The 246,391-nt window shown below is 38.0% G+C and overlaps 31 protein-coding genes, 3 non-coding genes and 1 pseudogene across 44 annotated transcripts; 15 read left to right on the top strand and 20 right to left on the bottom strand.

Moving 5' to 3' along the window:
- Positions 1–6,730: 6,730 nt before the first annotated feature.
- On the bottom strand, positions 6,731–7,734 carry LOC137957187 (borneol dehydrogenase, mitochondrial-like). The gene is made up of 2 exons (XM_068804923.1): positions 7,682–7,734; positions 6,731–7,550 (listed from the first exon to the last, which is right to left on the bottom strand). The coding sequence occupies exons 1-2, from the start codon at positions 7,717–7,719 to the stop codon at positions 6,758–6,760; spliced, it is 831 nt and encodes a 276-aa protein (XP_068661024.1). The 5' UTR covers positions 7,720–7,734; the 3' UTR covers positions 6,731–6,757.
- A 1,660-nt stretch (positions 7,735–9,394) lies between these two features.
- Positions 9,395–9,872, top strand: LOC137955137 (uncharacterized). Its single transcript, XM_068802006.1, has 2 exons — positions 9,395–9,716; positions 9,850–9,872. Exons 1-2 carry the CDS (start codon positions 9,395–9,397, stop codon positions 9,870–9,872), a joined length of 345 nt encoding a protein of 114 aa, XP_068658107.1.
- A 4,706-nt stretch (positions 9,873–14,578) lies between these two features.
- Positions 14,579–29,666, top strand: LOC137955560 (magnesium-chelatase subunit ChlD, chloroplastic). Its single transcript, XM_068802559.1, is given in 16 exon segments — positions 14,579–14,909; positions 15,142–15,320; positions 16,130–16,214; positions 16,543–16,859; positions 17,074–17,197; positions 17,376–17,468; positions 17,958–18,053; positions 18,375–18,449; positions 18,452–18,520; positions 19,600–19,797; positions 26,861–27,016; positions 27,354–27,461; positions 28,118–28,252; positions 28,331–28,492; positions 29,166–29,286; positions 29,367–29,666. Coding segments are annotated over 16 exon segments (2,259 nt in total). The 5' UTR covers positions 14,579–14,654; the 3' UTR covers positions 29,453–29,666.
- Positions 29,667–30,436: 770 nt separating this feature from the next.
- LOC137955561 (ubiquitin-conjugating enzyme E2 20-like) lies at positions 30,437–32,080 on the top strand. Its single transcript, XM_068802560.1, has 6 exons — positions 30,437–30,703; positions 31,135–31,162; positions 31,253–31,480; positions 31,572–31,635; positions 31,728–31,787; positions 31,879–32,080. The coding sequence occupies exons 1-6, from the start codon at positions 30,573–30,575 to the stop codon at positions 31,923–31,925; spliced, it is 558 nt and encodes a 185-aa protein (XP_068658661.1). The 5' UTR covers positions 30,437–30,572; the 3' UTR covers positions 31,926–32,080.
- Positions 32,081–32,532: 452 nt separating this feature from the next.
- On the top strand, positions 32,533–33,319 carry LOC137955135 (probable F-box protein At5g04010; annotated as a pseudogene).
- Positions 33,320–33,696: 377 nt separating this feature from the next.
- Positions 33,697–41,955, top strand: LOC137956647 (uncharacterized). Of its 2 annotated transcripts, none has more exons than XM_068804215.1 (14): positions 33,697–33,769; positions 33,871–33,975; positions 34,273–34,344; positions 34,460–34,545; positions 35,488–35,585; positions 35,761–35,812; positions 36,126–36,218; positions 37,065–37,175; positions 37,389–37,614; positions 38,288–38,694; positions 39,749–39,858; positions 40,738–40,796; positions 41,247–41,434; positions 41,635–41,955. In XM_068804215.1, exons 1-14 carry the CDS (start codon positions 33,727–33,729, stop codon positions 41,821–41,823), a joined length of 1,839 nt encoding a protein of 612 aa, XP_068660316.1. In that variant the 5' UTR covers positions 33,697–33,726; the 3' UTR covers positions 41,824–41,955. The 2 variants fall into 2 exon arrangements, with proteins under 2 accessions (XP_068660316.1, XP_068660315.1); XM_068804214.1 differs by having other exon boundaries at positions 34,457–34,545.
- Positions 41,956–44,584: 2,629 nt separating this feature from the next.
- On the top strand, positions 44,585–47,218 carry LOC137957043 (acyl-CoA-binding domain-containing protein 2-like). The gene is made up of 4 exons (XM_068804745.1): positions 44,585–45,781; positions 46,606–46,714; positions 46,837–46,937; positions 47,015–47,218. Exons 1-3 carry the CDS (start codon positions 45,291–45,293, stop codon positions 46,888–46,890), a joined length of 654 nt encoding a protein of 217 aa, XP_068660846.1. The 5' UTR covers positions 44,585–45,290; the 3' UTR covers positions 46,891–46,937; positions 47,015–47,218.
- An 825-nt stretch (positions 47,219–48,043) lies between these two features.
- On the bottom strand, positions 48,044–50,174 carry LOC137957354 (probable jasmonic acid carboxyl methyltransferase 1). Its single transcript, XM_068805116.1, has 4 exons — positions 50,079–50,174; positions 49,433–49,834; positions 48,533–48,793; positions 48,044–48,448 (listed from the first exon to the last, which is right to left on the bottom strand). The coding sequence occupies exons 1-4, from the start codon at positions 50,151–50,153 to the stop codon at positions 48,107–48,109; spliced, it is 1,080 nt and encodes a 359-aa protein (XP_068661217.1). The 5' UTR covers positions 50,154–50,174; the 3' UTR covers positions 48,044–48,106.
- Positions 50,175–53,359: 3,185 nt separating this feature from the next.
- Positions 53,360–62,139, top strand: LOC137955760 (ubiquitin carboxyl-terminal hydrolase 23-like). Its single transcript, XM_068802872.1, has 11 exons — positions 53,360–53,794; positions 54,457–54,571; positions 55,806–55,916; positions 56,014–56,186; positions 58,559–58,885; positions 58,955–59,080; positions 59,201–59,704; positions 60,118–60,273; positions 60,542–61,205; positions 61,334–61,427; positions 61,765–62,139. Exons 1-11 carry the CDS (start codon positions 53,489–53,491, stop codon positions 61,907–61,909), a joined length of 2,721 nt encoding a protein of 906 aa, XP_068658973.1. The 5' UTR covers positions 53,360–53,488; the 3' UTR covers positions 61,910–62,139.
- Positions 62,140–64,489: 2,350 nt separating this feature from the next.
- LOC137956291 (uncharacterized) lies at positions 64,490–70,364 on the bottom strand. Its single transcript, XM_068803723.1, has 7 exons — positions 70,227–70,364; positions 70,005–70,121; positions 67,823–68,209; positions 66,493–66,632; positions 66,054–66,174; positions 65,216–65,356; positions 64,490–64,920 (listed from the first exon to the last, which is right to left on the bottom strand). The coding sequence occupies exons 1-7, from the start codon at positions 70,302–70,304 to the stop codon at positions 64,837–64,839; spliced, it is 1,068 nt and encodes a 355-aa protein (XP_068659824.1). The 5' UTR covers positions 70,305–70,364; the 3' UTR covers positions 64,490–64,836.
- Positions 70,365–70,869: 505 nt separating this feature from the next.
- On the bottom strand, positions 70,870–75,693 carry LOC137956591 (probable sulfate transporter 3.3). Its single transcript, XM_068804137.1, has 13 exons — positions 75,105–75,693; positions 74,944–74,992; positions 74,521–74,728; positions 74,254–74,425; positions 74,072–74,137; positions 72,874–72,987; positions 72,678–72,794; positions 72,318–72,444; positions 71,864–72,150; positions 71,596–71,786; positions 71,402–71,484; positions 71,234–71,310; positions 70,870–71,136 (listed from the first exon to the last, which is right to left on the bottom strand). Exons 1-13 carry the CDS (start codon positions 75,483–75,485, stop codon positions 70,975–70,977), a joined length of 2,034 nt encoding a protein of 677 aa, XP_068660238.1. The 5' UTR covers positions 75,486–75,693; the 3' UTR covers positions 70,870–70,974.
- A 4,615-nt stretch (positions 75,694–80,308) lies between these two features.
- Positions 80,309–94,952, bottom strand: LOC137955874 (transcription initiation factor IIE subunit alpha). 4 transcript variants are annotated; one of them, XM_068803060.1, is made up of 12 exons: positions 94,758–94,951; positions 92,917–93,024; positions 92,758–92,827; positions 92,490–92,612; positions 88,511–88,631; positions 85,443–85,571; positions 85,136–85,245; positions 84,873–85,056; positions 84,374–84,577; positions 82,030–82,260; positions 81,703–81,907; positions 80,312–80,947 (listed from the first exon to the last, which is right to left on the bottom strand). In XM_068803060.1, exons 3-12 carry the CDS (start codon positions 92,778–92,780, stop codon positions 80,847–80,849), a joined length of 1,431 nt encoding a protein of 476 aa, XP_068659161.1. In that variant the 5' UTR covers positions 92,781–92,827; positions 92,917–93,024; positions 94,758–94,951; the 3' UTR covers positions 80,312–80,846. The 4 variants fall into 4 exon arrangements, with proteins under 4 accessions (XP_068659164.1, XP_068659161.1, XP_068659160.1 ...); XM_068803063.1 differs by lacking the exon at positions 92,917–93,024 and having other exon boundaries at positions 80,309–80,938; positions 92,758–92,863; positions 94,758–94,952; XM_068803059.1 differs by lacking the exon at positions 92,917–93,024 and having other exon boundaries at positions 92,758–92,863.
- A 2,052-nt stretch (positions 94,953–97,004) lies between these two features.
- LOC137956430 (uncharacterized) lies at positions 97,005–103,289 on the top strand. Its single transcript, XM_068803922.1, has 10 exons — positions 97,005–97,330; positions 97,427–97,496; positions 98,318–98,385; positions 99,243–99,304; positions 101,004–101,085; positions 101,181–101,414; positions 101,535–101,663; positions 101,768–101,829; positions 102,209–102,328; positions 103,175–103,289. The coding sequence occupies exons 1-9, from the start codon at positions 97,280–97,282 to the stop codon at positions 102,321–102,323; spliced, it is 873 nt and encodes a 290-aa protein (XP_068660023.1). The 5' UTR covers positions 97,005–97,279; the 3' UTR covers positions 102,324–102,328; positions 103,175–103,289.
- A 131-nt stretch (positions 103,290–103,420) lies between these two features.
- Positions 103,421–103,502, bottom strand: TRNAS-CGA (transfer RNA serine (anticodon CGA)). Its single transcript has one exon. It is a non-coding gene; the product is annotated as a tRNA-Ser (tRNA).
- A 1,319-nt stretch (positions 103,503–104,821) lies between these two features.
- On the top strand, positions 104,822–115,322 carry LOC137955352 (probable serine/threonine-protein kinase SIS8). Its single transcript, XM_068802257.1, has 13 exons — positions 104,822–105,621; positions 107,008–107,445; positions 107,623–107,726; positions 108,277–109,556; positions 109,682–109,722; positions 110,370–110,438; positions 111,313–111,413; positions 111,968–112,046; positions 112,706–112,804; positions 112,894–112,962; positions 113,928–113,977; positions 114,086–114,262; positions 114,362–115,322. Exons 1-13 carry the CDS (start codon positions 105,160–105,162, stop codon positions 114,567–114,569), a joined length of 3,177 nt encoding a protein of 1,058 aa, XP_068658358.1. The 5' UTR covers positions 104,822–105,159; the 3' UTR covers positions 114,570–115,322.
- A 155-nt stretch (positions 115,323–115,477) lies between these two features.
- LOC137955353 (peptidyl-prolyl cis-trans isomerase FKBP17-2, chloroplastic) lies at positions 115,478–116,747 on the top strand. The gene is made up of 3 exons (XM_068802258.1): positions 115,478–115,926; positions 116,029–116,073; positions 116,162–116,747. The coding sequence occupies exons 1-3, from the start codon at positions 115,550–115,552 to the stop codon at positions 116,514–116,516; spliced, it is 777 nt and encodes a 258-aa protein (XP_068658359.1). The 5' UTR covers positions 115,478–115,549; the 3' UTR covers positions 116,517–116,747.
- A 312-nt stretch (positions 116,748–117,059) lies between these two features.
- Positions 117,060–118,207, bottom strand: LOC137956245 (HMG-Y-related protein A-like). The gene is made up of 2 exons (XM_068803640.1): positions 118,063–118,207; positions 117,060–117,972 (listed from the first exon to the last, which is right to left on the bottom strand). The coding sequence occupies exons 1-2, from the start codon at positions 118,135–118,137 to the stop codon at positions 117,259–117,261; spliced, it is 789 nt and encodes a 262-aa protein (XP_068659741.1). The 5' UTR covers positions 118,138–118,207; the 3' UTR covers positions 117,060–117,258.
- A 2,900-nt stretch (positions 118,208–121,107) lies between these two features.
- On the bottom strand, positions 121,108–121,181 carry TRNAI-AAU (transfer RNA isoleucine (anticodon AAU)). The gene has a single exon. It is a non-coding gene; the product is annotated as a tRNA-Ile (tRNA).
- Positions 121,182–121,381: 200 nt separating this feature from the next.
- TRNAI-AAU (transfer RNA isoleucine (anticodon AAU)) lies at positions 121,382–121,455 on the bottom strand. Its single transcript has one exon. It is a non-coding gene; the product is annotated as a tRNA-Ile (tRNA).
- Positions 121,456–121,697: 242 nt separating this feature from the next.
- On the bottom strand, positions 121,698–124,399 carry LOC137957026 (nudix hydrolase 25-like). 2 transcript variants are annotated; one of them, XM_068804727.1, is made up of 6 exons: positions 124,207–124,399; positions 123,586–123,636; positions 122,969–123,061; positions 122,616–122,710; positions 122,207–122,318; positions 121,698–121,988 (listed from the first exon to the last, which is right to left on the bottom strand). In XM_068804727.1, exons 1-6 carry the CDS (start codon positions 124,270–124,272, stop codon positions 121,899–121,901), a joined length of 507 nt encoding a protein of 168 aa, XP_068660828.1. In that variant the 5' UTR covers positions 124,273–124,399; the 3' UTR covers positions 121,698–121,898. The 2 variants fall into 2 exon arrangements, with proteins under 2 accessions (XP_068660828.1, XP_068660827.1); XM_068804726.1 differs by having other exon boundaries at positions 124,253–124,282.
- A 2,102-nt stretch (positions 124,400–126,501) lies between these two features.
- Positions 126,502–126,912, bottom strand: LOC137955134 (ABC transporter G family member STR-like). The gene has a single exon (XM_068802005.1). It carries the CDS (start codon positions 126,910–126,912, stop codon positions 126,502–126,504), a length of 411 nt encoding a protein of 136 aa, XP_068658106.1.
- An 8,172-nt stretch (positions 126,913–135,084) lies between these two features.
- Positions 135,085–151,478, top strand: LOC137955326 (probable serine/threonine protein kinase IREH1). The gene is made up of 18 exons (XM_068802223.1): positions 135,085–136,056; positions 139,127–139,203; positions 139,295–139,480; positions 139,584–140,960; positions 141,167–141,339; positions 141,427–141,673; positions 142,533–142,625; positions 142,884–143,024; positions 143,116–143,208; positions 143,822–144,039; positions 144,171–144,249; positions 144,700–144,788; positions 146,584–146,635; positions 146,792–146,848; positions 146,947–147,120; positions 149,967–150,044; positions 150,659–150,843; positions 150,934–151,478. The coding sequence occupies exons 1-17, from the start codon at positions 135,306–135,308 to the stop codon at positions 150,740–150,742; spliced, it is 3,969 nt and encodes a 1,322-aa protein (XP_068658324.1). The 5' UTR covers positions 135,085–135,305; the 3' UTR covers positions 150,743–150,843; positions 150,934–151,478.
- An 820-nt stretch (positions 151,479–152,298) lies between these two features.
- LOC137955633 (large ribosomal subunit protein eL19x-like) lies at positions 152,299–154,437 on the bottom strand. Of its 2 annotated transcripts, none has more exons than XM_068802660.1 (5): positions 154,398–154,437; positions 154,071–154,184; positions 152,716–153,152; positions 152,549–152,595; positions 152,299–152,467 (listed from the first exon to the last, which is right to left on the bottom strand). In XM_068802660.1, exons 2-5 carry the CDS (start codon positions 154,180–154,182, stop codon positions 152,446–152,448), a joined length of 618 nt encoding a protein of 205 aa, XP_068658761.1. In that variant the 5' UTR covers positions 154,183–154,184; positions 154,398–154,437; the 3' UTR covers positions 152,299–152,445. The 2 variants fall into 2 exon arrangements, with proteins under 2 accessions (XP_068658761.1, XP_068658762.1); XM_068802661.1 differs by lacking the exon at positions 154,398–154,437 and adding an exon at positions 154,306–154,393.
- A 4,143-nt stretch (positions 154,438–158,580) lies between these two features.
- LOC137956046 (HMG-Y-related protein B-like) lies at positions 158,581–159,517 on the bottom strand. Its single transcript, XM_068803349.1, has 2 exons — positions 159,376–159,517; positions 158,581–159,232 (listed from the first exon to the last, which is right to left on the bottom strand). Exons 1-2 carry the CDS (start codon positions 159,424–159,426, stop codon positions 158,768–158,770), a joined length of 516 nt encoding a protein of 171 aa, XP_068659450.1. The 5' UTR covers positions 159,427–159,517; the 3' UTR covers positions 158,581–158,767.
- Positions 159,518–161,994: 2,477 nt separating this feature from the next.
- Positions 161,995–163,155, top strand: LOC137955133 (F-box/kelch-repeat protein At1g80440-like). The gene has a single exon (XM_068802004.1). It carries the CDS (start codon positions 161,995–161,997, stop codon positions 163,153–163,155), a length of 1,161 nt encoding a protein of 386 aa, XP_068658105.1.
- A 650-nt stretch (positions 163,156–163,805) lies between these two features.
- Positions 163,806–173,655, bottom strand: LOC137955725 (uncharacterized). Of its 2 annotated transcripts, XM_068802819.1 has the most exons (13): positions 173,349–173,655; positions 172,016–172,089; positions 169,748–169,831; positions 169,520–169,600; positions 168,529–168,609; positions 168,176–168,268; positions 165,451–165,630; positions 165,240–165,307; positions 165,108–165,159; positions 164,799–164,852; positions 164,564–164,653; positions 164,321–164,387; positions 163,806–164,170 (listed from the first exon to the last, which is right to left on the bottom strand). In XM_068802819.1, exons 1-13 carry the CDS (start codon positions 173,485–173,487, stop codon positions 164,079–164,081), a joined length of 1,155 nt encoding a protein of 384 aa, XP_068658920.1. In that variant the 5' UTR covers positions 173,488–173,655; the 3' UTR covers positions 163,806–164,078. The 2 variants fall into 2 exon arrangements, with proteins under 2 accessions (XP_068658920.1, XP_068658921.1); XM_068802820.1 differs by lacking the exon at positions 169,748–169,831.
- Positions 173,656–184,910: 11,255 nt separating this feature from the next.
- On the bottom strand, positions 184,911–189,691 carry LOC137956804 (protein ROLLING AND ERECT LEAF 2-like). 2 transcript variants are annotated; one of them, XM_068804431.1, is made up of 6 exons: positions 189,635–189,691; positions 187,903–189,050; positions 187,476–187,550; positions 187,052–187,266; positions 185,993–186,216; positions 184,911–185,900 (listed from the first exon to the last, which is right to left on the bottom strand). In XM_068804431.1, exons 2-6 carry the CDS (start codon positions 189,044–189,046, stop codon positions 185,225–185,227), a joined length of 2,334 nt encoding a protein of 777 aa, XP_068660532.1. In that variant the 5' UTR covers positions 189,047–189,050; positions 189,635–189,691; the 3' UTR covers positions 184,911–185,224. The 2 variants fall into 2 exon arrangements, with proteins under 2 accessions (XP_068660532.1, XP_068660533.1); XM_068804432.1 differs by lacking the exon at positions 189,635–189,691 and having other exon boundaries at positions 187,903–189,062.
- A 1,994-nt stretch (positions 189,692–191,685) lies between these two features.
- On the top strand, positions 191,686–194,859 carry LOC137956681 (protein PLANT CADMIUM RESISTANCE 10). 2 transcript variants are annotated; one of them, XM_068804265.1, is made up of 5 exons: positions 191,686–191,944; positions 192,834–193,043; positions 193,439–193,665; positions 193,921–194,132; positions 194,462–194,580. In XM_068804265.1, the coding sequence occupies exons 2-5, from the start codon at positions 192,875–192,877 to the stop codon at positions 194,481–194,483; spliced, it is 630 nt and encodes a 209-aa protein (XP_068660366.1). In that variant the 5' UTR covers positions 191,686–191,944; positions 192,834–192,874; the 3' UTR covers positions 194,484–194,580. The 2 variants fall into 2 exon arrangements, with proteins under 2 accessions (XP_068660366.1, XP_068660367.1); XM_068804266.1 differs by lacking the exon at positions 193,921–194,132 and having other exon boundaries at positions 191,689–191,944; positions 194,462–194,859.
- A 435-nt stretch (positions 194,860–195,294) lies between these two features.
- LOC137955318 (GTP-binding protein ERG) lies at positions 195,295–199,830 on the bottom strand. Its single transcript, XM_068802211.1, has 8 exons — positions 198,998–199,830; positions 198,066–198,155; positions 197,268–197,413; positions 196,589–196,747; positions 196,420–196,490; positions 195,892–195,995; positions 195,630–195,769; positions 195,295–195,504 (listed from the first exon to the last, which is right to left on the bottom strand). Exons 1-8 carry the CDS (start codon positions 199,454–199,456, stop codon positions 195,420–195,422), a joined length of 1,254 nt encoding a protein of 417 aa, XP_068658312.1. The 5' UTR covers positions 199,457–199,830; the 3' UTR covers positions 195,295–195,419.
- A 356-nt stretch (positions 199,831–200,186) lies between these two features.
- On the bottom strand, positions 200,187–205,443 carry LOC137956805 (RGS1-HXK1-interacting protein 1-like). The gene is made up of 8 exons (XM_068804433.1): positions 205,281–205,443; positions 202,517–202,583; positions 202,329–202,406; positions 202,042–202,094; positions 201,166–201,302; positions 201,014–201,078; positions 200,837–200,895; positions 200,187–200,710 (listed from the first exon to the last, which is right to left on the bottom strand). Exons 1-8 carry the CDS (start codon positions 205,419–205,421, stop codon positions 200,621–200,623), a joined length of 690 nt encoding a protein of 229 aa, XP_068660534.1. The 5' UTR covers positions 205,422–205,443; the 3' UTR covers positions 200,187–200,620.
- A 572-nt stretch (positions 205,444–206,015) lies between these two features.
- Positions 206,016–219,173, bottom strand: LOC137955314 (protein ESMERALDA 1-like). 2 transcript variants are annotated; one of them, XM_068802207.1, is made up of 10 exons: positions 218,459–219,171; positions 215,776–215,845; positions 214,661–214,728; positions 214,452–214,540; positions 212,605–212,802; positions 209,855–210,059; positions 209,597–209,764; positions 208,561–208,728; positions 208,264–208,454; positions 206,016–206,454 (listed from the first exon to the last, which is right to left on the bottom strand). In XM_068802207.1, the coding sequence occupies exons 1-10, from the start codon at positions 218,822–218,824 to the stop codon at positions 206,292–206,294; spliced, it is 1,686 nt and encodes a 561-aa protein (XP_068658308.1). In that variant the 5' UTR covers positions 218,825–219,171; the 3' UTR covers positions 206,016–206,291. The 2 variants fall into 2 exon arrangements, with proteins under 2 accessions (XP_068658308.1, XP_068658309.1); XM_068802208.1 differs by lacking the exon at positions 206,016–206,454 and having other exon boundaries at positions 208,313–208,440; positions 218,459–219,173.
- A 4,780-nt stretch (positions 219,174–223,953) lies between these two features.
- On the top strand, positions 223,954–225,291 carry LOC137955322 (thaumatin-like protein). Its single transcript, XM_068802217.1, has 2 exons — positions 223,954–224,249; positions 224,411–225,291. Exons 1-2 carry the CDS (start codon positions 224,180–224,182, stop codon positions 225,085–225,087), a joined length of 747 nt encoding a protein of 248 aa, XP_068658318.1. The 5' UTR covers positions 223,954–224,179; the 3' UTR covers positions 225,088–225,291.
- Positions 225,292–226,004: 713 nt separating this feature from the next.
- LOC137955132 (pentatricopeptide repeat-containing protein At3g18020) lies at positions 226,005–228,840 on the top strand. The gene has a single exon (XM_068802002.1). The coding sequence runs from the start codon at positions 226,005–226,007 to the stop codon at positions 228,399–228,401; it is 2,397 nt and encodes a 798-aa protein (XP_068658103.1). The 3' UTR covers positions 228,402–228,840.
- A 7,517-nt stretch (positions 228,841–236,357) lies between these two features.
- On the bottom strand, positions 236,358–238,170 carry LOC137955321 (transcription factor MYB20-like). The gene is made up of 3 exons (XM_068802215.1): positions 237,968–238,170; positions 237,428–237,557; positions 236,358–237,286 (listed from the first exon to the last, which is right to left on the bottom strand). Exons 1-3 carry the CDS (start codon positions 238,098–238,100, stop codon positions 236,608–236,610), a joined length of 942 nt encoding a protein of 313 aa, XP_068658316.1. The 5' UTR covers positions 238,101–238,170; the 3' UTR covers positions 236,358–236,607.
- A 1,501-nt stretch (positions 238,171–239,671) lies between these two features.
- On the bottom strand, positions 239,672–242,353 carry LOC137955131 (pentatricopeptide repeat-containing protein At3g12770). Its single transcript, XM_068802001.1, has one exon. The coding sequence runs from the start codon at positions 242,351–242,353 to the stop codon at positions 240,110–240,112; it is 2,244 nt and encodes a 747-aa protein (XP_068658102.1). The 3' UTR covers positions 239,672–240,109.
- Between the last annotated feature and the right edge of the window lie 4,038 nt (positions 242,354–246,391).

Genomic DNA, 246,391 nt, shown 5'->3' with positions numbered 1-246,391 from the left:
AGTTTTTTTTTCATGGTATTTTAGAACTTCGATATTGGCTTCGTTTTACTTCGTTCAAGCCCCATATTCCTCTATCATCTTACTTATCGTGATGAGTTGCTTGCACATAGCGCTGGTGAACAATGAGGAGCCCAGCATCTCATCTTCCCTCTTTGATGTTCGATGTTAATTTCTCTTCGTCGAGAGTTTCTGGTCTCGGGAGAACCTCCGACTAGAACAACAACAATATGCATCGCCGAATAAGACGACTCTGGTTCGGTAGTTGTCTCTTTGCTGGTTCCGCCGAGTTAACCTGTCGGATATTCTATTTTCGGAAGTTGTTGATCACAACCCGCTGCTGGTTTCGGAAGCTTCTTGATTTATCTTGTTTTGATCTGTTGGTGATTTGTTTAAGAAGTTGCTGATTTCTCGGCTATGTTGTTGTTCCGTTATGTTCGGTCGTGGGGAAGACGATCCACTGTTGCCTTAAAAAATAATTGTCAGTCAATTTTCTGAAGTTTTTCGCTAACAATATTTAGCTAGCTCTAATGTCGGAATTCAAGTTCCAACGGCGATACGAGATTTCCGACAGTGTGCCTAGCTTCCCGAGCGCAAGCTATGCGCTCTGTTTATTGTCGTCACCGGAGAAGACGACTTTGGTTCTATTTCTAGTGGAGAGACAGGAAAATCTTGCTAGAAATTTCCACCACAGTCATTCTAGTAACCGTAATATCATTCCCGAAATCAACAGTCACCATCAAAAATTATTTTGTTGTTGCTTATTATCTTCCATCCAACACGTTCTCTACTCGAAATATTTTTTTGAAAAACTTCAATAAGCTCGAATCAATAATCGTACCAATCATATATGTCGAGAAGATCTTGATTTGATTTTTCCCACTTTAAGGTAACTCAGACAAGTTCCAAAAAAGGGCATGTATTGCTGATTATACGAGTTCTTCGCTGGATTATTTTCTTCACCGCAAAAACAACACAAGACATCGAGGAAATCTCTCTGTCTTCTCTGTTATTTTATTTCGGAAAGATTATTTCCTATCTTGATTCGATTTTGCTCTGCCATCATTGTCCTGTTGTTGCCGTTTCTTGACTATTTCCGCCGAGAGTCCTTCGACACCGAGGGGAAGAAGAAGGTCGTTGCCTTATTAATGTTTCCTAAGTTGGAAAATTTTAATTGTGCGTCGGTTTAGTGCTTGAGCTCTGTTCTGTTCCTTACAGAGTCAACTCAGTGAGTCAATCTGACTTGGGCCACTTATTTTTTGCCTCAATTTACATGTCTGGACCAAAGCTAATACATATTTATGCAGTGACTCAGATATAGTTGTCTATTATTTGACTCGGTGCGACTTGATAAATTTTTCTCTGGTTGGATTATAATTTTGAAGAGTTGACAAATTATTCCTTGGTCAGCATATTATTAGGTACAAATACTTGCATTAGATTATTTCATGGGTCATTTTACAAGGATTATTTTGGTTCGTGTTACATGGGCCCAAACCCATTTCAGTTGCTGTTATGTCTCTTTTGATGAGACATTATTATTGAAGAACAGGTGGCCTCGTACCATTATTTATTTGTACCCATAAAAAAATACCAAAAATGTTTGCGGTTGGGATTCCATGATAGAAGAACTTAATACCGTGTCAAAAATATTTGCGGTTAGGATTCCATGATGGAGGAACTTAATACCCTATCAAAAATATAAAAAATATTTATGGTTGGGATTTCATGACGAAGGAACTTAATACCCTGTCAAAATTATCAAAAATATTTGCGGTTGGGATTACATGACGGAGGAACTTAATACCTCGTAAAAAATATAAAAAATATTTACGATTGGGATTCCATGACGGAGGAACTTAATACCCCGCTCAAAAATATCAAATATCAAAGGTTGGGACACCATGATGGAGGAACTTATTATTACATCTATGTTACTTTCCTCCATTAATGTCATATGTCACTCTACCACTTGAGAGTCATTGTCTAGTGGAGGGATACGGTGGTGGACGTGGACACTTCAGAGCAATGGCGATAGAAACACTACCTACAGAAGACGGAGTGTGTCCTACATCCAGCATGAGTTAAGACTGGAGTGTGAAGCAATATCTTAGTAACTAGGAGTGATTTACTCTCATTGATATTACGTTAGCTGGGCCTCATAAACGAAAGCACCAGTGTGAGGGGGAGTGTTAGAAAATGAAGGCATATTGGAAGATGTGTCATTTTATACAAAAAATATTTTACACATCATTTACAGCAAACTAGGAGTTCATGTTGTTCTATCACCCCCAGCTTGAGGGGGAGTGTTAGAAGATAGAGCCCAAACCCACACGACCAAGGAAGACTCACATATCCAAATGTATTAGAAGATGGGTTAGAGTCCATAAGATCAACGAAGACCCATGTATCCAAGAGATATAGAAGATGGGCTCAAGGCCCACAAATCAAGGAGAAGGCCTATAGGCCCACATACAATGATGGTAGGATGGTAAATAAAGAATCATCTCATAGAGATGACCTTGAAGTAATTAGATTAAAGTTCCAGGGTTAAAACTCTAAACCCTATGTTCAGGGTATTATTTTAATACAGTAGTTTCATTAATTTATAAATAGAGCTTCAGGGGGGGTTGGGAAATCAAGTCCATAACCTCTTCTTCCTCTGGTGTTCCTTCCAATGGGTCTTTCTCCCTTTTTCTCCATGAGCTAAATTCATGGAGTCTTGAAAATCAACAGAATGCGTTAGAGCATATTGAAAGTCGAGTGGTCAAGGGGACAATGGAACCTTACTGTAACCAGAAGAGCAAAACTGAGTTGAATTTCGGCTTCATGATCCTAATGTTGCTTCATGGGAAGAGAAAATTGAGATCCTTTCAGCTTCTTCTTACATCCAATCCAACACAAACGTTACAGCAACGGTCGATAAACAAAATTAGAACTTTCCTTCTTCATTCTTTCTTTTTCTTCGTTTTATCTTCTACCTTATTTTTCATAAAGGACAATCAATCTCCTAGCTTTAGACTTAGTAGTTTTACACGATCGAAATTCCAAAAGACTCATTTACTAGTTTTTACTAGAAGATAAATTTTAGAGACTCTACACATACGTATTGGCAATAATCAAGTTGAATTCTACATCATTGCTTTGAAAAACTCACTAACATGTCCATTAAATTTTCCTTAGAAATTTTAAAAAAATTCATGTGATTTCCTAGTAAATCAGTAATAGAATTTTATCTGAAGGTTTTTTTTGGAAACATATATCTTAGGAAATACATTTCTAGTTTTTTCTGTGATATAAACTTCCAACCAAGACACTAACGGGGCCTTTACCTACATGAGGATTCCAATGGAACATCTCTCATCTGATACGTGACACATGACTTGTAAACGATGTCTCTCCCCGATAGATCTTATTTTTTAATCCAGATCTTTAACCTATAATGAACAAACGGTTGTCCCATTTTATTATATTTTTATTGGTATTTTTATTAAGTTAGCATTTAGAAAATGAAATGTACAAACATGGTTGAGGCTAGGGGTGGCTTCAAACCGAGCTGGCTCGCAAGCGGCTTGGTTCGATTCGGTATCCCTAGATCTCGAGTAGAGTTTGAGATCCGAGATCAGCTCGACCAAATCCAAGTTTGGCTCAATAGCTCCCGTGCCGACTCGTTAATTTAACGAACGGTGCAGGATTCGGGGGATTTTGGGGAGTTGGGACCGGGGAGGGGGACGTTGAACGACGAGTGGAGCGGGAGTGAGAGCGAGGGGGGAAAATTCTTCCTCCCCTTGTCACCACCAAGCCCCTCCCGTCCCCTGCCTCTGTTGCCGTCGACAGTTGCCTCGCCAACCACCTTCTGCCTTACTGTCGCCATCGATTATGTGGCCGTCGCTCGATTTTTGCCCCCTCGTCTACCTTCACCTTTGTTTCCGTCGCCACCGCCTCCGTTGCAGCCGTTATCCTCGACAAAAGTTCCTCACTGGCGTCGCTGGAAGCTTTTTCCTCCGCGTCGTTCCTCGTCCTCGGCGGAAACCAGAGGACGAAGGGAAAAATAAACAAGTGAAAAAATATAATAAAATTTTTTAGGGATTAAACTATGTTTCTAGGGACTATTAGTGCCTCATGTTTTTTTGAAATATTTTTTTAATTGGAAATTCTTGTTAAAAAAATCATATAATTTTCTAAGTAAGATTTTCCTGCAAAAATCGTATAGAAAATTTTTGAATAATTATTTGATAGTTGATGCTGTAATACTTTTAGCATGAGGCAATTTTCATAGGAATTTTGTGTTTGACATTTTATTCGATTAAAAATTTATCTACAAATATAGTAATATATTAGATTAATTATTAATTTTTATTCATTATCCTAAAAGAGGCAATAAGAGGTCCATTTAACTTTTCTAAGAAAAATTTAAAATATTTCTCGTAATTTTCTAGTAAGTCACTAATAGTTATAAGATTTTATTTAAAGGTTTTTTTTGGAAATTTGTATCCTAGGAAAAATATTTCTAGTTTTTGCTAGAATATAAATTTTCAACGAGAGGCACTAAGGAGGTCATAGTAAATTTATGGCCAAATTTAAAAATTAAAAAATAAGTTAGACAACATTTGGGGTAAAAAATATTAATATTAGTGCGTTTTAATCCATTATTGAGATTCAATCCCGAACCTCCCCTATCATTCTTTCTAACAAATGTATGCATAATTTTATATATAATTTATTTGACATATATTTTATGTAGAGTATTAAATGTAAGTTAAGCTTGAACTCAGCTAGAGTTCGAGCTTGAACTTGGTTAAAATTATTAGGCTCGAGCTCGATTGCAATTTTAGGCTCGAGGCTAGGGTCGGCTCGAGCTCGAGCTCGAGTTTGAAATATTTAAGTCAAGCCCAGCTCGAACATAGGAAGGTTCGGGCTCTGCTCAATTCAATACCACCCTTATGTCCAATTTTAAGTAGAGGTCATGCCCACCTTTATGTAAAATGTATGCATAATTTTATTTACAATTTATCTAACATGTATTTTTTGAAAATTTTTAAATGTATGTTGGAGCTCGAACTCGAGACATGTATTTTTTGAAAAGTTTTAAATGAATGTTAAAGCTCGAGCTCGGCTCGAAGCTGATTAAAATTATTGGGTCGAGATCGATAACAATTTTAGGCACGAGGCTGGGCTCGGCTCGAACTCGAGTTCAAAATATTTAAATCAAGTTCAGCTCGAACATAGACAGGTTCGTGCTCTGCTCAGTTCGATGCCACCCCTAGTTGAGGCATCATTCCATGAGTACCATCGATGAGGTTAAAGGAGGCTTAGAATTGACAATACTATGTTAATACCGTTTTTCTTTTGTTCTTTAGAGAGATCAGATTCTTTTAAATGAAAAAAAAAAACACAACAACAAGAGCCTCTAAAACATTACATATTTATACATGCATCTATAAATCAAATCGAATCAACAAAAAGATTTATCGTCCTGCCCATGATGTTTATCTTCAACCCATTTCTACAGGATCTTCCTGTTGAGTAGTGGAGTCTGGTCTACCGTCTTTCTGATATTTCGTGTTTCCCTGAAACACGTAGAGTTCCGAATAGATACAAGAGAAACAACGAACGCCGGCGTGGTGCGATAAAACTCTGTGGTTCGGAAAAGAAAGCAAATCTCGACAAGAGATCCGAAGCCGAGGAGGTCCTCATCTCTATTGCCTAAACAGAGACGTGTGTGCGAACAGAGTCGCTCGGCAGAACGACTCTTTTGCCGAAAAACAGGGGAAGCCTACAGAGACAGAAATATATTCGGGGGACCTCTGTTTGTGGGATTAGGGTGTGTGTCGATGTGATATACATTGTGAGACGACTCAGTTACTGGAAGAGGCAGAGAGTCGTGAAGCCGTGACGCTGCTGCGGCTGAGCAGAGGACTGTGTCGCCGTGGCCGGAGAGGTCAAGTCGCGACTTTGCGCTGTTGCCAGAGTTGTTGTTCGAAGCCGTTGCCGTTGTCGTTGTCGGTGCTGGTGGGCGACGATGTTCGGGTGAGAAGAAGCAGAGGGAGTCTCTCGGGACTGAGAGATCTCCATCGTTGTTCTGCTGCTGCCGGAATAAGGAAAGACGAAGCTGCTGCTCCTCACCGTCGTGTGAAGCTGCAACATCGCCGCTAGATACAGAGAATTCTCGGGACGCTGTATCTGCGTCGTTGTGTTTCTGCTGTGAGAAAAAGTTTAATTTGTGATTACTCATTAATAAAATCGTCTGCAGCTCTCGTCCCGTAGATGTAGCAATTTGCTGAACTATGTAAAATTTAAGTAGTAAGTGTTTATATTTCACTTTATCCTCCTCGTTTTTTTCATAAGACTTCCGAGATCTCTGTTTCAAGGTTATCTTCAACAAAAGAAACAGAGAAAGTCATCAACCCAGAGAAGTTGCCACCATTGCAACGCTCCAATGTATTTTGCAACCTCCCTTGTTTTCCTGTGTTTTTATTAAGTCTGAATTATGGGTAGTATTGCATTTCCCTCTTGGCTAACAGTATCTACTATTTAATATCGGTTCTCTTGTGATTTTTCTTCTTCGAGTACTGTCTACATCAAACTTACTTCTTTTTTTGGTTCTTTACATTAATAATTAACAAAGACAATAAATATATTTTTAAAAGAGATTTTCCTTATAATAAATATTTTAAAATTTGTAACTGCAAAACACTTAAAAATCAGAAATATTTCTCACATATCCAATTCCAACTTTGTGTCAATGGAAGAAGAAGAGTCACTGAACCGAGTTCTGCATCATATGAGTGAAGGTTGAATTGAAGACGGAGAAGCCCCCATCGACGATAAGGTTATGCCCAGTCACGTACTTTGACTCCTCGCTCGCCAAATACATAGCAGCCTCTGCGATATCGTCTGCACTAAGATTCGCTCCCTGCAAGCACGCAAACCCACCCATGGCCTTGTCAAAAACTACATCCTCCATCTGAAGTAACGCTTTCGTCATGCGAGTCTTAACCCCATACGGCGACACACAATTTACTCGAATCCCATACTGTCCCAGCTCCACCGCGGCGCTCTTCGTCAGCCCCACCACAGCGTGCTTCGAGCAGGTGTACGCGCAAGGCCCCATGCCGGCGACGATGGAGACAACGCTGGCGGTGTTGACAATGCAGCCTTGGCGGGCTGGGGCCATGACACGAGCTGCATGCTTGGTCCCCAGGAATGCACCGATGACGTTGACGTTGAAGACCTTCTCGAACGTGGCTCTGTCCGCTTCGAAGATGGACATCTTGGAATTCCCTGCGATCCCGGCATTGTTGAACATGATGTCGAGCTTGCCGTGCATGGACACGGCCGTGTCGACAACTTTCTGGATGTCGGCCTCCTGGGTGACATCGCAGTGGACGAAAGAAGTGGAAGAGGGTCCAAGTTCTTCGCAGAGGAATCGACCCAAGTCGTCTTGTATGTCTGCAATTATCACTTTGGCTCCATGACGGCAGAACAACCGAGCGCTGCTCTCACCGATGCCGCTCGCTCCTCCAGTTATTATAGCCACCTTTCCTTCAAGTCTGTGCGTCACAAAGAAGAAGAAGGCAATGACGACGGTACCAGTTAAGGACGATGAAGAACACGAGAAGGCTAGCAAGACTGTTCGATACTATAAGATTAACTTGCATGAAGAAGAAGAGTGTTAATTTACCTTCTTGCAGCAGTTGAGAGAAGGGGAGGGCTCTGCATGGTTGGAGGCCTTAGTCTTCCACCTACTGGCTACTTTCTCTTGAGCAGATGACTGCCTTCTCTTGCTACCAGCTCTCCTTTTAAAGTAAGCTCACTGCCTTCAGAAAGGTGAATATTACAGAGCAAACGAGCCAAGTTATCTTTTTATAAATCATAATAGTCTTATTTAACCTTACATGAGCATCACGCTAATTTGTAATTATTTTTTCTCCCATCAATTGGGTTTATGAATGAATATACTTTTTAAAGCATTCTAGATTGAACTACTATCAAGTTTATACGCATTAAACATTGAATAACTTTGATGCCTGTCATTGGAGGGAACCGCCAGAATCCTAATTCTATCTCATGTTGTATGTGGCTTAAGAAATCTCAAGGAAAGGTTTAGTACTTAAAATGGGATAGATTTAAAAATAAAATAATTAACAGCTTCATCATGATCCATGTTGGTTTGATATTGAATACGTTAGGGCATATTGAAAGTCGAGTGGTGAAGGGGACAATGGAACTTACTGAAACCAGACAAGCAAAACTGAGTTGAATTTCGGCTTCATCATGATCCTAATGTTGCTTCATGGGATGAGAAAACTGAGTTCCTTTCAGCTTCTTCTTCTTACATCCAATCCTACACAAACGTTACAGCGATGGTCGATAAACAAAAGTAGAACTTTCCTTCTTCTTTTTTTCTTTCTTTTTCTCCTTTTTATCTTCTAGATTATTTTTCATAAAGGACAATCAATCTCCTAGTTTTACAAGGTCGAAATTCCCGAAACTCCATTTTCTAATTTTGACTAGAAGATAAATTTTAGAGACGCTACACATACATACAGGCAATAATCAAGTCGAATTCTACATCATTGCTCTGAAAAAAACTCACTAACATGTCCATTTAATTTTTTTTAGAAATTTTATAAAAACTTTCATGTGATTTTATCTGAAGGTTGTTTTGGAAATATGTATCTTAGAAAATACATTTTTAGTTTTTCCTGCAATATAAATTTTCAACCAAGAAACTAACGGGACCTTTACCTACACGAGGATTCCAATGGAACATCTCTTACGTGAAACATGACACATGAATTGTAAACGAATGTCTCTCCCCGATAGATCTTATTTTTTAATCCAGACCTTTAACCTGTTATGAGCAAACGGTTGTCCCATTTTATTATGTTTTTATCAGTATTTTTATTAAGTTTGCATTTAGAAAATGTAATGTACAAAGATGGTTGAGGCATCATTCAATGAGAACCATTGATGAGGAGGTTAAAGGAGGTTTAGAATTTACAATACTATGTTAATACCGTTTTTCTTGTGTTCTTTAGAGAGATCAGATTAAGTCTAAAACTAATCTCAATCCTCCACCTCACGAGGAAGGGGGAAGGCTCATTGTGGGGAAACAGGGAAGAAGGCCATTGGTGACAGCTGCTGCAGGGCACGACCAAAGCATATCTCTTGACCAGATGGAATCTCTGAACAAATCCTGACATGTAACTAAGTCGCACAGAGTATGCATGAGAGGCCATTCGCATGCATCCTGCAACTCGTCTCTTTTCTCTCTAAATTTAGCTTCAAGACAAGGAAAATCTCGACAATAACGAGGAGGACTTACCACCTAGTGCTACTGGAATCACCTCTTCCCTCTATAAATATAAACAGAATACAACCGATGAAAACAATGGGAGCCATGAGCATTCGCTACTGTTTCCTCCTCCTGGCAGTTGTCGTCGCCGGAATTACACTCTCCGGCGAACACGTCCTCGCCCAAGACTGCTCGGAAGATTTCAAAGCTCTAACCCAACACTGTGCCAGGTTTGTCCGGATCTCAGGACCCAAGGAGCCCCCATCGGCCGAATGCTGCCAGGTCGTCCAACGCTGCAACCTCCCTTGCATCTGCAGTCGTATAACCAAGGAAATGGAGAAGATTATCAGCCCTGAAAAGGTCGCCTTCGTTGCCCACTCCTGCGGCCGCCCCATCCCTTCCGGCACCAAATGTGGAAGTAAGAACCTCTTTCAATTAATTCTCTGTTAAATCTTTATAAAACCATGTCGCTGTTTGTTCAATCTGGGAAAAAAGTGGTTCTGATTCAGCAGTGTTTTTAAACAGCTTACTGTTGTTGAATGCTGTACCAGGTCTTACCATTCCACTGGCATGAGCTCGGGGTGCAGGGAAGAAGGCAGGAGCACTACTGCTTGCGTTCTGTAATAAAAAATGCTTTATATTTGTCTAAAATATCAAGAGTGAATTCAAATGAGATGGTCTCATGAGGAGACCTTTCAAATGATTTCAAAACGAGTAAACAGTATTGAGGAATTCCATTCACCCTCCTTGATTCCATTTTTTCCTTTTCACGATCATACACGGTTCTAGTTATTTTTATTAGACTTCGTTTACTGGGAATTACTTATAAACTTAAGTTCATCCATACTGTCAAAAAGAAACTAAAATTATTCAAACGATTAAACAGATCTTATTTGGAGTTTCGTAGAGTTGGCTCAAGTTGTGGGTCGTTTTATATTTTTCAGTTTATTTAACTATTTTTTTATAAATATATAATAAATCACGTAAACAATCAGAAAATGGGTAAAACTAAATAATTTATCTATAAAATCTAAACTAAATAAACAACCGGCATCATGATAAGGAGTGTCCAATACCCATATATACTATAGCCCTATTAGTGCCTTTTCCTGGAAATGCTGGAAAGGAATTTCTAGTAGAAATACGTTTTTAGGAAACATTAGTGCCTTATGTTTATTGGAAACACTTTTTTTAGCTGAAAATGCTTATTATAAATATCATATAATTTTCCAAATAAGATTTTCCTGCCAAGATGAGTCGGAAAGCCATATGAAATTTTTTCGAATAAGTATCTGACAATTGATATTGTAATACTTTCAGCACAAGGCAATTTTGTATTTGATAATTTATTTTACTGAAAATTTATCAAATAAGTATGGTAATGTATGAGATTAATTGTTGATTTTCTTTTATTTCCTATAAGAAGCACTAATAGATCCATTTCATATTCCTTGGAAATTTCTAAAACTTTCCATGTCATTACTTAGTATGGCACTAATAAGGTATTTCATGTCATAACTTAGTAAGGCACTAAGAAAAGTATTTCAAGCTTTTCTTGGGATATGACTTTCTAACCAAGGGCACTAACAAGGCCTGTGTTTAATGGGTAAAAGTTGAAATGGTGAAACTAGTAATTGGGTAAAACTTTTAACATTATCCTTGTGTCTAGTCCGAAATCATGAATGCTATGTTATTTTTGCCAAAATCTACCTGTAACTTGATACAAATTGAGATTTGTTAAAGTAAAAATGTACTTTCTTAAGCTCAATCTCTTAAATAAGATCCATTACAAGGGTTGAATACTTCCATTCAAAAAAGTCAATTACAAGATCTAAACTAATTCTTATGCTTTTACTTCAAAAAGTTAAAACGGCTACTGAAGCATCTTGTCTTAATTACGGGGGGGGGGGGGGGGGGGTTAGTCCACAATGAAATGGAAATGAAGTGGAAAATTGAATTGAGATGAATTGCTTCCACTTCAACTCATGTTTGGGTGTTAGTATAGATGAGTTCAAGTGACTGGAAAACAAATTCCAATGTTAGTGCCCCCAAATGAAAAATGTGATATAAAGAAGAGAATTAGTAACCTTTTATAATATACTAAATAGAACATATACCTAAACATATAATTAACCAAAATAAACATGATTACTACACTTATAAGTTATTTAACGTGTAGTCCTCAATATATTAATATCTTAATGAATGAAAAATTATATTATATTACTTAATGATTATAATTTATTATAAATTAAAACAATAATTACGTGTGACTAGAATAAATTATATAAAATTAATAAAAAAATTAAAAAATAACATAAGAGAATATAATAAATAAACCTAATGGTTTAATTAATTATAGAAATTGGATAATAAAACCAATTAATGATTACAGTTTATTATAAATTAATATACTAATTACGTGTGACTAGAATAAATTATTTAAAATAAATAAAATTTTAAAAATAACATAAACTAATATAATAAATAAATAAATTATTTTGTAATGACATAAGATATTTTTTAACATTAAAACTCACTATTTTAATACAAAATAAAAAATACATAATAAATAAATAAATATATTAATTTATCAATAACATAAGATATTTATTTACGTATTATTAATTAATAATATATTAACACAAAATGTAAATCCAGTGGTTTAAAGTTTATTATAATTAAACTAATTCATGATTAAAGTTTATTATAAATTAATATACGAATTACATGTTATTAGAATAAAATTTTAAAAAGTGAAAAAAATAAAAAATAATAAGTCGTCTTCGTCGTCGAAGAGCCCTGCGGCTCCGAGACCTTCGATTTTGGATTTCCCAGGCGGCTTGAGACCTTCGAAACCGCCGCGAAATTCTGTTACGGCATGAAGATCGACCTCACGGCAACGAATGTCCCTCCGTTGCTCTGCGTCGATGAGGTTCTTGTCCCAATCCGTTCTCCGAAGCATCATTGACTCGGTAAGAACCCTAAAATTCCGCAAATCGCTGATGCCGATGGCAGAAACCCTAGGTATTGCACAATGAGAGAGACGGGATGAATGAAGTTGGGGTGAACTGAGAAAGCAAAGAGCGAAAATGAGAGAAAGCAGAGAGAGCGAAGACGAGGGGAAGAAATGGGGTGAAAAAAATCGTCGAGAGACGAAGGCCGAGCGAGGGGAAAGGAGAAGAGGAAATGAGAGGGATTTTTCGTTTCGGGGGGGGGGGGGGAATGAAGCGACGCCGTCGCTCGTGGTAAGTGAATGATTCGAAAAAAAGGTTGGAATCAACTTTCTTCCGTTTTTGCCTGGGCAAATGAAATGGTGTAATCTCACTTCAATTCAAGTCTTTTTACACTAACGCCTTATTTGTGATGACCTAGGTAACGCGGAGGGAATTCATTCCACGTCATTGTGGACTAACCCCCCCTATATATTCTCCTGGTTCACAATGTGAACCTCAACAATGAGCTTTAGCAGCGCCTTTATCACACATGATCTCCTCTTGCACAATAGTTGCGATTCTGTAATAAAATTTTCCCTAGGTAATCTCTTGTGATTATTGGTAGGATGAGGGTTGATCTTGGTGTGGCTGGGAACAGTATTCAAGACCCACATGTCACTTCTGATTATAAATACAGAAAACAAGTATGATTCTACTGCATTTGCCAAGGAGATTGTTACGGTTGCACAAGCTAAGCTCATCCGAGCACTTGTAATTTTGATTTTCTTTCCATGATCAGTTCTTAATTAGGTTCAATTTACTGTGAGCATGTTGTAGAACATCTAACTAGTACCATTGAAGTGGTTAAAGAAGATTAAATGGGGTCACTTTGAAAGTGTTCTGGAAAGTGAAAGTGAATTATGTAGTAAAAATGATTTTTTTAGTGTGCACAATAAAAAGTGCGGTGGAAAATATTTTCTTGGGGACGTCTGACCAAAGCTGGGCTTGTGGGGTTCTTTCGAGAGAGTTGTTTTCGACGTCGAGTATACGGCAACTGTGGCGGGGAGTGTCTCTAACTAGGCTTTTGTGGTGGCTGAGAAGTGGAAGGATAAGATTAATGACGATGATGCAGGGGTTTTATGACCCCATTGAAGCTTAGATGTTTTTGTAGATGGTCGTAGGGTATGAAATTCGATCAAGGAGTTTTTGATGATCTTGTGGTGAAATTTCCAACCAGGAAGGGCATGGCAAAGCTCGATGCAGGATTAACGTCGAACATCGATTGTACGAGGTTTTGTTGATTTTAAAACCATTAAAAAAGTCCAAATCTTTTCACAATCTTTATATGTATGTCTCCAATCTCCATACGCAGACACACTCTTGAGTCATCTCCAGTGGAGAAGTAACGTCCGAATGTCCTTCGAAAACCCTGGACATGATGACGAAGGCATGAATTTAACTATGCCGTCCACGGTGTATGCATGAGGCCGTTCGCCTCCTGCAATTCCTCTTTTTTTTTTTTCTATGAATTTAGCTTAAAAGACAACAAAAATCTCCACAATGACGAGAAGAAATTACCACCTTCTGCAACTCGAATCTCTCTCTGTATAAACAGAATACACCCACCACCACCACCACCACCCCCAAAGAGAGAAAAAACAAAAGAAGAAGGAGAATTGGCAGCCATATTGAACATTCGCTACGCTTTCCTCCTCCTGGCAGTTGTCGTCGCCACTCTCCAGCGAACACGTACGCGCCCAAGACTGCTCGGTAGATTTCAATGCTATGGCGCAACTGTGTGTCAAGTTTGTGAGCATCGAAGGACCGATGGAGCCACTATCGGCCGAATGGTACCTGGTCGCCCGGCGCTCCAACCTCCCTTTCGTCTGCAGCCGCATAACACCGGAAATAGAGAAGGTCATCAGCCCGAAGAAGGTCGCCTTTGTTGTCCAGTCCTGCGGCCGTCCTATCCCTTCCGCCACTAAATGTGGAAGCTCATCATCTCCTCCGCCCTAATTCCATTTTTCCTTTTTACGATCACGGTTCTAGATTCAACAAGTCAACATCTTTTATTTTAGATTATTAATTAATTTTACAATAAATAATTGTTTAAACCAAATAAACCTTGTTTAAAGAACATAAAATCTCTTAAACTATAATTATTCCTTAAATAAGACCAACTACATGGGTTGAATGCTCCAAATTAATTAAAACGGCCTACTTGGAACTTGGAAGATTGAAAGATGACAGTTGACCAATCCAGTGCGAGAAAAATAACTACGTGTATTCTGACAGCCAAAAGGTAAGAGAAGCCGTCGGTAGAGGTAAGTCTCAGGTAACCTTGAGGCTACAGCTGCTAACTGATAATAGAAACAGGATAAGGATCGGCTCTGCTCTGGCATGGTTATCTCTGTTCTCTAATGGCGTCTGCTCCCTCTTGCAATTCTATCACTCTCCTCCAATCTCCCTTCTTTCCTTTCCTGAAATATCAGCATTTCCTTCTCTCGTCAAAGCCAAGAGGTGCTTTCGGTCGCTGTAGGCTTAAAGCACCAGTCTTTCGTCCCTCTGCCGCCGCCCTCGCTGAGTCCATCAATGGCACTGTTGTCAAGCCTAAATTCGAAGACGACATTTCGTATGGAAGGCAATTTTTTCCACTGGCTGCTGTAGTCGGACAGGTTAGAAATTGAATCGTCCTATTTTCCCCCCTTTTATTTCCTATCGTGGAAGAAAAACGGAAGAAAACTAGACTTTTGCATATGTAGTTTTCTAGATAACATTGTGTGAATGAGTTGAAATTTGAGGCTAGGATTTAGGGACACTTTATGTTTTTGTTCTAAGATTCAGCTCTTTAGTGCGTCAATTTCCGGGTTTTATTAATTTCATTTTTTGGTAAATGGTTTGTCACAGGATGCAATCAAAACGGCGCTGTTACTTGGAGCTATTGATCGTGGGATTGGAGGAATTGCCATATCGGGCAAGAGAGGAACTGCCAAGACAGTGATGGCACGTGGATTGCATGCTATGCTTCCTCCAATTGAAGTTGTCGCTGGCTCAACGGCCAATGCTGATCCAACATGCCCAGAAGAGTGAGTTTCCGCTTCAGCAAACTCTGAAAAGCGTCTTTTGAAAAAACAAATAATGTCAATTGTTATACCATAGCATTAAGAAGCCCTTATCTTTCACCACCATCAGAATCTTAACGCAACGATGCCTCATCTTGGGGTTAGATCTTCAATAATGTCATGGCTTCTGCTTGTCCAATTTTTAACTCGAAGACAAAATTTTCAAATGTACAAAACGTGATAAATAACAAATTGTCGCTATTTCAACTTTAACTTTCCTTGCTGGGACATAGTGATAGCAGCATATTTTAGCGATGGAAAATATTATTATCATCTAACCAGCAGACCTAGTTCATGTAGGCTCACCTTTTCCAGCTAAGAGTAGTGTTTTAGTTAAAGAATACTGTAGATTCTCTTTGAAGAAATTATCCTAACAAGTAATGACTCCAGTGAATGCTACTATTATCTTTTTCATCTCTCATTATCATCTTTCTTTAGTGAGACCCCACTTATCCATCTGTGTCCAAAAGACTGAAATATAGGTGACAACGGATTTATTAAGTAATTTAAAGCTTTCCATCATTGTTCATTGTTCTTCTTATGAAGGACAAGTTGTATATCTCTAATTTCAAGTTGAAAATGAGTTCTTGTTTTGTCTTTTTGAATATCAGGTTCTCTATCAGATATTTGTTTTATTTTTTGCTCATTAATAATTAAATAACTGTATAATATGTATGCCATTTAAAAAAGATACATACGACACAGTCTTGTGACATGCTTCGATATAGTTTTGGATGTTCATTTGTTTTTTGATTTTGGCTTTGAACTTTAAGGTGGGAATTTGGGCTTGCTGAGCGACTACAATATGATGCCAATGGTAATATCAAGACCGAGATTATCAAGACTCCTTTTGTTCAGGTAACTCTTGTTCTAGACATTTTTCAAGCAGGTGGACAATGTTGTTATGCTCCCTGAACTAACCTCCAATAAGGAGGTAGATAGTTAGATGACCTGCACTGACTATCACAAGATCCAACTCAGATGGCAATTTCGCAATTGACTAAGGACAGCTAAAGTAGAAGAAACTAAATTATATGCGGTAAACCGGTGACTGGCAGTTGGATCTGTCCTGATCACCCACACATGGTGCCCCATGGTGCTGCATCATTTATTCATTTTCTTTTTATATTCCCAACTGCTCTTGTTTATTTATTGGTATAAGGCTCTGAGTCCATCTATGCCACAGATTCCACTTGGTGTCACTGAAGATAGGCTCCTGGGGTCAGTTGATGTTGAAGAGTCTGTCAAGACTGGAACAACTGTATTCCAGCCAGGGCTTCTTGCTGAAGCTCATAGAGGGGTCTTGTATGTAGATGAGATAAATCTTTTGGATGAGAGTATCAGCAATTTGCTTTTGAATGTTCTGACGGATGGGGTTAATGTTGTTGAAAGAGAGGGAATTAGCTTTCGCCATCCCTGCAAGCCTCTTCTTGTTGCTACTTACAATCCAGAAGAAGGGTCAGTGCGTGAACACTTGTTGGATCGGATTGCCATTAATTTAAGGTATTTAACTGTCTCTTAAGGTTGACTCTGACCTCAAGTTGATGCACAAACCTGATAGTGCTACTGGTTTTTGGGCAATTAAGTTTTCTTCTTTCTGGGAATTTCATCCGTGAGCAAATAAAAGTTGAAAGAAAGAATGTTTTGATTTAGCAGATGGTGTTCTCATTGGATATCTTCTTTCTTGCTCTTACTGCTAAGGACACCTCTTATGCAGTGCAGATCTACCAATGAGCTTTGATGATCGTGTTGCAGCTGTAAACATTGCCACACAATTCCAGGAATCTAGCAAGGATGTTTTCAAAATGGTAGAAGAAGAAACTGAGTTTGTAAAGACACAGGTATTTTTGCATTTGCTATTGCTATTGTTATTTCTCATGTTCCGCATTCGAAATGCTTGTGATTTTTGTTGGATATATAACACCATGTAGAAGACAAATTAGACAATTTCAACCCACTGTCCTTTCTGTCAGGCTTGAGTTCGGTAAATTGGTCATTCCGTGATCTTCTGTGTTGCAGATCATCTTGGCAAGGGAATATTTGAAAGAAGTCAGTGTGAACAGAGAACAGCTGAAATACTTAGTTTTGGAAGCGTTGCGAGGTGGCTGTCAGGTTATTACCTATTCATCTATTTCATTTAGAATATCAAATAACCTTTTAAACTACATTATGTGCTTTGTACACTGAATTTTCTAAATACGTGCAATAAGATTTTTGTGAAAAATGAAATCCATTAGTTATAGTTGCATAGATTAATAAACTGCCAAAATATATTCAAAAAGTGATAGAATGTCCTTACACATGAGCACTCATTCTTAAACGGGCTAGACTTGTTTTGGCAGCCAAACTTATGCTCATTGTTAGCAATAATATAAGTATTTGCAGTTACTTTTTGTTGGTTTGAGCCCTTATCTACGAAAATCTTATTAAAATCTGTCGGAAATTCCAGAATGGAACTTTTTTCATGCATTATTTCATAAAATCTTTTGTTGATGACGGTTTCTCAATTTCATTAGCTTCTGTTACTTGAATGAGAAACACCTTTCTCTTTATATTGCTTAAACAAAAATGCTTGTGTAAGCATCCCTAAATGAATTGCAGGGACATAGAGCTGAGCTTTATGCTGCTCGAGTTGCAAAATGTTTAGCTGCTCTGGAGGGACGTGAAAAGGTCTATGTGGATGACCTCAAGAAAGCTGTTAAGTACTTTCTGCTTTCTTATTTGCTATAATTTTTGAAAGTTCAAACCCACCTGCAAAACATGATTGGCTGTATTTCTATCTCCTCCCTTCTGTTCTCTCTTCCCTGCCATGCTTCCTTCTCTCCAAACTGCTGCATAATAACGAATATATTTACATTGTCAGTGAAGTTTGCAGTGCTCATTTATTGTAATCCATTAAAATCTGTTGTGAAACAGACTTGCTCATGCTAAGACGGTCACTTTGTCATCTTTTAGCAAGTAGGTGAATAACCTTCTTCAGTCACCAAAATAATTGTGTTGAGGATTTGTAAACTGCAGGTTGAGCTGGTCATTCTTCCTCGGTCAAATATAAATGAGAATCCACAAGAGCAGCAAAACCAACCCCCTCCTCCTCCCCCCCCCCTCCCCCTCCTCAGAATCAAGATTCAGCCGAAGACCAAAATGAAGATGAAGAAGACCAGGAGGTATTCTTCTGAACAAGCCGTTTGAGTGGTGCAAGCCTCTCCTTTCTTCTTTTCCTTAAAATAAATCCTCCTATGCATACACTAATGTTTTTAAAAATGAGAAATATCCTTGATTCCTTTTAATTTGAATGTAAAATCTATTTGATTTTCTTATACAAGATGTATCTCTATGATCTCATTAGACTGCTTGCTGCTTCAGTTTTGAGCTCTGAACACTGAAAGATGGAAACATATTTCATTTCATCCAGATTTATATGTGTTTCATATTTTTCTTTGTATTTATGTTTTAGATCTCATACTTGTGGCTGACCAAGCCTTGGAAAGCAAAAAAATTGTTAAGGAATAGTCCAACATGGATTAGTGAGTACAAAGATCTTGACTTTATTAGTTGAGAAAGAGGTTTTTTAAGTTGGTTAGTCATTTTGGGATGGGCCTTGGACCCAACTTCACATGGTATCAGAGCCGGTACTCATATGTAGGCCTACACCTAAACTATCCACTTGTAGAGCCATAAAAAATGGCTTACACCTAAACTATCCACTTGGAGAGCCACAAAAGAGGGTCTACACCTAAACTATCCACTTGTATAGCCAAAAAAAGAAGGCCTACACCTAAGCTATCCACTTGTAGAGCCACAAAAGAGGGCCTACACGTAAAATTATCCACTTGTAAAGCTACAAAAAAGGCCTATACCTAAATTATCCACTTGTAGAACCACAAAGAGGGCCTACACGTGAGGGGGAGTGTTAAGGGATAGTCCCACATGGATTAGTGAGTACAAAAATCTTGACTTTATTAGTTGGGAAAGAGGTTTTCTAAGTTGGCTTGGACCCAACTTCACATCTTGAAAGACCTAAAGAAATTCTTGCATTGAAAACTGTGAAACATGAATGGTTTCTGTTTAAGTAGAGATACTCATTGTGATGATTGTTTCTTGCATAGGTTTATTGATAGCCCTCCACTTGTTATTAGGATCGAGCAATATGTCATAGTATGTTAATTCAAGTATGAAAGACATAACTACTACACTCAAACATCCTTTATTTTCTCTGTCCTCCTAAGCTTATTTCTGTTTCTAGGAAGACAATGACCAAGAGAATGAGCAAGAAGAGCAACTTCCCGAAGAATTTATCATTGATGCTGAAGGTGGACTGGTTAATGAAGAGCTTCTCTTTTTTGCTCAACAAGCTCAAAGACGGAAAGGGAGAGCTGGTAGAGCCAAAAATGTTATCTTTTCAGAGACTGGAGGCCGTTATGTAAAGTCTATGCTTCCAAAGGTTCGTCTTCTATCTTTGCTTATGGTTTTTATTTGACATGTTTAGTAACTAGCAATGACACTTGAGAATCTATGTTGGTTAATGTTTAACTACAGTTCCATTGTCCAGGAAGAGGGTTGCATTAGTTAGGTTTACAACAGATAGAACTTTCATTACAGCACACAACTTGTTTAATGATTCATTGAGGCAACTCCAATAAATTTGCCCAAGGCTTCGTGGAAACATTATTTTTGTTAAGAATGAGTTCACTTCCATCCCAAAACGACTAGTTACTTAGGAGGTCTATTATTCAACCTTATAAACCAATAATTTTTCTTAACATTTATCTATATGGGACAAGTCCTACTAATACTCAACTTCTAGGATTACACATATGGATAATGGGTCTAAGACGTGGACAATACAAACAAGGTACAAAGTCAAGGGGACATAAGCTGGGTTCAAGTCTAGGCAGATGTCCTATGTTGATACCATGTTAAGATCGAGCCCGGATCTATCCCAAAATGTTTAACCATTTAGGATGGTTATTGTTCAACCTTATCAACCAATAATTTTTCTTAACATTTGTCAATATGGGACTATTCCCACTATTTTTTTTTCTTTGAGAAAACTAACATTTTGTTTTTAATAATGAAATTTGAGAGCTTTATGAATGATAGTTGATTTATTTCTCTAACTTGGGTAGGGGAGGATTGTGTCAGTTTGTTTGACAACCAGTATAAAATCTGATGTGGAACGACATGATTTTAATGTTTATGACGGTGAAATTGGGCAGAAAAGAGGTGAATCAGAGAAAGAGAAAAGGATTGAGGAGAAGAAGAAAGAGAAGATTAGAGGGGAAAAAGAGAAAGATCGGGGAGGGAAGAAGCGAAAGATAATTTCAATTCTTCATCAATCAGTTTCCCACTAATCCGATTACAATCCCTTAGTAAAGAAAAAGCTGAAATTGAAAATTCAAAAAAGAGATAAATCACTAACAGATTAATCTTGTAAAATAGGAAAAATAAATAAATAAATAAATTACAAAAATTGGGGGTGGTGGATCCTGGTGGGGATCGATGTCTCCAAGTGTAAACTCGTGTGGTTGGTGGCACACTGGTGTCCCCACCAACTCTCCCGGGATAGGCGAATCTTGACCCCGTCGAGTGTAGCTCCTGGAGGCTCTGATAATACTCAAACAAATCCGGATCCAACTGCTGCAGTGCCTCGTAAGAAATCCAAGTGTTGTCTGAATCTGGACGCCCCGCCCAACATACTAAAAAACGTTGAACTGTACCATTCTAGGTAAAAACCACTTGTTCATCTAAAATAACATCAATATGATCTTTTCGTGATTGTGGTAGAGGAAGAGGGGAAGGGATCAAAGGGGCGGAAAGGGTGGGAATGGGTGCTACATCGGACGAAATGGTAGAGTTAAAAGGGGTTTGACAAAATGGATCATCAGGAATGGATGGAGGACTCCTGTATGTGATCAAATCCTCAATGTTAAAAGTGTAGTTAATTCCAAATTCAGGTGGCAAATCAACAACATAAGCATTAGTTCCCATTCTTTTCAGCATCTTGAATGGTTCTACACTATGGGCTTGCAGCTTTCGAGCTTGCCCCGAAAGTGGCCGCTCAATTTGAATCCGAACCATGACATAGTTACCCTCATTAAATTCTTTAGCATTTTCATGTATATCAACATACATTTTGTATTGGGCATTACCTGCGTGAATACGTTTATTAACTTCAACATGCAATTCTTGGACTCGACATGCAAATGAAATGGTGCACTCAGAAACCCTAGCATGGGGAGACATTGGTATGAGATCTAAAGGTTTCATAGGTTGATACCCATAGATAACTTGAAACGGGCTCATAGCTATTGACCTATTCACCGAATTGTTATATGCAAATTGTGCAGTTGGAAGAATTAAGTCCCATGTCCGATGATGGTCACCAACAAAGCATCGAAGTAGGTTCCCTAAACTGTGGTTAACGACTTCAATCTATCCATCAATCTGTGGATGGTAGACAGTAGAAAATTTCAATTGTGTACCAACTAAGTGCCACAAGGTTTTCCAAAAGTAGCTCATGAAGCGGACATCCCTGTCAGAATCTATGGTATGAGGAAAACCGTATAGTTTGACGATCTCATCAAAGAATAGTCGAGCGACTCTGGATGCATCGGAAGTTTTAGCCCAAGGAATAAAATGAGCCATCTTGGAAAAATGTCTACCACATCAAAGACAAGAGTCATTTTTCCAAAAGGTACATGGTAAACCTAAGACAAAATCGATGTTAAGGTCTTGCCGAGGGCATGTAGGGACTGGTAGGGGCGTATATAACCAATGTTTTGTTTTTTATGGTTACCCAATTGACAAGTCCTACATTGTCCAACCAGTTTTGTGACATCCCTTTTTAAGCTTGGCTAGTAAAATCCACTTTCCACCTCCTCAATTGTTTTATTTTGCCCAAAATGTCTCCCGAGTCCTCCCGCATGGAATTACCAAACCAAAAGTCTTGCACCAACGTACAGGGAACGTAGCTTATTTGCTCGAAATAAATAGTCATTTTGGAGATAGAAGTCATTGATGGAGCACCGTTGTCCCTCTCGTAATTCAATGTACACCTTACCAAAGTCGGGACAAAAAGCGTAGTCATCTTTGATCTTCTCAAAACTGGTAATTTACACACTCACAATGAACAATAAGCTAATCCTACGACTGAATGTATTTGCCACTTTATTCACACTCTCGGATTGGTGCTTCAAGACAAAAAAGTATGTTTTTAGGTATTCGATCTATAGCCTATGCCTAGAATTAAGTTTCTTTTGAGAATTGAGATATCGAAGGGTCTCGTGATTGGAATACAAGACAAATTCATGCGGAAGGAGATAGTGACGCCAATAACTTAAAGCTTGTACAACCGCATAGAATTCTTTATCATACGTAGAGTACTTTTGTTTGGCGTAGTTAGGTTTTTCACTAAAATATGCGATTGGATGTTGCTCTTGACTTAGTACTCCACCTAGTCCAATACCTGATGCATCACATTCGACTTCGAAAACCTTAGAAAGACCAGAGTCTCATTACATGTTCCTCTATCATATGTTTCTTAATTTCTTGGAAAACTCGAGAGGTAGGTTTCGACCATGAGAACTCTCCTTTCTTCATGCAATCGGTGATAGGCGCCGTGATGGTACTGAATCCCCTGATAAATCGTCGGTAAAATGTGGCTAAACCATGAAAACTACGAACCTCATGAATGGTAGAAGGCTCTGGCTACTCAACAATTGCTTTTACTTTCTGGGGATCTGCAATGAAACCAACAGGAGTTACAACAAAGCCCAAAAAAAACCACTTGATCAGTCAAGAAGGAACATTTCTGGATATTTGCATAAAGTTGTTCCTTCCGGAGCGTGTGGCAAACTAGGCGGAGGTGGTCAAGGTGCTGGTTTTTGGATTGGCTATAAATGAGGATGTCATCAAAATAGACCACCAAGAACTTGTCAAGAAATGGTCGAAGCACCTGTGTCATCGTGCGCATAAAAGTGTTAGGTGCATTCGACAAGCCAAATGGTATAACCATTCATTCATACAGTCCATCTTTTATCTTAAAGGTTGTCTTCCATTTGTCTCCTGGGTGGACTCGAATATGGTGGTAACCACTTTTAAGGTCGATCTTCAAAAATATAGTGGCACCCATCAACATATCTGTCATCTCATCCCGCTAGGGAATCGGAAACCGATAATTTACGGTGATTTTGTTGATGGTCCTACTATCCACACACATTCGCCAAGTGTCATCCTTCTTTGGTGTAAATAGGGTCGGTACTGCACAAGGACTTAAACTCTCTTTGATGAATCTCTTTCAGAGGGGTTCATTGACTTGCCACTGCAATTCTCCATGTTTAGCAGGATTCATTTGATAATGTGGAAAGACATCCTAGAATTCTCATAAGATGGACTCGACTTCAGGCGATGGGTCGCCTAAGGATTCCATGGGTACCTCGTGGGCTATCATTGTAAAAACTGCAGTCTCATGCAGTATTTCATGTTCCAAATCGGGACTGATGTAATGCAAAATTTTCTTTTGGGAGCTTGATTGTGCTTTACCTTGCATAACAGGTTTTGGGTGTAGTGGTTTAAGGTGGATGGTCTGTCCATTACACGAGGAGTAAATATTTGAGCGCACCATAAATAGTGACATCTGGGTCATACATCCAGGGCCTGCCCAAAAGAATGTGACCCACATCCATGGTAATTGCATCACTCCAGATGTCTTCCTTGTAGTCGATGAATTGAATAGGAACCAAACACCTATCCTCGACTGAAATGGAGATGTCATTGACCCACGAAACTTGATAGGGTTTGGTATGTGGAACTGTCTTTAGGCTGAGGTGGGTAACGGTACGGGATGACACAACATTGATGCAATTGCTGCTATCAATGATGATTTGCAGCCCTTATCTTCATACTTAATGTAAGTATGAAAGATAGTAGTGCGACGCCAGTCATCAGATTCCTTCGTTTGAGTCAATGCACATTGGACAACATTTAGCCTGTTAACGGGAGTGTGATCGGACCTGACGCAATTCATAGTGGTCGTGTTTTCCTCACCTATCTCATCTAGGAGATCAAAATCGGCGGGATCATGCTCGTACTCTACGTTTTCCTAGTCTTCCTGCGGGTATTCGTGATCCTGGATAAGGACTCAAGTGTTACAATTGGATGCGATGTGCCAAAATCCTCGACACCTATGACACTAAATCCTTGAATTGAATTTTGACAATTCTTTTCGTGCCCTTGATGGAGGGGTGTCCAAATTGCGACTCAATTTCTAAGGGGGAGCTCCTAAAATTGACTTTCCTGAGACTTGAGGACTGGTGGTGGAAGACCTTAAAGGGATTGCATGGGTGTCTGACCCTCGTGTGGGCTTAAATTTGGAGGCTAACTCGTTATTATGTGCAAATGCGTAAGCATCCTCTATGGTGGTAACACCCCAAAGTATCATCTCTTGTTTAAGGTCATCATTTAGGCCCTTTCAAAACTTGCTTAAAGTGATGACCTCTTCCATAACAGAACACCGCATTCGGTACTCATCAAATTGAGCTATGTACTCGACGACTGATTTATTCCCCAGCCTAAGATTGTACCATTGATCTAGAAGGGTGCTTCTCTAAGGAGGAAAAACTTTTGTTTGGACCTTGAGTTTCATTTCCTCCCAGTGAGTAATAGGAGGCTCGCGTATCCTCGCAATATCCTTCTCAACATTTTCCAAAAAAAGTTTAGCGGTGCCTGTCAATTTCATTTTCGTCAACCTAATTGTTCTATCTTCAGATAGGTACCATTTAAAAAATCGGTCCATCTCATGAACCCACGTAGAAAATAGCCATGGATCCAAACGACTATCAAATGTAGGGGCCTTGACACTTATGTGTTTTAAAATTTTGTCTTTGGGACCCTCATGGTGCTAGGGGTAGGTTGCATGATTCCTTGAAGGAGGGAATATGTGAGGATGAACATGAGGGAAGTCCTCTTCGGTATCACAACCCTTAGAAGACCTAGCTTCTACAAGGTTTTTCCCTTTGGCTGACTGAATTTCTAGGGCATTTAGCCTATCATTAATGATGCCAAGTTGTTCCAAAATTTGTTTGAGAGTATCATCTTTGGTGTCTATAACGGAGGATGATGCGACCACTACGTAAATGCATGTACTATTAAGTTCTCGCAAGTAAAGCCCAAACAAACTCTTTGCTTGTTAAGTGTCTTGCTTATGGTTCGTTTTGTGACTAAGTCATAATTCAAATCAACAAAGATGCAAGACAAGAGTGTATGATATAAGGTAAAGGAAAGAATAAAATTAAAGCAGTGACTTAAATTGCATAGATTGGCCAAACTTCAAAATTGACAATGAGAATTGAATGCACACAGGAAAACAGGCACACACAAAAAAATGTGGTTCTCTTTTTGGCACGGATTTTGAGATCTAATTAATGTTGGTATAACTAACTACCAGCACAAAAATATATATTAATGCAATCTAAGATAAACTGTGTAATACCGGAGAGGAGTAGAACGGCTTAACCTGGTAGGTTGGTTGGGGTGGACTGAAGTGACGTACGCAATGTAGATAGCAAGTTGGGGCTAGAATTGGAGACGGTGCAAACAAGCTTTTTTTTTTTTTTTTTTTTTTAAGGAAAAGGAGGCCTTACGTGCGAATCAAGCGCGTGTGAACTTACACGTGCATGAGGGATTAAAAACTGGGGAGGGGGAAAAGGAGGTCGCACGTGCGAATCCCTAACTGATAAATCTCGTAAAATCAGGAACAATAAAAAAATAAAAAAAATAAATTACAAAAATATGGGGGTGGTGGGTTTTGGTGGGACCTGGTGCCTTCGAGTGTAAACTCATGTGATTGGTGGCACACTGGTGTCCCCACCAAAATCTTTGTGACATTCGCATTCATGTCGGACGCACCTTACATAGTTCCAGCAAGGCTTTGATAGTAACAATAATGAAATTTGCATAAAGGCTCACAACAAGGAATTTTGAGATTGATCTTTATAAAAAAAATTAAAGAAAAAGGAAGTTTGAGATTGTTTAAAGGTGCATAAAGATCTTATGCAAACAGTATGAAAAACCTTTCTCATCATAGATTATTGAAACACTATCTTCAAATTCTGAAGATACCATATGCTAGTTTAAACTTGTCAACTCAATTCTTTTATGTTATCCATGTCATACCTGTTGCAGCAAATTGCTACTGAAGCAATGCATCACTGTATCTAGACATCTTTTGGAGCTTAAACCACTTTGATGATAATTTATGGCCATTGATTGCCTAATGTGTAATCCGTTGGGTACTTTACTGTATAATTGTACCTTAGTTCATAGGTGCTGATTGCAGCTTCCCACTGAAAAGAGGGAAAGAAAACAAATAGTGTGGTGGGAAGTTTTTGCAGTAGTTCACTTATTCAAGATCTTATAACAAGTTATTAAGTACTTTTAAAATCTGAATACAAGGAATACTACTCTCAACTATTTGATTTCAATTACCCTATTTCTTTCTTGAACAGGGTCCAGTGAAAAGGCTTGCAGTTGATGCAACCCTCAGAGCTGCTGCACCATATCAAAAATTGAGAAGGGAGAAGGACATAAAAAAAACTCGGAGAGTCTTTGTCGAGAAGACAGATATGAGGGCAAAGATAATGGCTCGAAAAGCAGGAGCTTTGGTAGTGCTTGATATTCTCTGGACATGATCACTTTATTTTTTCTATAAAATCAACATCTTTTTGTTGTTACTGCAACTTTGTTCGAAGATGTATTCATCTCAGCTAAACAGTTCCACTAGGGATCATGGGCATTGTTCAACTGGAAACAAGCACCTCTTACAATTGGTGGAAGTACTGCACCATTGAATAGTAGGCTGCACGAAATCTTGTGCATCCTTGTTGTGTTGGACAGGTCCTTTATATTAAAACGGACTGTTGACAGATCTTCTAAATGCACATCTGTTGGATTTTCCTGTTTGAGTTCAGGTGCCAAATCTGACATGAAATTGCTTGGCAGGTAATATTTGTTGTTGATGCTAGTGGTAGTATGGCATTAAACCGCATGCAAAATGCAAAAGGTGCAGCACTCAAGTTGCTTGCAGAGAGCTACACAAGTAGAGATCAGGTAAATTTCAGATTACTAAAATTTAAAGTTTTGAAATGAATTTGTCTGGGCAAATACAACAACATCAGAAGGATTTAGGGAAGGATGAGCCAATCCTAACATATCAATATAAAGTTAATTTCTGTCCTGACAAATCTGTCTCTCTTTGTGATTTTTTATATGTTACATGATGTTTAGAAATGCCCATGTTTATACTCTGAGTGGGCCTTGATAGTCACTTAAAGACTCTGGCTATAAAATGATGAGTAAGAGACAGATTGATATAGTGTGGTACTTTCATAATTTGGAGTGAAACAGTTAGACTTGATTCTAGGTATGAAAAAAGATGTACCTAAAACATTGGAAAAACAGTCAAAGAAACCAGATGAGTTACAATGTAGTGTACAATGTGCCATTAATTTCTTGTCATGGGCATTGTCATGTAATTGACATTAGCATCTTGTTCCATTTTTGTTGGAAAGATTTTTTCCGTCTGTCTCTGCTCCATTTGATTGACTATGACTTCAGAAAACTTCTAGAGAATGATGAATTGGTCAGAAAAATCAGTAAGAAAGAAAGTTGTACCCACTTTTGCTTATGAATCCCCAATAAAATTGTAGACAAACTGTATGCTTTTTAAATGTGGTAATCTAACTCAATGACAACCCGTTAATCAGGTATCTATCATCCCTTTTCGTGGAGACTCTGCAGAAGTTCTCCTGCCTCCTTCAAGATCAATCGCAATGGCAAGAAAACGACTGGAAAGACTTCCATGTGGTGGTGGCTCTCCCTTGGCCCATGGGCTTAGTACGGTATTGAATCGCAAACCAGCATTGCTCTCCTGTTCTAATATATGTATATTTTATTTCTAACCCCCTAGTTCTTATTAGGCTGTTAGGGTTGGCTTAAATGCTGAGAAAAGTGGTGATGTTGAACGTGTGATGATTGTTGCAATTACGGATGGACGTGCCAATATATCATTGAAAAGATCTACTGATCCTGAAACTTCTGCTGCCCCAGATGCTCCCAAACCTTCTTCACAGGAACTGAAGGTAATTATTTTTTAAACATATTCTCGTAAGTATGGTAATAGAATAAAAGGTGTGACTGTATCTTAAACAAGAGTTGCCTTTGCAAATAAAGGGTTCACATATAAATGAAGCACGAATGGAATATTAGATCAAGCTGCCTGTAAATTGGGAAGCTTCATCCCCTTACATGGCATCCTAGCTAAACTCTTGAGTGAACATGCATAACTATGGTGAATCCTTCAGTCAGATTTAACCAAATATTTGTTCAGCATTTTGCCCAAATAGAAATTTGCACTAATTCAAACTTCCCTTAAACATGACCAGCATGGTGCTTGTATAGAATCCACACTGGTAATGGTAGTCATCTCCTTATGTAAATTGTAGACCATTTGGTCAACATAATGGCACATAGTGATGGGCTAATCAGGAATTGTATGGTCTTAAATAAAATGCCATGTTGTTAATATCTGATTAATGAGGGTGATATGTGGTCTGCCACATATATCTGGCCAATAAGAGCCCCGAATACTTAATTTATGTCACTTCTTAGCACCAGCATCCAGGACAGGCCCACACCATATATGATCAATATAAGCTGATATTAGCTGTTTCATTACAACAGATGATCTTCTGTTGCATAATAGCTGCAATTCTGTAATAAATTTTTCACTAGTTAAACTCTTGTCATCACTAGGATGAGATTCTAGATGTGGCTGGAAAGATATTCAAGGCCGGCATGTCACTACTGGTTATAGATACAGAAAACAAGTTTGTTTCTACTGGATTCGCCAAGGAAATTGCTAGAGTTGCCCAAGGTAAGCTACACGCCGAATTGAAAGCACTTGTACTTTTTTCATTTTTTATGGCACTAAAAGGTGTCCAACTTGTCTGGCAGGAAAATATTATTACTTACCAAATGCCTCCGATGCCATTATTTCTGCTACAACCAAGGATGCCTTGTCAGCCTTGAAAAGCTCTTGAATGATGTGGAGTTTATGTTTTTCATTCCCCACTCCACTAGTGCTCTCTCACTTCACCTTCGTACTTTTCTACCATTTGTATATGAAAGGTCTAATGGCTGTGGAGTTGAAATGGATTGTATTGCAGACAACTCGTCAATCCTGACCTGACGTTGTATAGCCAAATACTAAATTGGTGACTTTTCTGATTCGATTGACAAAAATGAAAATTTTGTATCAGTGTCAAAAAAATTCCTTTCTTATCTTTGTTTATCTCTAAGAAATTCCAACTAGAAATTGATGCGCCTTCCAGGATATGGATGCGACACAGAAGACTGCAATATCTATGATAAAAAATTGAACTCTCAACTTTCACCCTTCTCCTTAACAAATAAAAGAATACAGTACTTAATTTTTTTTTTTAACTGTTGTGATTCATTACAATTGTTAATATGGTATCAGGGCAGATCGATTAATCATCTGTATTCACCTTCTTCTGAATTTTCTGAGCTCAAAAGTTTCAGAAATTTGAATACTTCTACCTCTGATGTCAGTTGTCTGTATAACCTGGTAAGCTTTTGGTAGCTAGTCCTCATGTTACATGTATAAACTCCATCAAAAGTTAAGAAAATGATTTGTTTTAGTGACAGAATGCATATCGAGCAAATACTTGAATCAGTCTTTTTTTTCAGGATTTAATCTTGCCTCTTCTCCCCGAGTAATAGCGTCAGTTTAGTATGAGCCTTGTTTTCATTTAACAATAACAGAGTTAATTGCTTCAAGGGTACGGAAGTAACTAAAAGATAATAATTGAATAAGAATACCTAAAGAAACTATGAACAATTTTTTTCTCTCTCAAGGCCGTCAACGGCGCTGCTTTTTTATCCAGGTCAAGTAGCCGTTGTGGACTTCTAACGTTCGAATTTCGAACCGAGGGGGCCGCCTCGGGCCGTTTAAAACGATTCTCCCTTGCCACGACATTCCTATTATCTATCTTCTTGTTGCTTTCTTCTCTCTTCCCTCAGCCCTTCTCTGGACAAGAAGAGGGTTTTTCTTCTTCTTCTTCGAGCTCAGAGAGATTTCTTTGCTTTCGTTCCAGCATCCCAACTGGTCTTTTTTCTCTACTTTGTCCGTAAGAAAACATGACTCTGAACGGATACCCAGAAAGCCAAGAATTCCAAGACAATACTTCCTTGCCTGCGGCTCCTGTAGCAAATGCCAAGCAGCCTCTCACGGCAGCGAAGACGGTTGACAACCAGTCTGTTCTAAAGAGGTATTTTGCTTTGGTTTGTAGAAACTTCATGAACCTTGATTCTATCTTCAATGTCCCTGAGAATAGGGTTTCTTTCTTGCGGATGACTTGAGATTTATTAGTAGAGACTACTACCTTGTTTGAGATTTGTGCTATTTCTTCTCAGTAGCTTTTGGGGATTTGCTTTTGTGGGTTTCTACCAAGTAGGTTCCATTCGTTCGATGGGAATCTTCCTCTTGTGTTTTTTGCTGAATTTTTGTAGTTTCTTTAAACTTAATTGAGATTAGTAGAAGCATCGTTTTTTCTTGTCCCGGAGGTGCCGATTACTGTATAGATCTCCCAAATGTTAGTAGGAATCTATGAAAGTGCACCATTATAAGCCTTTTACTTCTCTTATTGATAACTGACACTTCCTCTTTCAATTTTTGGTTCTTCTTCTTCTCCTGAAACAGGTTGCAATCAGAACTTATGGCCTTGATGGTAAGAAAAGTGGATAATTTCATTTCATGTCTTTTCCTCCTCCATCGTGCAATTTATGTAACACAGATAATGTTCTTCTTACAAATTCAGATGTGTGGTGATCCTGGCATATCGGCCTTCCCAGAGGGAGATAACATCTTTTACTGGAAAGGGACAATCACTGGAAGCAAGGATACAGTGTTTGAAGGAACAGTCTACAAGCTTTCCCTCTCCTTCTCCACTGATTACCCATTTAAAGCTCCCAAGGTGAAGTTTGAGACCATGTGCTTCCATCCCAATGTAGATATCTATGGCAACATTTGCTTGGACATTCTTCAGGTCTGCTTTGTTATCACCTTCCCTGTGTTTCAGATTCCTGTTTGATGGTTCTGGGAGTGAAAATAAATTCTATTTTTTCTTGGGATTCCAGGACAAATGGTCGTCTGCATATGATGTGAGAACTATACTCCTCTCAATTCAATCTCTTCTTGGAGGTAATCAAGTGATTTTTATACCGATAGCGGACTTGTTATAAATATGTATTTTGTAGATGATTTTGAGACTATTTGCATTTTATATGCTTCAGAACCCAATAATGATTCTCCTCTCAACACACAAGCGGCGGCTCTTTGGAGCAATCAAGCAGGTATCTATCTATACTGATTTATGAGTTTGTATACGGTCACGTAGGTGGCCAAACAGGTTTCTGATGCAGATTTTCGTTCTCAAATCTGCAGAGTATAAGAAAATGGTGGAGAAGCTTTACAAGCCGCCTGCACAGTGAACATTAAATGCAAAATTTTGTTCGATTGAACCTTTTCATTTCTTTAAATGAAAATCATTAAAGTAGTTTCTGCTGTTACATCGATTGTATCCTTCTCTTCTTGCCGAATCAATATGTTCTGAGTTAGTGGAAATTGCCTTCGCAAGATTGTCGGATACCTGGAAATTATTTTACGGCGACCCAGAATCGTCTTCCACAGCTATTATTTCGAGGAAAAACCAATGTCAGGCCACTATTTTCCAACGCTTGTTTTGATTTATCAATTGCGTTTTGTATCCCTCAACCCTTCAAATTCTGCAAGATTTAAACATTAAACTGTAATTCCTAAGTTTGGAGATGACGTGGCTACATCTCAGACACGTGGAAAACACTGGCACCTCCGACACGCGCAACTCTTCTGCCTCCATGCACGAGACCATCCCTCCCGCGCTCCTCGCTGCCCAGCAAATTTTAACCAACTCCGAACAGGAACACGTAAAATTTAAAATCGGAACGAAAAAGAGGGAGCGTTTCTAACTTTTGTCATTTCTGTTTGTTTCCAGCAAGAATCCATTAATGGGGTATCTCCGTATAAACGAGATCCCGGCAGGTCTTCTCACGAAGGTTCATGGCTCCTGCTCGTGAACCTCCATGGGAGGTCGTCGACCTCCTCTCTCGCCACCTCGATCCCAAAACCCTCGCCATGTCTTCCTGCGTTTCCAAATCATGGAACGTCACCATGTCCTCCGACCATGTGTGGAGGCCCATCTGCCTCTCCCGCTTCCCTTCCCTCTCCGCCCTCCGCCAACTCCACGCCAACATCCCTTACTGCCGTCTCTTCCAACTCGCGCACGCTGCCTCCGTCCTCCCCCATCCTAGCCCTGCCCCGCCTCGCATCTCCCTACACCAACTCTTCTTTGCCGTGGACATCCTCAACGCAAGCGGCTCACCCATCATCTCCCTGGTGAAGCCGGGTCTCCAGCTCCACCCAGGGCCGGGGAAGGTCTTCCGGTTCGAAATCGACGTGGCGGGATGGTTGGAGAAGGAGATGAGTGTTGTTTGGACGGTGGTGATGGAGGGGTGGAAAGGGGTGTTCTCGATGATGAAGGGTAAGAGCCAAGAGAGGACGGTGTTCTGTGACAGCGGTGAACAGTGGTTCACGGAGGAGCAGCCCAGTGCCGGGTGCTGCGTTGGGGTACAGATGAGCGGTCTCATGGCGGAGATGGGGGTGGTGTCTGGCGGCGAGAGAGGAGGGAGAGGGAAGTGGACGGTGGAGAAAGCTGAAGCTGGGATTAATTAGCGTCGTTGATTACCGATATGTGAGTCTTGACGAGGGTCTTAGGTACTTGCAACTGTTTCTTCTGCCTGAAAATATGCAGAGTCGCCGTTGTAATGAAACGTCCAAGTTTGATTGAGGCAGACCACGACTTTGAGAAGCCTTTTGCCAAGGGAATTTTAGGATATTACCCAAGTTTTTTTAATATAATAACATAAATAACAAATTTTGGTTATTCGTGTAAATAAGTTAAAAAAATTGGATAAATTATTTATGTTATTATTATTTTTTATCAAATTTGTCTTATGTAACCGACAGATTATTATATTTTATCATTTAAGCTGTGGGTTAAAAAAAAATCCGCAGCTCGGAACCCGGATCAGTGCAAAAGGAACGGTTTCGATTATTTTCTTTTTTCGGATAAAAGAATTCGAATTTCCCACGCCTGCATTTCGCTCCTCATTCCCGCGCTTATAAGTTCCTTCTTAATCACTCCGCGCAAAATCATCAGCACAAGCATCTTCAGGTCACAGAATACAGAGAGCCATGTCGGTGAATAACTTTTCGTCTTCCTCTTCGTTACCAGTCGGTAAATTTGCGAACCCATGACGCTGAAAAATGTCAAAACCCTAAAAATAGCGACCGTCAATCGATTACATCTCATTTTTCTGTTTCGTTCATTTTCTGCAGGAAATTGCACAGTAGAGATAGAAGGGAACGATTTCGTTACCGAATCGAACGGTACAAAAAGTCTTCTTATATCTGTTTCCAGTGCTACGAGAATCAAAATCACTGGTATGAATTTCGTGTATTTTCTTTGACTTTGCGTGAGTCTTTATTTGTTCCTGTTTTTCTCTCAATTGCTATTTTCAAAAGAAAAGAAACGGTTCGCCACCTCTACTTAGTTCTATTGTTTGTGCTGCCCTCTCTATCCCTGACACGTTTTCTCGTTTCCATGTGACGTATATCCATAAGAAAACTCGGAGAGAATAAGACCGTGGTTATAAGATTGGATGATGCTGCCACCTAATATTTCCCCATTGAGTTCCTATGTTTTTAATGTATTTATGACGTTGAGTTTGGCGCGAACAGAGAATGCGGGAAAACGTTGGTCGAAGAAGACCCGTGAGGATTTTTTGTCCCGGATACTCTCCGAAGAAAATGGTACGGGTCTTCTAGTTTTACTTACGATAATGGTGAATTGTTGGTTCAGAATTTGAGTGGGATAGAATTATCTGAATCCAATAGTCATTAAAAATCTTTATATTTTTTATAGAAGGAGAGAAAACTTTCAGTTCACGGAACTACTCATTTCAGCTCCTGAATCCCAAAGATATAGATAGTCGTACCAAGTTTCTGCTGCAGGTAAGGTCTCATTCCTTCCCATTTCTCACACATTCAAAGGCACACTATGCATGTGATTGCCTATCAAAAGGAAAAGATTTTCAGAATTTAGAGATGGTGCTGATGATCCAAATGCCACAAAGATGCAAGCTCTTACTGACTATATTGTTCCAATATTCAAACTAGAGATAACTTTTAAGTGGTGAATCCAAATATATTCATAATACTTGCATGTTGACTTGTTGCTCTTCAGATGAAATTATTGCTGCTGTTGTTTGTGAGTATTCTTAGGATGAACCTTGCCACTTTGGCAAAGGTCTGTTGTTGTTGATGAACCTCAGAGCTGCCTAAAAGGGTCTTAATTTGTTCTTTGGCCTCAAGTTGAAGAAGAGAACCCAGGAAAGCGTCTTATTATATAGAATGATTGGCTTGTTCCTTCCACTTTCAAGAGCTTCACTATTGAAGGAAAAAAGTAACTGTTGTGATACCTAGACAGTTCAACTTGCTTAGAATCAGTAAGCATATTGAAGAATGTCCTGTAGAAGATGTGAGACTATCTTCTGTTGTGGCACTGTGTACATGAAAACTTTACCCGAGCCATCCTTATCATCCATAATGCGTGCTTCTAAGTCCAGACAAGTGAATTGGAGTCATAATAGATCACTATATCCTAAATCAAAAGAAAAAAAAAAAACTGACACAAAGGAAGAAAATTTAGCATTCTAGTCTCAAGTTGATCTCTGGAACTAATTTCATGAGATAAATACCCAGTTAGACATGATGCTCTCCTCCTGCTTACGTGTTATGCTTTGTTGTAACCTATTATGTATTGGTAGCCATGGAGTGGAAAATGAAGAAAAGATAATCATAGAATGAATTAGTGCATTTTACTTGGGATGCCATTGAAATATGTTTGTCCTTTTAAATATTGCTGGTTAAGCTGTTTCTTCAATGTGCTTTCAGGATGTAATAAAGCTTTACAAGAAAGAGTTACCTACTATGAGTTATGCAGCAAATACTGGAAAAGAATCATCTTTCCTTGAAAAATGTGTTTCAAGTGGGTGAGGCATCTCTCTCTTTTACCCTCTCTCTCTCTCTCCACCCAACGATGAATATATCATCTAAAAGTTCTTATTTTCCGACACTTAATATTTCGTTTTTTCTTTAGATTTAGTATGTTTTATATCTTTCTTGTCATTTTTCATTTCAAGCATTCTCATCCTTTTCATTCTTCAGGAAATATCGCACCTTGCTTTTGAAATCAAATTCAATGGATGGATATGGAGAGGTAACATCCAACTGGTTTTTGTTTTTGTTTGCTCAGGCTTCTCTTTTTATTTTTTAAAATAAATTTCATAATTTCAGGAAAATGAAGCTATCTGAAGATTATATGTTGTAGAAACAAAGGATTGAATTCTTCTCTTTTTTCACTTGGAGCCATTGATTTTTGTTGTGTTTTAATCTTTTTATTGCTTTATTATTGAGTTTTTTTGTATGAACTGTGACAAGGCCATTTAAGTATCATTAATTCAACTGAAAAAAAATTGGTTTATACTGGAAGTTGTCTGATATCATCCTGATTAATCTTTCTCATTCTACAGGTTATTGCTGCCATTTCTTTTCAAATGATCAGTGCAGATGGTCAATATGCTGAAATTCCTCTTGCTGTTGTTAGTAAAAACCATCAACAGAAGGTTAGAAATGATTCTTTTGAGTTGTTTTATGTGTATTTCCAAATCAATTGCATTTCTTGTCCTCTAATATGTGCTCCAAGAGCATCATAGATATAAATATCATTTAAAATGTTTTATATGCTTGAGAACTTTGGCCACTTTTTCAACTGACACGGATGTGTGGTGCCTCAGCTTATTGCACAATGCTTTCCGCATATTTTTGGAAGTTCTGTTTCTATAACAATTTTTTCTTTGTAGATGCATTGTTCATTTATCCTTCACCTTTTGGCTCAAAACATCCACTGGTTAGCTTCTGCTTTAATTAACTTTGTGGTAGTACAAGAGGACCTTGACATAAATGTTGTTTTTAATCACAAGCCATACATCAAGAATGCACCTCTAGGATGAGTTTTCTGGCTGATTGGGTAAATTGAGATATTTAAATTCTAAGGCAAAACATAATCAGAAAGTTAAAGCAAAATTGATAAAAAAGGAAACAGATTGGACTTTTGGTTTGGTCGCCATGTAGGGGGTTTCTATAGTGAGGTCTTCAGTTCAAGTCTCAGTTGAGTTATGGGATATGTGTGTGTGTGTGTGTCTGATTCCTGCATGGATGCTGTTGCACAGCACCATTTAAGTCAATGTCACACTAAATTGAACCTTATGTGGTCTATTTATGCAGTGTTTCCACCTAAAAAAAAACTCATGCTTGTATATTTCAATATTTTCTTTTTATTGTTATTTATGGCCCCAATGTTCTTCATTTTTATTATTACATTATTTCATTGGATTCATGACCCTTGTATACTGCTATTCTTTTTCTGTTCTTGTCTTTGGCACAGCTTCACTTGTATTTCTGCTTATCAGGGGATTGGTCATTTCTTGTACATGGAGTTGAGGAAGAGGCTACAGAATGTTGGAGTTTCAACAATGCTCTGCTGGGGTGATAAGGAATCTGAAGGTTTTTGGCTCAAGCAGGTCATTTTTTCTGTACCATGCAAGAAACAGGAGCTAATGGATGTTGTTATAATTTTTTTGTTCTATTACTTGAAAATTTCTCATATCCATGAGTTATCGTGTGTTGTTGACTTTTTTTCTCATGGAAAACAATATCATTTTGACTTTGGTATTCACAGGATGTTTTGAGAATTTTCCATGATAATTTTGTTTCTAAAAAAGAATTACTGGCAGGGTTTTGTGGCACTAGCTGATGTGGACACTAGGGGAAGAGCTCGCAGGCTACCAATCAAAGCAGAGATACGGAAGGCATTATGTTTTCCTGGTGCATCTATCCTGATGGTTTCTCATCTTGACAAGGACACTTCTATTCCCACTGACCTTCCAAAGCAAGTGGACCTACACCCTCCTTTATGGTCTTGTGCAAGACCATGCATATCTGTTCCTGTCAAAGCTCCAGGTAGTTTTAGGACAACCAAGTGTACTATTATTCTAAAACATAGATCTGTTAAAGAAAACTGAATCGATCTTAGGCACAGACAAAAATGAAAATTAGCAGCCTCATGCTATTACAAGTAAAGGGTTTTCAGGAGATGTTAGTAAAGTTAATGGTAGATGCATGCTGTTCCGTTATCTTATTGAGCAATCATGATTGAGTATATTTCAGTAGCACCCATTGACCTCAAACTTCTGAATTGGATTCGTTTCTGGCAATTGAAAATTCCCAGTGCTGTTGTGCAACATGCAGAGTCACCAGCCGAACAACCAACCGATCTGTTCAATTGCTAACTACCGGACTGTGAACCATTTATTTTCTTTATCTCAGGCTTTGACTTTCAGACATTCTTTCTATGCCTAGGAAAAGTTTGGAGTGACTGTTATCTGTTGAAGCCTTCAAAATGTGGATACAGATTTCCTCCCACTTGCATTTGTACAGGATTCTAGTTTTCTAGTATTGCATCCTAAACTGGTTAAGTTTCAATAACCCACCAGCAATGTCCTGTGCTCAAAGAGATTGCTGTTTTGGATTCATATTTAGATGTTTAGTTGAAACCATCTGTCTCATCTACTTTAGATAGATCCCAACAATTGCATTGACTACAACAATAACATTGCTGAGATTCATGTTGCAGAAACTGGATGTGGTACATCTGTGAATTATTGTTCTTGTTCTGGACCAAGTGAGAAGAGGAAAGTTTGGGAATCCTCATTGTCCTCATTAAAGTCCAAAAAAGTTAAAGGTAGCCATCATATCAACTGTGAGAAAGATTTCCATCGGGATCTTGCTGATGAAAATGAATGTAAATATGATACAAACTTTGTCAAGAACTCTTTGGATATGGTGAGGGATAAATCAATATCAAATGTAATTCCTAGAAGTCCTCAGCAGTTTAATTTTATGGAAGTTCATGGTGAGGGAAATACAGAGACTAAGACTTCTTTTAAAGATGTTGGTAATGAGGAACGATCTGCCTGTGAATATCCAGTAGTCATGTTAATGAATATTGCTGATGATGTGAAGAAAGCACAGCTTACAAAGGTAAATTTGTTGGAGTTTTCATTGTTTAGATTGAAAATTAGATGTCATTTGTTTCACATGAACATATTATCTGATGTTAAGTTTCTGGGCTAGTGATATTCCAGGGTATGTATACACCATCACTTGTGGTTCATGAACTTCTAGTTTCTAGAGTGCTGTTGTTCTGTTGCACAAGTTATGAAGAAAACTAAAAAAACTATATGCCTTGAGATTTAGTTGATCATGCAGCCAATTGTAAGGGAAGAGAAACTATTGCTCAGAAGATTTAAGAGTAGATTCGTTTTTTCAATCGTGATTGTGCCATCTTTTGCCACATCTGATTCTCCAAATCAAGCATTAAAGGGGTTAATCTAAGGTTTTTCTCCCTGACATAGTCAAACATATGGACACACCTCGTTTTGTCACTTAGTGATATATCACAGTGCACACATGTTACTTGGTGAAACCCAGGTTCAATTAAATTGGTAGACATCACTTTCCATTTGCAGTTGTTTATCAATATCATTTCCTGTAAAAAATTAAGAGATAATAACTTGTTCATAAAATTTTTGCCATTATTTCTTTTCACAAAGTCACTGTCGTTTCAAAACTTCAGTTGTAGATGCTACTTTTGTTACTGCTACAATTTTGTTTTCTTTTAAGTGTTAATAACACCCACACTGACTGCCCAAACTGAGTTACACTTGAACCGAGACCTTACTCTAGAAATCTTCCACTATAGCCATTGAAACGAAGACGAAAGTATTATAAGTAATTTTAAATTTCTTTATCTGGAAGAAGTTTCTAAAAGCAGCACACACGGGCAATACTCAACCAGAAATTACACTGTTCTTTATGATTGTGGATCATATGGCAGTAGAAAGCGTAATGACAATCATATTTTCATAATTGTAAGTTTTGAATCACTAACCTATCGACAAGCTAGTGCTGCTGTTCATAATTATTACATTTCTCTATTAAGCATGCAGTCTAATTGTTTGATCATCGTTTGTCTTCATTTTAATTTTTTTTAATTATAAAAATTGTTTAAGTGAATCTGATTTTTCTTCCGTAGATAGTTGAGGACCTGGGGGGCTCTATTACCTCTCATGGAAGTTCTTGCACCCATGTTATCACAGGAAAAGCAAGAAGAACTCTAAATTTCTGCACTGCCTTGTGTTCTGGGTTAGTACCTTAATTATTAATACCATCACCATTTCTTGCATAATCAATTGACATAAAAATATATTTCGTTCATTGATTTATTAATGTTTCAGAGTAAAACAAGTATTTATCTAAAATTTAAAGTTGAAGGAGTGAATGTCCACATGGAAAGCTCTCTGATGTGGCTTCTGTTGTCTAGTTCCTTTAGTGTGTGGGAAAGTGGGTAGGCTGATCACGTGAATCCAGTTTGCATATATTAATTCTTGGGAAATTGGTATAGGATAAAACACTAAAGCAATGATGATCACCCCTCAGACAGCCGTTTGAGAGAATTCAAACTACATTCGGGTAGGTACTTTCTATATTATTTGATGCAAGATGCCTCTTGCTTGTTAAACTGTTCCTCTAGTTTAGAAAGAGAAGAATCTGCTAATACAACCACTAATTTGATGTTCTAGTAACAGTTGTACTTTTTTATGGCTTGATGCCTTTAGGTTTAAAGAGTAACTTGACCTCTAGATCAACAAATTCATGTTGAATATATGTAGTTAAGACTCCAGTTTTGGAGTCAACAAAGGTGTCAACTTTCAAAACTGGGGAAGAGGAAATGGAGGGGAATGAAAAGATTTTAATGGCTTTAATCTTCAAATAACTTTTATATGGTAAAATGAGAATGACCTAACTCGTGTGTTTTCAGTCAGTGTGTTACTGGAACTAATCTATAACATTTGAACTGAGTTTGTTCATCATGCACAATCTTTTAATGTCTGGTTGTTGTATCATTAGGTTTTGCATGTTACTTTGACAAGCGCATACATGAAGACGACATACACACACAGTCACACATATTTAGTTATTCATGGATTAAGCTTAATATGAAATCATTGCTAATTGCTGCAGTGCTTGGATTGTCTCACCTGACTGGTTGAAAACAAGCTTCAGGGAGGGGAGATTTGTGGGTGAGTTAAGCACCTATATCTAACGTTGAGAGGGTTCTACTCTTCCTAGAAGGCCTTTTGCTTAAGGGGAAAGTTGAATGGCATCGAGGCCGTATCCAAGCAAGGGCCATGTTCTGAATTTGTTCAAATGGATTATCAAATTCTTGTGTACAATAAGATCCAAAACATAAAAGGGATGAAGCACTCTTGACTTTTGGAACATGGCCTGTTCTGGTTTGCACCTTCCAGATGACGAGTTGGATGCAAGTTCAGAATTCTAGTGTTGAGTTGGCCATTTATTAAGAGCCTTCCAGCTACATCCCTTGGCATAAATGACAATCTTCTGGTGTCCTAGGTGTGGAGGAACCGCAGGTTGATTTATTTGGGATGAGGGCTTAGAATTATTTTTATTCAACAACATTTTGACAATCCTTCTCTGAGCCCTTCTTATTTAAACAAACTTGTACACAGGTGAGTCATTGTTTGTCCTAAAAGATGAAGATTATGAGCAGAAGTGCAGGTCTGGGTTAAAAGATGCAGTTTTCAGAGCAAAAGCAAGACGACATGCTTTGCTTAAGGGATACGATGTCTGCATAGCCCACCATGTTCAGCCTCCAGCTGACACCTTAATGGCCATTGTGGAATCTGCTGGTGGAAATGTTAGTGTTTCTGTCTTAAATTTTTGTTCTTCCTCTTTTATCCTTTTTCTTTTGAACAAGCATATCATTGCCCCACATCCACCATCATCGTATCAATGTAAGGGTCGGCCATTTTCAGTAGTGTCTGAGTTGCAAATGAGATGGCATCAGAGCGAGTGTAACAGTGTGAGTTTTTGAGTTGGATGGTTATATGTTTTCAGGTTCTTCGTGGACTTGAAGACGTGAAAGAACCTGCACGGACAATTTTCGTGGTGTGTGAAGAAGACATGGAGGAGGCACTAGAAGCTGCGAAGAGAGGGGTGTGGACTTACAGTAGCGAATGGTTGATGAGCTGTGTCATGAGACAGGAGCTGGATTTTGAAGCTCAACAATACGCAGAATCATTATGAACTTTACTTTCACTCTATGTGACACCCGATTATGCATTTGTATAAAGATGTTTTAGTCGTTCTTTCTTTGCAAATAGGAGGTTCGTAATGAGTCATTAAGTGTAGTTACATGAAAACTTTCGTATATAAATATTTTCCCACTACTGCTAAACTTAGTTTTTTTATTTTTTACTTTCATAAGTATTTTACTGTTTTTCTTTTTTTACTTTGATGTATCAGTCAAATTTTTCAATAAGTTTTGCTAAGAATAGAGTAGGGGAGAGTAGTCTCCCTGATCTCATGAGAGAGGGCCAGCCTCTGATCATGTACGACGAGAAGAGCTTAAAAAGGGTGAAGAGGGGGGTTAATGCTCCCTCTGACCGCGTTGATTCCGACTTGGTGGAGTCTCTACTTGTTTCTTCAACTTTATACGGGTTTCTGTTAACTTGCCTGAGTTCAAGCTGAGTCAGCTCAAGTATCTGACATAGGGGTTTGTCCTAAACTTTTACTGCCGATCACATACGTGACATTCTAATAAGACGGATTTTAAAAGCGAAAGATGGGTACAGCAGGTCCACAGCAAGGTGATCCGTGGTTGTTTCTCGCTTCTCATATGCTTGGTAGTTTAAGTAATTAGAAATTTGGTACTTCCGGCTATATATTTTTTCGTCCAAGCATGGTGGCATCAAGTATGCAACAATGAGTTTGAGTCAAAAGTTTGTCTATGGGTCTCTCTGGAGAGAGGGGGGGCATGCACCAAATGATCAGATAATCTCTGGATGCGTCTATTCTCTGCCAGGTACAAATATCTTGATCTCTTGTCACCCAAAAATGATGTTTTGAACTTATTTTTAGATGGAGACTGCGTGGATACCAGTTGCAAGGGTACCAATCATGTCTGAACTTGAATTTACTTGTTGTTTGCAAATTAACCCTGTTCACCAGCGCGTATAAAGTTTTTAAATCTTGTCTGAGCCATCTTTAGATAACTACCAGTCCACTTTTAATGCTTTCCATTTACTCACATGTACTTTTGTTATAGAAAGTTCACGTTCAGAATGGTCTTTGTTATGGAAATTATCCTTTGATTAGGTAAGTTAAAGATTGCTTAAGTGCTTATGAAAGCATTTTGAAACACTAGATCTATGCCGCAGCTGTGCATTGTTTTTTTCTGTTTATTCTAGTTCCAGTATCTTTTGTATTTTTCCTTTCATAAGACCCCATACTTTTCACTTATAGAATTGTTTTGATTTGTAGTTTGTCGTCATTTATTTCTATGTTACTTGCTGTAGTTCTTCTGCCATGAAAACTTGCAGACTAGTTGTGTGGCAGTAGACGTTATACCGGTTTTTCTGGAAGAAGCTCCTGTTTTAACAATTGATGACCAGGATCTGCAAATCTCTTTCATTCCACCCCACAGTAATGAGCAACATGGGGATGGAGCAGGCCCAACAGTTAGCATTCACTTTAAGGTGATCACATCTTGTATGGGACCACAATGTGGAAACTTTTGTGATGAAATTGCAATAAGATTAAGCCCGATGCCATATGCTAGAAAAAGCACAAAGAAAGGGACTGCCAAAGGTGCAATATGATTGTTATACTCTGCTTTGTGAAAGCACTTTGGTTGACAAGTATAATTTATGTACAGGTGAGTGCAACCTATTTGCAAATAAAAGGCTATGAATTGGCTGGAAGCTAAACTTCTCATGGCTGCAGCACAACCGGGTCTCTATGATGTAAAAAAACTGAAGAGAGCCTTAATCGTTGACATTTCCAATGTGGAGACTCAGAGGTATATATTTCAACCATACAAGTTGGTACATGATGTTAAAAACTGCCATCCAGTTGCCTGATCTGACTTCCATTTTGAATGGAAATCTTGAACCTTTGATTGGTGCTCATATTGGCGTAAAAAACTCAGAGAGATTCATGCTAGCTACTTGTAACTCCAGGATGCCTCTATTTTGGTTAGGTGATGACAATTCTGGCCCCTTGTCATGGGTAGAAATGGCCGTGGGATTAGTTTAGAGGGGACTTGTCCTGTCTCAAGTTCTTGATGGGTTGTGATTTCATTAGGAATGTTACTCCAGGAAGGGATGATTGAAATTCTAACTTAATAGTAACACCGGATAAAAACATAACAAGTGGCAAACCGTTTGCGCATTACGAATGCACAGGACGGGTCTCATCGCTAGTTTTTTTAACGGTCTAGCGTTCTCTTCTTCCATCTTCACCATTTTTCGTCGTCGTGATATAGTCTTCTTCTTCATCTTTATGATGCACAGACGGGAAGAGAAGGTGGTTATAGTAACTGGAGCGAGCGGCATCGGTAAGAGCACGGCCCGGTTGTTTTGCCGCCAAGGAGCCAAATTGATAGTTGCAGACGTAGAAGACGACATGAGTTGTTGTGTCTGCATAGAACTCGGATCTTCTTCCGCTTCTTTCATCCACTGCGACGTCACCCGGGAGGCCGACGATGTTCAAAACGTCGTGGACTCCGCCGTGGCCAAGCACGGCAAGCTCAACATCATGTTCAACAATACTGGCATCATCTGTCTTCGAAACGGATATAGCCATTCGAGAAGATCCACCAAAGACTCTTAAATACAGAGAAACATGTAGGCTGCCACGTCACATAAAAGTTACATGTAGGCTGCCACGTTTCAGGTGACAAATTTTACCTGCCAACTTGCAAGTGCACTTAACAGAGCTGTTAAAACAGTTCGCACACTTCACAGTTTCCGTCTCTCTTTGTTCTGTAGCTCGTAAATGTCAGAAAAGCCCCAGAGATCAAGTCTCTCATCTCCTCTGTTCCTTCCTCAGTTTTTCTTTTTGTTACTTTAAAAGTGTTTCTTGGCAGTGTTCTCCCTAAAATACAGGGTTCTGTTTCTTGTTTTCTTAATTTTGTTAGAGAAGCCCCAATTTCGTGCAATTTAAATTTTGTTCTCCATTTACTTTGTAGAGTTTTTGTTCTATCTGTTTGTTTCTCGTAGTATTTTGAAATTCTACAGTTGAAATTTTTTGGGTTTTCTACTGATAAAACTCAAAACCCCATCTTTGCTTTTTGGTTGATCAATTTACTCATTACGTTCTGATTTTGTTCTTATATTCAGCACTGAAATACTACGGCAAATTTCTTCTGTTTGGAAGCCAGAAATAATGCCGCTACATCTTTGAATACGCGTCTGTACGATTTGTCTTTCTTTTAACTCATTTTGAAGTTCATTTCGCTTGCTAGTCTTTATTCTGGTTTTTTCTGTCTTTGTGTCGTTTTTAGTTCTTTCTAAATAGAACTAAAGACAGAGAGCGTTTTATTTCTTCAGTCTTTCCGTTATTTCTTTCTCTTTCATTTGGAGCAAATAACCCTTTTTCTCTCTTCGCCAACTCCTTGACCCCAGATCAAATTTGCGTTCTTGTAGACCTATTAGGCTATATCCATCAATTTTGTAAAGCTTTCAGCTTTCCTAGTATTTGAAATTCGCATCATGAAAGAATGGCGAGAGCTAACTCAGTCTGTTATAATAGGCCTAATCTTCTCGTTCCTTGTTGCAAAGCTAATTTCTTTGTTTATCTCTTTCCGGGAAGATAAACTCAGGCTTGTTCGTGAGTCAGATATACCTCAGGAACCTAATATTCCAACCCCCGAAGCAAGTCTCGCTGCCATTGAGCCCGGTAACAAAGCAAGTTATGTTGAAGACGAGCAACCCAGAGCTGGGGAGCAAAAACCACTCTTTGAGAGTCTCCATGCGCAAGAAGATGATGAAGATGATGATTGGGAAGGTGTGGAGAGTACAGAGTTGGACGAAGTCTTTAGTGCTGCGACTGCTTTTGTGGCTACAGCTGCTTCTGATAGACTTTCTCAGAAAGTTTCTAGTGATATACAATTGCAGCTGTATGGGCTTTACAAAATCGCCACCGAGGGTCCTTGCAGTGTGCCACAGCCTTCAGCTCTGAAGGTTTCTGCTCGAGCAAAGTGGTATGGCTCTTGTGCTTCTTCTGGTTACAAAATCCAAGACATATCTCATAATACTAAAATTAAATCTATATTGGTATATGAACATGAACATGAATGTATTGCAAGCACCCAAACTATGTCTATCGAAAATCGTGTGCAAGGATCTTCCTGAACTTCCAAGCGATCCTAGTAGGTATCTGTTTCTTGGAGAATAAGCTTTTTCTTTTCTTTTTGCTTTCTTTCCTTTGATTGGTATTATACAAACTATTGGTGTTTCTACTAGCTCAAACTATGACTAACGAAAATCGTGTGCAAGGATCAGTTGTTATCAAGTTATAAAAGCTTTTTTTTCATTTCTTGATTCACTTGACATGTTTGCAGCTGCTGTTTCTTGCTAAATATATTCTGTGGAAAGTCACTTAAGCAGATGGGTTCATATATAGAGCAGAACATTGTAAATTTCTTGCTGTTTCACATGGATATGTTTTTGATACTGGATGTACTTTCATGAAATCAAGGATGCTGCGAGGCAGTACATCTTCATTAACTTCTAGGTCAGGATTTTTTGGATCGGATGAGAGAATGGCATTGTGTATTGTGCTATTTTCTCTTATCATGGAGTTTGTGTCATCTTGATTGTTTGCAGACAATTTCTACGAGGAAATTGGTTTTTTGCTCTATGTTTTTTGTTGTTATTATGTCATTGAATTATTGATATTAATTTTTTCTCTTGGCTCTCTAATTACTTTATACATAATTGGCAAAAGAGAAAAATAATGTTACATAAGCCATTAATGTTGCACAGTAAAGTGATAGAAAATCAAACTTTGGTGACATGTGCAAAGGAATGCATGGCAGAGATTGGGTGCTATGCCTCCTGAAGAAGCTATGCAGAAGTACATTGCCATAGTAACCGAGCTTTACCCAACTTGGGTATCTGGGTCTACTACTACTGTGAGTTTTTGGTATTTGACTTATTTAGCATAATTGTTTTTGGTACTTTTCTTCGTATGCAAACTTTTTATCAGATTTGGTTATTTGACTCGTTGTTTTCCTCTTAACTTCTTTAAAAGCAGAAGAAAAAAGAGGATAGTGGTGATAATTCTTCATCATCTAAAGGAACTATATGATCGATTTTCAGCTCTTTTGTTTATGAGGAGCATGTTGACCATGAAATGTAAGCTTTTTTTCCTACAAGTACGCCTACTTATTTTGATTATCTATGAACTCTTATGTTCTTTGAACACTTTGCAGTAAATTGTTGAAGAGCAGGTATAAAAGAGTCTTACATGACTCTCATAGCAAGAAGTTTCACAGAGTTAGAAGTATTATGGTGGAGTTTTACAGGAGTTTCATAGGAAGAGCTTTTGAAGAAGAATCTCAGTTAAAAGTGTTTTAGTTATGTTAGTCTTTGATCTTTTGGTATTCAACTTTGGGTGTAATTTGGAGTTTAATTGTAATCAGATTATATTTGTTTCCTTTATTATAAATAGAAGTTAATTGTACTCAAATTACAACAAGTTAGTAAAATATTTCTTTTTTTCAGAAATGTAGGTTTTGAGTATTGACTCGGTTAACCCATAGAGATAATGTGATTTTTTTCTGACCTATCATCTTTAGTAGTTTAGGTTCGTATTCAACTTTTTTTATTTTTTTCTTGTCCTAGTACTCATTTTTCCTTGGCATCCGCACCTTTATGTTGAAGTTTTCATATTATAAATTATATATTGACGAAAAGATCTATAAGTTTATTTTCTAACACAAATGAATTTTGGTAATTGGATTTTCTATAAAGAGAAATTGATAATTAAAGTAGAAAAAGTCAGGCAACAAGAGAGGTTAAAGTAACAACAAAAAACTTGAATTTTCAAGGTATTTTATACCATCAATAACGAGACTTTATATAAAAGAATTATATGTCAATACGCAAACTACTTGAGTATTGACGTAAAAGGATGATTAATTATGATAATAACAGGATTATCCAATGAATGAGGCTCAACACAATCAATGATTCAACTTCAATCTTCTAATCGGCCACAAATAGTTACACAGATGTTCAAGTCTCCAAACCAACAAATCTTAGGGATGACAACTGGGTGGGTTTAATGTCACCTTTACCCAAATAAGTTAACCCAAGAAATCTTGATGACCCAATTAATTGTAGATTATTCTTGAGTATTCTTGATTTTCATGTTATGATATTAATTTTATGTATTATAATAATTTTTATATACTCTTAAATTTTATAGAACTTTTTATAAAGTTGAATGAATGGTGAATTGATAGGAAGGTGAACATAAACGACATAATCTCAGGATTACCCAAATTACGAAACATTAATCTTCATTCTCTTCGAGTCAGGGAGACGGTCACAAAAACCATTTCCAAGTCCTCTTTCACTAAGTTTTCAGCGACCTTCTGCTTCATTCGTTGGAATAAATCATCGAGAACGGCCTCCCCGAAGTAACTGCCAAGCATCGTTTCGATAACAGCTCGCATACTCGTCACAAACTGCGACGCAATTTCCTTTGGATCGCCTTCTTTGGCAACCAACTTGGTAAGGTTTGTTTCTGCTCGATTAAGTTGGAAAGATCCTTCCATGTCGATCACGCCCTCGAGCTCGTCAACAGAGGGTGCATGAAATGGCAGATTGAAGGCATCCGCTTTTGCTTCTTCAATGTGACCCTGTTGAGTCAAAAGGGAGCCGTTTCAGAAAAAGATATCAGTTTCAGCAGTCACTAGGAGCCAGAGAGGTCTATGGTGGTTTACCTCCGAGACCATTTCGTTAAGCGCGTCTGAGAGCTCTGCCCAGAGAGACCAAGCTAGCTCCCCATTTCTCCTGCCTGGAAGTGTCAGTACCATTCGACCTCCGGGAACAATCTCTTCTGATCGTGACCTCAGGAACGAAGAGAAATCTTTCTGAAACTGTTTCAAGTATGACTCGAAAACACCTGGTGGACTGCTCTTCCCCACATAGATATCCCCTTTGTTTATTGGGATTCCCTCTTCATTTTCCAGCCCTTCGGGAACCTGAAACATTGCTTGCGTGTGTTAGTTCGTGTGCATAATGGAAATTGTAATGGAAAGTGGAGAATGAGTTTATTAATAAAATACCCTGATAGATTTATCCTTATTAAGAGAGTTTTACTTTTTTAATAAAATATGATACATAAATAAAATAATAAATTAATTAAGTAAAAAATAAATATACCTAAGCAAACATGTTTACTTTTATATTGTCTAGATACATAATTAAATTCTTACTTTTATAATATCCAAATTATCACTCTTAAAATTAATAATTTAATATAATAAATAATAAATAGGGTATTTTATTATATAAAAATACTTTGATAGATTTAACATTTATAAGATGGTTTTATTTAAAATTATATTAATAAAATAAGATAGATTTTAGTTTAGTCTAAAATAATAAATAATTTAAAATAAAATTTTTAATTTAATTAATTATAATAAAATTTACTTAAACAAATATGCTTGATCAAATTTCTACTTTTACAATATCTAAATTATCACTCCTAAATTAGTAATTTAATATAATATTAAAAATCATGAATATAATATATTTTATTATAATTTAATTAATATAAAACCTAGACGTCTTGACTTTGGGTTGCTTGGCTGTTAGGTGATGTGTTCGAGACTTGCCTGAGAGAGCCAATGGAGACTAGAAGAAGAGTGAACGAAGTGCAGACTCTTGCTCGGGAAAAGCCTCCCATAGAATGAACCTGGAACTCCAGCGAAAAAACACTGTCCCAAACTACCACCTGTCTTCATCTTAAGCTCCTCTTTGAAGCCTGACAGAGACAAGAAGACGGAGTTGAAGTCATTCCCCGCAAGATCATTGAAGAAAACACGAAACTCCGGCAACGGATGGCCATGCTGGTGAGTTTTCCTGTGAATGGCTTGTATGATCTCGGAGGTGGCCAGTAACGCGTTGGGACCAGAGGAACAGCCAAGTTCTGCTATCCCTACACTCTGCATGAATTTGGATTCTAGACCCCATACACTCTCTTCGATTATGGACTTCACTTTCTCGATTACAGTTCTCTGAGGAAGAAAAACAGCACAACTGAAGTAAGATAACGCATCTGCTGCATGACACTGTACTTCACCAAAAATGAAACAAGTTTGAGCCGTGATATATGCATGTAAATGTACGCTTGAGAGCTGTGCAACGGTGACTGGTTCAATGAGAACAAGTATAATCCGATACAAGCAAGACAGTTGTTTACAAGAAATAGCGAGCCAGAGAGAGCGAGAGAGAGAGAGAGAGAGAGAGAGAGCGAGGAACCTGAATCTCTGAATTTTTGGCGTAGCTGGATTCACCAGCTCCTCCAGCCATACGAAGAACCTGATCTACTTTCATGGCTGCTGCTGTATCGTAGGAAAATGGTTTAGCTTCAACTCCTGAAAAGAATCGAGACTTGCGCACTCTTTATAACATTTTCTCCACCCATTTTGGGAGACAATGGAAGCTCAAGTAGACCGAATCCCTGGGGCCTCTACCCCTCGTGTTTCAGGAGCCCTGATCAAGACAGAACAGCAACCAGGAAACGTGTTTCAGTGTCTCAGATAGCGAGGCTACTCTCAGGAAAAACGACGATAGAATTTCTTAATTTATCCGCCCAAATTTTTTGTAATTTCTCCGTCTCTCTCTGCTCCTTCCCTATCAAAAACTTTTGGGTTGCTGTTGTAACTTTGAACTTCTAATCCGGACGGTGAAAGTGCCGAGGAACAGGGAGGGGGGAGGCGCCAAAATTTCTCCTGGTTGGATGACCAACTGAGGGATGAATCGACGGCTCCATTCATGCATTACAGTTTGCTCGTGTACTGTGTAACGTAAATCCAGAACCGGAAAACCGGTTTCAAATCTTAATGTGCCGGGAGGGGAAACAGTTTAATGTTCATTTTAATGGTGATTACTTTTATCAAGAGCATGATTATTTCTGTCAATAAGTACTATCATTGACCTACTCGAAAATCTTGAAGACATACAGTGATGTAGCACCATAATGTCACTAAGAATCCCTTCCAATGATCACATAGTATGATTAGCAAGGGTCACATAATAAAATATCAATTTTATTAAGTCAAATATAATTTGGTAGTCCTAGATATATTTGAAATTAAAAAATAATTTTAGGAAATTTCAATTAGATAATTGCATGTATTTCTCAAATGGAAATAAATAATTTCCTGATTATATATAAGAGTAATTCAATAAATTTTTATTTGAGATAAAATATGATTCAAGCGTATTTTTTAATGATTATGTAATAATCTTTTAAGGATAGATAAATTAATAAATAAATATGTCACATATAAAATAACTTATTTGAGTAAATCAATTATACCATACACTAATATACTGAGTATAAATAAGATGATATATAAAATAACTTATTCTATTTCATTTATATTCCATTTACAGTCCTAAAGGTGATAGGGCAAGGTAGTTGATAGAGTTAGGGGTGGCACTGAGCCGATATGTTCGAGCTTGGCTTAATCTAAATACTTCGAACTCGAGTTTAGCCTCGAGCCTAAAATTGGAATCAAACTTGAACCAAAGAATTTTAACCGAGTTTGAGTTCGTGCTCAAGTTGGGTTTGAGTTCCAACTTACTTTTAAAACTTTACATAAAATACATATAAAATAAATTGTACATAAAATTATGCGTAAATTCTACGTAAAATTGTGCATAGCCTTAAAAACTTGACTGACCTTGGGGTGCATATAGTCTATAGACTATAATGATATATCTTATGTTATAATTATAACTTTTATCCTACTTTGAATGATAATATAAGAGCAAAAACAACATAAAAGGATAACAAATAGTTTTTTTGCTTCTTAAGAATGATGGACTCGGCTATCAACCATGTCTCCAATCATTTTAAAGTTTCACCTTGGGTGCACATAAATAAAAAAATTATCTTAAATTTATTTATTATTTTAATTAAAGATTTGTGGAGACGGGTAGGCAACCTAAGAAGGGAAAAGATTGTAGGTTGTATGAGGATAGGCAAGAATGGGATAACAGGGTTGGCAAGAACAAGAACAAGGCATTGAATATCGATGAAGCTCATAAATACTCTTTGCCTTTGCTATCTTTTTTTAATTACTATTTGGTTTGTTTCTTTGTCTATTTAATATGTGGCAAAAGGTAGAAATCTCTCCTTATATTGCTTTATTGATATCTATATTTTTAAGTACCAATCAAAAGTTTGGGGAAGGAGTTTTTGTCTTTGTTATTTTAAGAGGTGATCTTATAATGGCAAGTAGGGTTGTATTCCTATTTTTCACCTAATAAGAAATAACCAAAATAATAATTAAAAAGAAAAAAATCAATCATTTCATAAAATTGAACAATTACTCTCTAATCATATATTCATAAGTAGATAATAAACATAAAAGAAGAAAACTGATTTTTTTCACAAAACAAAACCCTTGAGGAGAAATTTCCCTACAAAAAAAAAAGTGGACAAACGTATCTTTTACATCAAATTTCTTATGTGGGCAACGCCAAAAGTCGGCTACAACTGGTTTAGAGATGAAGACACTGAGGAATAGGGTAGGATGAGGTGAGACGAGGAATAAAATAGGCATCATAGTGGTCACAAGGAGTTGGAATTTGGTTTTCCTGAATCAATCGCTTGGATTAGTTACGAAAAATTGGAGAAAGAAGGGAGGATTAGAGTGGACAAGAGGAGAGGGAGATTACAACACTGATTTTTCCTGTAGGGACTTAAGGGCTTCGACAGAGTTCGAAATGAAGCTCCCAAAATCGAAGGAAAGAGGAAATCACAAATGGGCTACATAATCCGGAAAGGGGGTTTTAGTGTTAAGTAACCGAACCACGACTCAATCAAGTTCGATTCGGTTACTTAACCGAGCATAAACCGCTACTCAAATTCGATTGAAGATTATTTCAAATCGATCCAAACCAAGCCGGAGCTGAGTCAAGCTCGAACTATTTACGAACCGGCTTAGTTCAATGCCACCCCTAGATAAAACTATGTTTGAGAGAGGTAAAACTCTGTGATCAATGAAGTTAGTTCACATTAGCTCATGGTCAAATTTAAAAGTCTCACTTCTATTTTGTATGGGAGCTCATGTTAATTATACACGGACTACCCATGAACAGGCCCGGATAAAAAACTGGGTCTCTAACCTATTAGATATCTCTAAACCGAACGCGTCCTACAAAACATAGAGTTGTCTAGCCCGTTACCGAGTTGACTCGCGAGTCAGAAACCGCGGCGGAAATAGGGCACACGTTGTGGTGAAGTCAGAAGTGTTCTCAAATTTAGAAGCGTTGTCCTGCATTGAAATAATGGAGAAACCAATGCTTGCTTTCGAAATCACAATTCATCAGGCCCATTCCCAAAAGATTCCATAAATAGCAAAACACAATAGGTAAGCCAAAAAGTTGGAAAGCAGCAGCCCACGGTGTCCACGAATGCTGCTGCCCCGCGGTGTTCACATTGGAGACTTTCCTCGCGTGTCCGAATTCCGAAGCGCAGGGGTATAGGGTTTAGGCTTACGAGAGAGGGTATATACATAAATCGCGTCTCTTTCATTCTTCCCTTTTGGAGAGAGAGAGCTGCTGCGGCGCTCCGTGTCTCTCACCCGTCGGCCATCTCCTCAAGGTTTCTCGAAGCCCATCTAGAAAATTTCAATCTGTATGCGCTTTGAGTTACAATGGTGGATAGCATGCTTTTATCGTCAGAGTGCCGGAAACATGAAAACGGGTTATTTGTTGATTCTGCCAAAGACGCACCGTTCCAGAGAAAGATTGAGTTTCATATTGCGAGGAAGCAGTTCAATCCGTATATGAGTGCAAGTAGCGATTTTCATCTGGAAACGCTGAATCCCAACGTCGATCCTCAGAGATCATCTTCGAGCACGGCTGCTGACTCATCGGGAAAGAAATCTGAGGGTGGCACGGAGCCATTGGAGCATGGGTTAGACCTGGATTTTAGTTTTGGAATGACGGTTCGGAGAATTGTGAGTGGCTTTTCATTTTTCTTCGAGTTGCCTCATTTGCTTGTCGCTACTCGTTAGGGTTTTTGTGTGTTCTCATGTGCTTGACTGTTGTGGCTTTTTGCTTTATTCCGCTGTCTGAGTGCTGTCTCTGCGGATTTGTATTGTATTTCCTTTTTATACAATAATTTTTATGCCCTTCGTTGTTTCTTTGAAAAGAAGGAAGAAGGATAGGGAGAGATGCATGCTTTTTGTATGTTATCATACTTGTGATTCTAATTTGCGACTGTTCCTTGTACTGGGCTTCTGGTTTAATGATGTTCGATATTTGTCTGGCGCAATATAGTTTGTCATGGAATTTGCGCCCGTACTTTTTGGATATAAAATTATGTGTGATAGACTTCTCAAAAGAAAAAAAAAATCGTGTGATAAGAAATTTGGGTGGTCAAAGGAGTAGTTTCTCCATATTTTTTCCTGAGCTCGCTTAAATGTTTTTCTTCTTCTTCTCCTCATTCTTTCCCTTAAGTCTACGGGACATGATATTTAATTTATTCTATTTGGAATTGCGGTTTGCAGATCCGTTTGAGAGGTTTATTGATTGGTCTACTTGTCATTTTCCGGGTTTTCTGGTTTGCAATTTTTGTTGGACACTTTACTAAATAGAGGCTCAGTTGGATCTTTAACAGGGTGCGGGTCTAGCAAATCTGGGCAATACTTGTTTCCTCAATTCGGTTCTCCAATGCCTGACTTACACGGAGCCTTTTGCGGCTTATTTGCAAAGTGGGAAGCATAAATCTTCTTGTGAGTCTTTATGTTATTTTGATTTTATTATATTTACTTTAGCAGCTGTAATTCTGATTCTTATAGCAAATAACGAAAAAAAGGTTAGAGCCAGTGAAATATCTATTCTTATAGAATGTGATTATTTTGTTGATGGCTCAGTGGGACTCCATAAATCAAATTTTGATTAATTGTGTTGATTTTTGTAGTGATGTTTCATTCTGCTGTTTAGATTGCTAAACCTTTTGAATATATTAACTTGCCTGATGCTATGTTGGTTAAAATAATATTCTTTGAATGTTTTTGTTTTTTGTTTTTTGTTTCAACATTTTAGACTAAACTCTGCCGCATTCTATACTTATAGAAATCTTAGCATATTTTTAGTTTTTCATTCTGGTGCTGAACCTCTACGTTTTTCTTTGAAAAAAATCAAGATGTTTAGTTTGTCTGTGCTACTTGTTTCAGTGATGTGCTTTTTTCACATGTTCTACCAAAGAAGCTTATTCCTTTTTATCTAGGGGAGGGCATCTCAATTTTTCAAAACATGGCCCAGTTCAAAAGCCAAGATGTATAATTATTTACATAGGGCCTGTAACGTGTCACCCCATGAAAATCAGAAGACACCCACCCCTAATTTTATTACTGCTACATCTAATCTGATACATGTGTTTTTTGGACTGATTTATCCCCTGGTATTGTCTGGGCACTTATTGAAAGCTAGTGCTTTTTTATTGACTACAATGTCTGTGAATGCCATTGGACACCAAGTTAACATGCCATGACAAGCACAGAAGTTAGTATCTGTTGTTTGCCAATGATCATTGAACAGAGGATGCTCAGTAATTGACCAGGCCACTGTTCTGATTATTCTGTTTATCAATAAAAAGACTGACTGGGTTCCTTTCCCGTTGAGGTAGGTCAACTACTGGCAGAGTAGAGTACCCTGCATTTAACAACATTTTCTAGATGTTTGGTATGGAATAATCGAGTATCTCTGAGTGGAGTCCTGGCAGTACTTGGGGGAGCTGTGGTTGCTGCTACAAACTCTCATATTTTCAAACTAATCCTGTCTGATCTTGTTATGGCTCATTATTTTACCAAATCGAAATTGGTATTAAAATTTAATAATCAATGAAAGTATATGTCCATCTGTAAATAAAATCTTCCTGTAGTCTTTTTTATTTTGTGACCTTTATTATTTTATTGCAAGATCTTAGCAAACTCTCTAATTTTGCATTAATTTGCTTTTTTGAAGGTCACACTGCTGGATTTTGTGCCATGTGTGCAATTCAGAATCATGTTAAGAATGCTTTACAATCAACTGGGAAGATCTTATCACCATCTCATCTTGTTAAGAACTTGCGATGTATCCTTTTGATCTTGTTTGGTTATACTTTGTCTTCTATTCCATAATGCTGAGTAGATTTTGTTTAATTGAAAGTTAGACTTAACATCATTGTTAGGTATATCTCGTAATTTTCGCAATTCCAGGCAGGAGGATGCTCATGAATACATGGTTAATTTGCTTGAATCCATGCACAAATGCTGCTTACCATATGGGGTGTCAAGTGAGTCACCGACTGCTTTTGAGAAAAGTCTGGTTCACAAGCTTTTTGGTGGTAGTCTCAGGAGTCAGGTAACAATTGAAATGTCTCAAAAAGTATAAATGAACAAATGCTTTGGAGTCATTACCACTCATATTTCTAGTAATTTGCTGTTGTTTATGGTCCAGCAATTTGGGAACCATAGATCCGATGCTTACAATAGGGGTTGTCATTTCATTATCTAAACAAGTATGTATATCAATGAAACAGGATAAATATTTACTGGTTAAGCAATTTACTTTTTCCCAACTGATATGAAAACTACAACTCCTTTCTTCATTTTTTTATTTTAGATACCTTCTTGTTAAAGTTTGGTCCATCTCAGTCCTAAAATGACTAGCTGAAGCTAGAAGGTTGTTTCCCTACTAATAACCATATAACTTTTCTTAACACTTATCTATGTGGGATTGTTCCCGCTAACACTCCCTTCAAGTCAAGGCAACAAACGAACAATGGGCGTGAGATATATATTAAACAGGCTGCAAACAGGACCCAACAAGTAGATGTCCTGTTTTTATACTATGTTAAAGTTGGGTTTAAGTCCATCCTGAAATAATTAGCCAGAGTTGAGATGTTGTCATTTTTAACTAATAACCATATAACTCTTTGTAATACTTATCTATGTGGGATTATTCCCACTAACACTTGTAAATCTAGTATGACATTTTTTAGGAAAATGTCATGGAAACAGGCCACCACTTGTGGGAAGTCCTTGTCAAAATAAAACTAACTGTTTCAAAGAATAATGATATCTTGAATGAAATCAGAGATAGGGATGGAGGTGTGACTTTCATCACACTGCGTGTCTTTCATTACTTAGCTGGCTTCTTATTGATATCAATTTGAAGATGACTTTTTATTTTTCGCTAACAACTCAAATTTTTTATGTCTTTTAGTTAGTACACTCTGGTTAGTGCAACTAAGGCCAAAACCTTTCCAGTTGTTTTTTTTTTTTTTTTTTGGAAGGGCTGAAATTATATTGAAAGGAAAAAAAGACCGGAGCAAAAAAAAAAATGCCCCAACTACTGCCACTGAAAGCGAATATAAAGCAGATCAGAATGAATTTAAGTTAATATGTAACTCCAGCTGTTTGTGGCCAGCTGTAGTGAAATGATCTGCCATAACATTAGCTGCCCTTGGAATATGGTTCCAAATGACGGGGAGGCATGAATCAAGGTCTTCTATCTGCAAAAATTTCTGATCAAACCTCCGGCTACAGGGGAAGTCCCCTTTAACCCAAGCAATAACACTCTTTGAGTCACTTTCAGTAGTTGCCAGTAAAGAAAAGTACTTTGTTTATAGTTTAAGTCTATTTAGGAGGCATGCACCTCTGCTTTGTTCGAAGTAGATATGTCTAATGGACCAGATTCTGAAATGAGGGTTCTGCCAAGGTGATCTTGAATGATGCCTCCTTTTCCAGAGATCCGAGTGAACTTCCTCCGAAGTTCAGTTTGAGGTGTTCTTGAGGGGGAGGGATCTGCTTAGCAATCTTTTTAGTCTTATAGGTGTCAGACCAGCCAATTCTCACTAGTGATGGTAGCTGGAAAATCTTCCAGTGCATGGATAAGTTGGGGCCATTGCAAGATGGTGTGCACAGCATGCTCAATGACCTTACCCACCAACCCGATCCTGCTGAGAATGTGATCATTCCTTTCCAGCCAAACAAGCCATGGCACAGCAGAAGTCACCAATTTTGATAGAATTGTTCCAACACTTGGAAGGGGAGCAAATGGGCCAAGAAGGAATAGGCAATCAATAGTTTCAGTTGCAGTGTTACACAGCTTGCAGACAGGATTATTAATGTGCATACCTCTGTGTGTTGGAGCTGACCACATGTGAGGGTTCTTCCCTTTGGCAAGCACCACATGATGAATTTGATCTTGGGTGGGGGGTGGCATTTGTCTTCCACATAATGGCTGGGATTCCCGAATGGTATTTCAGCACTGGACAGAGAGAGAGCAAGAAGCAACAGAGAACTCACCTGAAGTGGTACCAGTGCAGATCACCAGAGCCTCTGATGATTTCTTCTTTAGAAAGTATAAATGTAAAGAAAACGTAAAAAAAGAAGTGGCCATGAATTTTTTTATTTATTTTATTTTTTTCTGGTAGAAGTCATTAAAGATTTGTTGAACACCTTTTGAAGTGCTGTCAGGCTTTATTGAACCCCGACCTAAATTCATCAGGGCTGGGATTTATCATCTGATATGGAATTAAGTGCATAGTTGTGAAGTTGTGTTGAGTTTGTTTTATAGATCATCAAAAATCTTCTTGAGGGTCGGATTTGTGATAAATAGCATGTTGAAGGCATTTTTTATGTGGTTAAAAAATAAAAGAAAAGCCCATAACTGTATTAGTTTGTGGGAGCTTCATTAAATTTTTTTTGCATCATTCAATTTTGATGCAGGTGAAATGCATGCAATGTTCTTATTCTTCCAACAAATTTGATCCATTCTTGGATTTGAGCTTGGAAATCATGAAAGCAGAATCCTTGCGCAAAGCACTTGCCCATTTTACTGCCGTGGAACAGCTAGATGGTGGAGAGAAACAATATCAATGCCACCGCTGCAATGAGAAAGTTCAGGCCCTCAAGCAGCTTACTGTTCATAAAGCGCCTATGATACTCGCCATTCATCTAAAGCGATTTGGGTCTCACAGTCCTGGACACAAAATTGATAAGAAAATAGAATTTTCTCCTTACCTGGACTTGAAACCTTTTGTTAGTGACCATCATGTGAGTGTGGATTCATTCTGAAGTTTGTTTTGGCATTCTAGCCTTTTATATTAATTATGTCAATTGCAGGAAGGTGATTATAAATACCATCTATACGGTGTTCTCGTTCATGCGGGCTGGAGTACACATTCTGGGCATTATTATTGTTTTGTTCGCACATCGAGTGGAATGTGGTACTCTCTGGATGATAATCGGGTAGGTTGGCTTTTGCTGTTGCACATTTGGACCTGCACAGTATAGAGATTCATTGCTTAGAGAACAAGATATTACTTTTTATGGTCTTTTATTAACTTACCTTTTTGCATGTGACTCCAGGTCGTTCAAGTTAGTGAGAAGAGGGTGTTGGAGCAGCAGGCATATATGCTTTTCTATGCTCGAGAGAGGAGAAATCCTGCCCCTAAAAAAACAACTCTTGATGTTGCTTGCAGTGGAAATCTGGCCACTTCTGCCGCCGTAAACAAATCTGTCTTCAACTTCAAAGAAGATATTCAGAATGGCCAGATGGAAAGAAAAGTAACTGTTCCTGCCTTATTCAATGGGCTAACATCAGCTTCTCTTGCCCAGTCTATGGCAACTGTAGAAATTTCCAGAAACGACTCTTTGACTAAGGAAGCTGTGCTCCAGTCTAATAGGCATGTCATAAGAGAATCAACTACATTCAGGAGCCCAATGGTGGACAAGCTATTGAAGGATGTACCAGCAAAAGAGCCTTTGTTGCCATACCCCACTGTGAAGGACACAACTCCACAACATGGGAGTTTGAAGATTGATGCTACTCAAACGAGTGTCTGCGATGGGTGTCTTAAACCCACTCTTAAGGTAACTAATATATTGAAACTGTTAAAATACAAGTTCAGGGGTATTTTTGGTCATTTATTATTTTTTCAATATTAAAATTCTCTTATAGTATGGCTATTAGATAGAGAATGTCTTATTTTATCTCTAGTTAAATTTTCATTCAATTTAGACTTGTATTTTAGTAGATATGTAATTTTGAGTATTGAGGGGCATTTTTGTCTTATTGTAAATTTTCACTTAAACCCTGATTATAAAGAAGCAGAAAGGGTTTTTCTGGCTCGGATTCCAAGGCAACAAAGCTGCCTCTCTTCCAAAAATCCATTTTCTCTACTATTTTCTCCCCAAATCACCTATACTGCAGGTTATACCTGCTTCACTGCAAGCATATGGGTCCTTACTGAGCTTGACTCTCATTCCCCATTTAATTCTTTCAGAATGGTGGGAGTGTTGTGAATGAGAGGGGGGTGATTCACTGCCGCTGCATAGGGATCAATTGCCAGAAATCAAATGCAAATGGCTCCCTAAAATGTCAAAACCATTCAAGCACTTCAAAAGGATCCATCCAGGGGAGAGCAGAAGATCATGTTCAGGTACTAGGTTTCATTTTGGACATGGATTGTCTCTCTTTTCTGGGTTCAACATTTTCTTTTGAATATGTATATGATTTCTGCTTGTAACTAGGTGCAATTAACCTGTGCCCAACCTTTAAGTTTCAATGATGCAAACCTGTTCTTAAGATTTTTTTTTTTTCTAATTCGTGAAATTTGCCAAAGAAGGTTCTTGAGGTAAATGTCTGTTAATATAATTCAGTATCCATGTCTCACTTCGGACTGTGTTTTCTCTTTCTTGCACTTTCAGAATGGTTTCAGTAGTGGGAAGGAGGGTGACTTAACCAATCGATCATGCAAGAAGAAGGCTGGAGCTGATTGCAAACCTCAGGATATTCCATCTGTAGAATGTTTGAAGCAACCAGAGGATGCAGTGGCTTCTGTTTCAGATGTAGTTGTTGTGGCAGGGGATGCAAAAAGGTATCACAGGCCTAAAAAACTGCCTGTAGTGGCAAGTTTACGTGTGGGTCCAAAACAACTTTTCCTTGCATCCCTGAGTTTACGAAAAAAGAAGAAACATAAGCGAAGCAAACGAAAGATTTCAGATTTCAAGGATGGTTGTAGCAAGGATTTAATTGAGGATCTGACTTCAAATGATCGGGAGGCTTCTACATCAGCTAGGAGAGCTCAAGTCACTGAACAAGGCTGCCATATCTCATCAAAGAAGCGAAAGAAGTGCAGACAGGCAAAACATGTGAAAAGTAGGAGTGGTGGTTCTATAACTATTAAAGAGGGAGGTATCAGGGAGGAGGGTGATCTCCCTGGTGCTGTGCTTGCAAGTGATGCATCTTCTGCAAAGAGACAGGAGGCTGTAGTTAAAGAATGTGATGCAAGAGCAGGTGATCAAGAGAAGAGAAGATCTGTTGAGATTGGTTTAATGAGTATGCTTATGAGGGGTCTGCAGGAAGCGACTGGTGGGTTTACTTGGACTATTTGCGTTTCCTCTCTTGTTTCTTTTTACATGTAACACTTTTCTACTGGAAGATATAGGTACGTTATTGGCACTGAGAACAGCTATATGATGTTTACTTGCTGTATGCAGTTGCCCAATGGGATGATGCTGAACCAGTATTGTCTGACATGAATGGATTCGAGATGCCACATAAAAGCAGCATCGGTTATGTAGCGGATGAGTGGTAAGGAAAACCTTTTCATTTGTAAATTTTCATATATATAATTTTCCTATCTTTATTGATTAATGTAAAAGAATTATGCGGGGAGAATATTAATAAGGATTAATTTGTAAAACAAACTATTTGTGAGGAAATTTTAAGCAGAGATGGTCACCTGTTTTCGGAATCTTAGGATTTCGCATGCCAGCTTGTAGAGGCATTATCTTGTAATGCTGCAATGGCGGTTTGGCTTATCAAGCACTGCTGGAATGAGTTTTTGTCTTGAAGCATGTTTTATTCATACAGCTTATTGGAGGACAGAAGCTTTTTGGCTTTAGTTTAAAGTGAAGATGTTTTGCAGGGATGAAGAATATGACCGGGGAAAGAGGAAGAAAGTAAGGGATTCCAAAACGCTATTTGACGGATGGAACCCATTCCAGGAAGTCGCAGAGAATCGAGGACTAAAGAAGATGAGAATGGCAGGGCACCAACCCTTCAGGATATAATGGTGCAAACAAAGCTCTAGTAAAATTGTCTGTTTGTGTCATACTTCGCTGGTGCCGCCCTCTCTAATTCAGGGACCACCTTCGCATGCAGTGTGCAAACTTTTTTGTCTGGGTTTATGGGAAAGAGACTTGAAACCATCTCCACTTACGTTGGTAGCAGTTGTGAACCTGGGTGGGAGCCCAATCGTATTCTTTCTTCTAAGTTAATGAAATCACCCCACTTCTACCTCTGTATGTTGATTATTGTTTTGTCTTTTTAATATCAGTGAACTGTTAAAAGTAGGATCATCTAGTTCGGTGTATCGAGATGAGTAAAATTTTGAACGATTTTTAAATCGACGGATCGTAAATAGTATTCCTGTATTATTCCTTAATTACCAGAAAGTAATCAAATCATTCATACCCATCAAGCCAAATGCGCCTGCATGAGCCCAGACTAATCTTCGGCTGGTCGTGTTCTTGGAGTACCCAGACTGGTTGCGACATCAGATACTCTGGTTTGCAGGAGAATGTTACAGAGGATTTGCCAATGCCCCCTCTGTTGTTTCAGTTCCTCACTCTTATGCATTTAAAATTTTCATGTCTGAAAAGGTTTGCCTCAAAGAGTGAAGTGAAGCACATTCCGTTTATTATTACTTGTGTAGATTTTATGTTAAAGTGTTTTACTCATATAAAATTGCATACTGGTCCCTTGCATGTTATTTACGGATATACCTTTTTAAAGTTATAACCGTTTCGTGTCCTTGTTCATATATATATATATATATATATATATATATATATATATATTAGAGTCCCGCGTCAGGGCGTGCGCTCGATCAGTTCGAAGGCAGAAAGAAGGGAATCGCAGGAATAGTAGAACCGGCAGACTGTCTGGCTCAAATTCAGAAAGAAGGAAGAGAAGAGACTCGTCGGCTGCTGCAGCCTCGGGGGCTATTCGCTTCGGCCGCACGCACCCGGTACCCCTGACAACAGAACGGTGGCTGAGGTTCCGTCGCTGCCAAGAACCCGAATCGGCTATCTTTCACCATCAAGCCAAATGCGCCTGCATGCGCCCACACTAATCTTCGGCTGGTCGTGTTCTTGAATAAAGGGGACGAAGGGTTTCATCCCGGCGAGTAACCAGATTGGTTGCGACAAGACTCTTCTGCTGTGCGACTTGTTCGAACGCGTAGCCGAAATAACGGAAAAAGATTCCGTTCCGGTTCGCACCAAGATTCCCCTCGACTGTTCCTCTGCTTGTCAAAAAAGGGGCAGGTATGATCGATGATTCCATCGCGCTGACTCGATTCGACTGTTCGTCTTCTTGCGCAAGAGCCGCTGAGGGTTCAGCGGCCGATGTCTTTTCTTTTCTTGTTCAATCTTCAAAAGCCAGGAGTAGAATTACCCTGGTCCTTGAGGAAGACGGTCTGCTAGCTCTACTATTTCTGCGGTCTTCTTCACCTGCGTTTTCTCATCGACTAGACGGGATCAAGATGCTACATAATGCAAGATTTGCTGTCTTTTCCTGTCACTCACAAATCACGCAGGGTCTTCTTTCACGGTATTGGAATCGGTACCGTTTCTTTGCAGATAAAAATCCTCTTGGATGATCTTTTCAAAGAATTATCTGCACCAGGAGACATTGATTTATACAGAGTAAGAAGTTCATATTCTGGCGTATATTCTTTATCGAATTCTATGTTTCTGTCCTTCACCACCCTTTTGTTAGTTGTTTCTGGACTGGCGGTGGGCTTTCGAGACTTGGCATCTTGAGGGGACACCAAGGGCCAGTGCAGTGCCTACAAACCTCTCCCAACAGCGCGGGAGGTGGATTCTTTCCTCTTCTCTATAGTGGGGGTCTTGATAGATGCTTGAAGGTGTGGTGGGTTCTGAAAGAGGAGAATACCACTTCTGCATTTGAGTTCTATATGGTATTAGAGTATAAGGGATACATTTTTAGGGTTCATGTTTTTTGTTTGACTATTTGTTTTATCATAAACTTCATGAAATTTTCTGCTGTAAAGATACTGAAGGAAAGAAAATTGCAAGAAATAAATTTTTTTTTTTTTTTTTTTTGGTGGTTGCATTGATCGACTGTATAGAAATGCTTAATGAAACGAGAAAAGCATATCCTCCACTCTTCTCTCTTCTTTCACATGCAAGCCTTTTGAATTTCGATAATTTGATGGCATATCAACAACCCAATAAAATGTTCAACCTTCAGAGGCTGAGACACTTGACAAACCGATTAGACGAAGGACCGTTTAGCCAATCCTATGAAAAGACTGATTAGGTCAAGCTGCATTATTGGGTCACTTCACATATAACCAAGAAAACATCTTAGCGACATTGCCTTCATGAGGTAATTAAAATAGCTCTTGGTCATATCTGTTTTACGTGGAATACCAGTGACACTGGTAATCTTAACTGGAAAACAAAAGTTTGGTATTCTACATCAATATTTGGAGATTGACAGAGTTTATGTATTCTACAGCTGCAACCTTCACCAATCGATTAATTGTCTGACCTTATTATTCCCTTAACCATGTTTGACCCGTTGAAATAATCTTCTCGCCATAAAATATAAATCAGCCTACATCAATAACAAGGAGTGCTTGCACACCTTGAAATTACCAACCTTTGAATGTAATACTGTCATGTTAATCATTTGAATATATAAGATAATCAACCACAAATTATTACTTAGAACATCTGAGTCAGAGACGTTGTTTGAGAATGAGGAAATTTTTCCTCCTGGCTTGTTTGAATCCAGGATTTTCTTCTGGCCCCTTTTTCCTCTCGAGCTATCAGAAAAAAAAAAAAAATCATCTTCAACGACAACCCAGGGGATTCAGTTCACTTTGACAACCCTCAAAACAGAGAGATTCTTGGCTCAACTATCCTCTTGTTATCCTCTGGAAACCATTTGTGGTTTTGTGACGTGGTTACTGTTTTGAAGAGGTCAGCTGCCGCAGATTGAATTTTGCCAATTCTTTGTATTTTTCGATAATCCCCACCATGCATATGGTCTGTAAAGCATCAAACCAAATGAATATAATTATAGGGGGGAAGGATTTGCAAACCAAAACAAGGAAATAAGAAAAAATAATCTGAGAATATAATTGTTAGCTGTAAAGCTCATTATCTTAACATTGTTGACTACTATTTCTCCCTATTTGCATGATACTTACATGCAAAAGCAGAAGCAAAACATCAGTAAGATTCCAAAACCAAAGATCTGATTCGCTTTTCACCCAGAAAAAGAACATAGTGCCGAAAAGGTACATTGAGCCTTTACCTCCGTTGAAGGTGTTGAACCATTACCTTGGCAATCTGTACGATGATGGTTTTATCTGGACTGTTGAGATCAACTTTATGTGGTGCAGGAACAGATTTTGCCACTGTATTTATGATCTTCATCCGATCCATACCAGTGTTTGCTCGAGCTTCATATAATACAGCAAACTGCAAAGACAGGACTGGTAATTACATATCTTTCACATGTTGATGCATAAAACTAGGTGACATTTAATAAGTAAAGTTTTTGTGGGACAACATTCCATGAATATGAGACAACTATTGGCATTACATGAGTGTAGTTCAAACTAAGACCGAATTTGCAGTAACTAGACTTGCTAGTGATATAGTCATTTATCCAAACGCATAGAGGGGTTTCTAAATCAATGCTCCAACTATTAAAGTATTATCAAAGCAAAGTTTTTTTTTTGAAAAAAAGGGAACAAGGGTTTCAATTTGTTAACCTAACAAAATATCTTTTTGAGATTGCTCAAACACAGTGACAAGGGGCATTAGAGATGAATAAAACGAAGATCGTACCTTTCTTTAAGGATATTAGGTTCAAACAATAACCCCTCATCAACAAGCAAATGTGACATAGTGGATGAAAGAAATGAAAACCCTTTGTAGGGTTGCGCTTTAAAGTGACCTTTTTTTTTTCTTTCCTGTCTTTTCTTTTGCGTTAAGGTATATGAGGTCCATAGAACCACACGATCTTCATTTTGCTCTTTTAAAGAAGCCCAAAATCCCCTTCAGGATACAAGATTTTCAAAACAAAGACACATTATACAAGATTTCATAGTTCAATAATTCAGACCCAAAAGCATAAGCACAGAAGAGCAATTTTAGTTGACCAAAGAATAACCTTATGGGGCGTCTGAAGTTCAGTTGGAAAATGCTGTGCAATAAGAGGTTTAATTGCCTTCGTAATCTCCTCTTCAGATGCATAACATGTCACCTCAACTGGCAAAACTCTCAAAATGAATCTAAATAATAGTAACCAAGACGATATTAGACCATTTAGCTGGAATTATATGAATAATTTCACATGATATACAAGCACTGTATTGCTTTTGAAAAAGACAGTGCCTCCCTCAATTAACATACTACATGGCAGCAATTGAGCAAGAAATTGAGCAGACAGTTACACCATGGAAGGAGAAGATAGGTGCTTCAAATCACTTCCCTTCTTCAAACATGCGATAAGCCCTTTGTTTCTTTTTTTTCCCAAGTCTCATAACAGGACTTAATTTCAGAGAAAATACATAAAAACAGAAGAAAAATATAAGAAAATAAAGGCAAACCTTGACATATTTTTCCGTGTAGCAGCAGCTGATTTCATCATGTAATGTGCAATCTCTGCAGGCCCAGGTTCACCTGCTCTTTTATGCATTTTAATAAAAATGCAACCATTGCAACCGGAGTCAAGGCTCACAAAGTGCCTCTATTTCACACAACAGAAAGCCATCAGAAAGTATGAAAGAGTAAAATTGAAGTTCCAGGCAAGCAAGCAAAATGATAAAATATTCAAGACCATTTCAAAAAATAAAGTAAAATATTCAAGAAGATAAAGAGACAAAAGGAAATAAATGAAACAATCATAAAACAGGAAGAGAGCTACAAATGTCACAAAATCAAATAGTAATGCCAAAAAAATAAAAAAGGTCAGATGACACCCTCAACAAGAGAATCATAATATTTTTACTTCTAAAAGACAATCAAAATGGGAACACCTCCCTCAATATATCTGCTGATGATTCCCTCTCCACATCTCCTTTTTTTGGATTACTGTCCTATTTTTTATTGTGATCAAACTTTCAAAAACAAAATTGAGAGAGAGAGAGAGAGAACTGAAGGAAACTGAAGTTTTTCACTCAACAAAATAATAATATCTTGATTTTCTAGGAACAACGACAGTACAGAGATCAATTTCCTCCTCAGCTTCTGGGAGAATCCAACATTTAGAAACAAAACTGTTCACAAGAAAACCAAAAAAGTAGAAAAAAATGTAAGCCCCATTCCTGAACCTAAATCAACAACAATCGATCGAGGGTCTGCCATCTGCTGATCGACATTTAAAGGGCTCTACAGAATCATCTATTCCATGGCCATATACACCCTTGTAGAGAAGTTAATCTGATACAGAGGTTACACACATTTTTAAGTTGAAATTAACAGATGTGCAATCCATAGTACCAATCACAATAATGTATTTTCACTGGATATTGATATCAACACTGTGTGTGGACTAAGCCACTAACCTTAGGAAAGTATCATCACAATGGAAAGCAGCTTACTCCTATTTTCAAGGACGAAAAAGAAGGCTTACACAAAATAATGGTATGTGTAATCTAAATTAATTTCTATGCTTACCAGTCATAACAAAACAATATCTATTCTTTGCTTAAAGAATGACTAAATCAATTTCACAAAATCCACATTGTGTATTTATTTACATGCAGCATCCAACTGAGGAGCTCAGGAACAGTTAAGAACCACATATATGTTTTAAAAAGTAAAGAACTTTTAGCAACCCTAGATTGTTGGGTTAAGAAAAAGAACAAGTTTGACGCATAAAAAAAACTTACACAAGCCGATTAATAATATTTAAATCTTTCTCAATCAAGCTCTAACCTTGTTACGATCACCCAACTCTTCAAGCTCTGCTTCAATGAGCTTATCAATGAACTTCTCCTCAGCAACACTTGAACCTTTAATTCCACAATTTTTCTTATCTGTTTCAACACACAGTCTTTTTGTAGGTGGATCTTCTGTCTCATGAGCTTGACACTTCTCCTGGGTGTCCTCTGCTTTAACTTTTTCCTTGTTTTCTTCAATTTCATTCCTTTCCGTTTCATCTGCTAGGTGTTCATGGTATGACTCCTGTTTTTGTAGCAGAGGTGGCTCGTCATCACTGCTAGAAGAATCAAAATCTGTGAACTTAGTTATTTTATTCAGTGGTTTGCTGGGTGCAATTTTCTTTTCAGCTGAACATTTTCCATCAACTAGTTCCTCAAAAAACTGCACATTGACAAAAAGAAACAGAAAATTAGATATTATTGGTTAATTGATAAGGTGCATGCCTATTGAATTACGATTTTTTTGTAGTTGGATGAAGTGATAATATCTGTTGATAAAAAAAATACTTGGTGAAATGATAAAGAAAAACAAGAGAGTCCCCAACATCCACTCACTGAGACAACAGAATCTATTTCAAAAACTTGTACCAGTTGGGTTTCGTCAAAGCAAGCTAAGTAATGCCTAAAGAATTTTTTTAGTTATTTATTTAGGTAATATGAAAATAAGATCATTTTCAAACTTTATCAAACACTCAGAGTTGCTTGATTGCAAACATTTTTCAACAATGGCCAACCTCTTCAGTAGTTCTGCTATTAAATTGCCATATTCATGCCATCCATCATCTGCAGTTATTAAAATTACATGCAATAAATTACTGCCTTGTTACAGGAATTGTCACCCACCCTTCCACGGATGATTATTCGGAGATGCACAAAACATGCTTGCACTTTCAGTAGAATAGTTCATAGGGAGACTGAAAAAACAACTATGTTTAACTCTTTGATGCTTACATAGTCCATCTCCCATGCAACAATATGATTACTCAAATGAAAAATATCATCAAGAGAAGAGAGAACACTCATTTATAATTGAGATATTCCAAATAGAAATTCTATGACATTTTGATTTTATCATTGATCTGAAAGTGGCACAACAAGAAAATGGCAACATAAAATGAGATCGGGCCTTCTGATATCGATCATATCGCCAAAACCTTCAAATTATTACCAATTGGAAAGAAAAAACATAAATGACCAAGACTGTGAACATTAAACCAGACAAAGCTCATAAAATACTTAAGTTTGTGAACATTAAAATATAAAAAGTTCATAAAATTTTAATGTTTGTTACCTACTATCATATCAAATTGTTGCTCTCATATACCCCACTCTATCTTAAAAGTCACATAAACTTATATAGTAAAAGACATCTTTTGTCAGTAAATATAGGAAACAAAGTTTGACATATGACTACCAGCTTAAATACCAGATTTTACTTAGAATGAAACTGAACCCGAACAAAAATAAACAGCTTTTACTTCCAAACAGTATTAAATATAGAAAAAGCTAGTTTCCCTTGCTTCGGTTAAGGCATGACTACCTTAAGTGACTGGCTCCAACTTCAAAAAACATTCCTAACGGAGCATCTCCCATACCATCAACCTATAAACTAGAGCAACTCTTCCAAAACATGAGGAGAGGGCCATAACGAAGAACCTGATTTTGGCTTTGCCCCACAAATAAGTCGATAGAGTAGGAACTCTCCTAAAGAACAAGATATTGTTACCATGGAACCACCTAAAGCCACCAGCTGTACCTATGTATTGGCCCGCAAAATCATTAGAATTATGACCGCTAGAAAAGTGGCAAAGGAATCGGCAATCCATGTTCATGAACATACATCAACTACAAAAATAATACAAGTATTGTGTAAATAAGAAAGAGAGAACTACTATGATAATTTTGAATATCAGAGAGATTGAAAAACAAAAAGTATTTCAACCAGAATGCAGGAAATTGTATACTAATTGGCATGAATTTTCAAGAAAGAATACTCAGACAACAATGCACTCCACAAGACCAAATTAAACAATCAAGGAACTGGCCCACCAATGAAGAAGATGATGATACCAGAACAACTGTATTTTCACCATAAAAACGCCACATATGAACTATTGGAGCGTGCAGTGATCATCCTAACCCTAAATAAGGAGCAGCAAAGCCAAAGCAGAACATACGGTGTCGAGCAGATTAATAGCTTCATTTGATGCTTGGCGTTCTCTCCCACCATCACAAGTAATGAAGAAGCCTTCGACCCCAGGATGTAGCGGGTATGACCCCTTCTTCACCGGCTTCTGTTAGGCAGCCAAAGAAAAACGATGACACCAATGTAAGATTTTGGTACGAGAATTCCAGCACAAAAATGAAAACAGTCACCCATCGCAAAGAAAAAACGTTACATTATGTGGAAGATATCTCTGCTTCCTCTTCTTGCCTTTGCCCGAATTGTTCGAGTTGGATTGATTTTCTGCCGCCATGGTTTATGAGTTTTGAGTAGAGAGGTAGCTTAGCCGCTGAGAAGCGATTTTAGGAGGGTTTTGCTGATGACCGGTAGTCGCGATTCACGGAAGCCAGCCATATGAAAACAGTCGGCCCAGTAAGCAAGCCCAATTAATGAATCCTACAAGGATCCTTGCAGAAAGTCAGCCCAGTAGGCAAGCCCAATAATGAAATTACTAATTTTGACTATTATGATCATTATTAATAGTACTAATACTTTTATTATTCATTAAGTCTTCTTCTTCATCTTCTAAATAGAGATAGCCTAAACGTTCTTAAGATAAATGAAAAATACCCTTTCAATCACTTTTTAGTTTCGTGTCTTGCATGGTGACTGACAGAGTTTAATTTATCTTTGTTAACTAGTATTTTTTTTCGCTAATTCTGATTTTTCTTCTTTAATTATTATTTTTATTAATTTATATTCTATTAATTTGTTTTCGAAGTTTATTCCCCATCTTTAATTTTTCTCTCTGAGGCGCAGGAGCTCCCTCCTCCCCCTCCATTATCGAAACAGGGGTTCATCGAAACTTAAAATCCAAATCTGGAATTATTTCCATTCTATTAGATTAAGAACACTGATTAATATGACATCTATATTTCAACAATTATCTCCGTGAGAAGAAGACCTTTGTATCTAATCTAATTTTATACATGGTTGGGTCCTGCGTTGCTCTTCATCTTGGAACTGAGAATAAACACAGCCTCCCCAACTGTTAAGTAGAGAGTATCCACACCCATGAACTTGTCTGCCTGATTCGCACGCTGCAATTTCTCCAACACTTCTCCCACCGGATTCACCAGCACAAGCTGTATATAATGAGCGGGTTGAGACCTTTGTCAGCTTCTCTAATTTTGATTATTGTGTTGAATACTTAACAAATAATAATGGGTTTTTCTTGATTACCTCAAGTCCTTGGTTGCTTGCTGTCTTCTTTAAATCTGTCAGGAGAGCGATCCCATTTGTGTCAATGGCGCTTACACCTGAGAAAAGTGTTTGAAGAAATGTCTGAGTGAGGGGTCATAATGGTATTACCCTGTTCCTAGGCGGCTGATAATTTTCTGTAGTTTTTACCTGACATGTCCAAAATGACATAATGGAGCCCAACAGGTTTTCCGCCGTCATCCTCCTGCTCTTCTTCAATCCATCTAGAGATCCTATAGAAGAAAAACACAGCAAAGGAGACTTGAGCCTCTTTATTTATAATAGCCGCTCCGGTACTCTGCTGTGAACTAATAAGGGAAAATGTCAAGAAAGAAAGAAAGTGCCTCTCAGTAAGAAAGGTGGTGTTGGCAAAGTTGACAGGAGCTTCAATAGCGACGATTAGAAATCCGGGGATCTTCGTTGCTTCCTTGTAATGATGAAGATTTCTGAAAATTTCTGTTCCGGATATGTTGCCAAGCATGACTACTTTGGGTCTGGTAATTTGTAGGAGCACTTTGAAAATCGATATCACCACCTGCAAAAGCAAAGATTTCTCAACATTCTAACCAGCCAAGCAATACCTTCAGCGATGAAGAACCAGGATATACTCACTGCAAGGGCCAGCCCATCCTGAACCGAAATGAAGATGACCCCAAAAAATGCACAAAGGCAGACGATGAAATCTATCTTGTCGATGTTCCAGATCAGGTAGGCTCCCGGGATGTCAATGAGGCCAATGACTGCTGAGACGATGATGGCTCCTAACACGACGTTGGGTGTGTAGACGAAGAGTGGCATGAGGAACAGGAGCGTGATCATTACAGCAATAGACATCACTATGTTTGATGCGGCCGTTTTTGCTCCTGCATTATGGTTCACCGCAGACCTGGAGAAAGCACCTGTCCAAACACAAATAATCTGCAAATCATGAACCGCCTTAATGCATTTGAGAAGTTTCATGACTTGGGGGGTTTCTAATAATGTCCCGATAGAAGAAATCATTGAGTGACAGCATGTTTAGCAGAAATCCTTGAGAGAAGGGGAGGAAGAGGAAGTTGCAGAACACCTGTCGTAATGTAGCAGGAGCTGCCGGAGCCCACCATGTTCATCAATCCAATGGCCATCATCTCTTTGTTGCCATCCACTTTATAGTTCTTCATTGAAGCAAAAGTTCTTCCTACGGCTATCCCTTCCTGTATGTCAGCAACATGATGGAAATCAATCGTCTTGTCGGAGTCTTTCTCACGCTTTTTTCTTAAAGAAACGCAGACAAAAATTCCATGTGCCAGAGCATGCAGTATGTCCCTTGGAAGGATGAATGCCCAGTGGAACTTGTCCGTTTCCTGCTCATAAATCATGATGCATGATAGCATGGATGCACCTAGAGGAAGGGTGTGGTCATGCAGGTGGAGTTTGATGAACTTACAGTGAGGGATACGATGCCAGTAACTAAGCCTGTTTTGAGCGTCAGCATTAAGTATTTGCCTTTAAAATGTAAACTTTGCCAGGAAGGAGGATTTATTCCGCGTTCCAAGTGCCCAATCTGTGGAGAAGATAAAACAATTAAACGAAGCAATATTTCTTTTCTCTAGGAAGCAGCAAAATGTGAAAAGATGTCTTACAATGCTGATGTCGGGCTTTTGGCCTTTGATTGCGTAAACGATAACTGTGGAAATAATTACAGACGCCAAAGGAGCTCCTGCCGATACCCAGAACAGCTTCGGATTTCTCAAGCTCTGAATCCATTTGAATTACCAAAGTTCCACAAGTCAAGAAAGTTTTACAATTAATATCCACGTCCAACTCATAAGGAATGCATATATATCTAAGCACGACGAGCATTCTGGACTCGAGATTCAAATACAGAGAATTACAGTTGAAAAGATAAGCAAATAGGACCCGTTTCCCTTTCGTATAAAGCTCCGACGGGAAAATGTTTCCAGTTGAAAAAGTAAGGAGAAATTCTGTCTTTGTTACAGTGATAACACCAAGAATATCTGAAACAACTTGAGACCAATCAAGGCGCTATTAGGGCAAAGCAAATAGGACCCATTTCCTTTACGAATAAAGCTCCAAAGGAAGAAAACGTGTCGCCGTAGGATCATTCACTGAACCCAGAAGAATCTGGACATGGACTCTGTAGGCAGGAAAAGCAAATAAACAAACGCCAATCTTTCCAACAGCCACACGTCCAAGGGACACCCTTTTTCTTCTTTACGGGGCCTTTCAAATCTAGCATCAATCCCTGAGGACCCATCTGATGACTTCACCTGTTTCCCACTCCATAACCAGAACAAAAGGAGGTGAAAAGGGGAAGATAAAGAAAGAGGAAGATTTGGTTCTTCAGTCTTCCCTTGCTCCATGGAATAGGATCGTCTACTATCATGTAAGGCTTTTCTCATTCCTTCACCAGGAATAATTAGTGGGTGCAGGATTCCATCTTGGGAATTATAAAGATAAATCACTGCCGCCATGGGGAGGTGGCTGTTAATAAGGTCTCTCTCTCATATTTATTGTTGCCATTGATTTCAGGTGGCTCTTTCTGGAAATTTCAGTTGAGAAAAAGTAAGAGGACTTCTGTCTGCTTCTTGCTTTAGAAGATTGAATCCTGAACGATTTCCAACAGATGGCAAAAAGGAGGTCACCAGTACAAGCGCCATTTAAGGAGCTTTAAGTGCAATCGAGAATCCATTTGGACTCATCATCTACTTCTAATCAGAGAGGGATCCACCACAGAGGCAAGGGCATATCTGTCTTTCTACTATTAATTAAAATAACAAGAATTTTACAGAATAATTAAAACTGCGACTTTTAACTTACAATATGTCGCGCCAGAAGGAGGAGAACAAGGAAACAAACTCCCATGAGAATTGTTTGCCACGACCACTGCAACAGAAAAAAAAAAAAAAATTAGAACAAGGAATGTTACGTTTATGGCCAGCAGAAGAGAAGTGATGGAAATAGATGTCATGGTGTCGACTGATTGAGAAGGGATCACATACTTCATTTGTGTTATGGACGACAGAGCTCATGACAGGAATAATGCCCATTTTCTTCGTGAAATGCACAATTCCTAGGAGTCCTTTGAGTTGTTGGAGAGAAACAATAACTGCAGAACCGGCCATGAAACCGATGAGGGTGGCCTTGGAAAGAAAATCTATCAAAAATCCCAGCCTGCAAAAAAAAACCAGAAACGGAAACCATCGGCACCTTATTCGGATCGATAAATATGTGAAGAAAATGGGGTTTTGATCAATGAAAAAACCTACCTTAGTACTCCAAGTGATGCTTGGAAGAGTCCTGCAAAGAAGGTTGAAGTGAAAGCTAGCTGAAGAAAGAGAGCCTGCTGATGAGTTGGAGAGACTTGTTCACTTAGCATGGCTCCCAAAATGAGAGAAGCAATGGAAACGGGACCAACTGCAAGGTCTCTTGAACTCCCGAGTAAAGCATATATGAGAGGAGGGGCAAAGCTCGAATCTAAAACAAATAAAGTTAAGGTGAAAAAAAGGAAGAAGAAAAAGATTAATGAGCTATTTGTTGATGTACTCTTTCCATTCATAACGCTTAAAGCAATCACAATGGAGTTTTCTAGGTCGGTATTTCTGACTTTCCATGGAAGAAGATCCATGCAAGAGATGACCCAGAAGAACAGTAATATGCACCAGGCCGTAAAAAACGAAGGAGACGCTTACAGAGGCCTATGATGGGAGGCAGGTTAGCAAGCTTGGCATAGCTGATTCCCTACAGCCAACACACAAAAAAGGTATCAACCAAATGCATCAAAACGCCATTTTCTAGCGGAGAAAATATGAAAAAGGAAGAAATTTAAAAAGAAAGCTGTTCAGTTTGTTGCCTGCGGAATAGCTAAACTTGCAATGGTGAGGCCTGCAATGATATCTGATTTCAAGAGCCGGAAACTGTAGGAAGGCCCCCATTCAAAAATGGGGAAGAAATACTGAGCTCCAAGAATAAACTTCCTCCGAGATGGCTGTCCTCGGAACTGGCGTAGAGGGTCATCGGGAAAGAATATCTCTTTGGACTGCCTCTTGAACTTGTCGAACGTACTCCTCCTCGGCGGTAACACTACCCTGTGCACCTCCATGTTCCCCATCTCCACCGACTCAAACTCAGAGTTGGACTCAGTCATATCTACTCTCCTCTCTTCCATTGACAAGAAACGAGCGTCTGAATTCTCCTCATTCCCACCACCTGATTTATTGGGACTCCTCGCCATCTATTAGCCTCAAACAAGGGTCCTTGTAAGAGAAAGTTAATCAGAGAAACCCAGTAAACCACGGTTTTATTTTGCTCTCTCTAGAGGAACCCAGTCACCACAGACTTTCCTCTCTTCCTCTCTCCTGATGCTGACATGAAGTCAGGGAGAGTCAATTCAATTCAGGATTTATTGCCAAATGATTTCACTGAAAAAGATGGAGTGGCGTATTTAAGGTGACTCTAATGGCGAGCATAGGCCGGTGTGCCAAGGCTTCCACACGTGCTGCTTTCCATTTTGAGCATTTCTAGAGAGCTCTCTTGGCTGGTATTGCTTCTCCTTCGACGAGTGTTGGAGCTGATTCCACCGAGCTGGTTTCACAGCATAATGCCAGAGACGGTTAGGCTCACAACCTTAAATGAAAATTTGTCGACATGCATTTGAATGGAGAAAAGAGGATACAGTAATATGGTCGGTTTACTCAAACTTTACTCCTATTTTCTCTTTCTCACTCAAGGAAGAGATAATATATTCTAGGTTTCCTTTTTCTGCTCTGCGCCGGAAAGATGGTTGAGATTCCGAGTATTTTTATCATGTGGACCAGGACTCAGAGCTCTTTATAGCTTTGGGTGAGAAGAGCAGAGATTCGATGCTGTTGATGGAAGGCGGATAGAGATAAAGAGTCCACTCTCAAGTGTCAAGTCTCACCTTATTATTTACTCATCAGATAATCAAGGATGTTGACTGTCCATCAAAAATTATCTACAAATTGGATTGACCCTCTTCTTTTCCTTCTTTTCCGATTCAAAAGAGGTCGTTGAATGGATCTTAGAATACAGTATCGGTGGAGCCGATTCACAGTAGTTTCAAGTGTTAAAAGGATTACTATATTTTTTAACAAAAAGTTAACTTTGTTAATGAAAATTTTGTCTTGGCTTAAAACCCATTATCCATTCAATAAATCTTCCTTATCTTCTTATCAAATATATCATCCTTTTCCGCCTAAATTACAAGACCACTTTGACGAAACAGTGGTTCAGTAAGAACAGCACAAATCTAATCATGATTAAGCTTTGTATTAATTCCTAAGCAACAAATAGAATTAAGGTTTTCTCCTCGTGTCCCATTATGAGATAGACTCTAGGTCGTTCATCCATATAGGATTCCTACTTGAATAAATACTATGGGAGTATTCATCCGATAAATTTCACTGATATGGCATGCCTTGCTTATCCCCACCAGAATGGGTGGTCCATGGACAGCAACCCTTGACCGAAAGTGTTTGGTAAGGAGAGCCAAAAATAAGAAGAGAAAATAATTGGCTTCGTTGAAGCCTTGAGAAGCCTGAAGAAGAGTCCTAACACTTTCAACTTTGAGTGTTTTTAGTGTTTGTCATTGTCATTCTCTGGGGAAGGAGAATATAGAAGGTACAGAAGTAAGAAAAAGATTAAAAGAAGAAAAACAAAACCTAGTAAAACCTCTAGGTTCCCCACTAAATGATTGATGCTGCACTGGTGAACTTTCAGAGGACCCATTAATGTCCTAAATGGGAATCACGAACTGAGCATCTTTCCCAACTCCCAAGCATCCAAACAAGACTGATCTACTAATGCCTATTGGGGTAACTTCACTCTTGATCAGAAAAGCAAGAAGAAACAACAAAAAAGAAAGGGATGAGGACGAACAGAACAAATGATTGAAGCAACAGTTTGCTTGTTTTCCTTTTTCTTCTCCTTTTTCTTGAGGGAATTTGCCAAACCTGCTAAAGGTTCTGTTTCTGCCGACCTTCCACTATTGTTCACTCAAATACGAGCAGAGAGAGATGAGGGAAATGCATAGTACTCAGCATCTCCACCTACCTTTCGAGTTTATGCATGTCTCCATCCTCTACACAGACATCTCAGAATCTTTGTCTTTGAGACCCATCACCCTCCTCACCTTCTTTCCCATTTCCCATACTTTTTTACAAAGAATGGTCGCCACAGGTGCAGAATCACCTCTCTCTCTCTCTCTGTCACACACACACACACACACACACACACATCAGGATTTTGTTTCTTGAAAGATAATGAATTGTTGGAGATTAAGCAGAACGTCCGGTGGGGAGTAAAATTTTGGATTCCGATCTAATCAAAATTATAACCACTGACTATAAGAATGGAGGACAATATGATCATTGCACCAAATGAGGGACACTTTGACCGTTGGCATGCAATGGGGTTTCTGTGACTGTCTTCATCTTCCATACAATCATAGCTACATTACTTGAACAAGTATTGAAGACTAACCTATATTTGAGGAATAAAGAAAACTTCGGGTGATGATAATTTTTACAAAATTTATTGGATGGTTTGATCAATAAGATACTTTTTTTTTTCTGGAGATATCTTCTGAGCAGGTCTTAATCAAGGATGGGTATTGATGACAGAATCAGTTATCAAACAGTTCTTTGGAAGAGAACAAGTGATTTGCTTAGATCATAAGAATCAAGTAGAATTAATTTTATTCTCAACGTATACAATCAAAAAAATATTTTTCAGTGACTAAAAGAGATACCAATGAGAATAATGGAGACAGCGAGTCAGTTCACTTACCTTCTCGTCCTAATCCAGATAAAGATTGACGAACAAAAAACTAAAGAGAAAATGATAAGAAAAGGAAAGACCCCAAAAGCAATAAAGATGAACGAAAAGACGAGAAGAATAACCAACCTTGTTCTTTCAATAGAATTAATCATCTGATCTATCATTGAGAAGGTTGAAAACTTGAGCCCACAAAAAAACCTTCTTCTTCTTCGGCCGCTTGGTGATAACAGCATTGGATCTTCACCTGCAATCCTTTCCATTCTGATTTACTTCAACGGAGACAAATGAAGGGTGAGGAAGTAAGGCAAAAATTAGGCACTTAGTAAGCTCACGCTTTCAAATTTTTTTATTTTATTTTTTTCATTTTTATGCAATCTTAAATGAAGCTCACTTTTAAAATTCAAACAAAATTTTCTCACAGAAATAACAGAATAAAATCCCACTAAATCAGATCTCGGCTTTTATTTTCACTGGGACTCTTTATTGTTTTAACAAAATATCAACCCCCCACTTCCCGTTACCATTACATTGCTTTCTTCCCATTATCGGCATCCAAACTCTTTCTCTTATCTTCCTTTTCTTTTCTCTCCACTTTCTGTGCTCCAAACACAACCTTAGAGTTAGGAAAAATAACTTATAGTTTGTCTTAATTGGGCTTAACCTATTGATTTGGATTATCAAAAGAGAATAGATGACACTTTTTTTTCCGTGGTCACTTTGTGGCCTTTCAACTAAATTTTTTCCGGAAGCTAAAAGGATAATGATCAGGTCCTCAAATTATTCTTGCAGAAGTGGAAGCTTCAATCAACAAAAGCCTCTTTTCAAGAGTACCTCAAAAGAAACAAACTTCTGTTTGAGGTTTGCCTTCCTCATCTCTACTTATTCTTTATCCCTTCCCTTTCATACAGTCATGGACCCACCTGACCCTTGAGTCGACTCCATGATGCATGAATCATAATTTTCACCATCACCAATTTTATTGAATTTCAACATGCGCAGCATATCATGTAATATTGATAGATATTAATATGTTATAAAGTTGGGTTGAAATGTATTCCAAAATGACCTTACCAGGAGAGATCAGTAATGTCCACATGAATTTCCTGCATCATTTCATTGGGATACTGACAAACAGTAAAGTCTTCTTCATCTTGCTTTTTTCCATCAAGACTGATCCGGTAGGTTTTTCCATAAAATGCAAGGAATCTTTGTTCAGCACTTCCTGCAAATTTGAATGGCAGAAAGTGGGGAAAGAATGTTATAAAAAAAAAAAAAAAAAAAAAGGGGATTGATCTGGTCTTGTAGGCCTTATGAATTTGATGCATTGTGGAATCTTCCTTGGGTCCCCTCCACTCTCACCCACTGTGCTGAAGATTGGCCACTATAAAGCGCCCAACCCAACTCATCAAAGAGAAGAAACATGATGGATAGATGTCAGCTGCATGCAGTGCATTCGCAGCGCATCCATGAGCAAAGATAAGAATGAATGCTCACGATCCATACATATGCTTCTTAGAGTGGGTCCACCAAAGACACTGTCGAAATCATCTTTTATATGGTCCCATATATCTCATATGAGACCTACCTATCTTTCAAAGATCAAACTAGTGACGTACATGATGTAGCTATTAAATTGGACTCTTATACTCTTTAACTCTGATCCTATTTTAACTTAAATGAAATACAATTCAATGGGAAGAGCAATATACCAACTTTCTTTAAAAATTACAACTTGCGTATTTGTAGCCAGAGCAACAATTCATTCAATAAGAATGTAGTTTATTTATGATTATGATTTTTTTTTTATAAAGAATCACTATTCATTCATCTCAATATGGCTATGGATAAGAGACGCAAACACGTGTTTTTCAAGCTTAAAGGTAACTTTACAGTTTACTACGTTCACTTAAAGAGTATAATAAAAAGATAACCGACCTCGGACTATCTAGTTTCTGCTACTAGCGTTGAGGTAGAACTGGAAAGCAATTCACAAGCCAAAAGGATTGCATGTTTATCAATGACATTATAGTCTGAGAAAAATTCGTCTCGAAACTGTAAATAATTGCAGAACAAACAATAGCCACAAACGTTGCATAAATTTTTATCCGTTAATTGTTATTCAGATTCTTAGTGAAAATCGACTGACAACAATTACTATTCTTGCAGTTCTAGCCTACAGCAACTTGGCAGAAGGCAAAAAGACAAATCTGAGGATTCGGAAGCGTACTGAGTCTGCAAATCGTCCCGTCCACGGCTTCGCCGCGTATGAGAGAAGCTTCAGATACAGCTCCGATTTCACCACATAAGAAATGTTTGTACAACAGAAATACGTATAAGAAAACTTCACATTCAAGTAGAACTCAATCATTCTAAATTATTTTTTCATATCTAAACATTACATAATCTAACAAAATCACATGATTAAATACTGGAACAATTCCACTCCAAAGAGTATGCTAGAGCTAATTATATACCAGGGGCTACACTAGACCGTTGGACTTCCCACCAAATAAAACAAAGGAAGCACAAGCTTGTTTTTGTTTTTTTTTTTTTTTCTTTTTCGGATATGACAAAGCAAGCACGAGCTAGTTATCAAATTAGTTCTTGCAAAGTCCAATTCTTCGCAGATTTTGTTTGCATCTGCGGGAGCTCCTTCAAAAGACTGCTTGTAGGGCCCATAAAGATCATTATCCTCCCACAGAACTAAATGAGTGAAATCACAACTTCAACCACGAGGAGGAGAAACTGCAGCTTGAGAAAAGAAACTGAGCGCAAGACTGAAGTTTTGCCATTTGTATCAACCCTCTTCCCAGTCTATTCCATCATCATCGTCATCGTCTCCAGAGGCCTCAGCTTGAATATTCAGATCATGTATTTTGTGAACCTCAGCTGTATTCCCTAATTGAACACAACAAAAATCACAAAGGTACATAGAGAGTTTCAGAGATGAGGATGCACAAGTCATAACCTTGGCTAAAGAGAAAGGAGGCCAAAGAGGCCTACGAACAAGATTGTTGATAAAACAGTAAACAACATAAAGAGGACAACATGTAAGAGATAAGGTACTTCATGAACATAGACAACTAATGTTCTAGTAGTAAGCTGATGTAAGAAATATACTTCTACCCCCAAAGCCTGGTCCTTTTTATCTTGAAAGGGAAAAAACAGACAGGTGCATTAGGGAAACTTCAGAAGTTGAGCAAAAGAAAGAAATAATGAAAAACCCCTCAAATAAGACCAGACAATTATCAGCTCCCCTGGGGTGGGGCAGAGGATTTTGAGAATATTCTTTTCTAAAAAATCTACTTTTAAAAACCTAGCCTAATTCCAAGAAATTAAATTTCACAATTAAAACTGATGTACTAACATATATGATAAACCATAATTCAGAAAATCTATATCGTTCTAATGTTTTAAATGCTTATTTTTATCTTTTCCTTGAGCCTTCCCCTTGGTTTATTGGCTTTTATTATTGGAGGATGTGCTCTTCATATTCTTGTTTATTTGCTTTCAATAAAATCACCCACCCATCAAGAAAAAAAAAAAAAAAAAAAACAAAAGCTACAACCAGTAAACTTAATAATAGCATAGTCAAAGTGAAATATGTGAAAACATTAACAGAAAAAAGAACAAGGGATTCCCCAAATGTGCACCTGCAGTTGGAGTTTCTTCCCACTCAATATCATTATCTCCCTCTTCTTGCCGCTTTGATTTTTCACCTACTCTACGATCAGTAATAGTTTCAGAAACACCACCATATTTTGCTGCCTCTTCCTCCAGTTGCTTCGTTTTTTCCACTTCTTCTCGTTCTTGTTGTCTCTTGAGAATAGCAGCATAATAAGCTTTAAGAAATTCATCCTGGAAGAAGGGAAAGAAATTTAAAAAAAAAAAAAAAAATAGAGGTTTCAGTGAAGACGAGGTGATTGTATTATTGAACAAATTCAGTTTAACAGTTTCCAAAAACAAAAATCAGTTTAAACCTGTATCTTTTTCTGATCATCTTGGTCATCAACTTTTGATTTTTTATCTTCTGTTGCTTCGGAAGCCATGGAGACATCCTTCAATTCTTGCCTGATTTCTCCACGCTGTTCCTTTGTGAGGTTCATCCCTTGCTTGATCATCCAAGGGGGCACAACCTTCATGCTTGTAGTAGAGGCATCAGGTTTGGTATCCTCGTCCTTTACTTCAGTAGAATACATTTCAACTTCAACCTGACAAAATTTTCATAATAACCAATACAGATAATCATGAGTTAACACAATCACAAAAGATTGATGTAACAATGAGAACTAGTAATCGTACTCAATATTACAGAAATTTTAGGCTGCATTAGAAAGGCCTATTGAAACCAAAAAGTAGCTTAAAAAAAAGTATTTCTATAGCTCAAAAGTGTGTCTAGCTCGACAGAGCTCAGCTTCCAAAGAGGAGAGAGAAGACCACGTCTTTAGTGAAACTATAACACAAATAGTCTCTAAAGAGAAGTTTCTTCCCTCTGAAAAGAGAAGATAATAAACATTAAATAAACAAACATGCCCTTATAATGTTTTTTTAATGTTGAATACACATGGACAAACACACTACACCCCAATACCTCTGGTGAGACTTGAACCGAAGTCTGAATTTTGGCCCTTAGTCTCAGTCAATATGTTTTAATCTGGACTTAACATGTGGCTACTTAAAGCCACAAGAGTCCTGTAATTGGCACTTCATGAATAAAATTCCAAAATTATGTTGCTTGAGTGTGAATCTACCTCTCTTGGAAATGAATTCTAAAAATCAGTTGTAACACTTCTTTTTCTCTTTCTTTCTTTGTTTTTCTCTTAATTTTGCTTTCCGAAAAAAAATATCCTTTCACTGTACTTTCATTCCGGTTCTATTTCGGCAAGAACGAAGCCATTTTTTTGGGTTAAACTGTAGCTTGGAACTGTAGCAAATCCTAAGGTGGTTTTTTTCTTTCACTTTGACCATCTTTTCTTCAAATTTTAATACTCTCTTCAATTCAGGACTACTTGCTTCAATTACTGCATTCTATTAGTTTTCACATTCACTTTTAGTTCTTCCAACAAAATTTGTTTTTTCCTTATTTGGGTTGCCTATGTCAAAGTCTAGGCAAGAGTGCTTCCCAGGAGGTGACCCATACTAGAATTACTCTCGACCAGGCTCGCTTAACTAGGATGGGTGACCTCCTGGGAAGTACTCTTGCCTAAGACTTTGACAGCCTAAACCAAAGTAAGACAGACCCAGAAAATTGCATCTTTACCATTTACTAACTTGTTTTAAGCCTTTTTGAGCATTAATTTCCTTCATCCTCCCAGATTTGTTAAGGACTTTCATCCCTAAGGTATTTTCTTCTTTAGTTCGTGTTTGTTATGCATGTTTGTAGTGACTTTAGTATATTTTTATTGCTTAAATTATTTTTCTTATGGCATCAGCATGCAATTAATACATACTCTATTTCCTGATTTGTTTAGTCAGTCCCTTTGTGACCTAATTCAGCACCCATTAGAACCCTAGAATGTGAAGTCCTTGCTGTCCTACACCATAAGGAAAGTAACTTACAACCATGCTATATCTCAGAATGCTTTTATAAATCAAACTACACTTTCGACTGAACCAATTCAATTGATTTAGACCAATTTACCACCTCAATCTTTCTTTCTAATGAGGTCTATGTCATCATCACAACCAACAAGAAAGTCCCAAGATGTCCTGCTGCTCCCCAAAGTAATAAATTGATAAAGAGGAGAATCTCCAGAGGCCAAGTATTGAATATCCATTTACCATTGACACTTCAAGAGATGGGCCATGTCAAATCCCTGATGTATACACGCTCTCCAGCCAATAAAATGGGAAGGCATGAGCAAACTACTGTAAATGCTGACACCGTTAACCAACAAGGCCTCCACCACTGTAAATGACTAGTGACACAGCTCTATCATCTATTTAGTAAAAACATTATGTTTTCTCATCCTTTCATTCATCAAATGCCCACAAAGAACAATATATTACCCATAATATTACGATGCTTGTAGCAGCCAAAACTGGAATGAATACTAGGCTGGACAAAACTAACCTAGCCAATGGAAAATCTAAACACATGTCCTTCAGCCTTTATTTAACTTGACAAGATCAATCCCCCATATTGAACTTGACAAGGTCATACCCCCACAAAAACTATTAAAGAAGAAGAAGAAGAAGAAGGACAAAAAGAAAAAGCAAATAACTTCAGCTCACAGGCTGCCTCTTTTAGACAAGACCAATCAACATTTGAATGCCCAGTAATGATGGAGTTTGCAGCATGAATTGTATTTAGAAAAACATTACCTTTGTGTTGCCAAAAAGCGGCATTGCTGGTCCACCATATCCTTGCCCTTGAGAAGATTTCAATGAATCATTTGCACCAGAATCACCATTCATCGCACGGACAGCCCTACTATTTATAGCCTCCCATGCTTGAAGATTTCCATAATCAGGGGGGGTTAGATCTTTTACTCTTTGCAACTGTTCTACCAATGGCTTCAGCTGAACCTGCAATACATCTACCATTGTTATGTGAATGGTAAGGGAATCAAGCCATCTACAATAAGAGCAATGTTGGCAGAACAATGACACAAGGATTAGGAACAACCACCGGTACAACATCAAACAAGCTCAATTAACCAATTAAGTTGGCCGCAGTAAACAGTTACTTATAACAAAATTTTCCATAATATGCAACTGTGATATGTGTTGGATACTCATCAATTAGAGATAAGTTCTTCAATTTAAAACTTTAATCTCTAAAAGACAGTTAACTTAAAAGAGTAGAAAAACACTACTGAACCTCAATCCTTTGAAGCATATCTTTTAATTTTTCACGTCTCCTCTTCCTCGCATTGTCATCTCCATCTCCCATTTCTTCAGCAGCTAGTTTGTCACTCTCAGCAACCAGTTCACCATTGCAATTTTCACAGTGGAAATATTCATCATCTAGGCTTATAAGTTGAAGAGCATCCAAAGCTGAATACCTGAATTTTTATTGGATAACAAAATTTAATATGAGGTAAAGAAACCCATATCTGGTATCATCAGTGATATGCAACATACCTCCTTGAGCAATTAGGGCATATGTATTCTTGAATTGTGTTTCTGTTGTCCAATTCATCTTTTAGTTTTTTCTTCATGCGATGAATCCGGTATCTAACAACATCATATATCTGCAAAAAATACCTCATTAGAGATATAAAGGCCTAATTAGACAATTAAAGCTGAAAAGAAAAATGATTTTAGAATGGCATAACTTTGGATAGTGCGTGAGCACTCAGAGTATCATGTAAATTTTATGAAAAATATCCAAATAAACACATCAAGGGGCCTTGTATGATATATGAAGAAATTACATAAACAAGACTACCTGTGCATAATCCAAACAACAGTATGAATGGACATGCAACTTTATCTTTTCTTCCCCATCCTTTCCAACTTGTTGACCATCTGCAGTAGCAGCTACAGCTTGATTATAGATCTTAGCACCTTTAGCTGTCTGCAGAAAAGTAAAATCCATCAAGAAAATAGATGATGAAAATGTATCATATTGTAAAACCATGAAGATGCAACTTTCGGTATCAAATTGTTCAAATAGAAGTAAACAAAAAGTTATCGTAAAATAAAAAAGGAAAAGAGATTCAAAATCAAGAAAGACTGTAAAAGCAATTATTGACAGTGCATTAAAGATAAAAACCAGTTGATCTTGCATGAAAAACTCAGTGAAAAAAACATTTTCCAATGTTAAAACATATTTTTTCTAACTACTTTATTTTCCACAGGATCCTGTAAAAGATTCAACAGCAACATAGAAGCTTCGCAGCAATCAGTCATGCATGGAAGATGCCCCTTAAACTATTTAAATACTTGCCAGCTTCAACACAATTACATAATATACACCAGTCATGTGAATAGTTCCAGTGCTAGAATTGCAAGCAAACCAAAAGAAAATATTAGATTTCAACCGTGGAATTCTCAGATTCCTTAATGTGCCTCTTGAAAAAAAATGGTATGGAGAAAATTCATAGACAGAGGAAAAAAGAAGACTTGCTTCCTTGTGGGTTCTCAATTTGTCAGTCTAGTTGATGAGAGTTTTCCAATTTCTCTGGTCAGCTGATCATACTTCTTACTTTCAAAAACCTACTGGTGAGGTGCTTGCACGTGTTGAGAAGACCCCAGACATAAATGGATGAATAATTGTTAATGCATATACATACAGACACTTCCCACATTGGAAGGGTTTGTTAATTTGAAGTCCTGGCTTCGAGTGTAATAGGTAAATACATTGAGGTTAATTGTGTTAACCAATATCAAGAAAAAACCTAAAACCATCCCCAAGTTGGTTCAACCCCCATTGTCATCATTACCAGCCATGAGCTTATTAGTGTCTCAGACTGTGGTAGGATCTGGTCCAGAAACTAAATGAGAGACAGAGGGGAGAGAATAAATTCAAATCATAAAGTTCAGAAACCACAAATGGTGGTTGGAGCCGAAAAAGTTCTAGTCAAACACAACCTCTATCTAGACCCATCTACTATTTCCCCATCTGTGCAATGTGACACTATTTGAGGCCCAGTTGCAATCATTTATTCATCCTCTTTGGATGGTCATGCATATTTTCTTCATAAAACCATCATGGATCATTTAAAACACGCACACACATATGGATGGTCATTCATTATAAATAGAAATATGTAAATGAGTAAATATTCTTTCTATAAAAAAATAAAATAAAAAAAGCAAGCACATCCTCTCTCTTGGTCAACCATTCCCCAAAAAATAAAAATAATTCAAAAGATAAAGCTAAGTACATTTTAGTCTTGAGCACTACTAAATAAGTAAATAACAGCAGCGATTAACTGTAGAAATAATCATTTGAGATGGTTTGGAAACAAAGGGCTAATAGAACCTGAAAGGAGACTTCTACCATCAATGGTTGCAGACCAACAATACATAAAAGAAAACAGGAATCGACATGGATAGATGTGGTGAAGGAACACGAAACAAGGGAACCATAGGACATAGTTAGCCAACAAGGATAATTCATGTAGTTAAAGTAGAAGCAAGAATTAATTCCCTTTAATCAACTTGAGCAATTGTTACTATGCCAGTTGCCATATACTTGAATGGTTGTTACAATGAACCCAATTCTGCTCAAGCAGCCCGACTTTCATTTTAGCGGATCATTCATTCTATCTTAAGCACTGAAGAATCCATCTAAATATTACAAAGTAAGTAACTACTTCTGAAACAAATATGCTACTTTAGAAGAAAACGGGAAATGACATGGATAGATGTGGTGAAGGAAAACAAAACAAGGGAACCATAGGACGTAGTTAGCCAACAAGGATAATTCATGTAATTCAAGTAGAAGAAAGAATTAATTCCCTTTAATTAACTTGAGCAATGGTTACTTTGCCAGTTGCCATATACTTGAATGGTTGTTACAATGAACCCAATTCTGCTCAAGCAGTCTGGCTTTCATTTTAGCAGATCATTCATTCTATCTTAAGCACTGAAGAATCCATCTAAATATTACAGAATAAGTAACTACTTCTGAAACAAATATGCTACTTTATTTTTATTTTTAAAGAATGTATATATTAACAAAAGAATTACAAAGAAATTGGGAGCAAATCCCCAACAACAAGAGATTGAAAGGTTGCTCCTGACTTGGCGAGCACAATGCTACTTTAGCTTTATAATATACGTAAAAACACCAAACTTATGCTAGAAGAACTAGGTAACATGTTTGAAGTTCTAAAACCATAAAAATGCAAATGATATGGGCGAGATGAGTTAGGAAATTTATATACCAGCATTTTGTTGAAATTCCAAATAATGAAGGACTACTGCATTACTTCTGAAAAAAAAGGAAGGACTGGAGCCACATAAGTTATGTGCATCCACTTTTTAATCTATCTATTAGATTTAAAGGTTTAAATTTGATTGCTCATTCCACACTTTTTTCTTGTCCTATTTTCCTCTTATTAATGTTGTTTGAAGGTAAATTTGAGATAATGACATTGTTGTAAATAGGTAAATAGGTTAGACTATGTGGCAATCTTGTAAATAACTTCACTTTCCAAATAGACAGAGTTGGGTGTGGTCTCCCTTGGATGAACTTGAAAGAGCCTCCTTTCCCTCTATCTCTTTACCACCCTATTAAGCTTTACATCTCACAGTCTGGATGATTTCCAATGTGCTACCAGAGTAAAAAGAGGAGAAACTGTCCCCAGGCACACAAAAATAAGACCTCTCTGATTTTAGGTTCTGATTTCATCAATTTAGCATTGAAAATATTTAATTTTTAATTTAGCATTGATTTTAGGATCTAGTTATTTTTACTTTTTTAAAAAATATTAGTTCAATTAGTAAATAAAATAGCAGGAAGTATTGACCAATTTTCACAGTTTAGAAAATAAGTGCAGTACCTACCTCTTTCCGACTATCTCTGGCAATAAGCTTTTCTTCTTCAAAAAATCTTAAGGTACGACGAAGTTGTTTTGAATGAAGCCTTAAATCCTTTGCCAGATCATCTTCTCTAATCCATTGACGCCTGAGATGGTAAAGGATTTAAGGAAAATTATTGTATGTAAATAAACAGTTCTACAAAGCAAATATACTTTATATCAACCAGAAAAGAAAATTCATGTGATGACACCTAATCATGAACTCAAGTATGGTAAAGGAGTTAATGAAAAATTATTGTATGCAAATAAATAGTTCTACAAAGTAAATCTACCTTTGTATCAACCAGATAAGAAAAATCATGTGATGACACCTAATCATGAACTCAAATTATTTAAATGTTGGAAAAAATTGTCCCACATGAAAAAACGAGTGGAAGATCTTGGGTTTATTAGCTAGAAAAGAGGGTTTCTAATTTGGCTAGTTATTTTGGGATGGGCTATGGACCCAACTTCTAATATCATATTAGAGTAGGTACTCATGCATGGGCTTCCACCCAAGATTTTTCCATATGTACTTAGAAAAATGTGATCACGTTGAGTAGTGTTGAAAGAATTGTCCCACATGAAAAAATGAGTAGAAAAATCTTTGGTTTATTAGTTGGGAAGAGGGTTCATAAATTAGCTAGTCATTTTGGAATGGGCCTTGAACCCAACTTCTAACAGTAAGAAACTTGAGAGGATTCTTGTTCTTCAAAATACAAGCAAAAGAAAGGTAACTTTTTTAACATCAAAAAAGGAATTCACTTAACATTCACTCCACCTAGTTATTAAAGAAAAAGGTGTTCCACATTTTAATCACCCTATATGTTACATGCTTTCTCTAAATAGATTCACTGCTCAGATTTTGAAGCCAGGCGAAAGAAAATGTACTATTTTTAACATCAAAACAGGAGTTCACTTAACATTCACTCCACACAGTGATTAAAAAAAAAGTGTTCCACATTAAAACTCACACTATATTGTGACATGATTTATGTTAAGTTGGGTCCAAGGCCCATCCCAAAATGACTAGCCAACTTAGGAAACCTCTTTACCAACTAACAAACTCAAGATCTTTGTACTCACTAATCTATATAGGACTATTCCTTAACACTCCCCCTCACATGTAGACCCTCTTTTGCGGCTCTACAAGTGGATAATTTAGGAGTAGGCAGTTTAAATGTAGGCCCTTTTTGTGGCTCTATAAGTAGATAGTTTAGGTGTAGGCCCTCTTTTTGTGGCTTTACAAGTAAATAGTTTTAAGTGCAGGCCATGTTAAGTTGGGTCTAAGGCCCATCCAAAAATTACTAGCCAACTTAGGAAACCTCTTTATCAACTAATAAACTCAAGATCTTTGTACTCACTAATCTATATGGGACTAACAATTTCTAAATAAATTCACTTGATATGGCCACAAATATCATCATTCAGAAAGAGTAGTTGTGACTAAGCAACTTTGTTTTTAAATGGTGATAATTTCATTAAAAGAAAGGGAGAGAAAGACTCTCAAATCCCAAGGGAAATGGAATCCACAACATTCTATTATCCTTTAATCAATAAACCCATCAATCTCCCCTCTCATTATAAACTATACATGTTAGCCCCTTCATTCATTGTAAGATCGGTCAATGGCATATCAACCACCAGGCTCAAAGCCTGAGCTGGAGACCCTGCTTAGCTTGAGAATCTGCCAAGTGATTGGCAGACCTAGGGATGTGGGTCCAAATACAATTCACATGAGAAGTTATATTACATATTTCAAAATAAATGTCCCAATGCCTCTAAGGAGGATTGTTTGCCTTTGCGCGCCACTCAATGACAATCTTAGAGTCGCCTTCGATAAGGAGGGGGTCCACAAGATGGCCCTGGAAGACCTGAAGCCCGTTGAGTAATCCAAAGAGTTCTACAGTGGTGGAGTCGGAGATTCCCAAAGGGCCGGCGAAGGAGTAAAGGAGACGACTGTTTTCGTCATAGATTACTCCTCCGAAACCAGCAGGACCAAGACAACCAAAGGCTCTACCATCGAAGTTCAACTTATAGTGGACCGCAGGTGGAGGAGCCCAGATCGCCATTGTTGGAGAACGAGTAGGATGAGCCATCTCAGTAACCAATTGCCAGTTCCCTATGAGATTAGAGTCACTGAGGTAACTGAATTCCTTCTAAGTCATGAGCCAGGTTGTTACTTGACCAACAATTTTATCTACCCAGAACTTCAATTGTGGAAGGTTTAAATTTGAATTTCCGGCGATTCCTTTCCTTCCATAAGGCCCAAAGGATATGGCTCACACAACTAGATATGAGCATTTTCCGAGTTTTGGGAGTCTAGCACTTGTGATTGATAGAATAGTGGATGGCAAACTTTGGGAGATACTGTACTAAAGTCCGATTTTATGAGGCTAGCCCAAACCGCATGGGTGAAGTGCAATGGAGAAGGACAAGGGTGGCTGTTTGGGGAGTATTTAGGCAAAAGAGGCAAGAGGGAACCTAGACAAAAGTGTTGTGCCTAATAAGGGAATCATAGGTGAAAATTATATTTCTACAAGCACACCAAATAAAAAAATTCGCACGAGGTGGAGCAAGTAAAGTCCAGGCAATGGCTGCAGGGTGGCGAGGTTGAAAGGAATTGGGACTGCGAAGGAAGTCCCAGGCTGAAGCGGTGGTAAAAGATCCTTTGGAGCAAGGGGTACAGATAAGTGTATCCGGCAAGGATACCCGGATTTTTTCCTTAGAGAGGCTGGTAAGGAGATTTGACGCCAAGATGACCTCAGAGTCCGTAAGATATGCCCCTCTTCTCTTACCTTCTTTGTTGCATAAATTCAAAAAGTGTTGGTGATAAAAGCGTCTTACATAACACATTTTTTTGGAAAAAAATTCATAAATATCAGCCACTATGAACCTGAAAAAATAGTAGGAGAGATTTCCTTGCTATATGGAATCCCCATTCATATAGCTTCTACACATAAAAATTTAGGGATGCATGTTTGATGAGGAACCTGAACCAGTAGTATTTGGGGAGTCATGCACAACCATGAAATTATAATAACCTCTTTTTTTTAACAGATTCTTTTGGACTCTACCTAACAATTGAAGCAGTAATTCAAGATTTCTCTATTGTCTAAGAACGTGTATGCCTTCACTTTAAAAAAAAAAAAATTTGGATAAAACGCTTTAAAAGTTATGATATGAAATTATTTGCTGATTATAAGCCAAGAAGCAAGAGACTTTTTAAGGATGATCAAAATCAACTTCCCCTCTTCCAATCAATTGGAAAAATACTCCTAGATCATGAATTGTATCCCAGATGCATTAGTTACCATACAGCATGGCACAGTGGATAACACTTTCCCTCTTATAATTTAAGGCTTGCGATTCCCTTTTTCTTCCCCCTTCTACCATTACCCCACCCCCCATCTTACTTATTTTTCAATCCTGAGCTTAATCAATTTTTAATAAAATAAAAAATTAAAATAATTAAAATAAAAGAGAACATGAAGTTAGTAATCATTTTCTCAAGGAACTTCTCTTAAAGAAAAAAAAAATTCTCAAGACGCAACATGGCTGGTACCTACCAAACGATAAATGCAGGAGCTGTAGGTAACATAGTAAACTTAAATTTCGAAGATTCTCCTACATTTCTCAAAAAAAAAAAACATTCTTCATCTCTGTCAAACCTTGTTTTAACTATTTTTAGGTACACCACATGAAGTTATTTTCCCCATCCTGATCTACCATATAAGAACTCGATTGTTACATCAGACCTCTTTTGAGTCTTTTCTAGAACCATTTATTCATGTCATTTTGTACAAGTTAGTTGTTAGAGGGTTTTGCTTTAAGGCAGAAACATTTCTAAATGGTTCAGAAAGGTACCATATTCATAAGCCAAGCTTATCGCAGCAGAAGAAAAAGAAGGAAATATATATTAAAATCAAAGAAACAAGACTCAAATAAAGGAAGAGCTTAAACACCTTGTAAGAGCATCAAGGATCACAACAGCCATTCCCCTATTATCACTCCTCCCATTCTTTGGTTGGTTGTCACCCTTTAACGGTATGTCATCATAAAAAGCCCGTGCAGCAAGCTTAACCAGCCTAGGAACATCATTGTCTTTTTCAGCAACGTAAATAAATAAAGATGAGATAAAAATAAAGAAATAACCCAAGTCATAAACACCAGTGTTACAGATATTGGCAAGTAATTCAATTCTGGAGAGCATAATCTTTGAAGATTGAGTACCTGTTGAAAGGTTCTATGCTCATAATCGCTGAACTCAATCAGATGTTTTCACCACCCAGCAACAACAAATCTACACTCTCAAGAAGCTTCAATTTTCAGAAGGGACCTTCACATTGGAAAGCATCATTCTCACAATGAATCATTAACAAATAGAAGCACCTTTCTTATAACCAACTACTGTACAATTCAGAGAGAGAGAAAAAGGAAGAGCATCTTTGGCATTCAGCACCACCACCAACTCTAAACAGTGACTTGCTTTGCTTGCAACTGTAAAAGAGGCAAAAAGCAAGCAAGTGGTAGAATGGATGGTCAGCAGAATAGGTTTGCATTCATTTCCTCAGCCATAGTTATATTCGGATGCAGAGCACTGGCACAATATCATAGATCACAGATTTTAGCAAGCAAGGAAACTGACAGAAGTTGTTCCCTCTTAACACAAAGGCTAGCTCCATTCTCAGAATTCCCCCCACCAGGCAACTTTTTTTTTTTTTTTTTTTTTTTTTTGATAAAGAAAACCCCACAGGCAACATTAAGGTACAACCAGTGTTCTGCCCCAACACAAACATTGAGAAATTAAAACAAATTAGGAACAAGGATGGGAGTGTGTAATTATCAAAAGAAACCTACATTTGCAGAGACCTGCAGAACTAATTGAGCTTCATAGGTTGGAGAAGATGACGAGAGTGATTTTGGCAAGACAAAGGAAGAAGAACACCAAACTTTCCTGAACAAACAATTCAGCCACATCATCTCATGATTATCTCCTTCTCACTCTCTCCCAAGGGATCATCCTCTCTGTTCACTCTTATTAATTATTGAAGTCGTTCTTCTTTTCTTCTATTTATTCAACTATTGAGAGTCGAGAGCAAAGCAAAGCAAATTAGATCAACTGAAGTGACTTAATCATTATATCTATTTTCGCCTGCTTAGAAACTGAGGGAACGATTTGGCACAAAAGAAAAGGTTATTGGTTTGTCCGGTCTTGCTCCTGCTTATACAAAATTGTCAAGACAGAATATGGATCAAAAGGATTAGAGGCCGGAGGTTTAGGGTGAAAGGAAGCAGACATGCAAGAGAAAGACAGGGATGCCGGTCCCTCACAAAAATTCTAATGATCTAAATATCCATTTGATACTAAAGAATGTAATAATAAGATAACAAAGTGGTCAATAAATTTGCTTGATGTACAATTCAAAAAATGGACTGGCATGAGTATAGTTTCTAATATGTTAATTATACCATAGACTGGCATGTCGTACCATGGAATTGAGTACTTAAAAAATTTAAAATAATTGCAGATAAAGACACAAAAGATATTGGGTACAGAGACAGTCAAGACTTCGGATAAGGAATTTTCGTTGGGAGAAGGCTCCAATGAAGAGGATTAGAGAAGATTGAATTTTGTAATCATTTCAATCTCAAGATCTAAAAAAATGAAGATGCTTAACCTTCAGCTGTAGTAAATTCTGCAAGTATTTGCGCATAAAAGGGATAACTTGGATTAGCCTCCAGATAGCTGTAGAAAAACTTCATCCATCGTCGAAAGGATTCAACAGCAGAAGATAGAAAAGATGAAAAACAGATAAAAAAATATCGAATAGCAGGAATTATGTGATCTGTTTGCTGCCATAACGTCCTCTACCAAAATTTACATGACAAAGTACAAATTACCGAAGGACAGAAAAGAGGCCACTCAATGGAAGTCATCCCATCCAATGCAGGCCTAAACATGCAGGTTAACGACAAATAAAAATATAGTAATTCTGACTCTTCCGTCTCTTTGTATAAAATAATTGTCATAAACAAGGAATTCTGAAAGAAAAAAAAAAATCTCAAGAAAACATAAAGAGCAATCTGAATAAAAAAATCTGGAGCCGATAACATTAAAGAGGATAACTGACCAAGGAAACAAGAGAATGCAGAAAGGAATACGGTGAGAAAACAAAATCAGTGGCTGGCAGGGAGAGTAGCTGAAGAATGCGAAGAACGGATATACTCACCGGAAAGAGATGACGACTGCTGGCATGCGGCTGAAGGTGTGATTTCCACGGCAAGGAAATTCCGCGCAAGAAGATATGAAGAGAATTTTCATGTATGAGAAAGTTAGGGTTTGAACTTTGAAGCTTCGAGGAAGAGCAAAGAAAAAATAACTTCGCTTCGGATAGGGAAGCAGAGATTTTCGGAATGAGAAGCATTTAGTGAAGGTAATTAAAAGGGAGATATCACAATGTGACAAGGGCGTGAGATTCTGTCATCGTAGAAACTTAGTTGATCGGCAGCAAAAGATTTTATTACAAAGAGAGGCACGTGAGAGTCCCTGTGTAGTAATCTATCTATATAATAAAGCAATAGGACTTGAGACTTTTGGTTTCTTCTTCAAGTTTTGTTCGCTTCGGATGGCCTTTTTGGTCGCAGTTGTCAACAGGCAGTGAGAAATGGCCACTGAGGCACTCTCCTTTTCTTAGTGAGCCACTTTCAAAGTGGAAGTGAAATTTATTAATAAAAGCTTAATATTCAAATGCTTAATAATTTTTTTACTTTTTAATATCTAAATTCTCACTCTTAAATATTAATTAAATATAATATTAAAAAACATAAATTTTATGTAAATAAAAATAAGGTATTTTATTGTACAAGTTTTTTTTTATAGATTTAAATTTATAAGATATTTTTATTTAACTAAACTAAAATATATTTTAACTTGTTTTAAATTATTAAATAATTAAAATTTACATTTTAAACAAATATTTAATTAAATATGTAAAAAATATTAAAAAATATTACTTTTATGATATCCATATATTAATCAAATTATTAGTTTTATAATATCTATATTCTCACTCTTAAAAATAGTCATTAAATACAATATTAAAAATAAGGAATCTATATAAATAAATAAAAAGGTATTATTATATAATATTATTTTAAATTTATTTAAACTTTATTTTATAGAGTTTTATTTGACTAAACTAAAATAATTTTAACTTGATTTAAATTAATAGATATTTTTAAAAAAATGTTTTTGATTAAATGTATACAAACAAAATGATTAAATAAACTCTTACTTATATAATATCAAAATACTTAATCGAAATTTTACTTTTTTAATATCTAAATTTTCACTCTTAAATTAGAAGTAAGATATATATTAAAATCGTAAATTTATATACAAAACACATTTTATTATGTAAAATTACTTTGATTGATATAATTTTTATAAGATCAAATTATAAATATTATGTTAATAAACTAAGACAGATTTTAACTTTTTAAAATAAATTATAATTACAAACTAAATTCAGATTTTTAAAATAAAATAAATATATAAAATAAAATACCTAAATAGATACTTAATTTTATAATATCAAAATGCAAGAGTGAAAGAGTTGAATGAGCATAACAAGAGTGAAAGAGTAAGTGAGCAAGAGTGAAAGTGAATTACATAGGTAATTAACTTTCACCCACCACTTATGGTGCACAATAAAAGGCTTTGGGTTATTTTCACTTTAAGAGTGCATTAACAAAACTTTAATACGCTTTTGGTTTAATTTTCATCAAAGGTTGGTGTTTGAGAAGATTGAGAGAGAAGAGGAACTCCTCCCTCTTGTTGTGGCTAGGGAACCGACTCTCTTCAGTCCTATCGGTGATTCTAATATCCTTTTATGTTAATCATTACTCGATTTGTTCTTGATGTAGTTTTGTTTCCTAGCTCTAATTTCGGTTGTTTATCTTTTAATATTTGTTTATCATTATTGAAATTGTTATTTGTTCCTCCTTAGCATTCTAGTGGATTTGCCATTGCTGGAGGAATTTATCTCTTTCCTATACAAAAATTATTATCACAAAAAAAAATAATTATATTTTATATTTAGTTTTAAATATTTAATTATAATAAAATTGTATGTTAGATATTTTCAATATACAAATATTTATAGTCATTCATTTCTATTATATTATTTTTTATAAAATAAAATTTGTTCCATTTGCATCACAATGACAATAGAGACCCCCCCCCTTTATCTTGAACAAAGACAAAGGTTTTTCACTTTTGTTAATTAATATATAATAATTAATAAAAAAAAAATTATTTGAAGGGAGCAAGAGCAGGAGCAATTTTACCAATTATTTAGGTTTAAAAGTAAATAACTTTTGTTTTTAATTGCCGTAGCCGGTGGAGCACTCGAGTAAAGCTCGGTTCTTGACAAGAACTACGATAACATTGGAGAGTCGAGACCGTGACCCTTTGATGCTGTGTCTTCCCGAAATCCTCTGGGTTTTGACCTGTAGTAATAGATTAAGGCGGATTTTTTGGCATTTACATTTGGATTAGTTTGCTGCCGCCGGCGAAATACGGTCGTAAGAAATTGCCGGGGAGGCTTCCCACGACTATTCAAACTTCCGAACCGTGGCTGGACTTCAGGGCAAGAAAACCTGTCCATATCCCTGTTCACGGACAACCACCTTTTTTAAATTATAAACTTCAAATCCGAAATTTCATCTCAGAATTCCATGCAATCCGGAAATGGGGACGGTTCTCGACTCACATTTCTTGGCTTTCACTGCCATCGTTACTGTATCTCTCTTGCTCTCTCCGTCTCGACTGTAAGCTCAGAAGTTGTTACTCGTCCATTCTACTGAGATCGTGCGCTTGCTTTTAATTTTTTTTCAGGTTTGTTACCAGTTTGTATTCTTCGTCATCACAGCGCTTCTCAAGTTCGACAATGTTACTGATTTTGCTGGTAAGGCAGTAACCTTGTTTTGTTTTTCTTCTTCTTTAGCTTTTCTCATACGATTTGTGGTAATCATCTTAGCTTGGAGCCGAGGTGTGTTAAGCTCTCTTGCTTGCAGTCTTCTTTTTCCGCTTGTTTGTGAACCTTATGTTGGTTGTTGTTGTCAGTCATTTTCGCTTTGAGAAGCTGCTTTTGTAGGATTTGGACGGTGTTGATTAGTTCTTAGCTTGCCAACTAGTTTTTTGTTGCTGAACCAACTGAGTTCGGACGAGGCTTTGGTAGTGAGGAGCAATATTTGTATGCGTACATTGGGAAATGTGTTGTATCTTTTTGTTCTGCCGGACTACCCACGCCTGTTGGAGAGGCTTTGTTTTGGAAATAAATGAATCTGCATGGGACGTATAATTGCTCAGACCACTCTATTTTTCAATCTCTAATTTTTTATGGTCGTTCAAAGGAAACATAAGTCACCTGCAAATCCTTTTTAGACTTTGATGATTCTTTCTCTGCGGTAGGATTTAGTTTGTGATGGTTTTCCTGTTTCCTCATAATTGTAGATTCTTGCTTGACAAGACTTTTTCTGCTATTTCTGGAGTCTGGGCTCCTGAATTTTTTTTACTTTTTTAATTATCTGTTAGATATTCTTATGTTCACGTAAGCGTGTATGCATCCAACATCCTGAACGACATTACTTTTGGAACCTTAATTCTGTCATTCCGTAAATGGCCCTCATGTTATTCTTTTTGCTTTCTATTGTCAGTTAAGAATATTCTTATTTCTTTGTTTTGCTTCTGCCTATGGGAGATTTATGTTTCTGTTTAATTTGACAGGAAGCACAAATTTTATTATCCTAGCAGCTCTAACTCTGATTGTGAAAGGCGCATGGGATTTCAGACAGGTGAAACATTTTGCCAATGGAAGAGGCCTTTCTACCTCTTCTATATAATACTTTATTCCTTTGGGTGTTGAAGTATTTTGAATTGCATTGCTGGACCAATGATTCAGAATGCTGTTGCCAAGAGTTTGCTTTAGGCCTTCTCCAGAATACAAAATTCGTAAGTTTGTGTATTTTTGTTACAACAGATAGAGAGAGAGGAGAGAAGAATAGAGGGGTGGAGGAGAGAAGTATTGTATTATCTGAGTTTCGGAGGCTTTTTTCTCTGAGCAGATAAAAAGTTTACAGAAATAGGAAAGGAATAGGTCATTTCTGCTGTACAGTAATTATGCCTCACTAACACTGAATTATTATTTGGCTGAAATCCAACTCCAAATATACAAATCCCTTTTTAAGATTAAAATTCAATACGCATTTGTTACAAACTATTTCCTTCGAGTGTTATGAAGTCATTTTGGAGCCTAAATGGACATGAACATTGGTTTTCAATTTAAACAAATTTGTGTGTTTGAGGTTGGAAACTCCTGACTCTAATAAAATTGCACTATAATTGTTTGAAAATCTGTGACAGTTACCTTGACTCTCTTTTGTAAATATGACATTCTAAAGATGACCACTGGGGAAAAGGCATGTATTATGTGTGTCTAATCAATATTTAAAAAAAAAAAAAGATATGCTAAAGATTGTTGCCATTTTAAACTAAAGGTAAACATATGACCTCATTATAAGACTTTATTGTAATAGCGTGTGAGAAATATCTCAGTACTATTGCTTATTTTAGCTCTAAGATCCAACACGAGGAAGTGACAAGTGCTCAGAAAGACAATGTTCGTCTATATATGTGTGACTCTGTTTCTCAGGTAGTCCTGACTTTGTTCGTGGTTATATGGGGCCTCCGCGTGGGGCTTTTTTTAATGATGAGGTATGACTGAGATAAAGCACATCATCTATCTTATCTGCTTTCCACTTATCTGTTCAGGGCATGTCATACCTTTGGATCTGGTTCAGTTTTAACAAAAAATGTTGTTGCTTTGTTAAAGTGAAATCGTTAGTTTCACTCATAGAAATCTAATTAAAGTCGCCATTGTTAATTTTCATGGAAATCAAGTTAGAACTCTTTACAGCTTTTAGAAACTTGCTTAAACTAGAAAACCAAAAGAGTAAGAATGTGCATGAACTGGAATCAGCAAACCATTCTCCAAAAATTTCTGGAACAACAGCTAAAACAAAACTACAGCAACTACATTTCAGACATATGAAACTGTGGCAACATACTGCTTGCAGAAAGAAACTCAAAAAGAAACAAGCAACTGATAAAAAAAACTGTAAAAGAAAGAATGAGTTTATTTAATTTTATAACCAAATCTGCGAGCCCCATTCAGATTTTGTGAAAAGCAATAGTTAATCTCTTTCATGATCACTCTCGAAATCTGTTTTTCAGCTAGCACCCATATCACTATCTAACGTGTTACTTTTATAATTACTGGAGAACAATTCACTGATCAGTACATGTTACCTATGATGTATCTGACTATACTCAGGCTTCTTTTATAACTAGCGGAGAGCTGCTTAACAATAATTACAACTAACCTCTGACAATCAGTTTTTTTAATAAACTCACGCTGATGCATCGGGTACCTCAGGATGAATGACCAAAAGAGTTCACAAAGAGGTCATCCTCATACAGCTTATGCAATGTCATAGAAGAATTAATATTGGCAAAAGTGACATCTTTAGTTGTGTAGCATGTAAAATTAGTTATGGGCATTATTGGTGGAAGTGGCTGACTAGTGGGGCAGAAAACATATATTGTTTTAGAAATTGCTGGACGTGGCTTTGCTACTCTGGTCTCTACCATAGACAGCTTTAATTGAGGTCCAATCAGCCTAGACCTTGTCTCAAAAAGAAAAGAACCGCATCACCTACATGAATTTGTGGTTGTTGTTGCTATTTTTTTTTTTTAATGTAAAACGAGAAAAGAGGTTTCGTTAGAAATAAAGCTCCCAGGGGTGAAGAATTTGTTCTTATACATTGACATATCTTTTTGGACCTAAACTCAGTAAATGAGATCCAAATATTCATTTGAACCACATGCATATGGGTAGTATAGCTTGTTGGAGACTGCAGATTGCCCATTTGTATCCAAGTGGATTATGGATCGGGAACTTGTTGAGATAATACACTTTCAGGAGTTATCTGAAAGAGTTATACAAAACTTCTATTGTTGATTTCATAGTATTTTAACTCTTTTGGACAAATTTAGGTTGTAATGAATCCATTTTTCTTAGCCATAAATTTCCTAATATGAAGTGTTTATTTAAAATCTAAACTGTAGGTATCTATTTATATTTTGAGGGAACCTTTTTTTTGTTGCATTTTTGTAAAACTGGTCGCACACACCTTACCTCATACAGCTCTGAGACCCGAATCCAGGGCCTCAAATTATGGAGCCCTCCTAGTGTGGAATCCATCTGAAAGCTCAATTCTTGTGAGGATTGATTTTGCCAATTGCAAAGAACTGTATTTTGTGAATATCCCCTAAAACATGATTGGCATCAGATAAGTCATTCCTGCATTGTAATTTTTCTTTTTTCTAAGCTTTACATTGTTGTGTTTAACAGGATATTGAAATGGGGTGTGGACCATAGGTTTGATGAGATGCGGAACAATTTGGGGAAATTGACTGTTCTCTGGTTCTTTCAGGTTTTCTAATTTTACATTGGGAGATGTTTGGTATAGAAAGGTTTCCTTTCCCATTTCTAAAAAGTGTTTATCACTGCTATCTTCATATGTGACAGGCTGTGTGGGTGTGGACTGTGAGTTTTCCTGTTACAATCGTAAATGCTACAGACAGAAATCCATCTTTAAAGACTGAAGACGTTATTGGCTGGCTTCTGTGGGCTGTGTGTTTTACTGTTGAAGCAATGGCAGATCAACAGAAGCTATCTTTTGAGAACAATCCAGGTAATAGCAAAAAGTGGTGTAATATTGGGGTCTGGAAGCTTTCTCGCCATCCAAACTACTTTGGAGAGGTTAGTAGATCTGGCCCCACATGTAACATGATGTATTGGATATTGATTGTGGAAGCTGAATTTCTTTTGAATTTTTTACATTACACGCATCCAATAATATATCAATTATTTGAAATGCAGATTTTCCTTTGGTGGGGGATATTTGTGGCGTCTGTGCCTGTTCTAGAAGGTGCTGAATGGCTAGTGATACTTGGACCCATTTTCTTAACTCTTTTGCTTTTGTTTGTCAGTGGGATTCCGTTTCTGGAGGTCTGTGTGCACTCTATTTAAAGCATTTTTTAAAGAAAATATTCGCTTTAGTCTTTGATGTAATTAATTTTTTGACTTATCATTTGACTTATCTGTGGAGACAGGAGTCCTCAGATAAACGGTTTGGCAGCTTAACAGAATACGTGCACTATAAAAAAACAACTAGGTCAAGCCTCTCTTGCTTCTACTGCATATTATATGTTGATTTGGTGGCTCATAATCTTGATTGAAAGAGGAGGGGGTTTGTCAATTCAATGTACCTGATTAGGGCAAAACAAGTGCAAAAGGCACTCGATTGAAGAATGTCACCCCAGATATTCTTTGGTCTAAAGATTTCAATTAAACATTTCCAGCACTCCAGTTGGTAGATATTTATGATTGAGGAATGGGGCAATTTTTATGTCGACAATCCACGGTGCCGTCTGAGGGCCAGATTAAATTGATGTGAATCAGTGGTCCACGACCTTTTTAAGCGGAGAAAGTGCATGTATTTTGACATCCAAATCAATATACAAATATTAATCAGGGTAATGTTTGTGTTGCATTCCCCTGATTCCTTTGCCTCCGATTGTGTATACAAAGTTGCCTGTGTGGTTCAAGGCAGCATTTCTTTTCGAATTTCCTGGTTACAGTCGATATTTGCCACAGCAAGAGCGATAAACTTGGTAAAGTTTCCTTTCCTTTTAATGTTGACAATTAGGAAGCTTTTAATTGAGAAAGTCACATAACTAGCTGCAATGAAGGGAGGAACTTGAAACATATGAATGAGAAAGTGGATAGGTGAAGTATTAGAAGAAGGGAATGACGGAAAATCAAATCTTCACTGGAATATGAATGCTTCATGAGCAATGCTGGTACATGATTTCATTAGGGCAATATTTACTGAAACTTATTTTGTGCCAAAGATTGCCAGTATCTAAATTTCTTATCCTCTGAATATGTCAATCCTGATTTTTTTCTTTTTCCCCTCGTCACATGTATCCACAAGTTCTTCCACACACTGTTTAAGCTGCTGGCTGGGAAGCCTTTTCTGCCACATACTTTCATCGCTTCAGCCTTCTTCTATCTCCTTCAGCTTTTAAAATCCTCCTGCTTTTCTCTCCTGATATTATTTACTCAATATTGATCACTGTAAAGAGTTGGTTTACCGCTTCACTTTAAAGTGCCTCTGAATTGCATAAACAGGTAATTGATTACTGCTATAGGGAAAGTAAATTATGATAGCAAAAGCTTACCCCTGAATTTTTCCTTATTGCTCTTGTTAGTTCCACTGCCTGCTGTCTGTTTAAAGTAAAATATGCCTCATAGAACTAGTGAAACAACTTGGATCTATTTATTGAACTCACTGAGAAATATCTTTTCACTAGTTCTAGTGTGTAACTGGATAGTTTGATTAATTTTACCGTTTTGTACCTTTGCTTTTGGTTGCTGTCTAGATAACTACAACTTCTGAACTCTTAATACTAATTGATTCATAGCTCTAAACTCCCCACTCTTCATGCAAGGTACAGAAAAGCCAGCAAGAAGATGGCAGCAGATTGACCTGAAGTTCTTTTTGCCTAAAGTTTGAAGTTGCAGGGCTTGAGCATTTGTCTGGCTTTTGCCTAACATGTAATAGCAGTGTTTTTTGTCCATCCAATAGATTGTAGACATTACACAGATTTAATTGCAAAATTTAAAGCATCCAAAGAAAAGTCATTATATGATTTCATGCTTTTCAAAGCAGAAAAAATTAATCAGACAACTGAAAGAACTGGCGTCGACAGCAGGATTCGAACCTGCGCAGGCAAAGCCCAACAGATTTCGAGTCTGTCTCCTTAACCACTCGGACATATCGACGCTTCGTAGTCTTTATAAAACATATTAATAAACTACCATAATTGGTTTTTCTCTGATTCTCCTCCGTTCATTTGTTTTGACTTTTTAGAGTGCAAACTTAAGCTTATGCAGAGTACCTTGATGGCATCATTATCATTGGCCAATATAAACAGGGTTAAAATAATAGGCATTGGCTCTCTGCCTGGAATTCCATGGAAGAGTCTTTAAGCTCCAGAGTCAAGACACTTAAAAGAGAAAACCCATCACCAACAATGGGTATTTGTTATGTGGGCCCCGTTTCACCAAGGGGTGGTGGCTAGAGGACAAAAGAGTTAGGTGGATCCCATTGAAGAGTGAAAGGTTGCATTAATAAATGTCATGCCAATACAGTTGAAGAACCTTATATTATATGCAGATTATGTCATTTTGGCGTCAATTGAGTGTGTTCATTGCCCCTTCTTATTTTAGTGTATTTGAGAGATTAATCTATCTTATCCCCCCATTTACTTTTAGTATCAGGCACTTGGTGAAGAAGGTCTACTCTGTCGGAAATCGCGTATCATTTTTCCTTTTCATATTGGTAGTGAAGAAGCAAGAAATCGGACAAGCAAAGCTTGAAATTCCAGGAATCTTATATTAAATGAAATGACGCTGAAATCTTGAACGATAGAAAGAGGAGTAGAGAGAATCTTGCATTTCAAAACCCATTTATTTGGCAGTTAACATTGGGACTAGTGAAATTTTATTTTCTAGTAATATATTCTGTAAGATGTCAATAATGGTGTCTAAGTCTGAATTGAAAAAAGTATTCACCATTAAAGAAGATACAGTCCGATTCTCTAAGAGATATCATATCCGCTGTATCTTTCAAGTCTCTAATGAGGAAGCCTGCTTCAATTATAAGTGCTTTAGTTTAGCCAAACTTCTCCATCTTAATCGTGATTCAAAAGGATTCAGACTAAGCTCATACAACAAACCATGGTTTTTCACTTTTTCGCATTCTGCTAAAATCGTTTCATATTTCAGTGGTGTTTTAGATTATGTGAAATTGGTCTATGTATCATTTGATTTGTTTTAGAACGGAATCATTTTTCAGTTGGCGATGACTATATGATAATATTTTTTGTTAGCAGAAAGAGAGAGTATGTTATATAATTATTTATTTGAAGCAGCGGGCATGGTGCTGCCAAATCGCCATGGCTGGAAATCGGTTGTATTTGGACGACATTTTTTTCGTGTCTTGTAATCTTCGGGTTCAAGTGGTCTGCGGTGGGATCCACTTCACGAGTTGCCTTAGCTGTGGGCTGTGTGTTGCCTTGTCTCTCTCTGCAACTCGCGTTCCCCCGCCCTTTTTTCTTTTTCCACGGGAGAAATAAGGAAGAACTGATGAAAAGTACAATAGGCGGAGCAAGGAAAGCGAGGAAAAGGAGGCTCTATCAGTGTTATCTACAATAAGGGCAATCTGTTTTGCTGAATCTGAAAAAAGGGTTCTGTTGTTTCAGGCGAGAGTTTGTTCGCGGAAGCAGCTGTTGTTTCTGAAACATATCCACAGCTATGAACTTCAGAGCCCGGGTATTGTTTATGTGGGGATGAGGGTTTTGTGCTTCTGGGTTTATTGAATATAACCCAGTTTTGAGTTGATTATTTTGAGAGGTTTAAGTTCAATAAACGCTACAAAATGAGGAACTTTCTCAAGAAGCTGCATATTGTGCCCAACCAATCTGAGCTTGCCGAGGGCTCCTCATCGAGGGGAAGTAAATTCTCAGAATGCCCAAGTGGGAAGTCACCGCCGTCTCGATCCTCATCCGACCAAAAACATTTGTCAGGCCTGACTGGGTGGTTAACTTCGGTAGCTACTAGGCATAGTCCTGTTCCTCCTTCCTCTTCTCAAGTTTCAAAAGACAATAAAAGGGAGCCGCAGGACAACTCAGACCGGGGGAATGAGCTAGCAAGGCAGGATTCGGGATCAAGCAATTCGCGAGACCCAGAGTTGGAGGAGGAGTATCAGATACAGATTGCTTTGGAGTTGAGTGCAAGGGAGGATCCGGAGGCTGTTCAGATTGAAGCCGTAAAGCAGATCAGTTTGGGGTCCTTCCCTCCTCAGAATACTCCAGCAGAAGTTATTGCATATAGATACTGGGTTTGTTCTTAATTGCTTTTCTTTCTAAGAGGTCTAATCATTTCTCTAGTGGAAACACTTGTGACTAGGTAGACGGTCAAACTGAGTAGCTTATAATTTCCATTATAAAAAGCACAGGAAGTACAAAATCAATCCCAGTTGCTTCTCCTCTTGAATATCATGTTTGGTACTGGCAGCGCAAATTATTCCTTGCACTATGCGCTGCTCAAATAGATAACATGATAGGGTATTTCCTTTTTTTTCAAATGAAAATTTTATTAAGAACGGAAAAGACAGCAGTATAAGCTGCAAAGAAGCAAAACTGACAAGTAATCCAGCCACCAAACAACAAGTGAAGTCTAATTGACACACTCTGAAGCGAGAGAGTCTGCTACAGTATTAGCAGAGAGAGGTGTGTGCAACCAATAGATATAAAAGTCTGTGGCAGCTGGCACGTTGACAATCTCGATCAAAGAGAAATTGTTTTCAATAGAAATTATCTAATGCACCCTTCCAGAAAGGTTATGTGAAGCGGGAACTACATATTCTCCACTTTTGTATGCTTAACAAATAAGGGGCCTACAGGTATGTGAAAACCTGTGCTCTCTGCTTTATGAGATGATAAGTTTGCGTTTCGAATTAAGAAATCAGTTTGAATGACATAATTCTTCATCTAGTGTCCTCTTACTTTTTGTTGAAGTGTTTTCTGTAGAACTGTTAGATGGGAGATGAGCTAGATATTCTAATCTATTTACTCAAGACAGACTGAGCTGATTCTATGTGTGCATGATTAGGAAGATTGTATGAACCCTCTTCATTTGCTAAGCCTCTTCTTGTTCTTCCTTCGGTGTAGTACCTGGCTGCTTGCGGCCTTCTTTAACTCCATCTCTGTGGTTCTTCTAGGCTTAACCAAATTATTACTAATATATTTAGAAGAAGCATAAAAATGGTGCGGCTTTCTTCTTTACATATGCATTCTTGTAAAGATATTGATTTCCTCTGTAGTTATTTCTTATATCCTGTATACTTAGGATTAAGAGTCATCCAGACTTTGTAATAGAAGATCTTCTTAGTGGAAACGATTTGGCTCACCGGAAAGAAAGTATTCCTGTGATTGATTTCTTTTCGAGGGATTAGTTGTTCATGCCACTTCAAGGGACTTCAGAACTTGAAGAATGGAATACCATTTTATAAAACTCTTTTATACTTTTGTGTGTTTCTTAGGTTTTGCTGTTCAAATGAACTGAATGCAGTTCTTGTGGTTTTGTAAATTGGAGAACTCTAATTTGTTTAAAGGTAGAAGATTGGAAATTTTGCCACATTTCAGTTTGATTTTTAGAAGATTTTGCAATATTTCTGGGTCTTTCTTTACCTATCTCATATCGTAGATCTGTCCATGGTTCACAGAATTACAATGCCCTTGGATACGATGACAAAATTTTGGATGGTTTTTATGATTTATATGGGATTTTGGCTGATTCAACACCGGATAAGATGCCTTCCCTCATCGACTTGCAACGGATACCTGTATCTGATAGTATAAGTTGGGAAGCCATACTTGTCAATAGAGCATCAGACTCTGATTTGCTAAGATTAGAGCAGAGGGCACTAGTGATGGCTGTAGAGTCGAGGTCAGGCTCTCGAGGAGTCATGCAGAGTGATTTAGTGCAAAAACTTGCAATTTTGGTTGCTGACTACATGGGTGGGCCAGTTGAGGATCCAGAGAAAATGTTAAAGAATTGGAGAAGTCAAAGTAACCATCTACGCACATCAGTTGGAAATATGGTGCTGCCTCTTGGCCAATTGAAGATCGGTCTAGCACGTCATCGGGCATTACTATTCAAGGTGGGCAACTTCTCTCCTGAATTAGACTATCTGCCTTCTTTGTTCAAAGAGTTGCTTGTTACTTTTGAGGTTCTCCTTTCTAATTTGGTTTTGGTGTATTTTGTTTGAAGCTTTATTTTTAATTGTTCATTGTGAACCTTAAAAAGGTGTCTGTTATGTGTGTTGAATGTTTGGCAGGTCTTGGCTGATAGCGTGGGTCTTCCATGTCGCTTAGTAAAAGGGCAACAGTACACAGGCTCAGATGATGTCGCTATGAACATCGTGAAGATAGATGATGGAAGGTATTTCTTAACTAGTTTGGTTTTGGGTTCTGGACTAGTATTGTCTTTGTGAGAGGGTCTTTCTTTTTCTTTTTTTTTTCAATGAAATTTCTGCCAAATTCAAAAAAAATATATTCTTATTTTTTACTTTATGTATATTCTAGCTTTCTGTGTTGTACTTGCAAACTAATTGCCTGGTTACAACATTGAAATGTGATACACTTAAAAAAGTTTCCTAACAGTTTGTGTTCTCTCTCTCTCTCTCTCTCTCTCTCTCTTTATATATATATATATTTTTTTTTTTTTTTTCTTGGGGCTGCTTAGTGGTTTTGGTGACCACTTAGTGCATGGTCCTGTACTTTGGACTATATCTTATGGAATTTTCTTGTAATCTCTGACTTTTTAATACAATTCTCACTTTTCTCCGAAAAAAAAAGAAAAAGAAAAAAGAAAAGGTTCTTGGAGAAGGTGAAGTGAAAAATCTTGGTTTGTTCTTTGGTACCATAGGTACAACCTGGAAAAGTTATGCGTTCGGGAAGATAATATGCTCATAAAAGATTTTGTATCACAGGGAGTACATTGTTGACCTAATGGCAGACCCTGGGACCTTGATACCCTCTGATGCGGCAGGACCACTACTTGATTTTGAAGAACCTTTCCTTACAGTTGGCTCCCTCAGAGATTATGATCACTCTCAAGATGGTTCATCGAGCAGTTGTTTGACCTTCTCAACTGGCGGGAACTTAGAGCATGGGCCTCTGGACAAGAAATATGACACCGATGACTTTAGTGGTGATGAGAATCCAAGGTTAAGGTTTCCCCATAAAGACTCTTCATCTGATGAGTTGAAAACTGATAACTCTAGACTGTCAGATGAATATGAGCAGCTCGACAGAAGGAATAAGGTACTCATACATGAGCTCCCCGATCGTCCAAATTATCCATTTTCACATGCTAGATCTCCTTCCTGGACGGAAGGTGTGAGCTCTCCTGCTGCCCACCGGATGAAAGTGAAAGATGTCTCCAAATACATGATTGATGCTGCAAAAGAAAATCCGCAGTTAGCTCAAAAGCTTCATGATGTATTGCTTGAAAGTGGGGTTGTCGCACCTCCTAATCTGTTCACAGAGATTTACTCTGATCCAATAATTGAAGAATCAACTCAGTATGGAGATGAGCTTGCAAAAAAGAATCGAAAAAGTGTCTCTCCCCAGAAAACTCATGTGCGTGGGATTGTAGGCCCTTATCTGCCACCTCTACCAAACCAGCCAAAACCAAGTTCTGTGAGTTCAAGGGCACAAGCAGAACCTTTGAAGCCTGTAATGGGGCTTGGTGTTCTCCATCCAGTTAATTCAGGAGACCCCCATAACCTTCCTAGTTCTTCTGAGTCTGAAGAATCTCCTCCAGTGAAATTTGTAAAAAATATGCCTATGGCAGCTGCAGCGACAGCTGCTGTTGTGGCATCTTCAATGGTGGTTGCTGTGCCTAAATCAAATGCAGATTCAAACCGGGAAGTTCCCATGGCTTCAACAGCAGCTGTAGGAGCAACAACTGCAGCTGTGAACAGGCAATATGAACAGTTGGAACCTTCTTGTTTAAATCAAATAGAGTGGAATAGAAAAAGTGGAGAAGGAAATGGTAGGTCTGGAGATGGGTCGCATGGTAGTGGGCATGGGCGCAAAGATGGGTTTGAGCGGAACTCAGATGGGAACATGGCTAATCTGGAAGGCGAGAGGATTTCAGATAAATCAACTGAAAATGAGAGTATGAAATCTTATATTACTCTTGATGATGTGTCAGAATGGGAAATACAGTGGGAGGACATCATCTTGGGAGACAGGATTGGGTTGGGTATATTCACAGCTTTGCCTTTCTACAATCATTATTTTTTATCTTTTAAAAACAAAAAGAGAAAAAAATTCATTGGTTTGACCTATTATCCTGATATTCTTTTATTTCTATACATTATGGTCTAGGCTCTTATGGAGAGGTGTATCGTGGAGAATGGCATGGAACAGTAAGTTATTTCACCATAATATGATTAGTTTTGACCAATTAGATCTTTCAAAAAGGCAAAAAATGCATAAATGCGATTAGGACAGCTAGCTTGTCATTTAAAAAAAAAGGATGCGTGTCTCCATAGACCACTTACATCATAAGCGGAAATTTATCTGTTGGAAGTTTTTCCTTTCATCCATAATGCTTTTAAGAAAAAAAACCATTGATGAGACTTTTATGCCTACTCTCTTAGAGTTTATGTTATGGTTGTCTAGCATAGCTTTTCTCAATGCTTTTTTAGAAATTCATTACTCCGACAGCTTTTCTTGTTAGCCGTGATGCTAATGAAAAATTATATGGTCGAATCGTATCTGAACTAGAGTCATATTAACAGCGCTTTATCTCCATTTATTTAAGTTTTTGGTTAAAAAGAGTTTGTGACTTCACACTAAGTGGATTTATGTCATGTATTTAAAATTTAGTTGAACAGATGCATCCAGAGGGAACATATGAATTGGCATACCCCGCCATTCAAAAGATACAATAAAGAGTAGAATGAAATTGTTTGTTCTTGATTGGGTTATTGTTGAGTATTATAGTTTATTGTAGCCTTGTATTAGGAATAAAAGATTTATGTAACTCACAGCTGTTCCTTAAAATTGTTAGGAAGTTGCTGTCAAGAGGTTCTTAGATCAAGATATTTCTGGTGATGCGCTTGCAGAGTTTAGAAGTGAGGTAACGCTCTCTCTCTCTCTCTCTCTCTCTATATATATATATATATATATAGTATAAATAAAATCCAATCCTCCCTGGCCCTCTCCTGTAGTCAATTCTATCTAATACTTGTTTCTTGGTAGGTTGTTCACTGTTTACATTCCATTGGGTAAGAAAGACTTTTGCACTCTCTATGAATATTATTTTTCTCACTCCCACAAAAAAAAAACCCTAAACTGTATCTGTTGATTCTAAAATTAGAACAGGAAAAAATGTGAAATGCCTGTGATTCTCAAGGTTGCTCACTGTAATAGTTATTTAGTGCAACAATGGGTTGGTTATGTATTGAGTTGACACTGACGTTTTCAGTTTCTGATGTTGGAAACATAGACCCTATGCCATTGGCGTGGAGGCTCTTCCCCATCTCTCCTCTTCACGCCTTGGCAGACAGTATTTAGATTCTGGTGGTGTTTAAGCGGTGTTGGATGGGATGTGCTGCAGATTCCTCCTTAATCATTTAGCAGAGGGTTAACTTACAGTGTCTCCATTTTGTTTCTTTGACAAACTATGAACAGTCTGGATTGCTTGCATATCATGAATTGGTGAAATTTACTGCTTGGCGGATGCAAAAGTCTGGCATTTCTGGATGAATAGTTTCTCCTGTATGTTGTGTGGATTACCATTTGTGTCTCAGTGAGTCATGGAGACTAATATAAGTTAAACAACTGGCCTTTGTGGGTCTGATCATATTTGCTGTGAATTGTCTGTACAAACCTCATTTATTTCCTTTGAGAAAAGCTTATTTATTTTTAAAATTTTATTCGTTTTTGTTGCATGATTGATTGGATTTGAATTTTTACTCATCAGCTAACATTTATTTTCTTGAACTTTCAAGGTACGGATTATGAAAAGACTACGTCATCCCAATGTTGTCCTCTTCATGGGAGCAGTCACTCGAGCACCCAATCTTTCTATTGTTACAGAATTTCTTCCTAGGTAAGCATACTTTATATGCTTATCTGTTTGCCATCCATTGCTATCTTCTTCCATTCTAATGGAGTGCGATTGTCCTTTCTTCTTGATTGATTAATGAATTAGAGAAGAGCATTACCAGCAATCTGAAATAGTTTCCTGTGAACGAGTGTCATTATACAACTTTATTAGCGAGCCAAGCAAGCATAAAATTAGTCAAGCACCTTTGGGAAATCTGTTTAATTTGTGCTAAGTCCTCAACTATGCTATTTGCTACTTTTCTAGCTTAGATATGATTAATTGCTATTAGGTATCCTTGCTTAGCGCAACTGCTTTGCAGGTAAATGCTCTTGAAGCCTGTTAGAGATATGCAAAAGGACTTCCATCCTATCTCTCTAAGGAAATTTTTTATCCTGAAGTCACTGTTTCTTTCTAATGGTTCTGCTATTTATTAGGATGAAGAACTGTCATAAGTAGCTTTAGATCTGTAAGAACGTCATCATTTTTTTGTGCACTATCTGTTTGTTTAAGACGTGATCTTTTGGGAAATTTGATCTATGGGTTTTTTGCTTTTGCAGGGGTAGTTTGTACAGATTAATCCATCGGCCTAATAATCAATTAGATGAGAGGAGGCGTCTGAGGATGGCACTGGATGTTGTATGAATTCTACTCTATTTTTCTTTTCTTGTTTTCAGCCTAGACTTAAGTTCCTTTGAAAATGTTAGGAGAGTTGTACCTATGAAGACATGCATGAAACTTAGCCACTCAAACACTCCATACAAAATTTGATCATGTTACTTCTCTCTAATGCATAGATTAATTTTAATTATAATAACCACCTTATAAATCTTTCTTTTCTCTTGTCAAATAACATACTATTGGTTGGACCCATGTGGTTCCAAGAAAGTATAGTATCAGCTGCTTTGGGTTAATTGGGGATTGAGCATGGAACAGGTGGGTGCCCTAGTTTTTTTTATGAACCCTACCATAATCTAAGCTGTTCGATTAAGAAAATTGATGGACAGTTTTCTGCTGGAGCCAGAGTAGCTAAATTATCTATGCGTTCTCTTTATCTAAGTACTTGCTGCTTTTGTGGTTAATTGGGATTGAGCATAGAACATGTGGGTGCCCTAGGTTTTTGGTGAATCCTACCATAATCTAAGCTGCTAAGTTAAGAAAACTGATCCACAGTGTTCTGTTAGAGCAGTTACTAGATCATCTACCCATTCTCTTATATAAGTTACTTGTACATGAAAGGGCTCTTGCTTTATTAAAGTTAATGTATATTCCTTTTCTTTTTTATTAAACATCTTCAGGTTCGTGGGATGAATTATTTGCATAATTGCACACCCATTATTGTGCATCGTGATTTGAAGTCTCCAAATCTTCTTGTAGATAAGAACTGGGTTGTGAAGGTAGTTTTCATTCCTTCTGAGACCATGCTCATCTTTGAAATAAAACATTGTTGGTTTATTTTGAGCTTATCTGTATAATCACCATGTAGGTTTGTGACTTTGGATTATCACGAATGAAGCAAAACACATTTCTCTCCTCAAGATCAACTGCTGGGACAGTAAGCTAAATATCGCTTTTGTATTCAATTTTTTTGCCATTCATGTCCTTAGTAGGATGTCAGAAACTTGGCTGTTTCAGCTTATTCTTAGCATTGGTTTTTACTCGTTTAGTGATAACATTCAGTTTATGGTAATAGGGGTGGCAGCAGGTGGGCTTGGCCAGTGCTGCAAAAGCCACGATCATCCCAAGCATGAAATCTTCCTTACTATTTTAACATGTTTATACTTACATTGATTAACTATTAAAAAAAAACGCTAATCTGTATATATAGTATCGTTTTTATGTGGGCAGGTTCTGCAAAACCTGACCACAGCTCCTCTAGTCAAACATTGAAAATGGGGGCAGGGCAGAGCAAGTTCCTTGTTTAACCTGCCCTGCTGCCATTGCTACATGTTAGTGGACCCCCTTTATTTATTTACATCTTTGTATCAACCAAATTGATTTATGTCTTCATATTACATAACCACTACGTTTGTATATCTAGTTCTTCCTGGTTTTAGTGTTAACATATTTTCCTCTTTCTTAATAAAATCTTTTTCTTCTTGCTTAGATTTTAAAAATAAAAATAAAAAAACATTTTAGTGTAAATTTTGCACGACAAGGTTAGAGGACAGAGGTAGGTAATCTATGCAGTTTGAAACTTAATACTTGTAATCATAAAACGATTTTGAACCCTAACAAATTGATGAACTCCCAAACTCCGACTCTGGATTTGATGTCTACACTCCTTGGCCTGCTGAATATTGTAACATACAGAGGGCTCAATCTATTTGAAGGAGTTTGGGAACCAACTCCCCTCTGAAGGTCTGATACAAGAGTGGTGCCATCAATTGAATAAGATATCTGATTTTTTGGTCGGCAGCTCACTGAAGTTGCTTAACCATTGTATAATTCCTGTCAACAGTTTTTTTCCTAATTAGTTGCTACCTATGTTTAAAATCTGTGTTATTGTCTGTTTTTCAGGCTGAATGGATGGCCCCAGAGGTGCTACGGAATGAACCTTCAAATGAGAAGTATGTATTACTTATTTCTGTTCTTGAAGGCTATAGTGCACCGAAATTTGTTGTTATATTACTTGGTTAGGCAATTTGATCAGAAGTTTTGGCACTTCTCCTTGGCAGATGTGATGTATATAGTTTTGGTGTCATATTATGGGAGCTGTCCACATTGCAGCAGCCATGGGGAGGTATGAACCCAATGCAGGTTGTGGGAGCTGTTGGATTTCAGCATCGGCGCCTCGACATTCCAGACAACATGGATCCTGCTATTGCAGACTTAATAAAGAGATGTTGGCTAACGTTAGTGCTTAAATTTTCCTCGTTAACAATATGTTCGGAACTGGTAATGACTTTTACTGGGTTTAGATGATGACCACTTATGTCTTCTATCTGCAACAGAGATCCAAAGCTGCGCCCATCATTCTCTGAAATCATGGGTGCGTTGAAACCACTGCAGAAGCCCATAACACACACTCAGGTGCCAAGACCAAGGGCACCAGCAGTCACCAGTATTGATCAGGAAAAAGGAGGCTTGTCTCAGCGCAGAGAAGATTTGACACAGCAACAGTCAGGTACAAAACAAAATGAGGCAGGAGTAGGTGTATGATGAGAGTCTATCCAAAAGGAGGTCCATCTTAAAAAATGGTTGCTGGAGATAATGTAAGATGAGATCCAGACTCGACCATGAAGACTAGACCAGTTATGGGTTGATGCAGAAGCCGTATCAAGGAAGAGGATTGTAAATTTGTTTGTAATGATCGTGCTGTTGTTCGTTCCTTAGGGCGTGTTGCTGTTGTTGCTTATACTGCCAGTGAAAATCAGCATGGAGTGAATAACATACCGGATTTCTGCTTCCGGTCCGTGGTGGATCTCTTAGACATGGCTCAGGTAAGATGGACAAATGTTTCTGCTACCTCTGAGTCCTGTAACCCTGCTCGTGTTTGATAGGTGATTGTATGTGGAGTGAAGGCCGAGCATTTGATTGGAGAGGGGCCAAAGGGTATGTGGATTGTTGTAATCATGTCAATTCTTGTGGTATGATGAGCGGGGAAGATCTGGAAAGAAAAGAGAGTACAGGCGAATTTTTTTATCAGTTTCTCATAAGCGAGGAGAAAAAAGAAGCTGTAGCCAAATGTGTTTTTTTCACATAACAATTTCTTGTCCTAGATCAGATTTTTTCTTCTTGAATTCAAGAAAACAAGTGTTTTTTCCCCCTTTGCCATCCGCATTTCAGTTCCGGATACTAGCTATCTATCTGTACTTTCAGCACACAACAGATGAACCCTGTAACATGACCTGGGTCCATTTTTTCAGAAACTCTTTTTACTTCTTGCTGCTGTAGCGAGGCAGTTCACGCAGAATAGACATGGATTCTTTTAGTCGTCTTACAGACATTATGTCTCAGAATGCCATGGACGTTCACTTGATCTTTTCGCTTTTGTCCAAGTCGAGCCCCGCTCAAAATTTCAACCACATAGAAGGGGAAAGGGATAAGGTGTAGTGTTGAAGATCTAAGATTATAAGCATAAAGGTAACCAACCATTGATGTGACTCTGCTCTTCCTCTTTCCCTCTTTTCTTTTCATCAATGGCTACTGTCTCTGGATCTGTATCGTTCCTTTCTCTCCCACCCACCAAGCTTCTTCATCTCTCATCTTCATCACAGTCACCATCACCATCACCTTCTTCCTCTTCATCTTCTTCCCCGCAAGTACCAGTAACCAATCCATCAACAAAGCCTCAATCTGAACCTCCGATACAATCCATCAGCGTTAAATCCCAAGGACTACCCAAACCCAAGGTCGCTGCCAGCGCCCCGGAGACCACTGACTGGGTAGCTTCAACCTTAACAAGGCGCTTCGGTCTTGGAGCCGGCCTTGCATGGGCTGGTTTCCTGGCCATTGGTGTCCTCTCTGAGCAGATCAAAACTCGCCTGGAGGCGTCTCAGCAAGAAGCAAATACCAAGTACTCTCCCTCCCTCCCTCTCTCTCTAAAGACTTTAAAGTTTACACCCGTCGTTTTATATGTTTGGGTTCATCGTCTAACCGGATCTTTTCCAACTTGCAGGGACGTGGAGGAGGCGAAGGAGGTGATACTGCCCAATGGCATCAGGTACATCCGTACTACCCAGAGTGACTTTCCGCACATTTTGTTTTCTCCCTTCGAATTTGAGCTCAACAGTTACTCGTACTGGTGATAGATACTACGAGACGAGAATCGGCGGCGGGGCACCGCCACGTCCAGGCGACTTGGTGGTGATTGATCTCAAGGGGCAGGTAGAAAGTAGTGGACAAGTGTTTGTTGACACATTTGGTGTAAACAAGAAGCCTCTTGCCCTGGTAATGGGATCACGGCCCTACACAAAGGGTATGTGCGAAGGAGTAGAATATGTTCTAAGGTCGATGAAAGCTGGAGGGAAGAGGAGGGTCATCGTCCCTCCCAGTCTTGGGTTTGGAGACAAGGGCGCTGATTTGGGTTCAGGACTCCAGATACCACCTTCTGCAACCTTGGAGTTCATTGTCCAAGTCGACAAAGTTTCCATTGCACCAGCATAATGACAGTGTTAGCATTGAGATCGTTCATAAAAGTGTTAGATAAAAATAAATCGGTTTGTCACCCGTTTGACAAATAGAATACAGTTGATACCTGATAGTGTGCAAAAAGGTCCTGGAATTAGCGACTAAATGGGTAATGGATGGATAGCCCCGATTATCAAATCATGCCGAGAGGCGTATTAAAAACTCTGACTTTGATTATCAACTATTTATCTTGGATAAAAAAAAAAAAACTGGGCGGCTGAACGCATTCTGAAAGTTACCATTTAATTAACTATGCCAAGTAATTCGACAAGATAGTAAGCACATCGAGGTTCATGCTGGAGGCTTTATTTTCTACCTGTAATAAAACGATGATCAATATTCAATGATCTTCAATTCATTTTCTGATTTCTGCTTCACTTAATCCAGTACACCGCGCCTTTCCTCCAGGACATGATCAAATCTCGTATCTCAAATTTTGATTTCCAATATGTAAAGAGTAAGGAAAGAATTAATGAGCCAGTGGCGCAGGCGCAGGCGCACGAGTAATGAAAACACATAAAAAACCAGAGGAATGAAGATTAACAATTAAACTGAACATCAACAGATTTTGTAAATTTGAGTAATTTTTCTGTTCAATGGTAGGTGATTATTGTACAACCTGCATAAATTACACCAAATTCCAACAAGGCAACCCACAATAATTGCAAACAGTCCTAGACACTAACTACAAAGAACAGACATCCCAGTACCTCCGTCTCTACTGAGCCTGTGGCGCAGGTGCGGAGGCAGATTCAAGTGCTGGAGCAATTTCGGCTGGCGGTACTGGAGCTGGCGCAGCAGCGACCACCTTCCTCGGCCTACCACGGGGTCTCTTCACCAGTGGAGAACTTGACACAACGGGTCCGCCGACTTTCCGCGGCCTGCCGCGAGATCTTTTCTCGTTCCCGTCAACCCTATCAACCTTTCTCGGTCTTCCACGGGGCCTTGGGGACTCCCCAACTGGCAACGGGATCTTGCTCTGTGGCACCGCGGCAGTGATCCCGCTGGCCGTTCCTGCTATCGGAACGGCCGCCAATGTGGCGATCGTAGCGGGGATGATAAACGAGTCCTTCCTCGGCCGGCCTCTAGGCCTCCGGGGTAATCCGGAGAGCCCCTCCGGCTTTGGTTTGGGCGGCCGACCGCGGCCACGCTTGGGGGCGGAGGGGTCGATGAGGGGCTTAGGCTTAGGCGGCCGTCCACGGCCCCTGGACTGGCCGAGAGAGTTAGGGTTTTTAGGCGGATTCTTGGGAAGCTTGTAGGAGTGTTTAACCATTTGAAGGACTCCCTTCTTCTTGAGGCGACGGAGGTGATGAGAGAGGAGAGCCGCGTGCGAGTGAGGAAGGTTGGAGAAAGAAGCATCGATGAACTTGGCGATGGCTTTCCTGCTCGAACCCTTCTTCTCGTTCAGGTCCACGATTGCCTTGATGATCATCTGAAACCGAAAAACAAGAAAAGGATAACGATTTATTAGGGTTTACAACACAAAAGTTTCCACTTCTCAAGTTTTCTTCATCTCGCTTACCTGCTCGTATGGCGGATGATGAGCGACCTGATGAGTGGGGACCGCGGCGGCCGGGGGAGGGCTGGAAGCCATCATCACCGGAAGAGATCAAATCAGAATTCGGACCAGAGTACCGGACTGCAGGGGGCCTGAGAAATGCTCTTTCTTTGTTTTAATTTTAATCATAAATAAGAAAAGAAGAAAAGGCAACCAATTTTGAAACCCTAATCGGACGACTGGGAGGCGAGGAGCGGTCTCCATCGGAGCGCCCAGGAGAGTCCTCGACGCCTCTCCACGGATCGCTGACGTGGACGGATTAGCATTGTTTTTTGTTACGTAGTGGGAGGCAGTCTCTCTGACTCTCTGGTCGCACTCGCTGTCCTCTCGTCAGGTGTCCGTGTCGAATTTATTACACTCAAACTGAAAAGTCGGGTTCGGACTTCGGGGGTCCGCCTCGGGCCAAGATTCCCCGAATCTACGCCCATCTCCACGTTCAATCTGACCAAGAACTGCCACCGTCCAAACTAGGTCGTACGACAGGATTTTATAGGCAAAGTATTTAAAAAATCTTTTTATTTATTTATTTATTTATTTATTATATTATTTATTTTTATTACTATATTAAATTAAGTGATAATTAAAATATTGTTAAAGTAAACATTTGATAAGCATTTATTGGAAATATATTATTAATTTTTATTACTACATTTAATTTGTGATTTAAGAGTTTTAATTAAAATATAGTTAATGTAAACATTTGATTTGTTTAATTATTATTTTTATAATTAATTAAACTAATTATCTATAATTTTGTGAAAATATATTATTAATTTATACTACTTAAAAATCTACTTATGTTTTTTATAAAATAATATATTTATTTATTTATTTTATTAATTATTTTATTACTATATTAAATTAGTGATTAAAAGTGATAATTAAAATATTATTAAAATAAGCATTTGATCAAGTATTATTGTTTAATTATTCTACTCTGATAATTAATTAAACTAATTTTTTTATTTTTTGAAAAATTATTATTAATTTGTACTACGTAAAAAATATATTTTATGTTATTAATTAAATAATATATTTAATTTTTATATATTCAATTAGTGATTTAAGAGTGATAATTAAAATTTTTTAAAGTAAGCATTTGATCAAGTATTTTTGTTAAATTATATTTTTTATAATTAATTAAACTAATAAAAAATTATTTTAGAAAATAAATTATTAATTTATATAACATAAAATCTATCTTATGTTATTAATAAAATATTGTATTTATTTATTATTATATTCATCACTGTTATATTTAAAAAAATTATTTATCTATTTTTTACAATTAATTAGTCTGCCAATTAATTTTCACACATAATTATTGTTTTTATTTAAACTAAACTAAACAGTAATTTATCTTAATTTATTAATAAAATAGCCCATTCGTATTTGTACTATGATTATGAGTTGCATAAGCATTATTTTTGCACTCTTATTATGACAACCTTTCCTATAAAAGCGAAAATGAAGGAAAATAATAGCCATGCGAGGACCAACAAGTAATGACATAAATGAGGGGTTAGTGCACAATGTAAGTGCGGAGGAAAACTAGAATACAATGAAAAGTACTTTCCCAGGGGAAAATGAAAGGGAATGTAAAGTTTTTTTTTTTTGTGTTAGTATGCGCAATGGAAAGTACTGTGTAAAGTACTTGTTTGCGTTAGTGTGCACAATAAAAAGTGTGGTGTAAAGTGCATATAAATTATTTATTAAATAAAATATTTTGATATATCTGACTATCATAAAATTAAATTAATATTAGTTAATAAATAAATTATATTAATATAATAATTAAACAAGTGCTTACTTTTATATTATTAATTTTGTAATCAAATTTAAATTTTGTAATATCTAAATATGAAATAATTATACAAATATCTTACTACATAGCATACTACATAAATATCGTAATAATAAAAATAAAAATAATACAAATATAACTCAATCACCTTTTTAATATAAAAAATTATATCTGCTCATACAAAAGTACAACACAAAAAATATTTAGTGACGTTAAAACATAATAGTCAATAATTTTGCCACATCTAAATTGCTAAAACATCTTAATAATATGATACTCTTGCAGATTGTATTGGGAACTCCTTTTGGGTACGTACGACTAGAATAAATTATTAAAAATAAATAAATTATTTTTTAATAACATAAGATATGTTTTAACATTAAAAACCACTAATTTAATACAATAATAAAAAATTAATAATAATATATATATATATATATATATATCGATAACATAATATATTTTTATGTATTATTAATTAATAATATATTGTTACAAATTTTAAAACTATTGGTTTAATTAATTATAGCAATGGGACAATTAAACCAAAACAATTTATCAAATATTTATTTTAACAATATTTTAATTACGACTATTAAATCACTAATTTAATATAGTAATTATAAAATAAATATATTAAAAAATAAAAATATTTGTTTTTTAATACAAAATAAAAATAATTATTTTTTAAATAAAAAATATAAATTATTATGGCAGTTTAATTTTTCCTAACTTAGGTCAAATTAAACTATCGTCTTCCTCACAGTGCGCGTCGTCTTCCTTATCGGTGGCAGACTATGGCGACGGGAGAGCAAGCAAAGGTGATGGAGGCAGCGAGCGACAGTGACAGAGGCAGTGCTCTAACAGTACACCGAGAGGGAGGCTGAGAAGCTTTGCGACGGAGGCAGAAGTAAAGTGATTGAAGTTGCCAAAGGTCGTGAGCGAGTGAAAGAGAATTTTTTTCTTCAAAACCTAGTTCGACAGAGGTTCCTTCCTGACAGCCCGAGCTCGAGATGTATTTGAGCGATGGTAAGTGAAATCAGAGGTCGATCCTCTGATTTCACTTACCATCATTTTATGCCTGAAACGGGGGAAAACATGATACAACTGTATTTCATTTTCCCCTATCACTTGCGGTATGCATTAATAGGAAAAACAAAACATTTGTTTTCTCACATTTCAGGACCACCTTTTCGTAAAAATAATGGCCCATGCAGGTTTCGAACCTGCGACCTTCGCGTTATTAGCACGACGCTCTAACCAACTGAGCTAATAGGCCTTGACGAAATTAAAAAAATATTTAATATTATATTATTGTTTCCCTAAAAGCAAAAATAAAAGAGGAAAAAATGTCCTATGCAGGTCTCGAACCTTGGCACGACGCTCTAACCAACTGAGCTAATAGGCCTCGACGAAAATAAAAATATATTTAATATTATATTATCGTTTCCTTAAAAACAAAAATAAAAGAGGAAAAAATGGCCTATGCAGGTCTCGAACCTGCGACCTTCGCGTTATTAGCACGACGCTCTAACCAACTGAGCTAATAGGCCATTACATTGGAAAAAAACTCCAATAATTATTAATATACATAACATCCCAACACTAACAGAATTTACCTATTTTTCTATGAACTTAAGAAGAAAAATATGCACTGCGTGTATGCTCATGAATTTGTTTTTATCGTGGGAATAATGTACATGTACTACCGCAACTAAATATGCTTCATATCTGCTGATCAAGGTCACCTTTTTTATGGAAAAATATACTTTGAAAAACTAATCACCTCTAAGATTTCAAGCGTTTCTTATTCCCTGTTTTCTGCTTAAGATGGCAGCAAAGCCTTCAAGACTACAACCAATGGCCTCTTTTTTACCATAATATTCATCATAAAGCACCTGATAAAAAAAGCATGCGAAGAAATATCAGATGTAGTATCTTAACAAGTCACACGCATTTCTGCAGATAATTATAATTACATTGTTTGCTGTTAATACTAAGTGCTTGTGGATGTTGCTTTGCGGCTGAGGTAAGGCATGAAGGTTTTAATGACTTCCTCATATGTAGGTCTCTTGTAGTCCACAGCCTGCATTCAAACAATTTTGCCTTTCAGTGTTCATGATGCTTTTGGGAATTTCAGCTTGCCATCGAGGGAATGAAATAACAGAGGACCAACCTATGGTACTAATGAAGGAAATCCTAGTATTATGCAATATCATTGACTTTGAAAGGGCTTATTATCATCGACATAGATTGCCCCACTTCCATTTTGAGAATTTCAAAAGTTGTTTCACTAAACTTTACCTGCTCAACGACTTCCTCAGGCAAGGTCCATTTCCATTCTGAGAATTCTGACTCTACTCCTGCATTAGCTAAGTTGATCTCAGTATCATCCTTCGTGAATTTCATGAGGAACCTGCAAATTTTCATATTGTGAATAAGATGCATGAAAGAAGCAGAAAGCCAAGTTAAGAATTAGAAACATGAAGTTGTTAAAGAAATCAATTTGCATGACATGCAGGGGATAGACATCCTAATTAATATTCGAACCGTTAAGAAGAGTGAAATATCTTAAGTATATGATGCCCCCATTTGCACCAAGCAAAACAAGATGAAAAAAGTGAATTGGGTTCTTTGAAACTCTAGTATCTCTGTAGTAATATAACAGGACATGGAATTCCATCTACTGTATAAATATACACAAGAAACTCACCACTTTTGTGCTTGGCCATTCCATTGTCCCCCCCATAAGCGGTTGACTTTGGCTTTCACGGGTGAGGGGAAGTCATAGGTCAACCAGTGTGGTACCTGTCCAATAGCCCAAGTGCGACATCATGTAAAAACATAGTAAAAGAGAAGAAAACAGGGGAGAAATGTAAGGAAGATGAGAACAACAAAGTCTCTGAACTCTCCCCAAAATGATTAATTGGCTAGGATGGTAAATATTTCCTCGACTAGTTCATAACCTCTTTGAAGGATATTAACATCGTATCCTCCATGTGGCCTATGGCCAAAGGTCCAATTGGTTTCGGAAATTTTAATATTAACAGAAATTTTAGATCTTACCTCTGCAACGATTTCAGCTGATACAATACCAGTTTCTTCACGTAGTTCTCTAAATGCTGCAGTTCTTGGTTCTTCACCATCATCAATGCCCCCCTGCATCAACTTGGTCAATATTGGTTCTGAACCAAAATGATGATTAAGAGACTTTTTAAAGTGGGCAAAACTTCTTCTCGTTTATTGTACTTGAGGTATACAGAAGTTGGCATTTTTTTGAAGCCAAAGAAACTAAAATGTTATTGTATCAAGAACGTTGTTGAAGTTCTGAAGTGGTTGTAAGTCTCTAGTGCTGGAAAACTACTGCCAAGCCCCCACTTAGATTCCCTAGAGGAGAGGAGGGAAAAAAAGCACGAACGTGTAGCTCCGTTTCAAATTAACTTCCCAACTTCTGAAAGGGGGCAAATGCTTGAACTTGGAAGATAATGCTTTATTAGCAAATAAAGTGTTCTGCAAATTTTTTGTAAACCTCGCAACCTAGTATTTTCAGTATCTTCGTCCGTCCACTACCAGATCTTAGAAGCACAGCCAGAGGCTTCTTGTCCTTTGAATATACGAATTATTTCTCAGCCTAGTTGTAATAAAACCAGTAATTTAGAGTCGAGTACGGTGAAAAATAATACCTGGGGCATCTGCCAGGCTCCAGGTACATTCAGCCTCGAAGCAACAAAAACCTGTACCATGAATCTCTCATATATTACTGCCTTTGATGGTGAACTCAAACTGAAGGACAGAGAGAGAGAGAGAGAGAGAAAGAGAGCGCAACTGATGAAGTAAAAAAGACTTATCTGAGGCAAAACAAAACGTGATACTCAACCACCAATTTTCTCTTTCAAAAAAGTTGGATTCCAACAACGACTAAAGAACGTCATTTAACATCAGAAAGTAGTACACAAAATCCAAAGTGTATTTCTTCATCGTTTCGAAATTGTCAAATTCAATTCTCCTTAACAATTTTTCCTTACGGATAACGATAATGCTACTTGTGGCAGCCTACCTGAGCCAGCTCTTTTATATCAACGAAAAAGAAAAAACAAAAAATTAAAAAGACAGTAGCAATTGCTTGGCCGAAACACAGTTTCTCTTACACTGAGAATAAATTACAAACATCTGGATCGACTCAAAACCGGTAAAGCTGAAATACACATTCTGATTTGGAGAGTACCAACCATACTAGTCCACAGATTCATACCTAAAACTACTTGAAGAAACACATCAGAAACCATATCCAGAGAACTCCGTACCTGATTCTGAGAATTAACGAGACAGACACCAACGTTAGGTCTATACCACGCGGGGAGCCCCTCCATGGCAGCCGGTTCAAACTCAATGAGAAGCCGACGCAAGCCTTCCTTTCTCTTCTTCCTGATGCCGTAAACCTGAGCTCTCGACGGCCTTTGAGGGTCGCACTCTCGCACTGCACCTCGACGCTCTGCCCACCAGGCATGATCTCAACTGAGCTACGGGAGCATTAAATTAATAAAAGAACTCTGAAAAGCAGAAGGAGGCATCTGATGATGGACGGTTGCGGGAGTCAAAATGCGCATTCGGGATAAAAAGGGAAGAGGAAAAGAAAAAGTACCCTCCGTGAGGGTTGACTTTTCTGCCGAGGAGCATCTAATCATTCTATTCTGTGATTGTATCTCGTTGACAACGAATCTATACTCAGTACGGGACCCACTCCTAGAATCGCGGTTCCAGATCGATTACGTGTTGACAAAACCGACCCGACCCAGTTGTAGCCAGTAGACCGCCCACTTTGGCTGTGCTGCTGGCATCATAATTCACTCTCACTAATTGGAACGGATATCCTTACAACGAAATTAGGTGTATTTATTAATTTTTTAAAATATTTATTTTAATTTTAATTTATTTTTGTCTTATGTATTCACCATGTTTACTATACAATTACAAGTTTTAAATTTGATTTTTTTAACAAATAATTAACGATTACTTGATTAATTGAATACATTGTTGCCTAAGGGAATTGAATTTTTACTATTTTAAAACAAGTGTGCCAATTTTTTTTATCGATGTTCTCTAGTGGTATTCAACCTTTACTTGAAAATTTTATTCGATTTGATTTATTAATTGGGATATACACAACAGAGTTTGACTATCTCTTATGTCACATATATGCTCAAATGCCTGAGCGAATTAATTTTTTACTATTTTAAAACAAGTGTGTCAATTTTCTTATCGATGTTCTCTAGTGGTATTTACGACCCAATAACTTTTACTTGAAATTTTTCTTTAATTTGATTTATAAATTGGGATATACATAAAAGATATTTTGACTAATACCCGCCCAAGATTTCAACTAGATTTTAGCTATAGTAAACTCTTATATCTATAATTAAGGTCCCATATCAACCTAATAATATAAATGTAAAATACAAAAGAAGAAAGACTTACACCGATTGTATTTGGTGGAAAAATTATTTTTTCCTTTGTAATTTCCAAACTTTCAACTTTGGAGCACAAATGAAAATGAGTTTGGAGTTTGATAGAATGTAATACAAAGAGGAAATCGAGAGAAATAAGGTTTTTGCAAAGTCTTTAGAATTTTTTTCGCAAAATTGACTTTAAAATGAAATTTAAGTATTAAATGCTTTGAAAATGGTAGGTTTGCAAACAAATGCTTAGTTACATTGTTAAGGAACTGTTTGGTAAGGTATTTAAAGAAGAAGAAAAAACAAGGGCAATAAGGTAGAGAATAAACATGAAAGAAAGCTTCCCATGCTTCCTTTAGAGTTTTGGGGAGGGAGAGAAAATTGAATTAGAACCTCAAACTCAACACATATTTCTTCACACTAGTGGCCCTAAGTCGATTAGGAAGACTAAACTTTTGTCTAGCCCATACTATCAATAGAATGAGTTTTGCACTCTTAGCTAGAAAAACACATGAAAGTGAGCTGAAATTCCCTTTTATGTCCACTATAAGTGATTCAATTCAAGACCAAAGTTTGTAATTTTTTAGGGGGTATTTGGAATCCAAGAAAGGAAAAAAAAAAAGGAAAAATATGAAGCGGTGGCGGCAAATATTTTTTCTTGTTTTATTTTTTCAAAATACCTCTGGCGAGATTGCACGAAGAAAGGGAAGAGAAAATACCAGGTATGGGCAACAACAGTGGGCTGCAGCTACAGAGACTGCTTCCGATAAAGATTTTCAGCGACGGCAGACTAGTTCTGATTAATCGATCGAAAGCTCTGATACCAAATAAAATATATGAATGATAAATAATATTGTCATGATTATTATTGATCAGGTGTAAACTATTTATAGAATTATACAGAGAGTTTGTAGGTGATTAGGACTCTACAATTTGAGTCTATCTCTAATTCAATCAGTAGTTATCTTTATCTCTATCACTATATTTATCTTGATCTCTATCAGTCGCCACCACTGTTTCATTTTCTCACATTCTTGGAGTATAACCTGAGAACTAGATAGAAGAAAAGGCGATACAGAATGCCCCAAACAAGCACGATGGCCACATCTTCCCAGATGCTCTACATTTTGATTCCCATGGTGGCGACTATGTCTTCTCCGATGAGAATGCTGCAAGTGAGAGATTTTGTAGGCTTTGGTGAAGTTTGCTAATCTTCAAATCGCTGAGAGGACCAAGGGAGAGGTCTAGAAAGCTGCCCCCATAACAGTGCTTAGCTCCCTTGAACTCGTTCAACATGAGAACCTCAAATGGGTACTTGATTGTCGAAATATAGTGAAGCCAACGCCAGTAAACTGGTATGTGCTCCCGCTTCAGAAAGAATCCACAGGTGAGGAAGAAGAGGGCCGTTATGGTGATCACTACAGCGTAACCGGTTATGTAACTCGGCACCAGCGCAGTCACTGCCATGACAAAGGCGTCGGTGGTTATGAGTGACGCGTAGAGGATAAGCCAGAAGTAGAAAAGGCTGCTATTGAGATTGAACATCATTCTGGTCATGATTGCGAAAGTGAAAGCCTGAATTGTGGAAGAAAGACAAGGAGCAAAGCGATGATGTTTGAGGATGCTTGGTAAGCATTATGGGCCGTCTCTCTCATGAAAATGAATCTTTCCTGAATGAATGTTGGGACTGCATTGTTGGAGGAGAAGAAGACGAGACACACAACGAAGATATAAAAGTTGAGGAGATGATTGATCGTCTTGAAGTTGGTATGGTGCAAGTTCTTGAAGAGGGTAGAGAGAATTATACCCATTACAATGAAAACAATCTCTCTAGAGAGAGTTCGGGGGGTTCAGATCACGTTCAGAGTATTCAGCCATGAGAGAGGACTGCAACCTCGCGGAGCCATGGATTTGCAAACTTGACTCCCATTTTTGGTTCAGCGAACTAATGGGGTTGAAGATTTAGTTGGGGTTGAGATTCATGGTAAGACAGTTGGTAAGGGCTTGGTGATGGAATGAAAACAGGCGTCTTTCCAACCTTGTTATCCTAATCCAAATAGGATTTTCAAAAACCTGATCGAGCCATGCCCACCCTTTCAAAATTTGACTGAGATTCCATCCAGCACACAAAGGCAGCCTAAAGAATTGTCTATAAAGGTTCTCAACATGTTACAAACTTGCCTATTTTGGTAGAACAAATTTGGTAGAGACAGAATTCTAAACGATAGTACAACATTAGCTTTTACTGTTTCTTTGTAATTCAAGAAGTCATTTATTTGTATTGACAACAAATACAACAAATCTCTATGACTTTAAATACATACAAAACTAGAATAAACACAAGCCAATTTGAAGCATAGTTTGAAAAATAGGATTCACTAATACATTGGCACATCACAAACATTTTATGTGGTTCAGGACGATTTAGCCCCATCTTTGGCTTGTCTAGACTCTAACTGCAATTAAATACCAACATTAATGCACGCTAGCTCAAAATAATCATTATATAAACAATGTCATTCGCAGCTACTTTGTATTTTGAGTGTTTGATGAGCCAATCAATGACCACATCAATGTTTATAGACTCCTTGCATGAGATCATGTAACAGCAAACCTCTCTGTCAGTGGTAGATTCCAAGCCCCTGTTTGCCCCACCATTATCACACACACAAAACAGATAAAAGAGAGCCTGAAAGTGGTTTTCTAATTTAAAGACAAAATGTATAACTTAAACTTTCTCATAGGTCTGAACTCTGAACTCACAATTGATCCACCAACGCCTGCTTAGATAGGGATTCAGATTTGTTAATCTTGTCGCCGTGCACCTGAAGAGGGATCCTACTTAATGATGGTGTTAGAATCTCGAATGGCAAAGAGCCGTTGAGCTCTGTTGTCGGGAGAGAGTCGGGAAGACGAAGACGAAGACGCAAAAATTAATTTTCTCATTCCGATTGATTTACAGGATACAGATGGGTTTTTAAAGAGTAAGGGGCAAAATAGTAAAAATACAATTATTACATAAAATGAATTAATAAAATAAATAAAAATATTCTAATACTCCCCCTCAAGGTGGCTTATAAATATCCTTGACAGCCATCTTGGACAACAAAGAAAAAAGGTGAGTAAAGGGAAGAGGTTTAGTGAACATGTCAGCTAACTGGTATGGAGAACGAATGGGAAGTAACTTGAGGACGCCCGAACTAACACGTTCACGAACAAAATGGCAATCAATCTCAATGTGTTTAGTACGCTCATGAAATGTAGGGTTAGAAGCAATATAGATCGCAGCTTGATTGTCACAGTAGAGTAACGCAGGAGAGTCGACTTTGACGTGAAAATCTTGAAGCAGTTGCTGTAACCAAATAAGTTCACTGGCAGTTGAAGAAAGTGCTCTATATTCAGCTTCGGCGGAGGAGCGAGAGACGGTGGTCTGCTTTTTGGCCTTCCAGGAGACCAAAGAATCACCAATGAAGATGCAAAAGCCGGTAGTAGAGCGGCGAGAATCAAGGCATGAGCCCCAATCAGCATCAGAGTAGGCGCGTACCTGCAAAGAAGAAGTAGAAGAAAACAACAAACCTTGACCAGGACTGGTCTTGAGATATCGAAGTAGGTGATGGACTGCCTGGAGATGAGGAAGGCGGGGTTGGGCCACAAATTGAGTGAGCTTGTGAACAGCAAAGGTAATGTCGGGACGAGATAAAGTGAGGTAAAGTAGTTTCCCAACAAGCCGCCGATAATGGGTTATATCAGGAAGCAGGTCGCCGTCAGTGGCAGTTAAATTAAGCTTGGGATCCATGGGAACACGAGTAGGTTTACAAGCTAGGTAACCTGAGTCTTCAAGTAATTGTAAGGTGTAATGATGTTGAGAAAGCACAATACCCGTCTTGGAGTGAGCAATTTCAAGACCAAGGAAGTGCTTAAGACAACCAAGGTCCTTGAGCTTGAACTGAGTATGCAGAAAATGTTTAAGCTCATTAATAACACTAGAGGAAGGACCAGTGAGGATGATATCATCCACATAAACCAATAGGGCAACAAAGAAGGAACCATGACCTTTGGTGAAGAGAGAGTAATCAGATTTCGATTGGAGAAAGCCATAAGTGATTAAAACATGAGAAAATTTGGAATACCATTGCCGCGAAGCTTGTTTGAGGCCATAAAGGGACTTGTGAAGCTTGCAAACGAGTTTGGTGGAAGAGGGAGAGGACTCCCCCTGCCGAAGGTACCCAAGAGGAAGATCCATATAGATTTCTTCAAAAAGATCACCATGTAGAAAGGCGTTGTTGACATCAAGCTGAGCGAGATGCCAACCGTGAGAAGCAGCAAGGGCAAGAAGAACTTTCACAGTGACTAATTTGGCTACTGGAGAGAAAGTGTCAACAAAGTCCAAACCCTCTTGTTGGGTATAGCCTTTAGTTACCAAACGAGCCTTATATCGCTCAATAGAGCCATCAGAATTAAGTTTGATTTTATAGACCCATTTGCAGCCAATGGTATGTTTATCAGGAGGTAGAGGAGTGACGGTCCAGGTATTCTTGGCTTCCAGGGCGGCCAACTCATCACGCATAGCCAACCTCCAGTCAAGACATTTCACGGCTTGGTGATAGTACTGAGGTTCATCTTGAGAAGATAGGGTGAGTACAAAATTTCTGTGCGAATTAGAAAGGGCATGGTAAGAAATGGAATTAGAGAGTGGATAAGGCGTACAGGAGGAAGCAGAGGATGAAGAGCCTGTAATTAAATTACAGTGATAATCCCGCAGGTAATGAGGTGGATGAGTCGCCCTAGTAGAAGTTCGAAGAGGAGCAACAGTGGAAGAGGAAGGAATAAGTGTAGGAAGATTAGGAGGGGAGGGATCATCAATTGGAACACCAGGAATAACTGGAGAATCATGATGGGGGGTAGAATCAAGGTCAGGAAAAGGCGGAGCGTGGAGGGAGGAATGAGGCAGAACAAAATCAGGGAAGGGGTCAGTAAGTTGAGTTGAACTAGTAATAGTATGAAAAGGGAAAACCTCTTCATGGAACACGACATCTCTGGAAAGAAAAACTTGGTGAGTCTCAACATCATAGAATTTATACCCTTTTACACCAGCTGGATAACCAAGAAAAACACAAACCCGAGCACGTGGGTGGAACTTGGGGCGATGAGCAGCTAAGGTGGAAACAAAAGCTAAACAGCCAAAAACACGAAAGAGGGAATAATCAGGAGAGCGGTTGTAGAGCAAATGAAAGGGTGTGTTGTGTTGCAAGAGGGGAGAAGGAGTTCTATTAATTAAGAAAGCCGCGGTAAGAATACACTCGGTCCAAAAAGAGACAGAAATGTGTGATTGAAAAAATAAAGACCGAGCCACATTCAAAAGGTGTTGATGTTTTCTTTCAGCAACCGAGTTTTGTTGAGGCCGTTCAACACATGAAAATTGGTGCAAAACGCCGTGAGCGTGAAAAAAATCAACAAAGGATAATTCAGGGGCATTATCAGAGCGAATTTTTTTGATTTTGGCATTAAATTGCGTAGAAACCATGGTAAAAAAATGCGGTATCACAGAAATAGCATCAGATTTAGTCTTCAGTAGATAAATCCAAGTAAATCGAGTACAATCATCAACAAGAGTTAAAAAAAAACGATGGCCAGTATAAGAGACAGTTTGATATGGTCCCCAAATATCACAGTGCACAAGATCAAAAGGAAATTTGGATAAATGATTATGAGATTCAAAAGATAGTCTACGTTGTTTAGCAAGAGGACAAATATAACAAGGATCTGCTTTGTGTAATCTAGTTACATCACAGTGCAACTGATCCTTCAAAAAATCAAGGCGCTGGAAAGAAATGTGTCCTAACCTATTATACCAAACATGGGCAGAAACATTGCTAACAAAAACATGAGAAGCAGAGGGCAAATGTTGAGCACGGAGGACATAAAGATCTTGAACTTTGTCACCCTTGCCAATCGTCCGCTGGGTGGAGAGATCCTGGATAACAAAACAATCAGGAAAGAAACTTACTGTAAGACCAGAAGCAGTAACTAAAACACTAACAGAGATTAAGTTGAATTGGAATTGAGGAACAAATAGTACGTCTTTAAGTAGAAGGTGAGAATGTAATTTAATATCACCAGCAAAGCGGACTAAAAGATGAGAATTATCTGGCAAGGTAACGGTAGCATGAGGAATAGCATGCAAGGAGATAAAAATATGAGCTTGAGAGCAAATATGTCGAGTAGCTCCGGAGTCGACAATCCAGAATGGAGTGGAAGAACATAAACCACGTAAGGAGACAGAAAAACAAGTACCTGCCAAGCAACTGGATGTAGAAGAGTCTGGAGCAGTGGTGACCGTGGCTGAGCTACGCAGTTGGGTAGAAAGCATGGATATGAGCTGCTGACATTGAGTGGGGTCCAGATTCTGAATAAAACCCCCGACAGAAGAAGAACCAGGGCGAGCATCCACAAGGGAAACTTGATGAACAGCAGCAGGAGAATTTGGCTTGGTGTTGAATGTAGATCCAGACGGATAACCATGGAGCTTGAAGCAACGAGAGATGGTATGGCCAGTAATCTTGCAGTGGGTACAGTAATACTTGTCCTTGTTTGGATTCCGAGGAGCACTGGAATTCTGAGTCCGGGAAGTGTGGTTAGGCGGAGGGCGTGGAGCATTGTAACCTCTGTCAGGGTGGGGGTGGTTCCCAGATTTACTAACTTCTATCTTGTCAGATTTAACTGCAAACGCCATTGTGTCAGTGGGAGCATTCGAACCCGAGGCATGAGTAGTTCGTCGTTGTTGTTCCTCTTGGACAACCAGAGAAAAAACACGGTTAAGAGGGGGCATCGGATCCATGAGGAGCAACTGACCACGAACATGAGAGAAAGAGTCGTCAAGGCCCATTAGGAAGGACATGATATACTCCATATGGTGGTGATCATTCAGATTCGTAACGCCATCGCATGAGCATTTCCCACAAGAACAATGAGGACGGTAGTTGCGCAGTTCTTCCCAAATAGTTTTCAATTTGGTAAAGTAAGTACTAACTGAATCCTTGTCTTGACGCAAGTTCATCAATTCCCGTTTAAGCTGAAAAATACGAGGGCCGTTCCGCTGTTGAAAACGATCCCGAAGATCGAGCCAAATTTCCGTGGCAGATGCAGCAAAGATAACACTCGCAGAAAGTTCCTTGGAGACGGAATTTAAGATCCAAGAGATAACCATATTGTTGTTCCGGGTCCAGGAGTTTAGCAGAATAGGATCAACACTGGGAGGTTCAAGAATGGAGCCATCGACAAAACCAACTTTGTTCTTTACGGATAGGGCGATCAACATGGCACGACTCCAACTAGTGTAATTTTCGCCGGTAAGAAGTTGAGAGACAAGGACTTGCCCGGGGCTGTCTGAGTGGTGGATATAGTACGGATTCGATGATTCATCAAAAACTGAGCGAGCCGAACTGGTACATAAACCAGAATCTGAAGATGAATAAGTCTCCATGGAGCACTGACCACCAATGCAGCTCCAAATTTTTTTTTTTTTGTCAGATCTTCAAAATACCCAAACTGCCCTCGAGATGATACCAACCTCGAACAAAAGAACAACTGTGCTCAGCTCTCGGCCAACCAGAGAAGGCCAGAAGAAAATCAGGTCTCGGCGACCCTCTCGGCGCCAGAAAAGATGTCTCCTCAACGAATCCAGGAAGACGCCCAAAAAAAAAAACGGAAACGAACGCAGCCAAAGAAACAACCTCTCGGCGACGAAATCCAGAGAAAAATAAAATGGAAACAGGAACTAACCTCTTTGCCGGGAATAACCACCGGAAACAAGACGCCGGAAATACCAGATGAGCCTCCCAATAGCTTGAATCGCAGATTCAAGTCCGAACAGAGGGCGGAAACCTCTTTGTCGGAAATAATGGCGAAACCGCCGGAAAATAGTAGCCGGAAAAGGAAAGGAGGGGCCGTCGTCGGAAGGGGAATCAGAAATGGCGGATCGTCCGCTCTGATACCATGTTAGAATCTCGAATGGCAAAGAGCCGTTGAGCTCTGTCGTCGGGAGAGAGTCGGGAAGACGAAGACAAAGACGCAAAAATTAATTTTCTCATTCCGATTGATTTACAGGATACAGATGGGTTTTTAAAGAGTAAGGGGTAAAATAGTAAAAATATAATTATTACATAAAATGAATTAATAAAATAAATAAAAACATTCTAATAGATGGCTTTGTCATGTAACTTACTTCTTGATATAGGCACGGTCTCTATCAGCTGCATCAACAACATAAGACAAGATGCAATGCTAAAAGCATGCTTCACACAGAATTAGTGTTTATCTAACAGTTCTTGGGTTATGGAAAAGCCCAAAGGAACAAATCAAAGTATCACAAAGTTCCTTGATTGATAAGAACTAAAATACATTGGGAGACTCTTCTAGACTTGCTAATGTTTTACCTATAAAATGCACAATCTCATCAAAATTCTTATCAAGATCAGCAAACATAAGATGTTTCAACTAGTCTTGTCGTCCTAATAAACAAAATTCTGAATTGCAACTACAAATAAGAAGCAGTTTCAAATTAATGTTGAGGGATGGACCTGACCTCGTGGACAAGTGGGAAAACGACGGCGGGGGCAAGGGACCCAGCCAGCTCAACCATTTAAACAAGTAGCTTATAGATGAAAACGAATAAGAACTCGATGACACAAGCTACTCGCTTTCAAACTGTAAAGGCTCAGCGAAAGAGCTTGATAAAACGAAACAGAAATAAAAGCGGAAGAGTGATTAAAAAGAATAAAGAAAAAGACGATAATTCTAATCACAGAGTACGAAGAAGGAATGACAATTAAATACTTAATTAATTATCTGAAGTTTAAACGAACACATTGACAGAGTTCACAATCCATTGTCAGCTGTTACTTGCACAGAAATATGACAAGGCATTTATTCCCGTAACCGCTGAGAAATGACGCCGGAATTATCGATGCCAATTTCACGAAAGTTAGGGGGGAAGCCCTAAACAGAGATAAACGAAAAGGAGAGATGGACAACATATTACCTCCGAAGCCAGTTCGAAGACTCCCAGAGACCCACGGCGACAATTCAATTGCAGAAGAAGCACGGATGCTTGTCTTCTATTCTGTTAGGGGGTGAACCCGTAGATAAAACGAGAGAGGTTTTTTTCCAATATAAAATATTATGACACTCGGGCAACAAAAAAGATCAGACCGAGTTAGGTTATGTGGCCCTTCTAATTTGGTCCGGACCCGAGCTGGGTCATTGCATGGTAAGTCAGTAATGTTGTTCAAAAAACTCCTGTGTGGCCCGGCCCACCAGGTGATTTGTTTCAATTAATGGCGATTGCTAGCCACCAGATTACTTTTGACTACTAAACGAAAGGAAGTCGAGCCATTAAAAAATCTCTCTGCGCCTTCGTCTTTATTTAGATTTTTATCTTCTCATCTACCGTGGACGGTAGAATGAGGATTGATGATGGGAAGAATCTTGACTTTGTGGGACAGATAAATTGTGGGACCGGCGTTATCCACCATTGTCCAACCCTTTTTAATTTCCACGTGGCTGTGGGTCCCACCGAGTCTGGAATTTGGATCCACGAAGAATGACCACATTTCCCTGGATTTTTTATTTTTTTATTATAATTCGTTGTGCGTCCATTTCCACTTGTGGGTCGCGTTTGTATTAATTTCGCCATCGATTCCCTCTCATTCGCTCTCTCGCTTTCGGCTTTCCCCGTTTTTGGAAAAAGACGAAAAATCTTGAGAAAATAGCGCGCACGGCACAGTGTGGCTTTAGGCTGTCCGGGATTAGGGTTCTGGTTCCTGTTTTCTGGTTGAATCTAGTCGCAGTCCGTTGTCTTTGATGCGTTGTTCGGCGGAAGCAGCCCTGCGATCTAGGTAGGGCTGCAGGGGAAGGATCGGAATTGCGAGAGGAGGGAAGTGAGGGAAAAAATGGTGTTCAAAGGGAGGTTTTTCTCGTCCAAGAAGGCGGATTCTTCGAGCACTGATGGATCCAACAGTCCCAGAACTCCGACTTTGGATTCCCCCAATAGATCCGATAAGAAGAAGCTGAAATCGCCCAAGGAGGATCCGCAGCATACTTCCTCTTTTTGCCGACAGACACTTGTAAAGGACGGCGGTAGTGGTAAGAGCACGTTTCGGCAGAAGAAGAAGGAGGGAAAAGGGAAGGTAGCGCAACCGCAAGGACAGACTCAAGCTCAGACTCGGTCTCCTCCAGCGTTCGCATCGCATTCCGCTTCTTCGAGTAGTAATTATTCGTCGAAATCACGGAACGCTGTGGAGATCAAGGATGGGGCACCTGCTGCCCAACCTACGCTCTCCCCGGTCGCGGCGTCGTCCCTTGGATTGAACCGGATTAAGACGAGATCCGGGCCATTACCTCAGGAGAGCTTCTTTGGGTTTCGTGGTGAGAATAAGGGGTCCGCACTCGGGGTTAGTAATCTCTCAAGGGCGGTTGCTGATGGGTGCTCGACTTCCTCTTATTCCGGGAAGAGCACCAATAGTGGGAAGAAAAAGGATGGCCAAAGCTTAAGTAAGAAGATTTCGCAGGATAAGGTTTCAAGTTGGATTGATAACGGGAGTAATAGCAATAATACGGTAACTGGGGGTGGTCTGTCAAGAGATCAGAGTCCAATTGTTCAGTCTGGGTCAGGTCTACTGAATGGAATCTCCTCCCAATTGGGTATGCATCTGCTAGATACTGATGTATTCTCTTATTTTTTAAACATTTTGATTTGATTGTTACAGTAATATTTAGACTTTTAGTAATATCGGAAAGTAGTACATTGTGGCAGATCAGTGCAAAACTGTATCGGAATACCTCTATATAATATCAACCGAAGCATTGCAAATGGATGTGTCTATTAACTAATGGGGTAAGTTGTAGTAGCACACAAGACATAATTGAACCAAAAACTTTTTCTTCAGGGGTAAGTTGTAGTAGCACACAAGACATAATTGAACCAAAAACTTTTTCTTCACTTAGAAAGCTTATCATTTCCGGAAGATCTGCTGTTTTTTTTCTTCCCCGTAGTTATCATATGGAATTAGTAATAATATAATATTTAGCTTGAGAGGGTTATTCCAGAAAATCTAGCTGGAGAAGTTACCTTTTTAGATGTAAGTAGATAGAACTTAAGCACAGGGAGAAGGAGGTATTTTGTGCATTGCAGAGTGTAGGATAACTTTTGGATTAAATATGTTTTTTTTTTCTCTTATTCTTTTTCCTAGATGTGGTTGCAAGGGCTTGGCTTTAAGGGAGCATCTTTCTTTTTGTAGGCTAATGGGCCTATTATAATATCATGTTCAATTTCTCTTAAGTCAAAAAAGTTTTTTCTTTTTTCTTTTTTCTTTTTTTATTCTTTTAAAGTTGAGCCTATTTGAAATCTTGGGGGAATTTCTTCAGAGCATTGGTTCTAAGTCCTGCTTCTCTGAACTTCAATGTTATCTATTGGGGTGGTTCAATAATGCTTTTGGAATTATTTCAAAGCGGAAGTTATGAATTTGAAATAATACCACTGTAGAGAGTTCTCATGCTTTTTGCTTACAAAAACTGTACAAGAATATCACTCAATAATATCCATGTTTGGAAGAATTCACATCTATAACTCGTCATCTTATAAGGTTTCTTCAAGATGATTAAAGGCAAGAAGTCTTGATATCCTCCAGTGGTTGATCGAGTCCATTCAAATGCAGTTAGCCTTCTCCAGTTCATTTCTCTGCAAGTTATATGGCTGCTCTGATATTGTCGATAGGTTGTGGCACATTGATTGCTATAGCATGAAAGAAAGAAGTAGTTTTTGTGAGGTTCAGGAAGAAGCTTTGAACAATGTGGTAGCTTCAGTCTAGGTACACGCTGGACAAAAGTTTTCTGGGCGCCACTTTTGTTAGATATTGTTCAAGGGGCTGTCTTGTGTCCATTCAAAACACAGTTATCTATCATGAACCACTTCATTGCAATTTACATTGTCTGATTTGGGGTGTTGACATCATGTTGTTGGCATTGGTGTTGCCATAACATGGAAGAAAGAGGTCCTTTTAAATAAAGAGCTTTTGTATAGTATGGGAGCTTTTGAATGTGTGGGTGTACTACATGCAAGAATTTTGTGGGCATGCTTCTATGCCTTTCTGGGGGGGGGGGGGGGGGGGGGGGGTTTCTAGTGTGAGGTGCTGAATTCATGTCTCACCAGGGGTAAGGGTTGTGTGTGCATGTGTAATCAACATACACAAAAAAATTACATTTCACCTTCCTAAAATAATCTTGTAGAACTCAGAATGTCTGATACGTAAGATTTGTTTTTCTGTTTGACACGAATTTGATGTCTGTAGTGCCTTCTTTTGTTCTGAAATTTTGGTGGACCTACCAACTCACAAAAATATAATAAGATAAATTGCTGTCATCCATGTGTGGTAATCTCTTAAATTAACACATTTTATAACGGTTGTGCTTAATACTTCTCTTGGAGTCTGAAGATTATGACCAAAAGTGTTCTTAAAGAGTGTACTAAAACTACTACTGTAATGTGGGCTAAGTATGGAGCTGCCAGATTTGGATGTGCCAATGAATTGGTTGACAGCTATGTTTGAATTAGACCTGTTTATTTACAGAAAACTGGATGATCCAGCGGGGTAGATTGGTCTCTTACTGCCAAATTGGCTGGTTGAATTGGTCCGGTTCAATTTTGTAGATTAAATCTACGTAGCAGTTTGAATATCAAAATTCAAATTAGAAAGATGATGTGAGTGGTTGTCTGAACACTCGACCTCTCTAAGAAGAAAATTATCTAACCAACTCATCCCGACTGAAGAGATCTGTACTAACATCGAAGAAAATATATTTATTAATTTTTCTAAAAAACTATTAGTGAACAATTTTTATTTATTACGTATTGTAATGTTATACAGGTTCACCGGCATTTGAATCTAATTGAACTACTAGTTTGATGAGTGAATCTAGTTTTACAGTACTGATGAAAATAATATTACATTTAACAAAAAAAATCAGCATTTATGATCCAAAACAAATTATCATTGCAAATTTTTTTATATAATAAATCTCTACCATCTGTAAAAATGATTATGGAATTTTTTTCTACTAGACCATAAGTGGATAGCAGCAGTGGAGTTTCCTGTCCTGGATTTTCAGTGTGAGGAAGTGCATAATGGTTGCCTGACTTGGTACTGGGGCTTGTCTCAAACAGTCCACAATTTGAGATGACTCACCTGATAAGGTTGATACGAATCAACTTGTCCGCAACTTTCTATTTTTATTCTTGGATTGTTAAAATCTGAGATGACTCACCCGAAATGCGAGTCAACTCGCCAAATATGAGACCATGTTGTAGATAACCGAAAGGTAACCAACTCAAAAGTTTAAACTTAGAGTGGAGAGGTTCAACCTAAGTTCTTATCTGAGGTTGTGGATCACTTTACTATCCATGATATCAATACTTTGCCTCATGGGTGAGTCCTCTTTGTGGCTTCTAATAGTGGATAGTTTTTGTGTGGAAGAACATAGAACCTGCTCTGGTACAATGTGAGTTACATCTAATTCAAAGCTTAAAGCTTAGAGTGGAAACCAATCGATAAAATTTCTGAACTACCAATCCATTTCAACTGTTTTTTTATGTCATACTTGAGAGATATCTCATATTTTCCAGTGGGCATCTTGTGGACTACTATTAACATTGTAATTGTTCTTATGTTGTTTAGTTGTGCTAAGCTTGCTTGACTGATGCGTCTGCTTTCCACAGGCGAAAGTAATGTGTGGAGCCTCTCTCATGATGTGAGAAATCCTGATGTTCGCACTCCAGAACCACAAGCTCCTCAGGTTTTTTTGTTGTCGTGCTCCCTTGCACAAAGTATGTATGATGACTGTTTTTCTTCTAAGAGAATAACAAGTATGATTTGTTCTTCTGTAGACTCCATATGATGGTTTGGAAACTCCGAAGGAATCTGAATCTCCACGTTTTCAGGCTATAATGCGAGTTACGAGTGCTCCTAGGAAGAGGTTTCCTGGTGACATTAAGAGTTTCTCCCATGAGCTGAACTCTAAAGGAGTAAAACCTTTCCCATTCTGGAAGCCTCGCAGCTTAAACAACTTGGAGGTAGTGAAACTTCTTTTTCCTATGACATATTACAGAAGCAAGGAGATTATATTGCTTTTGCTCTTCTTTTCTTTCTTGATCACCCTCTCTTTTCTACATACAGGAAGTTTTAGTGGCTATTCGGGCAAAATTTGACAAAGCCAAGGAAGAAGTGGACTCTGATCTGGCTATCTTTGCAGGAGATGTGGTTGGTATTCTTGAAAAAAATGCAGAAACAGGAACCCATCCTGAATGGCAGGAAACCTTAGAGGACCTATTAGTTCTCGCTCGCAGATGTGCTGTTATGTCACCTGGAGAGTTTTGGCTCCAATGTGAAGGCATTGTCCAAGATTTGGATGACCGGAGGCAGGAGGTGCCCATGGGTGTGCTTAAGCAACTTCATACACGAATGCTTTTCATTCTCACCAGATGCACTCGATTGCTACAGTTTCATAAGGAGAGCGGGTTGGCCGAGGATGAGCCTCTTTTTGGTCTTCGTCAGTCTAGAATCTTGCAATCTGCTGAGAAAGTGGTTCCACCTGGTCTTTCATGGGATGACAAAAGTTTCAGCACTAATAGAAGCTCAAAAGTGGGTTCTGTAAAGAAGGCCTACAGTCAGGAGCAGCATGGTTTGAATTGGAAGAAAGATCAAGCTGACCAACCTGGAAGTTTGGGATCACCTGTAGATGCAGAATCTACAAAAAAAATTCATTCACCTGGTAGTCGGGAACGGATAGCTTCTTGGAAGAAGCTCCCATCTCCTGCTGAGAGAAACCGGAAAGATGCCGTCTCCCCAAAAGATGAAGACTTTTATGGCAGGGACGGATCCCAAGATCAGAGAGAAGGCTCTGATACTATTAGGCCTACGGAGGCTCTTCCTGCAAAAGATCTTCCTGGGCATTCTTCTATTCAGTCCAAGCACCAGCACAAGGTGTCTTGGGGATACTGGGGTGACCAGCAAAATGTTTTTGATGAGAGTTCTATTATTTGTCGAATTTGTGAAGAGGAGGTTCCTACTTCTCATGTGGAGGATCACTCAAGAATTTGTGCAATTGCAGATAGATCTGATCAGAAGGGTTTAAGTGTTAATGAGCGTCTGTTGAGGGTTGCAGAAACACTTGAGAAGATGGCTGAATGCTGTTCACAAAAAGATCAAAATGCTGCTTTAGGAAGCCCAGATGTTGGAAAAATCTCAAATTCAAGTGTTACTGAGGAATCTGATGGTTTGTCCCCCAAACTAAGTGACTGGTCCCGTAGGGGGTCTGAGGACATGCTTGACTGTCTACCTGAAACTGATGGTTCCGCATTTGCGGATGATTTTAAGAATCTGCCTACCATGTCTTGTAGGACACGCTTTGGTCCCAAGTCTGATCAAGGCATGGCAACATCCTCAGCAGGCAGCATGACTCCTCGGTCTCCTTTATTAACACCTAGGACTAGCCAGATAGATTTGCTTTTGGCAGGAAGGGGAGCCTTTTCAGAATACGAAGATCTTCCCCTGGTATACATGTTTTTCTTGTTACATCTATGTTTTAGCATAATTGGTAAAACATTTTTTTTATTTTTGAAGAAAATTGTCCAATCTTGTTAAGAAATGAGAGGACCTCAGGGCCCCAAAGTGTTTTATTTCTATTATTTTCTGAAGCTTAACATTTTGAATCTGTGAAAATGGTTCTATTTGACCTAGTACCTTTTGTAATAGTGCAGATTAATGATCTTGCTGATATCGCTCGTTCTGTAGCAAATATTCCTATGGATGATGATCGATCCTCACCATATTTAGTGTCTTGTCTTGAGGAGCTACAAGTAGTTATTAATCGAAGGAAGTTAGATGCTCTCACAGTAGAGACATTTGGTGCACGCATAGAAAAATTGCTTCGGTGGGTCAAAAGATTTCCTTGTGCACTTGGAAATGCTGAACTCTAAGTACTTTATTTTAAAATTAATTGTGGTTTTTGTTCTTTCAGGGAGAAATATTTGCAGCTTTGTGAGCTAGTTTTTGATGAGAAGGTTGATGTGACGAGCACTGTAATTGATGAAGATGGGCCATTGGAAGATGATGTGGTTCGTAGCTTGCGAACAAGCCCCATCCACTCCAATAGGGATCGGACTTCTATTGATGACTTCGAGATTATAAAACCAATCAGTCGTGGAGCTTTTGGACGTGTGTTCTTAGCAAAGAAAAGAACAACAGGCGATCTTTTTGCAATAAAGGTAGCCCTATGTTCTTGTCTTCATTGTTCTTCTATTTTATCCTGGAATTGCAGACCTTAGAGGATTTTATTGGTTGGCATCTGTGTGGAATGTTTGTTATGATTATAGTCCTTTCTGTGAAAACTGAAGTAGCCTCTGAACTGGTGTCATTGCCAGTTCTGGTTATAATTGAAAGAGACATTTGGTGCATTACACAAGATTCAGTTGTTGTATTGTGGATCAAATCTTGCTTTGAGATGTTACAAGATTTAGTCTTGCCTCCCTCCCTCATACACACATTTGATTTCTAATTGAAGTTGAAATTGAAGTGGTAGGAGGAACATTGTTTCAACTGAACTGGACTGATTCAATTTGGCTGGTTTTATGGTTGAACCAATCTGGCCAGCTGGGTAGGGATGGCAATGGATGATGGATGTAATAAAACTCCACCGAAGTATAATAGATAGAATATTATCCATGATGAAAAATGTGGCTCTTCTTGTGGATTTCATTTTTGATAGATATGCCTCGAAGGATAATAAAACATGGAACTTGAAAGCCATCATTCAAAAATGAAATCTACAAGAAAAGAGGATGGTATTTTTGTCCTGCAATAATGTTTCTTTCTTGAACTTTAAACTCAAGTCTAGAGGATTTCTTTCCTATATCATTATTATTATTATTATTATTTTGAGAATGATTTCTCTGCATTTAATGAAAGTCACAATTGATACTGCCCCATGTAAAATGGTATAGATGAAGTCTTGTGCAGTAGAAGGGTTTCCTCATAGACTTTATCATAGGTTTTTCATTATCTTTTCAGAAGTTTAGATTTAAAACACCTTCCTTATTATTATTTACATTTCTAACATTTGTGCAGGTTCTGAAGAAGGCAGACATGATTCGTAAGAATGCTGTAGAGAGTATTTTAGCAGAGCGTGACATTTTAATTTCGGTTCGAAATCCTTTTGTGGTAAGCAAATTTATTAGCGAAACACACATAAACAGTTTTAAAGATATGAGCAAACACATAAATGGTTTAAAGATTTGACTAACTGCTATTAATAATAATAATAAAAAAGAACAAGCAACTGCTCTACCTGCTCGGTCCCAAAAAAAACTCTTCATATGTGTGTATATGGTTGCTCTTGATTTGTAATTAAAAAGTTGTTTGCCATTTACTAGAAAAAGGTTATTTGTCCTTCAACTAAAATTTACTGTGCTGCTCTAGGTGCGATTTTTTTATTCCTTCACTTGTCAAGAGAACCTTTATCTTGTGATGGAGTATTTCAATGGCGGAGATCTTTACTCGTTACTGCGAAATTTAGGTTGCTTGGATGAAGAAGTTGCTCGTATCTATATAGCGGAAGTCGTAAGATCTAAATATTTTTTCTTTGAAGGTGATTCAGTATTTCAGTTGTTTCATGTGTAAATTGGTAGCTGAATGTGTATGGGATGTGCAGGTCCTTGCTTTGGAATATTTACATTCCCTGCGTGTGGTGCATCGTGATTTGAAGCCTGACAATTTGTTGATTGCACATGATGGCCATATCAAGGTTGAGTTAGTTTACTTCTACAACTTCTAGTAGTTTATTGCTAACATTGTGCTTGACGAAAAGCCAACCTGGGTGGTATTTCACCTAAATTATTGCTTGCAGAATATATAAAGGTTGTCTTTCGAGCAGTGTATGATTTATTAAAGAGAACAGAAAACACAAGAGGGGAGAAAAGCTTCCAAGCACTACATTAGTGCCTCAAGGAGGAGAAACAAGAAAAGGAAATTCTCAACATGAGGAATTGATTGGAAATTTCTTGGCAAGGCCATTGGACTATGAGTGGCCTGATCTCAAAGATCAATACTAGGGGATTAATATATGTAATAAATTTAGGACACACACACACACACATGGTGGTTTGTTCAGGAGGTGTCTCTCCGCTGGTTGTAGGCTCTATCCAGTGTCAATCTGGACCATAAGAGAAGCGTATTCTTCTTCTCTGGGTCTTGATTTTTATACATGCAAAAGCCAACTCAGGTTCATTATTTTAGTTTGTTTCTTTTGCTATTATGGATCTCTGGTATATTACCTAATTACTTGTACTCAATTTCTGCCAGCAGAATAGTATTTATTGTTGGCTGAAAAAAATTACTATATTCTGGCTTTGTTGCAGTTAACAGATTTCGGGCTTTCAAAGGTTGGTCTCATTAACAGTACAGATGATTTGTCTGGTCCAGCTGCTAGTGGCACCTCTCTGCTTGGGGAAGAGGATCCTCAACCATCTGCCTCTAACCACTTGCATCAAAGAGAGCGGCGGCAGAAACGTTCAGCAGTTGGTACACCTGATTATTTGGCTCCAGAGATACTTCTGGGAACTGGACATGGTACAACCTTCTGGCTGATAGTTATATCATTGATTTAATACTGATTTATTGATCCTCAGTTTAAGCTGTTTTGTCATCGGTTCAAATTTTTCACGTTTACACCCTTCTTATGCGGTCTATGCATTTCACAGGTACAACTGCTGATTGGTGGTCTGTGGGTGTAATTTTATTTGAGCTAATTGTTGGGATTCCACCCTTCAATGCAGAGCATCCACAGGTTTTTTTTTAGCCTTATATTTGATGGATTAAACACGAGGGATGGCCATATGCTTATCTTCCCTTTCTTTGGTTTGACATGTCTATATTTCTGTAATTTGATGTCACCTGATATATATGTAGTGTGCATATTCTGCTTCATATAGCAGACCATTGAGTGTGTCATTACAATTCATTGAAATCTAAACAGTCCTCTGTACCCTAAATATAGTTTGGTAGTTTGGATTCATAGCATCTTGTTATCTTGGGAGGAGTCATCTGTTTGATATTGCCAATTTTAATGGTGGCAATCACAACATAGCTAATAAAGTTTTAGACCCTAGCAGTTAATCACTAATTAAGATATTTTATGTGAGCTTTTACCTATGATTACTAGATGGAATTTCGGTATGGTTATGGTTTAAATCTATCTACTCGTATGAATTTTTTTTAATAATTCCTTTACTTGCAGCAAATTTTTGACAATATCCTTAACCGCAAAATACCATGGCCGCAAGTTCCAGAAGAAATGAGCCCTGAAGCTTATGATCTAATTGACAAGTAAGACTGCTATTTTTATTTGGATGTATTTGAGGGTGCACTCACTGTAAAAACGGTTATCTGGTTCATCTCATCTTCGCTTGCATGTCCAGCACCTGATTTGCCTCTTTATATTCTAGTTAAGGATATTTATTTGTGTAGAATATGAAAGAGGAGATTGGAGTCCTTAAGAAGTATCTGTTCAAAAGCTGTGGATTCTTGAGATTCCATCCTGATTGTTATGTGATCTGTGGGCTCAAGAGTGTTGCATGTTTAATTATTTTCCTGTCTATATAAGGTTCAGTTGCTTGGCGGGCAATCCAAAGTCCAACTCACTGTTTCACTTGGAGGCCCAGCCAACTAGAGTTTTTTTTACTTCTATTACTTTTTTAGAAGTGAAACGAAAAGTTGTATTTTCCTCCAAATGTGTGGAATAGAGTAATTTTTTTGTCTTAGTTTAGGATCTGAGTTGACTGGGAGCTTTTCCTAAGATTAAGATTGAAATTGGTATTCCCTAAGTTTCAGGAGCTGATTATGGTTGTTGAACCTCCATTTAATTGAAGGATGAGTTGTTAATAAGGTATAACTAGGATTGGTTACATCTGATATGACTCATACCGAAGGTGGCGATGCAAGATGCTAGGCAATCTGAGTTACACATCAACTTTTTATCAAGTCATTCTTTTTGTTGAGGCAGACCTGAGATAACCTGATATATTTATTTTCTTGGGTGTCCGGTATTGAATTTTGAAGGTCCCAATACAAGAAAAGAGACAGACACGTTCACCCATGGTGTAAGCAATAATTTTTTCAAAACCTATTGTATTTAGGAGCCTCTCTGGCTTCTTCAAAGCAATCAAAATCTGGCATAGAACAAGGCTTACGAAATGAAGTCGTATCATTAACTCCCCAATCTTGTACGTCTTCATCTGTAGGACAATAGCTAGCATATACTTTGCTCTTGAGGGCAAGTATTCAATGTAATTGAAGAAGCATAATAAGAATTAGATGCACTTGGCGATTATGTACGTTGGCAGAAATTCTTGAAACCTGATTGGTCCACATGGTGATGTGGCTCTTGCTGGTGCAATTTTTAAAAAATGGAAGGGTAAAATAAAAAATTAAAGGAAATATTCTCTTTAAGTTACATTTCTTTGGTTCATTTTGGCACACTCACCTGCTTCATGGTACAACTGATCTTGTTGAGTTATGTTTTTGAGGTTTTTAAATCTGGATTTACATGGGTCTGCCTCACGATTGAATTGGACCAGATTTTAAAACATTATTGAGTTTCAACATGTTGCAATCTGGACATGGTAGTTAGTTGAAGCTACAATTCAGGATGGCTGAAGCAATAGGGGCATTGAAACCTGAAGAAATTGTTTGTTCAATTGCAATTGCTAGTAATTGTTTTCTTGAAGACATTCACCCCTTAGTTGTACTTTACCTTAAAGGTGGGCATACTGAGGTGTAATGTGGGGATGAATATGAAGATATATTTTACTTGAATTGTTTTGACACTTTTTTTTTGCTCTAATCTCCATTCATGTAACATATCATGCACTGTCTGTGATGATTTTTTTTTTTCTTTCTGTATTCTAACTTTCATAAGAGGTATCTTTCTTTTTTCATAAAAAATTGTCTGCCGTTTAGATATTTGACCTGGGGGATGGGGAATCATTGTGTGGTTAAGGAAACTGTTGTTTTCGTTGTTTTTTCTACAAAAGAGTTTCATGGTAGTGTGGGTAAGGCCGTCAAGCTCTATGTTTAGCTTGTGCTCATACTTATGATTTTTCTGTTGTGCACTTCATTGCAGATTATTGACGGAAGATCCTAGTCAGAGACTAGGAGCAAATGGAGCATCTGAGGTAAATTTGTTTGTTTTACTGAAAGTTCAAATAAAAATTTAATTGTCTTTATATCAATTTGAGAATAAAATATCATTAATTGTTTTACTGAAAGTTTAAATAAAACATTTAATTGTCATTATATCAATTGGAGAGTAAAATCTCATAAATTTGCAGGTAAAGCAGCATCTGTTTTTCAAAGATATTAGCTGGGACACACTTGCCAGACAAAAGGTGAATAAGTCTTTCATAACACTGTTTTTCTTCTATATAGGGTGCATATTATTACTACGCATTCTGACTGACATGAAGTTTACTTTTCATTTATTCAGGCTGCATTTGTTCCAGCTTCTGATAGCGCATTAGATACGAGCTATTTCACAAGCCGTTACTCATGGAACCCATCAGATGAGCATGTTTATGCTGTAAGTGAATATGAGGATACCAGTGATGCTGACAGCTTGAGTGGCAGCAGCAGCTGTGTAAGCAATCGCCAAGATGAAGTGGTATGGGATGGTGAACTCATCCTTTTATATTTTTACTTATGTTATTTAACAATGCCATTAAAAAAGGAATGCCTCTATGCATGCCTTAAACTGGGCTCATAAAACAGTTTATTCTAAAAGAAAAAGGTCATTGAATTGTTTTGTTTCTGTTAACAATGGCCCTTGTGAGATGGGAAGACAGACAAGCACTTTTGTTGAAATCAAGCTAGGTGGTTGTAAAAGTGGTTATTGTGTTTATGAGTGTATTTCCTGCATTGGCTATTGGGACTGATATCTAGTCCTAGTCTCCACCAGCACAAGAGTTCTATGATACAGGCCAGTTGGTCTTCGCATTTGTATCTCCAGCTGTGCTTATTGTTTATGCATGTCCAATGTCCTGCTTGGGCCTGGTAGTAGGCTCAGATCTGGTACAGTTCGGAAGGGCCCAACCCATCAAAGACCATATTTGACACGTTCTTAGGTCTTTTTGTGCTGAATTTTGGTCTATGGAATAGGTTGTCAGTAGAAGCCAGACCTCACCTGGATCCAATGCCTGAGATCTGACAGAACCTTATATTCTCCATAATTGGAATTCTTAATTAATAATGTTTTACGAGTAAAAGTGATATAGGTACCATATTGATTTTAAGGGTAAGGGTTTGGATTAAAAAAAAGAGGGTTTTTAGGTAAGGAATTGGATAAAAAAAAAATAAGGGTAAGGATTTGGGTTAAAAAAATCTTAAGGGTAAGGATTTGGATCAGAAAAACGACCCTCTTCAGAATCTCCAGGCAAAGGAGGATTTCAGTTGCTGAAGCCGCCAGTGATGGGGGCTGGAACATTCATCCTCGCCGGGGCCTATTGGATCTAGAAGCTTTGGAAGCCAGTCGCCTTTTGGAAGCCATTCAGCTGATCAGGATTCTGTCTAGCAGACAAGATAAGTTAATTTGGTAGCCTGATAAGAGTTGTTCTTTTTCGGTATCCTCCACATATCTCGCAATACGAGGATGGCTCACTCATAGCTCCGGGCATGTGGTGGATTTCACCTGGCGTCTCACCGCGCCCCCCCCCCCCCAAAAGTGAAGTTCTTCATGTGGAGCACCTGCCTCCACAAATTCTTTCAGTTGACAATCTCAGGAAGCGTGGCAAACTTGGGGTGGACACCATTTGTCCTTTTTGTCGAGTCGTAGAGGAAACAGTCAGCCACCTGCTCCTCTTATGTCCTTTCTCTCTTGGGGGATTTGGATGTTGATTCTCAGTCGAATTGGTTTCCGGTTTTTCTTTCCTGCAGATCTTCCTGTAGCCTGTCGGATGCTTGCAGGGACTTTTGTCCCCTGCCTTGGGAGAATGATGATCTTGGTGTGCTCGACTTTCATTCCTTGGGGTCTCTGGTTAGAGCGCAATCAAAGGCGATTCAGCCCCAAGTTTGAATCCCAAGAGAGAGTAGCTGAAATTATTTCTGGGAATATTGCAACATGGCTTCACTCTAGGAAAGCCTTCTCCCCCTTTTCTGGATCCTCCATCAGAGACAATTGCAGCTCCTTACGTCTTCAAAGCCCCCAATTGTTTCTGAGTGGACCCTGCCGTCGGCCGGTGTTCTTAAGTTAAAATTTGTTGGTTCCTCTCTTGGCAACCCTGGGATAGCGGGATTCGACAAAGTTGTTTGTGACTATCTGGGGTTCCAGATCGTTTCCTTCACTGGTCCTCTCAGTATTGCGGACTCCACGACCTCCTTATTGGACTCTGGGCCTTCCGTGATCACTGCGCTGGCCCCATTCACATCGAGGGAGATTCTAAGGTGGTGATTGGTTGGTGTGAGCAATCCTCAACGCCTCTGTGGTGTCATTGGGACAATTTTTTTGAAATCATGAAAATTGTTAGCCTTTTTGATTGGTTTTGGTCTCATATCCCGAGATCAGCTAATTATGTGGCCAATGTTTTGGCCAAGCAGGGAGCCTCCTTGCAATTTCTTGTTGTTAGGGGTTAGTTCCCTGCTTTTTGTTTCCTTTGGTTCTCTCTCTTAATAAAATCACCTTTCATAAAAAAATGGATAAAAAAAAAATTTAAGGGTAAGGAATTGGATAAAAAAATTTGAAGGGTAAGGGAAGATGTTTATGTGTATTTTTGTTTTTACCATGGATGGCATCAGTATTTTTTTGATAAAACATTGATAGTTGGTCGAAATATAGATAAAAAGTAAAAATAAAGTTTCTTGATTAGAGTAAAGCCAAAAAACTGATTCATTTCTGAAGAATATCCAACTTTGGATCAGACCAATTGAATATAATTGGAGTGGAACTTGATTGATGGATTCTGGCATAGATCTGGCTCATTAACTTGGATCTTCCAATCAAGTGTGTTAGAATGTCATGGAGTCCTTTTTTATATTTCTCAGTCTTTCTGTTAACCAAGAATATTGAAAGTCTTATGCAGACTTTTACCAACTAAGAAAATCCTTGAATTGATGTAGAAATACAAATGCTTGGAGGGATTTAATTTATTTATGTCATTGGTGTATTGCATGGTTTTGTACTGCATGTATCCAATGGATTAGTTGTTTCGGTTGGACATGGGACTAATTGTGGCCAATTGCTAAGTCCAGTGGCAATGATATTAATCATTGACACGATTAATCCAATAGTTGTGCATTTTATCTATGTACGTTTTCAAATAAATATAGGTGGTAGCATTGTCTGAGTACAATGACTTGGGGATGTAAACCATCTCTTCCAGGATACCAGCAAGGCGTTGGTATTGTTTTGGTGAATTGATTGACGATAGCTTGCTAATTTGATGTTTATCATAGTCTTATCAGTTTTATTTTCAATTGTTTAATTTTTTGTGGGTAATTATTTACATTGTTAAACAGGGGGATGAATGTGGAGGTCTTGCTGAATTTGATTCCAGCTCTCCTGTTAAGTATTCATTCAGTAATTTTTCCTTTAAGGTATGATTCTTGTTAAAATTGGTTGTACTCGTGCTTCCTGCTGATACTATATGATGTCACAAAAAATCCAACATGAGATGGTCAATATGGGTGGAGCAGTACTGAATGTCTTCCTGGTTTAGGTGCTAGACTCCATAATGAGCACATTCAAATTTGATAAATATTTACTTCAAAAATCTGATAGATATTATTTTAAAAAACTGATAAATATTGACTTTAAAAAATCTGATAGATGTTAGTTTAAAAAATTGATAAATATTAACTTGAAATCTGATAAACATTGCCATTACTTGGTGTGTATTAGTAATTAGGGAAATCGTACCTGCCATGACAAAGTTTGCTGCTCAAGTGGGTTTTGTTTGTTTGTTCTTTCAGTAGATTAATATGATAGATATACTGATAACTGATTTCATGCACTCGCCAACTACGGTAGCAGTCCTCGGCAAAAATATCCTGGGAAGAATGTATCCTAGCAGTTGAACTAATAAGAATGATCGTGTCTTTGAGAGTATTATAACACTTGGAATTTATTTGCTATTTTTATTATATTAGTTTTTATGTTTTATCAGTTGTAGCATTCTCATTGGGCTACTTTATGTGTTTTTGGTGATTAGAATCTTTCTCAGCTTGCGTCTATCAATTATGATTTGCTCAGCAAAGGTTGGAAGGATGAGCCCCCATCCAACCCTGACCATTAGAGGCACCAAATTGTTGCAATTGAAGTGCGGTTCATGATCGTGCGGCATGTCAAGTAGTGGAATACGTCTCACCTCATCCATTTTTTGTACACCCTGTAAATGTGAGTCACTTTGATACATAGTTTAGCCTCTTTTTCAAGCTATCTTGCGCTCGTCTTTGATTGTTTTATTTTTCATTTCATTGGGTGCAGAGATGAGCTCGTGTGGAGGTTTTAGGATGTGCTTTATAATCGGTATGTAGGGTTCCAATTTTAGTTAAGAGTTGTTTTTGTCATGGCTTGTGGGCCTTTGTACAATAATAGCCCCTGGGATGGGGTTTTGCTATAAAATAGTCCTTGGCCTTACCGGGTGAGAGCACTTTACCCTACCTGAGCAATTAATGAGAACACATCCCTGAATTTTAGGCCCCTAGAGAGAGAATGTAGTGAATATGCTACCAAGGCTAATGGGTGGACGATTGAAGGGAATAGAAATTGTTATTCGTCGTGAGGGGAAGACTTCGATCCTTCAGCACCTGAAACGAAGGAATAGACGAGTTCTGCCTCGGAGACTACTTGACAAGTCAACTATCCTTATAACATGACCATTGGCTTTTCGAAGTGTTCTGGATTAAGAAGCAAAGCTTTTTTTTTTTTTTCTGTTCATTTTGAAATTGGATACATTGGAACTTCATCTGTACAGGAATTTTGTTAGTTGCGTAGAGATGCAGGAGATTCTTAAGTACTTTCTCTTTCAAGTTTTTCTGTCTTCCCATTTCAAAAAAGGTTTTCCGTCTTCCTAGCTAAAATTCTTCTGCGTGTTTCTGTTAACAACGGAGGGCTGCTTATTGCAATGGACTGATGCTTTTAAAAAATATTATTAATAATAACAATTATTATTTATGTATACATGTGAAGGTTTGTTCTAATACGAAAATCATTCAATCAGTGCAAAACATGCGAAACATTATATCAGTGATCGGACGGCTGATATAGCTTTTTTACATGTTTCATGCCAAATAATTTTTTGCATTGGATCAGCCACGCGGATAGTTAAATATTTGGTACAAATACAGTTTACTAATGCATTCCCATCTTTTAGTATCAACTTGAGATAAATCAAATTTATAAAGTTTGAGGCTTGGTCCAGAAAATTATCGAACTAGTTGCATAATTATTATGACCAAAGCATAATAAGTTTTCATGATAACACTGGTCGTTTTGTTTCTTTCACCGAACTGACCCAGCACTGCCAATTAAGTGACTGATGCTGCCCACTAATTATCAGGTTATACATCTGGCTGAGCTGGTTATCCAAAAGCTCATTTGTATTATGGAGCAAATCTCCATTACAGAAAATTGTATGAAATTCATACGGATTATTGGAATGGGACATTTCCTAATTTTTCATAGCCAACTGTAATGGTGGGAATTCAATAGGAATCATATTTTTACCCACTGCACCGAAGTGACAAAGCTCGGCCAACACCGTGGAAACTGAACACGAGCTAACACAAGCAGTGCAAACTGCATACGGATGATAGATCTTGCTAATCCTCCAAACTCGAAAGATACATATTGAAACAAACACTTCTACTCTATAAATCGAACAAATATAACATCAGTTTGATTTTCTGAAAACAAGACAGTAGTGACATCATTTGCAACATAAACAAATTGTAATATCTCATCTAGAATTCGACTAGTATTGGAGCATTATATCTTCTACTTCTTTTTCTTGGCTCCCCTGCAATGTAACAGACATCAGTGTTAGTAGTACAGAAACAAAGCTATCGCATGTATTGCTTAATAAAAAGTGGTAGCTTACTCGGCGATTGGCTGTGAAGCAGGTGCAGGAGCTCGCTCTATAGGTCCCTGTCAAGTCCGAAAAAGGAAAGATTTAAAACAAAACTAATCTCTATAAGACACAAAGTAAATTTCTTTTAGAGATTTAAAGCAGAAAAAAAGTTGCAGGAAAATTTGCATTTTATTGACCTGGGCCAATCTCTCTTCCCTCCTAGCAATTTTCCTTTCTCTGCTAGCCTTGCTCTTAGCCCTCTTGGCTTCGTACTGATCTGATATAGTCTTCTCTCTGGCCTTCTCCGCCTTGGACTTGTGAATACTCTCCATAAGCACACGCTTGTTCTTGAAAACATTACCCTTCACTTTCATGTACATGTCATGGTATATGTGCTTGTCAATTTTCTTTGATTCCCTATATTTCCGCAGCAAGCGCCTCAGAACCCTCATCCTCCTCATCCAGAGCACCTTGGTAGGAAGCCGTGCCTCCCTTGTACCTTTACGCTTACCATATCCAGAGTGACGACCCTTCCTCTTTGCTTCTAAAGCTCGTCGAGCGCGGGAACGAGAATGGATCTTCATTGGCTTCTTAATGATGAATCCATCCTTAACTAGTTTTCGAATGTTTTGCCCTGCATAACAAATCAGTTGCAAATTACTACTACTCCTTCAGTATCTAAAAAGGAATACCCACTTGCAGTAAGTAATCAACACAGCCTCTGATAGCACAGAGGCACATGGTTCCAAGAGCTTTAAAAAACTAAAAGAGTGATCAACCAGATAAGAACCAGTGACTTTGTTCCCAGATCCAAAATCACAATATACCTAACTAGAATGTAACGTTTAACTTCAAAAAATGCCATAGACGCAGAATGAATTGAACATTGTATTATTTACAGATTTTCAACCAAAAAAAAAAAAAAATCACGTCTTCAAAAGAGATATAACCTATTCTCTTGCCTCCTTACAGCTGCAAGATAACGTCTTCTCTTGTCTCCTTACAGCAGTGGACTTTAAAAATTATGTTGAAGAATAATGATGACAAGTTTATCAACAATAATGAGGCAAATCAATCATATTTAAGATGATTACAAAGTCCAGTACGATAGTCTGTCGGCCACTATTGTACTATCCCATTGCAACTGTTACATATATTCAATGAATCTACCACTAAGATCGCAACTGTTACATATAATCGATAAATCTACCACTAAGATCGCAACTGTTACATATAATCGATAAATCTACCACTAAGATCGCAACTGTTACATATAATCGATAAATCTACCACTAAGGTAAGCAAGTCTCCATTAGATTCAAAACACTTGAACGAACCATAGTCCACGACTATTTTCAGTCTAGAAGCTCAAACAGAGAAACAACTGGCCCATGTAAAACGTCTACAACGTTTCCCATTCGGATTCACATAATAGTTTTTTTTTTTGGATAAAAGTTGCATAAAATAAAAGAATAAGAAGTCTAGAACAACCATGAACTCGAAATCACATATTCACCGAACAAAAAAAGCACAAATGGAGGACAAAACTTACTCGAATTGGCCATCGAAATCTCGCTAGATTCATTGGGATCTAGCCACACCTTACCCTTTCCACACTTAAGAACACTGGCGGAAAGCCGCTTTTGCAGCTTCAGCGACACCATCTCTGCAAACAACAACCAAAAAAAGATCCTGATGATTTAGTGAACCATTTAACCGTAGCAGAACAAAAAAAAAAAAAGAGATTCTGACTCAACATCTGAAAACGTCGCAGACCAAAAAAGTACCGGTAAACAGTTCCACGCGTAAAATTTGACAACAGCGTTAAATGATCGATGATCAAAGCGAGAAAAAAAGCTAGTGCGTCTTCAGGACTTACCCGCGAGGACAAGCTCAGTCGCTGAAGTTTGGGTTTTAGGGTTTCGACAGAGAAACGAAATTCCTTTATATACCCTAGTAAACTAATATGTAATGACGAAATTACCGTCCACCAGTTGTGGACCCTTGTATGGGCCAGAAGGGAACTTGAGGCCCACTTAAGTTATGAAAGGTGATGTAGCTCGAACTTGATTTTCTTGGAGGCCAAGACAAGTTCTAATTTTCCTTCTTCCTCCGATTTTCTTGAGTTCAAATGTAAATCTTAGATTTTTTTTAAAAATGAATTAAAAATTATTTAATTAAATATAATTAATGACTATTTCATATTATTCTGTACGATTATATTATTATATAAACATCATTAGATAAATCTTAGGTTTTTTATGTGCAAATTTATTATGTATTAACTAGTTCATAAAAATAACAACACAAACACAGTGAGACGAGATTTTTCTGATTTCTCTTAGTTGTGATTTCAGAAATATTTTGGAAGAAACTGTTGGTGTTGAAGATCCGAGCTTAACTGGTCTTACGATCTGAGATTAACTGGTTATGATCCGACAATAATGGATCTGTAATTTTAATTTCAAATGGGATTTGTTCCCTTATATGTAAACATATTCTGAATGTATTTTGACATCAGAAATAAAGAATTTTATATGGTATCAGAGCATGGTTGGTCCCGAGTTCAAGTCTCGCTCCCACCTGTTTCCACAAGCCACAAATGGCAATGTGCGAGGGAGTGTTGAGAATTTAATATCAACCGGGCCGATCCCTCTTATATTCATGTTGTGCCTTCATTAATCCCTCGAGGTTTTAGCGCAATTGGTTTCAATATTGAAACCTAGCTCTGATACCATATTAAAACCAGTTACGCTAAAACCTCGAGGCAGCACATAGAGTTCTTCGATATCTAAAACTCAAACTCACTTAACTAATTTTATTAGTATGGTAGAAACCCAATTTGCTTCCAAGGTGAAAGTTGTGCGTAGTGATAATGAGCCTGAATTCACTATTGCCACTTACTACTTGTCCAAAGGCATTATCCACCAAACCAGTTGTGTTCACACCCCGCAACAAAACGGGGTAGCCGAACGCAAACATCGACACCTTCTAAACATGGCGAAAGCCTTACTTTTTGAAGCACACCTTCCTAAACGATTTTGGGGAGATGTCATTTTAACAGCTGCTTATCTCATAAACCGGACACCTACCCCAGTCTTGCAAGGTAAAACACCTTATCAACAGTTTTTTCATATTATCCCCACTTATTCTCATTTACGAGTTTTTTGATGTTTATGCTTTGCCTCTTCTCACGCCCACAAACCATCCAAATTTGATGCATGTGCCACCTGTTGCATTTTTCTTGGGTACCCTTATGGACAAAAGTGATATCTGCTATTTATGATGACCCTCTACCGGACATACCTTTATCAGACACACCTCCTCCAACACTAAATCTTGACATTCCTCATGTTGATCATACTCCTCCCCGCCCCCCCCCCCCCCCCCCCCCCCCCCCCCCAAATACCTTCTCCTACTCGTCGCCCCTATACCAGGCCCATTAAGTGACCCAGTTTTCTTCAGGATTTTCATGTGGAAGCGACCCTACCGTCACGACTTGAACAATCTTCTGCCTCCAACGTGGTCACCACATCAGGTACACCTTATGACATCTCTCACGTTCTTTCTTATGCTTGGTTATCCCCATCTTATAAAATTTTTACCACTTCATTAGCCATTACACAAGAACCAACTAGTTTCTTACAAACCATGAAGGATCCTAAATGGTGTCAAATAATGCATAATGAAATTCAAGACCTCCAGGCTAACCACACATGGACGCTCACATCTCTTCCACCTGGCAAGAAACCCATTGGATGTAAATGGGTATACAAAGTCAAGCTCAAATCTGATGGCACTGTTGAATGTTACAAAACTTGCCTAGTCGCCAAATGATACAACCAAATTGAAGGACTTGACTATCAAGAGACGTTCGCCCCAGTTGCCAAGCTGGTTACTGTCCGTGTCCTACTCAGTGTTTCTGCTATTCAAGGATGACATCTTCACCAACTCGATGTCAACAGTGCGTTCTTACAGGGTGATCTTGATGAAGATGTCTACATGTCACTACCACCTGGTTTTGGACGAAAGGGGGAGACTTGAGTTTGCAAGCTAAACAAGTCCTTATACGGCTTGAAACAAGCTTCTAGACAGTGGTTTTTTAAGTTTTCCACTGCCCTCAAGATTGCTGGGTTTCATAAGTCAAAGGAGGATTATTTTTTATTCGTCCAATCCCACAAAGGCAGTTTTACAACAATACTTGTATACGTTGATGACGTGATTTTGGCAGGTAACAATCTGCAACATATTGAAGATGTGAAACAGTTATTATCCAAGCAGTTCAAACTTAAGGATCTTGGTTAGCTTAATTACTTCATGGGTATAGAAGTAGCAAGGTCTTCAAAGGGATACCCCCTCCTAAAAGAAATATGCATTGGAGATATTAGAAGATGCTTGATTTCTAGGAGTAAAATTTGGCTCTACACAATCCGATGGTGAACTCCTAAATGAGCCTTCATCATACAAGCGTCTTGTGGGAAAATTGATCTAGTTGACCATCACTAGACTAGATATGGTCTATGCTATCCATGTTTTGAGCCAATTTATGGAAAAACCATGTACACCACACCTTGAGGCAGCACATAGAGTTCTTCAATACCTGAAACAAACTCTAGGACAGGGTATTCTATTATCCTCTACAAGTACACTCCAATTAAACAATTAAATGCATTTTAGGATGCAGATTGGACTCGTTCAGTAACAAGGTATTGTATATTTCTTGGACAATCACCCATTTCGTGGAAAACAAAGAAGCAAACAACTGTGGTTCGATCAACTGCCGAGGCAGAGTATCGTTCCATGACTAATACATATTGCGAAATTACCTGGTTGAAAAATATTTTGAAAGACTTGAAAACAATACATACTCAACCAGCCATGTTGTATTGTGACAACCAAGTTGTTCTACACATCGTTTCAAATCCAGTCTTCCATGAGTGAACCAAACACATCGAAATTGATTGTCACTTAGTTCGTGAAAAGATTCAAACAGGGATGATTAAGACAGCCCACATACGAACCAACGACCAAACTGCAGACTTATTTACTAAGGCGTTGAGTTCGTCCTAATTTGAGGCATTACTTGGTAAATTGTGTATTATTAACATATATTCCAACTTGAGGGAGAGTATTGAAGATCCGAACTTAACTGGTATTACAATTCGAGATTAATTTGTCATGATCCGATAATAACCGATCTGTAATTTTAATTTTAAACGGGATTCGTTCTCCTTTATATGTAAACCTATTCTAATTGTATTTTGAATATCGGAAATAAAAAATTTTACAGTTGGCATGAGCCGTTGAAATCTTCAGTAAAATAAAAAAGAAAGTCCTCGGGAAAAACAGGTTTGAAATCCAATCCAAGAAATCAAGGAGATAAAATGAAACGGAAGGTTTGAAACCCTGTGATTTAGCTCTGTCCCTCGCAAGAACCGATTACGCAATGAAGCATTTCACTGAAGCGACATTTGGTAAAGGCTATTCCCGATCATAAATGCAGAAAAACGAAAATGGACCCATTAGTCTACCTGAGGGGTTGCAGGGACACAAGGTCAGAATTTTAAGTCAGAGATTGGACTCCACACGTTGACAATTACAGCAAAGCATCACTTTTGCAATCCAATCAAAAGCTTTGACTGCAAACAGGAAAATCAGAAACCCATAAAACCGATGTGACTCTTCGCCAGTGAGGGTTTTAAAGGAAAAATTCAGAAAACAAATTCAAATTCAAGAGGGAAGGACTGCATCACAGATGCAACAGTTAATGACCAGATTGACCATGATCAAATGATGAAAGCAGACTAATCCAGTAAATAGCAAGAGAAAAAATTCGTTTCTTTCTAATCTCGTATGACAGCTTTTGCAGCTCTAAGTAATTAGTACCGAATAGTTGACAAAAAACCAAATAACACGGCATCAAGCTAAAGATTCCAGTGCGGCTCCGATCGACCAAGTAATTTGAAAACAATCAAACAAAAAAAGGGGAGAACATGCCTTATATCGAGCTCCAAATTCAGCTGTAACGCCGAAAGATCTAGAAAAGGTAATGCATTTCAGTGTGCAAGAACGAAGCGAATTTGTGATCAAATAAAAGATGAACGGAAGTTAACAACATTCAGAGCTGCATAATGTACATTCACTTACATAAACACATCTCATACTGAAACAACACTCACGGGAGAACAAGGAGAAAAAAAGAGAAATTAAATTAACAATGAGCCAACACATTCTTCTCTGATCTTCATTTCAGTCAAAACCCACAACAGCAAACGGTGGCTTCGCCTTGGGCGGCCTACCGCGAGGTCTAGGAGGACCAGCGGAGGCGTTTCCCGCGGAACGAGCCTTCTTAGGAGGCCGGCCGCGAGGTCTGGGAGGGCCAGCAGGTGCCGGGGGAGGCGCATTTGGGTCTTTAGGCTTGGGCGGCCGACCTCGTGGCCTGGGCGGGGAAACGACGGTACCTGGCGGTACCGCAACCTTTGGTTTCGGGGGTCGACCGCGACCACGGCGTGGCGGAGCATCAGGGTCTGGCCGCATGTAGTTGTTCTTCACAAGAACAAGCTCCCCGCTCTCTTTCATCTTGGTCAAATGATGGGCTAGTAAAGTCTCGTGTCCCGGCGGAAGATCCCCGTACTGGGACTCGATATATTTAGAAATAGCAGGTTTATTTGATCCATTCTTGTCGTTCAGAGCAGCAATCGCAGCAAAAATCATCTGCACCAACACCAGAAAATAAGAGGAAAAAAAAAAAAAAAAACAAAAAATTCAGTTCTTCTTCTTCCCGCATGCATGAAAGAAAAAAGGCCCCCCCAAGTCCGAACCAAACAATTTATGAGGGACCCAGAAAACTAGCTTACCTCGGGATATTGAGGTGTGGCTGAAGGCTTCGACACCTCCTCAGCAGCCATGAGAGCGTGTGTTTTTCAGAGAAACGAAAGAACAGCGAAGGGATAGACTTGAAGAGGGGGACTGTTTGGACAGGGAAAAGAAAGAAAGAGATTGGGGATTTTAAAAAGAGGGTTTTGTGATAGACGGAGTTAAAAAAAGGAAAAAGAAAGTGGCTTCGGGATTCGATCGACGGACAGGGGTTCAGGCTAGCCTGAATATCGTACGATCCAGAATGCACCAGGAAGAGTCACACAGATCGCTGGCGTGGGACTTCTTATTTGGTTTTTCCTTCGCAAAAGCCAGATTTGAAAAACGAAAAGCGTGAAATTGCCATTGAACAGGGGACGGGGGTGGGTGGGCCCTTGTTGTCATTTTAAGAGCCCGCTTGCTTTATTTTAAAAGGAAAGCCGGTGGGCTCAAGGTTGTCTATGGGCCGAGGTGTGACGAGTTGTGCGAAAGCTTTGGTGTCGGTTAGAGCCATGGCTGCTCCTCTGTCCGCCATGTCAGCCTTGGAGCAGTGATGGAGCACGCACTTAAGGATCATATCTAAATTTTATGTCATCTGTAAGGCACATAAAGAACACTATAAATACGATTTTATGGTAAATAATTGGAAAAATATGGACCGATACTAACATAAGGTATGTACATTCAATTTTTATTTGAACCTTTTAAATTCGAATTGAATAGCTTCTTTTTTTTTACCCCATGTGTTTATTATTCATATTCATACTTATTATTGAACTTTGGCGATTGAACTTAGACCGAATCCCTATCCGAGTTATGAGTATGTAAGACTATGGAAAAGGATAAATTTTCGGCTAACTTAACCGCACCACATGAGGTTTCTTTTCACTTGTTTGGATGCCTATGAAAAATGAGAAAAAAAAAATGAAAGAGAGATATAGTTTCTCTTGTTTGGATACACACAGAAAATGGAAAAAAATAATATTTTATAATTTTGATAATTAAAATTTTCTCTCAAGTTTCTACTTTTTTTTTCTTCTACAAATTCTATCATTGTGTGAGAGAAAATTTGTTAATTAAGAGAAAAAAATATTTTCCCTCTTATTTTCTTTTTTCTCAATGATTCTATACTGCTAAACAACAGAAAATAACTTGTTTTCTCTTTATCTTTTTTTTATTCTTTTGTGTGGGTTACAAAGAGGTAAGGGTGGCACCAAGTCAAACAGGCTCATAAACCGTTTGAGTTTAGCTCGAAAAACACTCGGCTCGGTTCAGTTTTTATTTGAACTTTGCTCGAGCTGAAACTTTAAATAAGGATCGTGAAGTATAACAAGTTAAACTTGAGATTTTCCAAGATTGGCTGGTGAGCCGATTCGCTAGCATTTTTTTTATTTATGAAAATACCCTTTACTCTAATTGTTTTTGTGAATTCCTTCTTTAGTTGGTTGTTATACATAAGTATGTTCCATTTCAAAGTCTCGGACTCCTCTATGATACTTTGCAGTCCAATAGTACTCGGATCATTACAATATTTTTTTATTTTTTTATTGTTTTTAAAATTTTAAATGTAAGTTGGAACTCAAACCCGACTGAAGCTTGGGCTCAAATTTGATTAAATTTTTTTATTCCATTTCTACAAACAAGCCCTTTGTGACAAAAATGTAGAGGAAAAGGGACACCGACGTTTATGTGACAAATAGGGGGTTATATATTTTTTAATAAAAAATTAAACATTAAAACGTAAAATTACGGCTACTTGCAATTATGTAAAGCTTCATACAACCTGTAAAATCTATTTCAATTGCCACCGAACTTAAGAAAATGCTTTCAATTGGAGGATTATATATATGCTGATGCATATATTTTTACATTTTTATTCAACAAGATTTTGTATTTTTGCCCTTATGTTCTTTTTTAACATTTTATATTTTCACATTTAAATAAAAAGAAGAGAACAGAGGAGCATGCAGGGGGGCTGTCCTCCCCTACCACTACCTGAGCAAGACTTCTTGATCAAACATGTCCATTCTAGCTCTGATCTCGAATCTAATTCAATCGTTTACAAGCATTAATTGTCAAAATTTGCTTAAGAATAAACGAATACAAGGACGTGCATGGTTTCTGTATCTGTTTCGGTACCTCAGTTCAGTGCTTTTGAAGCCGCTTTGGATTTTTTATCTTTTACGAACTACTTTCAGAATACTTTTATTTGCTGAACAAGCGTTATCGTTAAACATCTCTACTTTTTCCACAAGTCTGAAAGGGGGTTGAAAACAGAGTTACATGTTCCTTCTTTCTCTTCTATTTTGATCAACAATTCAATTTCCTGATCTGCCCGACTTTCTCGGGTTTTAGATATTAATTAGTAATTGGAGTACGTACAAGTTGATCAGTTTGAGCTTCTGTTTGAATGAACATATCTACCTCCTGATACTGTGAGATTATAATTCAAATTTAAATGAGATTAGACGGCAACTGTGATTCTGTTCCGATTATACAGGAACCGTCTCCTCTTCAGAAAGCTTATTAAAGGATCTTTCATCGCCCCAAAAATCCAACCCAGCTGTTTGTTAAAGGAGAAAGTACGTATACTCGATCGTCTCTTCAGAATTTCGCGTGCGATGGAGCAGATAATTCCCGGATTACCAGACGACGTTGCATTGCGGTGTCTTATTCGAGTGCCTCCGCTTCACTTACATAAGCTCAGGTCGGTCTGTAAGCAGTGGAAGTCAGCGGTGACATCCCCTTATTACAACCACCAACGGCGATTACTCACCCCTCCTAATATCGGCCGGCGCGGCACATTCGTGTTCATGTTACAACACGATGTGAGCCAGCCTTCGTCTTCGGAGCAGGCCTGTCAGCTCTCATATTACGACGTTATGAATCACACATGGAGTAGTCACTCTCTGGGCACCTTCCCTTGCGACCTGCCGAGACACTCCGTAATCTCCATGGTTGGACAAAACCTAGTAGTGATAGGCGACCTCGCCGTCGGCGACACACAAGAGCAGTGCCCTTCGTATAATTACATATACGTTTATAATTTCGTGAGAGGGGAATGGCGAGAGGGAGCCCGTATGCCAGGGCCACGGCGAGTGCATTTTGCTTCTGCTTCAGACGGCGTGAGGACAATCTTCGTGGCGGGCGGGTATGGAGTCGGAGAGGAGTCACTGAATTCGGCGATGTCTTACGATATAGAGAGTGATGAATGGAGTATGCTGCCGTCGATGGGAGAGAAGAGATTATACTGCCATGGATGCTTTTCCGACGACAAATTTTATGTGCTGAGTTACTTCTGCTGTTGTGAGGCGTTCGACTTGAGAAGCTTCACATGGAGTTGGGTGGTGATCCACGACGAGAAGCACCCGAACGCGCACAATAATCTTAGCCCGACTGATATTCTGGCTAAATTTAGTAGAGCTTCCACCGACTATCATATGCTACCACGGAGGTCGACAATGGCGAGAGAAGGGCAAAGAGGAACAGAGTACAGCATAAGTAAAGGTGGAATACTCTGCGTTAACTATCATATGCTACCACCAAAATCAATTTTGCCGAGTGATGGGATGATGCTTAATGGAGTACAAGTATATTTGCAGCAAGAGAAAGAGTTGATCCACGGGAGTGGTTTTCCTATACATATACTAGATGAGACCAATCATCGCGTAGTGATGCCCAAGGACTACATGGGTCGGATTCATGGATTTTGCTTGTTAGAATTTTTAATTCAGAGATTAGATAATAAGTTAATTCCTACAACCCATAGTTTATTGTATTAAACCACCCTTCCCTCCATGTATCTTATTTTGAATGGGTCTTCATGTATTCATTTGAAAAGTTAGAAATAAATAAAAGATTGGTCAGTCGGTGAATTGGAACTCGTGGCTGCTGCTGCTGCTGCTGCTGCTCTCACCAAGTGCCCAGTTCCTTCAACCAAAGTTGTGGATTTCTTACTAGCAAAAGCATGGAAGCTGGTTACACGACATCAGGAGGAATAATTTTGATAAAGATATTTATATTTCTTTTGTCATGAAAAACTATAAATAAATACAAAACGTATTAGAGACGATTTACTTTGAAAATTGACACGAGGGAACCTTGACATTTTAAACAAAAGAATTGTTCGGAAATTTTATATAAATCCTCACATTTTAAAATTATGAACTTGCCGAGAATCGAATATTAAAAATGCTCGCCTTTAAATACGTAAATAAAAATTGAAAAGCAATTATTCAACCAATGGTTTTATTTAATATTTATAGAGCTAAGAATTTTACTAAATTACGGCATACTTATAAACTCGAGGATTCAAATAAATTTGCTCGATTATTCTTTCACCTATTTTGATTAATTAAACTGTAAGAATCAAGGGTAAAGTAGGATCTCTAATTCTCCTCGTCTTAAAATAGTCAAAAGGAACAACAGAAGATAAAATTGTAAGCGTTGCTAAACGCAATTCTTCAACAATTCCTGCTAGTCAAGGTTAAGGGTAGGGCATATAATAGTGTAGAGGAGTCTTACCAGTCCACCAAGTAATCTACTCTGTTGTTCTTTTAGAACTGAAAATGAAGCCAACTTCCATCACATATGAATATCAACCATGTAATAGATATACAAAAAAACTCATCAACGGGGAAGTCCTTTTTCAAACGGACAACCACCTGCTTGGGCTTAATGTAAAGCTGTGAACTGCAAGACACGATTATGTGTATTTTCCCAATTCCATCTTCTTCTTGATAGCGCGGTGACCATGATACAATAATGCATCAACGATACCAGATACAGTGAAGACACCTGCATAAGAACCAAATTATGAAAGAAGGCCAAAAGGATATTATGAACTTTGATTTATTTACATATTCATCTAGTGCCCTTCACGTGCTATGTATTCTCTACTGGCTAACAAGTAAAATCAAGATGGAAAGGACAAGAGAGTAGTTTTACCTCCAATTATTGCACATATATTAGTCAAGAAATGCAACAATGACACATTTTCCTCCGTGAATATTACCTGCAGTATTGTCTTATAACATTAACATAGAGGCCCAGAACACTAAAGAGGAGATTTTCATTCTCAAAACCAGGCAATCATGAAGCATCTTGAAACTTAGATTATAAAGTATAAAAAAAATTCATAAATAGAAAAAAATGAAGCATCTTTCACAAAACCAGTTTACCGCCATTCACCTTTATTGGAGAGAAGTCGTAAAAGAAGAAAATGCCATGAACAGGATGTGGATAACCATCTGCCTCTCTGAAATGCTCAGTCACAGAAAACTACAAGAAAACGGTGACTGTTATGTATGATTCCAAGCCACATTCCATGGAAATGAAGCTTTGGACTATACAATTAAAAGTGATAAAAACAAAATAAAAAAAACTGCAACATTTCTTTTCACAAAAGGTACTAAAATTAAAATACCTGATTTGAGTGGATTTTGCGACCCCTAATGTCTGTGTAGATTGTGGGCACCACCTACAGAATGTTAACAGTCCCAATTACAGTGGCATCAGCTATTACCAACCTTTTAAAGATATAAATAAAAGGTACCAGTTGCAAACAGTTTATGCTTGGGCTTTTCATTACAATAGAAACAAAAGATCATTAGATTACTTTTGCAAGTAAATAATGTCCAATATAAAAGGTTCCATGATCATGTCAATATAGGTTACACCATTCCAGGTATGCATCTCTCATTAATATTTTCAATGTAAAGGTTTAAATGTGGACCTTGATGAAATATTGATACATTCCAGCTGTAGCCGATTGGTTCCACTGTACTCTGAGATTAGTCATATTACCAGATCAAAACATGTCACTTCATACCTATAACAGCTGGTATTTAAAAGAGTACCATCATACCCGTCAAGTGGATTGATAACACCAGGGAACTCATCCCCAAAAGAGAGCTTGTTGATTTTGTGGCTTATCTGTTGGCAAACCAATGATGACAAATGGATTTATGTGCTGAACAATATACAAATCACGTAAAAGCAAAAGCCACATACTATCCTTTCCACTTTACAGGCTGCCTAACATGTCAGCTAACAAGAGCTAGTTGCCCATTACATACATTGTATGTTTCCGATGAAAGGGCCAGCAAGTCTTGCACAAGGAAGCTTGATTGATGAAAACCTTTCCCAGGGGCGAAATGAAAATTGCCAGCAACTTTACTGACTTCCAATAACCCATGGACATTACATCCTTCACCTGCTTCGTCTTTGATCTTTTGGAAAAAGCCCTCTCTCTTGCACTGAAATGATGTACAGTCATAAAGTCTACTGGGTATAGATAAGAAAAGTGAGGAAATCAAAAGCAATCTGCAATAGCAACCCATCCAAAATTGGATTCACTTTTGTCAACATTAGGACATTTAAACACTGATATGGCTGAAATGGAGATTTAGGTTGTCTTTTTAAAACAGGGTAAAATGCATCCATGGAAAATGTGTTAGCAGATGACTTTCAAACAATAATAAGCTATTTTGGTTCTTCAAAAGTTTATAATGTTTCTCCCGACAGGATTTTTCAATTTTTGTTTCCCATTCCACTTGCAACACAGAATCCCCAAGCACGTGATCCATTCCACTTGTTAACAAGATATAAGAAAATTAAGCTTTGTAGGGAAACCAAGTAACTTGTCATAACTACCTATCATAAATCAAGGTTGACTAGCACAACAGTATGAATGGTTCAATCCACCAAGAGTCCATCATGTAAACAAGGGTGGATACATTCACTTTCTCAAAAAACTAAAAAGGGTGGATATATTCAGAAGACCAACATGCTTGTGCACAACTTGATCATAAGCAACCACACAATGCCTTATGCTAAGATTATCACTGTTATGTAACTTGTGCCAATGCGGAGCTTATTTATACTTCCAGGGGTATTTATGGCTTAGTAATTAAATCACTTAAGACAGATTGGGCACAGGGGTAACAGTCTTTTTTTGTATCTTTTCTCAAAAAAAAAAAAAAAAAAAAAAAAAAGAGTATGTTTCAAACATAGAACGGAGAGAACTCGAGTAAGTTTCAAACATGACCTAATCTCTTCCCAATTTTTTTTGTGGCAACTTGCTCTCTTCTTTCATCTCGTCTCTACTACAAATATCTCTACACTTTCTCAATTTCATGGTATCAGATCAGGTTTAAGGCATATCCAATAAATCTTTCTTAGCTTTTCTCTCTTCCTCCTATATCTGCAAAGACTTTATATTAAGGTTTCAGATTTTTTTTTCTGTGCCTGGTGTAAATCAATTTTCTCTTCTTCTTTTGCACCACAACCAATATGTTGATGGTGTGAGGGTTATAATTCCTGTATGATACTGTAGTCTACCAAAGTGGATAAGAGATTCTTTGCTGCCTGCCTTTAACTAGCAGTGGTTTGTCCATAAGTTGCTTTTTTGGAGTTATTTAGTGCTATGTACTGTTTTTGAAGTATTGTAAAAAATGGAGAGGTTAATCTCAGAACTTATTGGACCTTGAGTATCTGTGTGGATCATAGGAGTGCTGTATGCTGTATTTGGGTTGTGCATCATATAAATTTGGAAGATTGGCTGTGTTAAGGGTGGTTTTTAACAACTGTGAAGTTGCTGGTCTGCAGCTTTTGTTGAAACGTGTGTGTGTGTGTGTGTGTAGATTTGTAAATCAAAATTAGTATTGTTCGTTAGGTGTTTGAAGAAGTGGTTACTCTATGTGTGTGTGTGTGTGAAGATTTGTAAATCAAAATTTTATTGTTCGATAGGTGTTTGAAGAAGTGGTTACTCTACCTGTTCAGTCTAATATATCTGGTGACAAGGAAAACCAGATAGGTCAAATCACAATGTTTAAGGTAAGACGTAAAAGAAGTATCCCATGGATTGCTTTTCAAGAATTTTTTTAAAAAAAGTATCCAGTGGATTGGCTAACAGAAACCGGTTTATGTGGTGCCAAAGCAGCAAAGACACTCATCGACGTGAATGCTAATTTACCTGATGAACAAAGTCATTATTCAAGGACAAAACACAGTACTGTCGGCTGTTGGTAAGTAAATTTATGCAACTGTCACTAAACCTGATATTACCTATGCAGTAAGTATGATGAGTCAGTTTATGGAAACTCCAAGACAAACTTATTTAGATGTTGTACAAAGATTTTTAAGGTACTTGAAAAAAAGCTCTTGGGCAAGGGCCACTATAGAAACCTCATAATCATCTTATGTTACTGGTTTCTCGGTGGTTAATTGTGCTGGATCAAGGATAGATAAACAGTCTACTAGTGGTTATTGCACCATTGCCAATTTATTCAGGTAATGATGAGTGGCAAGGTGTTCTCGAAAAGAAAAAAAAAGTTATAAGAGGAAAAGATTATATTTGAGTCCTAAAGATCGATTTGCTGACTTCTTCACTAAAGCCTTGAGTAAGAAACAATTTAATATTTTTTGTAACAAGGTAGGGCTATTCGATATTTATGCTCCTGCTCAATATAGGTTTATTTATATTTCCAGAGGTATTTTTGTCTTGGTAGTTAAATCGCTTAAGGTAGGTTGGTGTCAGGGTAATATAGGCTTTTTTTTATTTAGTTTAGTCAGTACTAAAAGAAGGGAGAGAGGTCCATACTGTTGACCAAATCTCTTCTCTACTTCAAATATCTCTATACTTTCTCAATTTTCATTCATTTAAAATTTTAAATATCTAGAACGCATGAAAAGGCCATCGCCATTATATCATTTAATCTTCTAGATAATGCCTACAAATATGAAGGCCAAATCTATGAGTTATCTATCCAGTCAACAACTGAAATCTAGATAAAAACTAACCTGGTCAATCAAATCAGGGTTTGTCATTCCCCACCCTTTCTTACGGTAAGCATCCCGAACATCCTCACATGAATTACAACAATGGTCATCTGACTGCAACAAAATGATGGCCTTCATAAGATTTTCAACATAAACAGATAACTGAGAGGCTTTTGTAGCTACTATCCTAAAGGAAGATGCATTTTAACCAAAAAACTATTTGAGAAGCTTAAATATGAACCTGGAAATCTTCATATGACTAACATTTCTTCTTCTTTATGAGCCATTAGTGAAGTTATTAACCCAATTATCCGAATAATTGGAGTTAAGACTGGTTAATCCTTCTCTAAAATTTCTATATAGGAGGAACTCACCGATTCAGCACCATAACAAGAGCCACAGTAAGTCTCATTATGATCAAGGCGACCACCATGCCTTTGTAGTGGTCTGTCAATCTGAAAGAAAGCATATAAACTCTGAGAATCTAACTCAAAGACAAACAAATTGAGCCGTAGGAAAAAAATGAAGATATTGAAACAAAAATAGCAAAAATAGAGATCATGAACTGGGCTCTTTTTCTTTTCTTTTTTGAAGACAAATATATGTGACTCTACTCCTAAAAAAGCATTGCTAGCTACACTGCTATCAGGACGTAAAATATTCTATTTGCATGGTTTGTTAATATTTCATTGGCTGAATGTCACATCAAATGAGTAGAAATAGGAGAAACATATAGGTGATAGAAAAGATGAGACAACATTTTACCCATGAGGGTTGACACATCACACATGTACAAAATTTTGATTGTCAACGTGTGAATGGCATTTTCATTACAATCTGCACCACCACTTGAAGACAAAGACAAACCAAGACACCTGGGTTTCTAAGCTCCAAAGGTATATTTTGTTTTGTCAAAATAAATTAGATGATGACATAGAAAAGAGACATGAGCAAGCCCCACTTTAGCATTGAATAGATATTGGAGGCTGAAATTATATAGTGTCCCTACCAATGTTTGAGAGCAAAAACATATACAAACTTTATTTCCTTTCAAATTGGTTGATACTAGAAAAACAAAAAAAAAGCATTTCATTGGAAGGTCTAAGGAACTAAAAAACAAGCTTGACAGTTGACCAGAACAATGAGTAATAGATAATCAACATCCTCCTTGGCCGGTTTATCAACTAGGCTATTAGTGCATCTGCTAATATGGGTTGATACTACAACAAATGGTGTTCATTACGAATATTCAATAATACAGACAACAAAAACAAATATTAGAAACAAGAAGGACCAAATAATTCTTAGTTAACTTAAAAACATAATCTAAGTTGAGGTATAACCACATGTATGAAAATGGTAAACCTTGGGGGCTCCAATTCCGTCTGCCCTTGACTCAATGATGTTACCAAGGTGATCTAATCTTTTCTTCACTATATCATGTTTCTGCAAGCAGAAAGAAACAACTAAGAATGCTTAAAATCAAGTAAAATTAACTCAAGGTCAAAATTTTGTTCACACATTTTGTGAAGGTTTTAAAAAGATCATTAAAGACCAATTAATTGGAAAAAAAGTTGCAGATATAGAACATACAATATCATAGTGTTGCTCCCCGCTGATATCCATGGTATCAACACTTAGAAGAGAACATGCCAGGGCTGGAAAAGTAATATCAAACTGCAGAGCCATAAAACAAATTGACCAAAATGTTGAATCACCACAAATGCACCTAAGAAAGACCAAAAAAAACGAAGAAAGAGAAAGAGAGAGGAAGAGAGAGGAAAAGATAGAAACCCTTCAATCAATAAATAATCTATTTAGAGAGAATAAACACCAGTACAATAAATGACTATTACAGATGTGATGTGGAACGAATACGTGATGCAGCGCGAATTTAGTTGTCGCATGCGAAATGAGAGAACGTTGTATCGGAATAAGAAATAGGAGAATAAAGAAGAATTTAGAAGAACAAGATTAGAGAAAAAAGGAGGAGGAGAAAAAGAAGAAAGGGGAGGGAGAGAGGGAGAAACCAGAATCAGGGAGATTTTAATAATTCATCTTCAAAAACTGAATTCCACATCCTATTATAGCCTTTAAATAAATAAAATAAAATTTTAAAATTCAAAATAGATAAGATCACTATCTGTTCAAATCCAGTAATATCAGAAAAGAAAAACAAAATTTAGAATTAAAATTTAACATTCAAAATAGGTAAGCTCACTATTTGATCAAATCCAGTAAAATCAGAAAAGATAATAAAATAAAAATAGTTTTAACTATAATTGGTAGGTCCACTAGGGCCTGATGGGCATACTGGTGTCCCCACCAATTCTCCCGTTGTTGGAGAACTCAACCCTGTTAGCTCTTCAAGTGTGGATAATACCTCAACAAACGGAATCTTGGATTTATTCAAATGCAAACCATAATTTGAAAATGGGGGAGGCCTATTTTTTTATGGTTTTGCTTTTTTTTTTTAAATGTTTCGCACGTGTGACTCAAACAGTCGTGAGAGGCGACAACAACAACTCGACGAGGTTGATAGGCAGAGGTGGACGACGACGACAATCATCGACAAAGGTAGCAGTAGCAAAGATGGCTTGGTATGGGGTTAGTTGCAAGTGTTCTGTAGGGATGAAGCTCAAGAGGAGCGCATGGTCTTCGTCAGGGAGCTACAACAGCAGAGGATGACAAAGACGACGACAAAGGATGGCGACAACGACTGCAAAGGATGGTAATGGCGATGACAGAGGATGGCAAAAGTGATGATGGCTCGGGGAAGAATTTTTTTTTTCTTTTGGGTTTAATTCTGACTTCAAGGAGCTCAGATGGTGTTGGCGGCAGGCGCTTGTTCGCCATTCTCATGCTGGCAGCGTTAGTGGGCAGTTTCTCAAAGGGGGAGGACAAAGGCGTCGAGACATCTATGACTTGACGATGGCTAAGGGATGTTGGTCGGCGACTCAGCGTCAATCGTGGAAAGAGGAATGGGAAAAAGAAAGGTTGCCGAACATAAAGTTGTTTGTCTCGGACAATCAAGTCGTGAATTAGTGTGCAACAACAATTTTGGTAGAATCGGTTGCTAATACAAGGGACGGTTGAGCCACCGGAAGAGAGAATAAAGAAAAAAAACAAAAAGAGCAGAGAGGAGAAGGGCAAGAATATCGTATGCGAAATGAGAGAATATCATATCGGAATGAGAAATAGGAGAATAAAGAAGAAGAATTTAGAAGAAGATAAATAGAGAAGAAAACAGAAGAAGGGGGAGAAGAAGAAGAATGAGGAGGGAGAGACCAGAAACAAGGAGATTTTAATAATTTATCTTCAAAAACTGAATTCCACATCGCCTTTAAATAACTAAAATTAAAATTTAAAATTTAAAATTCAAAATAGATAAGATCACTTTCTAATCAAATCCAATAAAATCATAAAAATATAAAACTAAAATTCGAATTGAAATTTAAAATTCAAAATAGATAAGATCACTATTTAATCAAATCCAGTAAAATCAGGAAAGATAAAATCAAAATAATTTTAACTATAACTGGTGGGTTCACTGGGGCCCGATGGGCATAGTGGTGTCCCCACATAAATATCAGAGTAAAGACCAATCCACCACAACTACAACTCACTTAATGATTGTAATGATAACACAAAATACAACGAATCAATGAACAAAGCCAAACTTTTCAGTTCAGCCAGAACAAGCAAATAGGATGTATGCTATAAATTTGATTTTTAGCTTGCATCAAGACAACAATGACATTAAGTGAACTTTTGTGGTATTAGTGGACAAGAGAAATATATGGAAGTATATTAAAAATTTAAAAGAAAACCATAGGTTCCTGCCCACAGTCTCTTTCTTACATTAACTCGAAGATGGTCTCCTCTAGAAGTATCAACAGTCAACTTGGTCTCAGTAGCAGCATTAAGATAAAGCCCTACAGAAAAAGAGAAGAATCCAAGTCTTAAATAGAACACAAAAAAACAAACAGATTTTTGTAGTTGAAGCCCACAAATTGCAAAAGCAAGAACCGTGATGGATCATAAAATAAGATCAGTATCAGATTGTACTGTAATTTTACAATAAGTAAAAAATAATCGTTTGTGGATCAAAAGAATTGTTTTTTTTCATAATCCTCTTGTTTGTGGGTAGATCAAAAGAATAGGGCTTCAGAATCCGGATAGACACAAGAGTCCCCCACGATTTGGCAGCATCATATGATTGACTCAATGCCAAGTGGGCCTTTTATTCTCTCCTCCTACTTCCATCCATTGCCAGTCTTCTTTGTTTTACATTCGTGTCATAAATAATTAAAGACATTTTCGAGTTTACTTTTTATGCTAATTATTCAAGTCTTAGCAGCAGGGACTCATGGACGGAAGACATGTAAACCAGAGGTTAGCACTTATTGAAATCAAACTTCAAATATTCCTGGAAATCAGTTTGAATGTTTAGATACTCTTAAATATATTCAAGTACATTTCACCATAAACTTGATCACAGTATTTCCCAAAGACGGTGTGAGTTGCTTTGTCTACTATGCCACACCATTCAAACATCGATGATCAAAACTAGCCACTGAATTGATTCACACTCCAATGAGATGTGGCTCACTATAGCCAGTCAAACTCACATTTGCGAGGACATCTATAGTGTTCCCATTTTCCAGCCGCAAATTACAAAATAAATCAAGACAGACAAAAAGGCATCGCAATACCATGCTAGGAAGGACAAATTGCTCCAGCTCCTGATGTGAACCAAAAAAAGTGCACACAAGAAGAAGATATGAAGAAACAAACACACAAACAACTATAACTCAATCAGAAGAAGCACTAAACAACCACCAATAAGTCCACTATAATACTTTCTAATCCTTTGAAAAATAACTGGATCCTCATGTCCAACTTCCTTTCAGCGTTCATTTCAAACATATTAGTAGGAAGCAAATACGTCCATAATTCTCAGAACAAAATACAAGGGACAACCTACCATCACCTAAAATTTAAAGATGCAACTGACAAATAAGAAAACATAACAGAAAATGAAATAGGTCGGAAAAGGGGGCAGAACATAACAATGTTTCCTAGGATAAGAATGATCGAGTTCTTTAAGCATCAAATCCACAAATGAGTAACGGCACGTTTCAAGTATATAATACAAAATAAAGGAGAAAAGGTGAGGGACGAAAGAACTCACTGAATTCGGAGATAAAAAGGAATAGCATAACAATCGATGACACGACCGTGATCAGGCCTCCAGAGAGCGTTCTACTGTAAAAATCCTCATTCACCTTCGGATATGCATCTAGATTCCTGAGCTTATTAAGAAACTCCATCTCCTAACAAAATTGAAAACTTTCTACTATATTTTTCCACGGAGATTACAACCCACCCTAGACAGAGAGGTACGAGAGACAAAGGGTTTTCTTCTAACAGTCCGCCGTTTTCGTGCTTCGGAACCTCGACGTCAATTGCTTCCGTCTGCTCCGAAGCGCGAAATACGATACTCCCTCGTCTTTTGGACACTTCTCCGGATTCTAAACATTTATACGCGAGAAGGACAGGGGTTCCTGTGGTCATTACGAGAAAAAAAGCCGGGGTTTTTAGGGATCGCAGCTTTGCTTAGAAAATAAAATTCACTACACGAACACATTTATTCGGAGTCGCCGAGTCGAACGCTCCAGCTCAGTTACTTCCAGAGTCAATCCAGATATATCAAATTGCAACAATAGTTTATTGACTATATTACCCTCAAAGTTCTGGGGACAAGCTCGAGAGTACACGACAAGATGACGGAGTTCTTAGTCATAAAGTACCCTCTGCCGGCGGTTATGCATTATATTTAGCCTAATTCTTAAGGTACCAAGTTTGCCATATTTTCAAATATGGACAGTTTATTTCTCAATAATTTTCAAACCCAGTTCTCTTAAATGTTGTATTTATTTTTTTATATTTTTTTAAAAAATTAATTATCTTTTTTTTCAACTTTAAGCATGAAAGGAGAAAGTGTAATTTTTGATATAGCTTCTTAAATGTCGTATTTATAAATATAATTGATTAAATTTTGTAACTTGACATATAACTTTGTAATTTAAATCTAATGAACAATTAATGCAACATAATTAATAGATTTTAATAAAAATATACTTCATTATTTTTAATAAATATTTATTGTTATATTTTACTAAAATTAAGATCGAACGAAATATAATTCCAGGCATGACCAAGGAAAACTGAGAAATACCTTGGAAAAATATTAATTCAGCAATATTTCATCATCAATAGAACGAAACTCTAAATGGAGTATAAGATCATGTGATAGAGATAAAGCATAAGTTAAACTTAAAAAGTACTATGTATCCAGCTACGACACGTAGCTTAAGTCAAATAGGAATTGTAAACTTCATCTCACCACGCTACTACGCTTTCTGTAAAACTATAAATACCTTCATACCTCATCAATGAATATATACAATGAAAATTGTTTTTTTCTTCTATCTAAATTTCTATATGATATTAGAGCGGGCACGAGACATCATCGTCTTCTCCCTCTGAGCAATTCTTCTTCCCGTCGTTGAAGACCCAAAACCGAAGCTCCCTCATGCTCGTGACAACAACATCGCTTTGTCATTTTTTACGGTGATCAACATCCACAATCCTGTCAAACTCACATCCACTAATTATTTTTGTTGGAAACTTCAGATGGAAGTCATTCTTATTGGTTATGATCTCTATAAGTTCATTGATGGCTCTCATCTTGCGCTCTCAACCACAAAGACAATCAATAATCTCACACCTCTCAATCCCGAATACCATACATTGCTTTGTCAAGACAAACTGATTTTTAGTGCTCTTGTCGGCTCTCTCATATAGTATTTTATTCCTCTTATCACTTAATTAAGGACCTCTGATGAAGCCTGGAATACTCTGGCCCATACTTATGCCCGGCTTTAGTGTTATTACATCAAGCATATCAAAGAAGAACTTAAGTATGCCTTCAAGGGATTTCAAACAATTTTTGAGTGTATGTAGTTTATTAAAACACGTGTTGATGAACTTGCGACCCTAGAAAAACCTATAGATGAAGAGGATCTACTGATAAAATTTTGGATGAACTCGACGATGATTACAAACTACTTGTTGATATTATTAGTGGTCGTGACACGCTAATTTCTTTTGATGAACTGGATGAAAAACTCATAAATAATAAACACTCCCTACATGTCCCTCAAACTCACTCCTCTTCACTTCCAACTTTTGCAAATCCCGCTAATTTTCGCTCCAATTCTGGTAAGTTAGGAAATCATAATCAACGACAACCTGGGTGTCCTCCTACCGTCCACTGACAACTCCTGCCTCAGATCTCACTAATACCGTCACTTCGAATGGTCAATCTCAACCTCGAACCTACCTCGATCATTGCTAGTAGTGTCGTAAAAAGGGACACACCGTTCCATAGTGTCCTGACTTTCATCAAATGCAACTGCTCTTGCCTACACCCCCAGCTCCTCACCAATCCTCCTCTCTAGAAACCTCGCCCTTTGGCACCATATGCACATCTTGTAACCGCTAACTCTCTTATTGGTTCTCCTTGGCTTTATGATAGTGGAACATCACACCATGTTACCACTGACTTGAGTAATCTCTCTATTGACACTCCTTATGATGACATTAGCGACATTGTGATTGGTGATAACACGAGTCTCCCAATTGCTCATACCTGTTCCAAATCTCTATGTACACCATCCCGCACATTTTTCTTAAATAGTATTCTTTGTGTTTCTATCATGCAATAAAATCTTATTTTTATATATCAATTTTGTCCATCTAATCATACTTCTATTGAATTTTTACCTACTTTTTTTTGTGAATGATTTTCGCACGGGCCAACACTTTTTTTAGTAGTTTTTTCCAGTGTCAAGACTACTTCATCTGTGTGGCATCATCGCTTAGGTCATTCGTCATCTCCAATTCTACGACACATTATTTATACTTTTCAGTTATACTTATCGTATCTCCTGAATTTTAATTTTAATTAAAAAATTTGTCAATGTAATAAGAGTCACAAATGATCACTCTCACTCCTCTCTTGCCTCTTCTTCCCTCCTTGAAATTCTTTTCTCGGATGTATGAACCTCTCCTATCTCTTTTATTGATGAATTCAAATATTATGTTATTTTTTATGATCACTTTACAAAATATATTTGGTTTTACCCTCTCAAAAGAAAATCTCATGTGTTTGATATCTTTGTCTGATTTAGATCTCTTATTGAAAACTTCTTTGATAAACGGATTAAAACACCCTATTTTGATAATGAGGAGAATATAAAGCAATGTCCTCCTTTTTTGCTACCAATAATATTTTTCATCTCATATTTCTTCCACATACCCCTGAACACAATGGGTATTCCGAACGACGACATCATCATATTGTCGAAACATATATGTCTCTTCTTTTTCATGCATCCATACTTCTATCTTACTAGTTATATATATTCTCCACTACTGTCTATCTCATCAACTGTCTACCTATTCATATATTTAATTTTATTTTTCCATATGCCAAACTTTTTGGCACTCCTAACTATAAAATTTTGAAGTTTTGGTTATCTCTGTAATATGTGACTCAGACTATAATCTGCCCATAAATTCACTATTCGTTCATTTCCTTGTGTCTTTCTTGGGTACTCCACCACTCAAACTACATATCTATTTCTTGAACCCACCACCTTTGTCTTTATATGTCACATCATGTTAAACTTGTTGAGTCTATCTTTATTGTCCTTCATCTGACACACTCTCTCATTGGTGCTCTTTTGTATCCTTACTTTCGGTTATTGGCACATCAACCACAACTTTGACCTTTGTGCCCTCTACAAAATCATTTCAAGACCTCATACCTAATCTCACTCTACTACCTCACCCTATCGAACACCTTCCTCTTCGAATGACCCACACCTACCTTCCCTTCTTGCTTCCAACCCTCTCATTCATCTCTTTGTGTTATTGTAACAATATTTACAAACTCATCAACAAAGACTCAAACCCTCACCAATCTGAAGTGGCGTTAGGCTATGTTTGATGAGTATGATGCTCTTATTTGGAATGGGACAGGGGAACTTGTTCCCTTGGATCCCTCACAGAATCCGATTGGTTGTAAATAGAATTTTGTACTAAATATCTATCCAATATATCTATTGACAGGAACATGACTCGCTTAGTTGACATTGAATTTCATCAATGACTTGGGGTTAATTGTCATGAAACCTTTAGTCTTGTTGTCAAACCTACCATTATTCGCATTATTCTTAGCCTTGCCATAAGTTGATATGAATCTACATAACTCTGCCCCAAAAGCTAGCTTGTACGGAGAGGTTTACAAACCCTCTCATATAACATCCAAGACCATCCTTGCGAACTCATGTGGGACTAACCGAGATTCATCATACCCGACCCATTTAAACTGCACGCCCACGTGCAGATATTATGCATTGCACACCCACGTGCGGATATTATGCACCGCACGACCCACGACAAGGAACCGGTGTATGGGTCCATCGACCAGACATGGATGGCTCTGATACCAAATGATATGAACCTGCCTAATTATGCCCCAAAAGTTAGCTCGTAGGGAGAAGTTTGCAAACCCTCTCATATAACATTGGAGACCGTCCTTGCTAACCTATGTGGGACTAACTAGGATTCATCATACTCGACCCCTTTAAATTGCACGCCCATGTGGAGATATTACGCACCACATGGGCCACGAATATTACACACCGTACAAGCCACGACAGGGAACCAAAAGTTTCTTCAAGAAATCCAGAAGAATAAACTCTCAATATGAATAAAAATCCAAAAGTCCCTAATCTGTGTACCAGTCCTTTATTTATAATGGAAGATGTGGTAGAATCCATGTAAAAATAAATTCTTTCCCCTAATTACATTCAATTAAAGGAAAACTTAAGGTAATTTGGCGTAAATAGAAGCCTAATATAATTCCAACATGATCTTTAGGATAAGTTGCAAACTCGTGGATATTTTTGTGGGTCCCACAAAATCTTCTGACCACATGCCCTTTTAGGATAAGTTGACAACTCGTGGTTATCCTTATGGGTCCCATGTAATCTTCTAACCACATGCCTTTCCTTAATGCACGTGTATGACTGCTGGGCTCTCTTCCGGATCAACTTTGATGAGTAAAAACAACCTTTGTTCACTATCTGTAGTGACCACACTCTCTTCTTGTTGTAGAACTCTCCTGACTAAGTTATTCAGCATTTCTTTGAATCTTTTAGCTCGTGCCCTCGTCACTGGAACTTGAATTGGTTCATGAGTATTCCGTGCAGCCTCGATGTCCTCATCATTCCCCTCTTCTTGAGAAGGATTTGTCCTCAAATCGTCATGTACATCAAAAGGATTTAAATCAGTAACATTGAATGTAGCACTAACATTGTACTCATGAGGTAAGTCAAGTCTGTAAGCATTGTCATTGATCTATTACAGTACTTGAAATGGTCTGTCTCCTCGGGGCAGCAACTTAGAACGTCTTTGTGCTGGAAATTTTTATTTTCTCATATGTAACCACACCCAATCACCGGCCTCAAAAATTATCTTGTGACGTCCTTTGTTAGCTGGCTTGATGTATTGTTCAGTTCTCCTCTCTATGTTGATCTGAACCCTCTCATGGAATTGCTTCACAAATTCTGCATTCTTATTACCATCTAAGTTCACATGTTCAGAAACAGGTAAAGGTGATAAATCTAAAGGAGTTAACGGATTAAAACCATAAATAATTTCAAACTGTGAGCAATTAGTAGCAGAATGAATGATACGATTAGAAGCAAACTCAACATATGTTAACAATCCTCCCAAGTCTTAATTTTCTTACCAATGACTACCCTCAACAAAGTGGATAAAGTCCTATTAACTAAATTTGTTTGACCATCGGTTTGAGGATGACAAGTTGTATAAAACAAAAGTTTCATTCCTAGTTTTTCCCATAATGTCTTCCAAAAGTAACTCAAGAACTTAGCATCCCGATTTGACACAATTGTCTTAGGCATACCATATAACCTAACAATCTCCTTAAAGAACAAATATGTAACATGAGAAGCATCATCAGTCTTATGACAAGGAATAAAATGAGTCATCTTAGAAAACCGATCTACAACCACAAAGACTGAGTCCCTCCCACGTCGACTCCTAGGTAAACCCAAAATAAAGTCCATTGAAATATCAATCCAAGGTGAACTGGGAATAAGTAAGGGGGGGGGGGGGGGGGGTGTAAAAACCATTTGACTGAACCCTCGATTTTGCTTGTTTACAAGTGACACATCTACCACAAATTTTCTCAACATCCCGTTTCATGTGTGGCCAATAGAAGTGCTCCTACAAAATAGCTAGAGTCTTAACGACTCCAAAGTGTCCCATTAACCCCCCACTATGGGATTCTCGAACTAACAAGTCTCTCATTAAACAATTAGGCACACACAATTTATTCTCTTGAAACAAGAAACTCTCATGCCTATAGAAAAATCCCTCAGAGAAGTGGTAACCCATGTGGTACCTCCTCGAGAAACAACTCCTTGAACTCCTGCAAGAGAGAAACAATAACACTAGGCAGCAAAACGTCAAGTTGGTTAGTGTTTAAAAGAGCCTCCTTGCACATGAGTACAATCATCGGCCGTTTTGAAATCATCGCTCGCTTAACCTCACTTATTTTTGCATAGAAATTTCTTTGTTTTCTCTCTATTTTTTCCTCTTTGGCCGTCTCTTTATTTTTCCTCACTCTCACTATGCAAAACTTGACTTTTTTTTGTACTCTCATTCTTTTGCTCTCTCAAATTCTTTTGATCCCTCGGTTTCTTTTGATCACTCAATTGTTGCATCCTCACTTGATCCTCATAGACTTGTTTTGGTGTCAACAGAACTAGAGTGATTGTCCATTGATTGTGCATGAATGAGTACTTGTTGGTGAAGCCGTCATGCTGCACACGTCGGTCAAATTGCTACGGTCTTCCTAAGAGGAGATGTCTAACTTGCATTGGTACCACATCACACAATACCTTATCCTCATATTTACCAATTCGAAATGGTACCACAACCTGCTTTATAACCCTTACTTCACCACTATCATTCAACCATTGCAGCTTGAATGGACGAGGGTGCTTAAGTGTTGTGAGACCTAGATTTTCAACCATGGATGTACTAGCAACATTAGTGCAACTATCGCCATCGATAATAACACTACATACCTTGTCTTTCACGTGCCAATAAGTGTGAAATATATTTTCCCGTTGTACTTCTTCTTTCTCTTTTTGAGCTTGCAAGTTTAAGGTTCGTCGTGCGAGTAATCCAAGCATCTCGCTATGATCTGTGCCAAACTCATCATCTCTGATGGGGGCGTCCTCCATTGGTGGCATGTCATCTAGATCATCTTCACCTCGGAATGAATCTCACCATTCTCGGATCACCATAACTCGTTTGTTTGGACATTGGCTAGCTATGTGTTATCTCCCTTAACATTTAAAACATCTAATCTCACTAGAACAAGTCAAAAGAGGGATTGATTTACCGTGAGAAGCCATGGTAGTGGTGGCTGTTTTGGGCTCTGGTTTGGCCTTGAAGGTGGACGGATTTTCTTCTTTCTTTGGGTAGTTTGACCTCCAAGGTGTTGTACTTGAATTCTGTGGAGCTGGTTTTGGCCGTATACCACTCCTCTTGAGTTACCTCTCAACCTTGATAACCATATGCACCAAATCTTACAATTCCACATAATGGTGTATCTCAATTGTGTTAGCAATCTCTCAATTTAAACCATTCAAAAATTTGGCCATTGTCGCCTCCCGATCCTCCTCCACATTAACTCTAATCATAGCCATCTCCATCTCTTTATAATATTCATCAACGCTTCGATTACCTTGATAGAGACTTCGCAGTTTGAGGTATAAATCTCGGTAGTAATGACTGGGTACAAACTATCGTCTCATCACCCTCTTCATCTCATCCTAATTTTTAATAGGACGTTCTCCATTCCGTCTCCTATTGATGCACAACTGGTCCTACCACACAATAGCATAATCAATAAATTCAATGACAACCAATTTTACTTTTTTTAATTCGAAGTAATTGTGACAATTGAAAACCAACTCCATCTTTTTTTCCCACTCGAGGTAGGCTTCAGGGTCGCTTTTCCCTTGAAACCCATGAACTTTCAGCTTGATACTTCCCAAGTTGTTATTTACCCGGTTCTTAGCTTCTCTATCCCAACCATATCTTCTATGGCTGCCCACTGACATCCTATCAGACTCCTCTAAAATTTTACCTTCAAATTTGCCCATATCCTTAACTTCTCTTCGGTGCAATCTGTTCCTCCTTAAGGTGTTGGGAACAAATAGAGACTGCCCACGTTGTGTCCCCTCTTCTACCCTATCCAACCTCCCATGTATATTTTCCAACTTTGCCCTCATCACCTATCTCATCTCCCCCAATAATGCTTGCATTTGTAGATTCAGAACAATGGGCGATGGGCTCTCTTCGTTTGTGTTTTTCTCTTGATTATACGACATGATTTTGAACTCTGCAAACAAGGTTAGACACACAGAAAAAAAATGCAAAGAAAAAGGAACCTCACCACACTCCCTCACCAATCCACTTGTATTCTTCTTTGAGTTCTTTTAAGACTAATCAAACAATAATCAGAAGGATTCCAATAGCAAATCAAAATGAGAACAAACCAAACAAATCAAATTTTTGTCCCCGGATTGTGATGATTTTTGATACTCAAGGGTGAGATTTTGGCAAAAGGGGTTCTAGAACATGAGTAAGAAGATTAGAACAAAAAAATTTTAAGAGTGTTTTTTTTTTCTGGATCCTTTTCTTTTTTTTCTTCATTTCTTTTCTTTTCTTTTCAGATTCTCTCTCTTTCTGTCTTTTTCTTTTTTTTCTTTTCTTTTCGGATCCTCTTCTTTTTTTCTTCTTTTTTTTTCTTTTCTTTTCCTTGATGTCATAATAACGAGTATCAAGGCACAAGACAAAGGAGAATTCGGATATATGTATATATATATATATATATTTTTTGAAACACTAGAACCCTAAATTCATGTTTTAAGGGTTCGTAAACATAGTGAACTCAAACACTAATACCAAGAAAAGGATAAAAATCAAAACTCAATCAAGAACAACCAAAAGCAACAATCTGGCCATTTTTTTTTTTTTATGGCCAAATTACCGAAATCCAAAAATGCACGACTTTGACAAGGAAGAAAAAAATTAGACAAGAAAAAAAAAAACAAAAAGGATAGGCAAACCTGATGAACCAAAGCTTTGATACCAATTGATGTGAACCTGCCTAACTCTGCCCCAAAAGCTAGCTTGTAGTGAGAGGTTTGCAAACCCTCTCATATAACATCCAAGACCGTCCTTGCTAACCCATGTGGGATTAATCGGGACTCATCATACCCGATCCCTTTAAACTGCACGCCCACGTGCAGATATTACGCACTGCACACCATGTGCAAATATTACGCACCGCACAGGCCATGGCAGGGAATCGACGTATGAGTCCATCTACCAGCCACATATGACCAGATAAGGTATGGCTCTTATACAAAATGATATTAACCTGCCTAACTCTACACCAAAAGCTAGCTTGTAGGGAGAGGTTTGCAAACCCTCTTATATAACATCAAAGACCGTTCTTGCTAACCGATGTGGGACTAACCGGGACTCATCATAAGTCGTGGTTGGTCACATCGGTAACTTGATGTAAATAATGTGTTTCTTCAAGGTACCTTGTCTAAGGATATTTTTATAGCACAACCACTGAGTTTCATTGATTGTGATCATCCCCACTATGTCTGCAAACTTCGCAATACTATTTACGGTTTCAAGCAAGCTCCACGTTTTTTATATCAAGAGTTACATCAGTTTGTTATCACCTCTGGCTTGATCGACGCTCGTGCAAACTTTTTTCTATTTATCTCTCACACAGGTATTGGTGTATTGTATATTATGGTCTATGTGGATGACATCCTTATTACATGAGACAATGATCAAACTATAACAACGTTCATCTACTTTCTTACTCAGTGATTTTCACTCAAGGATCTTAGCTCCTTGACTTACTTTCTCGGAATTAAAATTGTTCCTCATTCTCAAGGATTACTTTTGTCTCAACACCGGTATATTTCTGATCTACTTGCTCGTACGCATAACAAATGCAAAAGCTATAACTACGCCTTTTGCCACGACATCTACACTCACACGTCATTCTGGCACGACTCTCTGATCCATTTGAAAATCAGACTGTTGATGGTATTCTCTTACGCGCCCTGACATTGCCTTACCACTGACCACTAGGATGTTGTCAAGCAATTGTTGCACTATCTTTGTGGGGCTCTAGATCATGGTATTGTCTTACATTAACAATCTTTTTTGTCTCTCTATGTGTTGTTTGATGCTAACTGGGTCGAAAACAAGGATGATTTCACTTTCACAGGTGTTTATCTTGTTTACCTAGGTTGCAATCCTATCACTTTGAGTTCTAAGAAGTAACAGGTTGTGGATCGCTCCTCTACTGAAGCGGAATATCGCTCTGTTGCAACTACTGCAATTGAGATTCATTGGATATGCTCTTTTCTCACTAAACTTGGTGTTTTTCTTCCACTACAATTGATGTTTTATTGTGATAATGTCGGTGCTATAAATTTGTACTTCAATCCAATATTTCACTCTCGCATGAAACATGTTGCTTTAGATTACCACTTCATTCACGAACAAGTTCAGAGTGGCGTTCTTTGAGTTGCTTATGTCTCCTTTGCTGATTAGTTGGTTGATGCTCTCACCAAACTGTTTCTGTGAACAAGCTTCCTCTTCTTGAAGACCAATATTGGACTCTCCTTCCATCTTGCGGGGGCATGATAGAGATAAAGGATAAGTTAAACTCAAATTGTACTTTGTATCCAGCTACAACACGTAACTGAAGTCAAATAGGAATTGTAAACTTCATCAACCTATGCTAAGACGCTTTCTATAAAACTATAAATACCTTTATACTTCATCAATGAATATATATACAATGATGTCCCCCTCCCCCCCTCAAGTTTGGATAGTATGATATGAAAATTTAAGAAGAACCTGTCACGCCCAAACTTCCTATTTGTCCTTGTTTCAAATTCACGTGATAAACTAAGGATTAATAATTGCTCTTATTTACCTCAAACCTCAAAGACGATTGATCATTCAGCCCTTTTGGGTCCGTCAACATCCAATGTTGTTGTTTTTCAATAGAATAAATACTATCGATGAATTTGTTTACTCTTTCTTTTAGGTCTATCAAGCTGGTTATTATGCATTAGTATGCTCCAACCAAGTTCTAACTCAGGCTCAAACTCGATTAAAAATTTTGGGCTTAAGTTCGATTCTAATTTTAGGTTCGAGGTTGAGTTCGAACTTGAGTTCAAAGTATTCAGATCAAGCCAAACTCGAGCATATATAGGCTCAAGTTTAGTTCAACTCGATGACACCCCTAAATGAGATTAATTGATTCTACACACTGAGATAAAAAAAATTTTAATTTTTTTAATTCTAAAGTTTCTTGTTAATTCGAATAGAACCTCATTTAAACAATCTGCAAGTATACTCAGTCAAATCTATATATATTTGATTCGATATTGATAATAACATAAAATTGAAACAAGAATGGCAGAAAGAAAGAGCACAGCATCTTGAGTAACAATCTGCAGATCATGTAATTCAATACTATTGGGGACGGCGTATATTTATGTTTCCTGTATCTCAATCTGTACAATGTTCCATAACTTACTGAACAGACTTTCTACTTGCCAACCTGGCTTATTATCACCCCATCATCTCTACAAAATCATGCCATAACATTGCAGAACCTTGTACGTCTCCAACTCACCTCTTCAAGAGTACTTACTTCCGGTTTTTCTCATCTATGTATGAAGAAGCTTACGTCCCAAACGCTTTTATTCTTACCAAATTTACAACAGAGCACCAATCTCTATGAGACCTATTAACAGTATAGTAACTGATCCAAATGAGAAATTATGTCTGCATTCTTACTCCACCTTCATAGTACTTCTTAGCCTCCTTAATGGATTCCTGTAGTTCTACATACTGCTTGAATGAAGCATCTGCAAAATTGTTAAACCTATCAAAGAAACCAATCAAACTCGATTGCAAGCTTTCAAAACCCGAGTTCCAATCCACAGGAGCTTCATTTTTCATCGTATCTGAAGCTGCTTCACTAGCTTGTTTAGCTCTCCATGAAAGAATTGAGGTTAAATTCTTCTGCTGGGCCTTCTCTTGCCGTGGTAAGTACCGTGTTGTGACTGTTAATAATATTTTGACTCCCTCCACAACATCTTTGGTGGGTAACAGGTCAAACATCTTTAACCAGTCACTGCAAGTGACATATATAGGTGGGGCCAAAGCCCGACGAGGACAGAACTCAATGTTCCGTCTTCTTGATTTTTGTTTCAGAAGAAAAACACATTTCATGAGCCAGCCATTTATGGATTGTAAGTAAGCTTTTTGTGCAGATACCCACTTCGTGAAGCTTGAACACAGAGAATTCAACTCATACTGGAGAAGCACAGTCGCCTGCCTATGAGATTCCGAGTGGACTGAAAATTTGGAGTTGCCATTGTTATAAGCTGTTGAAATGATGTCAAGCTGAAGCTTGTGGGTCTCCAGCATCATCTCCCACATTCGTTTAAACCTGGAATTAGTACAGACAATGTATTATGCTGTTCCATATTTCGTTTTGATTTGATATTAAGCACAAGTTAAAAGGGAAAGACAAAAGCATACCCTTCAATTAATTCCTCAAGCTGTGGCTGGAGTTCGGTGTCTCTTAAATCCTCAATTATCTTAGATATTGAATCAATCCTCTGAATTGCCACTCGAATTCTTGAGTGCAGATCCTTGACGGTAGCACGGGTTCTGTCGATCTTCATGGGATTTTCTCCTCTCGAGTCTTTCTGTCTTAGAATTCTACACTTCATGTCATATTCCCTTCTAATGATACCACTCGCCTTCAAATCAAAAAGAAATATTTGGAGTATTAAAATCCAAACTGACGCTTAAAATCAATATCCATGAAGTTTATTATTCCAGCAGGAGAATCTGCATAATCCTCAGAACTACTCCCAGCAAATTTTACTCTAGTAAGCAATCCGAGCTTGAGATCGAGGGCATCAACCATATTTGACACGTATACAAAACTCTCTAACAGTCTAGACATTTTTTTTAGAGGAAAGGGGGGAGATGGATAATAGGACAACTTTTTTCTGGAAGCGTTACATGTACACCTGTTAAAACCCAGTCGATCATGAGATGTGAACCATGACCTCACACTAAGAAACTCAAAAATATCTATTGATTAGATGCCTAGATTCATTGGAAACTTTAAATCAGCCAAACTGCAGGAATTGGTCATAAATCCTTCCAACTTGTTGACTACATCAAGCAAGATGTACATGCAGCCAACAGCTCATTTCTTCTAAGTCCAGTCAAAAACTTTGGACCAGCCTAAGGGCCGTCATGTCATTCTAAAGAGGCATTTTAAGGATGTAGTCCTGAAGTGTTCGTGTGTAATACACAACTTTAGCCTTCCAGCTTCAACATTTCTTTGACATTAGACAAACTCTCATCCTATTTACATGGTTCATATGAACTATAACACACGAACTTTAGTTTTATAAAAGAAGCATTCCAGTCTCTATTTTTTTCTTTTTTTACTTTAGACAAATTCTCGTCTTATTTACATATATTAGATTTAAAGATAAGAACAACCGAATTAATTGCATCCAACAGCACATCATTTTCCATAAGAAAAGTAAACAACACAATTACTAAACTAGATATTACCTTAACTTCATCATAAAGTTTTCTCTCCCATGCATAGAGCCTATCTAAGGTTGAGGCATGACTGCCCGAATTCATGAAAAAACTGTTGAAGAGGTTACTGCTACTATCCAGTATTTCCTCCTTTGATGCCGAACCAAGAAGATTCCTTGAAGATAAAGACCTTGATGATGTTGACCTATGCCAAGTTAAATACTTGATTCCATTTGGCGGAGGCTCTACATTTTTCACAGGGGAAAGGGAAAAAAAATCAGAGACAGAAGTTTAAAACCATGGGAAAGTTGGTTTCATGAAGTAACTTGACATACTTGAATAGTATCACCAGGGCAACTCATTTCTGACAAGTCACATTATTAGAGGAATTATTACCGATTCATGTCCAGATGATATATCTCTACAGAAGAGAACCAGAAATAGTTTAACATACCATGAGGAGCTACTTCTGGGGCTTCCATACAAGTAATACAGGCTGAGAAAAGTCTAGATGCCCTTGACCTACGAACTGCACCAAACAAATGTTTGTGATTCCAACTAGAGATGACGCATTTAAGAATGAAAATAACTACTAAAACTGATGTTTTAATATGCACCACAGTCTGGCCAAAACCCAGGAGCCAGATGCATGCCCAGTATAGCAGAGCCAGATTATTTTCATACATAAATTGTGGAAACCAGGTCATAACCCCGTTCAACACAAAAGTGAACATTTGGGCCAATTAACCTGTCATAACTTTTTAAATTCAAAAATTAAAAATGATAAAAAATAACGCATTTATGAAAGAGCACAGATGCAACCAAATGAGATACAAAAGGAGTGCAAGTATTCCCCATGAAAAAGTATACCTGCAACTAACCTTTATTTTCAGGGAATAATGGACGAAAATGCAACTTATTTGCCTCAAGCATCCTTGGAACTTCTTTTCCAGACTCTGAGACTTTAACGAAAAGGTATTCGGTTTCTTTTATGCTTGATAAGAAATCCTTTGGTGCAGTTTTATTTTCTGAATTCAGCTCTCTCCGAGGCCCTGTCTTTTCATCAGCTGTAGTTGGGCCCAGCTGAGTGCTTTTTAATGGCGTCAAATCAGGTGTTTCCCTTTCATCTGCTTCATCCATATCATCCTTTAGCTTATTCATCTCCCCATTGATATGCTTCATGTTTTTTTCTTTATTTTCGGTTGGCGGAGTTCTAGGAGATGAAGTAGGTGAATAGGAATCCAACAAGTCAGTGCGCCTCTCATAACTCTGAACTAAAGGAACTAAAGAAGGGTCATCGAAGTCATCTTCAGAGTCTGAATACTCTTCACCTCTTCGAGTAGAATTACCCTTTTCTCCTTCATCTTCCAAATCTGAGACACCCTCTGCTTTTCTAATTCTCCTAAGCTCATCAGCATAATCCAAATCTAGGTTTAATCCTGCCCTGTCTTGAAAAGAGATTTGATGATCCAGGGGGTGAGCAAGATGAAAGAAGTCCCACGGTGGGGTTCCAGGGGTTGGCAATGGATGATCAACAGACGGAGCTTCGGACAGCAACTGAGATTTATGGTTTTTTGGAGGCCCCTTGGATGATTTCATCACACCAGTCACTGAAATAGGTGGTCTCTCTTCAACTGTGGTTGAGGAGGCCCCTCCAGCCTTCATATAACTCACATGGAATCGGCTGGAGTAGGGAGGTGAAGGAGGTGGTGAAAGGGCCTCCGATGGGTCAACATGTTGTGATAATGAAGGGGATGAATACGAAAATTGGGAGAGAGATTTTTCAGTTAAAGCTAGTGGCTCAGGTGTTGCAGAGGTAGAAGTATACAAGGAAGATTCCACTGGGGCTTCCGGTTCGACAAACTTCCTCAGTGCAGTTCCAGTGTTTCTTAATGATTCAAGATATGATACATGAGCAGCAGCTAGAGAGCATCTTCCATCTAAGGCCCGTCTGACAAAGCGCTTTCTTTCCCGACAGAGCACAAGAGCCTTGTCATCTTCCAATTTAGAGGTAGAGATTCCCATTTATCTGAAACAAGAAATTAAAAAGGTAAACGCTGTGAGTTTTTAATACTAGAAAATATTAATTTCTCAATATGTTCAATTGATGACTTCAAGACTTAAAAAAAGAAAACTTGTTCTATAGGATGACCTAGTTGATCGTAAAGAAGAAAAAATAAAAGAAAAGAGAATCCAAGCTCAATGAACTTAGTTCAAGAACCAAGATGAAGAAAGATACACATAGCTCAGAGAAAGAAGAATAGAGCTCAATAAACTGAGTTCAGTAACCATTGCACAACCTGAAGATCTCTGGTTGCTAGATTTGTACATCTTCATTTTAACTTCGTGATAGAACTAAAAACATGTTATCTAATAGATAGTCAAGCAATATGTCTCGCAAAGCTAAAATTGCCAAGCAAAAAGCTGCCTCATCCCCACTTTCAGATACAACAACTAATATAAGATACTTGAAGATATTTGTCCAATACTCCAACCCAATTAAATGACAATTTAAATGAAAAATCACTAAAAACAACCTCATGTTTTCACTTGCAATAGTAACTCACTCAAGCCCAAAGAGTGATAAAAAGTAGCAACTTTTGCCATACTAACAAGTAAAGAGAAAGAAAAAACCCTCGTGAGGATGGTATTGATCTTCACAAAAGGCACCATCAAAACTTCAGTATTTACAGTGGGCTATCTCTGGTGGAGCTCTCCTCTGCCCAGTCTCCGGTGAACGTAAAGCAAAAGTTTCCCAACAAAACCCAGTAAAAGAGAGAACGAGATAAAATAAGAAAATCACATAGAAAAAAACTTAAATACAGAAGATACACTGGCCTTTGCTGTTGCTGCTCCGCTAATTCCTGTATTTTGGAGAGGCGGCTTCAAAATCGAATAGAAGTAAAAAAGGAATTGATATTAGATGGTACATAAATACAGAGATGGACAATCAGGAAACTCTGACGCAGTGAGTCTAATTCTGAAACAAGAAAAAAAAAACCCAAAAACCGTCAACTTCAATCCAAATTTTCAAATTTTATGGAAGCAGAAACAAACTCTAAACCATGCAAGAAGAGACGATGTGGATGAAAACTTCCTTGAGGATAACCTCAAATCGAGTGTCAAAGTCCCAGTACAGAACACTATATTTGAGACAAGAACAAGAATCTAGATAGTTAACGGGATTAAAAGGTCTAATTTTTGTCAAAAACAAGTTGATCAACACCGAAACCAACGACATGAAAGCAGAAAATCCCAACAGCGAACTAGATGAGTAGTCGGCGAGTAGAATATGAATTAAATTCAGATAAATCTGCAACAAAGAAATCCGACTACGGAAATCGCCAAAATCTTATCAAACCAAATACGACAAACAATCTATTGATAAATTGAACTCTGGAAAACTTCCACAAGTCCTCCAAATCTCTAAAAAGAGACCGATGGACAAACCAAATTCGACAAACATACAGAACGCACACATACTTCGATTTCAGCTTTCCATGAATTGCATGAATCAGTGGGCGTTCAGAGGAAGAAAACGTGACACATGACCCCATCGGTGGATTTGGCATAAGACCCAGATGAGAGAATCATGACGGGTTGAGGACGCTTGAACCGAATCACCATGGCTTTCATGCAGAGTGGTGGCAAAAAAGACATCAGGAGTTCTGAGAGAGAACGAGAGAGACAGAGGAGTGACGGGTCCCGCGTTCCATTGCTGATTAAAAGATAAAAAGGGTGCAACAAGTCGACGTTACTGGAAAGGTCTCTTCTTAGGATCGGAAAAATTGGTACCTTTGTCTTACCAATTTTGCCCTTCAATTTTTTATATTGACTAAATTATTATTTTTCTAGAAAATTGATTAGTAAAATAAAATTAATCTCTAAAATCCAACATTAAACCGGATAATCACATGGATAATTTAATATTAGCCTCTATTTGTGTATAAGTCTAATAAAACGTGACATCACCCGATAATTCTACCGATTTGGTGGCGAATTATTGCATCATAAAATTCAATCATACGTAAGTATAAGGTATATTATATCAAAATTTACGTAGTTAATACTGATATATAACACCTGATATAAGTTATTAAAAAAATTGTAGAGACATTTTAGGTCCATTTTCTGTAGCTTCCCTGGAAATAAAAATATATCAGATGTACAGTTAAATATCCGGTGTACAGAAAGAACATTTAGATAAAAGGTTAGGGTATTAACGGAAATTCAGGTTAATCCTAAAGATGTTGCGTTCTAGATAATAATGAAGTCGTAGATGCTCATCCACATTCGCGTCAATACATTTCATGCCGCAACGCAAGCATCAAAAGCTAAAAAATATAAATTACAATGGACGGCTTTCGTCCGCTAACTTTTAGAAAAAAGACAATACGATCCGGGTTACGTGGCTTTTTGTTAGCTGGTCCCACTGGGCTGTCCCAAAGATAGGAGCTGTTTCCATTTAACAAACAGTAGAGATTTTTGGCTCTGGGTTCCCTTACTTAACCCGGCCCAGTGACATCATGAACCAAACAAAAGATGACGTCCTCATGGATCTGTCCATCGGATTTGGGCCGGATCCAGGTTAAAGCCTATTTCCAGGCACATCGTCCCAGATAATTCGACCAGTGCCACGTTTTGGGCTTGAGGTTGCATGCTCTTCCAATTATGATGCACTACAAAGCCGCTTAATTGAGAAGATTCCTCAAATTCTCCCTCTCTCTCCGTTTCTGTCTGTAAATCGGGAATGAAATTAGCGGTTTAACCAACAAAGCCAAAATTGATGCTCTCTTTTTTTTTCTTGACTCTTTACTTAGTTGTCCCGCCAAATATTTGATCTATGCTGCTGTAGCCGATACAAATAAGGTTTTTGATTTTCCTCTTCGATTTCCCTTCCGGCGAGCTTGCAGAATAACTAAGGTACGTAAGTTCATTTGCTTTATTCGATTCGTGGTCATTGTTCGTTTTGTTGTTCTTGAAGAGGTCATGTTTGATTTAGAAGGTGGGTTTGTTCGTTTGGTAGGAGAAAAAATGGAATTAGGGTTTGGACGGGTTTCTGTAAAGTCTCATTCCATGGTATTCTTTTCCTTCACGTTTCTTTGGTATCTGTATCTGTGGTATTTGAACAGTCATTTCTTTTCTTTTTTTTTAATTAGTTTTTTCCGTGTGCATAAAATTGCGTATTTCTGGATATCGTGCTCACTTTATTAATATTATGGAATCGTAAAATTAAATTTGGAGGATTTTTTGGACTAGGATTCGGAGTTGGTGAAGCTTTGTATGGTCTAATTATGTATACTAGATACCCGTGTAAGGTTATGAAGTCATGAAATACACGAGGATCTTTCTCAATAAAAAAATGAGATACATGAAGATGATTGATGGATGTGTAGTGTCGTCTGATTCAAAATCTTGGCCCAAATTTTTGGACATCTTGGTGCTGCTTTTTGCATTCTGTTTTACATTTGCTACTGATCATGTAGATATTAGTGCTTGGAGTTTTTTTTTTTTTTTTTATCATAAAAATGGAACTTGAGGTGGCTATGTTTCTGCTGTTGAACTGCAAGGGTTTTCAATTGTCTCTAGTTTTTGGTGAAGCCTGCAACCATGAAATATTTCATAAAACAAAAAAAATTAGAAGCAAATTGATGATCGAAACTTTCTCATTGGGAAAAGATAGAAACATTCACGAGATTCTGCAATTAATAGGATATTGTTCAAATGTCTAAAAGTTAATTGGAAGTCTATTATTTTATTTTTATTTTTTTCTGATGTTTCTCATTGCATGTTTATTTTGATGATTTTTCAGGACTGTAGTTCTTTGTAACTTTTACCCTCGAGAGGATTAAAATGAAGGGGCAAAGCGGTTATACTCCTCCCCGTTATATACCATTGGATCAAACAGATTTAGAACGTGAGACGGTTCCGAGGAGCACCGTTTCCTCTCATCAGCAAGTCAGCCATGATCCAACTCAGTGGTCCTCAGGAATTTGTGCTTGCTGTGATGATATGCAAAGCTGTATGCTTTTCTATGCCTCGTGTACCTTCAGTTCTGATGGATTTTCCTCATTAATTGATTGTCTATTTATTTCATCAGCAACTTTAGTCTCTTATTTTTCAACTAGAATCTACTTCTTAGCTGCTCATCAGAGACATAAATGCTTTAATGTTTCAAAACGTGATACTAAAGAACTCGTTTATGAAATCCAAATAGAAGAAATCTGATTTTTGGCACTGGTGGTGTGCTAGCAGCTTAGACACCTGAGTCCACCTGTCAAAGTTCATGTATCCTTTTTCATCTTTCTAGTCAATTGCTTGATTAGTGAGCGACTTTGTCTTTACCCATTGATATTGATCTCTAACAGTGGTTGTTTAACATCTTCTCTTCTAATTCCAGTTCTTACTATTCTGTAGGTTGCATTGGCCTTTTTTGCCCTTGTGTCCTGTTTGGAAAGAATGCAGAATTTTTGGGTGCAGAGTCTTGGACGGGCCCATGCATGACGCATTTTATTTTATGGGGTCTTGTGAATGGTCTCTGCTGTATGTTAACGGATGGCCTTCTTTTGGGAATACCTGGATCTGTTGTTGCTTGTTATGCTTGTGGTTATCGTAAATCACTGAGAGCGAAATACAATCTGCAGGTATCATCTTACTTGTACTTGTTCTTCTTGGAGGGCTTTACTGTTAGATTACTTCAGTCAGGATCTGGAATTGGGGGATTATCTTACCTCTCAGGACTTTTGAGGGCTGGATTTTGTCTAAGTTATTGATACTGTCATGGAAAGTCCACAAATACCACATCATGCCCTTGTTTGGTCCCTGGTCATTATAAACCCTCTTTTTTGTTTGCTTTCATTTATTCTTCTGTGTGAGGCTGGCAATCTTTTTGCTTGTAGCAAGCATGTTCCCATGAGCTTCAGAGCCTAGTGATGGGCACAAGAACTTCTCTATCATACTACACATCGAGTTTCTTATTGGTAAATGATGGAGTCAAGTTACTAGCAAGCTCAGAATGCTATCCAACTGCAATATCTGTTACCGACACAATCACTTCTCTCAACCTCTGTATGCTTGGACTTGGCCTTATATCACTAGAAACATGTCAAAGGTAAGATTATCCAAGATGAGACATAGTGGAAACTATTAATATAACTGTGCAGTGGAGCCAGTGCTTGTGCCTGGGCACTTTGCTTTCCCATAAATTCATTGGTTCAAGGAGTGGCGACCAGGTGCACCTCTTGCAAACTCCGCATGATAGCAGTTTCCTTCCCTCAGTTTTCATTTTCCTTGCTAAGAAACTTAATCAAAGAAGCTAACTTTCCCTTAAAAAGAATGAGAAAAAAGTGAAATTGTTGGCAATTTATATTTATTGTACTTTAGTCATAAGTTTAATTATTTGAATCTCCTTTGATTGCTGATGGAACTTTGCTTGTGCAGGAAGCCCCATGTGGGGACTTAACCACTCACATGTGCTGCCACTTGTGTGCAAATTGTCAGGAGTACAGGGAGATCCGTGAGAGGTCAGGGAATGCTGCTCACTCTGATCTTAAAATCTCCGTTGTAGCTCCGCCAGTTCAGACTATGGAAACACTTCCCAGTTAATTACTATTTTTCCCTATTGGCTACATTCAGGTTATACAAGGGTTCCGACTGTACATGCCCACTTTTATGATACATTGACCATATGCAAAAGAATCTTAGGGCTTGTACCATTTGGTGGAATGTTGTTTGTGTAGGAGATTGAATTCTCTTATCTTTAATGTACATTTAGCTTCTGTATCTCCCATTGTTCTCCGTTCTGGAATAAACTTAATATGATTTTATTTTTTAGGGAAGGTTTTATCGTTTTAAGTTTATGTTTAGTTTATCCATTGTGTAGTTTGTTCGTCCAGGATGTGCGCCAGCATTGGTAGTAACGCGGGATGCTATCTATGCGTTTTGTCTTCAAATCTTACTTTTGTTATGTAAAGCCCAAAAATTCTGAAGTCCGTCGCAGCAACCAACGAGTATAACAGCGGTTTAGAACAGATCATCTGGAAGCATTTTCTTCTAGTAGAAAAGGCATGAAATGTTACTTTGAACTCGATTATTTCATTCAGATTTTTTATTTCCAGAGATGATGATGCCCAATACGATATTGAGAAATTTATGGATGGTTTTGGTTTACATGATTTTGTGGATGATCTTGCCCAACAGGGGCAGAGTCGAGGCTTGACAAGACCACAAGCTCTCGAGCTCATTATATTAAATAATGTGCAGTAAGATTGCAGTGAACTATACCAGTCTTAACATTTCCATTACAACACAACGAAACTCCGACATCAGATAAATTTATACAAACAGGGAAGAAAAAAAAAAAGGTGAAGAAGACCAATTGGATTCAAACATGGGTAATTCATGCAACTTTGACCTGTAGCACTAGATGAACATCTCTTTTGAAGATGGATCTCAACTCTTCATTGGCCTCCATTCCGATTCTCCTGCATGAAAAAAAAATGTATTAGAATCCAAATCCTCCAAAAGCAAAAGAAAAAATTTCATTGTCAAATGGCAAGGCTGCCAAAAATGTATCTCTAGTAAGCAAAACTGCGGTCAAATAGATTACCCTATTTTGCAGCCATTCTTGCCAATGATAATCTTCCGCTGGCTTTGTTTATGTGTGATCAGCTGTTGCTCCACCCTGATGGACCCGTCTCTCAGTTCCTTCCAGGACATCAGCCGTTGTTCAATCGCATAAGGGATTTCCTAAAACAAAGAAACCTCTCAGCATTCTTTTGTCCTATCAGAATATGTTATTCTCTAGAACGGCAATGTAAGCAACCTCCCAAGAAAAATAAAAGAATTCCAGTTGATACATCAAGCACTACCTGATGAATATGATCTAACATCTTTTCTCGAACAACCTCTAACGCTATATTCTTCATAACTTCTTCAGTTAATGTAGTAGGTTCTTCATCCCAGGGTCTTTTGACTGCCTATGGCAAAGAAAAAAAAAAAATGCCCACTGGGCTGTCAGTTAAACCCAGAACAGATGGCAGAGAACATACTTGATTCACTAGAAGAAATTTTTTAAGTTGAAGCCCTATTAGACAAGTTCAGGTGAAAAGAAAAACTCAGAACTCATCCCACAAGAACTGAAAGACAAATACTATCAAGAGGCCCACGAAAGAATAAAGAAATTTTTTAGATTATCAATGATTTTATTTTTGTAGCCACATCAATGCCAGTGTTTTTGCTAAGAACAAGAAAAGCTACGAGTAAATTACCCTCCCATCCTCAGACGAGAAAAACAAATAAAATCATTCTCCAAAAACTTTAATAAATTAGTCAATGATGAAACTCTGACTCTGAGAGCAGAAACCTATAATCTTAAGAAGATACATTATAAGAAACACGTGCCTGTTCCATCAAAAACTGAACCAGGTCTTTGACTCCCGAACCTTTGAGTCCTGATATCATGAAGTATCTACAGAAGAAGAGAATAGACATAAGAAAAGAATAAAAAAATTAAAATCACCTGAAGATCCGTAAAGACATATCAAATAGGAAAAAAAAAACTTCTACTTTTCATAGCCAGGAAGATCCCCAAATTCTTGAGCCACTTTCAGCAAATCTTTCTTTACTTCAACCAGATCAACCTTGTTCATGCATAAAACCCGCTTTTGTTTTGGGTTTTGTTGAGCTCCCAGATACCTAACCAACCTTGTAACCCTTGAATCGGGCCTAGGCATTGGAAAAAAATTGTAATTGGTAAGGCAATTCTTAAATGACACATCAGAAGAAGTCAGACAAGATCATATATATCCAAAAAAAACACAAGGTCAGTCAATTCTTAAATAACACATCATATGAAGTTAGGCAAGAACAAAAACATTCTTGGACCAAGCTGAGCAGAGCCAGTGGTTATAGGCCTGCCTGAGACAGGTTTATCAGCCATCACAGATTACGCAGCCACAGTAAGCAATATCAAATTCACCAGCACCCAAATGGCAATGGAAGCAGACATTGCAATCTTGCCTCACAACGTCTGATAATCTAAAGGTCTTCATTTACTGAATATTTCCTTTTTCTCGTAATTAAATGGCAGCTGATTTTATCTCGGTTATTTTTCAAATTTAAAAACAATTCACTACAACTGATTTTATCACGGCTATTTTTCAAAAGTAAAAACAATATAAAGCAATGTATTATGTATGTACTTTATAAGAGAATAACTTCAAATTTGATCGACATAATTACTTACTTGGTAAGATGCCTATGAACATCAAAAATGACAATAAGCAGATCATAAAGATCAATTGAGCTCCATGCACTTTGCACACGACATCTCACATCCTTGTGAAGGTATCCTTTATGCCTCAACATCAGCCCTGGAGTGTCAAAGAAACACTGTGGAAGAGCTCTTATTAGAAATGAACAAAGTGGATGCTGTAGTAAGTAACAAAATGACAGACCACATTTTGAAAGATCACACTGGACAGTTGGTGCAAACAAATTCCTCTGGACACATATTAGATCAAATCTTGAGACCTCACCAATTCAATTTTAGTGGCAGAAACAGTAAATTCGCACATAGTTTGCCGATGATGGATATATGAAAATGCAAACAGGACAGAGTTGTCCCCATGACTTAATTTACAGATGTAACACATGGAGCCTTCTAAGACCAGATCTACAAGACTAGAGAGGACTTCCTTCTGACTATAGTAAAGACTACAAAAAATTAATATTAGTGTTAAAAAATATTGAACTTGCTTACATCCATCTAAAGGTAAAGAGTTAGTAAAGGCAACATTCCACTGTTGGCATCCATATGGGAATCGATATAGCACATTCAACACCATTGGTTTAAAAACCCAGATGAACAGATGCTCCACATGAGTTTTCATAAATCTTTGCTGTAGTAGGAAAATATATATTAGGCAGACTTTTTTGCAAGGCCTGAGGGCAAAGAATTGAATTGCAAAACATTTATGACACCCAAATAAAACACCTAAAATATACTTAACAAGCAAACTTTATAATTCACAATATGACTTACTATCTGAGTATTCCCCTTAGTCAGGACTCCGAGGACTTCATGTGTAGTTGTATTTGTCTTCCGCGAAACAGCAGCAACTTTTGTTCCAACCTATACCATAACATTGTATCCACATTAAGATGTTACAACCTGCACTGTCAAAGTAAGCATCCTAAAATCTTAATTTTTGGGCTCACCCTTTGGAATGCCAAGATTACTTGTCTTCCAGAAACAAATGCTAATTACACTTGTATGTCTTTAAAAAAATCTAAAGTAGTTAACCAGTGATATGGCAGGTTACACGGAAGGTGAAGCAGTGAACTAATCATATCAAGTATACAAAGCCTTAACTTTTCCAATCTTTTCTCTCCTGTATTCTTTCCTCTAATTGACCTTCCTGAAGTGCTTTGTTAGCATCCAACTCTCTTTTTGTTCACGCCCCTTGCTCCTCTCCTCTCATCTTATCTTCAACCCATTTCATACCTCTGTCTATTAATGCACTATGCATTAGTGTTCGGTCTTACACGTCTCTTTCTTTCCTTTCTCCCCTACTTTTTTCTTTTTTCTTTCATTTTTATCCATTTTCAATTGATAGGAGCTCTTCAAAATGATCACGTGTGTCGCTATTTTTAAAACATATTTGAAATACAAATACAACCCATTTAGCAACACACACACACAAAAACAAAAAAAAAACGCCAAGCAAATAAAACACAAAAAATTGTGATCAGAACATTAAAGTGCCATCTATGTACCCAATGTCTAGAAGCCATAGCACATAAAGAACAAAAGAAGCTGAAAAGCCAAACTCCAGTAGCCAAGGAAAAATGGAGAGTACAGAAAATTTGAAAATCATATTTTCCACCCACAACTGAAGGAATGAAACAACCGAGAGTACGAATCAATTCAGAAAACGCGACGGAAAAAAAAAAAAAACTTAAGCAACTGCATACCATATAATTAGTCAATGCGGACTTTCCAGCATTAGGCACCCCAATAATCCCGACCGACAACGATTGCTGATCCTCCTCCTTCACGAGCATTTCAGCATCTTCTTCGTCATCAGCCTTGCCCAAGGAAGCCTCTAGCAGAGCTTTGGCAAGCATATTTGCTCGTCTCTTCTTCTCCTCTTCCTCATCTCTCTTTTCCTGTTCGATACCAAAAATTGCTCTATCAGCTTTTTCTCGGTAAGATTTGTTCCATGTTGGTTTCGGTGCAGAATCCGAAGCAGTTGGTAACCTAAAGTCACTACTGTCAAAGACCGAATCGTCAGAGTCTTCGATTGTGCCGATGGGATTCTGTGGCTGAGGTTGAGATGCAAAGAGCCGGAGAATATTGAAGGAACTGCTATGAGCAATTTGCGTTGTTCTGGAGAGGGACGTCAGCGTCCTAAAACTTCTCCAGGACTGCATTTTAGTATTAAAAAGCAGAAGAACAGAGCATGAGTGAGAACTAGAAGCCAGAGAGTGGTTAGAACTCTCTGCTATGAACAGAACCGAGAGGATGTATTTACATGAGCCAAATGGCAAAAGTTTCAGTAATATGAATGCGGTTTCCGCCTCCCACTATTTTATTTCATAAATGATAAAATCCTTGGCAACCCAGAAGAGGAATCGGGGGGCTCGAAGAAACATGAACAAAAATCTGAAGCTAGTGCGTGGAAAACAGATAACACAAAAGAGAAGAGAAATGTTGTCGAATTAAAGAACAGAAAAAAGTAACAGTAGAGACTACCCTCTTGTTGCCAGTTTATTGTTTTTCTTCTTTTGTTTCAAGCGTGAGAACTAAGAAGAGGTTTTAGGGTTTAAGAGGGGGGGAACCGGAGAAGGCGTTACGGGTAGCTCGGTCATTCAAAGACTGATCAAAGCGGTGTATTGTAATTTACGAAAATAGCATTTCTGTCTGTGAATAAGAAACCGTCCAAAACCGGTTGACCCAAAACAAGATGGAAGTATTTGGGGATTAAATCTCCACTTCTACCAGAAGAACTAAGCAACCAAGCAAAATTTCCATCACTACCAGGAGATTTAGCCAACTAATGTGAAACGCTTGTCAAATATAAATCTAACTCGTAGCAATAACAGTAATGGGGATGAAGTATTTTCAAATATGATTAATTAATTATTATATCATGTTCAGGTCATGATGCATTACACTGTAGAATCAAGAATTATAAATTTACAGTATTTTCTAACACGGGTTCCTTACGCTTTCAACTGTTTCATTTACAAGGTAAGATTGGCAGAACGAAAAAACAGTCGTACGTTGCCTGAACTCAAGGGCTGCCTAAAGATCTGATCAAATTGGTTAAAGATACTGCCACTTCCGGCTAGTGAAAAAACAATTATAAATGTCTCCATAGTGCACAATAAGCTCCTTGCTTGAGGTTTTCATTCTTGTAGAGCATTAAAATGATTTTCAATGTTAGAATTTAGAACTCACCGAAATTTTTGACTGTAAAAAATCATTCGAGCAAACGAAGTCCGAGACTAAAGAACCACAGAGAACATTCATTTAAATTCGTTTCTTCAAGCCCATAGGTACTTTTAGTTAGCAGAGAGAGCATCCATCTCATATCAAACTGGAATCCCTAATTCTGAAATCTTCAATATTCTTTTGTTCAGTGCATTCTTCTGCTGTTTGGCAGCAGATGCCATGGAAGCAACCTAACAACAAAAACAACGCAATAATCAGAAACACATGGACTGTGCCTAGATGAAAATTTCCTACCACACTAGGAGCTGTCTTGATGCATCCATTTCAACTGTTTATAAACCTGGATTTGACCTTACCTCAGCTCGAAGCTTTATTGCCTCCCTACCAGGAATTTCCCGAAGACCATCCATCAAATCTGAGTCATGTTTTGGGAAGAGTTAAGAGTGAGGAGTGAATCTTTGTGTTGAACACTATAGTAGCACTCCTTGGAAAAAAAATGCCCATTTAAGACCAAAAACAAATAACACCAGTACCAGCAGCTTGGCACTCAAATCTCTGAACAGTCTTTAAAAGCCTTGGGATTTCATAACCAGCATCTCTGCAGAAGGTAAACTGGATTATCAGCTTATGTAAAAGCAGGTGGATGAAAAGTAAGAAACCAAATGTATATCAAAATTATACTTACTTGAGATTTGTATAACCCTTTTTCATTTCTTCTTCAGCCAACAGAGCCCTCTGCCGGAGTTTCTGACCATCTTTCTTTACTAAGGCAACAGACGTACCATATTCTCGTATTCGATTCTCAGTTTTGTTAAACCTTGCCTGCCCAAAGATTTTCAAGGTACATATAAAATGAACCATAGAAGAATTTTTTTATTCTGACGAACTCAAGATAGCAATGCTGAACTTCAACAAATCCATTTCATTTGACAATGGATCATCGATATGCATTTGCACAACCAACTACACAAGCTACATATGTTTGATGTTCAAAAGTGTTGTCTACATTGCTTTATGACCACCTGTGTAGCGGAACTATCTCAAAAAGACAGTTTATGGTTGCTTTCAGAGTTCAGGTCTAGGGTTCAGGTGAATTTGGAATTACCAGAATAACCAGCCTTGGGAATATGCAAGGCTTCTTGTTTTGGACTCCCTGACACAAGGAATTCAGAAGAATTCCAACTCAGCCCAAACTGAACTGTTGATGCCTTTGCCTTCCACATGCATTTGATAATAGTGACATCGGCAGTTTGGGCTCAGATTGCCTGCTTAGAGACGTTAATTTAAGGCAGTACTGTTTTATTTATTTATTCTTAAGAGAGCATTTGGCAATGTGCTCTCTGTCACTATTGAATACAACCATCCAATAAACTAGGCCAACCTCAGGCAGGAGAAAGATTTCCAAACTGATTCACATTTTTTCTTTCATTTGTTTTTATTTTTTATTTTTTTTCAAGTATCCAATAGCTCTATTTATTCAAGTAAGTTCACCATCAAATCAAGAAACAACAACAACAATAAGATAAGGTTTTGAGGAACTGCTGAAATTAGGAAAGATTACCTCTTCACTTTGAAGACGACCAAGTGTATGACGAAATAAAAACCTCCTGGGCCCTGCGGGTTGAAGAAGGTATCTATCACATTTAACTAGGACTGTAAACAAAGGGGAAAAACAAAAAGCCAAAAATAAAATAATGGTGAATGATGCTGGCAATCAGCTGTTATAGACACCTAGACCAAATAAACTCAACCGACTGCAAATAATAATAGGCAATCAGGACCTCGTCAACAAAAGGAGCTCTTTCAATTTCTTTGACACCACGATATAAAGATATATGTGATATATACCTCGCATAAGTAGGAGGGCTGTTGTTACTGCCATTCCACAGGCAAACACTGGGTGCTCTCTTGCATTCATTAACTCATCTGGAAGACATAAAGGAGCAAACACACCAGCATCACCAACCAAGGGAAGTTCACTAAAGGGGTGGGGCTGAATAAAGCATTTTCTGAACCAAGAATTAAAACAAACTGACCTTTAACTTTATTGACAAAGCCATCTTCATAAGTTTTATAATGCGTCTTCAGTTGTGGTATCAGATGCTGCAAATAACATAAGACATAACAATTAAAAATATTACAATCACAAGAAAAGCAAAGAAGATTAAGATTTTAATGGAAATAGAAAAAGTATAATTCCGGTAATAAAAAAGAAGTCGAAGACTAAGCAATTAAAACAGGAAATTAGAAAGAAGGATATGAATGCTTATAAAGTACCATGGATGACCACTGCTATGAAACTCAAAATGAGAATTTGCAGACATTCGTGGTCCTACAGGAAGCGAGGAAACTAAGCTGACCATAGTGTCACAAAGAGAAGATGATTCCAGATGAGAAGAACTCACTCCAGCAGCTTAATTCAGTGATATTTTAATCTAGCAGTTTTCTTAGTGAGAGTGAGAAACATATTTTGATACAGTACTTACATCATCCACATGCATCGTGAAGGAGCATAAGTATGACGAAAAGTGATTCTCTGAAAGAATTCTAATCCTATTCACAACACCCCTGCTGGGGATGACAAGACATGATTCTCTGATATTCACATCTCTCTTCTTTAATATAATTTATAATACCAAAGAGTGTGCTACTTTCTTAGACATTAACTTGAATGAATTATCAAAGAATCACTCTTGGACTTCACCCTGCCATCCACAACCACCCAGAAATTTAGTATTTGGAAAAGCCTATGATATAGAAAAAAGGATGAGAAACATGCATACAGGAGGGAGAAGATGTGATAGACTAATAAAACAAGAACATAAACCATCTTGAAACACCATCTTCTGCAACAACTCCATAAGGTTGCTGGCTTCTGACAAACACGATTCCAACTGTCAATAAGGGACTCAAACTTCAACTGCTCAAGGACTGAGGCAGCCGCCATACCAAGATTGATTAGGTTGACACCATCTTGACACATAAATAGTGCCAATAACCATCGCCCCAGACAGTGGGTTCTTTCTATCCAAAATGCCAACAAGACCAAGTGGTTGCTGCTTAATCATATTACATAGTCCATACGAGTAAAGGGAAATTAAGCCCATATGACCAGTGGTGGTTCCCAGAGTTCCATTGCTAAGTGCTACCATTTGTTGTAGAAGCTGAGCTCTATTTTTTGAAGTTGTCCGAATGAGGGAAAGGTGCTTGTTGAATCTGGCACCTCATAGATTGTAAGGAAGACTCAGAGAAACATTCATCCGCCAGTAGAAAACCAGATGTTTTACTCAAAAGCCAGACCTACAAGGAAAGGGAAACGGAAGATGGACTCTTCATTTGACAACAAAAATCAGAATGAGCACATGGAAGAAAGTTGTCATGGTAGGCCAAATGGGCGTGTTACCTGATAAAGTTGCTCTTCAATTTTTATGGTGGTAAATTGTGCCAATGTGACTACTTTATGTTTCTACAATCAAATATTTGGTCAATGCTCTTACTTGCCTAACCTGCAACTTTGAATATCTCATCTGGTTTAGGGCAAAAAAGAAGGCTCAAACACCATATCCCATGTCTCATGCCAAAATTAACCAAAAATCTGAGCTTCACCCTTGATTCAGATGCATTTTCAACTAATAGATAAGGATACATCTCTCTTCAAAAGAATTAGCTGCACCTACTGATTTCTTCAATGACTGTTCTTTTAAGAAATACCTCCTTATTGGCTTCCCTAATAAGCTATCGTTAAAAACCACCTATCGTTCATACTCTCTAATCTATGAAATACCAGGCCTCCAGCCCTGTTTTGGTTGCATATGTTTCCATTTTTTCGCTTATAAAGATTTAAAATAGTATAAAAGAACATCTCTGATATTATTCAGGTCCATGTTTTCAATGAAATTATAATTCCAGACATATACAGCAAAAAATCAGGATAAAACAGATAAGCAGACAATGCACTCAGTGCCTTAGCAGCATTAGTGATTGTCCTATACTCAAAAGCAAGTTCATACTACTTTGTCGTTTCTGACTATATTATATCCAGGATATTTGATTTGTTTAAGGAACATTTTATGCAGAATCAAGGTTCACATAAAACTCATACCCTAAAACCAGCATTTGTGATTGTCCTATACTCAAAAGCAAGTTCATACTACTTTGTCGTTTCTGACTATATTATATCCAGGATAGTTGATTTGTTTAAGCAACATTTTATGCAGAATCAAGGTTCACATAAAACTCATACCCTAAAACTGTTAAACTAAGCCACAGGAAGAAGCTTAATTGAAACGGGAACAAGCTGTTTTCTCAGGGAAGTAAAATTTCATTAAAAAAATCATTTCTTTTTCATTGATGAACTGTCTGCTCTCCATTTGGTTTCATTATATAAACCGTGATTCCACATGAACCAATAGCTTCTTGTATTTGAATTTCATAAATTAAGTTACGGAAAAATAATCGTTTTAGATTGTTGCACGAAGTGGCCTAGTGAACATTGTTTCTAGTCTAGCTGATGATCGGAATCCTTCACTGTCGTACTCCAGAAGCAATAGAAAATAAAAAGAAAGCAGCGAAATGCGACCCAACGAAATATAGAAACTAAAACCAGACAAGATAAACACGACATGGATCATCCCCTGACACAATGGGTAACTCTCGCAGCCTGATAGTCCACCCACTAAAATTCCCGAACTGACAGAAACTGATAAAACCGAAGAAGCAACGTCAAAGTAATTCACAAAAGGCGAATGCTAGGAAGAGAGAGACCTTTATATCAAAATTAAGGAGGAACAAAATGAAAACCTGCAAATCATGGAATTGAATGGCGGATTTCTGTTGCAGAGAACGAGCAGTGCTCTTGAGATCCTCTACCGTATAAGTGTGCCATGCTCCCTCCCCCGCCTGGGCAGCGGAACCGGAGGCCGAGTATTCGCTTTCTCCCATCTACCTTGATGGTCCACCTGGGAATTCCTTACCCTGGAAAAGCAATCGAAAAAGCAATCGAGGGTATTTTTGTCATCAAATCAGCACCCCCAAACTGGGCCTAGAAATTGGCCTTGGTATTCTAATACGGAAAAGGACCCACGGCTGGTGAGTAAGAGACGGGGATCGACTGTTGGAATGAATCGATTCTACGTCAAGTCCATCGATTGTCACAAAAAACTGTAAATAATACTTGATTTAACTCATTACTCAAGTCCCAAATTTTATCTTTAATTTAAATTTTAGAACCCTAACTAAACACCAAGCCGTCGGGGGCAGAGTCCCGACCAGTACGAGGCGGAGGCGGAGTCGGGGTTGAGGAATTAGGAAACGGAGCAGGGACGGAGTTGGTTTCCCAACCCCGTTTAGGTTTGGGTTACACCCCTATATTGGCTTAATAGAGAACTGCAAAAGGTGAATATCGTGTAAAATGGACTGTTAGAGAATCGGAATGAAACTTTGAAGGAAAAGAAAAAAGAGTTGTTCTCCTCGTCAGTCTCTTTCCAGTCGTACAAGAATGATAATTTAATATACAAGCCCAGTGACCTGAATGAATGAACAATGTGAATGCCACACAAGAAATGGCAACTAAATATTCTTCCTCTTCTTCATTGTGTATAAGGGGGATTACACCTCTTCCCCTGTCAATAAAAAAAAAAAAAGAAGCGAATGTGCTTTACTGAAAGTCCAACAAAGCTTCAAAACCTCAATCTTGGGGCTCAGCAACACAAATCAAAGAATGAGATACCGATGCAAAAAAATCAATGGTCAACGGCGAACGTACACCACGAGTAACGAGAAAAAAGTATATCAGTCTCTTCCTTAGAAAACTCATGAAGCTGTCAGGATTCTGAGATCTGCTGGTTTGTTAGAGCGGCACATACAATTCGGGCAAGGGAACGTGTATATAGAGTCGTTTAGCCTTTTCTGTTCAACCCCTTTCTGATCGCTGTGCACTCGCATATTTAACAGTTTTAGTTTGAATGACTTCCACCTGCAACATAAGCAAAAATCATCAGACATTTAGGGAGAGAGATAACAATCGTCAACAGAAGCCCAATAAAAGATTTGTACATTGGAGACATTGACAAGAATCATTAGACATTAAGGAAGAAACATACAATCAACAACAGAAAAACAACAAAAGATTATTGACAAGACTCGTGATACGAAGCCAAAAGACATTAAACAACACCGAAAAAACAAAAGCATCTGATTCTTATGGGCTCACTCTTCATTCACTTTTAACAATGTACACCTGACATTTCCTAGCATCTGATCATGGTTTGACCATAAAAATAGCTCATTAAGTAGTGAAAGTAGTCAAGTATCAAGCCATTTTAAAATATGGTTGAAGAAGAACAAAGGGTTGCCCAGCAGCACCTCACTGTTGGCACCACCATCCCACTCTGAGTAATTCTTTTCTTGATGCTTGTTAGTCCTTTTTGTCCAGAATCATAGTACTTTCATGTTTGTAAACTTCTTGCTCAGGAGCCCCTTTTTTCTATTGAATTCGCTCTTCTCAATGTCATAAGACAAGCTGATTTACTTTCATGTTTGTAAACTCCTTGCTCAGGAGCCCTTTTTTTCTATTGAATTCGCCCTTCTCAATGTCATAAGACAAGCTGATTTCGCTGTCAACATGGTGACCATTATGAGATGACCAGGTCAGCCCAAGCTGAAGATTAGATCTGGCTGATGGCTGATCTTGATTGGTGATCGGAAAGAGAGCAGTCATAGTATGTCGAGAAACTACTCAGATCAGGTATAGGGAAAGGATCCAACGTCCACAAGCAGTCAAACCCAGGGTTGTCCCAAGTGAAGAATGGGTAGGAGTGTGCCACCCTAAGTTCCCCTGTAGCCCAACTAGGACACTAAAGCATAGGGCACAGTGGGAAAAGTTCGACATGAGATGACTACATGTGAAGGTAGACAAGACCGGGAGGAGAACAATATGGTTAGACTCGACCTTTTCCAAAGAGAACAAAGGCGTCCCAAGTCAAGCAGCTCTGGGTGCCCAAAAGGCGTGTGCCCATGGTTGTAGCTGAAGAGCCGGCGAGTCCAGATCTGTTGACCTGAGGAAAGTTGATGCCATCCAAAGATAAAAAACAGGAAAAAAAAACTTGTAGTTACTGAAGAGCCACCCTCAAAGATGTCTACAGACTCGAAAACCCCATTTGCAAATCGGATAAGAGAAATCATTTCCAAAAATCTTTATCAAAGCAATCTGGACTAGCTCAAAAAGCTGTAATTCCATGTTGGTTCGGTTCCTCCACCAGGCTTGTGTGCTAGACGCTCACTGGCTTCAAAGCTGTATCTTGCTGACTGCTGAAAAGCTGTTAAAGGTTACAGAAGAACAGGTAAAAATGCCTGTATCGAATGAAAAACAGGGATAGCTACAAAACCATCACAAGGCAAATGTATTCATAGAAAAAATGTCAGAAATGAGATTATACAAAAAGAAGAGGAGTACAAGAAGCTGGATCACTTCTTGCTGTTAAAGACTTCCTCCTCTTCACACAGATTAGGCTTAGGGTATAAAGTGTTTTTCCATGTTTATGTATTGTTTCTTTCCATTCAAGTTTGCGCCCAAGCAGGCTGAACCCTTTGTACATTTGTCTTCCATCCTCTTTTATCAAGGAAATGTCATTTTATCAAGAAGAATAAGCAGAAACAATAGAACAAAATAAACTAAAATGAAACTTCTTAAGGATATCGAAACCCACCAGATGAATAAACATGATTGTATGCCTCGGGATAATCCAACATATAGTACAGACTAAATAAGTGAAACTTTACCTACCCAATATGAGGATTATCAAAGATCAATGCTAACTTTTTCTTGTCAGGCCTGATTGTCTTAGCATGTCCACCATAAAGGTATCTTCTGTGGCCCATCAGAAAATGAGGGAAGTTGCCTCCTTGTGTTGTCACGAATACTTCACTGTGAAGACAAACACTGTAGTCTATAGCAGCCATCCTGGAAGAATAATTCTAGAAGAAATAATCGAGTAAGAAAATGACTCTATGAACCTCCTCCTATGCAACTGGCAAGTTTCAATAGAAAACGAAGTTAATGATTAAATCAAATGCAGAGTACCTTAAATGGAGCAAGTTCTTCAGCTGAGGCCAATGTCTCTTTTGTCTGTAAAAGAGGAAACATTTCACGAAGTGGAGCCATATTTTTCTCTGCCTTATAAATCATTCCAGATGCCAAATAGATAGCTGTATTGTTACCGAAGCCCATGCCCCTGAGTATCAACCCAACCTGAACCACTACGTAAGCTGGGAATGAGAACATTTCACATACTTATTCATATCCACACATTTAATTTGTCTAATTTCACTAACAGCTGACTCTTTTCAGAGCCAATGGAAGTTTCAAATGAAGAATAAAATAGGAACAGCAAAATTATATGATGAACTTTTAAGAGAAAAATCATCAATTTGTAATTAAAAAATGTCACGTGCCAACAATGAAACCATGTTTTTATCATATATGTATAGCATGAACACTTCAGAATATAAAATATTGGATGCTTGGGAGGGTACAACATGTAAGCTTCTAATTGACAGAATGAAAGAAATGATGGATGACACAAGTGCTACTTCGTGAAAGTTCAAAAGAACCAAAATGAAAAGGGGGAACATTTGAAGACAACCTCATCCGTATTTTGTGGCCCAAACTAGAAAACAGAAAACATAGTCAGCAAAAGCTTTCTTTCTTTAGTCTTAAGCATCAATTGATTGTGCCAAGCATGGGATAGATCATTCCACAAAAACCACAACAGCCAGATTAAAAAACAATTTTTTTACTGATAGAAAATCCTATATACAAATTAAAAAGCAATTAGATACATTAATCCTACACCACCATCTGCTCACCCATTGACCAGCTCCATTAGTAGATTACCCTCCTTCAATTCTTTCTTCAACATTTTCATCCTTTTAACTTTTGTATTCCCCTATTTTCTGCCAGTCATGTTGTGAATGAATCTTAAGCCTTCAGCAGCACATGCTCACTCCAATGAAAAACTTACAGGACAAGTATCCATTAACATCGAGGTCAACCGTAAGCCTACGAACATCAATCTGAAATGGGTTATCATTGTTGTAAAGAAGCAAAAAGAACCTACCTCCAGTGGAGTAAGAGGACATTTTCCCTCGAGACGAATTGTTCCAGGCAGTATAATACGTCCTGCTCTAGTAAACTTTCCTCTCCAACCTCTTTCTCTAGCTGCATTCATTTCTTGTATCTCCTGCTCTCCGCCGTCATATATGCAGCAGGAGAAGGCAACCATATCCTGTAAGATGAGAGAAAAATCAATTTTCTGTCCAAGTGATTCCATAAAAAATAACATCATACAGAATTCATGAACTTGCGGAAATGGAACCTCCTCAAAGCGCAGATGCACTGCAACATATTTGCCTTTGCTATTTGCACTTCGCTCTTTCATTCTTGCAACCAACATATCTGCTAAAAAAGCTATGGGCTGTGAAAACTTTAGAGCTTCAAAATTTGCCAAGCATCTAAGACGTTGGATTTCTGGAGGACAATCCCATGACAATCGATTTGCAAAAGGTGATATACGTATTACCCTGAATTAAAAAATCAGCACAGTGGAAAACATGACTTGGGAGACACTGGGTCATTCAAATGTATAATATCAAGGAACATTTTAGACAACAATATTCGTGAAACAACAATATTCGTGAAACAAGCATCAGAGAGCTTAGATAGGCATGATTTATGTCCATGCACCATCAAAAACTGATTTATGACCATGCTCCATAGCACGGACACTCTTATGCAGTACCCATTCAACCACATTACCTGTTTACTATTACAAACATAGAATAAAACTTATGATACATCTATGGTAAGGTTATAACTATATTAGAATTGGCAATTTTACCTAATTATGTATTCTAATTTTATCCATCAGTATGTATTAGACATTCCTACCTGATCACAGATTAGACAGAAATTGCCAGTTTTTTTATTACTTATCATTATATAGTATGGGTATGGAAAATGCATTTCAGACCACACTATGTTGACAGAGGTATGGAAATTCTATCTCCATCTAAGAATGTTTAATTACATTTCATTGGTTTATACATAGAAGATGACTTGGTGTCTTTGTTAAGGCATAGTCCCACATGAATTAGTGAGTACAAAGATCTTGAGTTTATTAGTTGGAAAAGAGGTTTCCTAAGTAGGCCAGTCATTTTGGGATGAGCCTTGGACCCAACTTTATATGGTATTAGAGCAAGTACTCATATGAGGGCCAACACCTAAAATCATCCACTTGTAGAGCCACAAAAGAGGGCCTATACCTAAATTATCCACTTGTAGAGCCACAAAAGAGGGCCTACAAGTGAGGAGGAGTGTTAAAGAATAGTCCCACATGGATTAGTGAGTACAAAAACCTTGAGTTTATTAGTTGGAAAAGAGGTTTCCTAAGTAGGCTAGTCATTTTTGTATGGGCCTTGGACCCAATTTTACATAAATATTTTACTTAAAGACTAGTTAATTATATGTTTGTTTGACGTTGTGGCTTCATCTGAATTAAATGTTATTTCATAACTTTGATATGATTACTTGAATTTCATTAAATTTTATTTAATTTTCTATTTTGTTCCTCATGTAAATGAGGAATAAGTAGGTAATGGAACACCATTTGGCTTTTACCCATTCCAAACGAAAATGTTAAAGAATAAGTAGAAGGACAACCTTTACCTTTTCTTTAACATGTTTATAACCTTATCATTGATTATGACTTTTATACAACTAAGGGTACTTGACAACTCAAATTCTAATATAATGTGAAGGCAATTATGTACTTTTGTCCCATCTAAGATGGCTTAAATATGTTCATTTGGCTTCAATGAAATAAGCGACTGAATTCTGTAAGATTTCTAGCCATAGATAAGTCGATTATATGCTGAATTTTTTATATGTTCATATACCTTTTAATGTTATTTCACATATCATTATGCAGATTTTTTATTAAAATATTTTACAAGTAATTTCTTAAAGCTCTCACCATCTGTATAACCAGTGCTAATTAGGCAAATTTTCACATATATAAAAAGTTTAAGATCAATTGCCTTCTGTACTATTTTTTATAAAATAAAATAAAAATTGCCTTTTGTACTATCCTAGATCCTAACATCAGGAAAGTCGAATCCTTGCTGCCTCCAAAGAAAAATGTCCTGAACCAAAAGTAATGTGAAGGATACTTAATCACATCAGAGTAGACACCCATTTCAAATTCACATACCCAGTTCAAAAGAGCACTGCTCAACTATTCCAAATAAAATGGGCAAATAAATAGATATAAGGTAATAAAAAACGCCAACAAATGATCCTCAGCTTTCCTGATTATTATCTGTTCAAAGCACTTTTGAGGGACATGTAGAAATAGAAGAGGTACATATATAACAAAACATAAATTTTCTCCTTTTAACTGTAACTAAGATATGTGTTACATTTTTCTTTTTAAATGTTCATACCCATACCCGAGTAAAACTTGAGCCCAAAACCTCACAGTAAAATCCCCTCCACATGGCCATTGTACCAAAGACTGAATCCACAAGTTATGGAAATAATATGGTTATTTTTATTTAAGTCCTAACTTAAAGGACTTAAATAAGTAGACTAAAATTTAGCTTCTTCTACTTCTTCCATTGGTCCTCTCACCTTTCTCCATGTCTAGCACTATTCTATCAGCAGACATTCATTAATTACATTCAATCGCAACAGCCATAGCAGGTTCCACTAGGTCACATCCAGTCTCCAATCAGCTCTAAAATAATATTGCAGAACCAATCCCAACTTCTACTCTGCATACACATTCTATCATCTCCAATGTGACAGATGCATGAAACAGAAACTAGAAGCTCAGGAACACTTCAAACTAAAGAATAAAAAATAAGAACAAAAAAATAAAAGAGTATATAGAGTATCAACTGAAAAACATGGAAAAAATCTCTAGAAGAAATGACAAGGAAGAGAATGAGATATCAACAAGAAACAAATAAGCAGACAGAACCAAAAAAGGCATCTCATATCAACAGCATAAAGAGATTCAAACTTCAACAATGACATTTGCAGGAAATGAATCAAACTGAAACTTACTGCTCTTCTAACAATCTTGGAAGAACTTCATCCTTATAATACTGAATAGGAGACCACGCTTTGACTTTGAAATTGAGGACGTTACTCATATTGTAATCAAATCTTTCCATTATATAATCAGGTAGTTTATTGATCACCCGCACATCATTCAACAAGGTACTAATGAAATGATCCTCATCATAGATGTCCTTGAATTTGCTGTCAAATAAAAATCCAGGGTTTCCACGCATCAGTGCCATACCATTTAGCAATTCACTTCTTCCAAAATGCAAAAAAAACAAAGAGCAAAATGCAAAATAAAAGCTTTTGTTGGAGGTAAAAAGTGTCCACAAATTAAAGCTGTACATGTGTTCCACGTCTTAGGCTAATTGACTGAGAGTGAGAGTTGATGTGTGCAGAAGAATAGTCCCACATTGGTTCAGGCTTGAAAAGATCCTAACTTAGTTGTTGGGAAGAGGTCTCCTAACTTCAGCTGATCATTTACAGAGGAACTGGCTCATGTTTAGAGCCAACTCAAGCCCGTGTTTGTATTTTGTGAGTTCTCTATTCTTGTTCTCTATGATCCATATGTATATGTTCTCCATGTCTTGAGTCAAGTTGTCAATTAGGTGTGGGAACTCTTGGTGGATAACAATTTTTTGACAATGAAAGGTAAAAATAGTCCACGAATCTAGAGTTGTAAATGTGCTCTATATCTTAGGCTAGTTGGTAGAGAATGGAGTTGTTGTTTGGGAGAGAATAATCTCACATTGGTTTGTACTTGAAAGCTTATATGCTTATTAGTAAGGAGAAAGCCTTCTAAGCTTGGCTAATAACTTTTGAAAAAACTGACCCTACTTTAACAGCATTAAAAGACAAAAACAAAATGACAGAAAGTGGTTCAGAACAAAGACAGAGAAAGCTAAACCTAGATACATGAGAAGAAAGAGTTTGTAACCTCTCCCCCTTGGAAGCTCTTTCCCGACAAGAGATTCACTACCCTTTAAAAAAAAATTCTTTATAAAAAAACAAAAAAGAAAAAGAAATAAAAAATGAAAGAGGCCCAAGAGCACGAAATAGATAAACCTTGAGACTCTAATTTCCAAACATCAAGCTGATAGTCATCTTCAGTAAAAACCAAACCCATAAAAAAGTAAGAGAGAGACAAAAAGAAGGATAATGAGAGCTGGAACATTTTCTTCTCTAATGACTCAAAAAAATGTGCCTTTCACCTTAGTCCAGAAAGTCCTCCTTTCCATATTAATTCTATACAAGAAGTCATTAAGCCCTACCCACCCCTAGGTTTATTTGATCTTCTTAATACGTTTAACTGCTCTATTTAAGAAGGCATAAATTAATTTAAAAGGTATCTTTCTTGAGATTGATAATGACTATGGAAGATGTGATACGACACCAAACAACCAGATGCCAAATAAAGGCTGTAACTAGATTTCCCCCTCATTCTAGATGAATACAGCTATTCTTTAAGCCCAATGGAGTGTTTTATTTAAATGCAAAAAAGCAGGATAGAAACATGACCCAGTACGAATTTGCAATTTGAGATGCCCAATGGAGCAGCTCTAGAAAAAAACATGCACCCTGCTACTTATAGGCACTGTTTAAGTTCACCAATAACAGCACTGCATGTTTTTTTAAATCGTCAGATATTGTTCAATAAATATTATAACAAAAACTTTCTAGATAAATCTATAACAAAGATAACATATATAATAAAGTAGTGCATCAAGTAACCCCATTATAAAGCCAGGTTTAAAGAGTCTAAACCAAAAAAAGGAAAGTCAAAGCTTGATATCACAACTAGACAATTTTAAGGAGCATCTCAGAAAAGAAAAACAGCAAGCACAAACCTAGGGTCCCTCCAAACACTATGGTAAGGAAAATTGGGAATTACAAGTGTTGCATTTAGAAAGCCTGCAACGGCCACGGCATTACCTATCTACAAACACGACCAGAAGCCATATGAGTAAAATAAATAAATTAACAATTAATTATTAATAAATAATACAATTTAAAAAAGATAAAAAAAAATGAAGGCCTAGAAAAGAGAGAAAACAACCGATGTGCGCTGCTGATTCAAGCCTCCATTTGCCTCAACATATATGAAACCATTTGAATCAGGCAATACTGCAAGCACCATTACAGTAGTAAGAAACAGAGCCACTATTTAAAAATGAAAAATAAGTACCAATGAAGGTAGCACTCCACTATCATGACAACTAAAATAGGATATTGGAGCTTTAAACTTGAAATGCAACAGCCAGCATAACTGGCTCTTTTTTCCTTTTGAAAAACATAACTGGCTCCTTTAGACAGCAGGACTATCTTATTAGAACAAGTTTATAGGAAAGAAAGAACTCAATTGGACAAGGGCTCTATCTCAAATCTATGAGCAACAAATTGTAATGATGACAGATAATTTATAATGGTTATCTTCATATCATATGAAGATAGCCATGATAGATACCGCTTTTATTTCTTGAGAAGGATTATCATAAAAGACTAACACTCGGGCATATCGTTTGCAAGCTCTTTAACTTCGTAAGTCTGAACGACATACATCAGAGAAACGAACTTGTTCATACAATTTGAATCTCTAACAGAAGAAAATATTAAAGATATATTTACAGCATAAAGACCATTGACGCCTAAAAAGATTCTTGAGCATGCCAACTATTTAAAGAGAAGCCAGCAGTTCTGATCATGCAGCTCCATCTAAGAACTCTTGCTGGAGCTCAAATATCATGAACTCTACCTTCGTCAAGCATCAAATGCTAGATGGATCCCTTTCCTAGTGACCCTTCATAATATTAACCTATGTTTATTTCTAAACATAGTTGTACTTGCTGAATTTATATACAATCCGATGCACTACATGCATGTGTGCAATGTGCACAATCAACTTCACCTAACCCCTATTTAAACATTCTAAGTTCAAATGACTGGAAAAAAAGATAAGAAGTCAACGGTATTGATTCCATAATAGTTGACACAAGTAAATACAAATACAAGCACATATTAGCCTGAAAAGATAAAAAATCAGCATACACACATCTAAATCATGTGACAAAAATATAGATTCAAATAAAAAGCACATGCATATCCATCTCAGATCCATGAAGACAAAGCATCATGCTCGATTGAATAGTGTCTAAGCTTAAGGAAAATCAATACCTGCTGAACTCATGTTGACACAAGGCTTCCATTCACCACCTTTATAAGGATGTCTCCATACAATCTCTAACTACATGAAAGTCAATAGCTCATGTAAAGCACTATTTAACAACAGACATGCACAAAGTTAAGCAAGAGAAGAGTTGCAGTAGGAAGAAAAAGAAAAGAATGTCACAACTAAGGAAGCAGTATTTACCCTACCACCCCCCCAGTAATTACCCATAAAAATAAAAATGTGAGAATGATAAATAGATAGAGCATAAGACAGCAATCCAAAAGCACAGTTGAAGTCTATATGCTAAAGGTAATTAAGTAATGAAACTTCAAGAGGTTCAGAATAGAGAACATCCTTTTATTTTTTAGAATGATGAGAAGTTCATTAGCAAGAAGAAAGGAAAGAATTACAAGAAAGAAAGAAAACAAACTGAAAGAATCAAGCACAAAAGCAAAAACAGAAAATACAGAGAAGCCAACATGACCAGCAAAAGTACAATCAATGAAACTCAATGGAAAGGAATCTCCTTCTTGAAAACCATCCAAAGAGACCCATCTCACATTTGGCTGTATTAATCCTAACATACTATGATGCTCTTGTCACAAGAAAGCTCTTGATGAAATGCTTATAACCTTCAAGAGGAACACAACTATATTAGGGTCCCTTGCACAATGTCCAAGGGCATAACCTTCATCAATATGAGATTTTAATTTCTCTGACCAGATTTTGGATAAAAGCAATGGCAAAATAATGCCCTGAGTAAATAAGTGCCTAATATGCTTGTTTACCAGGTAAAGTAATGCAGAACACTTTTAAATAATTACCCCTTTAAATAAAGTATACTAATATGTTACAACTGCCAACTTTTTGGTAACCACCTTGGTTCCATAGTTCTTCTTATACTTTTTTTTTTTAAAGTTTGTAATAGTCATACTTATTATTTAATAAAATGTACTTAACTGGTTGGACAGTTCACATATCAAAAGATTAAGTGAAAAATTACTCATAGACCAATACTCATAGACCTATGAGAGGATATGGTGGATAGTTTTCACAATAAGCCTACTTTGTAAACAGCTTTATGAGAAAAACCCAGCTGGTTTCACCCCTTCCAGATGCATATCAGGATAGCAGTGCACCTTAGGACCTCTGCTAGTTAAAAAGAAATCAACCCATTAATCTGGTGCTTGTGAACAATTATAAGCCAAGGCACCCCATTTTGATTTTGAGACTGACAACAAGGATCACTTTTTCTGATACCCATCACAAAGGATTTTTAATGTGAACAAAAGAATAACTAATAATATGCTGTGTTTTTCTTCAATCCTACTCCAAGAAGTGTTCTACTGCCATATCCAAGTATGGAAAAATACATCTGGATCCCATCGGGTTATTCAAATCCAAAATACAGCTAAGAAAAGAAAAGATTCATTTAAAACTTCCCATGAAGAGAAGTCATGACTGGTTTCTCACATCAAAATTTTCAAAAGATTGGCCAATCTGGTTTTGAGATTCTCATTAGCTAGTGCCATACCTAGCTCTATGATAAATTCATTACCTAACCATAATGTACTGTTTTGGCTCCCAGAAACAAATTTATCTATCCTTCTTTTTCTCTTTTCTTGAAGAAAGGATTTATCTTCACTCCGTGACGCCATTTAAACAGTTATGTTATTCTTCTCAAGAAAGCCAGAACTTAAACCTGCCAAACAGACAATGCAAGGATATCGATTGTGAAAACTTTGGAATCTCCCAAATACCTCTATATTCAAGGGTAAAATAATGTCTCCATGAATACAATTTCTTTCTTGGAGGTCCCTTCTCTTGACAATTGTTTATATTTCCTCGGATCCACCCTTATTTCCCATTAATCAAGCCCAATCTTCTTGCGCTCATGGAAAGCCAACTATGATGCTTTCAATGTCGCACTTTAAGGTTTTTTCAATAACTCTATATCCTGTCTTTCACCTCTCTTACTTCCATAGAATCTTCATCCTGCAATATGTTTTAAATGAAGTTTTTCTTTTTTCCATTTCAATCCTAAAAGAGTAAGTATAACTCCTTGTTTAGGCCGTGTGACCCTTCCAGTCATTCAGCTTGACAATTTTCATAATAAGCAGGAAAAGTTTCACTTCAGTTATTTGAAGTTCTAAGGGTCAATTAAGCCCAAGATTTCTAGCACATTATGAGGAAAAGTCCAGCTCTGATTCGAAAATTTCCTTCGAGAAATGTGGATTTCAGTTGGAAGATAGTCACTTCACTTTGTTCAATGCATTTTAGAGCCATAGGAATCCATCCGCCTAACAGGGAGAAACAGCTACTTTTCCTTAATGTTTTTGACGCTTTGTTTTTCAAATTAAAAATGAAGTGCACGGGGCTTCGACCTTGTCGTCAGTAACGCCACCTTGAAAAACTACCAAAGAGTTATCTTTTATAGGAAAGTGACAGGGGCCGAAATGACTCTAGAAAACGGAGAACAACCGTTCTAGTATTTGAATCGCATTTATATATTAAGATCCAAATCAAGGAAGATAGCAACACTCTCAATCCCCCAGGGACAGGAACCGCGGGGGTGGGGGAGGGGGGTGGTGAAGAATGAAATGACTAAAACAAGAATAAAAATCCACCAACAAGCCCAATCAAAATGAAAACGTATAAGAAGGAGAAAAAAAAAGAAAAGAGACTGACCACATCCGAGGAGGAAGACGAGTTATCGGCGTCCATGAAAGGCCGGAGCTTCGCGTACAATTCAGGGCTGCGATAAATGGAGCCCCTAGGGGATCGTGTTCTAACGATAGGAACGAAGTCAATAGAGACGGTCCCCATGTAAATAAGCATGATGGAGATGTAGATGACAGGCGCGAAGAGGAAGAACCCCTGGCGGCGGAGAAAGAGCGAGAGGACAGCATAAGATAGCCGCTGGAACACCGTCCTCGGTTGGCCCGACTGAAACCTGCCCCCTTTTGTCCTCCGCAATCTCGGCGACCTGACCGGCGACGATGGCGGCGATGGCGCGCCGAGGCCATTGCCCGTTATCCTGCTGTAAGCGTGCATTATTATTCTTGACTCCGGCTACATGTCATTTTCTTCCCCCTCTTATTCTCTCTACACCATTACCTATCCCATCGATCGACCGATCCACCGATGGATAATAATACGTCTTCTCACCTGGTCTTCGTTTCTTTATCTTTTCTTTCCTGTTTTCCTCGTCTGCCTCTGTTCCTTGGAGAGAGAGCGCTTGCGTCGTGCGACCTTCCTCCTTCGTCTTGACGTCTGAACCTCGGAGATGGGAGAAAAGAAGAGAGAGAGAGAGAGAGAGAGAGAGCAACAGAGTAACAGAGAAAGAGGAAGTGAGAGACGGGGGAGACACGAGTTCTTGCTGAGCGCCCACCGTCTTCCCTCCAAGAAGAAGCCTTTGACTCGGTTTGTTCACAGCATAAACCCCCCTTCCCCTTCTTTATATTTACGTAACTACAACTTTATTCGCCTAGCTCCCTTCTCGGGATCAATCATAACAAAGCAGTCACTGCTAACATTTAAACCGTCCATACAACATCTAACGGAGGAAATTCTTCAATGTGGGCCCCATCTACAGAACCGGTAGAGTGTCACGAGAGGGACATTCTGGCTGTCTTTTCTCAGGATCCAACCGATGACACCGATGAAAGGGGGTGAACCCCCTCGTGTTCCCTTAATACTTGATAACCTGAAATACGGTCAAATTAAGTTCACGTAATTAAGGAGTGATTCTCTTTAAAAATAAATTATTGTTTTTAAGGTAAGGTTTAAATATAGTCACTTATATTGTAAAATTTTATTTTTAAAGTATAAAATTAATATAAAAATATTTTAAAATTCGTATTATTTTTCGCTCACTGTATTTCAGAATTGGAGCCAATAGGATTGTGACTGTCTCGACTCTCAATGAATGGTAACTTTTTTCATTTGAAAAGTCTCGTTTACAGGGACTAATATCTGGAATAGGATCCGACGGTCTAGGATTTAATGAATCGAACAGGTCCCATTTTTTTTTTAATGGCAACTTTGTAGATTACTGGAATCATGGAGACTTTCTTAATGACTGATTAGTCCACAATTGGAACCGCTAATTTTCAAATCTTACGCACGCCCTCTCTCGTCACCCCGCAAGTGACGGTTAATGGCGAAAGCATAAACTGATACAAACGTCTGGCGTCTTCATTTGCACATTTGTCCATCGTCACGATTAGAGGTGGCTTCAAACCGAGCCGGCACTGACCCGAACGCTCAGTTCAATTGGGTATCTAGTGAGAAGTCAATTTTGCACATGTGAAAGTCACACTTGCGATATCATAAACCAAGGGGGAGTTAGTCAACTTGAAGGACAAGATGATCTTCAACCACATAACGCCCTTCTCCACTTGAAGTCGTTAGTGGAGCACAGATGAAACATCATCTCGATGCAGGGGATGAAGGGGCCATTCATCTCCACGGTTTAATTTCAATCATGTGGAAGAAGGCCCTTTTTGATCTTCTTCGAATTGAAGGACGGGCGACGCCCTCGGCCTCGCTCTCTCTCCTCGTACCCCCCCCCCATCGCGCGTCGTTTTTTCTTTTTTCTTCCTCTCTCCCGCACTCCCTTCCCCACCGCCTTTCGCCGGGCCAATAGCTTTCGCCGCGCCACCGTCGTCCACCGCCGTCCGGCAACCGAGAACAAACCCGAGGAGAGCTCGAGAGAGTCTCCGTCGAGGTGAGTTCGACAGTAGTCGCTCGCCAGGCCGAGAAGAGATCCGAGAGGGCTTCTCCGATACAACTTCCGCTTTTCGACCATCCTCCGACGTCGGTTACGTATTTCCAACCAGTCCCGGAGCTATTCAGACTCCAACCGAGACTCGAGAGAGCCGGTTGGAGAACGTCAGCTCTGTTTCGCTCTTCGTCGGACGTTACCTCCGTCCGTCGGCTTCTAACCGTCGTCGCCGGCGTCGTCTCTACCTCCGGCCACTCACTATTGCTACCCGACGCCACCAATTTCCGGAAATTGCAGCACCCGTGAGAACGAGTTGCTGCCCGAGCGAGAGGAGGAAGAAGGGGAGTAATTCGTCATTATTGTATAGTTTGAACTTAGGTTTTGAATGTTAATTGAATCTGATTTGATAATTAAGGTTTATTTAAGATTTGTTTTCTTGATATTTGATTAAATTAGCTAATTAGGGTAAAATTATAATTGAGGTTGGATTTTGGTATTTTAATCCGATTTCTGTCTTTAACTCTAGGCGCCCGAGAGGGGTTAGACGCAAGGATCGAGAATCCGGATTCGTGGTTACATGGCGCTCGAGAGAGGCACGAATCACGGTAAAATCCAAAGTTGATAATTTTAGCATCATCACAATAGGAAATTGATTATCTGCATTCTATTGTAGCCCGATCTTTGTCATTAACTCTAGGCGCTCGAGAGGGGCTAGACGCAAGGATTGAGAATCCGGATTCGTGGTTACGTGGCGCTTGAGAGAGGCACGAATCACGGTAAAATCCAGAGTTGACGTTTCCTGTTGTGCAAGTAGTTAATTAAATTATTGCTTGACAATTTAGGAAGTAGTTAATTAAATTATTGCTTGATAATTTAGGATATAATTAGTGTTTAGTTCAAATTAATTCATCATATTTGGTTAGGCTAGTTGACTGAAGAATACACAAAATTCAATCCTCCCTGGTAAATAAAATATAATTAAAGTATGCATTTGATTAATATATCATCATTAATTATGTCAAAATATATTATTAATTAATACAATACAAATCTATCTTATGTTATTAATATAATATTTTTTATTCATTAATCATAATTTTTTTATTCACTCTATTGTATTAGTGATTTAATAGTGGTAATTAAAATATTGTTAACTCAGACACTTTGGTTTAATTAGTTCATTTTTATAATTATTAAAATCAATAATTTTAAATTTCTATAAGATGAAGAAGAAGATGAAGTTATCTTGACTAACACCCTATTTCAAAGATTTTGAAGATGAAGTTGTCTTGACTAACACCCATTTCGAAGATGAAGATCATGTAGATACATAAGATGAAGATGAAGATCAAATTTTCATTTTGTTGACTAACCCCCCCCAATTAAACCCCGCGTTAGACGATTTTCGCATGTGTGAAAGTCATGAGAAATCATAACCAAGTTCTTCATGGCTCTTTAAAAAATTGAAAAGATATTTTAGTAGAAATATGTTTTTAGAGACTATTAGTAGTTTTCTTAATAAATATTAAAAAAACATTTTTAGTAGAAATATAGGGACCATTAGTGCCTCAATTTTTAAAATATTTTTTAATTATAATTTTTTATTAAAAAATTATATAATTTTCTAAGTAAGATTTTATTGCCAAGATGGGCTAGAAAACCGTATAGAAAAATTTTGAATAAGTATTTGGCAGTTTATGTTATAATACTTTTAGCATGAGACAATTTTTATAGCAATTTTGTGTTTGACATTTGATTTGATTCAAAATTTATTGACAAGTATAGTAATATATTAGATTGATTATTAATTTTTATTTATTTCCCTAGAAGTGGCAATAAAAGGTCTATTTAACTTTTCTAAAAAAAAATTAAAATATTTATTGTAATTTTCTAGTAAGTCTCTAATAGTAATAGGATTTTATTTAAATGTTTTTTTGGAAATGTGTATCATAGGAAAAACATTTCTAGTTTTTTCTATAATATAAAATTTCAATCAAGGCACTAAGGAGGCTATAGTAAATTTATGACTAGATTAAAAAATTACAAAACAAGTTAGACAACATTTAGGTTAAAAAAGATTAGTATCGTTGGGTTCTAATCTATTATCGAGATTCAATCCCGAACCTCCACTATCATTTTTTTTAAAAAATGTATGCATAATTCTATAGATAATTTATTTGACATATATTTTATGCAGAATATTAAATGTAGGTTAACCTCGAACTCAATTAAAATTATTAGGCTCGAGCTCGATTACAACTTTAGGCTCGAGGCTAGGTCGGCTCGAGCTCAAGTTCGAAATCTTTAAATCAAGTTAACCTCGAACATAGGAAGGTTTAGATTCAGTTAGATTTTATGCTACCCTTATGCTCAATTTTAAGTAGAGGTCATGCCCAATTTTATGTAGAGGTCATGCCCAATTTTATGTAGAGGTCATACCCAATTTTATATAAAATGTATGTCCAGTTTTATGTAAAATGTATATATAATTTTATATATAATTTATTTAAATAAACGTTGCTCAGTTAAAAATATTGGGTTTGAGCTCGATAATAATTTTAAGCTCGAGTTTGAGTTCGAAATATTTAAATCAGGTTTGACTCAAATATAGGCATGTCCGAGCTCGGCTCGACTCGATGCCACCCCTAGTCACGAGACCTTGGCCAATCGTAAACTAAAAAAATAAAATAATTTTGAAATTATACCTAATCGTAAGAATAACTTCATCAAATATGCGTGACAACATCGCATACTAACTACAATTTTCAGTAATTTTCATATATAACTTATTTATAACCCAGTAATTCTTGCTAGACAACGCGAGTGGTGTGTGCATTAAAGTTCTAAAGGCCTGGTCAAGGACCATACTGGAACTTTTTAAATATGTAACGTTGCATGGCAACAACTTTTATTCATGGGTCCCAGTTCGTGCGTCACATCCAGAGCTCAAGTGCCTGAGTGCCAGTCTCGCACCTGCCTCCATTTCTACCAAAATCTCTGTACTGACAGGAAAGATAAAACGTCTTCCTGTCCATCCTGATAAAGAATGAAACATCGTTCTTCATTGATTCTCTCCCTCGTCGTCTCTCCTGTGCTATCTCTTCGCCTTGGCTTTTTCCCGCCTCTCTGTCTTCTACAGGCTTAAAGATCCATCGTCTACCGTGATTAACTCACCTCTGCTCATCCCTAAATCATTTATTTCACATAACCCAAGACGACAACAATTACAATCGCTGGGGAATCTATGTACGTGGAGAGAAGTGGGAGACAGCCAGAGATTTTTTTATCCGCTTCTTCTCGGTCACCGGGACGGATTTCAACCTTACCACTGTACGATTGCAGATTTCTTTTGGCCTTGTTGCGCCCCACTTCACTCGTCTCCACCCTCCGCTCCACTACCCATGTGATTTTATGAATCGAGTCCGAATATTTCTTAACTGAATAATCTGACACATTTCCTCGAGCAGGCTGCAAATTGTCATCATCATACAGTGACACTCTCGGTTCTTTCTTGCTGTCCAACTTTTTCCCTCTTCTTGACCGTTTTGTTGTTCTCTGTGTTGCTGGGGTTTTTCAATAAATCTAGGAGAAGCCCCCTCGTGTTGCTCGTGGCACTGCCTTGTTCGAAGGAGAGCCGCTCGCTGATAGTACTTGTACCTTCTGTTTAGGCTTCTCTTCGTGGAATGATGGAGGCAAGACTCTCCTTTGTTCTGCTACCGTTTCTTGCCTTTTGCTGTTGCTTTGCAGCTTCAGGTGAGTTATGTTTCAAATGGAACTTATCTTCGCTTGTCTTCTTCTTTGTTTTTTTCGTATTTGACGTGTTTTTGGTGTCGATATTTTTATCTGTTCTGCTTCGTTTCTGGCACTGATTTGCTTCTACAACGGCTCTGTTTACTCTGTTATCCCATACAAAGTCGGAGTTGCAAAGGGAACGACATTCGTTTTACACAACAAATGTTCACACGCAGTCTGGCCAGGAATCCAGCCCGGCGCAGGGAAGCCAGTCCTCGCACGCGGCGGCTTCCGTCTTCTCCCCAACCAGGCCTACTCCCTCCGTTTTCCAGCCGGGTGGTCCGGCCGAATCTGGGGCCGTCAGGACTGTGTCTTCGACGGCAACGGCAAGGGTCGGTGCGCCACCGGCGACTGCGGCGGAGCCCTCTACTGTAACGGCATCGGTGGCGCTCCTCCGGCTACCCTCGCCGAATTCACCCTCGGGGAGCAGGACTTCTACGACGTGAGCCTCGTTGACGGCTACAACCTCGCCATCTCCATCACCCCGTTCCGGGGAACTGGTAAATGCAGCTACGCCGGCTGCGTGACGGATCTGAACAAGATGTGCCCAGTGGGGCTTCAAGTCCGTTCGCGAGACAATAGGGTCCTCGCCTGCAAGAGTGCCTGCTTCGCCTTCAACTCGCCGAGGTACTGCTGCACGGGGTCTTACGGCAATCCTCAGTCCTGCCGGCCAACAGCCTACTCGAGGATTTTCAAGACTGCCTGCCCCAGAGCCTACTCCTACGCATACGATGATCCCACCAGCATCGTTACTTGCAAAGGAGGAAGCTACATAATCACCTTCTGCCCTCATCAGTAAAACCACTATTTCCACACACACCTACTCCACTCCACTCCGCTCTTTTCTTCTGAACTAATCGTAGTCTCTGTGGGTTTAAGACATGCATTGTAGTGTGATCTCTGGTTGGTGGGTGATTTCATTTTCCATCGATTTGTGAGACTATATATAGCAAATATAGATGTAAGGATTGGACTACATGAAGTAGAATATCTCTTTTCCTAAGAGCTAGTTTTGATTGCACTCAAAAGGATAACCAGAGATGGTTTTTTGGGGCTTTGTCTCCTCCATCTCTAATGACGGACAACAAGGAAATTTGTTGCAAAATGCACAAAAATAACGCAAGAATTTTGCTTCTAAATTACAAGTTAGCAAGCTGAGCAAAAGAGAAAGGGAAATTGAGGGACTGGCCTAAAAGCTTTACTCCACCTAAAAACCAGTCAAAAGTGAATTGCTTTTGTAAGAGTGATTTGTCTCAGGAATTCACTTTCACTTTTAACTCTTAACTCGCTTCACTGGCCTCTTAACCTTCCTCTCCCTCGCCATAATTTTGTAGAAAGAAAATATATAAATCATGTACTTTATAAGTTATTTTATATTTTTATTTTTATAAATTAATATTTTAATATTATATTAATATTAATATTATATGTTTAATACTTTTATACCTAAAATTTTGAAATATTTAACCATGGTAATGATATTATTCTGGTTAAGCTCCGGTAAATGGAGAGGAAAGGAAAGAGTATTTCTATTTCATTACAGCTTGAAAACTAAATGATCTCAAATCCATTAGAAATCAGAAAAATGATTAATGATATTACATTAAAAACCCTGTAGATATGTTGATTTTTTGGCGTCAATGACCGTTTTAGAAGTCAGAACTGGGTCTCCTGAGTTGATTAACTTCGATTTGTGATCTCTGGCCGCGGGAAGCAATGAGCCTACTTCTCAACTATTTGAAACAGAGAAACTTCGGAAAAGCTCCAGCATTTCTTGCTGGTATTTGCACGAAGGTTTACACGTCTCCTGGAAATGAGAATCAATGGCCGGTCGGATCAGAAGAGGACGAGGAAGAAGAGAGTATTAGCGTTAGTGATCGTTCGTACTGGAGCCAAAAGATCCAGATCCTCTGCAGGGAAGCCAAACCAGATGTCGACGCAGCTCTTGCGCTTCTTGACCGCCTCCACCTCCGTGGTTACCGACCCGATTCGCACGACCTTGTCGCCATCGTCCTTGCGCTTTGTCAGGATGGCCGCTTCTCCGAGGCCCATCAACGCCTTCTGCTTTCTCCTTCCTACCCTGATCACCAGACATGCAACCTCATTCTCTCAGAGCTCCTCCGGGCTAACACTCCACAACTCACCTTCCGTCTCCTCCATTGCATGACTGCTGCAGACCCCACCTTTGTTCCTTCTATTACTGTTTATAATCGCCTCATCCACCAGTTCGGTTCTATTTCTGAACCCAACAAGGCCCGGCAATTGTTTATGCATTTACAGAATCGTGGCGTTTCCCCAAATGCAGTCACCTACACTTCTCTCATCGGTGGGTTATGCGAATGTGGTGATTTGGATTCCGCCTGCCGCTTGTTTGATGAAATGAAAAGTGAAGGAGTTGCACCCAATTCCCTTACGTATAGTGTTCTCTGTAGAGGACATCTCAACAAGAGGAAGGTCGCAGATGCCATGCAGCTTATGGGCAAGCTTTGGATGAGAATGCAGGATGAAGAAGGCCTATCGGTAAATACTGCTGCTTTTGCAAATCTTATCGATGCTCTCTGTCAAAACAAGATGTTCCAGGAAGTCTTCAAAATTGCGGAAGAGATGCCACAAGGAAATGTTGTTCGTGAAGAACTTGCTTACAGTCAGATGATAGATTCATTGTGCAGGGCTGGAAGGAACCATGGGGCATCTAGGATTGTGTATATAATGAGGAAGAGGGGTTTCATTCCTCCTTTGCTGTCTTACAACTCAATTATCCATGGTCTAAGTAAAGAGGATGAGGGTGGTTGTATGAGAGCTTATCAATTGTTTGAAGAAGGGCTAGCATTTGGCTATTCTCCCCCAGAGCCCACTTTTAAAGTTCTTGTGGAAGGCCTTTGTCATGTACATGATCTTGGAAAGGCGAGGTACCTTGTTGATTTCATGTTAAAGCAGGAAAATAATGACAAGACACGAATCTACAATATATTCCTCGGTGCTTTGTGTTTTATGAATAACCCAAGCGAGCTACTAAATTTGCTTGTCTCCATGCTGCAGAATGGATGCCAACCTGACATAGTGACACTTAACACTGTTATTCATGGTTTGTGCAAGATGGGTAGAGTTGATGAAGCTATAAAGGTCTTTAACGACATGTTGACAGGGAGCTTCTGCAGTCCAGATGTTGTGACATATACTACTGTTATAAGTGGCCTGTTGGATGTTGGGAGAATAGAGGAAGCTCTCAATCTCTTGCACCAAAAAATGCCTGAAAGCTATTGTAAACCTAATATTGTAACTTATAACACAGTTCTTCGTGGATTATGTAAAGCTCTAAAGATTGATGAAGCAATGGAAATTTTGACATTGATGGCTGGTGAGGGTGTGAATGCCGATAGTTCAACTTTTACAACTATTATTGATGGATTGAGTGAAACTTATCGCTTTAATGAGGCAAAGAGGTTTTGGGAAGACGTCATTTGGCCCTCTGGGATTCATGATGATTTTGTTTATGCAGCAATCACTAGAGGACTATGTAATGCAGGCAAACTAAGTGAGGCGCGTGATTTTCTGTACGAGTTGGTGGATTGTGGCATCCACCCCAAGATTGTGAGTTACAATATTCTTATTGACAAGGCTTGCAACATGGGTTTGAAGAGAGAGGCTTATCAAATACTGAAAGAAATGAAGGAAAATGCTGGGTTGGAGCCTGATGCAGTGACATGGAGGACACTGGATAAGTTGCATAACTCGATTAGAAAATCCATCGCACCTGTGAAGAATTTGGATAATGAAGTGGATGAGGAGTTCATAGATATTATTCGGGTAGAGGAAGATAAAACTGGATCCATTCTTAACAAGCAGGGTACAAATAAATTGGCGGTCAGCAAAGTTCTCCCGGAACTAACTGTTCAGCAGCATGATGTGCCTCAAGATACAGAGAATAGTTTAAATGAAGAAACATATGAAGAACCACTGAGAGGGCTTGTAGACTCAGAGTTTACTGAAGACAGGTGGAAAGAAATTGATGGTGATTACAGTGATCTAGCAAGAGAAAACACAGAGTTGTCACGGTCAGAAAAGAGGGAACCCTTATCAAAGCTAGCTAGAAGAGTTTTTGGGTTGTTATAAAATGGATAAAAAGCAAAGAATTTGGTTGCAAAAAACAGGTTTTTATTTGCTGTGAATTGGGGTTGCTGCCCAAAATGGGCTTTGCATGGCATGAGTCTTTGCCCCTACAGCTGTCCTTTCCAGATTGGGGCACTAAATCTCTTTTGCCAGAATTTTGGCCCTGTGCTACTCTCTGCGGAAGTCTCCTGATGAGTACTTGCCATCTTGTTGTTTTCCATCCATTATTCATTCATTCTTTTTCTAAATCTTGGAACAATAAGTTTGTATTGTATCTGTTCAATTTATCGTTCTAGCTGAGAATAGTTTAGGTGGTTTTTGGGTTTGTATATTGGTTTTCTCAAATTTGTAACTTGGGTCTGGTGTCAGGTCGAATCCCCATTGGATATCATGGTTGGAACATTACCTAAAGCACCTCTGTATAATTCTCCTTGGAAGTCGTTGGCTGTTCTACTCGAAGCTATTAGACAATTGCACCCGTTTCAAAGACATTGCCCAAATCCACGTCCAAGTGACTAAGATCGGGCTCCAAGTCAGCAATTTTACGAAATTGGGGCACATCTGTTCGAACCTCGGGGAAATACACTATTCTCATCAGTTATTCGAAGAATTTCCTCAACCCAGTATCTTCCTCTGGAATGCAACCATCGAGAGGCATTCAGACAAGTGGAGAGCAATGTTCAGGATTCGTTTGAGTGATGAGAAAAGCAAGATTGGCTAAGCCCCAAGGTTACACTGAAATTGATCTTAAAGATAGACGTCATGTTTTTCCATGTTGGAGATAACTCACACCATAAGTTTGAAGAGATATTTGCTAAAACTCTGAGTTGGAGAGGAAGTTGAAGGATGCAGGGTTTGTCCCCGATGCAAAGTCTATCTTGCATGACCTGAACTCAGAAGAAAGGAAGGAAAACCTTTGTAGCCATAGTGAGAGTAAGGAAAAAGTGATTGATTATATCAATTGTTGGAGACACTTGAACCTTAATTGCAAAGAGAGCACCAAATTGTCGACTAGAATCGAAATCGAAATGTGTATTGGTGTTTTATTTCTTACAAAGTCAGAAGCCAAGAGATTTCTAAGAGTCGGCAATGGAAGCCCATAACAAGGAGATACTCGTCAAGCAAAAAGATGAGGGGAAGGCTTCCATGGAAGACCCTGGGATGAAGGCCAAGTTTGTTAAGAAAGATTCATACTCTCATTCGAAGGATTCATATAAGGAATCTCATGCCACTAACGTAGTTGTACCCTCAAAATTCTGGGAAAGCCTGTAAAAAAAAAAAAAGTAACAGAGCACCTTCTGTGACTCTGATGTATTATGATATTGGAACAACTATTAGAGAAGTAGATGATACAATTGCTAGAGCCAAAGAGGATGAAAAATGTAAAGAATACCAATTATCCGGACAATTGTAAATTTTGTTGGGTAATTGGCAATCCTACCCAAAAATGTTTCATAGTGAAAGAGAAAACTCTAGAGTTGGCAATGTTATCATTGACTTTGCAAATGAGCATGTTGCCTCAAATTTGATGTCTATAAGTGCCGCAAAAGAACAAAGTGGGGAGTTGTTGATCATAAAAATTCCACCCAAGAAGTGAGACATTTCTTTTTAAAATTGTCTATAGCATATGTTTATAGAAAAGATGAAGATGGAGGATGGATACAAGTGACAAGCAAGAAAAAAAGTCACAAGGAAGCGAATGTATTAAAGCTTCATGAGGTCAGACAACTGTAAAAGAAAGTCATGAGATGAAACTACAAATGATAGAGACATTGCGAAGATAAGGTCAAAACACAACTTCGAAAAAACAAAAGAGTAGAAGCGTAAGGGGAAAAGCACCAGTACCTGTAACTTCATGCTCACACTCTCTTGGTAAAGTGGTTAATACCTTGATTCCTATTGAGAATCACAAGAAGCAAGCAAAAGTGGACATATAAATGTGCTTAAGTAATTATCTCCAACTAATTTTTGTTTGTGATGACCTGAAACTACCAATTCGGTCCCAAGAAGTGCTAATCCAAGTTCTCTCCTCACCAAAAACATTAGTTGCGGAAGTCGCATAACTTAAGATGCTTTAAAAGGGATATTTGTGTTCTAGATATAGGGTGTAAAAGAATAAGTCAAATCGATAGGAAACAATGTTTGGCCAAGCCACAAAACTAATAAACATTGGTGTACAATACAATTATAAAATGGATAATATTTATTTATAAATATAAATAATTGATAACTAAGACAACGAAGAACAAAATAATGTGGACATAAGATGAACATCACATACATATTAATTGACATAATAACAAAAGATTAGTCGAGCTTTGCCTCATAGGGTATAGGTTGACTATGACCTAGTCTCACTATATTAAGATTGGTAGGGTTCATAGCGACATATTAATGATAAAATCGTTGGTAGGAATAATTCTTGCATGTTGTTTTATAATGTCTTGCTTTAATTGAATGTAGCTACTCGTTCAAAAGTTTATAAACTATGTTCTAATCTTGTATAATATTTGGGTTTTACTAACCTATACATACCAATGGAATATGATCGTTGAAATGTAAACAAATTCTTGATTGTTATGTAGGACAGTTTGGGATGAACAAATATTATTTAAAGTTGTATGATATTATAATTTAAGACAGTTATAGGATGGTTTTCGATTGCGTATTCCTAAATATCTTCTTTGTTATGCTTTATTATTTGTTGACCTATCATACACCATGCTTTGGCAAAAGAATTTGGTATAAATTTTCAACACCTATATTTAATTGTAACCATTCAACATTAAATAATAGCGGTTCCTGAATAGGTGAGGTGTAGACATAAATAATTCAGGTGATGTTATTTTCTTTATGTTGCCTTATTGATTACTTATGTTTTGGTTAATATATAGTTTCTAAGTTGTTTTATTTGTTTTATGTTGGAAACTCTTTAAGTCAATTGTTATAATGACTAGTTTGTTAAATGTGTTTGTAAATCGACTTGGGGCCATGTGTTCAAGGATTACTTATTGCTCTGATCAATACAATTGATTCCAATGATTTCAAGATGTGGAAGGTGGTCTAGCATCTATACCCATGTGTTCCTTAGATGACTAGATATTATGTGTCATAACATTATAAATGATGAATTATGGGGTGTTTTTTTATGTAAATGTGAGTCATATTTTTTTCGATATGTAAAGTAAATCAAAGAATGACTCTAAAAATGTTCAAAAACAAAAGTTTTGGAGCATACATGTGGGTCAAAATCATTTGTCCAAACATACCATGAGATATTATATATTGTTAAACATTTTTATTTTTCTTTAAATTATCCTTAATCTAAGTTCATTTTTATGTTATATTTTTAGGTTGAGGTAAATAAAATTGATTTCTTAAAAAAATCCAATGTAGATAGGCCGGTGGAGGAGCGTATGAGTAGAATAAAATTGCACATATTAGTATTATATATTATATTTTTTATTGGAATAAAAAAAATTATTAATTATTGTATAATTTTTATAGAATAAGATGGGCAACTTAACTCAAGAGGCTTAGGTCGGAAGTATTAATGTGATTTTTTAAAAATATAACAAAAAACATATATTTTAGGAATTATTTTTTTGCAAAATATTTTCTTAAAACATTTAAAATTAATTACCATCTAAACGTTTTACCAATAATTAATTTTCAAAAAATTTAAAAGCAAGTCAAACTATTTTGTTGCGATATTTATTATTATATAAGAATAAAATTTTAAAATTTTTAATTGACACATATGTTTGTTGAGAATTTTTTTAGAAAAATAAAAGTATATTTTGATAAAACATTTCATCAACAGTTATTTACTTATTTGCAACAGAATTTTGGTTTCGTCGAAAATTTTCTATTTTGGATGGATTATTAAAAATTAAATTATTCAGTGATTTTTGTCATAAAAAACATCTTTAGCAGCAAAAGCAAAATGTGTGTATCTTTTAGGGTTATTTTTTAGGGTTTCTCTCTCTCTCTCTCTCTCTCTCTCTCTAAAACATGTTGCAATTGCAAGGTACCCATTAACGTCTCAAGTGGAAATACGAATAGTTTGACAAAAGGAAGCCCCTCTCCCCACCAAACCCCCAAACACTATCATCTCAACTTATAGTTGCAGTCAGTGGAATCCTAGCTCTAAAACCTTAATCGTCGTCACTCCCATTCATAGCTCTAAAACCTAAATCGTCACCCCCATTCAACAGGGGCAATATTCGAACCTTTCAATCTTCTATAATGAGTTTTCATTTGATACCCCAGGAAAAAAAGAAAAAAAAATCAGTTTGTTTTCCCACTGAAGAAACAGAATGAGAGAAGTTCCAAATTTTAAAGTGAAGTCTCCGTTTCCTTCCAGAAAGCCAATGATGAAAAAGGGAGGAGCACTTTGTTGGGAATGGGAGTGTGCTGAGTTTTGCTGTCCTCATTTTCTGAAGGCAAAAGCTGCTGTTCAATCGAAGCGTCTGGCTACACAAATGGAGAAGAAGAATGTAGAAAGATGAGGTTGTTCCCAGTTTCAGTTCTCACTTTCTCTCTCATGGGCGACGTGGGTTATTCCGAGTGGAAGATGGCTGATGGACCCACAACTGCTTCTAATCATTTACCATGATCCCATCCAAGACTCTCTTTTCTAATACAACTCAAATGTAGCTTACCCTTTTGTCTACAGAGGGTGTGGGCCCCTTGCTCCACCAATCAAACCAGTCGGCGTGGGCGGATCTCAGCCCATGATTTGTCGACCACCGCCCCAATAACCATACCTTCAAAAGCTGCCACATCGCCAAATCCCAATCAATCGCATTTTTTTATTATTTACTTATTCCTTTTTTTTTCCATTTTAAGATGAAAAACAAAAAAATATAAAAAAATTCTTGGTTACTAAAAACGCGAATCGGAAGCTCCTGTGGGCCAGGCCCATGAAGCTTCTCGAATCCAGTCTTAGGTTCTTTTCACACTGCTCGAGGGCTACTGGTTGTGACAAATGTAGTACATATTTTAATTTTGTTGCATTTGGGGGGTTTTTTATAAAAATAAAATTTATAAGAAGAGAAAAAGACATGTGTGTGACACATTGAAGCAATGCTTACGAGCTGGAATCAAGTGAATGCCGACACTAATTCAAATAACCTGCTCCAATTCCACAATCTTCTAACAAAAAGATGTAGACACCCATACTTCAATTTCACCTGAAATCAATGATTTCTTTATTGATTTTATATGCACTAAAGCAATGTTTTTAAGCCAAATCTCAATGATTTCATTTTGAATTTCCCATGATTTTTTTATACTCTTCTTAGTTCAGTTGTAACAAATAATTATACTTAACCGATACGTCAAAAGCCTTGCCTAATTATATCCACTAATTAAATCATAGGCATTGATAGAACCGAGACAGTAGTGAACATAGATATTGGGGGCAACAAGATTCAAACACACGATCGACCTGCTCTGATACTATATTAAAACCATTTGTTCTAATAGATTGACCTTTTAGAGAACGTAAAACTTAAATATTAAAGACAGACAGCCAATTCCAACCTTGATTGAGACAGATGGATATTTAAACGCTTGAACACTTGTCTTCAACTTCATGAACGATAAAAAGATATAGTCGATGGAAGTTACCTCAATTCTCACAAACCATGAGATTGTCCCCTTGACTTTGAACATCTACGGTGAGTGATCGATGATAATGACTGAGTCCGGTATTGAAACTCCACGAAAATTTACGTTAGCGTTTTTTGTCCATGAACGGCGGAGAATTCTGTGTATTCCAGTTTTCAAACAGAAGAAATCAAATCTCTCTGGCTGCTTCAATATTTAGTCCCAGCTTTGAATTCAAATACATATTCTGGCCTCCATTTAATGAGAGCTTCAGTTCATGCCGGAGCTACGTATCATTTGAGGGATTTTCTTCAAATATGGATAACGTAATTGGTTTACTTCCGTCTTGCGTCGTGGAAGCTTAAAATAAGCGAGACAATTAGCTGGGTTCACGATGTGCAAGTAGAGACACTCGTCCTTACTAGAAAGGATTTTATTGAAAGTCAAACTCTTTAAGGTTTGCTTCAGTCAACCACTTTGGGGCATAACCGTGTCTGTGACATTATGAGATCTTCACGCGCTTATTACACAAAATTCCTCTTCTAGGGAGTCAATTAGGACCCACATTTGATGCTTCCACCCCTCGTCTTTCTCACTTGTCTTCTTCAATTCATTTACATTCTCAGCATTCCCGGTAACGTCGATGGTTCGATTACGGTCAAGATGACCACCCGCTGATGCAACTGGTGCATCATTTTCTCCATCAGCCATCGCCCATTTGCTCAGACTCCTGCATCTATATCATTATCTCCTAATTACTATATTTCTTAAATATTATGAAAATATGTAAAATATAAACTTAAGGGATGTGGATGTTCTTATTTCTATCCCAATGCAGTCAATCTTCTGCCATTCTTGCTTCAAACCCATATAAACTACTGTTATGGTTCTAGTGTTAAGTACCTATGTCTTCCGCTCCTAACAGAGCGTCTGTTAGGAGCGTAAGACATAGGTATTTAACCCCAGGACTATAATAACTACTCAAGTTTTTTTTTTTTTTTATAATAATATGTTTGATTTCAAGATCTTGAAGTCAAGGGTGAGGGTATTGGCGATATTTTCTACATTGTATTATATCGCGGATATTTTAGGCATTGATGTGATACAAAATATAAAATATGTCTTATTATTTTTATTTTTAATATTAGGGATCATAGACATAATCGAGTTGTATGATATTTTCCTGTTTATTTTGTATCTTTTATTAGGGTCTGTTTGAACCATTATAAAAGAAAATGAGAATTTGATTATTATTATTCCAAAAAATAATTAGTAAAAATGAGATAATGATCAAATATTTTTTTTTTCTTCCATGGGGTTCCAAACAGACCCTAAATACACACCATCATCAAGAATTTACAGCAGATTGTTTTTGACTATTAATGTCTCAAATTCACCACAAACTCGATGTTTATCGTGTAGACTTTGCTCAGAAGAAGCTGTAAGGGGTATTGTATAATCAGTCATGTAAGTGGAGCTTTCCATGTTTAAAAAAATTGAAAATGCTATTAATGATTGGCAAGCCAATAGTTTATCTTTGATGAAGATTAATAAACAATTGGATTCTAATCAATTCTAATTAAACTATTACAAATGTGTCTAACAAAGATTATCTTGTCGATATGCCCCGTATATCCTGGGTATTTTTATTTGTGAGTTGAGCCACCATTAGTACAATGCAATACAATACAAGATACATGAATGAGGAACTTCAAATTTCTAGCCTTTTTTAAAACTTTCTATCTAGTAAAATTATTTGTTATAAAAAATGCCCAGGACCACCCTAGTGTTATAAAGTTCTTGATGAATTTAGCCTAAGCATCATAAGAGATGACCAAAGCGTGCTAAGAAATACAATTATGTATGGTCCCACAACTGCCCTCCATATTTAATTAATCCGTTTAGAGCATTTCAAGTATGAGCAATTCAAAAGACAATTCATGCTCAAAGGGTAATGGGTTTACCCTGCAATTACAGCTTAATTGTGTAATCCATACACCACCATAGGAGATTGTCTCAATTCTCTTTATACATATGAAATGATTAAGAATGCACTTTGGCCATGTAACAAGGAAAGTTACTTTGCTTCTTTTTTAAGTTCATGAAGGTACAAATACATGCAATAGCTGGTACAACTTTTAAATAATTATGCACCCTTTGTCACTTGAGTTGCTAAAGGGCTATCTTCACTCTTGTCATTCAAACGGGGTTATACTATTTAAAAGACCGGCCTGCTAGAAGCGGAAAACTAAATGTAACCAATATATAGAAAGAAATCTTAAATCAGAGTTCAGAAGCTCCAATAAAAACAAAGAAATTATAATTCTCACAGTCATTATTCACCCCTTCTCAAATCCATTGCTTTCCAAAACATTTACAGCAGCCATATATTTATATAGTCTCACAATAAATTAAGAAATTTACTGTTTCCCTCCTCTCACTGTTTTGTAAGGAAATGGAGAAAACTACACAGGAACCGTAAAGTCTCATGACTCTTAACATCTACCCAAGGAAAAATCAAGATGGGGATTCCATAGCTACTGGTTATCATTATTCTCTGTGAGCTTTTTATGTTACCTAGGACGGCAGAACAGAATCACAAGAGCTCGAATTTCCATGAATCCTGTTCGAAACTTGATCTGGGGTACTGAGCCTGACTCTGAGGATCAATAGGTAGTTTTCTGTCGCCGTCTTCGCACATCAAATCCCAGCTGCTGAAGTCGTCCATTTCCCAGAGGTACATGCTGCAAGCTTCCGGCCAGTCCATGCTGGAAAAACTGAATTCTTCTGGCTTTACGGAAGAGTTTGAGGAAACGGAGGTGGACGAGGAAGAAGAAACTGAAGCAGATTGGACCAGTATCTCTTCCGGCTGGATCATGGGTACCTCATCCGTGCAGAAGAAGGGAGATGTGCTTAGAAGAGCATCGGTTTCTGCCATGTCCATGCCGGAGCTGGTGATGCTCTTCTCTTCTTCTGTTGCGGTTAGTTCTGAATTTTGGGACTCTGATGAGAATTTGTTGGTAGCCTGATTTTCGTCTGATTGAGCAGAAGCTGCGGGCGCAGTTACTATAGGAGAGGGAGGAGCTGGAAGAGGAAGATTATGCTGGTCATCCTGTCTCTGTTTCTGCTCAATTTGATCAGTGGAAGGAGAGAGAGGCTTGTGAGTGAGAGGATCGATTCCCATCTTCCTCAGTTTCTTCTTTATGTGAGTGTTCCAATGGTTTTTAATCTCATTATCCGTTCTGCCTGCGAGGTGAGCTGCAATCTTAGACCATCTGCAAACAGAAGAAAGAAAAACAAAACAACTTTTAGCAAAAAGGTGGTAGAATAGCGGAACGCTCCTCGCAAGGATATATGCATTACTGAACAACAGAGATTCTACCAAATTTAGTAAAAGGATGGAAGAGCTTAGTCACCTGTTTCCAAGACGAGAATGGAGGTCAATGACCAGTTTCTCCTCAGATTCTGACAACAAACCCCTCTTCAAATCAGGCCTGAGATAGTTTGTCCATCTTAGCCTGCAACTTTTGCCACACCTCAGCAGGCCTGCAACAACACCCAGAACTAAAATTTAGAAACAAGAGGGGGAAAAAAAAAAAAAGAGGAATAATTCGAATTGGAAACCAAGTGACTTAATCAAAGCAATTCGAAACCCAAGATCAAATAATGTTTAAACAACAGCCAAAAGCGCTCTTCTTTTACCTTTCCAAAATCGTTACCTTTTTTCCTTGCTTTTGAAAAAAAAAATGGACTCAATTTTCTTCTGAACTTGCTAGATTCCGAAAAGACTAAATCAGCTAGTAAAGAAACACTAGGTTCTGAAAGAGAAGTACGTAGAAAGAAATCCAGAAGGTCGCTGAGAAATTCGAATTCCAGTGAGGGTAACCTCTCCTGGCCTCTTTTCAAATGCAAGAAAAATTCAAATACGTAATGGGAAATGAAGCCATGAGCGAGACCTGCAAGTTTAGGGACAGCTCTCCAACAGCATTGGCCATTGGTGAGGATGAAGTTGATGAGCTTCTTGTCTTCCTCAGCTGTCCACGGCCCCTTCTTCAAACCCACCTTGTCACAGCATGGTTGCCTTCCCATTTTCCTCTCCTAAACTCAGGAGAACAAAGATCAATAGAAAAGCAAAAGAAAGAAACACCGAAGAAGAGCAGAGTGGAAGGGCTGCAGACAGGAGCAGCGCAGGGCGAGAAGGGAAGATAGCTACACCTTCCTTTATAAATCATCGACGCAGCAGGACAGGGTCTTGTTTTCTAATCCAAGACTGGAAAAATCACTCGTGTCGATCGCTGACGCTGCCGAAGTCGCACGTGGGACATCCGTTTCTGAAAGTGCCACCTCCTCCGCTGCCTTTGCTTTCGTTGCAAGCGTGAAGAATCCACCAAGTGGCAAAGCAATGGAGGCACCAAAATTTGACCATTAAATGAATGGAAAAAGAAAATATTTTATTTTTATATTACCTATTTCTTCATTTAATATAGTAAAGTGTGGGACCTACAATGCACATTAACAGGTTGCTCAGGCATCATTGGCTGCCTCGATCCAGTGGGGCCACTTGAAGATCACGCATGGATAGATGGAGCCACACCGCCAGAGACGGTCTCAATCTCTCCACCACGAGTGGGCCCTAGGTATTATAGGCCTTGTTTTGGACCCACAAGATGGAGATCCTAAAACCCGCTCATCAATGGCCTCGTCTACGCGAGAGTGAGACGGAGGGGCCTCGCTCGTGAAGGTGGGACCGCATTTTCTGGTTCCCTCCTTTTTCAGTGCCACTTGTGATTCTTCGGTCCGTTCTCACTTTCTCAGGTTCACACTAGATGCTGAAACGCCGGTCTAGTACCGTTACCTCCGAGATATCGCGATAATTTAACTTACGACATCTTGATTTGTCATGCTGCGAGAGGAAGCTTAATCGCAACGGTCCACGTTTTATATAGGTTTTGATTTGAATATGAGAAGTATGTATCTATAATATATTCCCAAGTGTGGGTATATATGTAATTAATTTTTTATTATTATATCCCACATTTCCCTTATTTAGAAATGGATATTAAGTAAAATAATTTCAATTAGGATCTAAAATTCCAAATTAGTAGGGATGCCACGTGAAATGTAGATGGATAAGGTGATCCGAGTCTGAGTGGTGGAGCCGACCGGTAGGTAAATCCGACTCGGGTCAGCCCGCTGACTCGGTATTCCAAATTATCGCGACAAAACGCAGACTAGAGAAGCGCAAGAGACTAGAGAGACACGAAGGTTTCCGGCGGAGGAGACGGTGGGAATGAATCTAGGGACGGTCAACCCAGGGCAGGGTGCTACAGATCATTTGACTTTCTACTCGTAATCTGTTCTCTTCTGCAAAAAGAAAGAACTGGAAAAAAATAGAGAAGGTTTAAACTTTTAAATGACAAAATGAGAAAGAAGAAGAATCGGAGAAGACGACATCCGGAGGAAACGCGTTTATTTTGGGTGCAGTCGCCATCGATTAATCGCTCTTTCTCTCTCCTTTCTATCCCGCTTTGTTCCCATTAGAAATCCGTGATGGGGAGACCTTGGCCAATTTTTTCCTTTCAGTGATTTGCTGCTCAACAAAATACGCTGCTCAGTGTTTCTCTCTGGATCTCTTTGACATGTACAAATACCATCCAAGACGTACAAAATTGACCATAATCCCATCAAGCCTTCCCTATGCTTGAAGACAAAAATTTCCCTATTTAGTTTTGCCTTTTTTCCTCTTTTTTTGTCTTTCAGCGCAAGTAAAAGAAGATTTTTCTTCTCGTGTATGTTTAGTATTACCTGCAGGAGAACTGGGTTTGTCTGGACTTGGAAGAGTAGCTTTTGTTTAGGATTGTATGACGTCTCTCTTGCAGTAATCATTTTTGGAGCATTAGCCAAGGCAACCTTGAATCAGTTGCCTGGGATGAAAGTCAAGTATCCCGTGAGAGTGATCCTCTGTTTTCTGACTTTCAAACCAAGTCTGTTGCAAGTTACAGCAGCTCAGAGATGCTGTAAATACTATTGCCCCTGGGCTTGTCCCAGAATCTACAGTTAAAGAATGGGAGGTCCATTGCCGTACTTCCAAGGCTGTTTCACCAGTAATCTCCACAAGAACAAGAGCCATCCTTAAAATGATGGAAACGGCTAGCATCCCTAATTACTATCTCCCTTCCAACAATCTTTGATATAAATTTGGTGGCAGTATGGCAGTTGACACATGCACGGAGATTCTTTGTAATCCGCAGGGTGGTCCCTGTTTCTGTGCTGATGAGCCCAAATGCAATTGCTAGCCTCTCACTATGACTACAGAGGCTTTCCTCCTTTTCTTCTGAGTTCAGGTCATGCAAGACAGACTCTGTATCAGGGACAAACCCTGCATCCTTCAGCTTCCTCTCCACCTCCTCTAGTTTGGCAAATATCTCTTCAAACTTATGGTGTGACTTGTCTCCTACATGGAAAGCATGGCGTTTACCCTTAATATCAATTTCACTGTAACCTTGTGGCTTGGCCAATCTTGCTTTTCTCATCACTCGACGAATCCTAAACACTTCTCTCCACATGCCAACCGAAGCATAAAGATTAGAGAGTTGCACATAGTGGCCAGCATTTGATGGATCAAGAGCAAAAATCTGTTTTGCTGCATATTCTCCTAACTTTACGTTCTTATGCATTTTGCAGGCACTTAACAGGGCTCCCCATACTGTTACTTCTGGTTTTATTGGCATATTTTCTACAAACTGATAAGCCTCTGTCAAGTAACCAGCTCGGCCTAGAAGATCTACCACACAAGCATAATGTTGATGACGAGGTTCAACACCATGGTCTCTCTTCATGCAATGAAAATATTTCCGACCTTCTTCCACAAGACCTGAGTGGTTGCATGCTGAAAGGACACCAATGAAGGTAACATCATTGGGAGCCACCTTTGCAATCTTCATGTCGTGAAATAGTTTAATAGCTTCACGACCACGGCCATGTAATCCATAACCCATGATGAGTGCACTCCATGCCACAACATCCTTGTTTTGTAAGCGGTCAAACACAGAATGAGCATGCTCCAAGCTTCCACACTTGGCATACATGTCTATAAGAGCCGTATTAACAAAAACATCAATGCTAAAGTCACTGCCCTTAACAAATTCGTCAATCCATTTGCCTAATTCTAAGGAGCCCACTTGAGCACAAGCCAATATTGTGGATCTTAGGGTGACAGAATCAGGTTTTGCCTTTGAAGAGATCATTTTCCTGAAAAGTTCAATTGCCTCATCAGCAAAACCATTTTTTGCATAGCCTGATATCATGGCATTCCACAGTATCACATCTGGCATAGGCACCTGATCAAATAAAGATTTTGCCACAAATACTTCCCCACATTTAGCATACATAGCTGTAAGGGCAATCAACAAATCAAGCTCCAAACCTAGCCCACTTTTAATCACAAAAGAATGAACAGATTTACCCTGTCCTAAGCATTCAACATCAGTGTAAGCTCTCAGAATACTCACAAGTGCAATCCAATCGGGTTTTACATCCGAAAATTGCATCTGAGTAAAAATTTTGAGAGCTTCCAAAGGATCACCATTCTGTGCATATCCCGACAAGACAGATGTCCAGGAAACTACTGTTCTATCATATAGCCTGTCAAAAACCATTCGAGCCCAGTGGGTGGCAGCACATTTCATATACATTGCAACAAGACCATTTTGCACGAAGACATCAGATTCAAACCCCAGCAGGAGTATTTGTGCATGAACTCTGCGACCTATTTCATATGCCGAGAGACCACTGCAGGCTTTCAGTACATAAGGAAGGGTAAACCCATCTGGATTCACTCCATTGAGCTGCATTTCCCGATAGAATTCGAGAGCGTCTTTGAACAAGTCATGTCCACAATGCCCCTTGATGATTGCATTCCAGAGGAAGATATTGGGTTGAGGAAATTCTTCGAATACCTGACGAGCATAGCGTATTTCCCCGAGATTCGAACAGACATGCACCACTTTCGTAACAATGAAATTGCTGGTTTGGAGCCCGATCTTTGTCACTTGGGCATGGACTTGCGCAATGTCTTTGAAACGGGTGCAGCTCTCTAATAACTTCGAGTAGAAAAGGTCGACGTCCAATGATTTCACCAACTTTTGGTCATCACCTTCGCAGATGTAATCAGCAAACAGCGGGGACGATGAATAGAGCTGTTTGCGGATGTTCTCCTGGGACGAGAGGAACTCAAATATGGTCGCAGTGAAAGGTAAAGATTTCACGGCAATCGAAGGAGTTTGATGCCGACAGGAAATGAGACAGAGAGAGGATATTCGAGCCGCCAGAATCCAGCTCATTCCATGCAAGTTCTAGTAGTTTAAGTTTCAGAGCTGTATCTCTTTTCACCGCAATCTTCTATGGCTCTTATCATTTGTAATCAGTAGGGCCTGCACCAGTGGATCGAGTTTATAAGCAATGAAGTTTGAACATTTTTCCCACTTCGGCAAATATCTATTAGAATGTTATTATTTTATTATTTTGTAATATTTATGTTTTTACCATTTTATCCTTCTTCATTGTATAAAACCCTAACTTGTAATTTGTAAAGTTATGAATGAGAAATCAAATTTATTTTTTACTGTTCGTCTTCTCGACTTCGCCTCCCCGACGACAGAGCTCAACGGCTCTTTTCCGTTTGAGGTTTTAATATGGTATCAGAGTAGTCAATCCTCATTCTCTGATTATCTCCGGACGACGGACCTCTTCTCATCTCTTTCCCCAAAATTTTCGGCGACTAGTTTCGGCCATCGGAGTTCGGCAACGGTGGTTCTCACTCCGTTGATTATTTTTCGGCCTGGTTTGGCCATCGGCGTCCCGACCAAGAGGTTAGTCCATACCCCTCCTCTAATTTTATTTCGTCTGGTTTCGTTACCGAGATGACGGATTTCGGCTAAGCTTTCTGGCCTTCGGCGACCTATTTTCGGCCATCGGCGTTCTGCAGCAGCTGGTTTCTCCCTCCGTTGGTTATGTCCCGGCAAAGAAGTTAGCTCTCGTACCTCTTCTAATTTTTATTTTTAATTTCTCTTCGTCTGGTTCCGCTGCCGATTAGATTTTCTGTCTGGGCGTTTCCGTTCTTGAGGAGATACGAAACTGTTGCAAGTGGTATTGGCAGTGGTCGATTGAAAATTTTTTTGAGGCGCTACAAAACTGTTGGTAGTGGTAAATTTTTTTCTGGCTAGTCGCGAAGGTACTTTTTCGCATAGCCTTCACTGTTGGCCTTGGGGAAAATATTTGTGTTGGATCTGTTTGGTTGGACAATTTGTGTTAAGATTTGTGTTGGATTGGTTTGGTTGGTGCAACGTTCACTGTTGGCTTCAGGTTGAGAATGTTTTATTGGATTTTGTGGTTGCGTACACGGCTTTAATTTCTTGGTGAATTTTTTTGGCGTTGCATTGGTGGTTTGCTTCGGTCAGTGCTCCATGGAGATTTACTCATCGACGACTGCTTCCGATTCTGGTCTTCGTACCAGTTCGTCTCGTTCCGTTTTTTAAGAACCATCAAACCCATATTAAATTCACCACTCGGATAGCCCCGGGCAAGTTCTTGTCTCGCAGCTGCTCACCGGTGAAAATTACATCAGTTGGAGTCGTGCGATGTTGATCGCCTTATCCGTGAAGAACAAAGTGGATTTTGTCGATGGTTCCATACCTGAACCTCAAAGTGTTGATCCTATTTTGCTTAATTCTTGGACCCGGAATAATAACATGGTCCTCTCTTGGATCCTAAATTCGATTTCCAAGGAAATCTCTACAAGTGTTATTTTTGCTGCTTCTGCCCGAGAAATTTGGCTCGACCTTCGGGATCGTTTTCAACAGCGCAACGACCCGTGTATTTTTCAGCTTAAACGAGAATTGATGACCTTGCGTCAAGACAAGGATTCCGTTAGCACTTATTTCACCAAGCTGAAAACCATTTGGGAAGAACTAAGCAATTACCGTCCTAATTACTCTTGTGGGACATGCTCGTGTGGTGGCGTTAAAAATCTTACTGATTTCCACCATATGGAGTATATCATGTCCTTCTTAATGGGCCTTGATGACTCTTTCTCCCAAGTTCGTGGTCGGTTGCTCCTCATGGATCCGATGCCACCTATTAATCGTGTTTTTCCTCTGGTTGTCCAAGAGGAACAACAAAGGAAGACTACTCAAGCCTCGGGTTCGCATACTCCCATTGACACGATGGCCTTTACGGTTAAATCTGGGAAGACAGAAATTCATAAACCTGGCTCACAGTCCTCTCAGAGATTTCAATCCATTTACAGTGCCCCTCAGAATCCGAATTACAATGCTCCTCATAATCAGACTTACAGTGCTCCCCGGACTCAGAACAAGGACAAATATTATTGTACTCATTGCAAGATTGTTGGTCATACTATCGCTTGTTGTTTCAAGCTCCATGGCTATCCGCCTGGCCCCGCACCATAAACCAACCAAAATCCTCATGCTGCTGCTCATCAAGTTTTTATTGCTGATGATAGCCAAGGTTCTCCTTCTGTTGGAAGTTTTGTTCAGAATCTGGACCCTACTAAATATCTGCAACTCATGTCAATGCTTTCTACACACCTGCATAGCTCAGCAACAGTCACTACTGCTCCGACATCTTCTACATCCAACTACTTGGCAGGTACTTGTTTTTCTGTAACTTTAAATCCTCTAATTTCTTCACCTCAATTATGGATTGTAGACTCAGGAGCCACTAGACATATCTTCTCTCACACTCATGTTTTTGTTTCCTTGCATGTTATCCCACACACTACTGTTACTTTGCCCAATAATTCTCAGTTTTTGGTCCACTTTGCTGGTGATATTAAATTGCATTCTCACCTTATGCTTAAAGATGTACTGTTTGTTCCTCAATTCAAATTCAACTTGATCTCTGTTAGTGCTTTAGTTACTAACTCTGGCCTCATAGTAAGTTTTCTTCCTGATTGTTTTGTTATCCAGGATCTCTCCACCCAGAGGATGATTGGCAAGGGTGACAAAATCCAAGATTTCTATGTCTTCAGTACTCAAAATTTAAATTATGTTTCTCATGTTTTTGTTAACAATATTTCTACCCATGTTTGGCATAATAGGCTAGGACACATTTCTTTTAAGAGACTTGATTTTTTGAAGGATCAATTAAACTGTGATGTAACTAGATTACATAAATCCGATTCTTGTTATATTTGTCCTCTCGCTAAACAACGTAGATTATCTTTTGAATCTCATAATCATTTGTCCGCATCTTCTTTTGATCTTGTGCACTGTGATATTTGGGGACCATATCAAACTGTTTCCTATATTGGTCATCGTTTTTTCTTAACTCTTGTTGATGATTGTACTAGATTTACTTGGATTTATCTATTGAAGACTAAATCTGATGTTGTCTCTGTGATACCACGTTTTTTTAACATGGTTTCTACGCAGTTTAATGCCAAAATCAAGGTTTTTCGATTTGATAATGCACCTGAGTTATCCTTTGTTGACTTTTTTCAAACTCAAAGAGTTTTGCACCAGTTTTCATGTGTTGAAAGGCCTCAGCAAAACTCGGTTGTTGAACGTAAACATCAACACCTTTTGAATGTGGTTCGATCGTTGTTTTTTCAATCCCGCATCTCCGTCCCTTTTTGGACCAAGTGTATTCTTACTGCAGCTTTCTTAATTAATCGAACTCCTACTCCTCTCTTACGCTATAGCACCCCCTTCCATTTGCTCTATAACACTTCTCCTGATTATTCCATCTTCCGTGTCTTTGGCTGTTTAGCCTTTGTTTGCACCTTAACTGCTCATCGCACCAAGTTTCACCCTCGTGCTCGGGTTTGTGTGTTTCTTGGTTATCCAACTGGTGTGAAAGGTTATAAATTTTATGATGTGGAAACCAAACAGGTTTTTCTTTCCAGAGATGACATGTTCCATGAGGAAGTTTTCCCTTTCCATACTATCACACGTTCAGATCAACTTACTGATCCCTTTCCTGATTTAGTTCTGTCTCACTCCTCTCTCCAAGCTCATCCTTTTCCCGACCTCAATTCTTCCCCTATTCCTGCTTCCCCCGTTATTTCTGATATTCCAGTTGCTGGTCATCCACCTCATGATATTCCCACACTTGTTGCTTCCTCATCTGCTAGTGCTCTTCTTCACACATCTACTAGGAAGACTCATCCACCTCATTACTTATAGGATTATCACTGTAATTTACTTATTGGTTCTCCTCAATTTGTTATACTCTCTCAGCCTTATCCAATCTCTAATTCCATCTCTTACCATGCCCTTTCTGATTCCCACAAACACTTTGCACTCAGTCTCACTTCTCAGGTTGGACTTCAATATTATCATTAAACAATGAAGTGTCCT

Source organism: Aristolochia californica, unplaced genomic scaffold, assembly GCF_029961685.1.
Source record: "Aristolochia californica isolate CCGP_79_NKW_82.1479 unplaced genomic scaffold, dmAriCali1.0.hap1 SCAF_2, whole genome shotgun sequence".
Taxonomy (NCBI): domain Eukaryota; kingdom Viridiplantae; phylum Streptophyta; class Magnoliopsida; order Piperales; family Aristolochiaceae; genus Aristolochia; species Aristolochia californica.
Note: the sequence above shows the minus strand (reverse complement) of the source record. Positions and strands in the feature narration are given on the sequence as shown.

What these genes read in the sequence shown, in the direction of transcription:
- LOC137957187 (XM_068804923.1), bottom strand. Translation starts at nt 7,719, where the DNA reads ATGCAGAGCCCTCCCCTTCTCTCAACTGCTGCAAGAAG. An exon ending in CTCTCAACTGCTGCAAGAAG is followed by an intron (nt 7,551 to 7,681) that starts GTAAATTAACAC and finishes TGTGACGCACAG; the next exon opens with ACTTGAAGGAAAGGTGGCTA.
- LOC137955137 (XM_068802006.1), top strand. Translation starts at nt 9,395, where the DNA reads ATGGGAGCCATGAGCATTCGCTACTGTTTCCTCCTCCTGGCAGTTGTC. An exon ending in TTCCGGCACCAAATGTGGAA is followed by an intron (nt 9,717 to 9,849) that starts GTAAGAACCTCT and finishes ATGCTGTACCAG; the next exon opens with GTCTTACCATTCCACTGGCA.
- LOC137955561 (XM_068802560.1), top strand. Translation starts at nt 30,573, where the DNA reads ATGACTCTGAACGGATACCCAGAAAGCCAAGAATTCCAAGACAATACT. An exon ending in TTTGCTTGGACATTCTTCAG is followed by an intron (nt 31,481 to 31,571) that starts GTCTGCTTTGTT and finishes TTGGGATTCCAG; the next exon opens with GACAAATGGTCGTCTGCATA. An exon ending in TCTTTGGAGCAATCAAGCAG is followed by an intron (nt 31,788 to 31,878) that starts GTATCTATCTAT and finishes TCAAATCTGCAG; the next exon opens with AGTATAAGAAAATGGTGGAG.
- LOC137956647 (XM_068804214.1), top strand. Translation starts at nt 33,727, where the DNA reads ATGTCGGTGAATAACTTTTCGTCTTCCTCTTCGTTACCAGTCG. An exon ending in CAATGGATGGATATGGAGAG is followed by an intron (nt 35,813 to 36,125) that starts GTAACATCCAAC and finishes CTCATTCTACAG; the next exon opens with GTTATTGCTGCCATTTCTTT. An exon ending in AAGGTTTTTGGCTCAAGCAG is followed by an intron (nt 37,176 to 37,388) that starts GTCATTTTTTCT and finishes AATTACTGGCAG; the next exon opens with GGTTTTGTGGCACTAGCTGA.
- LOC137957043 (XM_068804745.1), top strand. Translation starts at nt 45,291, where the DNA reads ATGAAAGAATGGCGAGAGCTAACTCAGTCTGTTATAATAGGCCTAATC. An exon ending in GTTTCTGCTCGAGCAAAGTG is followed by an intron (nt 45,782 to 46,605) that starts GTATGGCTCTTG and finishes ACATGTGCAAAG; the next exon opens with GAATGCATGGCAGAGATTGG. An exon ending in TATCTGGGTCTACTACTACT is followed by an intron (nt 46,715 to 46,836) that starts GTGAGTTTTTGG and finishes CTTTAAAAGCAG; the next exon opens with AAGAAAAAAGAGGATAGTGG.
- LOC137957354 (XM_068805116.1), bottom strand. Translation starts at nt 50,153, where the DNA reads ATGAAAGTAGATCAGGTTCTTCGTATGGCTGGAGGAGCTGGTGAATCC. An exon ending in CCAAAAATTCAGAGATTCAG is followed by an intron (nt 49,835 to 50,078) that starts GTTCCTCGCTCT and finishes TTTCTTCCTCAG; the next exon opens with AGAACTGTAATCGAGAAAGT. An exon ending in GTCTCCATTGGCTCTCTCAG is followed by an intron (nt 48,794 to 49,432) that starts GCAAGTCTCGAA and finishes GCAATGTTTCAG; the next exon opens with GTTCCCGAAGGGCTGGAAAA.
- LOC137955760 (XM_068802872.1), top strand. Translation starts at nt 53,489, where the DNA reads ATGGTGGATAGCATGCTTTTATCGTCAGAGTGCCGGAAACATGAAAAC. An exon ending in ACTCTCTGGATGATAATCGG is followed by an intron (nt 59,081 to 59,200) that starts GTAGGTTGGCTT and finishes ATGTGACTCCAG; the next exon opens with GTCGTTCAAGTTAGTGAGAA. An exon ending in GGGTCTGCAGGAAGCGACTG is followed by an intron (nt 61,206 to 61,333) that starts GTGGGTTTACTT and finishes TGCTGTATGCAG; the next exon opens with TTGCCCAATGGGATGATGCT.
- LOC137956291 (XM_068803723.1), bottom strand. Translation starts at nt 70,304, where the DNA reads ATGGCGGCAGAAAATCAATCCAACTCGAACAATTCGGGCAAAGGCAAG. An exon ending in AGAGATATCTTCCACATAAT is followed by an intron (nt 70,122 to 70,226) that starts GTAACGTTTTTT and finishes GCTGCCTAACAG; the next exon opens with AAGCCGGTGAAGAAGGGGTC. An exon ending in ACACGGAAAAATATGTCAAG is followed by an intron (nt 66,175 to 66,492) that starts GTTTGCCTTTAT and finishes ACTATTATTTAG; the next exon opens with ATTCATTTTGAGAGTTTTGC.
- LOC137956591 (XM_068804137.1), bottom strand. Translation starts at nt 75,485, where the DNA reads ATGGCGAGGAGTCCCAATAAATCAGGTGGTGGGAATGAGGAGAATTCA. An exon ending in AGGATGGGCTGGCCCTTGCA is followed by an intron (nt 71,787 to 71,863) that starts GTGAGTATATCC and finishes TTGCTTTTGCAG; the next exon opens with GTGGTGATATCGATTTTCAA. An exon ending in CAAGCAACCAAGGACTTGAG is followed by an intron (nt 71,137 to 71,233) that starts GTAATCAAGAAA and finishes CATTATATACAG; the next exon opens with CTTGTGCTGGTGAATCCGGT.
- LOC137955874 (XM_068803060.1), bottom strand. Translation starts at nt 92,780, where the DNA reads ATGAGCATAGAACCTTTCAACAG. An exon ending in TGCCCTAATTGCTCAAGGAG is followed by an intron (nt 85,057 to 85,135) that starts GTATGTTGCATA and finishes ATAAAAATTCAG; the next exon opens with GTATTCAGCTTTGGATGCTC. An exon ending in ATATGCTTCAAAGGATTGAG is followed by an intron (nt 84,578 to 84,872) that starts GTTCAGTAGTGT and finishes GATGTATTGCAG; the next exon opens with GTTCAGCTGAAGCCATTGGT.
- LOC137956430 (XM_068803922.1), top strand. Translation starts at nt 97,280, where the DNA reads ATGGGGACGGTTCTCGACTCACATTTCTTGGCTTTCACTGCCATCGTT. An exon ending in CAATGTTACTGATTTTGCTG is followed by an intron (nt 97,497 to 98,317) that starts GTAAGGCAGTAA and finishes TTAATTTGACAG; the next exon opens with GAAGCACAAATTTTATTATC. An exon ending in CACTATAAAAAAACAACTAG is followed by an intron (nt 101,830 to 102,208) that starts GTCAAGCCTCTC and finishes TTTGTGTTGCAT; the next exon opens with TCCCCTGATTCCTTTGCCTC.
- LOC137955352 (XM_068802257.1), top strand. Translation starts at nt 105,160, where the DNA reads ATGAGGAACTTTCTCAAGAAGCTGCATATTGTGCCCAACCAATCTGAG. An exon ending in GTGGAGAATGGCATGGAACA is followed by an intron (nt 109,723 to 110,369) that starts GTAAGTTATTTC and finishes TAAAATTGTTAG; the next exon opens with GAAGTTGCTGTCAAGAGGTT. An exon ending in CAAGATCAACTGCTGGGACA is followed by an intron (nt 112,963 to 113,927) that starts GTAAGCTAAATA and finishes TCTGTTTTTCAG; the next exon opens with GCTGAATGGATGGCCCCAGA.
- LOC137955353 (XM_068802258.1), top strand. Translation starts at nt 115,550, where the DNA reads ATGGCTACTGTCTCTGGATCTGTATCGTTCCTTTCTCTCCCACCCACC. An exon ending in CAGCAAGAAGCAAATACCAA is followed by an intron (nt 115,927 to 116,028) that starts GTACTCTCCCTC and finishes TCCAACTTGCAG; the next exon opens with GGACGTGGAGGAGGCGAAGG. An exon ending in ATACTGCCCAATGGCATCAG is followed by an intron (nt 116,074 to 116,161) that starts GTACATCCGTAC and finishes TACTGGTGATAG; the next exon opens with ATACTACGAGACGAGAATCG.
- LOC137956245 (XM_068803640.1), bottom strand. Translation starts at nt 118,137, where the DNA reads ATGATGGCTTCCAGCCCTCCCCCGGCCGCCGCGGTCCCCACTCATCAG. An exon ending in ATCATCCGCCATACGAGCAG is followed by an intron (nt 117,973 to 118,062) that starts GTAAGCGAGATG and finishes TTTCGGTTTCAG; the next exon opens with ATGATCATCAAGGCAATCGT.
- LOC137957026 (XM_068804727.1), bottom strand. Translation starts at nt 124,272, where the DNA reads ATGGAGGGGCTCCCCGCGTGGTATAGACCTAACGTTGGTGTCTGTCTC. An exon ending in AATGGCCAAGCACAAAAGTG is followed by an intron (nt 122,319 to 122,615) that starts GTGAGTTTCTTG and finishes GAAAATTTGCAG; the next exon opens with GTTCCTCATGAAATTCACGA. An exon ending in CTGAGGAAGTCGTTGAGCAG is followed by an intron (nt 121,989 to 122,206) that starts GTAAAGTTTAGT and finishes GTTTGAATGCAG; the next exon opens with GCTGTGGACTACAAGAGACC.
- LOC137955134 (XM_068802005.1), bottom strand. Translation starts at nt 126,912, where the DNA reads ATGACCAGAATGATGTTCAATCTCAATAGCAGCCTTTTCTACTTCTGG.
- LOC137955326 (XM_068802223.1), top strand. Translation starts at nt 135,306, where the DNA reads ATGGTGTTCAAAGGGAGGTTTTTCTCGTCCAAGAAGGCGGATTCTTCG. An exon ending in CGCATAGAAAAATTGCTTCG is followed by an intron (nt 141,340 to 141,426) that starts GTGGGTCAAAAG and finishes TTGTTCTTTCAG; the next exon opens with GGAGAAATATTTGCAGCTTT. An exon ending in ACACACTTGCCAGACAAAAG is followed by an intron (nt 146,849 to 146,946) that starts GTGAATAAGTCT and finishes TCATTTATTCAG; the next exon opens with GCTGCATTTGTTCCAGCTTC.
- LOC137955633 (XM_068802660.1), bottom strand. Translation starts at nt 154,182, where the DNA reads ATGGTGTCGCTGAAGCTGCAAAAGCGGCTTTCCGCCAGTGTTCTTAAG. An exon ending in GGGAAGAGAGATTGGCCCAG is followed by an intron (nt 152,596 to 152,715) that starts GTCAATAAAATG and finishes CGGACTTGACAG; the next exon opens with GGACCTATAGAGCGAGCTCC. An exon ending in GCTTCACAGCCAATCGCCGA is followed by an intron (nt 152,468 to 152,548) that starts GTAAGCTACCAC and finishes GTTACATTGCAG; the next exon opens with GGGAGCCAAGAAAAAGAAGT.
- LOC137956046 (XM_068803349.1), bottom strand. Translation starts at nt 159,426, where the DNA reads ATGGCTGCTGAGGAGGTGTCGAAGCCTTCAGCCACACCTCAATATCCC. An exon ending in CCACACCTCAATATCCCGAG is followed by an intron (nt 159,233 to 159,375) that starts GTAAGCTAGTTT and finishes GTGTTGGTGCAG; the next exon opens with ATGATTTTTGCTGCGATTGC.
- LOC137955133 (XM_068802004.1), top strand. Translation starts at nt 161,995, where the DNA reads ATGGAGCAGATAATTCCCGGATTACCAGACGACGTTGCATTGCGGTGT.
- LOC137955725 (XM_068802819.1), bottom strand. Translation starts at nt 173,487, where the DNA reads ATGGAGTTTCTTAATAAGCTCAGGAATCTAGATGCATATCCGAAGGTG. An exon ending in CTTGTTATGGTGCTGAATCG is followed by an intron (nt 168,269 to 168,528) that starts GTGAGTTCCTCC and finishes ATTTTGTTGCAG; the next exon opens with TCAGATGACCATTGTTGTAA. An exon ending in TTTCATCGGAAACATACAAT is followed by an intron (nt 165,308 to 165,450) that starts GTATGTAATGGG and finishes GTTTGCCAACAG; the next exon opens with ATAAGCCACAAAATCAACAA.
- LOC137956804 (XM_068804431.1), bottom strand. Translation starts at nt 189,046, where the DNA reads ATGGGAATCTCTACCTCTAAATTGGAAGATGACAAGGCTCTTGTGCTC. An exon ending in AACTTTATGATGAAGTTAAG is followed by an intron (nt 186,217 to 187,051) that starts GTAATATCTAGT and finishes TTTGATTTGAAG; the next exon opens with GCGAGTGGTATCATTAGAAG. An exon ending in CTTGAGGAATTAATTGAAGG is followed by an intron (nt 185,901 to 185,992) that starts GTATGCTTTTGT and finishes TACTAATTCCAG; the next exon opens with GTTTAAACGAATGTGGGAGA.
- LOC137956681 (XM_068804265.1), top strand. Translation starts at nt 192,875, where the DNA reads ATGAAGGGGCAAAGCGGTTATACTCCTCCCCGTTATATACCATTGGAT. An exon ending in CTGTGATGATATGCAAAGCT is followed by an intron (nt 193,044 to 193,438) that starts GTATGCTTTTCT and finishes ACTATTCTGTAG; the next exon opens with GTTGCATTGGCCTTTTTTGC. An exon ending in TCACTAGAAACATGTCAAAG is followed by an intron (nt 194,133 to 194,461) that starts GTAAGATTATCC and finishes TTGCTTGTGCAG; the next exon opens with GAAGCCCCATGTGGGGACTT.
- LOC137955318 (XM_068802211.1), bottom strand. Translation starts at nt 199,456, where the DNA reads ATGCAGTCCTGGAGAAGTTTTAGGACGCTGACGTCCCTCTCCAGAACA. An exon ending in CTAAGGGGAATACTCAGATA is followed by an intron (nt 197,414 to 198,065) that starts GTAAGTCATATT and finishes GCTCTTCCACAG; the next exon opens with TGTTTCTTTGACACTCCAGG. An exon ending in TGTTAGATCATATTCATCAG is followed by an intron (nt 195,770 to 195,891) that starts GTAGTGCTTGAT and finishes TCTTTGTTTTAG; the next exon opens with GAAATCCCTTATGCGATTGA.
- LOC137956805 (XM_068804433.1), bottom strand. Translation starts at nt 205,421, where the DNA reads ATGGGAGAAAGCGAATACTCGGCCTCCGGTTCCGCTGCCCAGGCGGGG. An exon ending in TTCAATTCCATGATTTGCAG is followed by an intron (nt 202,584 to 205,280) that starts GTTTTCATTTTG and finishes TGTTATTTGCAG; the next exon opens with CATCTGATACCACAACTGAA. An exon ending in CAATAAAGCTTCGAGCTGAG is followed by an intron (nt 200,711 to 200,836) that starts GTAAGGTCAAAT and finishes TTTTGTTGTTAG; the next exon opens with GTTGCTTCCATGGCATCTGC.
- LOC137955314 (XM_068802207.1), bottom strand. Translation starts at nt 218,824, where the DNA reads ATGCACGCTTACAGCAGGATAACGGGCAATGGCCTCGGCGCGCCATCG. An exon ending in AGTGTTTGGAGGGACCCTAG is followed by an intron (nt 212,803 to 214,451) that starts GTTTGTGCTTGC and finishes TTTATTTGACAG; the next exon opens with CAAATTCAAGGACATCTATG. An exon ending in CCAAGATTGTTAGAAGAGCA is followed by an intron (nt 210,060 to 212,604) that starts GTAAGTTTCAGT and finishes TTTTTAATTCAG; the next exon opens with GGTAATACGTATATCACCTT.
- LOC137955322 (XM_068802217.1), top strand. Translation starts at nt 224,180, where the DNA reads ATGATGGAGGCAAGACTCTCCTTTGTTCTGCTACCGTTTCTTGCCTTT. An exon ending in CTGTTGCTTTGCAGCTTCAG is followed by an intron (nt 224,250 to 224,410) that starts GTGAGTTATGTT and finishes TCCCATACAAAG; the next exon opens with TCGGAGTTGCAAAGGGAACG.
- LOC137955132 (XM_068802002.1), top strand. Translation starts at nt 226,005, where the DNA reads ATGAGCCTACTTCTCAACTATTTGAAACAGAGAAACTTCGGAAAAGCT.
- LOC137955321 (XM_068802215.1), bottom strand. Translation starts at nt 238,100, where the DNA reads ATGGGAAGGCAACCATGCTGTGACAAGGTGGGTTTGAAGAAGGGGCCG. An exon ending in AGCTGTCCCTAAACTTGCAG is followed by an intron (nt 237,558 to 237,967) that starts GTCTCGCTCATG and finishes GTGTTGTTGCAG; the next exon opens with GCCTGCTGAGGTGTGGCAAA. An exon ending in CATTCTCGTCTTGGAAACAG is followed by an intron (nt 237,287 to 237,427) that starts GTGACTAAGCTC and finishes TTCTGTTTGCAG; the next exon opens with ATGGTCTAAGATTGCAGCTC.
- LOC137955131 (XM_068802001.1), bottom strand. Translation starts at nt 242,353, where the DNA reads ATGAGCTGGATTCTGGCGGCTCGAATATCCTCTCTCTGTCTCATTTCC.